Source organism: Cryptomeria japonica, chromosome 11 (genome assembly GCF_030272615.1).
Source record: "Cryptomeria japonica chromosome 11, Sugi_1.0, whole genome shotgun sequence".
In the NCBI taxonomy this organism is placed as follows: Eukaryota; Viridiplantae; Streptophyta; class Pinopsida; order Cupressales; family Cupressaceae; genus Cryptomeria; species Cryptomeria japonica.
Genome location: NC_081415.1, coordinates 320,325,380 through 320,599,811, shown reverse-complemented (window position 1 = coordinate 320,599,811; position 274,432 = coordinate 320,325,380). Strand labels below are relative to the sequence as shown.

Below are 274,432 nucleotides of genomic sequence, written 5' to 3'. Positions count from 1 at the left end.
CATAGATTTTGTGTATATTACATATCTCTTGTAATTGTAATTAATGATAATTCAATTCCAAAATAGATGTATGTCATAACACAAAAAAGAACAAAAGCAATTACAAGCAACTGAATATGAAAATTCAACCATTGCACTTATTGGAATGTGCTTTTAGTAAGCTTCCTCAACAGGGTGAGAGCAATATGAGATGCCTCTTGTTTAAATAAAATTTACATGCAAATTATGTAAAATTGCATAAAGAAAGTTTCCTCTATTTTTAAAACAAAAAATCATTTGTTTATATGTTTTTTTTTCTTTGTCTTAATATGTTGCATTTTTGTAATCTAAATGCTTTATCCTCATCTTGCTTGAATTTATTAGTTTTTCATATTCGAGAAAGAAATATTATGTTTTGTAAAGTAGAGGTGCAAGATTATTATTTATAAATTTAAGAAATATATGTTTATCACGAATAACATTAGTTTACAAATTAAGATGTTATCCATGAATTATTAAAAAAATGTTTAATTTACTACTACAACCAAAGAAAAGTTTCTTAATTGATACTAAAAAAATCTTCAAGATAATCTTGTTAAAAAATTTAGAACTTACAAAATATGTATACTTTATCTTTTAAAAATTCTTTTATTGATACTTAAAAAAATTTCAAGATAATCTTGCTAAAAATTTTGAAAATTAAAAAAATCTATATTCTATCTTTTTAAAATTAAAATATTTGTAAAAATTATTTTACAATTTAAAAATAAAAAATTTAATTTAAAATAAATAGATAACTAAAATTAATGATTTTCTAATATTGATAACTAGTGTAAAGTAATTATTTTAATATGATCAAATATTTATAATTTAATAATTAAAAATTTAATTTAAAATAAATAGATGACTAATTTTTTTACTTAAGAAATATCATAAATTTATTTGCAAGACCTATAAAACTAAAAATTGTTCTCAAATTATATGATTTTTTAAAAATAATTAGAAGATAATAATCTTAAATTTAAGAAAATCTCAAGAATATAAAGGGCAAAATAATGTTGGAAATCTTGTAAACGTTTTGAAATTTTTGCTATTTTTTTACATATTGTTTAAACTATAAAATTTAATTGTGTAATCTTATGTTCAATTCATTTTACAATCAGTTTTAAGACACAAACCAATGTACCAAGAAAAATACAACTTGCATTTGTAAAGCTCAAAATATAAAACTTGAATTATAATTCAAGTAAGACCATTGAGGGTGAAAGTTGATATTGGAAATGCATTTCTAAATTTTGTACATCTAAGCTGAAAATTATGTTAACAAGGAAAACTCAAAAACTTAATATTTTTTATTGAAGTATGCTATTCCATATAAAATTGAAAGTGGTATCCATCTCAAATAGTCACAAAATGAAACTGAAAAGACATGAGTACTATTACTTGGATGACTGTTGCCCAAAAACTCAAGAGGTTAAGCACTACTGACAATGTGTGTTTAGATGTTTTGTCTCTATAAACTACACACTAAAATATATGGCAGTTAGAAAATTGTATATCACAAATTTATATGCAAATCATAGATTCAATTTTGAGAATAATTGTAAAGAAAATGCAACAAAAGTAAGAGTATAGTTTTTATTTACCTTTGCATTCACCCAAATTTTCAAGACACCATATAACCACACACTACATCCATGTCTAAATATTGGATTTGTATTTTGAAAAAATAAAATTGCCTTGGATCTTCGGCTTTCAAACCAAAACAACTTTTCATTAAAAATTTAAATTTTTTAATAATAATAAAGAAAATTAATTTTTTTTTTCGCTTTGAAAACAAAAAAAGTTTACATTTAAAACTTATAAAATTTGATAATAATAATAAAGGGAAAAAAATGCTTTGAAAACAAAAAAACTTTACATTTAGAAATTATATAATCTAATAATAATAAAAGGAATTAGATTTTTTTTAATTTAAAACTTATAATTTATTTATTTATTTTTTTGAAAAAAGAGGGTAAAAATTTATTGAATCAGAAATAGTAGTACAAGAGAAAAGGCCAACCGGCCCAACAAAAAATCCCAACTAGAAAAACAACCAATTAAGACCCAAAAAGGGCCAAACTAACTCACCATATCCTCCATAACAACTTTCTCAAAGGATTGAGCACAATCTGGAAGCAATTAGCCCACCTCTTGAACATTCCACTTGTCCAACCCCTCTGATGCCCATTTAGCCAAACAATCTGCCACCTTGTTCCTTTCACAAGGAACATAACAAAAGGAAACTGACTCCAAAAAATCCCTCAAATAAAGGATCTGTCTACCCACCATAGCCAAATGCCAATCAACATGTTCCATCCTCTTCTTATTCAACATATCTATAAAAATATGAGAATCGGATTCACAAATAATCTTATTCCAACCCAGAGAACCTCCTCTTGCAAGCGCATAAAGAAAAGCACACGCCTCCATAAAATTATTAGTTTGTTGTGCCTTATACATTAAAAAGAGGAAAATCACATTGCCAAAACTATTTCTACCCACACCTCCAATCCCTACATGTCCAAGATTTCCTTGAGAAGAACCATCAATATTGATCTTAAGAACCCCTTTGCGGTGGAGGGGAGCACTTACCATCGTGTTGAGCCTTCTTTTAGCATGTTGACGCATCACTAGTTGACTCCTCCTAAAAAAGGATCTTTAATATGCTCACTGAAGATATTTAGATTCTGAACAATATGCATATCACTAGGATCAACAACAGAAAGATTAATATTTGCCGTCAAAGTTTCCTGAATCATACTAATAATTCCCAGCCACACTTGCTAAACCAACATCTACATAGCCTAAAAAATCATGTGATTCCTTTCCAACCATGGCCGCCAAATAATAAAAGGGGTCTTTGCAACATGAATAAAAGGGGTCTTTGCAGGGGGTCTTTTAAGACTATTCCAGAACTCAACTAGAGAATTAGCATGAACACAAGTGTGTCTCCAAGCACCCCACCAAAGATGCAAAATTTTCCTAGTGAAAGGGCATGGAAAAAAGACATGAGAAATAAGTTCATCATCATTGTAACACAAAACACAAATAGAAGGGCCCTCAAATCCTCTTTTTCATAGATTATCGAAGTAAGACATCTATTTTGCACAATAAGCCACAGGAAAAAGTTACACTTGAGCCAAGCCAATTTGCTCCATGCCTGTTTCCACCAAGGAACACTCATATTTCCATAGGTCAATCTATCCAACTTAGAGTATCCTAAAGACACCAAAAATCCTCCCTTCGGATTAGGGCCCAAGCAAGAATATCAGTACCTCTCAGAGAGCTACACAATCTCCCCCCCCCCCCCCCCCCCGACAAAAAAAAAATCCGAGCAAGGTCATCCCTAGCTTCCACATCCTCCTAGAGGCCATTCATGTGGCTCTTTCCACCTAAAAACTTCCCCTTTCCCAGATTCAATATAATTTTAAAATCCTCCACTCTACTCTAACTATCTTTTAGAAAACAGTTGCATAGAGATTGCAAATGAGGAAACTGGGAAAGAATGGGAGAGAATTTATCCTAGGAATCATGCCAAAATAATGCTTCAACACCCTTGCTACCAATCCAAAAGAGTCCTTAGTTAATTATTTGTGCTCCCCTCTTAAGAGTACTCCAAATCATAGAGCCATTGCTTGTCAAATTGTAATGAGGAACATCCTTGCCAACAACTCCCCCAAGATACATGACATTAAGAATTTTGGCCCAGCCTTGTTTTGGTTGGTGCACCATATCCAGAAAAGCTTGGCAACCAGAGCATGACCATTCATGCTTTCTTGACGTAGACCAAGACCGCCATCTTATATTGACCCACAAATAAAATTCCAATTGACCAAGCTCCACTTTGAAGAGAGCAAATTACTTGTCCACATAACTTGCCTGAAGAGTGCATCAAATTCCTTAATAAAACTAGCTGGAGTAGTCAACACCAAGCATCTATAAATAGGGAGATCTTGAGAAATTAGTTGGAATAGTCAATTTCAAGCATCTATAAATTAAAAAATCATGAACCACCGACTTCAAGAGAGTCACTCTCCTAGCAGTTGAGAGCCATTTGAAAGTCCAATGACTAACCTTTCTATAGCACCAACTTTGAATCTCAGGATCTTGGCAATCCTAGCTTGAAAAATAATAAGGGTATTGAAAAAGAAGATAAAAGATTTATCTTTATTAATTTTTTGTCCTGAAGCAACCAAATAAACATCCAAGACCTTTCTAAATTTAGTAGCCTCATTAATTCTGGCAACACCCATCAAAGCAGTATCATCCACAAATTAAATATGGGAAGAAGGAGGAAGACCATAACCCTAATCCCAACCTTGAATCAATCCTTGTCTCACATGAGATGATAAATCTTCCCAAACCTTTTGCCATTAAGATAAACAAATAAGGAGAGAGGGGGTTGCCTTATCAAAGTCCTCTAGAGGCACCAAAGTGCTCAGTGGGCTCACCATTAATCAAAACTGAAAAAGAGGGGGAAGTGATACAACTCATAACCCAATTAATCCATTCGTTGTCAAAGCCAAAGTTAGCAATGACTTTTTGAAGGAAATTCCTTTTTACTTGATCATACGCTTTCGCCATGTCCAATTTTATAAACATAACCTTCTCCTTAGAAATATCCATAGAATGAATGGCTTTAGCTTCTATGATAATCCCATCAATAATTTGTCTCTTAGCAACAAAATTACCTTTTTCCTTGGTGATAAGATTATTGAGCCATGGTTGAAGCCTTTCAACAATCAGCTTTGTGATGATTTTATAGCACACACAATACATAAAGTTATAGGACAAAAGGAACTAAAAGAACAAGCTCCTTCCATTTTTGGGATAAGAGCAAGAAAATTAGTGTTCATAGGCTTTAGCATTTGCTTATTCATGAAGGACTCCTGCACCACCTCCAAGAGATCAAGCTTAATCGCATCCCAAAACTCTTGATAAAACTCTATAGGAAACTCATTTGGACCTGAAGCCTTACCTTTCTTCATCTTGAACACAACATCCTCAATTTTAGATGAGGATATAGGTCTGAGAAGATCTTCATTCATTTCATTAGAGACAATGGAGGGAATACAATCAAGCCCAAGACCTTCTACACTGGCAGGGGGAGAATCTTCAACAAACAAAGAAACAAAGCATCAAACCACCTCCTGAGAGAACTCCCTAAAGGAGGAGAGATGGACTCCTTTTGAGGAAATATGAGAAGTGATCGAGTTTCCACACCTTCTATCCTTCACAAAATTATGAAAGAACTTTGTGTTTCTATCACCTTCCTAGAGCTAGTCAACATGTGACTTTTTCTTCCAAAAGATCTCTTCTTGAAGCTCCCATTCCTTTATCTCTTTCACTGCCATAGAGTTTGTGCTAAACAAAGCCTCTAACAAGCCATGCTATTTAATTTGATGGGTAATAGCATCTACCCAAGCTTGAGTTTCCTCCTTTTCCTAAAATATATTACCAAAACACTTCCTATTCCACCTTTTAAACTTATATTTGACAATTTGCAATTGCTTGAAAAAGGAGTACATTGCAATACCATAAGAAAGTTTCCCCTTCCTCCACCAACCAAACAAAATGTCATGAAGAGATGATTCTATAAGACATATGAGCTAAAATTTAAAGGAAGGTATCTTTGAGACTTTGAAAAGAGTAACATTGAATTTGATTAGCCAATGGTTGGAGCCTCTCCAATACATAATTTCTAAACTAGTCATCCAATTATCACCCATCCAATAGTAGGAGACCAAAAACCTGTCTAATCTCTCAGCAATTGCCTCTACTCTACATCTTCTATTATTCCAAGTGAACATTCCATTGGAGGTTTTAGCATCCACAACCTTCAAGAACTCAATATTGTCCCTCAAAAGACCTGCAAAGGGGTCAAGCCTAATATTACCTCCTCTTTTATCATCCAAACATAAAAATGCATTAAAATTTTCTGCCATGATCTAAGGAAAAAGGGGAGCCAGAGGCCACACATATTTTATATCATACTAAAGAAATTATTTTCCCATAAGATTAATTGGAGCATAAACATTTATGAAAGGAAGAGTTTCACTTGATTCACAACTTATAGCCACCATAGAGATACATGACCTACAAGAAAGCCACCAAAGTGGGAGAATCTTGTGTGGGTCCCAAAGGAAAGCAATACCACCTAGACTACCTAGAGTCCCTATGCACTGACATTGACATCGGATCTAAATCCCAGATGCCTTGTTCATCATACTACCAATAGATAATTTAGTTTCTTAAATAAAGAACACGTCAGGAGAATGAGAACCAGTTAACTCCGTAGTAGCTTTTTATCTGGGGATGCTACTCAATGCCCTTACATTGCATGAAAGGACAATCATCTCTAGGATGGAAATAAATTGGAATGAATGGTCTTCACAGAGCTAGACTCCATGAGTTTCTCACCAATTAACTTCACCTTTTTCTGATCTTTCTTCTTGCCTACCTTAGGAGGGTTTTCAGGAGAACCCTTTTTGAGAGCTTTTTGATGAATTCCTAAGATGGTTGGGGATCCTTTGCTTTTACCACCATCCTTGGGGCCTTTCTCCATATTAATTGCTGGACCAACCACCTCTAAATCACCCTGCACCCCTTTTCATCCACTAATCCCCTACTCACCAAAGGTTAGTAGGCAATTATTTTTATCCATCTTAGCAGCCAACCCTCTCTCCTATAAACTAGTGGGGGTAGTATTATCCTTTTCAAAATCCATGTGTCTTATCCCTAAAAGAACCTAGCCAACATGCACAACTATAATTGCTCCATCAAGTTGGTCCAGATCATCCAAAGAATCAAACCTATTGAACACCTCATTTGACTATCTATCTTTAAGAGTTCTTTCATGTCCTCTTCCCTTATTGTGGGTTTTAACCGGGATGAAGCCCTGCTTATCCTCCATCACAGGAGCCTTCCCTTTATCCTTTTTAGGTACTAAATGTGTTGACTCATTATTACAATTTCCTGTAGGGTTAGACTTGGGGCACATCCACTATGGATGCCCATATTCATGACAAATAAGACAACGAAATGGTAGAGTCTCATAAATAATTTGTTGAATCCATGAGCTTGACCCCAAACGAATTTCCATGTAATCAAGTAAAGGTTTATTTAGATCAATCTCAGCACAAACACGAGCATTTAAGTGATTACCTTTTTATCCATCATTTGTCATGAAGGGCCCACTAGCTTGCCAAGCTATGAAGCAACCAGGTTGAAAATATCATCCCTCCAAAATTCTAATGGGAACCATGAAAGTCTCACCTAGACAGGAACCTTCGACGAGAGCTCTTCAGTAGGTTTGAATCCAATATGGCATGCCTTGATGGAAAGGCCAACTTGATTGTAAAAATAAGGTCCCCCTTCGAACACCTTATTTCTATATGGCCTGCATGAGAAAACTATCAAGAAATAACTATTGGCAACTAACATCACCTTCATTTTCCCCTCCGGACACCATGTGCGACGAGCCCATGATTCCAAGAAGGGCAAAGATACTTGAATTCCCATAAGATTCCAAATCAAGGCATGATTAGATAGATAATTGATATCCTCCTCAACAGTTGTAGGTTGAATCACAAGAACAGGTCGGTTATCACTTCTTGCAAAGTAGCCATTAATCTTTGAAGGTCTAGAACCCCCGATTTGTGAAGAATTTTCTCCCATACTAGCACTATTTGCACCGAAAATGGGGTTTTCATATATATTTGGTGATGAACCACTACCATTCACCACCTTCTTTAAATGTAGACTTGGTCCCAGTAAAGGAACTTCATCCATGGTCATGCAAGGCCCACACCACAAATCCAACACAAAGAGTTATACCTCCAAGCCAAGGCTGCAACCACCTAAAAAAAATCATAGCAAAGGAAATGAAGAAAAAAGCGGGCAACACACTCCATCAATCCTCCACAGGGTGCATCACGCGACAACCTACGATCCCCTTAGCACCCACACACCAAACCCACCTCTGCAACAAGAAAAAGATCACCCCTACGCAACTCACCCATAGATGCCCCCAAAGCTCCCCTAAAATGCACAAAGAAAGGAAACAACATGCAGGCTAGGAAACCCTAGCCTGTGAGAATAGAAGCATGCAACCTCTCCATCCGCAACTCCAAAAATCGTCATTTAGAACATAAAATTTGATAATAATAAAGAAAATGCATTTTTTCTTTGAAAATAATTTTTTTTATCAATTATAAATTTGATAATAATTAAAGGGAATATTTTATTTTTCTTTGAAATTTTTTTTTAAAAAGTGCATTCAAAATTTATATAATCTATAAAATTTATTAATAAAATATGGCTTAGGCCTTGTACCGAGCAAAAAAATAAAAAAATAAAAAATTATATAATCTATTAATAAAAGAAATTAGATATTTTTTTGCATTTAAAACTTATAAAATATAATGATAAAAATAAAGGAAATGCATCTTCTTCTTTGGAAACAAAAAGAACTTTGCATCTAAAAATTATAAAACTAATAATAATAAAGGAAATTAAATATTTTTTTTTGGATTGACAGATTTGTTGATTCCCAAATACACGTCAAATTTAATGACTTTTGTTTTTTTATTTACGAAGTTTTTTACATTCGTATGTGAGTGTAATATGCCTCTCAATGTAATTAATTATGCAAACTTTTCAAAGTTAGCTAATTTGTTGATGATGAGAAATAATAACTGATTATTTATAAGTGTATGGGCTACTTTCCACTTTTTAAATATTAGCTAACTTTTCAAATGAATGAATAAATAAATAATTTAAGACATCCAAGAGACCATCAGTCTATGGCATTTGAGAATATTTTCATAATTTGGACAATTTTCCTAAATTAATAAAATAACATTAAATTACATTGACAACTTTAACTGATTTATCAACTTGGTAAAATAGCCAATGACATGAAAATATTTATCAATCCTTTGAAATATTTTAAAACTATATTAAGTGACTTATAAAATTAATCTTTCATACATTCAAGAATGCTTCATGCTTGATATATTTTTCATAGCTTCAATATCAATGATTTCTTGGTACCATAACGTATCGTTGATGCATAACTTTTTCAGACAAGCTTCAATAAAATTGGTGATGAAAATATTGATCTAATTTTCACCTTTCGTGATCAAATCCTAAGAGCTCAGAGGACTAAAATTTGATAACTTTTTAATCATAAATCCTTTTGCCATGAAAGTTTTCCAAGATGATTAGGATGCAATTGTGAGAAAACCCCCCCCCCCCCCCCCAAGAAAAAAAATAGCACTTCACTAGTTGCCAAAACCCAGATTTAATTATTTTTTAGAGCTTGGTCATGAAAGATAGAAGCTTTAAGAACTCAAAATCCATGAATTGGATTGACACAAAAATTGGCCACATTGTTTATAACCATATCATGATTAGTCCAATTAATCAATTTCGTAAACTAAGTCACAATTCTCAAGATACAATTGTTTTAGTATTTTATGTCAATATATTGTGCTATTCTTAAGACTAGAAAACAAAACTTGACTCATAGTGACCAAAAGACTTCAATGATGACATCATTTTGCAACTAGTTGGCTCTAGTATTTGACCAAGTAGAACACTTATGAGCATAATCTGGAAGTGCTTTGGATACACATTGGCGAAATTGACCCAGAAGTATGATTTTATGTATGTTTTTTTTGAAATTTTTTAGATGAGTTAAAAAATGAGGTAACAAGGTGTCAAATGATTCACCAAATAGATCTTTATCACTATGATTTATATTTCCTTCTGCCCATAGGATTGTCATGCCATTCCCTTCATTCTTGTGATTTCCATGGCTACTCTTCAAGGAAACCTACACCTCAGGCTATCACTCATCATTTTGATTGTGTAATTGTCATAGGATTATAAGCATTGGCTTTTTATTATTAATACCTGAATCAATCTTGTTGTCTATGTACCTTTTTATAAGGCTATCTTCTCTCATTGTATCTTGTCTCAAAAGAACACTTCACACATTTCCTAGTCCAAACCCTTTATGTAGCTATGTACCTTTCTATAAGGATGAGTTTTTTTGTATGCATCCATATTGTAGTAATACAAGGGCTCATTAAACTTTCATGGATCTTAGGGGATTTTCTTCCACCTAGCTGTGCATGGAGGAGCAAAATCTATATCTTGACATTGCTTTGGTATTTTGGGAGATCTTATTAGAAGGGTTTCGAGCATGTTTTCTCTCATATCACTATAGATAGATATGTGCAAATGAAATACATGAATTGCATTAGTTGGTCTTGATAGTTGATCAGTATGAGTACCGCTTCTTTGAGTTTAAGTAGTATGTGAGCATTGTTGATGATGAGGCCATGTTAATTTAAAATTTTATTTGAGGCCTAAACAATCAAATTAGTGGTGGTGTTTGAGTGTTTGAGACCAATGGTTCGGAGGTCGTTGTAGAGAAGGAAAGATTGATTAAGGAGAACTTGGCCTAGGGGTATGGAGTTCAGATAAGAGTTTAGATTGGGAGTGCAACTCCATTAGGATTAAGTGCTCAAGGCTCCAAGTCTCAGCCTATAGGATCTTCTAAAGACCCCTCTGTAACTCCTAGGTTAGGTCAATAATAGTAGTAGCAGATAGAGGTCGTCATATACCCCTTCTAGTAGATAGGTCTCAAGTGGTTTCCATTTGGTATAACATGATGGACAACATCTTAGAGACATACCCTATAGGTAGGAAACATAGAGTGGTCAACATAGTTCAAGTAGAGGCAACTACTATCAGTATTGTGCACCTACACTTAGCTCTAGACAAGGTAGAAGAGCATGTTTTACTTGTGTTCAACATGGTCACACAGTAGTATATTTCCCTCAAAGGTTAGCTATAGGGGCTAGTTAGAGATAGATAGCTTCAAAGCCTATAGTAGGAGATGCTAGGAGATCTCATTGAGTATTTTTTGTGGTTGATAACCATAAAGTTGAGAATCAAGGTACCATTGTTGAGTCATCAGGTGTGTTGAGTTGGATTCATACTTCCATTCTATTTGATTATTGTTCTTCAAATTGTTTTATTTCCCCATTCCTTTTGGAGCCTTGTGGCTTGTGGCAATAACACAGAGCGACAGTTGGTAGATGGAATTGGCTACTAGTGACAAGGTGTCTATGAATTCCCTAATTCTTGGTTGTGTGTTGGATTTGGGCACCTCACCACCATCATTGACCTATGTATTATACCTTTGGGGTCCTATGTTTTCATGAGTTTGATGAATGGATTGTTTTTCACCTACCTCGATTAGTTTGTCCTTGTCTTCATAGATGATATTTTTGTCTATTTGAGGACAATGGAGGAATATGAGGTCCTCTTGCGTTAGATTTTTGCAATGTCTTCATGACTGCCAACCTTTTTACAACTTCGTGAAGTGTGAGTTTTTCTAGACCAAGGTGAGATATTTAGGTCACATTACCTCTAGTGTGGGCATCTAAATAAATCCCTCAAATATTCGAGCTATTTTGAAATAGCCAACACCAATTAATATTTCTAAGGTTCATAGTTTCATGGGTTTGGTGAGGCATTACCATCACTTTGTGTGAGAATTCTTAAGTTTGTCTCATCTTATCACTTCTCTTTAGAGGAAGGAGAAGAAATTTGTTTGGTCAAAGAAGTATGATGCAGTGTTTAAATCTCTTAAGGAGCATTTGACTAGTGCACCTATATTGGTAGTACCAAATCTAGCAGTAGATTTTGTTTTTGCACAAATGCACCATTACAGGGTTCGGGGGCGATTCTCATGCAGGGGTGAGTGATTGCATATGAGTCTTGTAAGATCAAGGATCTTGAGTTGAACTACCCCATTCATGACTTGGAGTTAGCAACTGTATGCGGGGAAAGCGGGTCGATAGAACTCAATATGTGAAAAACAGAGCTCTATGGAGCGTTGCTCACACACCCACAGGACTTCTTGGTGCAAGCTATGGAGTAATGAAGTATCACTCAGCTTCCCAAGGTGGGTCCCATGGTTCTCTATCTTACATGGTCCCTCAAACCAACGTTTTTGCTCTCAGATCACTGAGCAAAATGGTTTAGGGATGGCAAATGCAAGAATGAGGGATGTTTTTGTTGGTTTTAATATGAGATGCATCCTAAACTATGCATGATTCTAGAAATGCAATAAACTAACTATAAGATGACAAGGTTAGTAAACAAACTATCCTAGCATACTATATTAGTTCAATTATTTAAACTAATGATAATAGAAATTATTCTAAACATGCATATTTAGACTAATTCCTAGTTAAAAGAGAGGCTAAAATGATGAGCATATATGAAATGAAAGCTTGAATGTATTTGAGCATAAGTATGATACTACAAACTTGGATTGATCTCCTTTAAAATGGAGGAATGAGAGCTCTATTTATAGCAAAAACAGGGCAATGGATGGTCAGGATTGAGAGAGTTGATCAAGGGTTGAGTTTGAAAGTTGGGGATCCATGTTTGCAATTTGCACCAATGAAATGGTGACAAGTGTCAACATAGGGTTGGGTTGAGAGAAGGGGTTGAAGGCATTAAATGCCTAAGAAGACCTTATGGTTATCTAGAGATAAGGGTTAAGCTTAAGTTAGGCTTACCCATTGGATTAAGAGTTAATCCAAGGATAAACCCTTGTGCAAATGATTAAGAGATAATCATGGTCAAAGCATTAAAGGCTTGATGAGACCCTTGGGTTGGATGAAGGTTAAGTTAGGCAAAAAGTCTCTAACCATGTAAGAGGGTTGAATTAACCATTAATGGTTTGGGAGACTTTGGGGATATTAAGTGGTTGAAGATTTGAAGCCTTTAATAGTTATCAAAGACTTTAAGGTTTTGAGAAGTGACCTCCCCTTGCTTAGGGATGTGATAAAGTTTAGAAGATGGGTTAGGCTAATTAGAAACGATTAGAAGAGTCTAGAAGAAATTAGTAAGGGGTTTAGGAAGCAAGTGGGAAATGTAGGAGAATGCAAGTGGATGGAGGGATAATAGGATCTAATTGAATTTAATGAATTTCATTCAATTTGGTTGCAATCAAATAAATTAGATTTATTTAATTTAGGATAACTATTTAATTAAATTTGAATTTAATTAAAAGTGGATAGGGGGGATTTAATTGAATAAAATGATTTATTCATTAAATGGGTATAGTGAATTTAATTTAAATAAATTGAGTAATTTACTTAATTAAATAGAGGAATGTGGATAATTTAATTAAATTGGATTTAATTAAATAGAGAAATGAACATAAAATATTCATTTAGGAATATGGTCATTTTTATACGTCTACATTTTGCCCCTCTTTGAAGTGACATGTGTGCACATGTTGATTCAAAGAAAATGATGTGTTATCGTGATTTATGATCAAATGGAATTTTTGTGTTGCTCTCATGGTTTGCAAGTTGTGCCCTAGATTTGATTTGATGCGTGATGCCCCCTCGGGAGATGAATCAATATTTTGAAATTTTTTTATTGGAATTGATGAATTGTGTGTGGTGTGTATGATTTTGTCCATATGAAATGTGGAAATTGATTCATCTCCCAATAATGTACATTGTGTAGGGTATAGGGGAGACCGCGACCACATTACATGTCCGGTTGGCTAACCCTAATTTCATTTTCCTCCTATAAAAGGGGAAAAGTGTTTTAATTTGATTCATTTGTGCATTGTTGACTTTGGAGAAAGAGAATTTGATCTAAAGACAAAATGCCTATTCCGTATTCCAGGCATCATTTTGAGCACGTTCGGAGGTACCGGAGACCTGCCGCATATGGACCACAAGTAAGTCAACACTTTTGACCCTTTTTTTATTTTTGATTTGGTCGTTTTTGGTGATTTTTTGGTGATTTTTGAAATTCGGTTTTAGCATTTTAGCGCGTCAAATTCGCAAAGTAGCGCATACGAAAATTTAGGTAGCGCATGAAGATGAATTTTAGGGTTGCGCCCGAAATAAAATAGCGTAGCACATAGAAAGTCTAGGTTAGCACAGGGAGTGAAAATAGCGCATGCCGAACGTAGGGTAGCGCGTCAGGTCAGCAGGGTAGCATGTAGGGTAGACCTAGCGCATGGGGGTCGCAGGGGTTCGCATGGCTAAGGGGTTTTAGTGCATAGGGTCGAACAGGTAGCGTCGGCGAGGTATAGGTTAGCGCACAGATAGGTTTTAGCGCATAGGACAGGTTGGGTGGCGCATGGGGGCAAAAGATTAGCGTGTAGAGTCAGTCTAGCGCATAGGGTAAATAGATTAGCGTGTAAGTAAAACAGCCTAGCGCATGGGGGGATTTTAGCGCAGTGAGAATCTGTTTTAGCACATGCGAAAAAAAATTTGCGAGATGAGTTGATTTGTGAAATTGTTGTGTTTTGTTGTCTTGGGTTTTATTGATTCGTCCAATATGAGTGTCGATATAACTTGTTTTGATTTGCGATATGTCAAGTTATGCATAGATATCAATGTGTTGTGTTGATCAAAGGATGATTTGTGTTTGCACTCTGTTTTAAGTTCAATGTGTGAAGCCTGATTTGTGTTACAAGCTGATATGGGTTGGAAACTTGAGTTGTTTTACAAGCTGATATGGGTGGGAAACTTGAATTGTTTTACAAGTTTATGTGATTTTGGAGACTTGAGTTGTGTTACAAGTTTTGATATGGTTTTTGATAACTTGAGTTGTTTTACAAGTTGATATGAAATGATAGGATTTTGAACTTGATGTAGATGAGCAAATTGTTTCATGTTGTTGATGTGTGTTAGATTGTGATATCTTTGTTTTGATGTGGAAACTGATATTGGATTTGTTTTGCTTGTTGACAGGAGCGATTGGGCATGGTTCAGTCACGGGAGCGATTTTTGAGGTCGTGGACATTGATACCGCGGTTGACTCAGGCCAACCTGGATATCATTGAGAGATGTGGGTTGACGTCCCTGTTGGATATGCCTCGGTTCACTGTGAACCGGGGGCTACTTACAACACTTGCAGAGAGGTGGCATAGTGACACAAACACCTTTCATTTTGCCACAGGTGAGATGATAGTCACACCAGAGGACTGTTACAGGATCCTGCGCATACCAGTAGTAGGTGCACTACTACCATATGAGCAGTCAGAGGAGGGTGGTACAGAGGCACTTCACTACATTTTTCATGATGAGACAGTCTATGGATTCGAGATCCCATGGCAGGAGTTTTTAGACCTGGATTATGCACCACTTCCATCAGTACTGGCAGGGTTTATCGGTGGATTCCTTTGTCCTGATCGCAGGTCAAAGGGATTCTCTATGGGATGGGGGTTGGTTTTAGAGGAGATGGTCACACAGGGCCGTAGGTTCGCATGGGGATCGGCTATGCTAGCCCATCTATACAGGGATTTGCATGAGGTGGTATACCTCGGTTACGGCAGTTTATCAGCTGGCGTGACGTTGTTACAGGTATGGTGCTGGGAGCACATTCCGGCTGCTAGACCATTAGCAGACAGAGATAGGCCCGTGGGATGTGCATATGCTTATGGATACAGGGGTCTAGTTGTCTAGCGGAAGCTGGGCAAACTAGAGCATTGGAGGAGAGTGCTGGATGATATCGATACGGTCACATGGCGACCATATACAAGGTGTGAGGTGTGGGCGGAGGATGGGCTAGAGATGCCCTATGTTTTTATGATGAGATACCTGATTGGGAGAACCCCATTTGTTATTGAGAGGTTTGTGGTGACCAGAGTTTTGAGACAGTTTGGTCGACAGTAGGGTATACCTCAGGGGGCTTGCTTATATGCACGGCGGAGGCAGGACGTATCAGATTGGGGCCCGACCATTGATAGCGCAGTGGCGGTGGAGGAGTTTGTTAGTTTGGCGGGTCAGATATGGGATTATGCCCCGGAGATTTTGGATGTGGGCATGACTGATGAATTCGCGAGATTGTTTGCTGCACGGGCGGTAGCCAGGATATCTGATCCCGAGGAGATGCGGCTGGCATTCGATGATGATGATGAGGAGGGAGAGGGAGATGATGAGGATGAGGATGATGGAGATGATGGAGGAGGTCGACGAGGGAGAGGAGTTAGAGGTAGGTGGGGAGATAGAGGGAGGAGAGGAGATAGAGGTGTGGAGAGAGCAGTTAGACAGGCGGTGATAGACAGGGGGAGAGGCGGATTAGCTATTGGAGCCGGTGGAGAGGGGAGGGTGGGGGAGGTGCTAGCTATAGTGGGGGGTACTGATGAGGTGAGGCGACCAGCGCAGAGGAGGAGGACGGATGTGCTCCCACCGCCAGCACCGAGGACAGGCAAAGTGAGAGGGGATGCCCCTGCACAGGTATCGCTACGGGTTTGGGTCCCTACCCATGTTGAGGATGCTCAGATTAGGACCTTGCAGGTGACTGTATAGCAGCTACAGGCACAGGTTTTGACATATCAGTGGCAGATTGCGCAGTTGACCACTGAGTGGGACACACAAAGAGAGTGGAGGGGTCGAGCGGAGGAGCTTGCAGCCAGTGTGCAGAGAGCAGCGGCGGGTGGTCTGATGAGAGACACCCTGAGAGAGCTATCATTGAGAGCTCAGGAGGCGGAGTACTACCGATGGCATTATGAGGCTGCGGTACCTAGGGACCATCGAGTACAGAGCTTCACACAGTCGAGATCCAGTCGATCTCGAGATACTGGGTCACGGTCCGAGAGCCGAGGTGTGATAGGGCCATCGAGACAGGACCCCCCTGGAGATCCAGGGGTGGGGACATCTGGAGCCAGACCATCTCCGTTAGGGGATAGCCATACTTGAGAGACGTGGTCTCTGTTGTATATTTTTTTTATCATTGTATTCTTTGTACTGGACACAGTGATGATATATTTTGTACAGTTTGATCATTTTTGGGATATATATATATATATATATATATATATATATATACGTCATCATTATCTTTGATCATGTGGTGTGTTATATGGATGGATGTGCTTATGTGTTCTTTTCATTATGTGATGATGATGCAATGCTTAAATATATGATATAATGTATGATGCAGGATGTATGCTATTAATCTGTTTGTGAGATGTATCTTGAAAATGAGATGTATGTTTTTATATGCTGTGAAATGTATCTTTGAGATGTATGATATGATATGTAACTAAGTGAAAAATGATATGCAACTATTAATTGTAAAATGATATGCAACTAATTGTAAAATGATATGCAACTATATTTTTGGAGCATCCTCATTCTGCATTTGCCATCCGATACAACCATATGTTATTTGCTTTCGAGATAAGTGTCATCATTGAGCATTGATTTGATTTTGGGATATGTTGAAAATTTATACAAGCATAATGGTATAATTGAACCATGATAACCTGAGAAAAATTTACATGATTTTTGATTTTGCAAGATAGCACAAGCGTCAAGGTATAATTGAACCAGGACGACCTGAGTGCGTATTGCGTATAAACAGACAAGATTAAATCATTTGTATGTGTGAAGTGGAATCATGCCTTCAGTGATATTCGATGTTTCATGTCTCGAGGCAAGTATTCATACAGTACAAGTGATCGCCTCCCAAATAGAAGACTAAGAAAATATTGGAAGTTCCCCATGATCTGTAGCTTTGAAGCATTTAGTGAGAAAAGGAAGAGAATCCAATAATTTAAAAAGTTCAAAATGCAAAAATAGTCAAGATTTGTATGCAATAATGCAACATTCAGTACTTCAGAAAATCATCCATCCTTGGTATTTCTGTGATGATTATTTTGTTTTGCTTTGCGATGAAGCGTAGTTTTGGTTGTTGGATGCCATGCTTATGTGTTTTGCAAATAGTTTTGATGTCTTGAATGCTCGCAAATTTTGACGATTTTAATGCCCCTAGCTGAGTGTGCCTCTTGATGTGAATATGTATAGTGATTTCCAAGCCATGGTGGAATGTGGTAAGAGTATATATATGGATAACCCAGGATAGTGACTACGCTAAGTATGTCCTGAATGGATATGTGCTAAGTGTCGAGCGATGGCCGATAGTGTTTGTACGGATAAAATGGTATGGAGATAGATAGAGGAGTCGTTCTTTCACAAGAGCGCATGTTTACCAGGTTTTCACCATTTGTTTTTATTGTACTTTGTGTTTTTGCTTTTTCTAGATTTTTTTAATTTTTTTGCTTGTTTTGGCTTTTTCCATACACTAGGCTACTTAAGTGTAGTACTTCTTCAGATGGATGTTGTTAGTTGGTTCGTCGAGCACATCTCCTTCTGAAGTTGTTAGCTGATAGGCCCCTGATCCATAAACTGATATGATGACATAGGGACCCAACCAGTTAGGTTCAAATTTCCCTTTTTTTTCTCGATCTTGCTGATTTCTTGGATTTTCTTTGAGGACTAGGTCACCAACTTTGAAGTTGTGAGGGATGACCTTGTGATTGTAGCTCCTGCACATGCATTGTTGATATGCTTTGAGATGAGTGTAAGCATGCCGACGTCTTTCATCTAATAGTTCAAGTTCTTGCAGTCGGTTAACTCGATACTCTTCATCTGGGATTAAACCTTTCAAAGAGACTCTGAGAGATGGGATTTCTACTTCCAGTGGTAAAATGGCTTCTGATCCATATACCAATGAGTATGGTGTTGCTCCTGTAGGTGTGCGGATGCTGGTTCTGTATGCCCAAAGTGCTGGATTAAGTTGTACATGCCAATCCTTGTTGGCATCATTCACTGTTTTCTTTAAGATCTTTAGTATTGTCTTGTTAGATGCTTCTGCTTGACCATTTCCCTGTGGGTAGTATGGTGTAGAGAACCGATGTTGGATTTTGAATTTTTCACATAGTTCTTGTACATCTTGGTTTTTGAAAGGTCGTCCATTATCTGTGATGATTGAACTTGGAATACCATATCTGCAAATTAGATAATTGAGGATAAAAGAGGCAATTTGTTTCCCAGTCACTGTGGTCATGGGAAGTGCTTCGATCTATTTGGTAAAGTATTATGTTGCTGTTATAATAAACTTGTGTCCATTTGAAGATGAAGGATGAATTTTGCCAACTAAGTCTAGTCCCCACTGACAAAAGGGCCAGGATGTTGTAAATGGCTGCAGTTCCTGTGCTAGTGCATGTATCAGATTGCCATAGATCTGGCATTTAGGACATTTCTTGGCGAAGTGGTATGAATCTTTCTCCATTGTAGGCCAGTAGTATCCCATTCTTAGAAGTTTTTTAGCAAGAGTAGTACCACTTGAATGTGTTCCACAAATACCCTCGTGAAGCTCGTGTAAAGCAGAATCAGAATCATTACGATCAAGACAACAAAGAAGAGTACCATCTAGACCTCGACGATACAAAGTATCAACGGTAAGGGTATAACGGGCAGCTTGCCAGATAAAATTACATTTCTGGTTACGGGATTGGTCAATGGGTAAGATATTGTTCTTGAGGTAGTCGTATATTGGTCCATATAACGGAGAATTTGAACTAGTTAAGGCATAGATAACATGGGATTCATAGTGGTCATAGGCTGGGGAGAACAGTTGCTCTACCAGGAACTTGTAACGACTCCGTTGCTCTGGAATTTGTAGTAATGAAATGATTGTAGCCATTGCATCGGCTGCTTTGTTGTTCAACCTTAGTATTTGCTCGAAGGTGATGTGCACAAAATACTATTTGAAGTCATCTACCATTCGTTTGTAAGGTAGTAGCTTGTCATCTTTTGTCTAATAGTCGTTGTTGATTTGATGGACGACGAGTTGTGAGTCTCCATAAACCTTTAACTCTGTGATTTTCCATTCTACGGCCATTTTGATGCCTATAACCAATACCTCATATTCAACCACATTATTTGTGCATGGAAACATAAGCCTATATGATCTTGGTATAGTGTGTCCTTCAGGAGTGATGAATAGAATACCAGCACCTGAACCATGTTGTGTATAGGATCCGTCAAAGTATAGGGTCCATTGTTTGGTAGAAAGAGCAAGAACGTCCCTGTCTGGAAATTCAATCTCCATGGTTTGTTTTCCTGGTAGCGGTGCTTCAGCCAGCTGATCTGCAATTGCTTGTCCTTTGATGGCTCATCTTTCTGTGTATTGAATGTTGAATTCACTGAGAATCATGACCCATTTAGCTAATCGACCTGTAAGAGCTACCTTGCTGAGTAGATATTTGAGAGGATCAATTTTTGCGACTAGCTTAATGGTGTGTGCTAGCATATAATGTCAGAACTTTTGAGATGCGAAGACCACTGTTAGGCAAGCCTTCTCAATGAATGTATAGTTGAGTTCATAGCCATTCAATGTCTACTGATGTAATATATGGCTCATTCCTTTCCTTGTTGATCTTCTTGTGCCAATAGTGCCCCCAGCGATATATCTGTTGTTGAGATATATAGGATAAGTGGCTTTCCTACGACTGGTGGTACTAGAACTGGTGGATTCATTAGGTACTATTTGATTTGATAGAAAGATTCTGCACACTTGGTCTCCCATCTGAATGGTGCATTTTTGTGTAGTAAATGGTTAAATGGTAGACTTTTATCTGCTAGCTGAGCGATGAACCGCCTGATTGATTGAAGTCATCCTTGTAGAGACCTGAGTTGACTGATATTCTTTGGTGGTGGCATTTCCATAATGGCTTGTACCTTTGCTGGATCTACTTCGATACCTTTAGCTTAGACTATGTAGCCTAGTAACTTGCCTGATGTAACCTCGAAGACAAACTTCTTAGGGTTGAGCCTGACTTGGAATTTCTCCAATCGATCAAAGATCTTTGTTAGGATGCTGAGATGTTCTGCTCGGGTGAAGGATTTAGCTAGTAAATCATCCACATAGTCTTCCATGAAGGTATGCATCATGTCATGGAATATCGTTGTCATTGCTCTTTGATAAGTGGCCCCTGCATTCTTTAAGCCAAAAGGAATAACATTCCAACAGTACGTTCCCCAAGGACAGGTGAACACGGTTTTATTTTGATCCTCTAGGGCTATTTTGATTTGATTATAGCCTGAGAAACTGTCCATTAGTGAGAGCATTGCATGGCCTGTTGTGAGATCTACAATTATGTCGATACTGGGCAGAGGAAAGTCTTTTTGGACAAACTTTGTTGACGTCTCTGAAGTCAATGCATATTCGGATACTACCATCTGGTTTTGATACTGGAACGATGTTGGAAATCCATTCTGCATAGTCAATGGGTCGGATGAATCCGACGTCTAATAATTTCTTTAGTTCAGTTTTAACCATGAGTGCCACCTATGGATTCATCTTTCGTAGCTTTTTCTTGACTGGTTTAACTCCTGAAGAGATGGACAAGTGATGCATGATCAAGTGTGGATCCACTCCGGGCATATCAGCATATGACCAAGCAAAGTTAATTTGCTATTCTCTAAAGAAAATGATGAATGTTGATCTTTCTTCCTCTGTCAGATATTCTGCAAGGTGTATGTTTTTGATTGCTTCTGTGGTACCAATGTTCATTGATTGAGTGGGCTCAATCAATATGGGTGATCACTCATGAAAGTGCTCAGGAAGAGTGTCAAGTCTCCCATCGTTAGGTGCCTTAAAAAGGTTTTTGCCCTCAGATGCGTCCTTTATTTTTACTTTTTTGTGATCTAGAGCTGCCATTGTTTGGTTTTCAGCATTAGATCTTTTACTTGGTTCATTTTTAAGACTAAGAGACTTGGCACTCCCTGGTTTGCAGACATCATTACTTTGTTCATTGGTAGAGCTTGTTTCTGGATTTACGGTACATAGGTAATGGATAATAGATTCATCATTTGTGAAAATTGGTATATCATGGATTTCAGGTTCATCCCAGTTGATGAGGTCAGGAAAGACAAGCGGTAAGGAATCATTAGGTGGATCAAGTTCTGCTACTGTAAGTGTTAGGACAAAGTTTTCATCATGATTGTTCTTGGTTTTAAATAAGTCCAGGATTTCCTCGAGGTCTTCGATGGTATTATCTTCCATATAGACTTGTTCATAATGTTTCTGTTCGCTTTCCTTGGCGTCATAGATATTTTGTGGTCCAAATTCAAGAGGTCTATCTTCTGCGTTAGGTTCTTCTTGAGAAAGGGATATGGAATCAGTATCATTAGGGATATCTATAGTAGCATTGGAGCAAGTACCCCATTCATATTCATTGGAATCAGTCTCTGAGGTATCATCCCAGTATCATCCCAGATTCTATCAGTGTTGTAAATAGGTATGTTGTATGGTGAAAACAAATCTTTGATGATGGATACCATTTTAATAGTTTTTGTTGATTCTGTGTCAGATCCTGCTTCTACTTTCTGTATTTGTTCATAGACTGTGCTTCCTCAGGGAGAAATAAAGGTATCCAGAGATGATTTTATTGGTTCTTGAAATAGTGGATTCTAAACATGAGCTACTGCTACAGACATGGCCCTTTTGTGGCTTAGAAGCTTTTCCTGATGTAACTTCTGATCTTGACGTTCCCGTGCCTTGCGGATTGTTTCTGCTGATTCAAAGAGTGCTTCCTGCTAGGATTCTTCTTTGTACTTCTTCTATACTTTCCATTGAGGTTTTGTAGTTAGGCGAGGTGGCTTTTTTAATAGGAAAGTGAGCTCACAACCCAATCCTGTTTTATCTCTATTGGGTCATGAAGGAAGATCAAGGGGTTCAGTGACTCCTTCTTTGCGTTTCCCAATAGGTCCTTTACCATCATATCCCATTTGCTGCATGATTAAGTATCCTTTTCCATATAGGTGTGTTGGTAGAACAATGTCCAAAGCAGCTGCTCTGTTATCTTCTTCCTCATCTTTGTATAACCAGCTAAGAATATCCTTGTCTTCTGATTCATGTGTTAGAGTGCCCAATTGGATGAAGGTACCATCAAATTTGGTGATGGGCTGAGTTACCAGATACGTTGATGTAGTAGGCAATCCATGAGATCTGGGTGATGTTGGCAGTTTGGCCAAACATAAGGGCTCCAAAGAGTATTCTCCCATGTCTTGGTCTTTGATTTGCATTTTCTTCTTGAAATCTCTAGATAAGGAGTTGGGCTTTGCTGTTTGTCGATCTGATGTTGAAGATCATTGCTTTTCTCTATTATGAGGAACTAAACTATCTTGGGCTATCCCCATTACCTTGCAATGTTGAAATGGATTGTGATCAGCAGATATGGAGATTTCTTGTCCGTCATAAGGAAATTTGACGCATTGGTTATATGTAGAAGGCACTGCTTGCATTTCATGTATCCAGGGTCGCCCTAACAAAATATTGTAGGTGAGATCTATGTCTAAGACCTGACACATAGTATCCTTTCGCACTGGTCCCACTTGAATAGGTAACATCGCGGTTCCTTTAGAGGACCTTTCCTCATCATCATATGCCTTTATGGTAATCTTCTTACAAGGATCATTAGACTCTTCTGAAAATCCTAATGCACGGATAATCTTTAAAGTACATATATTAAGTCCGGCTCCTCCATCTATTAAGACTCGTTTTACTCGGTGTTTGCAAACAATGACTTCGATATGGAGAGGAGTGTTATGCGGATGGCTCAAGGAAGTATTGTCATGCTTTGAGAAGGTGAGGTTATGAGGTCCAGTCATATGGGCGACCATGGCTTGAAATCTGTCTGTATCCAGATTTTGAGGTACATTGGTTTCCAATAATGCTTATTCCAATAGGTCTTTGTGCTTTGGTGATAGTTTCAGCAATTCTAGTATAGATATCTGAGCTGGAGTTTTGCATAGTTGGCTAACCAAGTCATATTGGATTTTTGGTGTAGTAGTTGCAGGTGACGTATGTCCTTTTAAGACATATTTCTGAGTTTGGGTTGTTACATTGATAGATTCATGATCACGCTGATCTCGGATGGTGATGACATTTACTTGATGATCTTCAGCTGATATGTGATTTATGGTGTTGTTGTAGATATGGTTGATACGAGCTTCGCGTGTATCGTTTGAGGTTGAAGCTCCATCTTTGTTATAATTTGGAAGAGGATTTTTAAAGGCTCCATGATCACCATTTGTTTTGAGACCATCTACTATTAAGTCACCTCAATCAATCATATCTTGCACCACATGTTTCAATCTCATGCAATCATTCGTCCGATGACCCTTGTTACGATGGTAATCACAATAGTGTGAATCATTCCACCAAGGTGGTTTGATTTGGGGTTCATAGTTGCTGATTGGAGGCAAAGAAAGAATCTTGTTTGCCAAAAGTTCTCTGAATGCTGATTCTAGTGATTGCCCCAATGGTGTGAAGATACGCTTTTGGAAATTGTTCGTGTTGTCTCGGGAATTGTTGTTAGGTCCTGGATTCATGTTTTTGCTTTGAGTATCATTGGTGTTGTTTGTGTTGAGATGTCCTTGATCAGTGTTTGGTGCATATGTGTTAGCATTTGGATTAGTACTTTTAGGATTTTTTGTAGCCTGAGAATTCCCGGATAATGCGAGCACTGGTTGCTTAGATTTTGGATCATGCGTTTCATTGTTGCCTTCGTTTTTGTTTCGAGTCTAGAATCGAGACTTGTCCAAGTTGTTGTTGTTTTGGTTATTGTAGTTTGATGAGTTTGTTCCTTCCTTGTAGAATTTGAGTGTTCCCCTTTTGACACATGCTTCCTCTACTTGAATGCCATTTTCAATCAATTTAGCGAAAGACGATATGCATTGAAGCTTTAGCCTGTAACTCATTTCACCATTCAAATTGTCAATGAAGATTTCCATTTTCTCCTTTTCAGGAATATCTCGAGGATATCTGGAGACCATACATCGCCAACATTGAAGGAATATCATGAATGTTTCATTGTTCTTTTGTTTGGTGTTGCAAACATCTAGCATGGTTATGGCATGTTGGATGTTATAGGAGTATTGAGTTATGAATTTGTTAACCAATTCATCAAATGATCTGACAGGTGGTGTAATTTTGGATAACCATTTCATTGTTTGCCCTCCCAAGCTTCTTGGGAATAACCTCATCAGATAGGTGTCATCATGAGCAAATTCAAGACTCATTGTGAAAAATTCTTGAACATGATCTCGAGGATCACTTTTCCCATCATATTTATCAAATTTGGGAACGTTTGAGTTTGGAGGAAAAGGCACCATGTTCAATCTTCTGTCAAATGGATAAGGACAGATTTCGTTTAAAGAGTACCGCATTGTTGTCCCTTGTTGCATGTCATGTATTTGTCATTGTAACATTTGCATTTGTTGAGTAAGAGCAGCCAAAGGTATATTGTCTTGTCGAGGGAAGAGTTCTTCCCTTGTATTGGTTCTCAGCTGAAAAGGTGTGTTAAATGGTATATTTTGCTCTGGAGTTTCTAGCTCGGGTATACGCATTTCTGGTATGCGTTGTTCTAGAATGTGTTGCTCAGGTATGTGTTGTTCAAAGTTACGAGTTTCTTCTTCTCTTTGTTGTTCTTGATATGCATATTGTCGAGATCCGTTTCTAAAGATGTTTGTGTCTAAATTTTCGGGAAGTTTAACGCCTTTACTTGTGAACATGAGCAGATATTTTTCTTTGTCATTTTCCATAAGCCTTTCTACAAGCTTTTGGAATGAAGGGTTTTCCTGACATTCCTGCAGAAGCACTTCAAAAATTTCAGTCTCTTCCAAGTGTGGAACTTCAAAAGGATTTGACAACCTTCGATTCATACTAGACTCTTCATGTGTCTTGCTTTGTTGGTTTCTTTGAGAGCGAGTGATAGGCATTTTAGTAAAAACTTTCAGTGATGAAGGGGACAAAATCCTTGTTGATATGTTGCTCAGAGGTGGGTGGTTTTGGTCGAGATGTGTTATAAGTGATACACTCGTCGGGTAAGAATGCTGGATTGATCTTTCCTCCGCGGTTTATGATTTGATTAAAAGCAGACTTTTGACAGTAGGCTCTTGTTTTTAAGGGTTCTTTGTCAAATTCGTTGGATTTGTTTTGGATATAACGTTTGACGTGATGAAGGAATACCTGATGAGATTTGAAGAGTTGACGATTGATGTATAAAAACCTATTTCTTTTGATGAACTTGGAAATTGTTTCTTCAACGTGATGTTACGATAAAGGTTCTTTCTTCTCAGAATATGGGGATTAATCATGCATGAGTGATCAATGGTTTCCTTTGATTTGTTTGGATTTAGTTGATCTTGTTTGAAAAATTTCAAATCTTACTCTATCAAAGTGAAGGCTTAGATGCCCCTTCACGACAAAGCATGTCAAATGATATGGATAAAAGCCTCCCAATATGGAGACTTAATTTGACAACTTGAAAATTTTAAACAAGTGTTTTTGAGATGAAATCCGTAAGATGGTAAAGGATTTTGTTGATACTGATGATGAGGTCTCTGGATTATGATAAGATAGATATGTTTTATCGTGCGATCAGTTTAGGATTTTTACAACGTTTGTTTTGACACAAGCTTAACTCAAGAAACAGTTTTTAACGGTTTGTTTTTGCCACTCTGCTTTGATGAGAAATGATGTTGATGGAAAAAGGCTTCTGAAAATGTTTTCAAAAATTTTAAAATTCCTCACTGTTTTGCCCCCTGCCTTTTTGATTTTGGTCACGCGCTAAAACAGAGACAGGATGCGCTACCCAATTTACTTCACGCGCTAAAATAAGGACCACACGCGCTAGGCTGCCCCCAGACACACACTAAAGTTTTGACTATTCAAAAATTGTTTTCTATATGTTTAAAAAGTTATGTGCTAGCCTGGGCCTGTAACGCGCTAACTTTTGAACCTGATGTGCTAATTTTGGGTTTCCACGCGCTAGACTGTTTTTCTGATGCGCTAAATGTTTTCACACTATTTTGATTTTGGGATAAAAATGCTACTGTTTAGAACTGATGCGCTAACTTGATGGTTGGATGCGCTAACAAAAGTACCTCACGCGCTAAGAAGTTGCTCTTATGTGCTAAACTGCCCTGATTTTTTTTTTTTCTTTGGTTGGTTTTTTGTAAATTTTGGATTTTTGTTGTGAATTTTTCAGGTTTGATGGATGATTTTCTGAAGTAGTAAATGCAAGCACGACACAAAAAATACAACCATTTTGCCTAATCTAACAAAAAGTGTATGTTCTGCGAGGATGTGTTCAAATCCCCAATGTTTTAACAGGTTTGGATACGAATAATACACTTCAGAAAGACTCTTTATTCAAAGGTCATAAATAACATCATAGCTCACTAGTATCGATACTCCGTCAGCTCCAACAGTCATGTCACCCCCTAGAGGGCACCCGTTTTTTTGCCTTTTGCCAGAAATTAACTCAAAGTGAATCGCTTCACAATTGAGTAGTTATCTTGGGAGATATATGGTGAGTAATCTCGGGGGCAGATTCTTCCCCACCCTTGCACTATGATGTTATAAATGTGTGGTTACTGACTCGGTTCAAAGCTTCTATTTCTATGGTTCATAATCAGGCTTCCCATTCGGCCGTCAGTGATAAACTCCCTCAGGAGGCTTCCCAACCTTTAGAACAAAGGCTTTACGTATCTCCAGGATACTGGGGGAAGGCTAATCGCTGCGCGCAACCGTTGAAAAGGACTTTCGTCACTTTCCATATTTGATTATAGTGGGTTGGAATTCTTGGCGTCAAAGTCGTTCCCCACTTAGGTCGTTCCCTTCACACCGGCAATAAACGGCTTTAAGAGTTGATTTCAACTCCTCGGGAAGGCAGGCCTGCTAAAGGATGTAAAATGCTTTTGAAGGAAAGAAAGCTTTTTAAGAGAGGTCTGGTTTTTTGGATCACCCAATTAAGGGGAGAGCATATACCTTCCTCTTTCGATTCAAGGCAATCACAAATTCTTTTTAAACCTTCAATTCAGTGATTTTCTAACCTCTACTGGGAGATGTTGCTCCAAGAAAAAGCATGGTGTTAATTTTACTTCCTCAAAGCAATGATTATTTAATCTAAGGAAATAACCGTGTCAACAAAGCAAAAGGTTCGATTTGGTCAACAAATAAACATCGATAAACAAAAGGGGAATCACTTCCCTCTTTAATTGTAACAAAATTTTTGAGGTGAGGTTCTTTCCTTTGCAAAATAAAAGTGGATCCTTTTATGCACCAAAGGATGGTGAGGTTCTTTTTAAGCTCTATTTTTGCGAAAAAGAAAATTTTGTGTTGTTCTTTTTAGAGCCCAAATAAAGTTTTTCTCCTATAAAAGCAAGAGAATTTCCAATAGTGGTTCTTTTTATAGCCCAAAAGAAATAAGTGAGTTCAATTTTAAGAATAAAAGACGTTCAAAAATTTAAACTAACTTAACTAAGTTAGTGAAAATCCTAACTATCTAAATCTTCTAAGATTAAGCTCCTTTCTGTAACAAATTTGTTAGAATCCTGCAAGAAAACCAGAGAAAAAAAAACGTTAGATGATTTGGTGGACTTCCACAAGTCTAATTTTTAACTTTCGGTTATTATTTTTTATTTTAGTTTAGTTTCAGTCTGTGATGCGCTACAGAACAAACTGTACGCGCTATAATATAACAGTGATGCGCTAAAAGAAAGTTTCAATGCGCTACACTGTTTTCAGGATGCGCTACTCTGTGCACCGAAAGCGCTGCTCTGTTTTCTTTTTTTCGCGCCGAGACCTATAGGAAAAGATTAGTGGGAGTCATGTGCTAATATATGGACTTCACGCGCTAGATGATGGACTCCACGTGCTAAACAGTAAGTGGGATGCGCTAGACTATTAACCGGATGCGCGAGGGAATGTTTCCTACGCGCTGATTCTCATTTTCAGCGGACCTGCAAAAGTGGTTATATTTCAAAACCGATTAGATATATGGGGTAGGGCCCCACGATGGGCGCCAGAAATGTATGCGAGAAAAGCGGGTTGATAGAACTCAATATGTGAAAAACGAAGCTCTATAGAGCCTTGCTCACACACCCACATGACTTCTTGGTGCAAGCTATGGAGTAATGAAGTATCACTCAGCTTCCCAAGGTGGGTCCCATGGTTCTATATATTACACAGTCCCTCAAACCAACGTTTTTTCTCTCAAATCACTGAGCAAAATGGTTTAGGGATGGCAAATGCAAGAACGAAGAATGCTTTTGTTGGTTTTAATATGAGATGCATCCTAAACTATGTATGATTATAGAAATGCAATAAACTAACTAGAAGATGACAAGGTTAGTAAACAAACTATCCTAGCATACTATATTAGTTCAATTATTTAAGCTAATGATAATAGAAAGTATTCTAAACATGCATATTTAGACTAATTCCTAGTTAAAAGAGAGGCTAAAATGATGAGCATATATGAAATGAAAGCTTGAATGTATTTGAGCATAAGTATGATACTACAAACTTAGATTGATCTCCTTTAAAATGGAGGAATGAGAGCTCTATTTATAGCAAAAACGGGGCAATGGATGGTCAGGATTGAGAGAGTTGATCAAGGGTTGAGTTTGAAAGTTGGGGATCCATGTTTGCAATTTGCACCAATGAAATGGTGACAAGTGTCAACATAGGGTTGGGTTGAGAGAAGGGGTTGGAGGCATTAAATGCCTAAGAAGACCTTATGGTTATCTAGAGATAAGGGTTAAGCTTAAGTTAGGCTTACCCATTGGATTAAGAGTTAATCCAAGGATAAACCCTTGTGCAAATGATTAAGAGATAATCATGGTCAAAGCATTAAAGGCTTGATGAGACCCTTGGGTTGGATGAAGGTTAAGTTAGGCAAAAAGTCTCTAACCATGTAAGAGGGTTGAATTAACCATTAATGGTTTGGGAGACTTTGGGGATATTAAGTGGTTGAAGATTTGAAGCCTTTAATGGTTATCAAAGACTTTAAGGTTTTGAGAAGTGACCTCCCCTTGCTTAGGGATGTGATAAAGTTTAGAAGATGGGTTAGGCTAATTAGAAACGATTAGAAGAGTCTAGAAGAAATTAGTAAGGGGTTTAGGAAGCAAGTGGGAAATGTAGGAGAATGCAAGTGGATGGAGGGATAATAGGATTTAATTGAATTTAATGAATTTCATTCAATTTGGTTGCAATCAAATAAATTAGATTTATTTAATTTAGGATAACTATTTAATTAAATTTGAATTTAATTAAAAGTGGATAGGGGGGATTTAATTGAATAAAATGATTTATTCATTAAATGGGTATAGTGAATTTAATTTAAATAAATTGAGTAATTTACTTAATTAAATAGAGGAATGTGGATAATTTAATTAAATTGGATTTAATTAAATAGAGAAATGAACATAAAATATTCATTTAGGAATATGGTCATTTTTATACATCTACAACAACAATTGTTCATGCACTTGTTTGTTGAAAGAATTTTCTCTTGGTTCTTTGGTTTGAGCCTTATAGTGACCATAGGAGCTTGTAGTAAATCTTTACTCAATCAAATCTTAATGCTTGACAATGTTGTTGGATGGATTTTTTATGTGAGTATGACTTTGGTTTTCACTACATAAAAGGCAAGGATAATGTTGTTGTGGATGCCTTGAGTAGGAGGAGATATGAGATCTTAGTTTTGACCCTTGGACCCAATTTGTGGGATCATATTCTTCAGCCACTTCCTAGTGATGCTTGGTATTAGGAGGTGAGAGTGGATATTGAGTCTATTAGAACCCTTAAGTGTAGATTTTTAGGTTACCCTTTGGAGTCGGATGGAATTTTGCAACATCTTGGTCATATTTATGTTCTAGTTTCAAGTGATATGTGTTCCTTGATTTTTTTCAAGGTACATTGTTCTCCTTATTCATCAAATCTTGGCATGAATAAGATGCATGTCGACCTTAGACAATTGTATCATGGATAGGGATGGGGTGCAATGTTGTCAATTTTGTGGCTAGATGCCTAGAGTGTCAGAGGGTGAATGATGAACATCAACATCCAATGGGTCTCTTATAAACACATGTCGTTCTCAAGTGGAAATATGATATGATATATCTTGATATCATTGTTGGGCTACCTATGTCCTCTCGTAGTCATGATGCTATCATGGTTATGGTGGACAAGTCATTTAAGGTTTCTCACTTCTCCCCCATGAGATCTTCTTATAATGTTACATATGTGGCACATGTTTTTATGGAGGATATTGTGTGTTTTCATAAAGTACCTTGCAGGATCCTTTCATATCGGGACCTAGTGTTCACATCCATGTTGTTGGCCTCTTTGTAGCATGCTTCGGGTGCCCAACTTAGCTTTAGTTCAACATATCATCCCAAGACCGTCAAACAGATGGAGAGAGTTAATCAAGTTCTTGAGGATATGCTTTGTATGCATTTCATGGACTAGTAATCGAGGTGGGATGACTATTTGTATCTAGTAGAGTTTGCCTATAATAATGGGTACCATAGTTCTCTTGGCATGTCTCCTTTCTAGGATTTGTATGGTCGAGCATGTCATACATCTATAGAGAGAGAGGAATGAATTTCACTAGTCTAAACATGAAAACTAGAAATCAAACCCATTTACATCAACATACATTAGGGAAATAATCAATAGGCCCAACTAAAAACCCTTGGGAGAGATAGACACGTGAATTGATTTCTTTCTTGCTATCTGAATGATTTGATTGGATAAGGTGGAATAATGAAATGCAAGGTCTAAAGTAATAAATTTGGCAATAATCACCATAAACAATAAGCTGCAGAACAAATATGAAAACACTAAGAAAAAATCTACAAATAGGGATTAGAAAGGAACTTGTGTCTACAATTTGAGACCAAAAGCAATAGTCTATTTCAATAGGAACCATTGGCATGAAGGTGTTAGATGCAAATATCATGAAAACATTTCAAATTAGGATGTCACATAGATCATCTCCCTAAAATTTTGTAGAAAAAGTGTTGGACATTGATAATAGTTGCTACTGAATAGGGTTTTCTACTTCTTCAAACTCTTTATATTTTTGTCTCAATATGTATCTTTTGATTATGTAATCCTTCTTTGTCAAATTTGAATCTTGCACTCACAAGAGAGGGAGAATGGTGCTGATTTATATAGGGGTTTGGCTTAGGGTTTTGCCTAAGTCAAACCCCAACTCAGACTTAACCCTACAACAATGATGATTAAAAAGAGAGCTTACGCTTGTAGACCAGAGGTTAATTATTATTGCCACTTTCCCAACGGATCCATCCATCCATTTTTATAATTCATTGATGATTTTATTGTAACATTTAATGTGAACAAGCTACTGAAAATTGGAATCAATGAATTATTTCACATTAAGAAAGACAACAAATAATTTGTTACATGCTTTCTAATACAATTTAGGCAATTGTTGTAGTCCTTTACTAGTTCTCCCCACATGAATCATTAGAAGTTACACACATTGTGATATCCTATGATATATGCTAAATAATAATATGTTAGAAGAGGTCCAAATCCTTTATTACAAAATCCCACTAGATTGATTAGGGCATCATATATAGTAACATATGCTTCAATCAAGATGTTGATCACCCTTAGGTATAGAAACACATAAAATGTAATTATAACCAACAACAACAACCCATATACCTTAATGTTTTTGAAAATGAACATAAACACTATGAATAAATGATTTTTAAATTACACCACCAAAGAAAGGAATAACAATGGTAGGTATAATGGTCACATTTGTTATAATAAAACAACAATAATGGTAGTAAAAATCAAATAATCTCATAACTTAATTGAGTTGCTAACACCATTGGTTACTCATAATAACTATGTTATTACCAATGAAACTACCATCCTCAATATATTTAGCCACTTGATAACATGTTTGGTCTTTATCATAATCTACGCGAATATCATCTAAAAATGTGTTATGGATTCCCTAAGACTAGGTGTCATAAAAATTTAACATGTCAAGACTACAACAAGTCCATTCGATGATTACTCGAGTACTATTATCAACTAAAATTGCACCCTTACTAAATACTAGTTCATCATTCCGATGACACAATGAGAATGATCACAAGGTGTGGGACCCTGGTAGCTAAGATCAAACCTCCACAAAAGCTTAATTGTTTTACTAAAACTACATGCATGTGTTGATCAAACCTAACATAAATTTAACCTACAAGCTAATCTATTCTATTGGGTTGCCAAGGAAAAGGGATAGAAGCAATACAAAAAAGGAAGGGGTGGTGATGCACCAAGATTTTATGTGTTTCCTACTCGCTCATAGTAGCATACAAGACTAATAAAACTACATAAAGTCTCAAAAGTCTCCATTTATCAACTCCTGTAAAAATAAGGAGGTACAAAATTCAACAAACACTAGGAAGGAAGGAAAGCCACAACTAACTCTTGCAAACTATTTATACATAATATACATATATAAAAAAGAAAAATAAATCATTCAAATATGAAGGTAAGCATAATTTACGCAACATATTAGAATTTAGAAGAGGTGAAACAAAGTGATTTTTATTGATTCAAAGGCATGGAGCCTATTTACAATATCAAAAAAATGCAAAAAAGCCAATTTTTTGGCCTAAAAGCTAAATAAAGCACCCCTTACAAAATGAGTGTTGGAGGACCTTTATTACCGAAAGAGGCACTAGAAGTTGTTAGAAAAAATGTTAGGCTAGAGATAAGCCCTAGCTACCACCTCAACCAACAAAAAATAGACGTGTGTATAATATGATTTTGATTGACTGAGACAAAAGGAATATTCTTCTATAAATGGATTGTTAGTAAGTCAAATCAACCCAAGAAATCAGTTGAAAAATATTCTTGGAAAATTGTTTCAGAAAGGGATGTCCACAACATTGAATAAAGCATGACTAGTCATAAAATTTAATTTTACAGCTATGATAATGGTAAATTGTGAGCATCATAGGAAATCAATGGTTGTAGAGTGGTAGGTAGAAGACAAAAAGCCTTGGTGTGAAAATTGTGTCATCTGGAATGGTATTTATTTCTTATAAATAGTTGGCATTGACAAACCAACTAGTTCTAAGAACCTTTTCAAGCTTTGATGGAGTTGTGACAACCTTGTTAGGAGCCAACATATGTTTTAGAACCTCCAAAACTTCTAACAATTGTAACTTTACCTTTTTATTTCTTCCCTCCTCTTTTTGGTTTGTCTTCGAGTTATTTTTTCATCTTTTCCATCCTTATTTCCCTTTGACTCTATTTTTTGTTTCAACACTTTGTGTTGGAAATGTAATTGATTTTGAGAACCTTGTTAAACACTGAAAAGGTTTTGAAAACCTTGGTGACTCTCGACACTAGTTTTAGAACCACTTAAATTGGTTGAAAATTTAATTTTTTCTTACTTTCTACTTTGCCACTTCTTCCTTCATCTCTTCACGCTTATCGGCCTTTGGAATGGTTTTGTCAACCTTGGAGGGCTCTGATGGAGATTTCAAAAACTATGGGATTGGCCGAATTTACTTCTTTGCCCGTTTTCTTCCTCTTTTGGATTTTGAGAAATTTTTTTAGCACTCAAACCAATTTTATGAACTTGGGGAGTTCTTTAACCATACAAAATCATTAAAATAGAATACTCACTTCCTTGATGGAGTTATAAAAATATATTGACCTTTGAGAGGATTTTGACAACCTTGTTTGGGGTTGACACAAGTTTCAAAACCTATCCAAAACTTTGACACCTTTCATACTTAGCTAAATTTTAGATTTTGAACTTAGGCATTTGACTAAAAAGTGAAAGGGGAAGCAACACAACAACCAGAGGCACATTTTTGCATGACTAGCCCATTTAAGATTTCTTAAAGTATTTTTAATTGCTGGAAAATAAATGAGGGCATAAAATGACAACAAAGTGCCAACATCTCTTTTTCAATATGTTCCTTCATAAGTAGTATCAACCTCCACCAAATAACTAAAGGCCCATTACCTTATCAAAACTCCAATTCGAGGATTTATCATAATCAATTTTCTAACTTGGATGGTGTAGTGAAACTCAATCTATCTCATCTAACCCATACTCATCAAGTTCAATGATATTTTCAATCCTCAAATATGCCAACATATTGTCTCAATTCAACCAAAAGGAGAAATTAAAAATGCTCAATTGAGTTGACTTATATACAGATGAGAATGGGTATCCTACAACTTAATTTAATCATGAGATGCATGTTGCATCTTTTGCACATTTGTATCATAATATTGCGGGGCATTTTGATTTGGTCAAGGAACCTAAGAATACGTTTAGGCATTATCCTATTCATTAATCTTTTGATGAACTCACCTACTAATATTGTTGCTATGTTAGAAATAATTAGGCTTAAATATCTAAACAACATTAATCCTATACTTGAAGGTCACATTAATCACATGAAATTGGATGTGAACTCCCTATTTTTGATTTATTAGATTTAAGTTTATTTTTGGATATTAATAAATACCTTTAGAGGCTAAAATTGTAAAAAGAGGAGACTCCACTATTTATCTAAGTGTTTGGGATTAAAATAATTGTGTTAAGAGAGTTATGATTAAAAATAGGGATAATAATTGCTGTCCCCTTTCCTTGTTGCAGATGATGAGGTGTGGATAAACCAATATCACATCTTATCAAGATATGTTGAAATGACGTGCTAACTTAAAAGCCATGAAAATTAGAAGAATTGTCCTCCTAGTATTTTGGCTTAAAAATGATGTACACACTCTTATATATGATTAATAAATACAAAGAGTATAACATTCTATTAGTAAGGTCATGGGCCCATATGATGAAGGTCATCCCTTCCACATGATTTCAAGAAGTCTACATTTTATATTCGGGGAAATACTTTATGAAAAGAGGGGATAATCCAAACCCATTCAATCAAATCAAGGTCAATAAAGCCAAAAATAGTAATAGGAATTCTAGTTGACTATCAAATCCTAGAAATTTGAATACATACTCCTATCCACTCCCCATCTATCAAACCCTCAAAAAACAAGAAGAGGTCGAGGTTGCTTTTCCTCTAAGTTCTTTGATCTAAATGTTTTCTACATTCCAACACAATTTCAAATGAGTGAATGGATGTCTTTAAATACAACCATCAAACACATAAATCAATAAAAAATAACTATATTAACTAACAACTATTTAATATGAGAGAATTAAAATTTATTAAAATTAAATTTTAGAAATTTTAAATTGATAATTTCAACTATAAAATAATCTAAATCAAATCCATACTTACAATATTGAAAATTAACATGTTGAAAATATTGTTGCCATTGATGTTAAGGAGAGGAGATAATCGTTGTCATCATATTGTTGTTTTCAAAAGAACAAAATCTTATGCCTTAACATGCAACTTTGGGGGTTTAAAAGTGTGAAGGGCAAAGGTCACTAATTGTATCTTGCACGATAATTATTAAGACTAAAATTGGGTTGTCTCTTTTGAGTAAAAGTGATTTAATGTTAAGTGAGGCCTCCTTGAAATGGGTTGATTCCCTTAATGTTGTTGTCCCTCTTGGAGAAATTAAAATAAAATTATAATTGTTTTTTATGTGGCCAACCCACCTTGAGAAGGTTGATCCTATTAGGTGAAAGAGACATGACTGGAGTATAAATAGAAGTTGAAATGGAGGTTCAAAAGTAAGAAATTAAATGCAATATCATTTAGATATAAAGCAGATAAAACATATTTGATGAAGGTTGCCATTAAAGATCATCATCCATGGACGAATCTATATTCAAGAAGGCAAAAATTTTGTTCATTTGGAGGTTGATGTCTTTGAAGAGATTGGTGTCTCTTGCTAAGTTGGTGTTTAGTAGCAGGATTAACAATAAATTGGTGTCTCTAGTGGATTGGTACCTACACAAATTTGTAAGAGATTTTTTTTTTTATAACTAGATTTGGATAATAGGTCTAAGCTATCTTTTTTGTGATTTTCTTCACGTAAATCTTGATTGATAGATCTTATGTAATGGTGATGAATTTTTTGAATAAATTAAAGATTGTCTTATATTGATTCATCACTCCCCTCACATGAATATGTGCTCATCTCATATCAATACAAATTAATTAGAACTTAAAATATGATAATATATATCTCTTACAAATTTATTATTACATTCCAACCAAAACAGAGCCACCCATTCCTCCCAAAGACAAGTATGACAATGGCACTGACATGGGCGATGGCCCTGCCATCGGGAATGGTTACTTCTCGCCGCATCTCAATTTGCTCGCCTCCTTCGCTTGCAAGGTGCAGATGGAGGTCCAGCTCAGAATACAGGTGTAAAGGGGTTGGACTTGCGCCCTTTAACCCCTGGGTTAAAACAGGTACCCCTAAATATCTGATTCAGGTCGCTTCGTACATTTCTCCGCCGGCTGATTTTGTTGAAGTCCACGACTCTGTTGATGCCACTGGTGGCAATGATAGTGATGATGACGTAACAGAGCCGGCAGTGCCTATTAGCTGGAATGTGATAGCAAAGCTATTGTTTGTACATAAGATGCGCCTCGCACTTTCTGTGTTTGCCCTCTTTGCTTCTACGGCTTGTACTCTCACCATGCCTATTCTCTCTGGTACACATTTCATTGCTCGCCTGCTCCTTAATTCTCTACACGAACTCAATTACAATATACCTATTTTCAGCACATTTATAAACCCATCTCACTAAAATTGGATATCTTAAAATGCTTTCTACTGAGAGATTTTGCGCTTATCTATTACGTCAAAACATAAACATTTGTGCTAATCTCACAATAGGCTATGGAATGGAAAAAAAAGGCTATGGAATGGGATCAAAGAATGTTTTTTTATTTTTTTCTAAAACGTTTTTGATCATAGTTATGAATTGGTAAGGTCATATATAAGACCTCATTCTTAACATAAATTCTAAGAGTTTGAACTTTAATGATTAGAACCATAATGTCGTGATTTGACTAACCATCACCCTATAACATTACGGACAAAATGTGATCAAGAAATTGATTAACTAACAATACAGTTTTTTCTTTCCCAAAAGCTTCAATTTCAATGTCATAAACTATAGAAACCTCATGTACTTTATATTTCAAATTTTCAAATTTTATCTTGCTATTTAGAAGGTTTAATGACAAGAACCATGAGTCACGATCTAACCATCACCCTACAAGATTAGGGACAGAATATAATTAAAAAAAAATTGATTAAATTAAAAATACAATTTTTTTCCTAGAAGCTTTAATTTCAATGTCATAGACTACAGAAACCTCATGTACTCTATATTTTAAATTTTCAAATCTTATCCTGCTATTTGGAAGACTTACTTTTGCACATTGCCAATAATCAGTTAATGCAAATTGACTCTTTTAACGAAATGGCATTACTGTCCTTGTTATGTTGTACTAATAGAATTCCTTATCGTAAACCAGCCCATTGAAATGAACTAGTATTTGGATCAATACATGTAATTTTGTTTGATAAGAATCATGTACAGCCCCTACGCATATGTTGGCTTCATTTTGAGTTACAACTGGTCATGTTTTCAAAAACTTCGAGCTATGCTTTATTAGTATAAATGCTAAAAGAAAAAGATGTATGTGTATGGAAAACCGTTTCTTAAATTTATTTCATTTGTACAATCTCATCCAATCTCTCTTTTCCATCATGTTGCCTCTTCTTTCACGTTACTTGTTTCTGGTAACTAAGTAGTACACTGCTCTAGGACGTTTAATCAAAGTATTTCAAGATTTTGATATTATATATCTCCATGTCTTTGGAATCCTGGGGTAGTGCGGACAGTTAATTGCTATCATTGGGATGTTGGTACACGATACTTGTATTTTATGTTTCATTGGGCTGTCACTGGTCATATCTGTTATGTTGCTTTATTATTGCGCGTTTTATGTACCAAATGAAAAGAAGAGAAAAACCTAGTGATTAAGCACTAAAGTTAACCACATTGGCATTAGTTGGTTGGTGCTCAGTGCCAACTTCTGGCAATGTCTGAGAAATTGCTTTAGAATACAAAAGGTACTGTGCAAGACATTATACTCCTCCTATTGAATATTTGTGGACTCCACTAAAAGACGATGGGAAGGCTTTTGATTATAGGATTTGGAATTTACTATGGTAAATTCGCAAGCTGGCTTGATTGGTCGCCATAGGCTGAACATGATAGATTCCTTTGGCTACATCTCATTTACTCTTATACGCTGCTCATGTATATCAATGCAATCAATTTGTGTCTGTAAAGGTTGCTTTGGGTCACATCTTATTTGCCCTTATGAATTGTTCATGCGGATCAGGGAAATCACTTTGTGTTTGTATAGGTTGCTTTAGGTCACATCTCATTTACCCTTATGAGTTACTCATGCATATCCCTGGAATCATTTTGTGTCTGTATGTTTTGATTCATAGAACATAATGCACTGTGTGCACGCATCATCACATACTTGAATGAAGAGACGCACACAAACAAACTGCACGTGCTGAAGAATTTTCCTATTGCTTAAATACAAGGAATATAGGACCTTCGGCATTTATATAACATACACAAAAGGCAGGTGATAAATGAAAATTACAAACTTAAGCAACACGTTAGAAAATTGTATGTATGCTCTAACATCCTCATTGGTTTTGTTCTCAATCATTATGGTATGATTCTCAAGAATCAAAGTGATCCTAGCCTTCAATAAAATGACATTCTGACTTGAAGTAGTCGTGCTTTAGTGCCTACAAAAATTTCAGGGGATAGTGATTTGTAATGTCTGTTTTAGACAATTTGCTATTAAGGGACAATTACTTAATTTCTCAAAATTATTATATCTGATTTACTGGTAATAACAAGCAGATTGTTGATCTTGATGTCACTTGATGGTGATATGTTGCCTTTCCTAATGATGACTTTATGCACTTGCAACTTAAATGGTGCTGTCTCTGATTTGTGATTGTTTTGCTTATGCACCCCATATTGTGCCTACAGCATTTGCTCACTGAGAGCGATCCAAACTGGATGATAAATAAAGATACAAAGCTCCACGATGTCCAAAAATGAGTAGGGGTTCCATATTAAATACCTCCTAATCCTAGTCAGTTGCATCTCTTCAAATTGATAAGACACATCTCTTTCTCTCATTTCTTTTCATATCAAGGATGGATTAGTTTATAATATTGATCATGTCTCTTCATGTGTTATTGTGAATTTGTCCTTATTGTCTAATTGCTGTCATTAAATCATACATGTTTAACATGATTGCTGATTAGTATTTGTCTCTAAATCGTGATCTAATTAGTCTATCTTTATAACCAATTCGGTTTTGGCATACCGAACTCCTTGTTCAATTAATCATTTTCGATGGCATGACTAATCATTAGACTTCCTTTGATTATCACTTGATACTTTAACAAGATGCTTTCTAGACTCATTGATGTCATTACTCTCCTTCAATGCATATGCCTGAGTCAACTGATTAGCAACACCTATTACTCCTTATTCAAGCGGCTATCTTCTCCCTTGATCGATGCTTAATAGGATTGCTTAATTGTTTATTGGACAATATAAAGATAATCGTTTTCACCTTCTCTTTAACACTTCATATTTAATCGATAGTTAATATCGATCCTCGATTTCCAGTCTTCAATTGGGATTGATCTTTTTATTCAGTGATGGTCTATTGATACATTGACGCCATGTTATTCTTAATTGATGTCTACCCCTTTGATTAGAAACTGTAATTTCCCCTACTAGGAGGCTGCCAATTCCTGTAACTTAATAACAGTTTTGATCTGATCTGATCTGATCTGATCAATGGTCCTCTCACTGGATGCTTTTGATTCCTTTCCTCTATATCTCTCAATGTGAGGGAGAGGTCACACCTGTTCATTATGGATGCCATTTGGCAAGAGACACACCTTTCACCATTAGCACCCTTTGAAAGAGTGCAACTCTTCATCACTTCTGCCCTTTGAGGGGGACACAACCTTTCACAATCGGATTTGTAGTTTTAAAAAAAATCAGATCTTCACTTCTGATTCCCAAAATTATACCCTCAAATGAGGTTCTCTTCTCCCTTTTATATCTCATGTTTGAGGGAGTCGCAACTTCTCATTTCATGTCTTTTTAACATTCAATAACTTAATTAAAATTTAGTTATATTTAATTATACTTGTATATTTTAATTTTAAATTTTATTATTATTATATACCATTAACTTGTATTTCAAAGTGGGGACATTACAGTCTGCCCCACTCAAGATTGCTTGTCCTCAAGCAATGATAAATTATCCCAATGCAAGGATTCCTAACTAACCCTTTAAGATTCGTAATCTTAAGACAGGTTTTCTCTCATCAATTGTAATCATAAGAACTGTGTTTGGTGGTTTCTTTGAGACAAACAAAGGTGAAATCCTCATTCCTTGAGAAGAGGACCAGAAGCATGACACACATGTATGACCTTCAAATCCATTTTGACTCATTATTGCTATTCTCATATTATAGATTAACTAAAAATATAGAGCAAAACATGGAGCATACACTTGAAAACATGAAGTAAACACATGAAAACACGAAGCAGACACATGGATATATTCGGATACAAGCATACACATGTAGATATAGTTTACTTGGTCCACAAGAAGTAGGAATGTGTAATGCTCCCTAACAGTATGGTGAACTGGCAGAGGAAGGTCGTACGGTGGATAGACCGTATGGTGGCAAGAAGAGGGGGGCCGTACAGTGCGAAGACCGTACGATGGAGTGAGGGGCCGTGCGGTGTAAGGGTTGTACAGTGGGCGAAACAGGCTGTACGGTGGTGCCAAGCAGGCCGTACAGTGGGAAGAAGGCAGGTCGTACGGTGAAGGGGATGTATGGTGGTATGTTGCCTTGACCGTACGGTCGATGTTCGGTCGTACGGTGAGTGAATATTCGCCAAGTTCCGCCTTGAGCCCTCCAAACGCTCAGTTCGTACAAAGAAATGAAATTATTATTCCAGTCACGAGACTTAGATGAAGATTCGAGAAATTATATTGATAATGATCGCACAACAGATTACACAGACCCGGAACAGAAGCAGACTAGGGTGAGAACTCCCACCGAAATTGCGGATGCCAAGTAGGGAGGATCTCTCACCTCCGAAATGACAGACAAGCTGAACTCCAACTGGAATTCGCACAAACAAAAGGAAAATACCAAATTCCCATACCTACAATAACGACTAACTCGGCCATATATATGGGTTCCGAGAAACTTCTCAAAGGGTTACAAACGGGCCGACACAACCAACCAAAACTTGCCTAATCTAATTAAATAAAAGGGCCCGAAAGATTTGTTATTAAATTTGGGGCCTTACAATAAAGTAATTAGATTTATTATTTAATTATATCGGGGACATCACAGTCCTCCCGGGCCAAAAATTGCTTGCCCTCAAGCAATTGTAGACTTGGATGCCCCAGAATTTGCTCGCCTTCCCAGGTGGCATCCTCGATGGGTAGATTCTTCCAGCGTACAAGGAACTCCTTGACTGTGCGTGTTCTCAACCTCTTTTCTTAGACATCGATGATCTCCGCTGGCTCTAGAATTAGTTTCCCTTCTTCGTCGATGGGTGGCAGATCCTTGGACACTGTGACGCGTTGGCCGACGACCTTCTTCAGACATGACACGTGGAAAACATTGTGAATCCGACTCCCCTCAGGAAGCTCCAACTCATAGGCAACTTCACCCACTCTCTGAACCACTCTGTAGGGTCCATAGAAACGCGGCTTCAGCTTCTCCTTACCACTTGTCTTCAAGGAGGATTGTCTGTGCGGTTGAAGTCGGAGGTAAACCAGATCACCAACCTCAAAATTCCGCTCAATCCGGTGTCGGCCAGCATACATCTTTTGCTGGCTCTAAGCCCTCTGCAAGTTGTCTTTGAGAGATGTCAGGATGTCTAAACTCTCCTGAAGCCAATCTTTGGCCATCGGTGCACGACTGTCTCCCAATGCCAGGTCAACAAATGAAGAAGGTTCATAACCGTACACTGCTTTGAAAGGTGGCATGCCTATCGACATGTGATAAGTGGTGTTGTAACAATGTTCACCCAAATGTAACCAGCGAACCCAAGCCTTCTGTTGAGCTGAGACGTAGTTCTTGAGATAACCCTCCAGCCATTTGTTCACAATCTCGGTCTGTCCGTCTGTCTGTGGATGGTAGCTCGTGCTGGGCGACAACTCGGTTCCTGCCAACCGAAATAACTCCATCCAGAAGGTACTCAGAAAACGGTTATCCTTGTCACTGACTATGTTTTGCAGTAAACCATGTAGGCGGAACACCTCACGGAAGAACAACTCGGCTACTTGAACTGCTTTATATCCTGTGGGGATGGCAAAAAAATGTGCATATTTGGTCAATCGGTCAACTATGACAAAAATGCAATCCTTTCCTTGCACTCTGGGGAGTCTAGTAATGAAATCCATCGAGATGCTATCCCATTTCTGGTCGGGAATTGGCAGTGGTTGCAACAATCCGGCCTGTAGGTTATGCTCAGATTTGTTTTGCTGACAAGTGGAGCATTCCCGCACATACTGCAGGACGTCGTTCTTAAGCCCCTTCCAGGAAAACCTTTCACGGATCTATCTGTAGGTTTTCAAGTATCCCAGGTGTCCAGCCAAGGGGGAATTGTGCAATTCCTTCAGAATCTTTTCCTTCATCTCGGATTCGGGTACCAGATAAATTCTATCCTTGTAATAAATGATGTCGTCAACCACCTTGTATTGGTCATCCTGCACTTGACCATCCATCAGTTCGCAGGCAAAAGTGTTCTTGGAGTATTCAACCAACAGGTATTCCTTCCAGTTTGTCGAAATCTGAGATAAAGAACATATGGCAGGCCTTCTTGACAGGGCATCAGCGACCATGTTATTCTTCCCCTTTACATATTCAATGTCGAAATCAAACGCCTGGACTTTGCTCACCCATTTTTGTTGTCGTTCATTCAGATCCCTTTGCTCCAAGAAGTATCGCAAGCTGTTGTGGTCTGTCTGCACAACAAACTTTGCTCTGACAAAGTACTGCCGAAACTTCGTCAGTGCGTGTAGGATGGCGAGCATCTCCTTGTTGTAGATGGAATACAACCACTTGTAATGTCCCCACTTTAGCAGTTGACCAAGTGTATGTGCGTTAGCCTAGCTCTACATGGTCCCGAGGGCTAACGAAGGGTTTAAGGGGATCCTGGAGTGTTTTGGCCTAGTCATTTCCAGTTTGGGCTAAAACGGAGTTGATTTACTTAGTTTCAGGCATAATTACTATTTTTAGTAAGTCAACAAGACACAACGGAGGCTAGCTTTGGTGATTGGATTCGATACTCCTCGACGAGAGCTTTTCGACGAGCTATCACTTGCGCTATTCGGAGCCCGATTGCTAATATATTTTAATGCCTGAAGTGTTATTAAAGTAACATTTAATTTAATTGTAAAATATTAAAGTGTTACTTTAATATTTATTTTATGGGGATGTGTGCAAATCAAAGGGGCACCCAAGGGAGACATAAGTGAATATTTTAATATGTTTTATATTGAACATCTTTTATCCCACATTGCTCAAGTGAGTTGGGTCGACCCTTGGAGAAAGAATAAAAGGAAGCTTTTGTGGCTTCATTCAGGATGTTGAATATGAGAAGAAATTGATGTGTGAGTTGCAGATCCGTTCTTGGCATTAGAGGACGTCTATCCTCTCTTGTGACATTCTAGACGTCATTCCCTTAGGGTTTGGCCTTTGGAATCCATTGCTATCAGCTTCATTAACAGGCAGATTGGGTGCATCTCCAGCTACAAGCAGATTTGGTGTTTTGCTCATACCTTCTTCACTTCTTGACCAATGCTTATGCCATTCTGAAGGGATGATTTTATGAAGATATTGGACTGATTGAAGAGTAATTAATACTATAGCAGCACTATAGCGCAACACTATTCACGTTACTGTAGCACGACACTATTCACGCTACTGCAGCGCGACACTATTCATGTTACTGTAGCACGACACTATTCATGTTACTGTAGCAGCAAGATGGGAAGTCATTGTTGGAACATTATGTCAAAAATGCTGGAGTATTTAGTGAGTTGAAAAATCTGCTATGTATTTGACTTTAATAATTCTGGAAATAATATCATATCAGCAGTAGTTCAATCTTCATGTTGCATATTATCGTAATTTCTTTCTAGTTCATGTTATGTGATTTTAAACCTATGCAAAGACTTAAAAACAAACAAACATTTCATTTCCAAAGCCATAAGAGGTTTAAACATTAAACGGAAAAATAAGGAGTTCGATGCAAACTGTTTGACTAAATTCCTATCAGCAGTTGGTTTAGTTTTTTGGGCATTCTAGGGTGTCCATTACACCACTCAACTCTCGAGAGCTTCCAACTCTCGAACGCAATGGGGTGACGGTCTTGCATCAATACCGCTCCAATGCCTTCCCCCGAGGCATCACACTCTAGGATGAAAGGGCGAGTGAAGTCTGGTAGTGCCAGAACCGGACACGTACTCATAACTTCGTTTAATTTGTCGAAGGTCTGTTGCTCTTGTGCATTCCAACAGAAGGATCCTTTCTTTGTCAGATCTGTCAGTGGTGCCCCTAGCTGTGAAAATCCTTTTACAAACCTTCTCTAATAACTGCACAAACCAAAAAATCCACGCAGCTCCGAGAGAGTCTTGGGTGGAGGCCAATCCAAAATGGCTTGAATCTTCTCCTGGTGAACTTGTACCCCCTGGGCGTCGATGACGTGACCCAAGTACAAGACCTCGGTCATTCCAAATTCACATTTGGACCTTTTGGCATACAGTGATTGTGATTCCATAACCCCCAATACTTCATCCAAATGCCCCACGTGTTCCTCCCAGGTCTTGCTGTAGATGAGTATGTCATCGAAGAATACCAATAGGAACTTACGCAGTTGCTTGTTGAAGATGTGGTTCATGCAGGACTGAAAAGTGGCCGACACATTGGTTAATCCAAACGGCATGACCAAGAACTCATAGTGTCCATAATGGCAGCGAAAGGCTGTTTTTTCCACATCTTGTTCCCTCATACGGATCTGATGGTAGTCGGAGCGGAGATCAATCTTGGAGAAATAGATTGTGCCATGTAGTTCGTCCAGTAGCTCATCGATCTTGGGAATGGGGTACCTATTCTTGATAGTCTTCTTGTTTAGTGCATGATAGTCGACACACATTTTGAGAGTTTCGTCCTTCTTCACCAATACCACCGAAGACGCAAAGGGGCTAGAACTGGGCCGGATCCATCCTTTATCGAGGAGTTCTTGGATCGTTTTCTCTATCTCATCTTTGAACTTCTTCGGGTGGCGATAGGGTGTGGTGATAACGGGTTTTGCTCCTTCCTCCAACTCGATGGTGTGCTCAAACCCTCGGTGTGGGGGTATACCAGGTGGAATATCAGTGAAGACCAAACTATGCTCATCCAGAACCGACTGAAGTCCCTCATCCCGGTAGTAAGTCGGTTGCTCTTTCAGAGGTTTTGTTGAGATCAAGCAATGTGCTGCCCAAACTACTTCATCATGTCTGAAGATGGCTTCCATCCTTTTGGCAGAAATCTCCCTCAGGCCGCCATTAGACATTCCCCTGAGAACCACCTTCCTACCGTCCACTTCGAATGAGAACTCCATCCTTTTGAAGCTCTGCGTGTACTGGTCGAGGGTCTCCATCCATTGAATGCCCAATATGACATCCGTGTCATCCAGATCTACAACAAAGAAATCGTCGGTCACTGTGTAATTTCCCATGGTGATGCTCAGTTGCGGAACCAGGTGAGTGCATGATAGGAGATTGCCTCCTGCCACCTTGACATCGAACCCTTCATGCTTCTTTGTACACAAACCCCTTCGGATGACAACTGATGAGTTTATGAAGTTGAGCGAGGCCCCACTGTCGAGCTTAACAAGAACTCGTTGCCCTTGGAGTGCACCACGTACTCTAAATACACTGCACCTTGGGGTACCTGCCAGTGTGGCAATGACGCTACGCCTCCGCACCAACGTGGAGATTCTCTCTGCCAGACTGGTTTCTTCGGCAGATTCTTCCCTTGGGGTTTTGCTTTCCTCATGCTCCTCTTCTCCATCAGACATCACTTCAATATAGTGAATCTTTCCTTTGCCCAAACATCGGTGTCCTGGTTCCCATGGTTCCCTGCAGGTGAAACAAAGCTTCTTCCTTCTGAGTTCCTGTCTTGTGGCTTCATCGAGCGATGACCCCTTCGGAAAGGGTTTATTATCCTTCTCCCTCGGAACGAAAGGTGGTTTGGTATGTGCAAAATTTATGGAAGAGGAAGATGTTGCCATGTTACGGGCCTTTTTTATTGCCTCCGTTAGCGTGTCGGGGTTGAACCCTTTCACCCAACCTTTCAGTGGTTCCATCAATCCGTCCATGAACAAGACCACCAATCTCCACTCTGAGATGTCGGTTACCAATACGGATAGTCTCTGGAATTCTGTGATGTAACCGTCCATAGATCCTGACTGCTTTAGTTGCGCCAACTCCTTGAAATTGAGTTTTGGATCCTTCTCGTCAAATCGATCTATGAGCTTCTCTGTGAATTCGGCATAGGAGGTTATCTGGTAATGGCCAAGAGTGACCATTCCATGATGCCACCATTCATGCGTGACCCCTTCCAGCTGGAGTGCTGCAAACTTGATAGCTTCATCTTCAGGCATCGGGTTGAGTTGGAAGTAAGTATCTGCTTTTTGAACCCAGGCTCGTGCTGAGGTCGCTCCGGCCCCATCAAAGGATGACAGGTTGATCTTGCCAACCTTCCGCTTGAGGTCATGGTTATAGTGTCCATAATGGCCCCGATTTCTGCCGCCCGAGTATTTCATCCGGAGCTCCACATAATCCTTGAAGGATATGTCCCCCTTGAGATTTGCATCCCTCCAATCTTGGTTCAATTGTGCTTGCATCTCCTGAAAGGTGGGCTCTTGTTCCCCGCGTGGCGCTTCTGATTTCTGAGGAAAAGTCGGCATCAGCGGTCGTGAATGTGAGCGTTGGACGTTTGACCTTCCCGTGACCGAATCATCGCCCTGTCCATTCTGTTCTCCATCTGTTTTTCCCAAGGCCAATTGTCGTAAGGTTTCCTCCATGATTTGTTGTCGTTGTTCTCCTCTGGTTAGGGTGAAGTTGAGCTGAGCTTGGCTTTTGGTTAGCTCCCTCAATAGTGCCATGACTTCTCTTCCAGGATCCTGTGGTTCCCCCATTCGATCGACCGAATGGTACCTCCTTCTGGTGTATACTTGCATCCACTACACGATAGGTTGGCAAGATCACAAGCTCTGATACCACTGTAATGCTCCTTGACCGTACGGTGAACTGGCAGAGACTGTTGAACTGGCAGAGGAAGGTCGTATGGTGGATAGATCGTACGGTGGTAAGAAGAGGGGGGCTGTACAGTGTGAAGACCATACGATGGAGTGAGGGGCCGTATGGTGGGCGAAACTGGTCGTACGGTGGTGTGAGGCAGGCTGTACGGTGGTGCCAAGCAGGTCGTATAGTGGGAAGAAGGTAGGTCGTATGGTGAAGGGGATGTACGGTGGTATGTTGCCTTGACCGTACGGTTGATGTTCGGTCGTACGGTGAGTGAATGTGGTCGTGCAGGCTGGGTGTACGGTAGTGGCTGTACGGTGAGTGAATATCCGCCAAGTTCCGCCTCGAGCCCTCCAAACGCTCAATTCGTACAAAGAAATGAAATTATTATTCCAGACACGAGACTTAGATGAAGATTCGAGAAATTATATTGATAATGATCGCACAACAGATTACACAGACCCGAAACAGAAGCAGACTAGGGTGAGGAGAACTCCCACCGAAACTGCGAATGCCAAGTAGGGAGGATCTCTCACCTCCGAAATGACAGACAAGCTGAACTCCAATTGGAATTCGCACAAACAAAAGGAAAATACCAAATTCGCATACCTACAATAATGACTAACTCGGCCATATATATGGGCTCCGAGAAACTTCCCGAAGGGTTACAAACGGGTCGACACGACCAACCAAAACTTGCCTAAGCTAATTAAATAAAAGGGCCCGAAAGATTTGTTATTAAATTTGGGGCCTTACAATAAAGTAATTAGATTTATTATTTAATTATATCGGGGACATCACAGAATGTCCAACTAGGACCAAATCCATCCCTTGGGCCAGTCACTCTATTATTTCATCCACGAGAGGTAGGAGCGTGAAATATTCCGAGCCAAATTTTTTCGTTTTTTCAATTGCAAGTTACAAACAAAACGCACCCGTTAAGGTTAGCTCTAAACCAAAACGATGCTGAAGCAACTCTAACCAGAATGTACACCAGGATCCCGATGTGGGCAAGGTGTGAGCATTGGTCAGAGGATCTGAAAGAAATGCTGATACAAAGAACTCTAACTAAGAATGCGCCGGCGAACGACGAGCATGTGGTCAGAGGATCCCTACCAACTAATAAACTGAAATAACTCGACGTCAAGAATGTGCTTTCCAAACCGAGATGAAATGGGAGCTACCATATGACGGAGATACTAAGAATTACAATGCAATTACAAAAAATAAGCGAGAATGCTGAAAGTAACTCAACACCCAGAATGTGCTTTCTGACCCGGAGTGGGAAAGGAGCTACCATAGGGCGGAGATGTAAGATATTACAAAGCAATTACGGAATGTAGAGATGAGCATTACAAAATGATAAAGCAAGATTATGAACTGCTGTCAGTACTACTGCCAGCTTACAATATGATAGATAATGCCTTGCTATCAATGTGAATCAAGAGATGAATAGAGCTGCAACAATATATATTGAGTTTCCTTCACTGAGTAATAAAGCTTAAATCAAAACTCTATTATTTAAGCCAACCTGACAATCTGATTTGTGACAGTCCTGTTTTCCGCATGCATGAACAGCAGCCCTGTAACTCACAGATTCACTCACAACTCACTCCAAACTCAACCAAATTCCACAAGACAAAATGCAATATGATCCTATGAAGATGGCGACCAAGATAGGACACTGAAAGCTGATCAAAAGTCTCTATTTAATTTATGCACGAAAACCAAGACAAGCAAAAAGGTACGGCCCAGCAAGAGGGGCGATTTTACTTTAAAAATCCCATGCTTCTCTAAAAAAACTGAAACTTAAGACAAAGGTGCGCCTTTCCCAGACAAAAGGATCTAAACAATACCCAGAACGATCTTTTTGGTATTTTTCGACTTATGAATGAAAAGACAACCTGCTGTAATGAAAATGCAATTTCCAGAATTTCTCTAATATGCATAAATCTGAACTAGAAAGCCATAAGCTGATTACAATGCACAAATCCCAATACAAACTCTCAAAACTACACTATCTCACCACTAGTCGCTATCTTTCAAGTGAGAAGCAATGCCAAGCTAGGAGGCGTACATTCCTCGAAGCAATCCCAAAGCCAATCCGGCAGCATAACATTCCTGTAGACAAAAAAGATACGAAAAGAGAACCAAAGGCTTCCTTTTATAATTTTCCGTTGACCTTCTCGAAACCCTAATCTTCCTTTCAGAGCCAAACCCTAATCCTCCAATAGATGGCGTCCCTTTCTTCAAAGCTTCAATTTTGACTTTTTAATTAAATTCATCACTTAAGTATTGGCGTCCAACTTAAGGCTTTAATTCAACCTTAATAATTATAAAATAATCTCAATGATGGCGCCACCCCTTAAAGACCCCTTTTAAAACAACATTAAGTTAAGAGATTAGGCCAAGGGGGGAAATATAACATTAAAATATAATGTTATTTAAGTGAAATGAAATTATCTCTCCGAAACTGCATTCCCAAGGCCAAAATTGAATAAACCAATTGAGTCGACTGAAGAGGAAAGTCAACTGTGCCGAGACCAATAGGATCACTGCCAGAAATAGAATTTACTAAAAATAGTAAATTCCAGAAGGTGCTCAGAATGCCAAGAGAAACATATCACTGCGAAGCCCACAGAAAACCCAGAAGGAATCCGCAGTTCAAACACCAATTCACGAGCAACTGCAACCTCCACACAAGAAACCCTAATCAAACCGTCCGAGTAGCCTACGGGTCTCCAGAATAGGCCAACGGTCATCTGAGAAGATCATGCTCGAGAAGGGGACATTACAGAGCGTCCAACCAGGACCAAAACTATCTCTCGGAGTAACCAATCCACAAGAGGCAGGAGCGTTCAACCAGGTTCAGAACCATCTCTTGGGCCAATTCACTTTACTCTCAAGAGGCAGGAGCGTCCAACCAGGACCAAAACCATCTCTCGGAGTAACCAATCCACGAGAGGCAGGAGCGTCCAGCCAGGTCCAAAACCATCTCTTAGGCAAATTCACTTTACTCTCAAGAGGCAAGAGTAATCAATCCACTACTCCTCCAATTTTGGTAGTCCATTTTATTAACACTCTTAATTACCATAGAGTAATCACCTTCAACAATTAGATGTGTATATTCTAGGATAGCAACCTAAGAAAGGCCCACCACAACTATTTCCCACTGCGCTATTAATTTGATCTACAACTAAGTAAGAGAAAACCTCCTTTCACAAAAAGGCTTGTCGAGTCCTTAACAACTAAACCATCCTCAACCAACCCAAGATTTCCCCTAGACATCCATCAAAGTTAAGTTTATGAAACCTAGGAGGAGGTTTCTTTGAAGACAATTGTTTTCTAACACACTATTTGTTGATTACCCCATCAATAAGGGATAAAAATTTCTTTGTTATATAACCAATGATAAATTTTTGCTAGAAAATGCCCCTCTTTTGCTTTTTCAACTTCACAAATACATTCTTTCTTTTTTATCTTTTAAAACATCTATCAATGTGAGGGACATCAAGATGTCTTGGAGACGTTTCTAAGCAATTGGGGACACCCCTTAATAGCTTGGAGTTGTAGAGGCATTCCCAAGTACTCACCTTAAAATAGGAAATTTCCTTGTGATGCCAAAAATATTATGAAATTTTTTGTGTACATGAGGGAAAAATGTATAAAGAACGTTGTGCGGATGTTCCCTCCACATTCCCAAAGTGTTTGGGACAACCCCATAGAGTAGGATATGTCCCTCTATACCAATTGTAAATATACTACTTATCCATACTTCAATGCATGTTATTTTGTGATTCTTTTGAGACTTTATTAAACTATTTAACATTTTGGGTTGTGACAATTTCACATTTGTAGCTGGAGTTTGCAATTTACTTGAATAGATTAACATTCTTTCTTAGAACCGTGTCCAACTATTCATGATGGTTTCAACTACAATTTTTTGTTGTTGTTGTTGTTGGTTTTAAATGTTGAATTCTCATGCTTTTAATGCTATTCTCTTTGGACACAATGTCTATAGGGAAGTGGATAAATCTTTAAAATGCACACTGCTATTTTTTCAAAATATTAATGTCATGAGAAAGTTGAGTCATAACATTAGTTGGTTTTACACATTTTTATCTATTTATAATGTGAAATCTAGGAATACTAGTAGTAGTAATAAAGGGAGGAAGTTCCATTACACTAGACATTGACATGTGACATGATGTTATAATTTTTGTTGTGTTTACACAGGGAAATTGTTTGAAATCCTTGTTGGCACAAGTTCAGAACAGTTATGGCGATTGCTTTGTACGATGGGTTCTCTTTATCTGTTAGAACCAATTTTTACCATTATTTTTATAACTAATATGAGTGCAATCTGGGAAAGAGTGATGGCAACCTTACGGTTCCAAATATTCAAAAGGATCTTGATCCAAAAGGTATGCTCTTGTTTGTATTCTGTCACCTTTTTTTGTTTAGATATACTCAAGCTCCTTCCTTGTAGAAGTTGCCATCACTTGCTGGCTAAATTGTTTTATCTTTGACTTTTTAAGGGAGCCTGTCCAAGAAGAATGTGGAGGTGTGCAATAAATCAATTGTGTAAAGCTAATGAAAAGAGACAACAAATCTTCATATGCTCAAATGCCGTGTATGCATTCTCAATTATATTGTGAACAATATCTCAGGATAATGTCCAAGGCCTTTTTGGCTTAAGCTCAAATGAGCCAAAAGTATAACTAAGAAATAGTTATTTAAGTGCTTTCAAAAGGTGCTGTAAGTTGTGATTTGCAGTTGTAACAAGTTGCCTTGTAATGCTGATCTTTTCTCAACCTTAGGTAATATTGCTTAACATACAGACAAGATAATCTTAATAGTAATAACAGGGATAACAATAGCAATAAAAATGAAAGCAATGTCATATTATTATGCATATTATTAGTAAACTTCCACAGTTTAATTCTAAGAGTCCAGATGCATACTTGTGGATGCTATATATCATTCGCAATAACTGAAAGAATTGCCAAAGGCTCTTTGGGTGAGGTGCAGAAGAGTGAATTTAAATTCAAAGAATAAAGCTTGAATCAATTATTTTAGTTCTTCCATGTAGGATGTCCTCTAAAGTTTGATGCCCAACTGTAAAAAGATGTGCTGCCCACCTGAAACATGAGGACAACATAATTCTAATAGTGATAACAAGGATAACAGTAACGATGAAAATGATCTGGGTGATGCTCTTATGCATCATATTAGTAAAGGTCCATGGTTCAATTGAAGAAGTTCAAATTTCATATTATTTTGTGGTCATCTTTGGACACTAATTCATATATTTTCTTTGAGTCATAATTTTGAATGAATTCCTTGAAGATTATCCTTCTTGAGTTGGCCATGTATGCATTACCATTTCAGGTCAATAGCAGTGGGGACCAAAGCTTACAACTACTGAAACCACATTCACATGCCCTCATGTAACAATTATTGCTGTTGGTCATGCAAGTTGCCATGTTTTGTTCCAAACAGTAGTCGAATTCTCATGAAAAACACATTTACTATAAGGGAATATTGATTCTTTGCGGTGAATTGAATCCATACAACATACAACCATGTGTAAAGGGGAGTAATTGATTGCTTATTCTATTAGCTTTGAAAGCATTAGATTTCCCTTGATACTGCTTGAACATTCTGTTATGAACAAAGAAGTCCAAATAGAAGACATTGTGAGGAACATGAGGGTTAAAGATTTTGATGGGTTTAATTCGATGTTTCTGATAGATTCACCATTTCATGCACTTGGATTGGTAAACAACCCAATGTAGCTATAGGCGAGTGTAAGGTATGTAATAAATTCTATTTTATGAGAACTAAAATAGTTATGGGTGTACAATGGCTGAATTCCATTGGCGAGTTTCTACAAAATCATCAATCTAGGGAGCTAAATTTTACATGAAGGAAAATATTTAGTGCTTGGAGGTGTTTGTAATGGATCTCTTAGGGTAGTCATAAATAAGAGGAATTCTTGCAAGGGGCATGTTGCTTGGGTAGCAAGTTTCTTGATGATGGAAGACATGGACACTTTCTCCTTTCTGGTATGCAAAATAGTCATCATTTTGATATTCAAATGCTTTTGAATCAGCTTAGTGTGGTGTTAAATAATATGAGTCCAAAACTGCTACCATATAGAGGATTCCAAAATGTTGTAGAGTTGGAACTAAGAATATGCATGTTGCAATTACTCCTTACCACCACCTAAGAATATATTTAGAGGAGAAAAGTCTTAAGGAGTTGCTTAAAATGGGCCACATCAGCTTTAGCCCTGTTTTTTTATTAGTGGTTCTTGAGAAGGGTGAAGATGGCTCCATGAGGATATGCTTCAATTACTAAGCAATGTACAAGAAGATAATGAGAAACATCATTTTTATCAATGAGTTCATTGACGAGTTTCATGAAGCAACTTACTTCTCAAAGACTGATTTGAGATCAATCTACCATTAGATCTTTGTTTGTAAGGAAGATGTGCATTAAACAACTTTCAAATGCCTTATTAGACACATTGAGTTCTTTGCAATGCCATTTGATTTTTCAAATGCACCAGCTACTTGTCATGTCCCCTTTTTAGCCTTAGGTATTTGTCATGGTTCTTTAGCCTATTTTCTAATTTCTTGTAGGTTAATGGGTTGGGTTAGGGAAGTATTTTAATAAATAATAACTAAGTTAGTCTTAATATTATTTTCGTGAGCATTGTAAAAGACAACTTTATTATTATTTCCTAGGCTTCCTAAGTGGGGCATAATAAAACCTTATGTAACTCTTAACAATATTTTATTATTCTTGTAGCTGCTTCTGGTTTTAATTGTGTGCCTTTTTTACATCAACGTTTCGGATCACACTCTGTGATCCATCATTAGGATGCTCAGAGAATGCAAGGATAAGATAGATGGTATTTGATTGTGTGCCTTTTTTACATCAATGTTTCGGATCACCCTTTGTGATCCATCATTAGGATGCTCAGAGAATGCAAGGATAAGATAGATGGTACCTATCTTTTCCTTGCATTCTCTGAGCATCCTAATGATGGATCACAGAGTGTGATCTGAAACTATCTTATCCTTGCATTCTCTAAGCATCCCGATGATGGATCACAGAGTGTGATCCGAAACGTTGATGTAAAAAAAGGCACACAATCAAAACCAGAAGCAGCGACGAGAATATTAATATGGATTGTGGAAATTCGATCATTTTAATATTTTATTATTCTGGGATAGAGTTACAAAAGTAAATTAAAATAGATTTTTGGGAGGGAAAAGGGAATATTTTAATTTTAGTTTCCATAGGAGTTAATGAAAAGAGAGGTCTCATTTGCACTCTCCACCATTTTATCTATCAAATCCTAGTTTTTTAAATAGAGCCTTTGTGTTCATTTCTTTGCCCTAGTGTAATGTCCCATAACCATTTTTTTGGGTTTTTACAATTATTAGCATGAAATGTAGAACTCATACTTTTTGATCACCTAGATTTTGGTGTGGGTAAGGTGAGAGTAGTGATGCAAAACTCTGCAAGTACTTGTAGAGATCGTGAGTACTTGTGAGCCAAAATTGGTGGCGAGTTACTGCTAATAAACTTGTAGCCGCGTAAAAAGAAAACTTGTCATTTTTTTCATTAAAAATCGGTAAAAATTTGCGATTTGTGCTTCAAAATCTCTCAAAAACACGTTGATATTGATGGAAACCCTTTTTCTTGCAAAAACAAATGAGTTTGAGAGATTTCATGCATTTATAGGTGTGTTCAAGGATGACTGTGGTGAATTAGGGCACGACAATGACTTTGAATTTTTTATATTGATATATTTCACAAGTTTAATTTTTCTTTAAATAAAATAGTATATACATATTTTTAAAATTAAAATATTAATGTAAATATTTTAAAAATTGTAAAAGCACTATTTGCATAAAAATTAAAATACAGTTGATATGTATTATAAACAAATAAAATAATAAAATTATTCTTATTTAAATAAAATAAGGTTGATATCTATGAATTTTTTTTGGAAGATGCATCTAAAATATATATTGATAAAAAAAAAAAATTAAATTAACAGTATCATGTTTTAATTTTATATGCATATGTCAAAAGTTTTAAATTGCATGTTTAGGAGAGTTAAGTATATTAAATTGAGTTCCATGGCATTTGGGGGCCATTTTTTGGGGATGGCGGGAGATGACGATTCATACATATATGTGTGTGTGTGTATTTATAAATTTTCAAAATATAAGAGAGAGAGAGAGAGAGAGAGAGAGAGAGAGAGAGAGAGAGAGAGAGAGAGAGAGAGAGAGAGAGAGAGAGAGAGAGATGTCAATAACTGATAACAACAATATTTTTATATAAATAAATCATGGCAGCAGTAGTATAACAACATAATAAACTTCAATAAACTAGTATAACAATAGTATAAACCAAAGATGTAAATATCTTAATCGGCAATAAATCGTTTGGCCAAATTTTTTAAAAAAATCGGGAAAAAATCGGCAATAAATCGGCAAAATTATCAAACATTTGAAAATATATAATTTTTTTAAATATTCTAAAAAAACCCATGTATACACTAAATTTATAGAACACAATAGCATATTACTGGTTTCCATCATATATAAATCATACTCATAGTTTGAAACTTTGAGTCAAATACATACCATATGGCATATAGCAAAGTGATATACCAAAAAAACAAGTTCAAGTTCTAAATAGTAAATACGATTGAGTCAAATCCATATTGTAGAGCCTAGACCACAAAACAAATCAGTGAAGTCTGAATACATATTAAGTTCATGGTTTCATATCATTGAAAACTGGAAATCATTGTAAGAACCCAACTTGGCTCTCCTTTGCTGACTGTTTCTTTTGAATGCAGTAGATTTGAATTTGTTTTGGTTTTTGAATGTTTATGGATTTTTTTTGTGTTTTTTTTGGTAATAATGAGCAATGATACAATACTGAAATAAATTCCTATGCTTAAAATAATACTGAAACAATAATATTACTACTGGAATTAATTTACGAGACTATCAAGGGAATGTTTGTTCTGTTTTATGGCCAATATGCCTGAAAAACAAATTCATTACAATGTAAGATAAAAACTTGATTTTTGCTGTGATGAAAAATCTGCAAACTGCAAATTTTAATTTTTAAATTTTTTTTACTGTTCACGCGGTACTGTAGCAGTCCGTACGGCGACATTGTTCACGTGGCATTGTAGCAGTCCGTACGGCGGTACTGTAGCAATCCGTACCGTACTTGTTAATCACCAAAATTTCTTCAATAAATCTGCAATAATTTCTCATGAATTTATTCTTCAATTCTGCGCAATTAGATGCAAATAAGACCTCTGAATGAAGTCTTCCTGAAACCAAATATCACTGAATATTTCATCAGCTCAGATGGTGAACATTGAAGCAACTACGTCCTCCAATGGTGGCTGAAAACCCTAGTCTCCAGAGCAAAACCCTTTCAATTTCACAAATGCCAAAATAAAAAATAGCAATCCTCCCCTTCTTTCCAAACTCAACGCTATATATCCTTTTTGCAAATCGTACCCTAATCCTCTTAATTACAATTTTGCTTGTAGTTTCATTTAATTTCACTTTGGGTGTCAAAACGATTTTAATCATTAAATGGGCATTTAATTTTAATATTTCAATAGTCTGGCTCAGATAATTTAATTAAAAACATGGCCCCGTCTAATGATGAGTTGACCCTCAAGTTAAGTGATTATAATATATAGTCAAATTATAACTTTATTATTAAATCACTTAATAATAAATGCTAAGTTATTCAAACTTGTCTAACTCCATGAATATTTTGAATTTAGCTATGCCGTCTGAAACTGGAGCTCACCAGTTGACCACCCATCTGACCGTGATGTCTGCTAAAAATAGCAGGGGTCCATCTCCAACTGCTAAAAATAGCCTGGCCAAGCCAAACTCAAAGCAAAACTCATCATAAACAAACCCTGGCAACCCAGAAGTGTACTCTGCTCTGTCCCTGGAAGATCTCCACGCCAAGGTGACCCTCTATCCAATCCTACTAGCCTACGAGGGTCTTTGATAGGCTAATCACAAGCTAGAGTGATGTCTCTAGCTAGAAGGGGACATCACAATCATAGATTGCGTTTGCGACTAAAGCTCAAAAAACTTTGTTGCCGCTGAGTGGGTGCTGAAGTAGATGGTGTTGCAGCAGCTGCTGCTGCTGCAATATCCTCAACTGGTGATGAATCTGCCTCTTCTGGATCGACAAACTCATCTCCCGCCTCCTCACATTTTGCCACCTCTGCCGCCCATTCAGCTGCCTCCCTCTCCATCTCATCTAACTGAGCGTTAGTGATAAATGCATCCACATCAATATCACCAGTAGCACCATCAGGTTCAGCAATCCAATCTGCTGTGTATGGATCAATCTCATCAATGTCAAGTGCGTCATATGAATTGTTCCCTTGTACCCTCTTTTCATGCAGTCGAAGGTTGTACCGCACATATACAAGGTCATTCAAGTGCTTCTGAGTCAACCTATTGCGCTTTTTTGTGTGAATGGCCTCAAAGACACTCCAGTTGCGCTCACAACCAGAAGCACTACAAGGCTGAGATAATATGCGGATTGCAAGCTTTTGAAGATTAGGCGTTGTGGCACCATAATCTTCCCACCACAGATCTGCAAGCATACAAATTGGCATTTATAACTTGGTAAATATTTTTATAAACTTAAAGATTGAAATAAATGGTAAAGTTAAACCGTAAAATAGATTTAAGAGCACATTTTTTTTTACCTGGCAAAAGGGTGTCTCTCTTACGAATACCAATAGGTGAAGAAAACAATGCCCCATCTCCCTTCTTGTACCTCTGCAACTCATCAACAATGAGGTCTTGAATATTTTCATCAGGAACCAACCTCTGAATACATGTGTCAAGGCCAAGTTGAACCTCCTGATCTATTTTGAAACTGCGGGAGTAAAAGAACTTGGGTTTCAAATAGTAGGCAGCAGCATGGATATGCTGGTGGAGTTGTCGGTTCCACCTTCGATCAATTATGCGCCATATGGGTTCATATTTAGTCCTCTCTGACCCATACAAGTGCTGAATTGCCTCTTTGGCCTTATCCATGGCCTCATATAGATACCCTATGGGGCTTTTATCCCCATCCACCATCCGTAGAACCCTCACCAACGGTTCTGACAACTAGACATGACAAATTTAACAAAAATCAGCAATGTGTAATATTAGAAAATTTAAAAATATATCATCAATTGAAATTTGAACTTTGAACACTTACATTGATGATCTCTTCCATTAGTTTGGCAAATCTATCATCAAAAACGGCCTTCACGACCTTCTCTGCTTCAGGCTTCCTACAATAAGGGCTTTGCAACCATCTTTCACTCACAAACATCCTCTTCAGGTTGGGCAATGCACGTAATATGCTTTGTAAGTTGAGGAAATTCGTGGCAAAACGTGTGACTCCTGAACGCACAAGATCCTTACCATCAGTGTGTTGTCTCATAAGCTCCAAGACCCATGTGTGGTTGTAGATGTACTTTGTGATTTCCCTTCCATCTTCAACCACATTCTTCACCCAACTAAGTTTCCCTATGTCCTCGAGGAGTAAATCAAGGCAATGAGCAGCACAAGGGCTCCAAAATAATGACGGATGCCTAGCCTGTAGAAGTTTACCCGCTGCCACATATGCAGCTGCATTATCGGTCACAACCTGAACAACATTCTGCACTCCCACTTCGGTCACCACCTCATCCAACATGTTGCACAAGGTTTCTGCATTCTTCACTTGATCTGAGGCATCAATCGATTTTAAAAATACCACCTGTCCCCCTGAAGCAACTAGAAAGTTTATGAGTGTCCTATTCCTACTATTCGTCCACCCATCAGATAAAATGGTGCAGCCATTCTTTTCCCAATTCCTCCTTTGTTGTTCCACCAGCTAATGTGTGTTTTGGACCTCATCCTGCAATAATGGCCCACTCAACTCATAACGACTTGGGGACTTGAACCCCTTACCAGAAATGGTCAATCCACTGACCATTTGCTCCCAATATGGGCTCTCAATAATACTAAACGGAATATTGTTGTAAATCCAAAATCTAGCCACTGCCGCTCTTGTCTGCTGATGCACTTCCTTATTCCATGAAGTACCTAACAATCCAGGTTGTGCACCAGGAGTGTTACAAGGAATGAAAAAACTAGATGTATTGCTGCCCACCCCAAAATTTTCTGACTCTGTAGAACTGATATTCCTCGTTGGGCCTGTCATTGCCTCTGCTGTCCTCTTTTTTTCTGTTTTCTTTTGCTCAAATTCTGAAAGTTTTGCTTTTACCTCCCTTTGAACCTCTTCAGGACAATTGTCACATACCGTAATATTTTGTCCACTGATCTGTGCAAGGTGAATTTTGAGTCGGTATATTCCACCAGTCATAGTTTTCCTGCAATGGTTACAAATAACCTCTCCTGCCACTGCACCTGGTGTGCCATGTTTCCACATAGGATCCCTCTTTCTACCACCACCTCTAGTTGTAGAAGCCATTGTCTTTTATAAAAATTCGAAAGAAACCTAGCAAAAGAGACCAAACATGGATCAATATATGCCATTAAGAAAAAAATGCTGGTCTTTCTTTAGCTGATATTGGAATGGCATGAAAAGTCTAGACTCTACACATTACAGACATTCTGAAATATACAGTTATTGAGAAGAAACTAGCAAACGATCTGTTTTAGTTTGTTTTTAACAACAATTACAAATTTACAACATCTTCAAAAGACAATTATTCTTAATTTCCTACATTTTCACGGTTCACCTTTATTCCCGAATCCTTGGTTTAGTTCATAGGCATTGGTTCTTAAATTGTGGCTCTGGGTCTAACTTCTAGCATAAATCACAAGGTTTACTATAAATCATGTAATATAAATCGAAGGTTATGTGAAACAGGAGTTGTGTAATTCTAAATTCTAATTACTAATTACTAATTATAATATACTGTTTACAAGGTCTTGAACTTTTGATTGTGTTTACTGTTTAGTGTTTACTGTTTTATATACTGTTTAGTGTTTACAAGGTTTTGAACTTTTGATTGGTTGTCTTTACTTTTGAATATATCTCCTTCAACGTACAGGGGAAGGAGATTTTATCGTTCACACTTCACAGTTCACACTTCACAAATTACCTAATTTTCATTTTAATTGATTGCAAACTAATACATGATAATTTATTAATTATTAATGATAATAGATATATCATTTTTTTTAAAATTCTGTAAAATATAGCTTAACAGTCTAAGAGCAAAATATTACACAACTGTGTGATATAGACTCAGTTGATAATGATAATAGATATATCATTTTTTTTTAAATTCTGTAAAATATAGCTCAACTGTGTGATATAGACTCAGTTATCAAAAGTAAAAAGTAAAACTTCAGAAGACATGGCGTAATATTTGTTGATGTTCAACTTCACAATGGCAAATCGAGCCAAACCTGGAAGTCGTGACTGTAAGGGATGTCAGCCTCAGGTATCGGCCGTTGGGGAGGAGGGAAGTCGTGACTGTAAGGGAGTCGAGCCGTAGTCGTGTGTGCCGCAGTCGCGTGTTTTCTGAGGCCGAAAGAAAACCCTTTTCTCTTCATTCCGCGCGACCCTTTTTACCTTTTAGGGTTTGCGGCTTTTTTTTAAAATTCTTTTTCGTTATGCCGATTGCCGATTGCCGAGTTTCTAGGTTTTAATCGCGATTTTTTGCGATTAAAAATCGCGATTTTTTGTGAATAAATCGCACGCGATTTAAATGGCGATTCAATCGTTCTGCCAAATGACTCGCGATAAATCGCGATTTGCACGATATTTTGGCGATATTTACATCTTTGGTATAAACTATAATACAACAATTAGATATTATGATAGTGATAAAATTAGTTATCTAAGTTCTTGATTCTGGTCTCCACTGCCAAACCCCCCCTCATTGTAATCAAATTTCTCATACGACAAGAGATCCCAATAACTAGTGGGGGATTGAGAGTGGAGAGCTTGATGGGTTTGAGGGGCGGGAATGATAAGCTGCACAAGGTGTTAGATGTGAGAAAAACCCAACAATAGAGTTGGTGTGGGGGAACATTTTGTTCTCCCGTGGGCTGGAAGTGGGGGTTTGGGGGCGATGCTCCCGAGTTTTTTTTTTTTTTTGACAAAATGTCTTGCAGTTGTCGGGGACGTTTGGCTGTTCTTGTCCGCCCCAAGGACGACCAGGCGTCCCCTCCCATTTTTGGGATGTTTCCAACATTTGGCAAGTTCGGGGGATGACAGGGGGACATCACCAAACGTCTTACGCCATGGGGGATGGGTGTGGGTGGGACGGGCGTGGGCTTTAGGGGTAGGGACACGTCCCTGTGGAACATAGGTATTAAATTCAAAATTGATTAGGGCACTAACTTATTGGCGTGGCAAGTCACATAGTTCTACAATGTATGCAATGTAGAAAATAGATAATGTCTTGGTGGCATAGCCATCCAGACTCACAAATTCAAGTTATATGGAGAAGAACCACATATATGATTACAATTGAAGGATAAAGCAATGGAATGTTCTTCTAATTCAAATACATGAACTATGTCAAACAACTGTCCAACAATCTAAAGATAGACATTTCATTCTGGCAAGTAAATTGTATAAATTATTAAATGCATGGAGTAAGAGCTGGAATGTTTGATAGCATGATGGAGAATGAACCAATGCTGCAATCTGTACCCAAACCATTGTATTATTACTACAGGCAACTTTAAAACTACAAACAACTCCAGAATCAATGCCAAAATTTAATATAAATGGACTGGTAGCTAGCAGCAACCTCAACTGATGTCAAACTCTGTAAAAAAAAGACTGAATACTAGCAGATAACTGATAATCAAAAGATAATAACTGCATCAGCAATATTCATAGTCAAATATCCTGATGTAAGAGGGCCCCTTTAGGCTATATGGACTGTAGATGCTGCAATGAATGATGACACAGACTGAATAATGGAAAAGATGCTCACAGAGGCATTTTTTGGACTGGTAATCAGCTACAACAACCCTTATATTAGTAGGAAATTGAACCCACAGCTTGAATATTTTTAAGCACCAGACCTTAGTTCCAAAGATTTTCCCATATGAATAGCTGCTGCTAACAGCTGCAAAGCTTTTTTAAAAGAATGTAAGCCACAACAACAAACATTATTAAATTGCCTTCAAAGGCATTGACCCCATCATTCACCAAATAACAAGCACCTTAAAAAGTTTATGAGCACCAGATTGATATCAAACAGCCTTTCACAAACATCAAAATATATTAATGATCTCATTAAATGGATTGCCCGAGTGTTTGATTCCTTTAATTCACAAACGTAGACTTTAATTGCTTTAAGAAGTATGGTCCACTTGAGGTTATACAGCAATGAAATAAAAATATGGCTGGCTAGCTTTGGAAACATGGTGGTCAAAACTTCTTAAAAGTGAATCGTGTCAACCTAAATTGGTACTGCTGCCTTTTATAATCTTCAAATATCAATTCATTCCCAGTATGACCACATCACATATTAATCCAACAAACCTTTCAAAAATAGCATAGCACTTTATCAATCAATTAAATGGTATAGGTACACTATAAATGGTACAGCTGAGTAATTTACAACTGGCGCCAAAATAATATTTCTAGGAAATAAGCTAGCAATTATATAATATTTGCCAATAAGATAATCTGAATCACCATAAAATGATATAAAGTTTACAAATTCACGCAATAACTAAAAATATGAACTGGAACATGAGAATCTATTGAATTTTTGCACATAATTAGAGATCTTCAATATGCTTTTGAAAGTATCATTCGCACAAATGCAATCCCTAGATGGAATTGCTTCTATTGGATAGAAGTTTCGTACTAAAATACAATCCGGAAACCAAGAGGGTTTTCATTCTCTGACCAAAAGATGAACATAAATGCTCAATCTTCAAGAAAGGGGTTTTTTGCAACAAATATTGGATTGATTTTCATCAAGTTCACCTTTTTTGTAATTACTTGTTTGCTATTTTTAGCCTCCAAGAAGTCTCTAGAAACTCTTTTATCCTTTTAAATTAATATTTATCAATATTTCTTCCTTAGCCTCTTTTTGTGGTTTTAATTGTGACCTTTCCTCTTCATTATATCCTTTCTTCTTTCTTTTCTGTTTCTTCAAATGTCTCCAAGAATTCTTCAAAGGTGATAAAAGATTTGTAAATGTTAAGCTTTTAATCGTATTCTTCAAAATCAAGAAGTTTGATCTCATTTCTATCACACTGCACCTCTAACCACACCTCTAGAATAGGATCCTTCTTTCGTGAGCTTCTAAATTGATTTAGATATTTAAAACTAGTAATAAACTGATCCAATAATTGGTCTTTAAAATCTTGCCTCTTCTTTTGTGCTTCTTGTCTTGCTTTGTTGTCAGTTGTTTCAAAGTGATCTCTAGCTTTTTGCATATGTTTCCCATATTTGTATCAACACCTTTTGAATAGGATCTATTTCATTTTCCCTTGGCAAAAACTTTGCTTGAAGAAACATAGGTTGCTTGTTCTAATCCACGTTCTCTCTTCTTTGATGTTAACTAAGCTCCCTTTTATTTATGTGTCCATTGTAGATCTGCACTCAAATTTAAGCTTTTTACCTTGTAGGCTAGCAAGTTCTAAGCTTTGATATCACTGTAATGTTTTGCATTGGGATCAACACAGGAAAATGTGTTATTTTTGTTTCTGTGAAACAAGAATGAAACTACAACAACAGACTGAAATGGAAACCAAATGCTGATAACAACTTCATTTAATTATGGATCAGCATCACATTAAAATTTTTGCTTAAAATATACTTTAGGAATGAGACATTTACAGAATATATATTATTGTCATATTTTCCCCTCAACAAGTTTATTCTACATTGGAAGGATGGGGGCCCTTTAACTGAATTTGAGCCAAAAAGTTTCTATTAGGAAGTTTTAATTATATCTTTGGTGAATCAATATATTTTTCTTCTCAATAATAGCCTCTGTCTCCCTCTATGATTCAATCAGGGGTCTTTAACAATTGGAATCTGTTTCGTTTGCCTCACTAGAAGCTGTGCAAAGCTTCAAAGTTTTGTTGACTTATCACCTTTTTATATTGTTTAGAGTCTAGATTTCCATGCAAATTCAGAAGTCTACCTATGGTCTTGTCTTTCATCATATTCAGTCAATAAGAACTAGAATTAACAATGTTGGTAAAAATGTGAGGATTTTTTGGAATCCACTTTGGTGGAGCATTGGATAATTAAGCATAGTGACAGCACATACAATCTCAACGAATACATTTATAGAAAGATGAACATCACAATAAGTTGAATTAGCCACTCTTTGTTGGTTAAATGAACACAATAGCACTAACAGAGTTGATACAATTATATGATTCAAATTGATTATATAATGAGATTTTATTGATTTAGGTATTGAAAATTGATAAGAATGATGTGGTATAGGCGGTGGGATTTGATACTAGAAGATGTGTCCTCTGCAATGATTCCAAGGGGTATGTGAATCCAGATTAAATGAGAGCCTCCATGGAAACTTGGAGGTCCTATAAACAATTCCATGCTTCAGAGTGATTGCCAATTAATTGTAATGTCCCAAATTGAAACTTTTTTTTGATTTTGCAATTTCACAATGGACAATGCATGAACCTTCACACCTTTTGATCGCCAAGATCTCGATGTGGGCAAGGTGAGAGCATATGGTGAAAGGGGTTAAATTGATTATTACAGAAAAATTCTTGTTAGCGGCAAGGCACACAACTCAATGTAGCAACTGATACAAAAATCAGGAAGTAATGTATTACTTTCTGGTGGCAAGCCTTACAGAGTAAATACAAATATTGAATCAGGTAGAGAATAACTGAGATTATTATTAAAAATAATAATTTTGAAAAGTAAATGATGTTTTTTAGTGTCATGGTGGCATAGCCATCCAGACTTACAAAGCAAGAATCAACTTCCAAATTTATAGTATTTTTTATGGTAAACGAAATAGAAATTTACAATTAAAAAAGATTATTTTCCTGATTTGTAGTACAAATTTTTATTTGCAGAAACGTCAGTGAAATAATTATAAAAAATTATCAATATCATATAGATCAGGTATTAGGAGCCAAAATTAATTGTTTGTTTCTTCAAACTTGCACAACTGCCATAAAAATGAATACCAAGCTAAATAAAATAATGGTTTAGCAGCCTTTTAAGGCTGTGATTCCCATATCAGAAGTACAGTTGCACTAAAGACCACAAAACATTGTTAGAAGCTCATACTAGTGATCACTCACTATAAGGCATTCAATAAGATTCATAGCTGCTATAACTTGTAATATCAACTATTCCACTAAGAAGAACAAGCTGTGATTAGGTACTTTAAAAAGTAAGATAGCCTTTAATTTATAATAACTAATAACGCTACTCTTAAAAATAGTTGGCAGCTTCATGAGGATTAAATGTACATTTAGCAGCTTAATGAGGATTAAATGTACATTTAGCAGCTTAATGAGGATTAAAATGTATATTTAGCACCCTTAATCACAAACAATCTACAAGATGAGGTACGGTCAGCCAAGTGATGCCCCATATTAATATTAATAGTGGAAACTCAAATGAATAAATATTTTGCAATCATCTCACGATATCAAAGTTTTGGAATATCCACACAAACACACAAATTTTGGATAATTGGAAATCGTAACACAAACTTAAACACATTGAAAAATTGTAACTGCTCAACTCAATGACAATCCCTAAATGGAATTACTCAAATGAATAGGAGGGCTTTCATCCTTCAATCCATATTTTGCAGTTTTTGTCTTAGGGAAGAGAAAGTGAACAATTTTCACTCACAAGAGAAATGAATTTGATTATTTGAAACTAGTAATTGTTGTCATTTTATGACATCCTTGGTCTATCAGTGAGAACCGATTAGAGATATGTTCCATGAACTAGTGCTGCCCTTGTTGATCAAGGACAAAACCAATGGTCATGAAGTGTTAAGTGTTGTCTTGTCAGGAGGTAGGTTCTTGGAACCCCTAGGTTCCAAGCCTTTTCCTCATGACCCAACCCTGGAATCCCAGAACCCCCAGGTTTTAAGCCTTCTCCTCATACCCCGAAATCTCGGAACCCCCAGGTTTCAAGCGTTTTCCTCATGACTGCAGAATCCTAGAACCCCCAAGTTCCAAGCCTTTTCCTCATGACCCTGGAATCCTGGAACCCCTAGGTTCCAAACCTTTTCCTCATGACCCTAGAATCCCGAAACCTCCAAGTTCCAAGCCTTTTCCTCATGACCTCGAAATCTCGGAACCCCTAGGTTCCAAGCCTTTTCCTTCATGACCCTAGAATCTCGGAACCACCAAGTTCCTGACTCCTCTCCCCTTGCTTCAGGACTCCACGTTCAACTTTTGATGACTTGTGACACTTCCAGATGATGTGATCAATACTCAAGGTTCTTAATGCTCCACCAACCCTTGCAACTTGTCTACTTTCATTCATGGAGCTACTTGTGGGAAACCTTCTCCCCTTTGACATTCAACAAATTCTAACCTCCATACATGCGTTTGGGGTCATTCATGCAATTAAAGTTTGTGCATTCCCATGGTATTTCAATTGATTCTTTGTGTCATTTCAAGGTGGAGAGAGGAACATCTCTTATCTTGGTGCATCACCTCCTTTCATTTTAGCATTTCCCTCGCCCCTTTTCCTCTGCAAGCTGTTAGGATAGGTTTAGAAGTAGAATTTGGAGTGTTGAGTTAGTTCACCACCTGCACTTGGATTGAGAAGAAAGCCGGCCTTCTTCAGAGATTCAACCCCATTGTGCAAGGTCCCACACTTTGGGGTTGTTTCCATGTTTCACAAGGTTGCTGAGTTGATAGCTCAGCAAGGGTGCAAACTTTTGTGACAACAGTTTCTGGCACGCCCGGTGGGACAGTGTAATGTCCCCTACTAGGTTTAGGCTTGTTTTTAACCATAATTAATCCATTTCAATATATTTATGACTTAAACTACATTGATTAGGAGACAAAACCCTCTTAACATGAATCCCATCGATGATAACAATCTTTTTTCCTGATATTGGATTGATAATTCAATCTGATTTATACTCTTAGATTTATTTGTTCTGATCAAAGCACTATATATATATATATATATATATATATTTATTTTTTATATATTCATATACCTTAATCTATTCTCAGATATTATATATATATATATATATATATTACTGCAGAGCAGTCACCCGTATTGCAGTAAGTTATAATTATTATGTCATTATTAATATTCATAATATTATTAAATTCTACATAGCACATCAGCAGTCTTCTATATTATACATACTAAGCATGTCCCTATACATACTGCTAAGGACAAGGATGTTACTGCCTGTAACTTAATAACAGTTCAGTTCTGATCTGATCGATGGCACGGACCATATATAATAATTCCCAATCTATTCGATGTTGCCAATATTATCTCTCTTTCTTTCCTTTTGTATATGCAACTAACAATGCCAATGGCAATCACTCAACGTAGAGCAGATTTCCCTGGAATAATTAGGAAAGATCATTCCCCCCTGAATTAATGATTTGATTTGTTTTATATAACTCTTCACAATTGAATGGTTGTGCTCTTTGAGAGCTAAAGAGCATGCTTCGTTAAGGTATCGTGTCACTTCATTATTCCAATCACATCTCTTGTTTACTATTGTTATCATATAATCCATTATCGGACTCCATTAAAATCGCATGATTAGTTGTTATGTTTAATGGATGATAATTAGTTATCATGAGGTCTTCTTATTATGAATCTCCTTTGTTAACATAAAAATGATCTCTGTTAACAGTAACGCAGATTATCAAAGGTTTACGCCTTAGTCTGGAATGATTGTCTTCGATCATTATATACCACGGGTATCTCTAGTTATTGATCCCATATATGATCTTTGGATTGGGATGGATCCTTTCATATTGCTTTCCAGTTATCGATTAGTCAATTCAATATTCTTGATGTTTATTTGCTATTAATAATACTTCAGCGATCTTGCACTTTGACCTGTTGATGAAGTCAGATAACCATTCTGCATATTTCTCTTAATTGCTCCACTCATAGTATCACTCGGTACAATAAAATATAAATACATAATCATGAGTGTTGTCCAAGGTTCGGTTTTATCATATCAATGAATCTCGAAAGAGTTGGCTTTCAATATTATCATCTATAAAGATAATACAAGGAGCTTTCTCTTAGTTATTTAGCATTTGGATGGGGACATCACAAAGAATTTTCAATATATGGATTTGTTGCAATATTAATTTATCTTTATTTGAATATTTCAAGAATATTAAATTAGTAATAAATATTAATAATAATATTTAATAAATAAATAAATTTCAAATAATTCTTTATTGGTAATTATATTTATTGTTTTATTTAGGATATATATATAATGATCAAGGAGGGGTCATGACAGATAGACTTTCAACGTACATGCTAAGGATTCAGTTTTGTTCTTATTATCTTAGCCTTTGGAGGTAGTCATCATTCAAGCACTTGGCGACTCTGCTCACAGATCCAGTCTCTTGTGCATGACCTGTTGCTGATTTCATGCCCAAAATTCATACAAGGGCATCTTCTAGAGGTAATTTCCAATTTTTAGAATTCTCATTTTCAAGTTCTAGAAGATGGAGAGGTAGACCTTCATTGTCACCTGTTAAGGGTGTTAAGGTTGTAAGCACTCCATCACCCAGATCTCGTTCTACCTCTCCACTTACAAGACCATTACAATCTAGGGCTCCCTTTACCCATATCAATAGATCATTGTTTCAAACGGCTAGAAATCAGGTTTTTGTTACTTTCAATGGGGGAGTCCTCTCGTTTTAGCCTAAATAAATTATATACTAGTGGCTGCATTAAAGCGTATACCCTATTTTACCGGTGAGACAACTACTACTCCCATAGAGCACATTTAAGACATTGCAAACATATGCTCTATCCATAATGCCACCAAGGATGATATTGCTGTTAGGCTCTTGGTCGCTTCCTTAAAGGGAAAAGCTTTGTAGTGGTATAGAGGGTTGCCACCTAACTCCACTCATAATTGGGACGAATTAGGGGAAAAATTGTGTGACCATTTTGAAGACAAAAGTGATCACTTATCCCTGGTTGAACAATTAACTACAATCAAGAGGGCACCTCATAAATTCATGGGAGACTTCAATTTCAGATTCCAAAAGACATGGGATAGAATCCCTACTCTAGTGAAGCCATCTCTTAATCATGCCTTCTTGTATTATCTAAGAGCTCTCAATAGTGATGTAGTTGTCATGATACAATCAATGAGCGGAAATTCTCTACCAGATGCATATGACATAGCCATAAAGGCAGAAAATTGTTTGATACAGGCTGAGATGATAGCTCCAAGGCCGCCAATGCTTGTATTCCCAGAAGCTCCTACTCAACAACCCACCTTGGCTCCTATCCCCATGGCGTCCACAAGGCATCCATCCACATCCACTTCATCCTCAAATGAGGTCCACAAGGTCAAGGCTTTGTTGTAGAACTTTGGCAATTAGTTGGTGACACTATAAGAGGCAACAGGTTTAGCATAGCAGGTCTTATCAAGCACAAAATCAGAATTACTAGTAGAATAGGCCACCTTTTCAAGGACAAAACCAATGGAGTAATGCCAAGCCCTTGAATAGTTTGAATCCTACAATTGCAAATAACTCAAAGGCAATAGTTCCAATGAGGAACAATCTCGCCCAAGAGCAAGATGGTGTCAACTATGCAATCAGCCACACAATCAGGATGGATGCCAAAATGGAGAGTTTGTCGAAGCTCTAGTAGTGCAGAATGAGCCAACCACCTCTGGCCAACAATATGATCCAAATCAGCCAAGTGTTGGCAGTCAGGCTCACATACAAGGAGATTCTACTTTTGTCAATTGGCAAGAGGCAAAATTCTGTGGTATAAACTAGACAAATGGTGAGACTATGCTACAATACACAAGGTCAAAGAAGAGAGCAATGGAAGCTGCGTCACCTTCAACATCAACCCAAACTCCAATGCCCAAAGTAGCTGTCTCGGATACAAGTCAAAATACCATTCAAGGGAGCAGGAGGCAGGAGGAGGCCCAAGTCACCCCAAGAACAAAGATAGACCTTGTAGCTTCAAAGAGGCCTTCAAAATCAGCTGGTGTTCCTTTCAATATAGTTGACCAAATGAATAGGGCCAATCTCAATGTCACTATGTGAGAGGTCCTTTCCATTCCATCTCAAAGGGATTTGCTTAAGGAGGCATTGAAGGACATCAACCAATCAAGTGATGAGGCAACGGTCAGCAAGAAGACAGTCTCCACCAGTGTGGTACAACCCAAGGAGGAAGAAGATTCAAGCAAGATAAGTAAGCCTTCCCCCTTCTATCTCTTTTTAATAATAGGAGATAACTTAGTTCACAATTGCATGATAAATTCAGGATCTAGCAGCTCAGTCATGCCTAAGAAGGTAGTTGACCTTCTTGGTATAGAATATGAACCTATGCCTAAGGGTGTAGTTCAATTGGATGGCACTTCTATTAAGATAGTAGGGGTTGTTAAAAATTTGAAGTTAACCTTGCATGCATGCCCTGGTTGCACTATCTTACAAGACATATCAGTCATTGACCTCCTTGCCTTATTTGCCATCTGTTTGTCTAGAGACTTCACCGCCAAGATAGGTGGATACTTGTCTTTTGATTGGTCCCACATGCTATTTCAAACAAGGTATCGTACCAAGGTTATCATAAAGGTAGAGCCCATTGCACAAAACCACATTGAACCCTACACCCCCAACCCTATAAACATGAATTGCACTTTGCGTGAAAAGGGGGAGGAGTGTATTGTCTGTGAACCTGCTACTCTTTTGGAGGAGGTCCTTGATTGTTTCCTTGATGAGTGGGGCAACACTTTCTAGTTTGATCCATTAGCTGAGAGTGAGGAGACTGGGCTTGGTACCTACTGTATTCATGAGGAGGATACTCCTATTCCTAACCTCATCAAGACACAAGAGGATCTAGAGGGGTTATGGAGCTATTTTTTTTGATGGTTCAAGAAACAGGGATGGTGTAGGTGCCGGTGTGATGCTTGTTTCTCCTGAGCATGAGAAATATTTTTTCTCTTTTAGGCTTCATTTTGGTTGCAACAACAATGTGGCTGAGTATGAAGCCTTGGTCCAGGGTCTCCAACTTGCACAAAAGAGAAAGATCAAACCTTTACAAGTATTTGGAGATAGTGAGTTGGTTGTTAATCATATCAGAGCTAAGAACACAACAAAAAATAACCTACTCAAATCATTCAAACACAGGGTTTGGGATTTGATTGAAGGATTTGAGGCCTTCAACATCTAGAGCGTTCCTAGGAGTCAGAATAATCATGCTGATAGGCTTGCAGCAGTTGGTGTTCAGTTTGACATACCAACACGTGTTGCAAGCACAAAGGAACAACACATCAGGCTTGTTGTGAGGCTTGCCATCCCGGACAATCAAACAAATTGGCAAGTATTCGAATTTGATCAGTAGATTGTCGATTTCTTGCAAAAAAAAAGCATAATTTTTTGCTAAAAATCAGTCTATGCTGCAAAATCAATATGGAGATCAGATTATGCAGCTCAACTTCAACAAGTTGCTTAAAGGTCTAGTTACCTTGGAAGGCATTTTCAACTTGGATGATCAACTGAAGAAGAAGATGAACCTGGCTGCAAAGAAGGGTGATTATAAGCTATTTGTTGTTGCCGAGGGTAGGTCACTAAATTTGGGAAAGGTATGTTCCTCAACGGAACAAGAGACCTTTGTTAAGCTTTGTCAAAGATATGATGACATAGTTGCTTGGACTTATGAAGATTTGAAGGGTTTTGACCCTAGCTTAGCCCAACATACTATAGAACTAAACTTAGATGCAAAACCAGTTAGACAAAAGCAAAGGCTCATAAACCCCAAAATTGAGCCACTAATGAGGAAGGAGTTAACAAAACTCATAGAAGCCAATATCATCTTCCCTATCAAACACTCCTATTGGGTGGCTAATCTTGTCCCTGTAAGGAAGAAGAATGAGGAAATCGGACTATGTGTAGACTTAAGGGACCTCAATAGAGCTGCCCTTAAGGATCATTATCCCCTTCCCTCCATGGAGAAAATTCTACAAAAGGTTAGTGGCTCAAAAATATTTTCATTCTTGGATGGGTTTTTAGGCTAAAATCAGATTTTAGTCCAAAAGTCAAACCAATACAAGACTGCATTTACTCCTAAGTGGGGTACCTATGCTTATTGTAAGATGTCTTTTGGGCTAACCATTGCAAGCTCCACGTTTCAAAGAGCAATGGACATGGCTTTCATGGGTGTACTAGCAAAGTTTGAGCTTATATACCTTGATGATATAACTATTTATTCGAAGCACGCAACTGATCATTTTGTTTGTCTTGAGCAGGAGTTCATGAAATGCAGGGAATATGGTGTGTCCTTGAACCCAAGCAAATGTGTATTTGCTACTAATCCAAGAATATTGCTAGGACACATTGTATCTAAGGATGGATTAACCATTGATCCAAAGCGAGTGGAGGCTATTCTTTCTCTCACACTCCCCCGTCACAAGAAAGGATTATAGAGTTTCCTTGGTAGGATCAACTTTGTGAGGAGTTTTCATTCCCAACCTTGCCACCATGGTAAAACTCCTCACTTCAATGCTAAAGAAAAGTTTGGCTTTTAGTTGGACCAAGGAAGGGAAGACTGGATTTGAAGAAATTGAGCAAGCAATTGCTCAGGTCCCTACTCTTGTCAATCCTAACTATGAAAAGGATTTTATCCTGTATTTTACCACCCTCATTTTCCTGAGGCATTTTGTTCTCACGTCATCAAAATAAGGAGTGTTTTAGTCAGTCTGGGCTTGTGTAAGTCTCGGTTTTTGTGTTGTTGAAGTTTTTCTTGAACTCGAACCTCTCGGTTGAACCTCTTCGTAGTTCAAGGTTCAAGTTCAAGCGGAGTATGTAGTATTGCGGCCTAGTTTTCAAAGAGTCAAGGTCTTTGTAATAATTGTAATTGAACTTGAACTATTGAACCTTTTCAAAGTTCAAAGTTCAAGGTTCAAAGTTTCGAAAGTCGAGTCCTATTTGCGTCTTGTTCTTGTAATATGTGAGCCGTGGCATTTTGGTGTCTTTGTCTTGGTTTGTCTTTTTCTGCTCTTTTGAATTTGAACTCTTGAACCACTTCTCGGGAAGTTCAAAGTTCAAGGTTCAAGGTTCGATGAATCAATGGCTTTGGAAATGAAGAAGCATCGCATCAGCAGCAATCATGTAAAGAATATTCCATATTTAAAAGGTGAACCTCGAGGGAATGAGTCGCGATGAAGAGCCGTACTTGAGAATAATCATTTAAAAGAAAGGCATGGACGGAAAAGACTTTTAATTAATGAACTGTCAGAATTAAGTCTTTTCAGAGTAATTTGGCACGGAGAAGTATGTAGTTACAAATCATAGCAAATCGTGTGACCGATTTTTAAGCCCGTCCTCAAGATTTGTTTTGTTTTTAAAAAATAATTACTTGCCTTCTTCATTTGCCCAATTTAGTAAGTAAAGGATTTGCGCAGGCGATATTTTCTGTTCATGACCCTTTGAATTTAGAGCTCTGCATGAAAGGTGAGTTAAAAATCTTCCTTCCATTCCTGTGATTTCATATTTGAAAGCTTTATTTGGTAGTTCTATTGGTTCAGTTCGTCTCCCCTGTTGTGTTTTTTTCTGTTTGTAAATCCAAAATGAGACCAAAATTGCCTAAGACAGACCAAAAGTGATGGTTAGTTTGTTCCTTGCTTGAGTTAGGGGATACTTTCCTGCCGTCAGCAGATTTAGATGAATTTCATGAAAGAGCACGAAATTCTTCCAGCTCTCCCTTAATGCAGAAGATTCTAGATTGTGGGTTAGTAGAAGCGACGACTTTCCCTCCAGCAGTGTCATGTCCTGAGCCGGTTTTGGAGTGTATGAATAGATATGACCCTGTTGAGAGATGTATAAAAGGTGCAGATGGTGAGGTTTTACTCAAGGTTAGTCAGGAGGTCATTGTTGCTGTGAAGAAAATTCCTGAGAAAGAGCAGTATTAGGATTGGACAGTTTGTAAGTTTCAAGGGCTCTTCTCTGAGAAGAAATCATTCTATAGAAGTGTCATTGCAAGAAACTAGCTGTTAAAATTTCAAAGGGGAGGTTCTCGCCTGCCGAGTCCATATTTCAGGAACACTTGATCAGAGAGATAAAGGATATAGTCATCATGTTACATAGAGTAAGGGGGAACCAAATTGCTTTCTATTGGGAAGATTGGATGTACTTCTTCATTCAGGTCGTCCTTGGTGATAATAGATATATTGATTGGGCAGAATTGATTGTAGACAAGCTTCATGAGGGTTTGAGTTGCTTTGGCAATAAGAACTTCTATATGTCGTCATACCTCCTGTATTGCTTGGCATGTGTTAGGCCGTGGTCTGGTTTACATCATGAGACATGGATTGATGGTATGAAAATATATGAATATCACCCACATTTGCAGTAACATAGGTCTTGTGAAAATTATCGTAAGTTGTATGATATATTTCTAGGCAGGATGGTGTTTGAACTAAGGGGAAATATTCATAAAAGGTTGTCAGATGAAGCCATGCAGTTGATAAGCACTTATAGCAGCTACTTCATACAATTTCCCAGGTTCACTTACCTAAGGGTAAGTAGTTTTGAAGGAGAACCTTATAAACTGCCAAGATATGCCTTCGACAGGTAGGTTCTGATAGAAATATGCAGGCAACTAGCTTACATTGATATGAAGTATAGAGATAAACATTTGTTAGGTGTCTCTTTTCCTATTGAATTGTCATATTCCATCTGTAATAGTGTCTCTGATGCTTTAAAGAAGAATTAGAGTTTAAGAAGTTGAGTTTTCCAGTTGTATGGACCTCGAGTTAATTTTGACGCCAAGGGATTTTCTGCTGCACACCTAACATTGAGAAAAGACTTCACTCATGTGCCAAATATTGAGGACTTCTGGGCTGACTGTTGTAATGAATTTGAAATCAGGAAGAGGGCACATCAAAGGTTCACTTTACAACAGGTCAGGGTTTATGATCTAAAAATGAATGTTGCTAATGTTGAAAATGATGATAGTGAATTGATTGATCCCCAGTTTATAGACAATAGACAGAATTGAATGATTCCAGAGGTGGACTGGGATAAGGATGAAGAGGATCAAATCCAAGCAAGGACATTTCCAGTTATTAGAAGGACTGAAAAATGGTTAAGAGGACAAAGAATGGGGAGAATTTCAAGAAAAAGCCCAACTTCACCCTTTGAGGTTCCAGTAGCTAACTCTCTTGTCACACCTTGTGTTGCAGGTTCCTCGTCACACCTTGTGTTGCAGGTTCCTCGTCACACCTTGTGTTGCAGGTTCCTCAAAAATACAGGTTAAGACTGAATAGGCAGCAAGGCCAATGAGGGTCAAGAAGGAATCGACTCCTACCAGGATCACTTGGTCTAAAACCAAGAACAAGGTAAAGCAATCATCCATGGATTCGGTAGTAGTTGATTTGGATGCCCCTCCTGACATGGACAACACTCTAGCCCATCCAGACTCAGAGGCACAGAACATTGATAATGTAAGTGATAATCAATAGGTGGATGATGTGATAAACACTGCTACCACATTGGTGGTACGGAAAAGAAAGGAAGCCGAATCTGGTTTTGATAAAGCTCTTTTGCACACTGGACCTCTGTGGTTAGAAAACACCCTAAGTAATAAGAAAAAGAACATAGTCCCTGCTTCAATTCCATTGGAGGATATGGTAAGTAAATGTGAGGGAAAGACTCCCAAGGACAAGAATCTTAAAACAATCTCCAAAATTGATTTTGATGACAGTACAGGTAATTGGACCGCAGAAATTACCCGCCCAAATACGGATGAAGTTGTTGCTAGCCTTACTGCAAAGGATTTCACAGTTGAAAAAGTAAATCTTGGTGCCGGAACTCGAGCAACTGATGCCTTTCATCTTGAAACATCGACCAAGAAAATACTTAATGGAACATGGAAGGATAAAAGGGATAAGCATGGGATGAACGAAATTCTAAGGAGAATGACAGAGTATATCGAAGCCATTAACAATCCAAATCCTCAACCTCTGTTGTAGCTTCCAACGTCCTTTGACCCTAAATCATCTACTAACCAAAAGACTCTGGAACAAATATAGAAATGCAGGCTCGTTATAGAAACTCTGATGGAGTGGTTAGGAGGAATTCGGAAATCAGGCGCAAAGTATTTTATCAACTTGAGCAGAGTTTATGATGGGGTGTTAATGGTAATGAAGGAATTGGAAGCTGAAATCATGAATTGGAAAAAAGAAGAAGCTAAATGGGCAGCAAAAGCAACACATATGCGAGAAGTGCAAATCTATGGAGCAATGAAGTTTCTCGCTGAAAAACCTGTAGCTGGCTTAGATGACAGTATTCTATATGTTTGCCAGAGGAACATTGAATGGAGGAATTCCCTAATAAAGCAAGCCTATGAGGAATCAGCAAAACTAGTGAATTAGATCACAGAATTAGTTGCATCAATGCGAAATGAACTTGTGTGCATCGGAATCAAGTGCCTAAAAGATGATGGTAAGACCCTCGAAGCTGTAGAGGTTATAACAAAATCATTTGAAGGCAAAATTAATTATGTCAAAGAGGTAAAGGACTTATTTCCAGATTATTTGTCCACCATCGCAAAGATTGAATCTCTTTTGTTTTTCTGCATCGAACACTTGGACAGTCATTCCGACAAAGTTGCACAAGTTCGTAGGGAAAAAGAGGTCTGGAAGCAGAGGATGATACATGTGGGACTCCCTCATGGTGCCTCAATTTGGGATTTCTCCGTTGCTTATGCTGGATGGAAGAATACAACAACTGTCACAACTGTTGAGCCGAATCACAAAGATTCATAACTTCTTTCTTATCACTAGTTTTTGGTAGATTCAGTTTTTAATTTTAAGTAAATTTCTCAAAAACTTCTAGGCGGAAATCTTGAGTTTCCGTGTTTCCCTGTTTAAACCGTTAGCCAGGTTGTGGGTATAAAAACTATTTTCTGATACTCTAAAAAGGTCCAAGAATTTTTGTTAGTGGATGGAAATAAGCTCTTGATACTTTATCTATTTTTGAAGATATGAGGAAAGATATTCATCTGTGAATGAAATATATGAAATCGATTTTTTCAGTTTGAATCTGTGTGTTAGAATCTGAGGAATATATTTCTGTGTGAATGAATTTTTGTTCAAATTGATCTGATTCCTCATATTGAAAATAGTTTCGAAGTTAGGAGTTAAAAATTCTTCTTTCTTTTCTGTGCATTGAGTTGGATCAGTTAAGATAGTCAGTGAGCTACTTTCTTAAATTGATATACGAGTATTCTGCATTTTCATAACATGTTGATGTATGGAGATGAATGCCTTTAATGCTTTCGGGTTAAAAGTGTACATGAACTCTTAGATTTAATTAATTCATTGAAGATCTTTGAAGGGAGCTGTACCTTAATTCAGAGGAGAATGAATTATTTTCGTTTATCCAACTGTGTGGTTGCAAATTTGTCTTTAAATGGTAATAGAGGTTAAGTGAAGAATTGAGATCTTGACAAAGGACAAATTTGTTAACCAACAGATTTTTGGCGTCTCTGCTGGGGAGTCGAATAATAAGACTGGATGTGTAATCATAAGATAAATAGGGCTGTCTTAATCTCCTTCTTGTTTGAAGTGTCTAGTGTATTATAAACATGTTGGAGTCAAGAAGATATACTAGGTCCCAGAGGCGTGAAGGGGTGATCGATTCTGTTTTTCAGGAACTCCAGGGCTTAAACTTTTCAACTTCTTTTACACCTCGAAGAAGAGCCAAGAGTAGACCTCCTATTATTTCTTCTATATCTCCTGTATCTCCTATCTGTCAAGCCCTAACATTGCATGGTGTTGTTTTCCTTAGTGTAATCAACCCCATACCTTTAAATATTATTCTGCCCATGGCTGTAAATAATCCTTGGGGCCCTGCCGTAGGACCACTCGCTCTTGGTGCAAATCTTAATCCTTTACCCAAAGGAGCTAGGGATCATCTGCCTAAATTTAGTAGTGATGGAAAGGTCTCAATTGATGAGCATTTGAATGCATTTAATGTTGCTTGTGGTGTTCTAGCTGTTCAGCATGAAGATGTGGCTGTGAGATTGTTTGTACAAACATTGATTGAGGTAGCAGCAGATTGGTTTTATCATTTACCAAATGGTGCAATTACTAATTGGCAAGATCTTAAAACTAGATTCGAAGCTAGGTTCAAATTAGCCGAAGATGAACATTCTCTTCTAGCCCAATTAGCCTAGTTAAAGAAAGAAATCCCTGAATCCATGAGAGATTTTGTGGCTAAGTTTGATAAAATTGTCCATAAGATTCCAGCAAACCAAAAGCCTTCTGATGATAATTTGAAATGCTTTTTCATTAATTCTGTGCCCTCTGAGATTGGTTTCCTGATCCGTAGGCAAAGAGTAGAAGTCCTAGCTGATGTGAAAACATTGGTCATAGAATTGGAAGATGATTTGATCACTGCAGGAAAGTGGAAGAGGGAAGTTCAAACTTCCACGACAAATGCATCAACTTCATTTGATCCTGTGATTCAGTGACTAATGAATGATATGATAACTTTGAAGAGGCAATTACCCAAAACGAATACTTCTTATCCGGAGCCTTACCAAGATATTTCAAGGAAAGTCCCTAATCAGTCAACAGGTGCCGGAAGTAGAGTTTTACAATTGCCTCCTACGCAACAAAGACTAGCAATTGAGGCCCCCCCACCTAAAGTCAACATGTGTATCTTTCATCTTACTGATGGTCATGATGGAAATTCTTGCCTGAAGATGGTACGTTATGCTCAACTAGTTGGTTCAAAGGAGGCGCTGCTGGAATCAAGTGAAGAAGAATCCCCCAGGTAGCCTGGCGACTCTGGAATCCACTTCTTGGAGCATGAGTCTGATTCAGAAAGAGGAGGTGATATTTTGGTTAGCTTGGAGGATCCTTCCTGTGCTGTGTTGACTAGAAACCAGCATAATGTCAAACCTCAAAGTGCTTCTTCATCCTCTTTTGTGAACCCCAAAGGTAAGGAAATCATTTCCCGGTTTCATAATAATGATTTGAGAGCTCAAGAACCTCAGTCATTGAAGTTTGTAGACACTGGGAGTTCGTTTGATATTGTTGAATTTTGTAAATCCTCTCAGATTCAAATTACGCGAGCTGAATATCTTTAAATTAAACCCTAAAGAACTTGATAGGCTGGTTAAGTTTGTGAAAGGAAATAATACATACGTACAAGCTGATATGATACAGCAATCAGCTAATGCTACTTTGTCCTCCAAAGAAGATGTGTCAAGTTGTCTTGCTACTCATGAAGCTTCCCCTGAAATAGTTGCCCATCAAGCTAATGGCATGTTGTCTGTCCTTGAATCGAAACCTGAGCCTTTTTATATATCCCTGTTTGGAAATGGACATAAACTGAATAATTGTATTATAGACTCTAGTGCCTCAGATAACATCATGCCATCTGTTGTAGCCAAGGCTCTGGGATTATCCCTGACTAAAACCTTTGGTAGATGTTACTCCATGGACTCCAAACAGATACCCTTGTTAGGATAGATTAAAGATGCTCAAGTAGCCCTTGTCGCTCATCCTGATAAAAGAGTTAGGTTGACTATTTTAATAGCTGATATTCCTGCAAGTTATGGCATGTTGCTTAGTCGTACATTTTGTAGAGACCTAGGAGGCGAAATTAAAATGGACTGGTCTCAGGCCACTATTCCCATAGGGAAACAACAGGTCATTTTACAACTAGAGGCTAAGTCTAAGTTAACTGTTTTTCCTTCTGATGATCCGAAGGCACAAATATTGTACCATGAATGTGAATTTGGGAATTATATGATCTTATTTGATAATGAAGTTGCAAGAAATTTGTCTCAGCCTAAGGCACTTGTGGAGCTATGGATAATGGAGTTTGATGGAAGTTGCTCAGCATCTGGTTCTGGAGCCGGAGTAGTTCTTATTCCTCCCTCTGGCAAACATATTCCTTTCTCCTTCAAGTTGGAGTTTAAGAACACAAATAATACTGCTGAATATGAGGCCATGTTGTTGGGAATAGTTGAGGCAAAGAAATTGGGAGTGAAACTGTTACGGGTAAAAGGAGATGCCGAGTTGATTGTAAAACAAGTAAGAGGGTTATTCATTGTAAAGAATGAAAGATTAAAGCACTACCAGAACAGGGTATGGGATGAAATTGAAGGCTTTGACGCTTTTTCTATTGAAGCCATCCCATGTGAATTCAATTCTAAAGCTGATTCTTTGGTAGTGTTGGCTTCTCTCTTGATTCCTCATCCCGAGTTCACAATAGATACTTACCGGGTGGAGTTAATATATAGGTCAAGTGTCCCTGATAACTCAAAATTTTGGCAAGTCTTTGAAAATGATAAGCACATAAAAAACTTTCTACATTGTGCTTTAATGTTCATGACTACATTCTTTGAAGGATCTTAAACTAAATGTAAGGAATTCTCCCCAGATCCAGGAGAGGAACCGCGAGATGAAATTATCCAGTTGAAAAGAAATAAGATTCCTAGAGGGTTAGTGTCTTTAGAGCACCTTTTTGTCCGTCAGGATGCTTTCATCAAGAGGAAGGAGGAACGATTACCAGCAACTCATGATTCCGGTGATTATGAGAGGATTAATATTGGTGATGAAGAGGATCCTAAGTTTGTCAATTTGGGAAAGTGTTGTACCTCTGAAGAGAAGAGAAGATTCGTTAGTTTGTTAATGGAATACAAAGATGTGTTTGCCTGGTGCTATGACGATCTGAAAATTTTCAGGGATGGGCAGTTTCAGTATCATATTCCTATGAAACCAGGAACAAGTCCATTTAGGCAGAAATTGAGAAATTTTAATCCCAAGGTTGCAGAGGCCGTCTTCAAGGAGGTGTATAAAATGTTAAAGGAAAAAAATATATATCCTATTCATCCTTCCACCTGGATAGCTAATATAGTTCCAGTTCGTAAAAAGAATGGAGAAATAAGGATTTGTGTGGATTTTAGAAATTTGAATCAAGCTAGTTTGAAGGATAATTATCCATTGCCTGCTATGGATCATATTTTGCAAACAGTCTCTGGTTTTGAGATGATGTCGATGTTAGACGGGTTTTCAGGCTAGAATCAGATTAGTGTCTCAGAAAAGGATCAGCACAAAACAACTTTCATCCCTCCTTGGGGTACCTTTGCATATAATAGGATGCCGTTTGGTCTGATAAATGCTGGAGCAACCTTCAAGAGGGCTATGGATTTGTCTTTTGGTCACCTGAAAGATAAAATAATCGTTGTATACCTTGATGATTTAATTGTTTTCTCGAAAAGGAGAAAGCATCACTTGAGAGACTTAAGGAAAGTTTTGCAAAGGTGCAGGGAGCATGGAGTGTCTTTGAATTCGAAGAAGTCAATGTTCGATGTTACTGAAGGTAAACTGCTTGGTCACATCGTTTCCAAAGAAGGCGTCAAGGTAGATCCGGAGAGGGTGAAGGCAATCCAGCAGCTAAGTTTACCATCAAATAGAAATGGAGTTAGATCCTTCTTTGGTCAAGTGAATTTTTTGAGAAGGTTTGTCCCTGATTTTGCAGAGATTACCTGATACATAGTGAATTTGATGAGTGAAAACAGGTGTTCAGATGGAATGACGAAGGGAAAAAAGCATTTGAGGTAGTAAAAGAAGCTATAGCGCATGCTCCTGCGCTCATCAATCCAGATTTTAAGAAGGATTTTATCATCTGCTGCTATGCCTCTGAGCATACTATGTCAGGAATTTTACTGCAAACAAATGAGCAAAATGAGGAAGTTCCAATTGCCTTCATGAGTGTACCGCTCAAGAAGCATGAACTGAAATTTTCATTAATGGAGAAGCAAGCATTTGCGGTGGTAAAAGGTGTTAAACATATCAGGTATTACATTCTTCATTCTCATGTAATAGTGTATGTGCCACACTTGGCTGTTAAAAGTATTTTGACACAACAAGATATTTGAATGAATGGCAGAGCTACATGGGTATCAAAAATACAGGAGTTCAATCTGGATATTAAACCAACTAAATTAGTAAGGGGACAAGGCTTAAGTAAATTGATTGCAGAGAGTAAGAATGAAGTGCATGAAGAGTTACCTCTGGTTTTGTTGGTGGGTCTTCAAGATTCTTGGTTTGCAGATGTTGCGTTTTACCTAACCTATGGAGAATGTCCTGAGCATTCGTCACCTAAGGAGAAACGTAATTTGAGATTGAAAGCTGCTAAGTATGTCATCTTTGGTGATGTTTTGTACAAGAAGGGATTGGACAACACTTTCTTACGTTGTGTGGATAAGGAACATTGGGAAGCTCTTCTGAAAACATTTCATAATGAAGCTTGCAACGAACATTTTTCTTCGACAGTGACTGCTTATAAAATTTTGAGAAATTGTTGCTATTGGCTAGGCATGTACAAAGATGCTTACACCTGGGTGGCAAATTGTGAAAAATGTAAGTTGTTCATAGGAAAGCCACAGCTTGCGGCATTACCCCTTAGACCTGTCGTTATTGATGAACCATTCAAGCAGTGGGGGTTGGATTTCATAGGTCCATTGTCGCCTGCCTCAAGTGCTGGACATACACACATACTTACTGCAACGAATTATTTTACCAAATGGGTAGAAGCTGTTCCTATACGAAAGACTACATCTGAAGTGGTTTGTGATTTCTTAAAAGAAAACATTCTGGTTCGCTTTGGAGTTCCTCAAAAGATAGTGACTGATAATGCTATGAATTTTTCCTCTACAGAAATCTCTATGTTTTGTTATGATCGTGGAATTTCTCTTGCCCACTCATCAGATTACTATCCGCAAGTCAATGGTCAAGCGGAGTCCAACAATAAGAATTTGATAAACATTATGAATAAGCTGGTAAGTGAGAATTCGAAGGATTGGCACAAGAAAATGTATGAGGCTCTCTGGGCAGATAGGACGTCTCCTAAAAGGGCAATAGGGATGTCTCCTAAAAGGGCAATAGGGATGTCTCCTAAAAGGGCAATAGGGATGTTTCCTATTGAATTAGTGTATGGTGTGGGAGTACAGTTATCTTTGCCTCTAGAACTGGCAGCTTCAAAATTACAAAAAGTTGTTGAGGATGCATATTTTCAGGATTCCTTAGAGAAAATAATCATGCATTTGATGAAAATAGAAGAAGAAAGGGATAAACTCGTTGATCGGATCACTGAACATCAGCTACGTGTCAAGAATTTTTTTGACAAAAGAGCCAGACCTCAAAAATTTATGCAGGGAGATCAGGTCTTACTCTGGGATAGAAGAAGAGAACGTAAAGGGGCACATGGTAAATTTGAATCACTGAGGAAAGGTTCGGTTTTGATTCATGAGGTTAAAGGGCCTGATTCTTTCAAGCTTGCCTATGTTGATGGTACCGTTCTTCCCCTGTCTTATAATGGACAGGATCTTAAGCTCTATAAGTTGTAAAGCAGGAGTCCCTTGCATGTTTTTTAGGTTAGTTTTGTTTTCTTTTTGGTTGTGTCGGTTTTGGTGTGTTCATTTGGTTGGGTCTCGGTCTTATTTTCCGTCTTTTGTGCAAAACCAGAGATTCAGAATTCCTCCCTAGTCCTTTACAGTTCTGGTCCCATGTCATAGCTGATGTTACCCTCCTCATTTTCCTGAGGCATTTTGTTCTCACGTCATCAAAATAAGGAGTGTTTTAGTTAGTCTGGGCTTGTGTAATTCTCATTTTTTGTGGTGTTGAAGTTTTTCTTGAACTCGAACCTCTCGGTTGAACCTCTTCGTAGTTCAAGGTTCAAGTTCAAGCGGGGTATGTAGTATTGCGGCCTAGTTTTCAAAGAGTCAAGGTCTTTGTAATAATTGTTATTGAACTTGAACTAATGAACCTTTTCAAAGTTCAAAGTTCAAGGTTCAAAGTTTTGAAAGTCGAGTCCTATTTCCGTCTTGCTCTTGTAATATGTGAGCCGTGGCATTTTGGTGTCTTTGTCTTGGTTTGTCTTTTTCTGCTCTTTTGAACTTGAACTCTTGAACCACTTCTTGGGAAGTTCAAAGTTCAAGGTTCAAGGTTCGATAAATCGATGGCTTTGGAAATGAAGAAGCATAGCATCAGCACCAATCATGTAAAGAATATTCCAGATTTAAAAGGTGAACCTCGAGGGAATGGGTCGCGATGAAGAGCCGTACTTGAGAATAATCATTTAAAAGAAAGGCATGGAGGGAAAAGACTTGTAATTAATGAACTGTCAGAATTAAGTCTTTTCAGAGTAATTTGGCATGGAGAAGTATGTAGTTACAAATCATAGCAAATTGTGTGACTGATTTTTAAGCCTGTCCTCAAGATTTGTTTTGTTTTTAAAAAATAATTACTTGCCTTCTTCATTTGCCCAATTTAGTAAGTAAAGGATTTGCGCAGGCGATATTTTCTGTTCATGACCCTTTGAATTCAGAGCTCTGCATGAAAGGTGAGTTAAAAATCTTCCTTCCATTCCTATGATTTCATATTTGAAAGCTTTATTTGGTAGTTCTATTGGTTCAGTTCGTCTCCCCTGTTGTGTTTTTTCCTGTTTGTAAATCCAAAATGAGACCAAAATTGCCTAAGACAGACCAAAAGTCATGGTTAGTTTGTTCCTTGCTTGAGTTAGGGGATACTTTCCTGCCATCAGTAGATTTAGATGAATTTCATGAAAGGGCACGAAATTCTTCCAGTTCTCCCTTAATGCAGAAGATTCTAGATTGTGGGTTAGTAGAAGCGGCGGCTTTCCCTCCAGCAGTGTCATGTCCTGAGCCGGTTTTGGAGTGTATGAATAGATATGACCCTGTTGAGAGATGTATAAAAGGTGCAGATGGTGAGGTTTTACTCAAGGTTAGTCGGGAGGTCATTGTTGCTGTGATGAAAATTCTTGAGAAAGAGCAGTATTAGGATTGGACAGTTTGTAAGTCTCAAGGGCTCTTCTTTGAGAAGAAATCATTCTATAGAAGTGTCATTGCAAGAAACTGGCTATTAAAATTTCGAAGGGGAGGTTCTCGCTCGCCGAGTCCATATTTCAGGAACAATTGATCAGAGAGATAAAGGATATAGTCATCATGTTACACAGAGTAAGGGGGAACCAAATTGCTTTCTATTGGGAAGATTGGATGTACTTCTTCATTTAGGTCGTCCTTGGTGATAACAGATATATTGATTGGGCAGAATTGATTGTAGACAAGCTTCATGAGGGTTTGAGTTGCTTTGGCAATAAGAACTTCTATATGTCGTCATACCTCGTGTATTGCTTGGCATGTGTTATGCTGTGGTCTGGTTTACATCACGAAACATGGATTGATGGTATGAAAATATATGAATATCACCCACATTTGCATCAACATAGGTCTTGTGAAAATTATCGTAAGTTGCATGATATATTTCTAGGCAGGATGGTGTTTGAACTGAGGGGGAATATTCATAAAAGGTTGTCAGATGAAGCCATGTAGTTGATAAGCACTTATAGCAGCTACTTCATACAATTTCCCAGGTTCACTTACATAAGGGTAAGAAGTTTTGAAGGAGAACCTTATAAACTGCCTAGGTATGCCTTCGGCAGGTAGGTTCTGATAGAAATATGTAGGCAGCTAGCTTACATTGATATGAAGTATAGAGATAAACTTCAGTCAGGTGTCTCTTTTCCTATTGAATTGTCATATTCCATCTGTAATAGTGTCTCTGATGCTTTAAAGAAGAATTAGAGTTTAAGAAGTTGAGTTTTCAGTTGTATGGACCTCGAGTTAATTTTGAAGCCAAGGGATTTGCTGCTGCACACCTAACATTGAGAAAAGACTTCACTCATGTGCCAAATATTGAGGACTTCTGGGCTGACTGTTGTAATGAATTTGAAATCAGGAAGAGGGCACATCAAAGGTTCACTTTACAGCAGGTCAGGGTTTATGATCAAAAAATGAATGTTGCTAATGTTGAAGATGATAGTGAATTGATTGATCCCCAGTTTATAGACAGTAGACAGAAAGGAGTGATTCCAGAGGTGGACTGGGATAAGGATGAAGAGGATCAGATCCAAGCAAGGACATTTCCAATTATTAGAAGGACTGAAAAATGGTTAAGAGGACAAAGAATGGGGAGAATTTCAAGAAAAAGCCCAGCTTCACCCTCTGAGGTTCCAGCAGCTAACTCTCTTGTCACTCCTTGTGTTGCAGGTTCCTCAAAAATACAGGTTAAGACTGAACAGGCAGCAAGGCCAGTGAGGGTCAAGAAGGAATCGACTTCTACCAGGATCACTCGGTCTTAAACCGAGAACAAGGTAAAGCAATCATCGATGGATTCGGTAGTAGTTGACTTGGATGCCCCTCCTAACATGGACAACACTCCAGCCCATCCAGACTCAGAGGCACAATACATTGATAATGTAAGTGATAATCAACAGGTGGATGGTGTGATAAACACTATTAGCACATTGGTGGTACAGAAAGGGAAGGAAGCCGAATCTGGTTCTAATAAAGCTCTTGTGCACACTGGACCTCTGTGGTTAGAAAACACTCTAAGTAATAAGAAAAGGAACATAGTCCCTTCTTCAATTCCATTGGAGGATATGGTAAGTAAATGTCTGGGAAAGACTCCCAAGGTCAAGAAGCTTAAAACAATCTGGAAAATTGATTTTGATGACAGTAGAGGTAATCGGACTGCAAAAATTGCCCGCCCAAATACGGATGAAGTTGTTGCTAGCCCTACTGCAAAGGATTTCATAGTTGAATAACTAAATCTTGGTGCCGGAACTCGACTAGCTGATGCCTATCATCTTGAAACATCGACCAAGAAAATACTTAATAGAACATGGAAGGATGAAAGAGGTAAGCATGAGATGAACAAAATTCTAAGGAGAATGGCAGAGTATATCGAAGCCATTAATAATCGAAATCCTCAACCTCTGTTGCAGCTTCCAACGTCATTTGACCCTAAATCACCTAATAACCAAAAGACTCTGGAACAAAAACAAAAATGCAGGCTCGTTATTGAAACTGTGATGGAGTGATTAGAAGGAATTCAAAAATCAGGCACAAAATATTTTATCACCTTGAACAGAGTTTATGATGGGGCGTTAATGGTAATGAAGGAATTGGAAGCTGAAATCATGAATTGGAAAAAAGAAGATGCTAAATGGGCAGCAAAAGCAGCATAGATGCGAGAAGTGGAAATCTATAGAAATGAAGTTTCTCGCTGAAAAACTTGTAGTTGTCTTAGATGGTAGTATTCTGTATATTTGCCAGAGGAACATTGAATGGAGGAATTCCCTAATAAAGCAAACCTACGAGGAATCAGTAAAACTAGTGAATTGGATCGCAAAATTAGTTGCATCAATGCGAAATGAACTTGTGTGCATCGGAATCAAGTGCCTAAAAGATGATGGTAAGACCCTCGAAGCTGCGGAGGTTATAACAAAATCATTTGAAGGCAAAATTAATTATGTCAAAGAGGCAAAGGACTTAGTTTCGGATGATTCGTCCTCCATCGCAAAGATTGAATCTCTTCTGTTTTTATGCATCGAACACCTGGACAGTCATTCTGACAAAGTCGCACAGGTTCGTAGGGGAAAAGAGGTCTGGAAGCAGAGGATGATACACGTGGGACTCCCTCATTATGCCTCAATTTGGGATTTCTCCGTTGCTTACGTTGGATGGAAGAATACAACAACTGTGACAACTGTTGAGCCCAATCAGAAAGATTCATAACTGCTTTCTTATGATTAGTTATGGCAGATTCAGTTTTTAATTTTACATAAATTTCTCAAAAACTTCGGGGCAGAAATCTTGAGTTTCCGTGTTTCCCTCTTTAAACCGTTAGCCAGGTTGTGGCTATAAAAACTATTCTTTGATACTCTAAAAAGGTCCGAGAATTTTTGTTTAGTGAATGGAAACAAGTTCTTGATACTTCATCTATTTTTGAAGATATGAGGAAAGATATTCATCTATGAATGAAATATATGAAATCGATTTTGACAGTTTGAATCTGTGTGTTAGAATCTGAGGAATATATTTCTGTGTGAATGAATTCTTGTTCAAATTGATATCATTCCTCATACTGAAAATAGTTACAAAGTTGGGAGTAAAAAATTCTTCTTTCTTTTCTGTGCATTGAGTTGGATCAGTTAAGATAGTCAGTGAGCTACTTTCTTAAATTGATATATGAGTATCTTGCATCTTCATAGCATGTTGATGTATGGAGATGAATGCCTTTAATGCTTTTGGATTAAAAGTGTACATGAATTCATAGATGTAATTAATTCATTGAAGATCTTTGAAGGGAGCTTTACCTTAATTCAGAGAAGAATGAATTATTTTCGTTTATCCAACTGTGTGGTTGCAAATTTGTCTTTAAAGGGTAACAGAGGTTAAGTGAAGAATTGAGATCTTGACAAATGACAAATTTGTTAACCAACACTCTATACCTTTGGAGGAGAATCCAGCATCACAGCTGTCCTAACATGGCTGAACAATGATAATTTGGAGCAACCTATTGCCTTCTTTAGTGAGGGATTGAAGGATTATGAGCTCAGGTTTAGCTATGTAGAGAAGGAGGTCCTCAATGTTGTAAGAGCATTGAAATGTTTAGACACATGCTGTTTGACAACAGGATCCAGGTCTTAGTTTCACATGCAAGTGTCAAGGATTTCCTTCTAAACAAGGACATCAGTGAGAAGAAGGTTAGGTGGATAACCAAGGTCATGGAATATGACATCAACATGAGGATCACCAAGCATGCAAGAGGCAAGGGCCTATGTGAACAACTTGTCTCATCTTTTGAGACTCCTTCAGAGGTTGCCCTTGTGTTACAAGAGTATCAACCAACTGGCAATGACACTCAGGTCAATTGGGTCTGTGACATGACAACCTTCTTAATGGAAGGTAGATACCCCCAAGGTCTAAATAGGACCAAAAGAAGACACTTCAGGTTGCAGTCCATCCCTTATGTCTTAATGGATGGCACCCTTCTCCAAAGAGACTCTAATGGAGTCCTATTAAGATGTATTGAGCAAAGTCAAGTCAGCAGATTATTAGAAGAATTTCATGATGGCTCTTCAGGGGCCCACTTCTCTGCAAGGACTACAACTATCAAAATAATGAGGGTTGGTTATTACTAGCCAACCTTATTCAGTGACTCACATAGATGGGTAAAGAATTGTAAGAAATGTGCTTTATTCTCTAGAAAGCAAAGGCTAGCTGCCCTTCCTCTCCACCCTATTCAAGCAGATCAACCATTCACACAATGGGGTTTAGACTTCATCGAGGTGATAAATCCAACGTCTAGTGCTGGTCACAAGTGGATCTTGGCCACAACTGACTACTTCATTAGGTGGATGGAAGCAGTTGCCTTAAAGGACACCAGAGAGGCCTCAGTGTTGAAATTCCTTGATGGAATTGTGACAAGATTCGGTGTCCCCTCCATCATGTCAGATAATGCCAAGGAATTTGTTGGAACCCAAATCAGTTCTTGGACAATTAAGCATGGTAATACTTAATGACATCATCCAATTATTACCTTCAAGGTAATGGCTTAGCTGGATCTTCCAACAAAATCCTCATCAGGATAATCAAAAGGACAATTGAAGACAATCAGAGGTCCTGGCATATTAAGTTGAGGACAGCCTTATGGGCTGATAGGATCACATTGAAGGGGGCAATTGGTAACTCCCCTTTCATGCTGGTATATGGGAAGGAAGAAAGACTCCTGTCTTCCCTAGAGTTACCCTCTCTTGAACTAGCACATCAGCTAGAATTGATAGAGAATGATGCCATGACAGTATGGCTAGCTGAGCTAATGGAGCTGGAAGAGGTTAAAAGTCAGGCTATGCATGCACTTGAGGTTCATCAAGAATAGGTCAAAAGAAGTTTTGACAAAAAGGCTACTAATAGGGTCTTCAAAGAGGGAGATCTAGTCCTCAAGTGGGATGTAGACAATGCCAAAGCCGGACGACACTCCAAATTTGATGCTATCTAGAGTGGTCTGTATGTTGTCACCATTTGCAAGGAGGCCAATGCATTTCATATCTTCAAGCTGGATGGTGAAGTTCTTCCAATCCTAGTGAATGGGATTTATCTCAAGCGTTGCTTCTAAAGAGGGTTTTGATGACAATGTAATTATTAGATCAGAGGTTGTTTTGCTTTCATAAGTGCTTTTGCACTTGCTGCATTCTCCTTAAGAGAATGTATGCTCTCGTTTCCAACTTCCTTCCAAGTGTTGGCACACTTCTGTTTTGGGTCCTTCAAATGACTCAGTGCCCAATGAATCCTTAAGGCTTTTGGATTCCATTCTTAGCAGGCAAGCATCCCATAGAGGTTGCCAAAATGTTGTCATTTTATGACATCCTTGTCCATCAGTGAGAATCGATCAGAGATATGTTCCATGGACCAGCATTTCCCTAGTTGATCAAGGACAAAGCCAATGGTCATGAAGTGTTAAGTGTTGTCTTGTTGGGAGGCAAGTTCCCAGAATTCCCAAATTCCAAGCCTTTTCCTCATGAGCCCGGAATCTCGGAACCCCTAGGTTCCAAGCCTTTTCCTCGTGTCCTCAGAATCCTGAAACCTCCAGGTTCCAAACCTTTTCCTCATGACTCCGAAATCCCGGAAGCCCCAAGTTCCAAGCCTTCTCCTCATGACCTTGGAATCCTGGAACCCCCAGGTTCTAAGCCTTTTCCTCATGACCGCGGAATTCTGGAACCCCCAGGTTCCAAGCCTTTTCCTCATGACCCCGGGATCTTGGAACCCTTAGGTTCCAAGCCTTTTCCTCATGACCTCAAAATCCCAGAAACCCCAGATTCCTAGCCTTTTCCTCATGACCCCACAATACCTGAACCCCCAGGTTCGAAGCCTTTTCCTTCATGACCCTGAAATTCCAGAATCCCAAATTCCAAGCCTTTTCCTTCATGATCCCGGAATCCCAGAAACTTTAGGTTCCCGACTCCTCTCCTCTTGTGGCAAGACTCGACGCTCGACTTCCAACGACTTGCGACACTTCCAGATGATGTGATCAACACTCAAGGTTCTTAATGCTCCACCAACCCTTGCAACTTGTCTACTTTCATTCATGGAGCTACAAGGGCACATTTAATGCTTTTTGTAGGATTGCCATCAAGTGGAGTCTAGGGCCATGCTTATTTATGGTTACTTGATGGCCTTCATGTTAGGCCTACATGCTTTGACTTTGGAATGCCAAGCAATCCACCTTCTAGAAGTACTTTTCTTCTTAGGATTGCCTTGTTAGGGTATGGCCAGGTAGCTTGCGCGCACACCATGTCAGGTCTATGCTCCTCCCTGCCTTCCTTGACTAACATTCCTTTGTGCATGCCAGGGTCAAGGCTTCCTCTCCTTGACCATTGGTCTCTCCTTTGCGACCAATCTGCTATATATAGGTTGTTAAGCCTTATTGTAAAGGGTTCTCTCCCTGCTAGCCTGAGCTATCTTTTTGTCTTTCATTTCTCTTGAAGACTTGTATATTTCTTGCATTTCTGCAACCGTAAGTTTTGCCATTGGCCTTAAAATGAATTCAAATTATCATTCTTGCCTCCCTTCAACTTATGCATGTTGTGTATGTTTCCTTACCTCCATTATAAGTGTATGTTTTGTGGCTTTCTCTCATGTATATGCTGTGTTAACTTGTTTCCGAGTGTGACTTGTGGGAAACCTTCTCCCCTTTGACATTCAACAAATTCTAACCTCCATACATGCGTTTGGGGTCATTCATGCAATTGAAGTTTGTGCATTCCCATGGTATTTCAATTGATTCTTTGTGTCATTTCAAGGTGGAGAGAGGAACATCTCTTATCTTGGTGCATTACCTCCTTTCATTTTAGCATTTCCTTCGCCCCTTTTCCTCTGCAAGCTGTTAGGATAGGTTTAGAAGTAGAATTTGGAGTGTTGAGTTAGTTCACCACCTGCACTTGGATTGAGAAGAAAGCCGGCCTTCTTCAGAGATTCAACCCCATTGTGCAAGGTCCCACACTTTGGGGTTGTTTCCATGTTTCACAAGGTTGCTGAGTTGATAGCTTAGCAAGGGTGCAAACTTTTGTGACAACAGTAACTCTGTCCATTCCTCAACTCCTCTTTATATAGGCTTTTCAAGGAATAATAACAATAATAACTTTTTTCTCTTCTTTTCCCTCCAAATTTGATTTTCGAAAAGTGACTAGAAGGACCTCTATAAATATGCTACTTTTTTGGCCTCATTCCTAACTTCACTTTTGGTCCCTCTTTTACAAGTTTTTAATAATTAAATATAAATTATTTTTTTAATGAAAATAGCTTAAAATTATTTTTCAGTAACTTAAATTATTAACTTTCCTTGCACTTAAAATTACTTTCTCAATAAGTTAAGTCGAATTATTAAATTATTTTCCTTGCACCACCCCATTAACCTTCAGGAATAAAATAATAATAGTTAGTTTAGGCCCTTCTAATTAACTTTGCTTGAAAAAGTGGGCATGACACCAACCTCTTGGTTCACAAGGATTTTATATGCTTATTGCATTCCATTACTTATTGCATTAGTTATTTTGCACATGATGTATCATATTTGGACTGCACTTTATAATAATAGAATCTAAGTGTAAGACAATCCAAAATGCCAAACTTCACCAATTACAAAATCCTGTCACAAAGTGGGGCTAATTCTCTACATTGTAGTTTCTTTGAGAAATTTTTCTGTTAAACCAAAATAAGGTGGATGAAGTGGGCGATTTTCTTATAGTCCAATGGCATCAATATCACTAGAAAAGTTGTTTATCATGCAGAAGTGATCTATCACTATCTCATAAGGCCTCATCGCTACTGCCAAAATAAGCTCCAATTTCCAACAATGCAAAATCTCTCAAAAAAATAATGCTGTCATATTGTTGAAATCATTTTAAAGTCCAAAAGGCACAGGAGATTTAAAATATATTTGTCTAGCTTCTTAAATAATAGCATAAGGAGTGAAGATGAGATCCACTTTCTGGTTATTTTTCATAAAATCAGCTTGACCTTTGATAGATGGTTCTCTGATATATCAGATAAGTATATGTCCATGGTTGCAGCATATGGCTTGGGAAGTGTGTGCCCCAATTAAAATCATTCTAAAGATTGAGTTTAATGTAAATAATTTATATCTTTTGTGTCTGCACTTTTATTTTTGATATATAGATATAATGTATTGATTGGGATCATAATTCGCCCTGGAGATAATCTATAATTCCAAAAAGATTTCATTGTAATGTGAAGAGGTCCCAAGTTGTGCTTTGGACTATTTAAACCAACAACCAACTGATATGATAATGAAACGAAGCTGGTTGCAATTCCCTTGCTTATACTTTTATCTTGAAAATAATGTCACCTTTTCCATTTATCCTTGAATTTTGAAGCTGTACAACAGTAGCATGCTATTTCTTATCAGTTTTTAAAAGGTTAACTGCATTTGGAGAGCACTGATCTATATGTATGAATCTGTAAAAAGTAGAGCATTGCTATTAAAACAGCTACCTTACTGATATGTCTGTGGGAATCTTGTTTTTGCAGGTGGAGTTCTTCGATAGGCATAAGGTAAAGGGTCATCTATTTTCTTCATATTTTTGAAGGATTGCTGGCTTTCGAGCTTGAAATCTCTTAGAAATACCTAATAATTCTTGTTTTTCTTGCTCAAATCATTATGGAATGTCAAATTGTTTAGTGATTCTTGATTTCATTCTTTAATAAAGTTGCTGGAATGGTATATGAGGTTTTGAGGTTATAAAATGTGCTTCTTGAATGCAGCCATCCCCTCTATATTTCATAATATGGCATATGTTTACTGTAAAGTGTAAAATCTACACTACCAAACTACAATTCGTAATTTAGAAGAATATTTGGAATCATAAATTATACCAATGGGCATTATATGGTATTATGGAGGATAATATTTTTATTCCATTGATAGTGTTTATTTCAATGCTAGCTAGTATGGGGAAAACCTGTCATAAAGTTGGTGCCCTCACCCCAACTGTGGCAATATCTTTTGTTGGACTGGTGATTGTTGGTTAAGACATATTTGTTGGTCAACTGTTTGTAGCTTCCATTTGAAGTACACTGGCTAAACTGACAAGGAATAAATAACATAACTGTTGTGCTCTACCAACATCCCCATCTCCGACAGGGACCCCTCACTGCCTCCAGATTGCTCTGAGTATGCAAAATTCAACTGTTCCGCCTTCCACTCACCTTGTCAATGCCGAAGGAAATACTGAATTTGCATAATGAAAGGTCAAAATTTTAAAAGAGGCATAAAACAAATTCACAGGTCACATTCTTAGTTGTTTTGCCCCTTTGTTCGCCAAGGAGAATACCGAAAATCTTTGTGTTAGGATGCAGAAATAATGCAGGGCGAAATCATAGGTTGCTTTGTTTTCACCTCATAGACCCCGATACAAACACCGATATTAGTGTCTAAGTGTTTAAAGCCGAGGGTAGAGCAAAGTTCGTTTTTCTTTAAGGGCTCCATGTTACATCTAGTTTGATTTAGACTTGCTTTCCTCAAAGTAAATATCGAAAGGGGAGGCACTTAAATCGCGTTTTTAAATGTTTAAGAACCCAAAAAAAATCGCTAGAGGGGCTTGTTGTGACGTTTTCACACATCGCCCCATTGCAAATGGGGACCCCCTACTTTTTAGGCCCTCCCGATCTTTTGGCTTGCGTTTTTGGGGTCTTTTCGCAACAGTTTCGTCAGTCTCTATGCTTTGCAGGTGTTTGAGGGTCATTTGGGTTTAATCTGCTTTTCGTTTGAGCAAGTTTGGTGAAGTCTAGGGCATGTTTTGTACTTTTTTAGGGTTTTTGCCTTTTGTCCTAGATTTTAGGGTTTTTTGTTAAGGCTTTGGAAAAACTGAACATACGACTGGAATCAAGACCCCTCAAGGAACCTCTTAGTAAAATTTGAGCCAAAATAGTGCAACTTTCTATTTTTAGAAAGTTCCTATTTTTTAGGGATTTTACTGAGTCCCAGAATGTCGTCATTTTGCCAAAAATCAAACTTACTATTTTTAGTAAGTGCTTTTCTGAACTATTTTGCCCAAACCTTGACATTTTGTAACACTTACTATTTGGGAAAATCTATTTTTGGCAAGATCTTCACAAGAAAACACTAAAAGCTGAATATCTCCGAAGACGTTGAAGACTGAACGTTCCTGAAGACCATTTCTAAATCGGGAAGAGTCAGAAGGCATACAAGCTGGATCAAAATGGTTAAGTTTGGAACTCCTATTCTAGAAGAGGAGAGCATGCAAAATCATCCAAGTCCAGAAATTCACATCATCAAAAAATGGTTAAGTTTGGAACTCCTATTCCAGAAGAGGAGAGCATGCAAAATCATCCAAGTCTAGAAATTCACATCAATCCACCAATGTCATCCTGATCCGAAAATGGCCTGAAATTTGACTGTCTGAAAACTTGAAAGATCTTCCAAAATCCAGAATTTGCATTATGATTCCTATGGACCTGAAACCACTCTCAAACATCCTGACAATATATATGAAATATAACTTAAAGTATAAGTGCCACTTCCATATGTCTTTTTCCTTTCTTATACTTAAATGTTATATTTCATATATATATCCTGACGAAGAGCCTGGAACTTGTGAAAAACATCAAAATCCTCCATGCATGAAGAATTCCGCCCAAGGAAATGATTGGGTGCCAAACTGAGGCAGGCAAGGACAGATGGAAAATTCCATGAATCCATGGCATAAGCAAAATTCTGCCCAAGTATGTAGTTGGGCGCCAAAATGGGTTAGGCAAGGATAGATGGAAAAATCCATGAATCCTTGGCTAAGTGTGATTTGCGCTAGGACATGAGGAAGGGCGCCAAAATGGGATTCCCATGGATAGAAGGAAAATTCCATGAATCCTTGGCCAGATGAAAAATCCGCCCAAATGTTGACTTAGGCGCCAAACTGGACATTCCATGGGAGGCGTGGAAAATGAAAAAATTCCAAGGCACAGTGAATTCGACGCCCAAGTTAATAAGTTGAAATTTTTGCCTAAGGCATGGAATCCAAGGGGTCAAGGAGGAATAGAAAATAAAATTCCCCTCGGGCAAATTTTTGAATTTGCTATTTTTAGACACCCAATCTCGCTGGAATGAGGAAATTGTTATAGATTCGGAATCGTGGTAGAATTCTCCATCCAATGAACTTGGCTCCTAAATTTTAGGAGGATCCCTAAAAAATAGGGATGTTGAAAAGAAGACACGAACAATTCACAAAACAATGAATTCCTTCCCTAGGAGGAATTTCCGCCCCAGCCTTGTGGAGGGCGCTAGAATGAAGAGTGCATGGAGAAACAGGCAAATTGCAAGAGTCTTTGACCAAGGCATTTTAGCGCCCAAGTGAGAGAAGGAGCGCCAGATAGAGGGATGCAGGGGATCCATGGAATTGAAAGAATTCCACACCAAGTGTAAAATGCCGCCTAGGAACATAGGAGTGCGCTAAAATGATCTTCTCATGGACAGTGCACAAAGAGATGAATTCCTTCATCGGGGAAGAATTGCACCCAAGAAGAAGAAATTCCAAGAATTCTTTCCAAAGGAAAATTCCTCCACAACAAGAAATCACATCCAAGGATGAATTGAAGATAAAATTTCAAAGGCAAGGAAGGAATCAGGGATGAACTAAACAAGGAATTTCCCCCAGGAAAAGTTTTTTAAAAATCCATTCCCGGGCATCAAATCACATCCAAATTTCAAAATTTTTTACAGATTTGGATTCGTAGGAGAATTTTCTCTCTCCTGGACCGTGGAACCCTAATTTGGAAATTTTCCTAAAAAATAGGAAATGTGCAGAATTGATGAAAAACCTTCTCTGAGCAAGGAAAGTTGAAGAGACTTCAAGAAAAATCTTCTTGAATCGAATTTTCCCCCTCCAACAATTCCAGATGTGCAGGAGCGGATATACGACGGCGAGGTCCACTTGCATGGCGAGGATCTATTGAACACGTGGCAGTAGAGTGGCGCATTCATTACCGGAATATTTGACCAAATGGTGACCCGGTCATTGCATGTTGAATTTATGGCAGATTCCTTTTGCATGCAGCCGTCGCATGTGGAAATGATGGTCATTTTTGACATAATGGGGTGATTTTTGCATGGATGAATGTTCAACGCATGTTGGGCGAATTTGAAGGTGGTGCATTTAATGCGCAATTGATGCTATTTTGGGTACTTTTGAATTAATTGTATATGGGCATGATGGGTTATTAATTGGAGATTCCCACCTTGTTGCATCTTGAGTGGAGAATCTTTTAGGGAAAACCCTAATTAGGGTTTGCATGTAATCATGGCTTGAGGCCTATATAAAGGGGTGACCCCCCTCATTTGTAAGGAGGGAGCTTTGTATGAAATTGTTGCGATAGGTTTTGAGATAATAACAGTGAAACATTGTTCTCTGATGGTGTCCACTTAAGTTATTTTTTTCAAAACTTGCATGGTTTCACCTTCCTCACTTAGAGTAGAATTAGTATAGTGCTTTGATTTCAATGGAGAATGTAATGGTGTTTGATGAATTTCTGTGGTTCATACTTTTTGCATCTTGTTGATTGTAAGTTGCAGTGTAAAGTTAGCCTGAACCCCTTAAATTTGTGCTAAGTTCGATTGTAGATGGTTGTTTGGATTGCGCTGTTTTGGGTATTCAAATGTACTTTCTCGATTTGAAAATCCTCTAGCATCCCTAGAAGATTGCACCGGTTCTTGCGGAGTTGTAGTTGATCTTGGCGAAGCAGAGCTTGGTTTATTTGGAATTTGTCCACTAGAGCACTATTCATTGTTATCACTGCTCTTAGGAGTAGATTTAGATCCTTCTAAACCCTTTCCCTTTTACTTTCAGTTCATTTTAGACCGTTCGAAGCAGAAGCATCATAGAATTGCCATATCTGATGATGGAGTTCCAGCCACAGCAAAGAAGTGAAAGAATGATGCAAAAGTAAGGCCCCTTGGATTACCAGCAATCACATCAGCCAACTGAGTCACGTCTATAGCATAAAGGAACCTTGGAGTCGATTGTCTGATCTTCCTGCAATCTTAGCACGCAATCACACTTTGATCAAGAGAGAGTGAAGTGACCATTAGGCAACTTTATTCTGTGTTCGACGCTATCATAAAAAACACGTCAACAAGGCCGAAGTCTCAAAACAAAGACCAATGATCGAAGTTCTTAAAGCCGAAAGTTGACATTCAAAGAGGGCAAATTATTGTTTTTTTGTTCTTTCTAGGCTGAGAAAAACGTCGAAAATGGTGAAGACGTTTTCAAAAACATGATCAAGTTCAGCATATGTTTGCGACTTGATAAGGCTAATAAAATCTTGGAGAATGCTTTAAATGTCATAAAGATTTAGCAACAAAATGTTTCGGTGTTTTTGATCAAAATAGAATTTGACCAAGTTTTGAGTTAGTAGCCCCTTTGTTAAGGCCGAAAGAAGGCCCGATTTGCCTAAGTTTCTACAGCACCAAAGTTTGGCTAGGACAAAATAATTTTTTCTACGTCCTTATGAGGCCCGATAAAAACATCGAACAAAGTTTTAGGTGTTTTAAAAATAAAAAAAATAAAAAAGTTTGGCAGAAGTATGAAGTCGCTCTTTCGGGAGAAGTATGAAATCGTCCTTTTTGTAAACATCGCCCTTATCATCCCGCTAAAACACCGAAGTTCGAGGTTTGGAGAGAAAAAGTAAAGTTTTTTCAAAAGTGATTATTGCCTATAAAAACACCAGAGTGGTGTTGCCTTATTTGAAAAAATTAGAAGCAAAATCATATTTTTGGTAAACCTTGATAGAAGCCTCGAAAATAATATCGGCTTCGCATTTTAAATTGAAAGGTCAAGATTTCAAAAGACAAGTCAAAATCGTAAATCGTTTGTTTCTTTCCTTGAAAGAGCCGATAAAAGTCCGAGAATAGTGTTAGTGCTTAAGCATTTGGAGGGAGGCAAATAAAGTTTGGTGTTTTTTTTTTGTGTTTATTCACCCAAAGCAAAGCTATGATTGCCATAGGCCTTGTTCTTGTTTAAGCCGAAATAAATCCCCAAAAAGGCCCAAGATGGCTTTAAAAACATCAAAGCACTCAAGACATTTGCCATACAACCAAGTTCAGCATTAACATCGCTGACGAAATATTGAAAGTAGTTCAAAACATTTTAAAACAAAATAAAGGCTTTCATTGTGGCATTCAGAGAGGAAACGTTTTCAGAAAATGCAAAAATAATGGAGTATTATACTTCGCAGGTTTTTTGAGATTTTAATAACTTGGAACTTGTTGTGACCATTTCACACATCGCCCCATTGCTGATGGGGGCCCCCTCTTTTCCCGCTTTCTATGTGTTTAGGTTAGGGTTTTGGCAGCTTAGCGGGCAATTTTGTGTTTCTTGCCTCGAGTCTCGGAGTTTTTGATCATGCCTAGTGTCGTTTAGGGTTTTTTGAAGTTATAGGATCAAGCACGTGAAAATTTGAGATTTTTAATGATTCTAGTTTTGTCTAAGTGTAGACCTTTTGAGCATTAACGTGTTTTTGAATGCCCACTTCGGTGATTTTAAGTGCTAAGGTGTTTTTTAGACCTTTTGGAGTTGTTTACTCGCTCCTAGGGAGTTATTCAAGTTGATTTCGCACTTTATCCCGATAGATTTCCTTGTGTCAGACTCCAATTTTTGATGAATTTGCCCAAGTCCAGTTGATTTTTATTGAGTTTTGAAGTTTCCTAGTGATTTTGAGTGGAACAATTATCATTTTTCGGATGAAAATCCATATTCTAAGGGTTAAAAGGTCAAAATTCCATACTAGAGGTGCTTTTCCCCTCATATTCCTGACTACCCATGGTTTTCCCCACTCAAAATCCAAACTGGACAAGGATTTCCCTTGGAATCCATACTTGCCTCATTTTTCCACCACTGTGAATCCATACTAGGATCGATTTTCCCCAGGATGCATTAAATTTTGACTAAGTGTTAGGATTTATCCTGACTACCCACGTTTTTCCACCAGGGAGTATGGATAGGATTGCGGATGACATTTGTCTTGATTCCACACCTAGGTTGATTTTCCTCCAGGTCTTTTGTGACAAGTTTTGAGGATTTTTGTGCAAACACTCAGTGTTGACTCAAGTCGATTTTCCACTGAGAGAGATTTCCAATGTTTTGAGTCCGGATTTTCATCCAGACTGGTGTCGTTTTTCCACCAGAGGGGTATTTTTGTGTGAATGACGTAATTTTAAGTGGAATTTTCATTCCAGACCTAGATCGATTTTCCCCTAGACTCTATTTTGTGCACATTTGATGATTTTTAATGGGATTTTTTATCCCTACTGGGATCGATTTTCTCCTAGAGGGGATATTTGGACGATTTTAAATGATTTTAATGGGATTTTTTAATCCTTAAATCGATTTTCCCCAGTTGGCCCATTTTGGATTTAAATTGAAATATTTTAATAAAGTGAGCCCCATTTAATTGTTTTTTAATAAAAGGGGATGATTATTTAAAAAAAATAAAAAACAATTAATGATTTGCAATAAGTATTTAATGTTTTCAACCTTCTAGAAGCAAATCGGTTTCTACCAAGCAAGTATAAGAACAAGTGTTTTATTCCACATTGCTTGTGTGGTGAGATTTGATGACAAAAGCGAGTTCATATAGGGAGAGATCCAGCATTATTTTATTATTGAGTTTGCCAAGTGTGTTCATGCAAGGGCGATTTTCTCCATAGTTGGCGATTTTGGAGGAAGTGTTCAAGTGAAGTGATTGATTGAAGACTATTTTTGCTGCCATTTTTTCCTCCATTTTTTTCAGCTTTGGCGACATGTTTGCTGGCTGCCATTGATGCCTTAGTGCCAGGATTTTTTGTGAAGATCGCCATTTTTGGTGAAGATAGCGATTTTGTGTGCAAGGGCGATTTTGTGTTTGGGGGTTTCTACCTCCAAACTTGGGCGATTTTCATTGATGCCACCATCCTTGCTTGCTGTTCTCAGACTTGATTTGGCAGATTGGAGTGTGCTTTGAGGACATTTTCAGACTTATGGCGTCATTTTCAGACTTGTGTGCTTGACGCCATAGCTCGAAAAATTCGATTTTGGTTTTGCAAGGGTTTGGTGCCATATTTTGGTGGATTCCCTTCATGCTTGGTGGCTGCCATTGTTCCCTACTTGCTGTGATCATTGTAGATCTGAGTCTTGTTGCCATTGCTCCCTACTTGCTGTGATCATTGCAAATCTGAGTCTTGTTGCCATTGTTACAGCTGATGTGACCTCCATTGTTGGCTGATCATCAATTTTTAGACTTATACTTTATTGCCCAGCCAACCACAACTTCAATGATTTACACTTGGAGGCATTTTGGGGATCATTTTCAGTCAATCCTTAAACCATTTGAGAGCTGTCATAGGTCTACAACTTCATTTTGGCTGCTTGTCCTCAAAAAACTTATCTTTTACGAGCCATACCTATGTTCCCGAGTTTGATTGCTTTCGTCATCAAGATTGTTTTTTATCAGATTTGTGCATATTTTGAATGATTGCAACATGTTTTGAGAAGTTGATTTGTATAGTTGCAGGTTGTTTTCAGCCATTGTTGACTTCGGAAGGTGTCCTCAGACGTAATTTTGTGTAAAAACACAACTTTTCACATCCTTCCTTAGTCATTGTTGATCCGGTATACTCCTTTGCACTTTAATTCGCACAAAATTTCTAAGTATTAGGAGGTGTTGATTTCATGAGGGTTTCATACCCTAACCTTGTCATATTTTGTATTTAAATTGTTGAAATATATCAAGAGAGTGGATTATTTTCTTGATTTCCATACCCTAATTAGTCTAAATCATTAAGAAGTCAAAATTTTTATTAAGAATATTATTATTTTTCCTAAGTTCTAACTTCAAGCTTCGTACAAGTGCAATGTCGAAGTCCGGACTTAAGGAAAGGAGAGAACAACAGAGGATACTTGAGACTAGATTCTATCCGTAATCCAGGATGTCATCCAGATGGAAGGAGATAACGGACACGAACATGCATTTCCTGAACCTGAACCTGATGCGACAACGGATGTTTGGAGTTGGAAGCCAGATTCCTTCCCCAGTGTATGTGAACATTATGAAGAGTGGTATTTTTCAAGCCGCTAGATTTCCACATACCATACAGTGCAGTGAGCTTATCCTGGAGTGTGCACGATGTTATGATCCTCGCTCTCGAATGATCAAGACTCCTAAGGGCGTCGTCATTGCCTACCTTGCTGAGGATACGATTGCTGAAGTGTTTGGAATTCCACGTGGAGAAGACATGAAGGATATAACTAAAATTGGATATGAAGATCGATATAAGAAGATGGATGCGTGTAAGACCATGGTGAATAAGGAGTGGATGATCGAGCCTAGGCCTTGTCATTCCAAGGCTCCCAAGACACTCATGTGCACAGACTTCAAAGAGGAATATAGTGATTTAGTATTCCTTCTTAATCGAGTGATGGGGATGCCGCAGGGTGTAATATACGGTGGATTGATGTTCTATTTTGTCTAGGATTGTCTTAGAGGGACGTTGATAAATTGGTGTAGAATCATAAGTGACAATCTGGACTTTCAGCTGAGGAATGTAGAGTGGTCCAAGTCATTTGCCATGACTTCCTACTTGGTATACTTGCTTGCACGGTTTGTTACATACAAAGGATTGATATGCAGAGGTGAAGTCAGGAATGGGCAAGGACAATTCAGGAGTTATGAGTGCTATCCCCAGCTAAACATGTATAGAATTGAAGATTATAAGAGAGTGAATGATGTATTCACAATGTACATCATGCGGATGCTGCAAGGCGAAATTCACAGGAGGTTGTCCAAGGAGGCAACAAAGCTGATAGAAAAATATGGATTGTGGTATATTCAGTTTCCCACTTTCACATACCTTAGGATTCATGGGTTTCAATCCGAACCCTATAGACTTCCTAGGTATCCTTCCGACATAATGATCTTGTTGGAAGTGGTGAGACAACTTCTAGAGTTTGATTCCATTCAGAAACAGAAGCATAGGAAAGGTATGACATTCCCTATTTCAGTTGGGAAGACGTTGGAGGTTTGCCAGTCTGCCTCAGCCGCCAGCACTGCGAGTGAGGAGCTTGCATTCCATCGATTTGCAATCTTCAACACAAGAGAAAGATTTGATCCAGATAAGAAAGTTGGAAGGATCAGGGGAGAAAAGTTCATCCACAAGGCAGACATAGAAGATTATTGGCCAACTTGATGGACGAGCAGGCAGTGAAGAAACGAATGTGGTCTAGGATGTCAGTGGATTTCATGAGGAAGTGTGGACTTTTCCTCATTCCTGATCAGGTGTTAGATGACAAAGATCATATGCATCCACAGTATGAAAATGAAATGAAGAAGGCAATCTTATTGCCTAATTGGTCAGAGTTAGAAGAGATAGATTTGAAGATATTGATGAGAGAGGTCTTGAGTTTCTCCCGTGCATGGGTAGATATTCAGATGAATAAGTTAGTTGATATGGGTGTTTCCTTCACTTATGAAAAAATGAAGCCGGAAGAATCCGCTTCCGAGGATGATTAGAGGACTATCAGTGATGTCAAGATTCATGTGGATGAGGAGAGTCAAGCTCCCAAGAGAAGGAAAAACATGCCAGGAGAAGTCAAGGCCAGAAGGAAGAAGATTGAGAAGGTCAAGAAGAAGAAACAAAAGACTATCATTACTTCGCCTATCATTCCTTCACCCCCTCTCAATGTCTCATCAATCAAGGAAGTTGAAATGACAGAACAGAACAAGGAGACCCAACAATGTTCCAACACTATACTACCAGAGAATGTTCAGGATTTACATGCCACAACGACATCTTCTCTACCAAATGAGAATGATGATTAGCCGGGATCCCCTACTGTCCTTTTGGAAGTTAGTTTGGGAAATGAGGTATATGATTTGACCAGGAGCAATCCTAATGATGATGACGATGTTATCTCGGCATTGAGAGGGCTTGATCGAGATATGTGTCTCGATGATGGTATGGAGATGTCCACTATTCCTGATTGGCTAATGAAGAGTATGGAAAAGAGTAAGAAGATGGTAGAGGTACAACCTATTGATAACATTGATGACTACTTAGCTAGGAGCAATAAGGAGAAAGAACCCAAGAGAGCTGAGATCTTGTCACACATAGCTAGAGATGAGACAGGAATGCAGATTGCGCAGGTGGCTGTTCCTATTGGAGGTGTGACGGCGAACATTGCTACTCCTATGGATTTCCAGATTACTTTAGTTGCCCTTGGCCGTACTACAAGAGAGCAGGAATTTCAGGAGGTTGGTGATAACCTTAGGGCGATCGACGCGAGATTGGACAAAGAGATTGAAGAGTAAGAAAAGTACATAGAAGAGAATATCAAACTTAGAGAGTACATTGCAGGGATAAGGCATGAGAATCCCACCCTTATTTCCCCTATTGCAGTTGATCATGGACTATATTCACACTATGAGGCAGCAAGAGATACACTCTCGGAGGTGGAGAAATGGATTGAAAGTGCAAGAAAACAGGCGGATGGTTTCCTTACTCAGTTTGTCCAAGCATATGATAGGACAACAGGGCTCATGTTAAGAATCCAGTATTTGGAGGGAGTTTGGGAAGAATTCCGGCCTATCTAGGAGAGGACTATTCCACGCCTTAGAGCTTTGAAGAAGATTCCCAAGTCCACATTAATAAGGGAGAATATTGTGCACAGTGGAGACATACGATTCCCATGGCTGGTATTGTTCATTGGCCATGAAGAAATTGTCTTATGAGAACGCCCAGCTGAGTTGTACAGAGATGGAAGGATCAATTCAGGATATTCAGCTGAAGATCCTTGCCTCAATTGAGGAGTTATTGGGTGTTGATGTTAGTGATGCTAGTGGTTTGCACTTAGCCGAATTAAGAGACAAGATGAAACTTATGTATTTTTGTCAATTGGACTCTTTGAAGAAGAGTCAGATGGATGATTTGGTCTCTTTGTTGATTCATGTTCATAGTTCGCAGAAGCTCATGGCAGATTGGGAGAACACTTTGGACGCTTGCTCAAACACATTGGACGTGATTGATTTACAACAAGATACCTTACCTAGCATTTCCATGGAGGAGTTAGATTCTGTATTGGCTAGATTCTTGGAGTATGCTAGGAGAGAGGGAGATGCAGGGAGGAATCTTCTAGGAGATTCCCTATTTGATGACAAGGTATCTTTTTATTGGGCCATGTTGGTGGCACCATTTTTGATGTAAACCCTAATTAGGGCAATTCTAGGGTTTTGTTGGCATGATCTTGGCCCTTGATTTAGTTTTAATCTTGGCCATCCATTTTGTATGAGACTCTATATATACTTCATTGTCTCTCATTTGTAAGAGAGTTTTTTGCAGAATTGTTGTATATGTTGTAGCTATTTGAATCTAAATCAGTGTTCAATTTGTTGTTGATTTTGCTCTTCAAATGTTGTTTTGCATTCATGGTTCTCAATTCCTCCAAAGTTAGATTAGAATTTTAGACTAGAATTTGTTTTCATGTTCGTTAGATTGAATGAAAAATTTGTTGAGTATATTTGTGTGGAATCCTTAATCCACACCACTAGCCTCTTACCGTTGGTAAGTGCGCCTTGTGTGGTCAATTAGAAATTTGAGTAAGCTTAACTTCAATTATTATGCGTCCCTTGACAAGCATCAACTTGTATGGTGTCAACGTTTGATGGTAATAGTTTGAAAATCCATAAGTATACCTTAGATGATTGCACTAAGCTTGTGTCAATACCTGTTTGTGAGACCTTGCCTAGTTTGATTCCACTAAATTTGTTCTTCATTTCCTACATTCCTAGTTTTAGAATAAATTTCCTGAACCCTTTTCCTTTTGCCCATTTTTTTAGTAAGAATTAAGTCCAGAACTACATTGCTAAATCCTAAGTTTTCAACACACCTATTCCACATATTTCATGATCAAAGAAGACAATCCGAACATTTGTGTAAGTCCCCAAGTGAACATAGCAATTCACATCGACCATTGAGTTACCCACTTGTCAAGACCTGACATGTAGAAACCTGTTGACGTGTATTTTATACACAATCATACACAGAATAAAATACCAATAGGTATCTTATCCTCTCTTGAGAAAATAGTCTCTAACTGCTGAAGATCTGCAAAAGGATCAGTTAGATGGACTCCAAGGTTCTTTTAGTGGGGTCTCCACGTGTGGACAAGCTTTTTAATGGTATGATGTGATTTGCTGTTTCCTCCAAGGCGTCTTACGGATTCCAAAGGCTCGAAGATTCTACTAAACTAAAAAGAGCTTTCAAAAAAAAGCAAAAGGACAGGGTTTAAGGAAGTCTAATCTAGCCTAACCCTATGAACGACTTAGCATGAATGAGATTTGGCAAGACTCAACCAACTTCAATTTTGCCATAAGATAACAACTCAATTGAAATTAGTGCGATCTTCTAAGGTAATAATGATGTTCAATGCATCAAAGACCAAGGACACTACTACGAAGGTACATATCCTAGATATGAAAATGCTTGAAGGTTAGGGACTCAAAATGTTCTCCAGTCGACCACGCAAGGCGTTCCTACAATCAGCAAGAAGCTAGTGGTTTGGATTGCGAATCCTACCAAATATCAAATCTCACACTTAGTCTTTCAAATTAACAAACTACTTTGATTGAGCGTGATTCAAGTACATCCAACAACCATGAAGATAACTTAAGAAATTTGCAACAAAACACCATAACTTCAATATTTTATTGATTTCCAAGTCATCATATACAACAATTGCTTGAATTTCTCTCTTCAAGACTCAATCTTGCTACAAAATAAGAATTGCTTCTAACTCTAATCTCTCTATTTCACTCTTATCTGACTATTCGACTATTAACTATTACCAAATGAAATGAAAAATGGGGGTATAAATAGCATCCCCAGTTACAATGAAAGGTCCAGATTGAAAGTAAATCAACGGACAAGATCATGACACCTAAACCCTAATTAGGGTTTGTTACAAATGACCTCCTTTTTACTGAACAATATTAAATACATAGCCAAATATTAAATTTGGCACAAAAATCTAGGAGGTATCAACCAATGAGAAATAAGATGTCATGTCATCTGTAACAACCTTTCATCTAGAATCTTATTCCCTTTCCAATTCTCTTTCTTAGCATATGCAATGAATTTTGTCACGATTCCTTCGATTTCTGTGATTGGAATCTTGGGAAGATTCTTGATACTCTCTTCTAAGTGGATGACCTGATCGAATGCATCTAGAAGAGCTGCGTCCCAAGTAGGTTCAAGTTCCTTTGTTCTATCAATCAGGAGCATGGTGGCATACATCTGATCATACTGTTCATCTGTAACATCTGCGTCCTTGCGAAAGATAATCTTGATTCTATCCTCAAATTCTTGTATATCTACATCTGTCTCGACCTCGATCCTTCTGCCAAGAATGGTACGAAGTACCTCAAATACTCTGTCCTGGATCGGATTGATCACCTCCTCAACTTGACCACATCTAACACTGATGTCCTCGAAGAGAACACTCTTTATATGGAGTAAGGTTGACCACTGGAACAAACTGTGAGAATCACCTTCTAAGATCCTCTCCTGCGCTAAAATTCTTCTGGATGTGTGTCTTATTACTTTCAAGACAGGGATGACAACGTCCTTGGTATGGGCAAATGCAGCTACTATTGCCATCAATCTGTGGATTATCTCAAGGACTTGGATAGCCTGATGGGTGATCTTCGACATCCTTGAAACAAATTCTATGGCCACTGTATGAGATCTATCCATCCAACTACATGTACGCTGGACCAGGTTCCTGAATCGTTTTGCTTCATTGATCGATTGAAGGGGCAATGCCTGCACTGGTGATCTAACTGGATCCCGACGTCCCAAAGGTTCATTGATGTGACTGAAATATGTCCTCCATGCACCTCTCTCTCTCTCAAGCTTTCTATTCTTTTCCACTTCTTCTCTAAACTTGTCCTTCAATGCCTCAAATGTGTCGATGGCATCATCTAAAGTCTGCTCTGCTGTGGATGGTCCTAACTCAAAAGTCTGTATATCATAATCTTCTGCTAGGATCTCACCCTCATATTTATCTGCTGCCGGTGTAGCTATCTGCAGTTTTCTAGACCCAGTCTCATCTCGAATCATCTTGGACATCTTTGTAGCCTTCTTCTTCTCTGTTATCACATGTGAACGCCCAACAAGGCTCTCTAAATCAATTGCACTGTCCTCGTCCTCAATTACGATCACCTTAGTCAATCTTTCCTTCAACCAATCTGGGATATTCGATCTTGTCTCTTGAACTTGAATTTCTTTGTGTACTATTTCTTCTTGTCTGGGAGGAGATGTTACTTCATTATCCTCTTCTAACTCATAATCTTGGAGAGATCCATCTGACGAAACATGCTGTGCTTGTCCTTCCTCCTGTCTGTCATTCTGTACCATCGACTCCATGGACTCTTCTACTCGAATTGTACTATTCTCTGGTCTAGAAGAAGTACCTGGTGTTTGATCTTTGTTGGCACCTTGCTTTTTCTTGGAAGACTCTTTCTTTTCTGATCTTTCCTTTCTCTTTGAACCTCTCGAATGGAGATTGCCCTCACTGGCACATCGAAGGTTACCTTCACCTGAATTCCTAGGATTAGGATTGCCTTCACTAACACTTGCTCCACCTTCGGCTGGTTTTTCTTCCAAAGTAAAAGACATAGCTATGCCTTGTTCTCTCAACTTCTGATGCTGAACGTCTACCCATCTGCGAGTACAAGACAAGACTGGTGCCATCAAATCATCTAAATCCACGACCTCGGGCTCATTCCACTTCAAACTTATTGTTTTGCTTTCTCTATCATATGAAGACTGGATGTGCCTGCCATTGTCCTGAGCTTGGTCGGCCACTCTGTAAATCCTGCATTTCCTGATGAAATCCAAAGGCAATCTAGAATGTATCTTTCGTTTCACTTCGAGATCATCTAGGAGATTCATCATAAAATCTTCAATTTGGTGCTCATGTTTAAATCTTCTACCGACCGTCTCCTCTAAATGTCCATGTGGATCAAAACTATTCCTCCAGGCAAAAGATGAAAAAGAATACAAGGCTAACTCCTTCTCTGCGTCATCCATGGCTAAGACATTAGGACATACCTCAACTGAATTACCCAGAATAATAGGTACCTGAACTCCATTCTGGTGTCTGTGTCTGAATGCCTTCACATATGCTGCCAATTGCCTTGTTACTTCAAGTAACACAATTCTGTCTGTCGGATACCTCGGCAACATGTATGGGGGTAAAGGACATCCATGCACTCTAATGTAAGTGAACTTGGGAAACTGAATGAACCAAGCACCATACCTCTTGATGAACTCCTGGGCATCCTGAGATAATCTGTTGTTGATCCCTCCTTGCAACGTCCTTGTGATGTTCATCATGAAAGTATCATTGACTAACTTGTAGTTCTTCCTTGGCGGATGATGCAAGTAGGTATAGGATTCACAAGCTCTGACCTCGCCGGGTCCTCTTCCAATCACTCCTCTGTGAGGTAGTCCTGCGTACTCAACGCTCCTGATTAAGGCATAGATGACGTATGAACTCATGTGGAAGGACTTAGTAGCCCTGAGTCTTCTCAACTGTACGTCTAAGCAATGGCTAATTATCCTAGCCCAATGTATCGTACCCTTTCCTTGAACAATCACCTGGATGAAGTAAAACATCCATTTCTCAAAATAGAAGGCATGAGGTGCTCCTGTAACTCTGTTGAGCATAGTAATCAAATCTCTATATTCCTCCTGGAAATCAATCCGATGCGGTGTGTTTGGTACCTTGCTTAGACGGGGACGACTCTTGAGTAGCCAGTTCTTGTTGATTATGCTTAGGCAAGCATCTGGATCATCATCGTACACTGACCTGGCTCCTTCAATGCTCTTATATATCATGTCCCTGTGCTCTGGAAGATGGAAAGCCTCACTTATGGCTTCCTCTGAAAGGTACGCCAAAGTGTTTCCCTCATTGGACACAATTGTCCTGGACTGTGGATTGTAGTGACGGGCACACTCGATCATCAACTCGTGGCACTGAATAGCTGGAGGAAAACCGGCCGCCTTAATGATGCCACTCTCTATTATTCTCCGGGCGACAGGTGAAGGCTTGCCAATGTAAGGGACCTCTCGAAACTTCTTCGTGCTAAAGTTCCCCAGGTTTGTATCTCCAATGTTGCTCCACTTAGACACGATCTTGGTCTCCACTTCTTCGGTCTTCTGATCTTCTTTCATGAGAGCTGAGCGGCTGGTGGATGCTCCCGCCCTTGGGGTCACCATACCTCGATAGAGAGCTAACTCTAGAATGCAAAAACAAAATTCGCCTAGGCAAAATTGAGGTATAAAATAATCTTCAATATGATCTCCTCAAAATTGACTTTGCCACCTTTGGATTTCAATGTGATCTTCAAGTATCGCGCTAGACGTGGTCTTAAATGATCTTCAAATTTGCCCTTGACAAATCGCTCAAACAAATCCTCCAAGTCTTTAGCAAATTCGCCTTAATGTATCCTCAAGTTCGCATTTGGTGTGGTCTTCAAATTCGCACCACCCTTTGATAACTAAGCGCCACCCTTGGTTTGAATTCGCACCACCTTTGAACACACTTCGCACTATATTCGCCTCTCCTTAATTCGCATGAAGAAAGGTAAAAATGATTATGTGAAAATGAAAATTTCCACTCCCCTTATATAGCGCTTCACACCTTTTACCCATTTTGGCCGACTTGAATAAATAAAACCATTTTTTAAATGATTTTCAATAAAAAAACAAGGCCGACTTGCTTAATTGAGCGCTCCAAATCGATTTTTATTAATTAATTAATTAATTATTAATGCCTTGCGTTTTTTAAATGTGAATTTCGATTTTTAAATAAAGGCAAAAAATAATTAATAAAAGATAACGCCATATTAAATGCTAAATAAAAATGGATTTTCAATTTTTTAATCGATTTAGCATTTAAGGAAATTTAAATTTGTTTATTTGGCGCCAAAATTGGAAGACAAAGGGACGTACCTCATCGCTCTGGTCCCTTGGAGAGGGACAGGAGCGATCCATGACTTTGGTCTCGATTTTTTTGCATTTCTTACGTCCAACTCCTTCATCTCCACGTTGAAAATCGATCATCTCGATGGTCTTTCGAATTTGATTGCCTTGTGTGCGCATATGGGTGTCTTTTAAATGCATATCGCCTTGGTCCTTGTCCAAAGGACAGGAGCGATCTTCTTGTTTCCACGTCCATCTTGCATCTTTTAACTTCGATCTTTCATTGTTGGCGAATAACACACTTTACTTGTTCCTTTTGCGCTTGATTCATTTGTCTTCATTATGTGTTTGGTCATTTTAAGGGGTCATCGCCCTTGTCCCTTGGAGAGGGACAGGGGCGATCCATGTCCTTTTCCTTGACCTTGGCAACTTTACACTTTGATCTCCTTTGCAATGTCCTCTAGACGCCGTCCTTCGCTCTTCCTAACCTTGCTTTGCTTTGATCTTGAAGGAACGTAAGTGTTTTGATAAGATCGCCCTGGTCCTTGTCTAAAGGACAGGAGCGATGTGGGGCTTTTACATTGTTTGGCGATGTTTGGACGTTGAAAACCCTTGCGAATTATCTTCATACGATGCCTTGGACCCTCTAAAACATTGCGAAGTCTTGTCCTTACGTAAATTTTGCATGAAATGGCCAATGCATTCAACATCGCCCTGGTCCCTTCCTGAGGGACAGGAGCGAACTAGGCTATAGGGTGCGAATTTCATCATTGCGACGACCTTTGAATGTTTGTGCTTGCTAAAAAAGTCTTGAAGTGTCCCTCGCCACCTTGACTTAACTTGGATCGTCTTTGAACTTGCGTAGGAAGCAACATCATCCTTGTATCGCCCTTGTCCCTTGGAGAGGGACAGGAGCGATCCTCCTTTTGTAGCCTTTATCTCACCTTGCCAGGTTCCGAGTTTATATTCAACGAACTCGTCCTTCTTCACTCTATTCGTTCATGCCTTGACATTGTTTGTAACTTTGCAAGAAAATCAATTATATCAAAAATCGCTCTGGTCCCTTCCTGAGGGACAGGAGCGAACTAGGCATTTAGAACCTTTGTGGACGTCCCAAAAATCTTCAATTTATATTCAACGCATTTATCTCATGTTTTTCCTTGTTTTTGAACGTAAACTTGCCTTGACCTTTGTCTGGATTTTGCATAATGAAGGAAATCGCTCTGGTCCCTGGGAGAGGGACGGGAGCTATAAGGTATTTCGCCCTGGTCCCTTGGAGAGGGACAGGAGCGATTTGGTCAATATAGGTCATTCTCCTTCGTTTTTGCATCTCAAATTATATTCATTTGGCAAAGCATCTTCCTTTGGACGTCCTCAAATCATTAAGTCTTCGAAATCTTGCAAGGACAAGGCGAAATTTGAATTTGTAGCTCCGGTCCTTCACTGAGGGACAGGAGCGATTTTCCTCCTGGAGGCATTTCTGTGCTCATGAAAATCTTCAATTTATATTCAATGGAAAGATATCGCTGTTCTCCATCACTTCCATCTTGAAATTTGTCTGGACTCTGCAGGGATGATGAGATATTTGAAAATGAGCTCCCGTCCTTCACTGAGGGACAGGAGCGATTTTGCTCCTACAGGCCAAAATAACATGACTTTTCACATTTTAACACTTCACGAGGTGAAAACAAATCAATTCCAATGCCCAGGATCAAAATCAAAAAAGTCAAAATTTGGTCAAAATATTCAATCGGACAAAAATTCACATTTCACTTTCAATACTTAGACAAATTTAAAGCTCTGCATCAACATTCCAATTGAAAATTAGACCATTTTGGCGAACTCATTGCATTCAAAATTTGCATCCTAGAAAAGGAAGCTCAAAAGCTCTCAAAAACGACTGGATTTTGGCCTGAAAAGACAAAAATAAAAACCCTAAGGCTTGACCCGAAATCCAGACAACCAACTAACTAACAAAACCCTAAAAACGAAAGCGAAAACGAGCGAAAAAACAAGCAAAAAGAGGGGGGTCCCCATTTGCGATGGGGCGATGTGTGAAATGGTCACAACAAAACCTTGGAATCATTTTAGTTGATCTTACCCTTAACATCTAAGGTGATTTTGTTCAAGAGATGGTAAATTACCTTGGTATTTTATTCTGAAATGTTATGTACATAAAACACACATCAACATTCTTTTGGCACTAGAAGGAGGGCTTGAACCTCCGATGAATGCCTAAACAACTAGACTTCAGATTCTATCAATATTCTTTTGGCGCTAGCTATCAATATTCTTTTGGCGCTAGGAGGGCCTCTTTTAGCAATCATCTTTGAAGATTATGTTCCAGAATGGTGTTACCTGAGGAAGAACTTATCCAAGGTGAACAAAGAGATATCATTTCACAATTCAACACTCTTGCTTGGAGAAACCAAAGTAGTCACGTTGAATTCAAACGAGTGAGAGCAGTGATAAACAAAGAAGAACAGTCGGGAAACTTGCCTTCGATTATCATTGTTTCTGGAGCAGTTGATCGTGAGAGCCAACATACAATCAGCCGAGAAGAAATTGAACCAGTTGAAGATTTCCAAGTTAGTATGAGACACAATGGTGCTGCCTGATCCTATAGAACGAACAAGCTTGACTTGGACGAACTCAAGTTTGAGCAACCGAACTTGGAAGACGAAAGAAAGATTATATCTAGTTTGAACAACCTTGCCTGGGAAGTGAAAACAAGTGCACCACAATACATTGGAGTTTCTTTTGTGCTAGACGAAGAAGAAGAGATAGCTGAACGAATCGACGCACAAATTGAGGAACAAATTGAAAGGGATCTACTTGCTCAAGGATTACAACAAGTCCGGATTGACCCTAGATAGATCACGCTGGAGTGCATCAATTCTTTTTCACCCGAGAGGCTTCAGAGAATTTTAAGGTCAGCTCCTGGAGAACAAAGACATTGTGAGTTGAGGACTCCTCGTAGATCCAGATTTGGAAGGTGAGAGGCTTCACCGAATTCAAATATAGAAGATAGAGATAGATTATTCAATGAAAGGGACGTGCTGAGAGCAGATAATATTTTTCAAGTTCCTCCATTTCAGGATCAAGATCCAAATCAAGAGGGAGCTCAACAATTTCAACAAGAATACCAAGAGATGGCCCAAAATCAGGGTCCACCTCCAAATGGTGCTACCTAGTTGGTTACCAACCCGTCACCGCTTGCTTTCATTGACATTCATGAGATGCCGAAGAATCCGGAGAATTTCTGTTCAAAATACAATGCTAGTGACTCGAGCCGGACGATGGAAGATCATATCAAGATGTTTGAAGACCATTTGAGAAACAAACCAATTGAGTATGGAGATGTGGCTTGCATACTTATTTCCTATTCCTTGGGAGAGGAGGCGTATCATTGGTTCATCCATTTACCTGCAGGATCCATCACCTCATGGGAGGAATTGAAGGATGCACTCATTGGAAAGTTTGGTATCCAGATTTCCCCATCAGAGTTGCATAGACAGTTTGTTGAATGTAAAAGACAAGAGAATGAACCTATTACTTTGTTTAACAACTGATTTTAGAAGGCTTATACAACGCTGCAGACTCCTTATCTTATTCCAGATGCTCGAGAGATATTCTATCATGCTCTAGATCCACTTACAACTATGTTTGTGCGAACTAATCCCTCTCTAGCAAATTTGAATGAAGCATATGCAAAGGTGATAGAAGTTAGTAAAATATTGCGTCAGAATCTTAGTGGACCTTTGCTCAATTTGGGGTCGCCCGCGGCCGCTAATCAAATTCAGAATTTAAGCCAAGCTTTGGTGCATCATATGCCTATAATGAATCAGGTTCCACAATCGATGTATCCAATTTTTTCAGCCATCAAATCAATTGGTACTCCATCTTGGAGCACCCATTTCTCAAGCTCCGCAGACCCATCCAGTGTACTTGCAAAATGCCGTGACATCTACGAGGACACAGGAGGAGAGGGAAGAAATGAAAGAGTTAATAGACCAAGTAAAGAAACTATTTACATAGGTTACTCATTTAAGAAATCAGAACAATCAGCTCTACAGTATGCATAGAAATTATCAAGGTGGTAATCAAAATAACAATCAGGGTTACCAAAGTAACAATTAGAATAACCAAGGATATCATGGCAATAATCAGAACTATCAGAAGAGAATGTGGAATATGTGATGTCCCCATCTAAACAATCAAAATATGATATTGCCATTCTAAAATAGAATTTAATAATAAATAATAATACAATTAAAAATATAAAAAAATAATAATAAAAATATAAATATATATATATATATAAACAAATAAATGAATAGAATGAACTAAATAAGATATTAATAATAATAATATATAAGATTCAATATATAATTTATATTTATTAAATATTAATATTAATTACATATTCATCAATTAATAATATAAATTATACAATATTACATTATTACAAAACACAAATAAAAAGTTCTCACCAGTTCCTTGAGTTTGATTGCTGTTGCCAGCATATCAAATGATAAACTTGGGACAGACCAGATTTGACACATGTCGAGGTGGTCTCCCTTGCAAAAGTATAAGAATCCTTCCAAGTGAAAATACGAACCATACAATTATGGTGATGATGACCTTTTGGTGGTGATTCATTAAAATGATTAATCTCTTATATTTATATGAGAAAACAAAGGTGACAGCTGGATCAATAAAGATAGCAGTGATATTAATATTCGATACAAGCATAGAAGATAGCATTTGATAAAAAGAAGACCGGAATTAGTCAACGACCATAATAAGTATCAACGAATGACATATCCTAAACAAGATACGATTGTAGATGAGAATCGATAATAAATTACCTTGAAGACTAGACGGAGAGTTTATGATCCTTCAAAGCTACGTAAGACTGCAAGAGATACCCGTGGTAAATAATTATCGAAGGCAATCATTCAAGACTAAGGCATAAACCTTTGATAATCTGCCTTACCCTTAACAGAGATCATTTTTATGTTAACAAAGGAAATTAATACCAAGGAGACCTCATGATAACTAATTACCATCCGTTAAACATAACAACCAATCATGCGATTTTAATGGAGTCTGATAATGGATTATATAATAACAATAGTAAACAAGAGGTGTGATTGGAATAATGAAGTGACACGATCCCGTAACGAAGCATTCTCTTTAGCTCTCAAAGAGCACAACCATTCAATTGTGAAGAGTTATATAAGACAAATCAAATCATTCATTCGGAGAAAAAGGGGAGGAACGTTAAGGAAAAACTGCGGTTAGAGGAACCACTACTGCTGCGAACATAATAGGTAAGTAATAAATTAATATTTTATATATATGTTACTGGTTACTTACTATATGTAATATGGAATATAAGTAATTAACATTCTAATATATACAGTAAGGAATGAATGTTTTAATATATATGTAATGAATGAAATTAATACATATTTAATATGTATGTTAACGAATGTAATTAATACGTATAAATATGTTAAGGAATATTTTAATGTTAATGAATGATTTTCATATGTTAATTAATATGTATAAATATGCTAATGAACATGTTAAGAGATATGTGTAAACATATGTGATAAATATGCGTAAATAGATGTTATTGAATACATATTAATAAATAGATAGGAATATATTGAACATTGATATGCATATGTATGGCTTGGTTGATTAAGTTCAACCAAGAAGAGACGGATCTGGCCAATCCCCTCTGAGGACTTGGATGATGAAGGCATCACCCAAGGCAAGGAATAGACAAGGGTCTTCCTTGGATGGCTTGGGTGTAAGAGGTTACACCCAAGACAGGATTCGAACTCATCTTCAATTTCCTGGAGGGCTTGGAACCAAGGGGTTCCAAGAGGGTGAGCTTCACGGCCGCCTAAGGACATCTTGGAACCAAGGGGTTCCAAGAGGGCGAGCCTCATGGCCACCTAAGGACATACTTTCGTATGACATTCGTATCCTTTTTATTAGATGAAAATTATGATTATGTTAATTTAGTATTAAAGATAGATTGCAAATTAAAAGATGGTTTATACCAATATATATATGTTGTATTCTAACGATTTGTTTTGCAGGACAGTGATCTCTAACTAGTAGGGACATTACAAAATACTGCGCCCAACAATGGAAATGTGCCGTCACCGCTTGACAATCCGCTAGCTTCGGAGAGTCGACCGGCTGACAAAGTCTTCCTTGCAGAGGCTGCTTTATCAAATTGGTGCAGATTACACAACACTAGTCCGCATTCAGAGTTGCATTGTCCCGAATTCAAGGTTGCTGCTGATATTTTCGAGCAGGAAGTGCGTAATAATGAAGCATCAGAGAGCACTCCAACAACGGGATATGAAATTGTCCCCACTATGAGATATGACTAAGCATTAATCATTGAGGATTTCAAATTTCCTCCAGTTTATGAAGAAAGTTTAATATGTGAACAAGGTGGGAGATTCCCTTCGGAATCGGCCAATGGACCTATGGTCCCGTCTGGTTCTCAGTTCCCACCTGCTTCAGCCAATGGGCCTATTGAAGATTCAGACTACTATTTCCCACCATTGAATAACAGTGTTTTGGTTGAAGGAATTAACGAAGTGTTTCACCAGTCGTCAGGAGACACTGGACCCAGAGTTTATCAGAGGAATCAAAGGAATCAAGAGCCTTTAACTACTTCCATTCCTCCGAACAATTATGCTACGCCACCAAATCCGAATGCTAGCAATACACCAAGCTATCCACAAGATTCACCTGAGTATAGACAGAAGAATACTCCTTCTCCAAGAGAAGAGTTGAAGCGGCTGAGTCTGTGTGTGTTAGAAGAATTCAAGAAAGTCAAGGTGAGCCTACCATTGTTTGAACTAATGAGGGTACCTGAGATCAAAGATACATTAATGAATTGACTAAATGAGAATACTGTGGGGAGAGCTACAGTTCAAGTCAGTTCCAACATTTAGAGAGGTACAAATGTTCCTCAAGCAAGCATAAATGTGGTTCAGGATGAACCAAATATTCAGCAAACGTCAGAAGAGGCATGTGTAGTTCAAGATTCATCTAATATGCCCAACAAAGAAGAGTTAATGAAGACGACAAATGTGCCAAAGAAAGAAGATATGTTAGAAGGCAAATCTTTTCTCACAAGAGATAATGTAAAGGGAGTTAAGTATTTACTAGTGGTGACTGAAAATTCCACTAAGGGTGAAGTCCTTCCTAAGAGTGAGATTGCTTCTGTCGAAGATGCGATAAAAAATGATGAAGTTTCCAAAGAAGGTGTAAAAAAAGAAGAGAACTTGCAAGTCCATAGGGATAAGCCAGCAGTAAACTGTCAAGATGAGCCAACCCCGTTCTTGCTTTCAGTAAGAATCTTTGGCAAGCTTCTGCATAATTGCCTGGTAGATTCCGGAGCTTCAAATAATGTAATGCCGAAAGCTATATGCGAGAAATTGGGTCTCATTCCCATACAGACTAGTAAAAGAGTTACACAGTTAGATAAGATAGAGGTACCTGTGATTGGAGAGTTAAACAATATTCATATGCAGTTGGCTGCAGATCCAAGAGTCCAACACTTCATAGATATATCAGTTGTAGACATTCCAGATGGATATGGCATGCTTCTCAGTCGAGATTGGTCAAGGAGGTTGAATGGTTACTTTTCGACTGATTTCTCTCACATGTGGCTGCCATGGAGAGGTGTACCCAACTAGATCAAAATAGATAGTACCCCAAGATTGAGATTGATGATAACAGAATATGGGGAAAACAATGAAATTCTTTTCCTAGAAACTAATCTGGGAAATTACAAACCGAAAGCTGCAAAGGTTTTGATGCTTCAAAACCCAGTTGAAGAAATAGAAGAAAATCATGAGATTGTGAATTCCATAGAAGTTGTAATAGAGAGTGATCATGATACAGATGAAGAAGTTGATATGTTTGAAAGTTTCAGAAGATTTGTATTCAAGAATATTCAACAGGGAGTTGAGTTAGGCAACCGTGCCCGCATTCAAGATTTATTGTTGCCTAATTGGTGCCGAATTCACAATGCTGCTCATTCTGAATTCTCTTGCGCGATGTGCAAGATAGCTTTGAATCAGATACACGAGAATTCCTGAAACTTTGACACGAAAACAAATTAAAGAGGCCTCTCCTAGGCTAGATGATGAAATTGCAGATAAAATTGAAGATAAAACTAAAGAAGAGGAAATTCATGACAAAGATCAAATTTGGACATTGAGATTTGATCGTTCAAAGTCAGAGAGGATCAGGAGCCGGATTTGAATTGATCGGTCCCTTAGGGGAAACTTATTTGGCCTCTCATAGATTACAGTTTCCATGTACAAACATTGTTGCTGAGTATGAATCCTTAGTTCATGGGTTGCTGTTAGCCATTCAGATGAAAGTGAAAATTTTACACGTGTTTGGAGATTTAGAGATTGTAGTGAGACAAGTGCGGAAGCAGTATGTTTGCCACGACAAAAGATTGACAAAATACCGCAATAGAGTATGGGATCTCATCGAAAGCTTTGACACTTTCAATATCAAGTCAGTATACAGATCACAGAACTAAGTGGCAAATGCACTTGCACAGGCTGCTAGTTCCTTGGCACCCATCGCCATGGAAGGATTGAAGAAGTTTATAGTGGAGCTTGCATTAGTTCCATCCGTACTGGATAATGTCACCAATTTCCAAGTTTTTGAAGATGATAAGCATATATTGGATTTTTTGACAAATACTGATATTTTCTTGAGTCAGGTTAATGAAGAAGAGGAAGCCGAAGAAGCAGAATATGATTCAGATGGTATCCAAAATTTGAAGACAAACTTCATTCCTAAGGGAATGATAGAGCTAGAAAGAATATTTGACCAAGATAAAATGAAAGTAGAAAGACCGCATGATTCAAGTGGAAGTGCTTGTGAAACGGTGAATCTGAGAAATGACGAAGAAGTTAAGAATGCATTCATAGGGAAAGCATGCCTCTCTCATTGTAAAGAGTTAGAAAAAGTTAGAAGGTTAGTCAGTTAGTAGGTTAGGAGCAGCTACAACTAGGAGTAGAAGTAGAATAGAGTAGAAGCTGTTGGACAAAAATTGTTGTAATGGCAGTTAGAACAAATGAATGAAGCATTGAAGCATGTTGTTTTGTCATTTGCCCTAATTTGTTTGCATGGTTTCTCTTCATCTGGTTAGTTAACGTTCAATGATTTTAATGGTGAGGTGTGAGGGTATTTGATGTGATTTCAGGTTCATACCATTGGAGGCTTGCTAACTCTAGGTCTTCGTGCATGGTTAGTCTGAACCCAATATTGTTCTTAGTTCAACTATGGGTGTTTGTCTCAGACTATGCCAGAATTGGGTGTCTGAATGAATATCCATAGTTTGAAAGCCTTTATTCCCTTGGAGCTTGCACTATTCCCGTGGAGTTGTGAATATATCTTTGCTAACAAGGAACTAGTTTATTAGAAATCTGTCTACCCACAACACCAACTATTACTATCATTGCCCTTAGGATTCCTAAACCCTATCCCTTTTGTTATTTATTTCCCCAATTTGAGAATCAAAGCATCGCTAGATGCAGGCCATCTTGCAGCATTCGTAAGTCCTCTCGTGTTCACCAGCATAAACACATCAACCGCTAAGTTATCCTGAGCAGTCGATACTTGACAGTTGGAACTTGTTGGTGTATTTTTTATGCACGCACAACTCAAAATAAAATATCCAGAGATATCCTATTCTCTCTTGATCAAAATCTTCTATGTGTTGAACATATGGACTGTGTGATCACAAAGACGACTCCAAGGTTTCAGATTCATGCAGACAGTTTCAGTTGGTTCGTTGTGATATGTTAGTAATCTCAAGGGGGACATACATAATTGTTCGAGGAGTGAATCAATCAAAGGATTTTGCTAATTGCCGACACTTGTAACTTTCTTCTCTTTTGAAATAATTTTGTAATAAGTTCTTTCTAATCCTACTTCTACTAAGACTTGGCAAAAAATGAAAAAGGGGAAGGGTTTAGGAAGATAATTCTAATCATAAGTTAATCCTTTGAACTCTGGAGACGGAAATTGCAAAAATGGAATTAAAAACCAATTCTTGCTTCGCCAAATTCAACAACTACACAAGAACGGTGCTATCTTCTAAGGAATATAAAAGATTTTCATATTACCCATATTCACCAACATTTTGAACGATGAATAGAGTGATAGAAGTTAAGTTTCATTTGCTGGTTCAGGCTAACTTTGCACAATAACTGAAAATCATCCAATTATCAAAAGTATGAACACATTAAGAAATTCAATCAAATCCTTCATTCAATCTACCAACTTGAAAATGAAATCTATTCTATTGAGAGCCAAGAAACCATGCTAACTTGCAAAAGTAGACAAGCATTCACCAACAATTGAACAATGAATATGTCTTAGCACTTAAGAAGCATCACTACAACAATTTCTCAAAAATCTCTCCCTTTACAAATGAGACGAGGGTTTATATAAACACCCCATTACAAAGCAACAACCCAGATTTGTTGTCCTCATTTTTGAATTTTAAAAATGTGACAACCCCTACAAATATTTTCTTAAAATGTGTCATTTTTGTCTCCAAGGCACGTTTTACGAGGTGCAAAACTCACATTTGTTAGTGTCAAATCATTGGGAGGGTGTCTTTGCCATCATTGTCCAAGTTTTGGTAAGTTTTGGCCTTCATTTTCATAGCTTTTTGTGCAATTTCGGGTTTTAGAGAAGTCACTGCAAGTTGAAAATTTTACTCTAAGGCATGCTTCCCGAGGTAAAATTTTGCTTTGCCCCAGGACTAGATTAATCCTCAGTCCATCCTTGATCCACGTTTCAAATTTCATCACGTTTCGAGTTCATTTGCTATGTTTTATTTCTTCAATTACAGGTTTTTTCTTCCTGACCGCAGGTGGGAAATTTTCCTTTGATTGCAAGTTTTAATTTTCTCTTGTTTTAGTGTTGTAGGGAAATTTTTAAAACAATTGCAAGTGCACTTTATTTAAAACTTGTAACTTGTAACTTACTTTTTATTTCCCCCTTGCTTTTTATGTCTTTTAAGTCATTGTAGGAACTTTTTGGACAAATTATAAGTGAATTTAAAATTATAAGTTTAAAAAGAACTTGTAATTTTTTTTAAAAGTTCCTACTTAAGTGATTTTTAGATGTAATAGGGATTTTATTTCCCTATTACATGTTTTATGTCCTTTAAGTTGTTTTAATTTTAAAACTTGTAAAAGGGATTTTATTTCCCTATTACAAGTCTTTTTGTCAAAGCCATTTAAAACTTGTAAAGGGGATTTTATTTCCCTATTACAAGTTATTTTGACATGTCTTTTTGTTCTTTCCTCTCACAAACCCAAATTTGCCTAAGTGATGAAAAGTGAAAGATTTAAAACTTGTAGAAGGGTTTCTCAAACTCGATTACATGTCTTTTGCAAAGCATTTTCACTTGTAGTTTCTTGCCAAGAACCCGACCTGCCTTTTCCTCCAAGGAGTTCAATTTTGGAAGAGTTTGAATCCGATTTTTGTGGGAGAATCCATGAAATGAGGGAGGCGTGTCATCTTTGAAGCGTTTTGCTGCATCTTGGGCCACATTTTTTGCCAAATGGAAAGCATTTTTCTGTTCATTTGCCACGTTTTGCCTCCTTTCAATTCATTTTTGTAGAATGTATGGAGGCGTTTTCGCTCTCCTAACCTAAGCAATTCATCTCTTTGCTTCCATGCGTGGGTTTGTTAGGCGTATTGACCCGTTCTTTCTCCTCCTTGGATGCCGTTTTTGGTGCAAGAAGTTTGAATCCGAGTTTGTTTTGGATGCAAGAAGGGTTTCAACGTATTGATTTCTTCTTCTATTTAAGGAGCTGATTGTTTCTTTGAAAGTTGATTCATCTCTTTCAAGGGCATTCTTCAAGCAAGGTTCATTGAATGCAAGTTGTAAATGTGCAAGATTTTCCCCTCTTTAATTTTTCCTAATTACTTGTATTCGGGTTTTCAAAACCCTATTACAAGTAACTGTGGTAATGTTGACCTTCCCCCTTTGGTAAAAAGAGTTAATCTTCTTTTTACAAAATTTACAAATGTTGAAGAATTGCCATAAGATTCATTCATTTGATTTCGGGTTTTACAAATCTGATTACAAGTTGAAGTTTTTCCTTTTTTCCAAGTTGTCAAGCTGAAAATATTCCTTCCCATACATGTACATGGTCATCCAAATTCGCCATCTTCTTCTTCATGTCAAAATCTCTTCCATTCATTTCACCTTCATTCATTTTTCCCATTTAAAGTCTACTTGTAGTTGGAATTTTAAAACCCGATTGCAGTTGTGTCTTCACTTGCAGTCAGCCTTCCAGAACCTGAAATTAGTCCAAAATGCACTCAAAAACACTTGAAAATGAGTCTTAAAGGTCCAATTACAAGTGCAAACTTGTGGATACCCATTACACATATGAAGTTGCATGTTTGTTCTCCATAATTTCAAGTTAATGCTCTTGTTTTTCCCACACATGTAATCCATTTTCCAGAACCCGAAATTCACTTGTGAGCCCATTTTTGCATCAATTTATCCCTTCCCTTGTCAGTCTTGTTTGCACGCACGACCTACCAAATCAATGGATTAAGGCATGGGCCTCATTTTGCAAGTAGATTCCAAGATTGGAGAAAGAACAACAGGACGGAGCCACACAAGGAGATGGATAAGTGACATGAATGGTTAAGAGCATAGAATGCTTTCAAGACAAAGATATGCTTCTTACTTCAACCTTGCAAAGAACTTCTCTCCCGAAAAGTTAGTACTACCCCAAGCATGTGAAAGGTTGGAGTTCGCTGGTTAAAGACACAAAGACTATCAAGGGTGCAAGTTCTTGTTCCAGTTCAAGATGTCATTTACCTCGATCACAGAGTATCTTGTAGCAGCATGAAGATTTTCAAAACAGAGGATGATGTAGTTAGAGTCCTGTCTTCGAACACAGAGAATAATTTCAATTATGTATTTGTAATTTTATTTTGACAAGTTACATGTAAAAAAAAAAAACAACTTTTTAATCGCAAGTTAACTCATCACTTGCATTTCTGTAATTACATGTAAAGCAACTACAAGTTGAGTTCAATTAGGACTGTAGTTGGAATAAGTCATGGTGGTTGAGAGAATTTCTCAAGTTAGTTAGGATACTGCCACCTTTTTCTCAAGGCTCCTCTCCTATAAATACTTGAGGGGGTCTATTGTAATTTTTATCTTTTGGCAATGCAACAAAATTCTGCCAGTTTGTATGTGCACTCTAAGACTTTGAGCTTAGATGTAAATCAAATTTCTTACAACAAAAGAGGGAAGTTGTGTTGCGACGTTGTGCCAATTCAAGTTGTTATGTGACAACATTTTCTAGAGTTGATTGTGATTTTTGTTCTACTGTTCAAGAGGGATTTAAATTCAATCTTGCAGACTTTGAGCTGCTAATTGTATTTAGAGTTATATGTTTGGTTTTCAGATGTGGTCTTGCAGACTTTGAGTTGCTTATCATATTTGAAGCTAGTGTGGAAAGCTTAGGTGGGAAGATAGCTTGTAGACTTTGTGCTGCTTCCATTTTTAAGACTTGTGCATGTAAGGTGTAGTGCATCATGTAGTTAGACTTTGAGCTTTCTTTCTGTTTTCCCGTCCCAGGGAAGTGACAGAGGTCTTTGTGCCTTCATGGAAACTTTCCTTTCCTTTATGTTCCAAAAATTCTACAAAAAGTCTCATTTCTGTATTTGCTGTTATTTATTTCCAATTGCTATTGTTTTTCTGTGAAGAGAAAAGAGTATAGTTTTTCTTGAAAGAAGAAGAAAGACTGCTATCTAACCCATATTAGATTAGTTTAGTTTGTAGATAGGGGGAGCCTTCCCTAAATTAGTAGAGTATCATACTCACACATTGTGGCTGAAACCACAATTTTGCACATCTCCTAGGTGTACAAAATTTTCAACCAACAAGATTGATCCAAGATCAACGACCAAGATTAACAAATAAACCCTAATTACAAAAAAAAACTTCTTTTGGGCAATAAGAAAATTACAATATTTTGGATAACCAATGAGAAAATAGGAACCATTTAATATCTTCCACTTGTTGAGTCTGGTTCATTGCACCTGGACATGTCTGACTTTGAACCCTTGGATTGGTTGATTGATGAGTGGGATGCCACCTCAGCTTGCCTTGCAGATTTGATTCCCCATCATGAAGAAGTGTTGATACGTTAATCTTGTATTTGATACCTTACTCTTGGATTTCTGAAGGAAATTCAAGATGATTAGAACATTTTCTTCATTGAACTTATTGCTCTTTGGTGTGGAGTCTTTTGTGTTCATCATCATTCTAAAGTTTTCTTTATGTTTGAACTAATCCTCATCTTCACTTTGATCTTGTGCTTCTTGAACAATTCTATATATTGACAAGTTCCTTCTTTTGATTTTGGATTTCCAAAAAAAATCCAAGGTCGATGTAGAGCCTTTCATCCTTGGATGGCTTGATCTTCTTAAATGTCTTGATGAAGTGCAAGTCCTCTTTCTTTCTTACTTTCATCCTTGGATTCCACCTTGAAGTGTGAATGTTGTCCTTCCATGCATTGAGGAATCATCTTTCCAACCAGTTTCTTTGTTATTGAACTTCATCTGCACCTTTTTGGAAATCCCTTTTTGAGCTGACATCTACCTCTTTAAAATCATGAAAACTTTCTAAGTTAAAAACAATAAGGGAGTTGGATGTTTGTTCCCATCCTGGAGTGTAAAGTTTGAAGGAATTTTCAAAGGATAATTGAAGCATTTGCCATTAAAAAGCATAAAAAAAGCAAGATGATTTTGAATAAAACTTCTAGAGTGAAATTTCTCTTGGAAGTCCATAAAATCAGAAACTTTGACTGAAAGTCTGAAAGAAATTTGGAATTTTGAATGAAAATCTGTCTTCAACCCTTAGTAAACATGGGAATCTTAACAAAATCCCTTAAATTGCTCAAGGAATCACTTTCAGCTTTGTCTTCAAGAGTGGAAATTGGTTTTGAAATTCTCCTGGAAATTCGTACTTTCGGACTTTTTCAACACAACCAAATTTTAGAGTTTTGAACCTTTTGTACACTTAGGCATTCCATATGCTTGAGCGGACTTGATGTTGGGTCAAAGAATTTTTCTTATTCCCAAGGTGGAATTAACATTTCGACAAGGAATTTTGACTATCCTCGGGCAAACTTGGCACTTGATTTTGTTGTCCTCATTTTCGAATTTTGAAAAATGTTACAATCCCTACAAATTTTAGCTCAAAATGTGTCTTTTTTGTCTCTAGGGCATGTTTTACGAGGTGCAAAACTCGTATTTGATAGGGTCAAATCATCAAGAGAGGTGTCTTTGCCATTGTTGTCTAAGTTTTGATGAGTTTTGGCCTTCTTTTTCCTATCTTTTTCTCCAATTTCGGGTTTCAGAGCAGTCACTGCAAGTAGAAGATTTTTTCTTGAAATTTGAGATTTTAAGGCTCTAGGGCACACTTGCCAAGGTGGAAAGTCTACATTTCTTGATGGCAAATCAATCACGAGCTTATCTTCCATCTCTGTGAAAGTTTTGGTTAGTTTTTGCCTTCATTTTGATCACTTTCTGTGCAATTTCGGGTTTCAGAGAAGTCATTGCAAGTTGGGGGTTTTTCTAAGTGCATTACAAGTGAAATCTATTCACTTGTAATTGGGTCTTTAAGACCCGATTACAATTATAAAGGGGTTTTTGTTGAGTTTTTTCACTTGCAATAATATGATTATAATAAGCTTAAATCGGATCTTAAGCATCATAATGCAAGTTTTTGAAATGCAAGTGTTGATTGCTTGTAATCAGGTCTCCAAGACCCAACTACAAGAAATGGGATTCACTATCATGCCATGGTTAATGTTTTAGCATCAAGTATAAACCCCGATGTGAATCTTCTCATTCATTCGATGTCAAGTTCATGTTCTTCCCCCTACACATTCAAGCATGTGCTCTCACTTTGAATCCATCATTGGCCTTGTGTTTGTGTCGTGTTTTTCTCATTCATCAGTTCATATATTTGCAGTCGGGTCATCCCTCTTCAAGTGCAAGTCTTTAAATACAAAAAGACTTGTAGTCGGGTCTTGTAGACCCGACTACAAGTAGTTCTCATGCATTTTGATTTCTAACAAAGTTCTTGTTACAAAACTCTTGTTGTATTCAATGTTTTGTGCAATATCAAGATGACTTGCATTCGGGTTTCATAACCCCGACTACAAGTAATTTATTATCCATTTGGATCGGTAATTATATTTGCAAGTACAAGTTAAAATATGCAAACATATTGGTAGTCGGGTCTCCAAGACTCGACTACAAGTATGCTTCGGCATCTTACTTTCCCTCATATGTGCTTGCAATCAGATCACAAGAAGAGGATTGCAAGTTGTATTTGTAAAGCCTTTGTACCTTCACTTGCAGTCGGGTTTTTGAGACCCGACTAGAAGTAAAGGTTGCCACATTCAAAGTTGCATCTCTCATATTCATGTCATATGTGTATCGTGCAAAGATGAACTAAGCATTTCATATGTTTGAAAACTCATATCTACTTGTAGTCGGGTCTTGGAGACCTGACTCCAAGTGAAGCACATTGTTTTACCCCCCCCGCTTGCACACTTGCAATCGGGTCTCCAGGACTTGACTGCAAGTATAAAAATTGTCAATACACCTTAACTTGGTGAGCTCGTTCCATTTGCAAATCATATCTCTCCATACTCGAGTGTTTTCCAAGAAGTTATATTGCATAAAGGTTCACTTGCAATCGGGTCTTCAAAACCCGATTACAAGTGGAAATGTAAAAGCTTTCCTGCACATTGCACTTGCAGTTAGCCTCCTAGAATCCGAAATTGGTCCAAAATGCACTAAAAACTACTTGAAAATGAGTCTTAAAGGTCGAATTACAAGTGCGAACTTGTAGTTACCCATTTCACATATGAAGTTGCATGTTCATCCTCCATAATTGCAAGTCAATGCTGTTGTTTTTCCACACATGTAATGCAGTCTTCAAAACCCGAAATTGAGCTTTGGCCCCACTTTTGCAATCCCTTTGTCTCACCCATGTCAGTCCTATTTGCACACACGACTTACCAAATCAACAAATTAAGGCATGGGCCTTATTTTGCAAGCAGATTTCAAGATTGGAGGATGATGCAAAGAAAGAACAACAACATGACGGAGCCATAGAAGAAGATGGATAAGTGATATGAATGATTGATAGCATAGAATGCTTTCAAGATAGAGATAGGCTTCTTACTTCAGCCTTGCAAAGAACTTCCCTCCTGAAAAGCCAGTATTACCCCAAGCAAGAAGATAAGATTGAGGTTCGTTGGTGAAGGACACAAAGATCATTTAGGATGCAAATTGTCGTTCCGGTTTGAGATGTCTTCACCAATCCTGAATACTTCACGTTCTAGCATCCTGAAGCAGCATGAAGACCTTCTGGACAGAGGATGATATAGTTAGAGTCGTGTCTTCGGACACATAGAATAGTTTTAATTATACATTTGTAATTTTGTTTTGACAAGTTACATGTAAAAACAAGTTTTGTACTTGCAAGTGTTGCTTTCACTTGCATTTTTGTTGATCTAATTACATGTAAAACAACTACAAGTTGAGTTAGATTAGGACTGTAGTCGGAATAAGTCATGGTGGGTAAGAGAATTTCTCAAGTTAGTTGGGATCCTTGAGGGGGTCTATTGTAATCAATATCTTTTGGTAATGCAATAAGACTCTGCTAGTTTGTATGTACACTCTAAGACTTTGAGCTTAGTTGTAAATCAGATTGCAATCAATTAAAAGAGGCAAAGTGCTTTCAAACTTTGTGTTGATTCAAGGTGCTATGTGATGACATTTTCTAGAGATTGATTGTGAGTTTTGAGGTGTTATACAAGAGGGATTCAAGCTCAATCTTGCAGCCTTTGAGCTGCTTATTGCGTTTGGAGTTTTAGATTGGTTTTAAGATTTGATACTGCAAACTTTGAGTTGCTTGTCACGTTTGAAACTATCGTAGGATGCTCAAGCTAAGGGGGTAACTTGCAGACTTTGTGCTGCTTTTATTTTCTATGTTTGTGCATAAGAGGTGCACCATGTAGTTTGACTTTGAGATACTACATACTATGCTTGGTTACCATAAAATCATCTAAAAAGGTTGATAGGAGAGTAGATAGTTGAAGACTTTCTTTCTGTTTTCCTGTCTTGGAGAAGCAATGAAGGACTTTGTGCCTTTATGGAAACTTTGCTTCTTTATTTAGTTTACTTTATTAATCATTTGTGCTTTCAGCTGTGATTCTTTTCTGAAAGAAGAGAAAAGAATGTGTCTTTTTTGAAAAAAGGGAACAAGACAGAGTTTCACCCAGATTTAGAATAGATTTAGAGTTGGAGTTTATTTTGAATTGTTGAAGTATAAAGCAAAAGGGGAGCCATCCCTAAATTAGGAGAGTTTTATACTCACATATTGTGGCTGAAACCACAATTTTGCTCATCTTCCCAGATGTACAAAATTTTCAACCAACAGATTTCAACCTTTCTTTTAACCCACCAATACTTAGCCGAATTTACCTTCATCTTTCTTGAATGAATTTGCTTCTTGTTTGAGGAATTTCCTTGACACTTAGCCAAACTTCCAATTTTTCCTCCAAGGTATCAACACTTAGGCGAATTTTTTCTTGGTTTTAACTTTCTTGCTTTTATTCACCTTATCACTTGTTTTTCAATACTTAGGCGAATTTCATGTTGATTTCAACCTTTTTGCTTTAGTTTTTAACTTGTTTTAATCCACCTATACCTAGCCAAATTCTCCCTCTCCTCACCTTGGGCAGGCTTTGCATGTGTTTGAGGAAAGTTTACCATACTTGAGGGCAAACATGACAGTAGGAAAGGGAAGTTTTCCACAAGGCATGGGCAGACTTCATCATTGGTTAGGAATTCCTCAATCGTGCCTTGGAGCGGACTTCATCATTGGTTTGGGAAGTTTTCCAAGTAGCTAGGGCGGGCTTGGTATGTGCTTGAAGATTTTCTCTAGCATGCTAGGGTGATATTTCATTCACCTTTGGCGGAATTGATGCGTGATTAAGGAACTTGCTCATGTTGCTAGGTAGACTTGGCAGAGGAGTAAGAAATTTCCATGTGAACTCCATTTTGACTCAACACTTTCTTGCTATCCACCAACACTTAGCCATATTTTCTTTCATCCTCCATGGGCGGACTTGGCATGTGGTTGAGGAACTTTTCCATGTCCCAAGGCGGACTTCATCATTGACAAGGAATTTTTCAAATTGCCAAGGCGGATTTCATGTTGCTTGAGGATTCTTCCTCTCCATGCCATGGGCAAACTTGGTGATGCCTTGGAAATTTCTTCATTGCTGAGTGAAATTTGACATTTAAACAAGAAAATTTCACCATTCTTGAGCAAACTTCATGCTTAGTCAGGAATTTTCTTGACTCGTAAGGCCAACTCATCACTTGAGCAAGGAGATTTCTTCTTTTCCCATAGCAAACTTCATCATGAAACAAGAAATTCCTCCATGGATAGGCATTCTTCATGATTTGAACAAGGAATTTCTTGATCCAAGTTCCAGACTTGTCAAATTCTGGTGATCTTCAATTAGCTTTTTGGAAATTATCTTTTGGATTCGAAAGTGATTCCAACCTGGTTTGTTCTAGATTAATTCTCTTGACTTGACTTTTCTAACCTGATGACCACCTGTGATCTTGAAAAAGAAAAAAACAACTCTTTTCTGGAAAAGAGCAACTTTCTATCTCTAGAAAATAATTAGACTGAAAGAAAGTTCTTGGATTGGCCCCAAAATTCCAAAAACAAAACTTTCTAAATTTAGAAAAAAGCAAAAAAGCAAATTTCCTAAAAATAGGAAGTTGTCAGAATTGACCTCGAGAAATTGTATTTTTACTCCTTCGACCTGTCCGAGCACATTTGTAGCATCAAAACTCTCTTTTGACCATTCCTTCTCCTTATTGATTTTGATGACTCAAAATTTTGAAAAACTTACTCATTTGCAGAGGCTAGAGAAATTAGAGACAAAACCCTAAGACGCCAAAACACAACCCTAAAAAGCATAAACAAGGGGGTCCCCATTTTCAATGGGATGCTGTGTGATTATGTCACAATGGAACCTTGAGGTTATCTCCTTTAATCATTCAAAACAGCATTAGGGATTCCCTTATCTAAGAGAGAATAGGATACACTCGACATTCTATTTAGTGTTGACTGAAAGCAAAGCGTACTTTTCCCACGTGAACAATAACTTTTATTAATGATGACGTATAATGACTATCTACATTTATTTCCCTTCAAGATTAGTTGGATTCCCATCCTACACAATTCATGAATAGTGAAGAAACAACGGATACAAAAATCTAGGGATCAAAGAAGATGTCCTTGGAGGTACACCTACTCTAGCCGAACCTAATGAAGTGGTCCTGTCCTTCTAGATCTTAGGGTCTTTGCAACTTAAAGTGCATGCAATTCCTTTGACCGCTGCTTATGATGGTGTAATCTCACATTCTCTATATCTTTTGGTCATATGCACAATCCCTTGGAGTTTCCTTTGAAGTGATCATGCTTCAAATCTATCTGCTTAAGCTTAGCCACCTTGGTCTTCAGCTAAGTCAACCCCTACTGATATGGTTTTGAGTGAGATGAGTCTGCTGAGAAAGTTACTTTGGAATCAGGTATGCTGCTTGTCTAACTAAAGCATGACTTTGGCCTCCACATCTGACAGATGATGCTGCTCACACAAATTGGTCTGCAACAATACATATTGATAGTGGAAATGATACTTAATAGAATGAATGGCCTCAAAGGTACTGAAAATTGAACACAAAACAATAGGATGAGGCCTGGTTGGTAACCTACTGTTGAGACATCTCAAGGGTGTTTTGCTGGGGCCAGCAATAACAATAAATATTGATAGTGGAAATGATGCTTAATAGAATGTATAACCTCAAAGGTACTGAAAATTGAATACAAAACAATAGGATGAAGCTTGGTTGGTAACCTATTGTTGAGACATCTGAAGGGTGTCTTTTTGGGGCCAGCAATAGTTCAAAAAATAATGCAGAATCTTTAAGTACTACTCTTCCTCGACACACTTTTTGGATGTAAGCTGCTTTATCGAGATTCAAGGAAGCATGAGTTAGTTGAATAAACAAGGTTCCATAATTCATAAGATGTGATACAATGTACAATGTGGATCTATTGATGTGTGTTTTAGGCACAATTGAACATAGAATAAAATACCAAAGTATTTTACCCTCTCCTGAACAAAATAACCTCAAATGCTAAATATCTGATCAACTAAGACGATTCCAAGGTTTCTACGGTCAGTTCTTGACATGTGGGTAACTCAATGGCCGATGTGAATTGCTATTTTCACTTGGGGACTTACGCAATTGTTCGGATTTGTTGAGCTTATGAGGATAGGTTGCCAATGACTTAGGATTTGCAATATAGCTCTTGATCTAATCTAACAAGGATTTTCAAATAAAATGGAAAAGGAATAAGGGTTTAGGAATTCTAATCTAAAACCTAGAATGCAAGTGGCAATGGATGGTTCAATGAAATTCTACTAGGGAAGGTCTCATCATCAATGAACAATTTGACACAAGCTTAGTGCAATCATCTAAGGTAAATTTATAGATGTTCAAATTATCACCATCAACACCAATACCATCAAGGCAATGCATACTAATGGATGTGCAATAATTGAAGTTCAATTCCAAATTCCACTTGACCACACAAGGCGATCCTACAATCAACAAAAAAGCTAGTGGTAAGGATTAAACAAATTCCACACAAATGCATTCAATAACTCTTTTATTCAATCTACAATACTTGAAAGCAAATTCTAATCTAAATTCTATTCTAAATTTTGGAGGCAATGAGAACCACAAATGCATGCAAAATCTAAACAAAACCACCACACTTCAATGATTTATATTCAAATCCGTAGCATATAGACGACAATTCTAAAAAATCTCTTCCTTACAAATTAGAGGCAATGGGGTATATACAGTCTCAAATGAAATGAATGGCCAAGATTCATTTAGAATCAAGGGCCAAGATTATGCCAACACTGCCCTAAATTTGCCCTAATTAGGGTTTACATCAAAAAAGGAATCACCAAAATGTGACCCAATGGGATGACACTTAGTCATCAAGGAGAGAATCTTTAAGAAGATTTCGGCTTACATCCCTCTCTCTAACAACATATTCCAAGAATCTGGCCAAGATTGAGTTAAGCTTCTCCATGGTAATGCTGGGTAAAGCCTCTTGTTGTGCATCTATCACATCCAACACATCTGAGAAAGAATCAAGTGCATTCTCCCAATTTGGCATAAGTTTATGCAAATTGTTGATGTGAACCACAAGAAAAACTAAATCATCTATCTAACTCTTCTTCAAAGATTCTAACTGATTGAAGTATATGAACTTCATCTTTTCTTTCAATTCTTCTAAGCGTAAAGTGTTGGAAGCATGGACATCCATCCCCAACAACTCATCAATGGATGTAAGGATCTTAGATTGAATCTCTTGGATCGATCCTTTCATCTCTATACAATCTTGTCTTGCGTGATCATAGGTGGACTTCCTCATAGCCAAGGAACAATACCATCCCCGAAAATCATATACATCACTTGCATGCACAACTCTCTCCTAGATCAATGTGGGCATCGAAATTTTCTTCAACACCCTGAGACGAGGAATTGTTTGTTGTTGCACTGGTTGGAAATCATCCCAAACTCCTTCCAAATATTGTATCCTGAATATGAGCATTGATGATTGGTCAAATGCTTGGACAAATTGAGCTAGGAAATCATCTGCTTGTTTTGCAACATCTTCAATCCACTTTCCAACCTCAAAATGTATATTCCTCGCTGTGTCATAATCAAAGGGAAATCCACAATCAGTTGCAATAGGTGAGGCAAAAGTAGGATCCTCATGCCTATGGGAACTCATCCCCTCAGTGTATTCCTTGAGTCACCTGTTCTCATTTTTAAGCATATTCTTCTTCTCAATAGTCCTATTCAATCATGCCTTGATTGCTTGGATTGTATCGTCAAGTTCGTGGAACTCTTGCTTCTTCGTAGTAGGTCCAAGGTCAATTGTAGTGATCTGATAATCCATGGGAGTAGCTGCTTCTCTGGTTACATCTCCTATTGAGACTGTCACTTGTGCAATGCACACACCTGTTTCATCTCTAGCAACCTTAGAAAATATCTTATCTTTCTTTCATTCCTTTCTTGCATCAACTCTAGCTAAGAAATCATCAATGCCTTCTATGGGTTGTGCCTCTATCATCTTCTTCTTTTCAATGCTTCGCAACAACCAATCGGGAATGGTGGACATGTCCATCCCATCCTCAAGGCTCGTATCATGATCAAGTCCTCTCAAAGATGAAATGACATTATCATCCGTTTCTTTGTCCTCGACCAAGTCGACGACATTGTTGCCCAAGCTAACCTCCAATTGGACAGTGGGAGATCCAGGCTGCTCTTCATCTTCATTCGGTGGTGTTGATTGGGCTGTAGCATGCAATTCTTGATTATAATTTGGTAAGATTTCCATATGGGAAATCTGTTCTGACCTTCTATCCTTCTCTAGCATATTATTCTCTTTCACTGATGAGGAACTTGGGGTGGGTAAAGGGGTGTTGGACTTATGTTTTTTCTGCCTTGACTGCTGGCTAACAGTCTCCTTGCCTTTTGCTTGTAATTCTCCAGGCATACCCTTCCTTCTTTTGAGAGCATACTCTCCCCGTCTTCATGTATCCTTACATCACTGGTTGTTCTTTCATCGTCATCAAGGGAAGGCTACTGACGTCTCATCTTTTCATAGGTAAAGGTGACGTTCATTTCTCTTAACTTATTGACATACTCGTCCACCCATTCCTTGGAGTAATCATTCACTTCTCTCATAAGCACATTCAAACCCACCACTTCTGGCTGCATCCAACTAGGCAATAGGATAGGCCTGTCCTTTTCATTCATATATTGCAGATTAGTGTGATCAGTGTCATCAAGCACCTGATCTGCAATGGAGAAGAGTTCGCACTTCCTCATGAAATCAATTGACATTCGAGACCACATCCTCTTCCTTATTGTGTGCTCATCCATGAGATTAGCCTAGTAATCCTCAATGTCAATCTTATGTATAAACCTTTCTCCCTTGATCTTCACAATATTTCTGAATGGATCAAATCGATCCTTGCTCTTATAAGTCCCAAGGTGATGGAACTCAAGTTCCTCAATGACTGAACTCGCTGCAGCTATGGTGTGGCATACCTCCAAAGTCTTCCCAAGTGCAATTGGGAGAGTTATCTCTGTTCTGTGCTTCTCCTTTTGGATGAAATCAAACTTCAAAAACTGTCTCACTACCTCAAGTATGATCATCTTGTTTGTAGGATACCTAAGAAGTTTGTATGGTTTGGATCTAAATCCTTGAATTCGTAGGCATGTGAAGGTAGGAAACTGGATATACCATGATCCATATTTCTCAATAAGCCTTGTTGCCTCCTTGGACAACCGTTTGTGGATCCCACCCTACAACAACTTTGTGATGTACATGGTGAAAGAATCATTCACCCTTCTATAGTGCTCAATCTTGTGCAGATGAAGTTGTGGATAACACTCACAAACTCTGTATTGTCTAGGTCCATTCTTGACTTCGCCCTTGCATATTAGTCCTTTGTATACAACAAATCTAGCAATTAAGTACACAAGGTAGGAAGTCATGCCAAATGTCCTTGTCTTTTCCACATTCCTCAAATGGAAGTCAAGGTTGTCAGTTATAATCTCGGCCTAATTAATCATTGATCCTCTTGATATGTCCTGAATAAATAGAACATCCACTCCTCAAATAAAGCTCCTTGAGGTGTTCCCATCACTCTATTGAGTAGAAATATCATATCGCTGTACTCATCTTTGAAGTCCGATGATAGAAGCCTCTTGCGTAGCTTAGAGTGGTGACGCCTAGTCTCAATGATCCACTCTTTGTTGATAACTGTCATACATGCATTCGCCTTCTTAAAAAAATTAGCTTCATATTCATCCTTAGTTTTCTTTCGCATGCCCACACGCTTGGGGATTCCAAACACTTCCACGATTGCATCTTCGGCAAGGTATGCAAGCACTGTCCCCTTGGGCGACTTGATCATTCTGGTTATTGGATCATAGTGCATTGCTCACTCAATAATTAGCTCATTACATTGTACGGATGGTGAAAAGGCAATTGCTTGATATATCTCTCTCTTCGTGATATTGGCTGATAGGGTTGAGGGAAGATGATTCTTCAATCCAAACATCCTTTGCCGCATTTGCTCCATGTCCAAGAATTCTATGTTCGTGTCCGTGATCTTCTTCCATCGGGAAGCCCTCTTGTACTATCTTCAATTGTTCCTTCCTCGCAGCGATTCCCGTCTTAGACATGGTACCTGTATGAAGCACGAAGTCAACATCATGGAGAAAATAACTTGAATAACTTGTTTTCAGAATTTATTAAGTTCTGAATTTTTATGATTTTATCAAATTTAAGGTTCTAAAATCAGAAATTTCACTAATTTGCAAAATAGATTCTGAGAACAAAACAAACTTTGATCAAATTGGGGTCTAAAACCCTCATAAAACCTCAAATTTGAGACTTATGTAAGGTCTGATCATTAAAAATAAGTCTGAAGACATGCGGGTATACTCAAAAAATAATGGATTTAAGGCTCAAAAAGTATACAAGTCTGAATACACTCAGAAAAAAGGTGTATCAAGGTCTGATTTTCTGATTTTTAAGTCTGAATATACCCCTCTAAGGTCTGAAAATGGCCTCCAAAAGCCTGAAGATACTTTGAAAATGATGGAAATCAGTGGCTGGAAGTGGTCACAGCCATGTCATACACTCACACTTGAATTATTTCACTTGTCTAAGTTCAAAAATTGCCACACCTGGGCACAACTATGTGGCTGGAAACGTAATTTCAGTCTAAAGACAACTCTGAAAATGATGCTTCAGATCTGCACCAGCAATGGTGTCCACACTCAACGCCCTCAAAATTCTCCAAAAATGATGTCCAAACAAAATCGCCCTTCACCAATGATGGCTGGAAATGAAATCTCAGATCTGGAAATTCAATGTCTCAATCCTGGATCAGCAATGGTACCCAGCAGTGGTGTTGAAATTTCCAAATAATGGTGGCCAGTCAATACCTAGGCAAAATCGCAGTCAATCCTAACAATGGCGCCAAGTAGAATATCCACAAATTGCCCCCAAATGTGAGGCAATCAGTCACACAAAATCGTGGCTCCCAGCTATGGTGGCGCCAAGCATAAAATCACCAAAGTCACCAATGGCGCCCCCCAATCTGCAACAAATCTGGAAATTCTCCCTCAATAATGGTGTCAAAATGACACTTAGACAGAAAAACGCCTAGCTGGAATCCTCAATCTCCCTCCAATCAGCGTCTTCAATCAGTCACATCAAGGCAATATAATAATAATATAATGCTGGCTGAGCCTTTTTATTCATGTTTTCACCTTGATATTTCACCACACAAGCAATGTGGGATAAAAAAAAACTTGCTGTATAATGGCCTGGTGGAAACTCGATTTGCCTTGGGATCACACATTTATCATTAAATAATTGTAATCAAAGCAAAAAAATTAAATGTGAGCCCACTTGTCATTAAAATCCTTTCACTTGCATTAAATTTAGGCCTCTTGGGGAAAATTGATCCATATTGGGACAAAATTTTGCATTAAATTTTATCATAACTCTTCACAAATGGCCATTGGGGAAAATCGACCCCTATCAAGACACATAAAAATCCATCATTTCACTTACTTTGTCGTAAAAATTTGTTTTGGGGAAAAGCGACCCCTATCTGGACATATGGATTTCATTCATTCATTCATTTTGCTCACAAATCTGGCCTTTGGGGAAAAACGATCCCCATCAGGACAATTAAAATTCATCCATTTGTTGATCTCGTCGACACATTTGATCCGTGGGGAAAAACGACCCCTATCTGGACACATCAATTTTGTCCATACACAACTCTGCATCATTCATCTTCCATCCTTCGTGAAATTCGCACCTCATCGGGACACATCGCAACACTTAGCCAATTTTTGGGCCCTCTAGTGGTAAACGTGGTCCATCAAGACACATTGTGGGGAAAATCATGTCCCATTGGGACAATGCTCAAAACTTAAGGGAAAAATGCCTTCCATTAGGACAAATTGATTTTATGACTTTAATATCATGTGGAGAAATGTTTTCCATTGGGACAAAGGTGTTTTCCGCACTGAAAATGCCCAGACTTATCAAATTTCATCGTTTTGCATTAGGACTGGGACAATTTTAACTAGGGGAAAATAAGGGTCCAACGAGGCAATGTGCAAATTGACCAAATTTCACCTCTTAGGAGCAAGAAAATGACTGCTAAAGGGTCTCTAGACGTTCTAGCACAAAAATAACCCTAATTTGCAACACTTAGACACATTTATTCACATTTAAAACCTGTTGCAAACCCAAGACTTAGAAAAAAACTTAGGATCACACTGACAATTTTGACATTTTGAAACATTTGATCCTATTCAAAATTTAAAAGTTAAAACCCTAATTGCACCTTAGGCATGATCACTTCAAAACTGAGAGTCGGGCATTGAAAGCTCAAAAATTGACGCCTGACTGCCAAAAACCTAAACTAATACGACGTGGAAAGCAGGAAAGAGTGGGGGTCCCCGTTTGCAATGGGGCGATGTGTGAAAAGGTCACAACAGGATCCAAATTATCCCAGCAAGGAAATTGAATGGATGTTAATCCTTGCTAGGGTTGAAGAGACTAAGAGTCATTGGGTCAAGCTTGTGATATTGTAGAAGAGATGAACTTATTTTCCTCCTAAACGTTTTGTGCTTGTGGTAAATTCTTTGTTGGATCATGCTTTTCTTCTCAGAAAACTCTTACACTTTTCAATTGGATGGACAACCAATGAATGGAGGGCGTTGCTAAGAGGAACATTCAAGGCAGTGTTGGCTAGTGCACTCAACTGGTCCAGCCAATACTTAACGTTGCACGCATCATCATTATCTAGAGAAGGTGAGATATGTGTGGTGGGATGCCTTGAGGAAAAAGACAATCCTAAAGGGCTGAGTACCTTACTGCCCTCCAACTCTTCTTGATCTCTAGACTCATCTTCAGTGTTCAACAATCCTAAAGGCCAATGATCTAAAAGGATTTTGTTACTTACATTAGGTGAGATTTGTCTGGTAGGTTTGATGCACTTTTCATTAGTGTATATTCCAAATTTCCATCTATCTTTACTGCTATGTCTTGATGTCCTTTCTCCTGTTGCTTCAGGTGTAGAACCCTTGTGCAAAGTCCAGTTCTACTATTTTACTGTTTAGTTCTAGTTCTGCTGGGTTTCTGCTGTTTTGTGATTGAATCTCTTGCTTTCTCTTCAGGAAAAGGCAATTGGGAAGCAATAACAGTCATTTTCTAAATCTGATTAAAAGCTTGAATTTTTATCAGTGCCAATGTTTACTGAAGAGAAGCCATAGTAGATGTGTTTGGAAACTAAGAATCACTGCTTGCATCAATCAGTTTTAATGACTTTTGTAAATATATTAATATTTATATACACTTCTCACTGTCAACTGATATCGATGCCCCTCATAATTGCAGCACTTGCAAGGATAAATCATATTACATTTTGTTTATTCCATATTTTTGAATAATGATTAAATAAAACTTTAGTTGAATGTCACTGACTATACAGAATACCTAGATTATGTTTTATATTGATATATTTCTGCCTTTCCACAGGTGGGTGAGTTGACAGGATTGCTCACATCTGACTTAGGCTCTCTCAAGGACATTGTGAATGAAAATATTTCTAGAGACCGTGGATTCAGAGCATTTTCAGAGGCAAGCTACTTTAAACCTAAAAGGTTGAGCTAGATCTTGCTTTCAATGTACCTAGTATGGGCCATGGTCTGAGGTCTTAATGCTTGGTGTTATGCCATTTATAAAGCTTTGAAAACCTTTATGATACAATCTTATGTTAGTTATTGGGGGAGTTATTTTTAATGTTTTTGCAAATGGTGATTTTTTATTTCTTGCTACTTCTCCAAGAGTTTTTATTGCATTACACTATTATGTGGTTTTCTTCAAATTATCTTCTCTGCCAAAGTGATCAGATTTCTTGTGGAGTTTTTTCTTTATATTTTGGAAATAATTTAGTGGAGGTTTAAAATTCATGTCAATTGCGGTACTCTTAGCTTGCTAATTATGTCACTTAACTTTTCTGAGTATGTTTGTTACAATGGCTGTTGTTCTGGCAGTTGGTAGGAACACTGGTTATACTTTTCTGTTTATCAGCTCAGCTTGCTCCACTCTTAGGCATGCTCATCCTTTCTGTATCTATTCTTGTAGGTAAGATACCTTTCACACTTACGATTTGATTAGTACCCATATGCTATAGGTTTGTCTTCTTGACACGTCATCATCCTTACATTTTTTATTTATACAATTGCAATATAAAATATTTTGTGGTAACTTTGGGTATAATTGTAGAATTGAAATTTTATAAAATCTAAAGAATAAAGCATGAAAGTGCTAACATAATAAAAGACTGAGATCAATGAAATGGAATGGCTGTTTGGCGAGGTGACTAATTGCTATATGGGAGAACATATATCTACATGAAGATATGTTCACACAACACTGGAAATCCAGGTTCTGTCAGTAGTATCACATGCTATGTATGTCAGATAAAATCAAAGTTCAACAACTTTCTGTGAATCTTAAATCAATTTGAGTTTTAACATCTAGTAAGCTGCTGCATGATCTACAGACTTTATATAAATATTCAAATCCTCAAATGATAATATCTTATCTAGCCAGAAAAATAGATGTTAAAGAGTCTAATGTCCGTTTAAATCAATTTGTTATAATTTTGGTATCTAGTCTAGGTTCACTTTGTTACATAAATTACTTGTGTCAGACATACCAATTGTGGTATTTATATACCTAACATATGATGACCAAAGTTTTAAAACTCGGACTCGCCACGAACTCGGCAAACCAAAAAATTGGACTCGGACTCGGACTCATGAAAGACTCGGCAAGAAAAAAAACTGTAGTTTTACAAAAACACAAAGAAATTAATGCATTTAGAGAACATAAGAGCCATAATTGAAACATTACACCTGTCATATGATCTCCAAACACTCAATATTTGAAATTTCATCATTTATACTCATAGTTTCAAACTTTAAAATGTATGATAGCAGCATAAGTTTGTAAATGTTTACAAAATTACATATAATGATAGGTTTAGATCTTTGGGGAGAGAGGAGAGATTGAGATAGAGAGTGGTAGAGAGAGGGGATAGAGGAAGAGTGATAGGTCGAAAATTCGGGGCAGATAAAGTGAGTGAGATAGATAGAGTGAGAGAATGCTAATAGGAGCCTTTTGATTACTGAAATTTGACTAAGTCTGAAAATTTAAAAGATCTTCTAAAACCTAGAATTTGCATTATAACTCCTAGAGATCTGAAACCACTCTCAAACATCCTGCCAATATATACATGAAATATAATTTAAAGTATAAGTCACATTTCAAAATGTTATATTTCATGTATATATTCTGATGAAGAGAATGAGACTAACTTGAAACCCTACAAACCTGTTTTCACCAAGAAACAATGCCAAATGAATGAAAAAAGTAAAAAAAAAACACTTTAATAGCTTGTTGGGCGTGTGTTCTGGGTCGCGCGAGTCCAGGTGAAAGACTTGCGAGTCCTTGGGAAGGACTCGCCAGGACTCGGCTCGCGAGTCCTTGGCGAGTCAACTCGGCCCGCCAATGGACTTGCGAGGCTGTGGTGAGTCCACGAGTTCTAAAACTATGATGATGACTATAGATATGACATTAAAAGTAACACTGCCTTATTCTCATATTTCTTTTCATTCTTATTTTCACTGCTCAGACTCCCGAATCCCATCCATGGACTCAATGAGTTTGTAGGAGTGGTGTTTAAGTGAAAAATCAATTAAAAAACACTAGAAAGAATCATTACTCTCAATCCTGAAAAGACACTAACAACTTGAAACACTGACTTGTCCGTTTTGAGCTTATTTTCACTTGTCAATTTGCTTTTAAAGTATTTTCACTAGACTTGGTTTTCCCATTTTTTCTTCAAAGGTGCTGAAAAATCTTGTGCAAGGAGTCGATAGCGTTGGATTAGTGGTAGATTTGTGCAAAGGAGGAGCTGATATTGGGGCTTTGGATTTTAGTTGTGCATTTGCAACTTCCAATGTCAAGCATCAAGTCAAGGTAAGTTGAAAATTGTTCGTTTTGTGTTATTCTTTTTCTCATTCATTTTATTTAAGTTTTACAATTTTGTTTTTGAATTTCTAGTTTAATACAATTTTAAAATTTAAAATATGAAAAAATCGAAGTAAAAACTAAATCTCTGGGGTTTTTATATTTTAATTTTTTTCCCTTGCATTTTTGTTTTATCTTTATTTTTCTTTGTCTTTTTTCTTGCATCTTTCTTAGCTTTGTTGGTTACATATTTAATATAACCCTTAAGTTTTAATAATTTTAATGTCATAACTAGACATGAAATACCCCTCTTGGAAGCATAGTAACCCAGATGCAAAGAAAGGGCAATTTTGTTTGCAAATATATTGGTGTGGAATTTTTAGGAGGTTGCAAGGGATGTGGAAGCACAATTGGTGTCCTTTCAATTAGAAAAGAAAGGAAAGGAAAAAATGGCAAACCAACAATAGCTGCATCTTCCACCAAATCAATGCCTAGAAGTGGAAGAGGATTGGTCTCTACCACCATTGTGTGTATAGTTTTAAATTTGGAGAGTTAAGCTATGCCACATGGTACTCTAGTTCTCAACCATTGTTGGAAAGCTAAGTTGTTGGTTTGGGTACAGATTTGGGGTTCAGGTATAGCAAAATTTATTTCCCCTTGGGTATGGGTATGACTGTATATATAATAAATAAACTTTAAAGACACAATAAACCAATCAAATAGAAGCTACTTTGGCCATATACACAAGTATACATTAATCACATGAGCATAAAAATGGATTTTAATTTTTAGCCGAAGGAAACAAAATTGTCAGATATATAAATTTAAAGTTATAAATATTGTCAAATGTATACAATCTTATAGATTATGAAAGCCATGGCAACAAAACAAATACAAAAATTAAAAATATAAGTATATGGAATGGACAAGTTTGCATCACTTGTCTCAACATCATGGCAAGTCACGTGCTGGTGTCTAAGATAGGCCCTAGATGATGATGCAGTCATGAAATCTGCTATGATTGATACATTTTTGCATTATGAGAATGGCATTTTTCTACTAACTACGAATTAATTCGTACTTAGTTGTATAATGATTGTAGCATGCCAACTTTGTCTATGGTAGTGCTTGTTTACTAAATAGGTTGTCCAATGCATGAAACAAGATAATCCTTGATTGTGGCTTTGTGTGTGAAGATGCAGAGATTTGCAACAAGGGATATGCACTTTGTGGATTTTGTGATCATGATTATCACTGGTTTATTACTTGGTTAGATTTATAGTTTGATGGGGGTTTGGCGACAATAGACCTTCATGGCGCACACCATTTTCATGTTTTTTTGGTAAATCCTTGTTGGGTAAGTCATAAGCCAAACAAGCATTGAAAGGTTGAAAGTTTTTTTCAGAAGTAACTGATATATCAGATTAACACTTTCTGTTTTTTTTTTTTTTAATAACTTTCTCTTTCCCTCATTGCAGTCGAGTCTAGCCCATGGGACTCGTTGGGTCTGGCAAGTGTGGGTAGACTCGTTATAAAGTCCATGGAGATATTATCCCATTTTTGGTCTGGAATTGGTAGAAGTTGAAGTAGGTCTGTTGGGTGTGTTTGCTCAGCTTTGTTCTTCTGACATGTCATACATTCTTGAACATGTTTCAATATATCATTCTTAAGTCCTTTCCAAGAGTATCTCTCTCTAACCTGTTTATATCTCTTGAAGTAACCTTGGTGTCCTACTAGGGGATTATCATGAAATTCCCTAATGATCTTTGTCTTCATTTTTGAACCAAGTGTAAGATATGCTCTATTTTTTATAAAGGATGAGTTCCTCTACCACCTTATATTCTTCATTTGGTAAGTTTCCATCCTGAATATTATTTGCATGTGGGTCTTTGGCATATTCAATGACTATAGAGTTCTTCCAGTCTACAGAAATATCTGTTAGGGTGCACAAATATGGCTTGCTAGATAATGCATCCGCTACAATATTATTTTTCCCTTTACATATTCTATATCAATTTTCTAAGCTAGGAGTTTGCTAACCCACTTCTGTTGTTGACCATTTAGATCCTTTTGTTTTAAGAAAAAAACTGTACGTTGTTGTGGTCTGTTTTAACCATGAATTTACCACAAATTAAATATTGCTTGAATTTGGCCAAGGCATGCATTATGGCCAGCATTTCTTTATCATAAATAGAGTAGAGTCTTTCGATTGTAGTGAGTTTGCGGCTTTCATAGGCAATCAGGTGGTTATTCTACATGAGAACTGCTCCAATACCCTCTCCAAATGCATCACATTGTAATTCAAATGGCAAGGTGAAATCAGGGATGGCTAGGACAGGACATGTACTCATTATCTCTTTAGGATTCTCGAAGGCCTGTTGGGTTGCTTCGTTCCAAACAAAGACTTCCTTTTTGGTTAGGTCTATGAGAGGGGCTGCAATTTTTGAGAATCGTTTCACAAACCTTCTGTAATAAGTACATAGGCCCACAAATCTCGTTAAATGGGTTAGGGTTCTTGGTTTAGGCCATTCTTTGATAGCCTTGATTTTCTCTTTATCCACTCTCACTCCTTGTGCACTGATCTTGTGGCCTAGATAGAGAATTTCCTTTGATCCAAATTCACATTTTGAAGCTTTGGCATATAATGATTCTCGTTCAAGGATTTCTAATACCTCATCAATGTGCTTAAGGTGGTCCTCCCATGTTTTGTTGTAGATTAGGATGTCATCAAAGAATATTAATAAGAATTTCCTGACTTGCTTTCTGAGGTATGGTTCATACAAGATTGAAATGTAGCTGGAGCATTTGTTAATCCAAAAGGTACGACCAAAAACTCAAAATGTCCATAGTGGCATCTAAATGCTGTGGTTGGAATATCTTCTTGTCTCATTCTTATGTGGTGATAACCTGATCGCAAGTCAATCTTGGAAAGGTATTTGGCTCCATGGGGTTCATCAATGAGCTCGTCCACCCTAGGAATAAGATATCGGTTCTTAATTTTTTTCTTGTTCAAAGCTTGGTTGTCTATACACATCCTCATTGTACCATCTTTTTTTTTAACAAGTACCACCGATGATGCGAATGGGCTTGAACTTGGTTTAACGTGACCCATCTCTAGGAGTTCATTAATAGTTTTCTCTATCTCTTCTTTAAATTTTGTGGATGCCTACAAGGAGTAGTAACTATAGGTTGTGGTCCTTTTTCTAATTCTATAATGTGTTCAAATCCCCTTTTGGGGGGTAACCTTGAAGGGATATCATCAAAGACTTTGTTGGTTGAAAATTTTGTACACCTCAACCGCTGTACAAAATTGTGGATTTCAGCCATAGGGTGTGAGTAAATACTCTCCTAATTCTAAGGGATGGCGAGAAGGCTCCCCCTATCTAAACTAATTTAATATGGATGGGACAACAATTTTCCTTCTTCTTTCAAGAAAAACTATATTCTTTCCTCTTCACATAAAAGAGTAGCAATTAAAAGCAAATATCAGTAATAACTTGTACGATGAAAATGAAAAAGAGGAAATGAAGTTTCCTGAAAACCCAAAGATTTCCGTCACTTCCTCCGGGACGGGAAAACAATTTCAAGCTCAAAGTCTTGAATATTTGCGATCCTATCAACCTTTTGTAATAATAAATTTCAGAACCAAATGCAATATACAGCAGCACAAAGTCTGCAAATAGAATGCACTCTAAAACTAATCTATATGAGAATTTATCACAAACGCAAAGTCGTGAGATACTTCTCAACTCTAGTTGTAATTCTTAAATTAATTCCACTCTCAATAGCTGCAACACAAATTCTGCAATTAGATGAAGTGAACGTCTCTTTAGTAGCCTTCCACAATCTTCAAAGTAAGCACAAAGTTATACCCCAAAATGACATAAGAACACAAAGGGACAAAGCAAGATTTCAACACAAAGTCTGAAATTTGTCACTTATTTTGTATTATTCAAAGATGGCAAATTTACAACTATAAAGCTCAAAGTCTTTATGAGTAGAAAATCCTGGAGAGTTTTCTTGCTTTCCAAAAAGATAAAAAGATACAATAGACCCCCTCAAGCATTTAAAGGAGAGAGGTCTGGAGAAAAAGGTGGGAGGATCCCAACTAACTTGAGAAATTCTCTCAACCACCATGACTTATTTTGACTACTAACTAAGACTTATTCAAGATTACAAGTCCTATTCTAAATCGACTTGTAATCAGCTTAATTGTAATTACAAAAGTGCAAGTGATCAACTTGGAATTAAGTGTTTCTTCAAGTAAACTTGTCAAAAGAAAAACTACAATTCTGAAATATAAACTAAGTGTTGAAAACACTTATACGGTAGCATGTTTGACAATGGTATCATGGGTGTTCTCAGCAACAATCATTGTTTGACAATGGTATGACTGCAACTAAGAATTGCCTGGATTTCCAGCAGAAAAAAATGGTATTTCACTAAGGCTTGGATTGATGTAGTTGAAAATTGTTCATCCTGCCATTCCTGCTGAATTTTCCTTCTCAAATCTAAAAGAACATCTTCTTTTGGCAACAACTCCACATTCTGATTTACAATTTTACAAGAAACCCTCTCATAGTGAGAAATAATGTCTTGCAACACTTCCATGCGCAATCCCAAAGTATCATCAATTTCTTCAATAAGTGATTTTAGGACAAGCGATTTATTTTCTAAGAGCTCTCCAAATTCTAGATACATGTTTCTAGTAGGAAGGATGCCATTCACCTGTAGAACATTCAGCTTTTCCTGTGGCATCCTGTGCTAAATTCTCAAGCTACTTTCAACCTTTTCCAGATTATGTTTGAACCTTTTCCAGGGTCTTCTTTGACAGCATGCATTGTTCTTGGTAACCTTGGTACTGATCCGATTCATGTCATGGTCATTGATATCCTTTCTGTTCTTATCACAGCGATAATGAAGAATGTATGTTATAATGTTAAGAAGTGGTCTCCTTATATGATCAGTGTGATATTGATTGCATGATCGATGAGGTCTCTTCATGAATAGATGCTACCTACTATTGATGCTCATAAATCTGCATTCCTTGATCATGAGAAAGACATCTCCAATCTCTTGGCTTCATTACATCTTATCTTCTATGCTTTGCTTGGAGGTTAGATAGGGAAATCGTGAAGTCTTATGGAATAAGATGATTTTCCTCCATATTGTCTTCATTCTACAATCATTATTGATATCATATACAATGACCTACTTGAACTTCTTGTTATTTCCTAGCTACCATCTAACTGAGGATGTACCAAGGCTGCTACCTTTGATTACATAAGTGTTTTATGGTTTTTTATTAGAAGGTCAAAAATGGGGACATCACATTGGTTCATAACTATACAATTCTTTGAAGGGACTCATCTTGATTGACATGTGGTGAGTGGTGTTGTATCAATATTCACGAAGGTGTAACCATTTTATCCATGCGTTTTGTTAGCTGGTGACATAATTCCTCAAGTATCTTTCTATCCACTAGGTAACAATTTCAGTTTGTCCATCCGTTTGAGGGTCATAACTTGTGCTGGGTGTAAGTTGAGTTCCTGGTAATCGGAAGAATTCTTGCCTAAATAGGCTAAGGAATCATCTATCCCGATCACTGACAATGTTCCTTGGAAGACCATGTAATTTGAAGATTTCTTTATAGAATATTTTTGCCATTTGTGGAGCTTTGTACTTAGTAAATATTTCAATGAAATGCACGTACTTGGTGAGTTGATCCACTACTACATAGATGCAATCCTTCCCTTGAACCTTAGGTAACCCTATTATGGAGTCCATTGAGATGCTTTCCCATTTTTGATTTGGGATGGGTAAAGGTTGTAGAAGACCTGCTAGGTGGTTTTGCTCAGTTTTGTTTCTTTGACAAGTCATGCATTCTTGTACATGCTTTAGGACATCTTCTTTGAGGCCATTCCAAGAGTATTTATCGCATAACTGTTTGTAAGCTTTATAGTACTCTTGGTGGCATGCTAAGGGATTGTTGTGGTATTCCTTAAGGACCTTATCTTTCATGTTCAAGTTGAGCACAAGGAATATCCTATTTTTATATAGGATAAGCTCTTCTACTACTTTGTACTCTTCATTGGGTAAATTTCCCTCTAGGATACCATTGGTATGTGGGTCTTTGACATGTTCTGCAATGATACCATTCTTCCAATCGACGGTAATGCTTGTTAGGGCGTTGAAATGGGGTTGTCGTTATAAAGTATTTACTACAACATTATTTGCCCCTTTTACGTACTCAATATCAAAATCGTAAGCTTGTATTTTGCTTACCCACTTTTGTTGTCTATCATTTAGGTCCTTTTGATTCATGAAGAACCTCAAGCTATTGTGATCAATCTTAACATTGAACTTCCCACAACCCAAATATTGTCTGAACTTGGCTAGGGTGTGCATGATAGCTAACATCTCCTTATCAAAGATTTAGGAATGTTTTTCGGTTTTGGTGAGCTTGCGACTTTCAAATGCAATGGGATGCTTATTTTGCATGAGGACTGCTCCGATTCCTTCACCAGAAGCATCACACTATAGTTCGAAGGGTAATAAAAAATCAGGGATGGCTAAAATAGGGCATGAGCTCATTACTTCTTTAATTTTTTATTTGCTTGTTTTGGTCACCTCATTCCACATAAAGGCCTCCTTTTTGGTCAAGTTTGTGAGTGGGGTGGCTAGTTTTGACAATCCTTTTATAAAACGTTGATAGTAACTATATAATCTCACAAAGCCTCTTAGCTGTGTTAGAGTTTTGGGTTTTGGCTTTTCCTTAATGGCCATTATTTTTTTTCATCTACACTCACCCCTTTTGCATTGATTTTGTGACCAAGGTAGAGGATCTCTTCTAACCCAAATTCACATTTGGAGCTTTTGGCATATAGAGATTCTTGTTCCAAGATGTTTAGGACTTCCTCAATATGTTGAATGTGCTCTTCTCTTGTCTTTCTATAGATAAGGATGTCATCGAAAAATATGAGTAGGAACTTCCTTAGTTGTTTCCGGAATACATGATTCATGCACGACTGGAATGTTGCTGGGGCATTTATTAGGCCAAAAGGTAGGACCAAGAATTCAAAGTGCCCATGGTGCCACCTGAAGATGGTCTTAGGAACATCTTTTCTCATTCTTATTTGATGATACCCCAATCATAGATCAAGTTTGGAGAAGTATCTAGCTCCGTGGAGTTCGTCAATTGACTCATCTGTTCTTGGTATAGGGCATAGTTTGCAGATTTGGACTTGGAGAGCACTTGGCAAGCCAAAATTTTTTGACTCGGCAAAACCTAGCAAATACTTGAAAAAAACTCGACAAAAACTCGACAACTTAGAAAGTGCTAAAAACTAAAATTTCTTAAAGAAACATATTTTTTTTGCAAAATTCAATTACAAAATGTATTAAATTATAAATTGGTATCTTGAAAGAGAAAATGGATGGTTTTATGGAAAAACGTGTGAAAAACACATTTTAACAAGCGTTTTACTCGTGTCAACATTTTTACCCTTGTTTTTCCTATGTCTATAAAAATGCGAGTTAAACTTGTAAAAACTTGCCCAACAAAAAAAATAGAGTACTTGGCAACTCGGAGAGTACTCATAGAGTTTGCAAACTATGGTAAAGGGTAATGGTTTTTAATTATTTTCTTGTTTAAAGTCCTATAGTCTATACACATTTTGATGGTACGATCGTTTTTATTGACTAGCACTACAGATGATGCGAAGGGACTAGAACTAGGTTGGTTGGATATGACCCATTTCTAGTAGTTCCTTAATAGTTTTTACAATCTCTTCTTTGCATTTGTGGGGGTGTCGGTAAGGGGTGGTGAGTACAAGTTTAGTCCCCTCTTCCAATTCTATTGTATGTCCAAATCCTCTTTTTGGGGGGTAGCCTTGGGGGAATATCATCAAGTACTTTCTTATATTTTCTCAAGATGGGTTGGATGTCAATGTGAATTATTTTCTCATGGGTGGAGGTTTTGTCTAGTTACATACATTGTGCAATCCACTCCCCTTGGCTATGTCTAAGGATCCTTTCCATTCTTTTAGATGAGACCACCCTTAAGGAGCCATTAGGTAATCCTTTCAATGTTATTTCTTGTCCATTATGTTGGAAGTAGATTTCTAAGTTTAGGAGATCCATAGTGAAGTGTGCCAAGGAGTGTGTCCGAGGGGATCCCAATATCACAAGATTATCTAGTGTTACCACATAGAAATCCCCTTTGATGGTGTGCTTTCCCAAGGTGATTTCTAATTGGAGAATCAGTTTAGTGCATTGGGCCATAGATCCATTAGCTAGGGCTATAGTAAAATCCTTGAAGTCCTTGGCTTCTAATTTCCCTTTTGCTGCTATATTCTTATTAATAAAGTTGTGGGATGCCCCACTATCCACTAGGGCGATTACCTTTTGTCCCTTTAGGGTGCTTTTGATTCTAAAGGGGTGGTGTTTGGAGGCTTGTGAGATGGTAGCCAAAGTTCCATGCTCTTCATCATCGTACTTTTCCTTCTTGCTAGGATTTTCTTTTGTTTCTTCATCGGATGTTGCTTCTATTTTATGTATTCGGCTTCCTTTCCCACATATGTGTCCATGTTCCCATGGTTCTTTGCACTTGAAGTTCCAATTCCTCTCTTTTAGTTCATCTCTTTGTTTTGGGGCATTTTCATCTTGGCATACATGTTTGTGTTCAAATTTCTCATTACAATGCAAGCATGTTCTTCTTCGGAGTTCCTTCTTATGCCTTTCATGTTTAGGAGGATACTTGGAAGGTGTGTTTGATACAAAGCCTTTGGGTTTTTCTTTTGATGAGTTAGTCTCAAATTTCATTGTGTTTTGAATTGCCTCTTCAAGGTTTGTTGGGTCTAGGGCACTTACTATGCTCTTGATTGAGTCTTTTGATTCTTCAATGAATAAGTATGTGTCTCCTTTGAGAAATTTCGGGCACCATAACGGCTAGCTTTTGGAATTCCATAGAGTAGTCTTCTCCTTTTCCATGCTGTTTTAATTGACGTAGTTCTTTAAAATACCACTTGGGATGTTTTTGATCAAATATTGTGATGAGTTTTTGGGTGAATTCATCATAAATCGTTACATGTTAGTTGCCTTGGGCAACAAAGCCATGATACCACCTATCATGGGTTGCTGTCATGTCCCCAATTCTAAGACCAAACATGGTAGAGAAACACTTTATTTTTTGTTTATTGAGTCCTAATCTGCAGCATATAGACAAGCCACAAGATTACCAAGTAATGAATGCACGAACATTGAATAATTATAATCAAGAATAATTACCAATAGTGAGTAGATAAGAAATAGCAAGTGTACATAGAGATAAGACATTTTCAATATTAAAATGGACAGATCAATCAACTAAAACAAGAGCACGAAGAAAGGAATAACTTTGAGACCAATACCAATCCAGCGTATTGATGAAGACCATCGAATAAATATAAAGATTCAGCAGTCTTAAGATAAAGAAGAAGATAATCGAATGATTAGTTAAGGGATTGCAACACATATTAACTAACAAGGCCAAGACTTATATGTAAAGCATCTAAATAATCAGAGAGTTATTGATGTTAACAACATACCATCCATAAAGGATATAGAGCAACTATTGGTGGGAAGTTCACTTGTGGTTAAGGGACATCAAAGGAGTTGAGTGATTAAATTCATTAAGTCGATTAGTTTCATGACTATCATCCTTATCAATTATTGACAAGATGGCTAAGATTATGAAAGGGCACTATCAGGGATAATGAAGGAAAGCAGTTTAGAAGAGGGACGCGTCTCTTAGAAGCCACCTCACGTCATCATATAAGAAGATGATCATAATCAATCCGAATAGGGAATATTGGGGGTTCTTATTCCATTTTGGGAGAGTTCAAAGTGAGGACAGGCCGAAGGCCGAAAATCGGGAGCATTCATCAATCGGAATTACTTGGGAGATAGCCCCATTGTTATTGCATGTTAATAGTGTCAAGATTAGTAAAAGAATATTCCACATTGTTGCAAATATATATTTCCAGGTTTGAAATAGAAACCTATTACTATGAGCAATATCATCATATTCATTAGTTGCATGCTAAATCGATAGATCAAAAACAACATTTCCGATCATCATTGCTGGCCAACCAAAGCATACAAGTCAGAGCATATTATCAGCGATTCTGAGGAAGACATCTCTACATGGTTATAGAGTTACAATTGGAGCAGTATATCATCCATCTTCCCAGCGATTGGCACACATAATACTGAGTGTATTTTTATATTGAATATCAAAGAAACCCACCATCTAATTGCCATATTTATATCGAGGAGGCCATCATCACTTGCTAGTCTTACCCTTAAGATCACTTGAGAATTCTTGAATGATAATCTCTCCATTGTTGCATTAGCCATTGATATATATAGAACATGTCCTCTTGCATACATTTAATTGATTGAATAAGAGATAACAATGATCACATCTCATACATTACAACATTTACATAACATAAACATTATAAGTGGTATCATAGAGTAATATCCTTTATGATATTTGAGGTTTTGAAGGGAAGAAGTCTCTTGCAATTGATTCTTAAGTTAATTGTTCCCTTATCCTTTAGAGCCTATATAGGGGGGACATTACGGTGGTATCAGAGCATGATCTTGCCATCCTGCAGTGTAAGAAGATAAATTAAAAGCAGCAAATTCAGATTTATAGACACCATTGAGACATAGCACAGTGGCAACGAGTTCATTGCAAATTTGGCATCGCACTTGGAAGAGCAATGGGGGCCAATTGCAGGTTAGAGGATCATCATCAACATATTTACCAAAGACTACATCAGAGACAACTATGTTTAAAAATGTATAGATCATGAATTAAATTGCTGAAAGAGTAAAAGTTGGAATGAATAAATGACTCATGACATGGCCCATTCTAGAACACTTAGAACCTTAAGGAGTTAAGAATTGTGGTTACAATAATCAAGAAAGAGGGAAGTGAGAATGGAGGTCAAGCTAAGGGCCGCCGAGTAGATACTTGGTGTAGAAAAGGCTCAAGGAAGCCAATGGGGGGGGGCGACATGGCTCAAGGAAGCCAACACCCTGCCTCGATGAGTAAGATGTCAGAAAGAAGGTCAATCCTCCCTAAGTATAAGGGCTCAAGGAAGCCAATGGGGGGGCGACATGGCTCAAGGAAGCCAACACCCTGCCTAGATGGGTGGGATGATACAAATAAGGTCAATCCTCTCTAAGTATAAGAGCTCAAGGAAGCCAATGGGGGGGGGGGGTGACATGGCTCAAGGAAGCCAGCAGCCTACCTAGATAAGTAGGATGACACAAAGAAGGTCAATCCTCTCTAAGTATAAGGGCTCAAGGAAGCTAGACTCTCTCAAATGGACAGAATGGCTCAAGGAAGCTAGTCCCTCTCAAGTTGGGAAATGGCTCAAAGAAAGCTAGTCTCTCTTGTTATGACCTATTTCACACATTGCCCCATCGTAGATGGGGACCTCCTTTTTTTTCGTTTTTTAGGTTTTGTCTTAGCTATGCATTTTTGTAAATCTTCATTTTGAGAGAGTTTAAGAGTTAGAGTTTTGAGGTCATCCCGAGTCAAATTGAGAAATCTTGCTCAGAATTGCATTTGAATGCTGCCAAAGTGCTTAGAAGGTCTGAAGGACGAGGATCACAATTGCTTTGGGTCATTTATGACAACTTGCTATTTTTAGAAATTTTTGCTTTTTTTCTTTTTTCTTCTTTTTTGAAAGTGACATATGGGTTTTGTTCCTCAAGTCATTTTATTACTACCCATTTGTCGGAATTTGAAAATCTTGCCTCTACGTATAAAAAGAAGGGCTTCAAAATTTTTGCTTTTTTCTGAGATTAGGGTTTTGTTCTTTAGGTCATTTAAATCCTGCCCATATCATCAAATTTGAATTTTTTTTGCTTCTAAGTGTAAAAAGCAAGAGTTTGAAATTTTTTCCTTTTTTGTTGGAATTAAGGTTTTGATCCCCATGCCACATTATTACTACCCTTGTTCTCATATTTTGAAAACATGGTCTCTAAGGGAAAAAAGCAAGATGTAAACCCTAATTAGGGTTTTGTTCCAAAAAAGCACTCTTCAAGTCATATGATTAGTATCCATGTTCTCAGAATTGAAAAATCGTGTCTTCAAGTGCAAAAAGCAAGAACTTAGGGTTTTGTTCCAGAATATCAAATATTAACATGGCTGGTCTAGATGGAAGCATGGCTGATCAAATTAGAAGCAAATTGGCATCCAGGCAAATTTTCGCCCAAGGCATGGAAGATGGCACATAAACAAGAATGTCCAAGCTACTCTCAAGTTCACCCAAGGCAAGAAGCAAAGTTGTCCGACACTTTGTAAACTCCTACCTCTAGTTACCTAACTCATGGCGAGGGTTAAGAAAACTCCTACCTTTGGTTATGGTCAAGCAAATGAAGTTGGCATCATGTCTTCCAAGTTCGCCCTATGTTGGCACATACAAATTGGCATAGAAAGATCCAAGTCCACCCTTGGTGGTTTGGGAAAGATGTTGGCAAGCGAACTTCAAAGTCCACCCCAAGCATACATGTCAAGGGAACCCCAAAGTCCGCCTTGTCCTAGACACATTCAAGTCCGCCCATGCAAAGTGGGAAGAAGGTTTGCAAAGTCCGCCAAGGCTAAGAAAAGATGACTAAGGCAATGTAGGGTACACTTAGGTAAAATTGAAGTTGTCATAACAAGTATTGAGTTCACCTAGGGAGTCTTCGAAGTTGGCAATAATGTGTTATGACATGGCACTTGAAAACCTTGACAAAGAGAAGGATGGCAAAGTTGACAAGTTGGCAATAAGTCAATGACATGGCATGGGGTCCGCTTAAAGTTTGAAGTGGAAATATTACATGGCAAGAAAATAAATAAAGATATTTCCCAAGTTCGCCTTCTAGAAGCAAGTAACATGTTTGAGAAACTTCCTAAATTTGCAAGGATTAGAACAAAGTAAAGAGTTTGAATTTTCAAGAGGAAAGTAATAAAACAATAAAATAAATAAAGGTTTCCTTCTAAAACTCTTTAAGACCCCTTCTAGAAGAAAGTAAAAAGTTCGAACTTCTCATGGAAAGAACAAAGCACAAAGCTTCTAGAAACCGCTTGAGAAGCTATAAAAGAAGGTTTTATCTCATCCAAGCAAAGTTCAGATTTCTCCTAAATTCGCCAAGCATGAGCAAAGGAAGCAGCTTCAGAGCCTGATCAGGTTATCAAACTTGCAACAGAGATAGCATAATTTGCCTTGAAGATAAGGGATAAAGCTTATTCAAGTATTTTGGAGAAGCAATTGAGAAGTTCGACACATCCAAAATCCTCCAAGTTTGCCATTGATAGCAGATTGAAGGTTTGATGATAAGACAATAGAGCATCTTCATATCCTATCATATTGTGAATTCACCATTGATCATCTTTAAATCCGCCTTGAGAGAGAGACATTATTCAAATCTGCACATAGTCTCCTTAGTAATCTTTCAAACATCAAACTTCCCCCTGTCCAAGAGACTATCAAGTCCGCCCTTGATGATAGAGCAAGATAAATTTGGAGAAAGATACACGTCCAAGACTCAGTCAAGGTTGAAGAAGAAGAATTAAAGCCAAGCTTTCCAAAGAAAATATAAAGCATACAGCCTTCAATCATGCACGAACTCAGTTAGGAAATATAAAAAACATCACTTGCGCTTTCCAGGAAGTTGAAGGAAGCATTCAATAAGTTTGACATGTCCAAGACTCATCCAAGATCATCATAGACAGCGAATTAGGAGATAGCAGATTGGAAGATTGTTAAGCATAAAGTAACGTGCCATAAACATATTCCAATTTTGCCTACAAAGAAAAACATCTCGTCTTCTAAGTTCGCCTTGAAAAGAAGAGACTATCTAAGTCTGTCACAAAAAAAAATAAAGTACCAATTGAAACCTGTCCAAAGCCTGTAAATTCTGCGAAGAAGAAAGCATCCAAAGCATGGAACATTTTCATTCAAGACTGCCTAAGGTTGGGCAATAAAGCATCACATAAAGTATAAAGTAAATCTTGACAAAAGACATGACAGAAGGCAAGACAAATTGTCTGATCATCAGCAAGCGCAATAACAAGACAATCTCCAAAAACACATGCCCATCATGATCCAAAAGACATATGACTGTCCAAATCCTACTAAACTCTGATGTGCAGTTAATCAAGATGACATGAGCTAGCTAAACTCCTACCTAGGGTTTAAAAGGATGACATATTGAAATTTGTCTATAAAATATGAATATCCACCCAAGATGATTGTCAAAGAATGTTCCAAGCCTAAGGAAAGCAAGAAGCATGCCAAGACATCAAGACTGAAACAAATTTGTTCCAAAATTCAAACCCTAAGGCATGAAGAGATTGTCCAAACCCTTGCAAGATTGATCAAACCCTTGACACGAATTGATTGTTCAGGGCATAAATGGAATATGTGAAGATGCCTAATCAGCCACCTAAATGTGATCCATTAAGCACGAAGACAATCAAGTTGGCATGCTGTTGATGTGTATTTTGTACACGACCAAACACAGAATAAAATACCTAAAGGTACCTTATCCTCTCTTGAACAAAGTTCCCGACTGCTGAAGATCTCGCCGAAGGATCAGTCGAAGTAACTCCAAGGCTCTGCTATGTAGGATCTCTACTCGTGGATAAGCTCTTTGCGGTATGATGTGATTTTGCTGGAATCACAAGGGGACTTACACTCAATGACCTGAATGTCTAATTTGCTTGAATTACAAGTCCTATTCACTAACTGGAAGACAAACAAATGGCAAAAGATGCAGGGTTCAGGAAGTCTACTCTACTATCTAGAATACGAGAAGATGGATGAATGACTAGGTGGAGTCCTACTGGGCTGGGTCTTACCATCAGGTTGAACAATTCAACACCAACTCAGTGCGATCTTCTAAGGGATGCTTCCAATACGTTCAAATCGTACACCATCTAACAATGATCACCATTCAAGATAATGCATGAACAATAGACGTGTAACAACTTAAGATTAAGCTCATTTTATGCCAGTTGACCACGCAGAGCGCACTTACCATCAGGAAGAGGCTAGTGGTATGGACTAGACAGATTCCACACAGGTGCATTCAACAATTTTCTTCACTCAATCTAATCATCTATCATCAAAAATGAAGATTCAACAAGAGACCATGCACATTGCAAAGAAACAACATATTCCACCATATCTTCAATGAAAAGAAGTCTTTACAATTAAGGCAACAATGTCTTGCCTTCTCTTCTTAATCTACTCTAATTGCTATTCTACTATTCTGGCCTCTATTACTAACTATTAACTATTAGCTATTATTGACTAACTATTAGCCTTTACAAATGAGGAGCCAGGGCTTATATAGTGCCCACAATACAATTCAATGGCTTAGATCAATAGCCAAGATTTTACAATGAAACCCTAATTAGGGTTTGTTACAACAAACTTAATTCTGACCAATGAAATAATTGCATTATTTGGACACATGTCTTCTCTGGAATATTCGACCAATGGATAGCCGGGGTAGGTACATCGAAGTTAGTGCCATCTTTGATGAGTCAGGTACATTGAATCTGGACATGCTGAAGTGGACCAACCCGACTGGAGGAGTGATGACTGGGATGCCACCTTGTCTTTCCTTCAAATGTTGGACTGGAAGAGGTCGTCCTTGATGAGGCTGGGCTGGAGAAGGTCGTTCTTGTTGATGCTGGGCTGGAGAAGGTCGTCCTTATCCTGGCCTGGTCTTCTTTCATCTGCCAAAACAAACCAAAAGATGATTAAGGACACATGATAGATTCATTTCAACATAGCATTTTCAACTTAAATCATCAACAAAAAGATATTAACATGAAACTTGCCCAAGATTTTGTCCAGGAACAGACCCTATAAGAATTTCGCCCTGGACCCTTTGGAAGGGTCAGGAGCGAAATTCCAACTTTAGCTCAAAATTCACATTTTTGAAGGTCAAACATCCTTCCAAGGCATTCCAAATAGCTTTTCTCACCCTAGTCCAGGCCTGACTTAGCACAAAATTTGAAGAAAAGGATGGTTTTAGTGTTTTTCGCTCTGGACCCTTTGGAAGGGTCAGGAGCGAATTTCTTGTTTGTAGCTCATTTTTTCATCATTTCAACTTCAATCCACCTCACAAGGCAAGGAAACACTTTTCTTCTCTCATCCAACCCAAGTTTATCTTGATTTTGCAAGGCAAAATAGGTGATTGAAGGATTTTCGCCCTGGACCCTTTGGAAGGGTCAGGAGCGAGTTTCCTCCTCTGGCCTAAAATCATCATTTTTGGAGACAACCATCAACTCAAGGGCAATCACAAGGGCATCTTTTACCTTGGTCTAGGCATAGCTTAGCATAAATTTGAAAGGAATAGGTAGATTTTAGGATTTTCGCTCTGGACCCTTTTGGAAGGGTCAGGAGCAAAAATCTTGTCCAGAGCGAAAATCTTGTTTTAGGGCTATTTCACCATCCTTTCAACTTCAAATCACCTCCAAGACTTAGAACACCTTGCCTCACTCCTCTCCAGGTCATAAAAACCAAAATCTTGACTTGATTTGCAAGGAAAAAGGGTGATCTTAAGAATTTCGCTCTGGACCCTTTGGAAGGGTCAGGAGCGATTTTCTTTGCTTGTAGCTCATTTTTCATCATTCCAACTTCAATCTACCTCACAAGGCTAGGAAATAGTTTTCTTCTTTCACCCAATCCAAGTTTGATTTGGTTTTGCAAGGCAAAATAGGAGATTTTAGGATTTTCGCCCTGGACCCTTTGGAAGGGTTAGGAGCGAATTTCCTCCTTTGGCCTAAAAATCATCACTTTTGAAACAAACATCAAATCAAAGGTAGTATCAAGGGCATTTCTTACCTTAGTCTAGCCTTGTCTTAGCACAAATTTGAAAGGAATAAGTAGGTTTTAGGATTTTTGCTCTCGACCCTTTGGAAGGGTCAGGAGCGAAAATCTTGTTTTAGGGTTATTTTGCCATCCTTTCAACTTCAAATCACCTCCAAGGCATAGAACATCTTGTCTTTCTCCTTTCTAGGGTATAAAAACCAAAATCTTGTCTTGAATTGCAAGGAAAAAGGGGAATTTTAGAAATTTCGCTCTGGACCCTTTGGAAGGGTCAAGAGCGAAATTTTCATTAGGCTTTCAAATTTGCATTCTTGGCAACCAAAATCTACTCTAAGGCAATCCAAATGCCTTCTCACACCTTTGTCCTAGCTTGGCCTAGCTCAAAATTTTGAAAAAAAAGATGTTTTCAAGGATTTTTGCCCTGGACCCTTTGGAAGGGTCAGGAGTGAAAATCACCTCTAGGCTCAATTCCTTCATCTTTCATGGTCTCTAGCAACTTAAAGTCACTCTTAAGGGCAACTTCCTCTTGATTTTGCCTTATCTCACACTTGACCTAGCAAAAATTTGATAGCAAAAAGAAGTTTTGAGAAAATTCGCTCTAGACCCTTTGGAAGGGTCAGGAGCGAAATTTTCATTTTTGACCCAAAATCATCATTTTCTAAACTTGAAACTTCTTTGCAAGGTAGGATTTCGTCCTTCATTATCCTAGGAATAAGAATCCATGTCCAAGAAAGGTCAAAAGATAGGTTTATAAGGAATTTCGCCCTGGACCCTTTGGAAGGGTCAGGAGCAAAATTTCCTTTCTTGGCTAGAATCCTTCATTTTCACAACTTCTAAACATCCCCAAAGGCTAGATCATGTTCATACTTCATCTCACCATGCCTTGGACATCAAGTTTTGGCCAAATAAGGCAAGAAATGTCTCTAAGAGAGATTTTCGCTTTGGACCCTTTGGAAGGGTCAGGAGCGAAAATCCCTTCTTGGGCTAAATCCTTCATTTCTCCTTTCCAAAACGACCTCAAAAGGCAAAAGCAAGTCATTTTCCTTCCATCCATGCCATAACAAATCAAAACTTGATTTCCTTTATTGCAAAAGTAAGAGCTTTTAGGAATTTCGCTCTGGACCCTTTGGAAGGGTCAGGAGCGAAATTTCCCTTTTTGGTCCAAAATCCTTCATTTTCAACGCTTGAAAACCTTTCAAAGGCAATAAGAATGTCCAAGCTTCCTTCTAAGATACGCTGCAAATCAAAAATTAGCCAATCTTAAGGTGAAATGAGCTTTAGGAAGATTTTCGCTCTGGACCCTTTGGAAGGGTCAGGAGCGAAAATCTCATTCCTGGCTAAATTGCTCATTTTTCAAGCTTCAAACCACTTCACAAGGCAAAATTAGATCATCATCCACATTAGGAGCAAGGTTTCCAATCCATTCAAGTCAAGAAACAAGGTTTATGATGAATTTCGCTCTAGACCCTTTGGAAGGGTCAGGAGCGAAAATCATTTTTAGGCTCAGATCCTCACTTTTCAAAACACTTCTCAAGGCAAGAACACATCAAGACTCACACACAAAGCCTAATAAACCAGCGCCCATCCAAAACAAGGAAGGAAAATGAGAGTTATAAGGATTTTTGCTTGGACCCTTTGGAAGGGTCAGGAGCGAAATTCCTCTCCCAGGCTAGAATCCATCATCCCAAGGTCTAAAATCTCCTCTCCAAGGCAAAGTTGCATCAAACCTTCTCAATTATGCCTCAAAAGTCTACAAACTTGGTCAAGCTAAGGAGAAAAATAGAGGAAATAAGAATTTCGCTGTGGACCCTTTGGAAGGGTCAGGAGCGAAATTCACCTTAGGCCATGATCCTGACTTCATTTATTTGCATTTCTTCATTCAAACAAGTGCTTTTGCCTTCATTCAAGCCTGGGAATGCGTTAGTTCTAGGTTTTGGTCAAAGTAGAATGTCTTATGGAGAATTTCGCTCTGGACCCTTTGGAAGGGTCAGGAGCGAAATTCGCTTTGGACCCTTTGGAAGGGTCAGGAGCGAAAATTGACATTTTGGACTCTCCGTCAGGATCATTTTATGGAATATAACATTTAAGTATAAGTCTTATACTTTAAGTTATATTCCATATTTACTTTCAGGATGTTTGAGAGTGGTTTCAGACCTCCAGGAGTTATATGGCAAAATCTAGTTTTTGGAGGATTCTTCAATTTTCCAGACTTAGTCAAATTTCAGGATCAGGACATTCCAGACTTAGCCAAATTTCAGGATCAGGACATTCCAGACAGCGCCAAATTTTAGGGCATTTGAAGATCAGGATGACATTTTAGACTTCATCACTCACCAACTTGACCTAGCTCGGACCTTCAAGAATGATACCCACTCACAAAGCAAGACACAATTAGCAACGAGAGCAAAACGAGGCCCTAAGGAAGACTCTCAAAGAAACCCTAATTCTGGGGCCCTGTGGACTCACCCTGGCTCAAGCAAAGCCTGTAATCCAACGATCCCCTCGACAGCACTCATCCTGCAAAGGCTAACAGGCAAAACCCTAAAAGACCTAGAAAGCGAACCCCAGAAAGCAAAAAAAGTAGGGGTCCCCATTTGCAATGGGGCGATGTGTGAATACGTCACAACACACGCCATAAGGAAAGACAAAATTTATTCACATTAAATCAAGCACACAAGTTGGAAAATAAATTTGTCACATGAAAAATTAAAATTATTTTCCAAAATAAAAAGTTATTTTCATGAAATAATTTTTAACACTTAGAATTTTTTTGAGAAATTCAAGACTTCTAGAAGGTTCTAGAAGATTCTTTAGCTAAGAAGGAATTTTGAAAGAAAATAAAACTTTCCATTTTGGAAAGACTTAAACAAAAAAAACTCAAAAAAACAATAACAAATTATGAAAAATAAAAAAAAACAATAAAACAAAAATAAAACTTCTAATTTTTAACTTTATATATTCTCAACCAGTTAATTCTCACAATTCACTATTCTGGTTGAGAATTCAGAGAGCAATTGAGAAGAAGTTTTCTCTCAATGCTTTGATCTCCAAGAAATTTTTTCAAGAAGTAACAATTTCTAAGTGTTAGATGCCAGGCAATCAAGTACTTTCTCTGATTTTAATAGATTTTCAGAATCAGAGGAAATACCATTTAGGAAGCATCAATGAAGTTTGCTAGCAAAGGGAAGCAGATGGAATCCAAGATCAAATCCAAATGGAAGAATGTCACAGATACTGACCTTGGACATGTTGACCTTGAAGAGTTCAAGAAAAGAATGTATGGTCTTGATGGACACCTACCAACACCTATAGCCTGCCGGATGATGAGAAATGGCATCGTCCAAGCAGCAGGATTTCCTCTTGCCAAGCAATGCCATGAACTTATAGTTGAATGTGCTAGACACTACAGTGCACAAACAAGATAAATAATTGCATCTGATAGAAGGGTTTTAGCCAACCTTTCAGAGCTGTCCATCCAGGAAACATTTGGAATTCCAAAATATAATAAGACCACCTACAAGACAAAGAATGATACTAAGAAGATTTATGATGCTCAGTCTGAGCTCTGTGCAGCCAATGTAAACAAATCATGGTTGGAGAAGAAGAGACCCCGAGGGAAAGTACCTAAGGTCCTACACCCATACTTCAAGGAGGAGTATGGCGATATTATCCTGCTGCTGAATAGGCTAATGGGCAGCCCTAAAGGTGCACCATTCGAAACATGGATGTATTTCTTCATGGACGAGATCACATCAGGAGTTAGGATGTTTAATTAGTCTCGCATAATCAGCAATAACCTCCATGAGTAGCTTATAAATTTGGAGAAGACCAAATCATTCTACATGAGTTCTTACATAGTTTATCTATTAGCTGCAACCTATAGATATTCTGGATTAATTTGCAGAGGCATAGTTGGCAATGGAGAGAATGAATTCAGATCCTATGATTGTTACTCGCAGCTGCAGCTTAAGGAAAAGAGCTACTGAGCATATGATGCATTCCTGATGTACATTACAAGGACATTGCAAGGAGGGACTCACCAGAGGCTATCTCCTGAGGCTAAAAGTTTGATCAACAGATATGGATCTTGGTTTATCTAGTTTCCAAAGTTCACATACATAAGAGTCCAAAGCTTTGAAGGGCGTCCTTATAAACTTCCAATTTACCCAACTAACAGGATAGTCCTGTTTGAAGTTCTCAGGCAGCTATATCCTTCCCATTCTTCATTGGAAACATGGAAGAATCTTGTCCGACAGTGCAGGTAGCCGAAAGTGCCAGGCTGGAGATGCAATGGCATCCTTTCACATTCTACCTATCTCGAGCAAATTATGATCCTCATAACAACATCAGATCAGCTAATGGAGAAAGATATAGACACAAGGTATACAGAGAAAATTTTTGGGCCAATGCAGCAAATGAGTTTGATGTTAGGAAAAGGATGTGTTCTAGGTTGCTATTAACCTTGATCAGGATGATTGGACCTTTCATTGTGCTAGATCAGCTGGAAGATAATGGAGAACATACTCAGCCCGATTTTGATGAGCATGCACCCCTTCCTCCTATCAAGTGGTTAGAGCTAGAGCATGCAGACCTAACCATCCTAATGTGGCTAGTCATGAAATATTCTAGGTGGTGGGTCGAACAACAATGTCACAAATTAAAATGGAGAAATGTAGCCTTGACCTATGGTTTGATGGGAGAAGTAGAAGGATACTGCTCAAATGAAGAAGCGACTCAGAATGTCAGTGCTAAAAGAAAAGGGAAAGCAACTGTGAATGAAGAGCCTCCTTAGAAGAAGCCGAGGGTGGAATCATCTTGTTCTGCCACATCTAAGAATGAAAGATATATATTAACTATTGATGAGTCGTTGGCAAAGATAGACATTCCTTCTTCAATTCATGAGGAGAATGCAGAATCAGTCCACGAGTAAAATGAACAACCACCATCTCCTACTGGCACAGATTCTAGAATCAGAAAACGAAATGGAAGGAGAATTTCAAGAAGGGATGATTTTTGCCCTTCAAGGTATTGGACGTGAAAAAGACAATCAGGAGATGGAAGGCATTGAGCAGCCCACCGTTCTTGATTGGTTGAAAGAAAGATTGAAACTAAAGACACCAACAATAGTGAATCCAGAAGAGGATGACATGACAAATTTCTTGGCCAGACTAGAAAAGGTTACAGTGAAGAAACCAGGCAAAAGAATTTCCACCATCCAAAGGGATGAGATAGGCAATCGTACAGTATAGATAGCTGTGCCTGAGGTAAACAAAGCAAAGGGAGACATTGCTCCTCATGAGTATGAGATCACCGCTTTTGACTTGGGACCAAGCACAAAGGCCCAAGTAAAAGAGGACTTAGACAATTCAGTTGCTTCCATGAAGGCAAAGCTGGATGAAGAGACACTAAAGAAGAATGAACATAAGAGAGAAGTTGAGCGCTTGAAAGAATATATTCGACAGTTGACTACTAAGCCACTTGATCAAGCCAATCCAAAAGTTCTCCCACCTTTGGATTCACAACAGGTAGTCAAATTTTCAAGGAAGCTGCAGTGACATCCAGAGAAACTAGAGATTGGATAGAAAGTATTAGAGAAGAAGCAGTCAAGTTTATAGAAGGAATCTCATTAGCATATGATCAAACTTCTTCTTTGCTTTCTAGGATTGAGAACATGGTAGAAATATGGGCTGACTTCCAAGATATCTAGAATAGAATCATTCCATGCCTTAGAGAATTGAAAGGAACTTCATCTCAAGAGTTGGTTGATCAGAAGATAATTGAAGCAAGGGCTGCCTATGACTTCAGCACTTGGTACTGGACGCTGGTTGCACAGAATGAGGTCTTGGAAAAGGTGAAAGTTGATGCTGATAGAATAGAAGGACAAATAAGGGCAAATCAGGTGAAAATCTTCCTTGTAGTGGCATAAATGTTTGGGAAGGAGATTAGCAGGGAGAGCGATATGCAGTTGGAGAATTTGAAGGTCAAAGTTCAGGACATCTTCTTCGCCATCACAGGACCGGTCTTGAAGAATAATTTGGCTAAGGCGTCAAACCTCATGTCCATCAGAGATGCCTTTCAGAAGCAGGAATTAGATTTGGAGATTACCTTTGCTTTGTGTGCAGATGACTTGGAAGGATTAGAGTTCAGGATCAACATGTTGCCACATATCACCATGGAGGAAGTGGACCAAATTGTGTCCAAATTCATTGAATATCAGACGATGGGGACATGTCCGGTCTTGAAGAATAATTTGGCTAAGGCGTCAAACCTCATGTTCATCAGAGATGCCTTTCAGAAGCAAGAATTAGACTGGGAGATTACCTTTGCTTTGTGTGCAGATGACTTGGAAGGATTAGAGTTTAGGATCAACATGTTGCCACATGTCACCATGGAGGAAGTGGACCAAATTGTGTCCAAATTCATTGAATATCAGAAGATGGGGATGCAATCCTAAAAAAACAGCATCTCACGCCACTTGTCTCTTTTGAAGTTGATCTTGGATTTTATTTTGGAAACTTTATCTAGGGTTAGGTTGTCTAGATCTCAGCTGTTGATCTTAGATTGATCTCGACCGTTTATTTTGCTTTCAAAAAGTCTATATAAAATCATTCTCTCATTTCATTTAAGTGTGGAGAGATTTATGAAATTGTTGCGTAGATCTATTTGAGTAATAAAAATTCATTATCATTATTGTCTTGAAATCATTTTATTGCTAAATGGTTGCATGGTTGCATATTCCCTTCAACACTTAGATTAGATTTGCTTAAGTAATTTGTTTTCAAGTTAGATGAATGATATATCTGATAGTATTGATTGGTGAAATCTTGCTCATACTTTTGTTGGATGAATGATTTTCATTCAATGTGCAAAGTTAGTTTGAGCTTATAATATGGATATTTAACTTCTACTTAGAATGATATTGTTCAATTGTTGGTATTCTTCCTAGTGTGAAAATCATAAGCATAACCTTAGAAGATTGCACCCGCTTTGCGTAGTTGTCCGAGTGTGGCGAAACAAAGCGTCATTATCGGTTTCACCCAGTCTTTACCGTCTCTTGAATTCATAGGAATAGCTTAGAAATAGTATAGAATCTCTAAACCGTCATCCTTTTTATCTTTTTGAAGTCCTAAACCAAAAAATCTAAAAACATAGAGCATAAATTGTTAAACTTGCCTAAGTTCAACTTGAATGATAACGGTTGATAAGCGTGAGTCCCCCTTGAGATTTTCAGCATACACTACCCAAGAAGCTATCCCACTAAAGTTGCTTGTTCGCACATATAGACCTTGGAGTTGCCTTGTGGTCTTACTCACAATCTTGGCACAAGTAGTGATTTTGTTCAGGAAAGGATAGAGTATCCTTGTGGTATTTTATTCTAAGTGTTCGGTAGATGATAAAACGTCCACCAACACCTCCCAAGTTGGACAGAGATGGCTCAAGGAAGCCAGTCTCCCTCAAGTGGACATAATGGCTCAAGGAAGCCAGTCCCTCTCAAGTTGGAGATGGCTCAAGGAAGCCAGTCCCTCTCTCAAGTTGGACAAAAATAGCTCAAGGAAGCCAGTCCATCTCAAGTTTGGGCAAAGGGCTCAAGGAAGCCATTCCTCCAAGTTGCAATGTATATAAAATCTGAGTAGTAATTTTTCTAACATTTGTTATTTCTTTAATTTATACGATTATATGTTTGGTACTACTAATCTAAGTGTAGGTTCATCCAAGACCAAGAGACAAGGTGGAGGGAGTCTTAGGTTGCTTGAGGACAAGCAAATTTTGGAGGGGAGGACTGCCATTGTTGGCGGTAATATTGCACGGGAATAAAATAGTAGTTAATTAGGTAGTACTTTACCTTGCTAGTAAGGTAATCGAGGGATGGTAGTTACGGGTGCGACGGTTGCCCCTCGCATCCCCTTGGTACCTTTATATACCATGGAAGGTAACTTGTAAGCAGACATGATTATGAATGGAAATAGTATCTCTTGTATTTGCTTTATCTTATCTGGTATCTATGGCATTATTGTCTTTCGTTAAGCATTCTATCTGTATGTTCTAAAACTGTTCACCCAGAGGGTAAACATCTGGTATAGTTGCCGAAATTTATCCGGAGCACGGGAATATACTACATGGCACGTGGATAATGGGACAACCATTGGCCGAAGGGACGAGCAGTAACCCTGACGAAGAGCCTGAAGAACTATTCGAGGGAGAAATAGCACTTATGAAAGATTTCTCCTGCATCCTCCAGGTGGCAATTGAAACACACATACGAAGGGAAGCCACTACTGAGGATGTTCCAGAGGATGCTGTGTGGAGTGTGCTTGGTGTAAGCCCGACGGTAAATCGTTTGATGAGCAACTTGTCCAACCTTCTGGCACAGGCATTTTTGGCTCTCCAAAACCGCAGGGAAGACACCTATCGAGAGAACCGACACCAACAAATCCTACGGGAGTTTCACAAGTGCCAAGAGGAGCACAATGAAACCGAGCGAGGGGTAAATAATCCCTGAATTGTGTACGGGCGAAGGAGAATAAACAAGAACACCCCCACTGTAGTGACATACATTGTATTCCAGGGATGAATTTATAAAAGTGTTCTTTTCAATATGATGTCTTGTTCTATTGCATAAGGAGAATCTAGAATTAATGCCCAATCTGCTAAATAAGGACAAAAGTAAGAAGGAATACATAGGGGACTCTGAAGCCGCTTAACGAGCATTAATTCTTGAGCAACAAGTAGAACGAAAAAGAAGATTCAAGAGGATTGCTGAGGAAGGAAGCGGCGGAAATGGCAGCAATGGCTCTGGCGAGGGCCAAGTTTCCACACTAATAGAAACCACCAAAAAACGGTTGGGGGACCTTTCCCTAACATTGGAGGAGATTGGTGATGGGAGTACGGTAGAGCCGTACACGCCATACAGAGGTGTCGAGACCAGGAGGGAAGACGAGACAGAGATCAACAACAGAGAGGGCGAGGATACTGGTGCGACCGAAGATGTCGGGAGGACACAAGGTCACGGTAGTAGAAGCAATTTGTTCGAGGTAGGTTCATCACACCCTGGTAGTCAGAGCAACTTGGTTGGACCCAACAGACCAAATCTCGGTGGAGTACCTTCGAGAGGACTAGTGTTTGGAGGAGTTGTTCCTGGAGGGTCAAATTCGAGTTCCGGAGGGCAGACTCGGGCTGCCGCCAATAAACGTAATGGCGAATCGGCAAAAATTGCCGAAGTTCACCGGAGATGAGAAAGAAGACCCCGTACGGCATTGCCGTACATGTGAAACAATCTGGTCGGCCAATGGCGTGGCTGATAGGGCGGAATGGGTGGTGCAATTCCCTGCCACCCTAAGAGGAGTAGCCATCGATTGGTACTCGGATGCTGACAAAACCCAACTGACAACTTGGGATGAATTGCACAAAGCCTTCGAAAAGGAGTTTCGACTCCTCAGAGATGATAATGAAATCGTAGTAGAAATACTGAGCACCAAGCAAGGGAAAAGTGAGACCATTCGAGCATATAGCCGACGCCTCAAGGAATTGTTGGGAGAATGGATAACCAGCCCGATGATTGGTTGAAGAAAAGGTGGTTTGTGGAGGGCTTAATATCGTCACTCAGAAGGAAAATGAAAATTGTACTCCCCACATCCTACGACGATGCCTCTAACCGGGCAATGGACCTGGAGAGTGAAGGGAAGACATCCAGGAAAAAGAAAGACAGATCCTCTGAAGAGGAGGACTCCTCTGACGGAAGTAGCAGCGACGAGGGGTCGAGTAAAAAGGTGCAAGCCCTTCAAAAGGATATGCATCGCATGATGAAGGAATTGAAGAGCATGAAGGGAAGCACCAGCAAAAATGAGGAAGTATGGTGCGCAAAATGTAAGGAGGAAGGTCACACAAAAGGCTCTTGTCCAAAAAAGGCCTTCTGCGATATTTGCCAAGTGTCGGGACATTCTACCAAAGAATGCCCCTACAACATGAAGACACACGGGAACCAAGTGCTCTTCACTCAGGAGAAGCCGTCAGCAACAACAGGCACATTGCAGCCTCAAGCCAACACCACGACATCATCTGGCGGTTATAGAGGTAACCGAAGGGGAGAAAGAGGCAACAATAATAATAGCAATAATTGGAGTCGAATGCAATATGATGCCAAGGGACGACCGATGATTCAGTGTCGGGCATGCATCTAGTGGGGACACTTTGCGTGGGATTGCCAGAAAGAGGAGGCACCCCAACACTTGTGCAGATGGTGTGGTCCTAGAGACCACGATGAGACAAATTGCCCCAAGCCAGGGGTTAACCTCCTCAACATTGAGAAGACTGGTGATAAAGAAGTACTGGCAATCACCCGTGCTCAGACCAAAAAGGCCACTTATCCCGACCCCTGTACGGAGAAGGAGAGATTACGGGAGGCAAAAGCCAACATTGAGTGTGAGATGACGGCAAAACGACGAAACAAAGAGGTGGTGAGTACATCATCCCGTACTGAAGCCAAAAATAACATAATTGGGCAAGTACTGCAGATGGAGGTGCTGATAAGAGTGAAGGACCTTCTAGACACAATGCCACAGCTGAGAACCACCATTTTTAGTTCCGTACAAACCACTGCATAGGCACCTTCGGGTGCGACACGGGCAAATGGAAGACTATGAAGTGTTTCACCTTGCTTGTCACATGCTGTAGATTGAGGACAAGCTAGGTGAGAAGGAGGAGTTCCTGCCAGAGTACACCAAGTATAAGGAGGGAGACGCCAAAGTAGATGATGTCTCGGTGTACGAATTTTCAAAGGACAGACCAATGCGGTACGAAGACCCCACTGTGAAGGAGACGAACTTAGGAGACACTGCCAACCCTCGAAATATCTGGGTAGGCGATGATTGGAGCCCGGTGCTGAAGGTCGCAACATTCAAAATCTTCATGGAGTACAAGGACGTATTCGCCTGGTCCTACAAGGATCTGAAGGGGATCCTACCAGAATTGTGCGTCCACCGGATACCATTGGTGTCAAGAGCCCAACCGGTACGAAAGAGGCTATACTGAATGAATAAGAACTATGCTGCCAAAGTGAACGAAGAGATCGAACGGATGGTAGAGGCCGACATCATATTTCGGGTGGAGACAAGTGAGTGGGTCTTGCCGATTGTGATCTCACTCAAGGAGGAGGCCAACCAGATCCGCATCTGCGTGGATTTTCGGTGCCTCAACGCAGTCACCATCAAGGACCCGTTTCCTATACCTTTCACAGACATCATCTTGGAGGAGGTGGCTGGCCATGAAATGTACTCATTTCTCAATGGCTTTTCGAGATACAACCAGATTTCGATAGCTGAGGAGGACAAGTTGAAGACCACCTTTGTGGTGGAGGACGAAGTCTATGCATACAACCCGATGCCGTTCGGGTTGTGCAATGCTCCCACGACCTTCCAGAGGATAGTTCTTCACATCTTCGATAAGATGTTTGTGGGTAATTTTAAAGCCTTTTTGGATGACTAGTTGATTTTCAGTAGCGAAGACGCTCACTTGGTGGCGCTAAGAGAGTGCATGGAGAGATGCCGAAGGGCCAGGCTCGCCTTAAATCCACGAAAATGCAGATTTATGGTTCCACAAGGAAAGTTGCTGGGACATGTCGTTTGTAAAGCTGGACTGAAAACTGACTCGGATAAGGTATGGGTAATTGTAGAAATGGATTTGCCCATTGATGTGACGGGAGTCAAGTCCTTCTTGGGACGCATTGGATACTATTGGAAGTTCATCAAGAACTTTGCCCAGCTTTCTTTCCCACTAGACAAACTGACAAGGAAGGGCGAACCGTACATATGGGAATCGACACAAGGGGAAGCATTCGAGGAACTCAAGAGGAGACTGGTGGCAGCACCCATTCTGGCCTATCCAAACTGGGACCGAGAATTCCATGTACACGTGGATGCCTCAAACTATGCCATTGGGGCTACACTAGCGCAAGAAGGGGGACATGGGTTGGATCATCCCATCTATTTTGCCAGTCGGTTGATGTCGAAAGCCGGGAAGAACTACAGTACCACCAAGAGGGAAGCCCTCAGAATGGTCTATGCCGTATAAAAATTTCGACAGTACTTGCTGGCGACACCCTTCACTTTCTATGTGGACCACCAGGCTTTGATGTACCTGGTAAACAAACTCATCATCCAAGACAAGATAAGCAGGTGGCTATTGCTCCTTCAGGAGTTCACGTTCACAATAATTGTACGACCAAGCAAGAGCCATGTCATTGCTGACCAGTTGTCTCGGATTAGGTCCGGAGAGCCGCCAGAGGGGTTGAATGACGACTTTCCAGATGCTCACCTATTCAAGATCGCAGTACTGCCATCGGGGAATATCTTTCCACCTCCGTATTCCCCCAAGGTATGCCATTGAGAGAACGAAGAAAACTCGTGTTGAGAAGCCGCACGTTTCAGTCGATTAATGGATTGTTGTATAAAATGGGACCCGACCAGGGGTTACGTCGGTGTGTGATGGAGGAAGAGGTGCTAAGCGTTCTGAGGGAGGCACATGAAGGGCCAGCGGGAGGCCATATGGGACCAAACACTACGGCAAGAAAGGTGTTGCTAGCAGGCCTGTGGTGGCCCACATTGTATAATGATGCCAGAGAATGGGTAGTAGGTTGTGATACGTGTCAGAGAGTGGGGAAGCCGTTGAAGAGGGATTTCATGCCCCTCAACCCTTCGCATGCTCAGAAACTATTTGAGCGTTGGGGGTTGGATTTTATTGGGCCACTCAAGGCCAGCCGTGCCAGGAGGTGTCGCTACATTGTGGTAGCCACAAAATATTTAACCAAGTGGGTTGAAGCGCGGGCCCTATTTGACAACTCAGCCGTAAGTACAGCAAGATTCATTTATGAGCAAATCATTACACGGTATGGTATCCCTATGCAGTTGACCAGCGATAGGGGTGGACACTTTGTGAACCACGTTATCAAACTCCTCACTACCGAATTAAAATTTTTTCATTTATTGTCCAGCCCCTATTACCCGCGAGCCAATGGGCAGGCCGAGGCTACCAACAAGATTCTCGTGGGGGTAATTTACAAGTCTTGCGGTGTCGAGGGAGAAGACTGGGAAGAAAAAATACCTTCATTCTTATGGGCCTATCGCACAACCTACAAGGTGACCACTGGCCAGACTCCTTTCCAACTCATGTACGGGCAGGAAGCTGTTGTGCCAGCGGAATTCATGGTACCAAGCCTTTGCATTGCAATCGAGAACAGACTGGGGGACATGGAGAGCCTGAGGGAGAGATTGTATGTCTTGAACAATCTGGATGAGAAAAGAATGATGGCCCAGTGGGCTACGGAGGAAGCCCAACAAAGGAGGAAGCTGTGGCACGACAAGCATTTAAAGCGAATGAGGTTTGCTCTAGGACAACTGGTACTGAAATATAATGGGCGTAATGAGATTAAACCAGGCAAATTCAAGGTACGATGGTTAGGACCATATAAAGTCCGCGAGGTGGCAGAGAATGGGGCAGTGAAGTTGTGGACACTGGATGGACGGGAGGTTGAAGGCAACACCAATGGGTCGAAATTAAAATTGTATCATGAGCAGAGGCGATCGACTGACCTCGAATCCTCCCGAAGAAATAATAAATAAAAAAACAAAAAAACAAAAAAAACCCGTCGGTAGGTAGCTGTATGACCGTACGAAGAAGAAGAAAAAAGTACTACAGGCAACCGTACGGCTACATGGGGCCGTACGAAAAAAACAAACAAAAACAAAAACAAAAAAGTGCATTGTACGACAGAACTTCACCGTGCGGTGGCACTGCGTGCTCACCGTGCGGTGGAGCACTTCGTGCGTGTCTCCCGCCACCCTTAATTGCTTTATATATCCCGCACAACCATACGGCCAACATGGCATAAAACCCAGGAAATGAAGGAAATCACCATCGTACGATACACCGTACACTAGGCAACTTAGTAAAAACAGTTTCGTACGGTATAGGTACGGCAGGCGATTGAGGCAAGGCGACCGTACGACAGAAGTGGTACGTGCAAGGAGATTAAAGAGCAATAATCAGATTAAAGTAATTAATCTCGGTTCAATGGACACAAACAGGAATAAGGGGGATTGGAGAAAACGGTTGCAACCGTTAGAAGAAAAGTTACAGGGAGGGAGAAGAACCCCTGAATCAAGTAAGGACATAGGCAAGAGAGTTTTGCCATCAGGTGTGCGTGTTGCAGGTAGCCTGGGGATGAGCAGCACTCAGAAAGGCAAGAAACATCGTCCGAAGATCCAGTCGGCAAAGGAGAAGAGGTAACAGTGGACAACATCATGTTTGAGGGTCTTAATGGACTAGATTGCAGGAATTGGTGGACGAAGACATCTCATGACGACCCAATAAAGAAAAATCTCCGCCAGGCACAGGTACATTGGGCTATACAAATGCCAGTTTTTTGTATAAAAGATTTTGAGGTAGTTTTGCGTGCCATGATAGACACCGCCACCAGTCCGTATTTGAATACCAGTACCAGCAGATAACTGTTTCCTTCACGGCAAGCGAGTTCACAAGGGTTTTTGGGATACCTGGAGTGAAGGGAAAAAAAATTGATACCTCGCAAAAAATCACTCGAGACGTTCGTGCCACCTTACTACAGTTGATGTTGCGGGATAACCTCACACAAGCAGAAAATGATAGCCTCAAAAGTGCTGGTAAGGGAAGGGGGGTCAAGAAATCATTTTTGGCGAAGGGAGTATTGAGATGCTTGTTGTCCGTGGTGAAGAGTTGCCTTATAGGTGCAAGTCGTGTGTCTGATATAGCTATTGCACAAATTGTCTTAATGAATGGGCTGCGCAATGGAGTGGTGTACGATTGGGCATCATTGCTGGCGGATAGGATGGAGGAATTCATGACCCTCCAATACAAGAAATTCTACATGCCACATCACGCCATCGGGCTATTTCTTGATGCAGTCCGCATGCAGATTACCCCAGGCTCACAACCATTGGAGCCACAGGGTCGTGTTGCACCTGACCAACTGCCTATATTTTATTGGTCGCATTTGGATGTCTTGACACACGGTGCTGAAGCACGTTTTGGCAAGAAACGAAAGAAGCCTGCCATGTCAGAAACAGAGTTGGAGACGGAGGAGTCTGACGCAGATGAGGAGGATGCTGATAGTGGCAAGGAGGAATCCGCCGACACCTCCCAGGTGAGTGGAGAGAGTTTCCGGTTGGCAGGTAGAGGGGGTGACCAGTTGCCGGATGAGGAGGTAATGGAATCGGCGGGCATCGAAGGATCCTCACCAGTAAGCACTGCTCCAGCATTGAATCCGGCTAGGGTCCAGTTTACACTAGCATGCCTACCGGTGACTTGCCAGTTGGCGGTGCCACGTTCATTGGGGATAGTCAGTACAGTCACCACTGTGCCAGTACCTGGTTTTGAGCAATCTCGGGTGACGATCGCTATGACACCACCGAGGGCCGAGACCACACCAGGGACCGATTCTATTACTATTGCAGTCCCTGTGGTGGACTCCTTAGAGTAGCCGGGTATCTTGGAGGGTGTGGGGGCCTCCATTAAGTAGGATGTGCCGAGTCATATATAGGAGGAAATGGTGGAAACAGGCGCATTCCAGGATGACCTCAGTGCCTGGTTGAGCCGCTATCAGCTCACACCCGTGGCACCTGTAGGCAAGGCTGCTCTATCTCCACGTAGGGAGATGCATTCTCTGGATGTTATTGATCTCGAGGGAGGGAGTTCTCCAAGTAGTAGGGAGCTTCAGAGGGCTGATTCGCTCTCCCTGGATGTAGTGATGAGTCCTTGCAGAGATGAGGGGGTGACGGTTGGAGTACAATAGGGTTTGGGAGAGTTTGAGCAGTTCATTGCTGATATGACTCTAGGAACTCAGCGAATTGTGACCTCTGCGAGACTCCAAGAGGATGCCATGGTGGTTGAACGGATGGAGAGATTGTTGACTTTTGTCAGCACTGGATGCAGCGAAGAGTTTGTGAGGTGTTTTGAGTCTGGCGGGTGGCCTGAGATGGAGTACCTGGGGATGCTGGAGGTTTGGCACCTCACTAAGGGAGTTGGAGAGACCCGAATGCGGTCCTTATTGAGACAAGTGGAGCAGGCCTTTTGAGAAGGCTACTTTGAGCTCCGGAGGACACATCATATGGCATCCACCGCTGAGGCCTTGCGCGTATTAGCAATGACGGCTCGGGAGGAGCTGGCCGCTAGGTTTCAGGAGGTTGAGGCTACATTGGCACAGACTCGGGCAGCAACAGACATTCTGGTAGTAGATAAGTTTGCCTTGGTTACGCAGTTGGAGGAGGAGAGAGCATCCAGAGCTTTGTTAGAGACTTGATTGGCTAGTGCATTGGAGAGCATCGACAGGAAGGAGGAGGTGTTGGAGGCAGCCTATATGGTTAAGACTGCATTGGAGAGGTAGTTGGTGGCAGAATGATCTGAAGAGGAGGACTGAGAAGGTGTACGAGCTGCGTGGGCGATTGGCTTCCACCACGACACCACCACTAACACCTTCTTCATCAGGGACGCCGTTTGCACCCCCGTAGTTTTTGATTTTGGGTTTTGTTGTAGCAATGTATTCCCCATTTTGTTTGTAAGTCGTCCGAAGACGACCTTCTTTTTGGGGGGGGATGATGTTGGTGGTAATATTGTACGGGAATAAAATAGTAGTTAATTAGGTAGTTCTTTACTTTGTTAGTAAGGTAATTGAGGGATGGTAGTTATGGGTGCGATGGTTGGCCCTCAATCCCCTCGGTACCTTTATATACCATGGAAGGTAACTTGTAAGCAGACATGATTATGAATGGAAATAGTATCTCTTATATTTACTTGACCTTATCTGGTATCTATGGCATTATTGTCTTTCGTTAAGCATTCTATCTGTATGTTCTAAAACTGTTCACCCAGAGGGTAAACAGTCATGTCCCCAATTCTAAGACCAAACATGGTAGAGAAACACTTTATTTTTATTTATTGAGTCCTAATCTGCAGCATATAGACAAGCCACAGGATTACCAAGTAATGAAATGCACAAACAATGAATAATTATAATAAAAAATAATGACCAATAGTGAGTAGGTAAGGAATAGAAAGTGTACATAAAGATAAGACATTTTCAATATTAAAATGGACATATCAATCAACTAAAACAAGAGTATGAAGAAAGGAATAACTTTGAGACCAATACCGATCCAGCGTATTGATGAAGACCATCGAATAATAATAAAGATTTAGTAGTCTTAAGATAAAGAAGAAGATAACTAATCAAATGATTAGTTGAGGGATTGAAACACATATTCACTAACAAGGCCAAGACTTATGTTTTAAGCGTCTAAATAATCAGTTAGTTATCGATGTTAACAACATACCATCCATAAAGGATATAGAGCAGCTATTGGTGGGAAGTTGACTTGTGGTTAAGGGACATCAAAGGAGTTGAGTGATTAAATACATTAAGTCGATTAGTTTCATGACCATCGTCCTTATCAATTATTGACAAGAAGGCTAAGATTATGAAAAGGCACGATTAGGGATAATGAAGGAAAGCAATTTAGAAGAGGGATGCGTCTCATAGAAGCCACCTCACCTCTACATATAAGAAGATGATCATAATCAAAATCTGAATAGGGAAAAAGGTAATTTATTGGGTTTTCTTATTCCAATTTGGGAGAGTTCAAAGTGAGATAGGCCGAAGGCCAAAAATCGGGACCATTCATCAATCGGAATTATATGGGAGATAGCCCCATTGTTAATGCATGTTATGTTGTCCTCATTTTTGTTTTCAAAAATAATGGACCATTACATAAAATTTTTGTCAAAAAATGAAAATTTTACTCTATGGCATGCTTCTCAAGGCATAATTTTGCCTTATCTTTGGACTGGACTAATCCTCAATCCATCCTAGAACCACGTTTCGAATTTCATCACATTCTGGGTTTGTTTGCTATGTCTTTTCGTCAATTTCGGGTTTTTTCTCCCTGTCTGGAGGTGGGAAATTTTTCTTAAGTTGCAAGTTTTATGTTTTCCTTTGTTTTAGTCTTTGTAGGGAAATTTCTAGTTAATTACAAGTTCACTCTATGTAAAAAGAACTTGTAACTTACTTTTGATTTCCCCCTTGTTGCTTTTTGGTTTTTTAAAGTCATGTAGGAACTTTTTGGATAAGTTACAAGTTAATTTTAAATTATAAATTTAAAAGTCCCTTGTAATTCTTTTATAAAGTTCCTCTTTAAGTGATTTTACTTGTAATAGGGATTTTATTACCCCATTACAAGTTTTTAAAGTTGCTCTTTAGTTGTAATAGGGATTTTATTTCCCTATTACATGATTTATTTTTTTCAATTCACTTGTAAAGGGAATTTATTTTCCCCATTACAAGTTCTTTTTGAAGTTAAGTTATTAAAACTTGTTGACGGGATTTTATTTTCCTCTTACAAGTTGTTATAACTTGTATTTCTCTCTCAAAAACCCGATTTTGCCTAGATGGAGATAAAGTGCCATTTTAAACTTGCAATTGAGTTTTAGAAACCCGATTTGCTCCTAGAATGAAAATAAAGGCATTTTTAACTTTTATTTCTCTCTCAAAAACCCGATTTTGCCTTGTGCCAAGAAAAGTGACATTTTAAACTTGTAAAATGAAAAAAGAAACCCGATTTTCATTCTTACATGCAAAATGAAACTTGTTGCATTCTTCCAAGAACCCGACCAGCATTGTTGAAGAGTTTGGTTGACATTTTCCACCGATTTTTGTGGAAAAAGCTTAGGAGGAGGAAGTCGTTTTGGTTTCCTTGCTGTTTTCATGCATCTTTCAACTCCTTTCATGCCATTTGGAAGATGTTGTTGCTGGTTTTATGGTGCTTTGGCAGAAAACACGTTATTCCTCCATGCCATGTTTTGGTTGATTCAAGTGCCACGAATCTTAACTCTCCCAAGTTGTTTTGAGTTGTCTTGCCTAGGTGTGGAGGTTGAATGCTTGTCTTGACCAATTCTTCATCCTTTGGATGGGCATCTTGATCCATATGGCGTTTTTTCAAAAACAAGGCTAGGGTTTGGAGTATGGTTTGATTTCTATTTAAAAGTTTTGCTTCTTCATTACAAGGATTGTTGCATTTCCTTGGAAAAGCATTTGGATTGAAGCAAGGTATGATTTCTTTTCTTTTTGTTTTTATTTTGTTGTCTTGTTGGTTTTATTTCCTTGCTTGATCTTTGTATATATGTTGATTTTGCCTCAAAATCGGTTGTGAGAGAGATTTTCCCCTTTGCAAAGCAATTTGTGAATTGCATTTATCTTCCCCATTTTACCTCTTTACTTGCATTCGGGATTTTAAATCCTGATTGCAAGTGGGATGAAAAATAATTGATCTTCCCTTATGGTTGGAATATTTTAACCATTTTTTGTTGAAATTCCAAGTTTCAAAGATGAAAAATACCCATTCTTTCAAAATCGGGTTTTTAGAATTGGATTACATGTTGAGAGTTCTTCCCATTTTCTTGAAAGTGATTTTCCCAAAATCTTTCCATTTTCATGCATACTCTTTGCCTTTATCCGTACATATCATTCTCGTCATTTCCCACATGTCAAAATCTCATTTTTCACCCATTTCTCCATTTTCCCTTTTTACAATTATACTTGCATTTGGGTTTCAAAAGTCCGATTGCATGTTTGTCCTTCCCCACTTGTATACTTGTAAAATGTTTCCCAAGATCCTACATTGGTCAAAGTCAAGTTTCAAGCATCCCTTTTTATTTCCCATCTTCCTCTCACAAAATCATGAAGTGCAAGGGTTAGAGTTTTTCCCATTTGAAGAAGAGAAGATTTTAGTTGCAGCTGATCTTAATGTTGCTTTGACACTTTTGAGTCTTCATTGCAGCATACCGGATTGCTCTTCAATGACAAATTTGTCATCATCCTCCGTTCCCAAGATGTAATACAAATATGACAAATACCAGAATGAGGTTTCTCCTACACAGGTTTCCTCTCCTATGCATCATATCAAGGATACGGAAATCGGGCACGTTGACATGTCAGAATTCGTCAAAAGGGTAGAGGATCCGCAGGATAGTAATATGTAGCGTTTGTTGGACAGCCACATTCAGCACGCTTCCTCTTTTCCGGGGGCTGCCCTAGAACCTTAATTTGTCCTTGCTTGTGCTCATCATTTTGACAGGGAGGCAAGAACCATCAGAAATGATGATGGGGAGGCAATAATTCGCCTTGATGTGGATACCATTGAGAAAGTCTTCAGAATACTGTCAGCACCTGTGTATATGGAGATTTCCAAGGATAGTGTAGCTGAGTACTATGTCAAGAGGGAAAATGACTGCAAACGCCATATTAATAGGTGGATTCATGAACCATGGGCCACTTTCACAAGGTGGGCTAAGTTATACCGTTGTGACTTCAAGTGGGAAATTGGAGACATCATTACTCTCCTCAGCAAAATGTTGGGTCTTGAGTTTTCTAATGTTTTTGAGCCTTGGATGTATCAGTTTATCATGTTTATAAGGCAGTCCCATCATATTTCATGGGGAGAGGTCATTAGTGATGCTTTGTGTGAACAACTTGCAGCAGTCCCTACCACTATGACATTTTATATGAACTCATACTTAGTGTATTTGGCAGCATCACTTAGACATTTCCCTGGTCTTTCTACCAAGGGTGATCGCTTGCTTATACCAGTGTGGGAATACTATGATCAGCTGCTCTTGAGACCCAGCAGATTACATTTCAGGAGGGTTCAAGATGCTTTCTTTGGTTATTTCATGTGCCAGTTTGACAAGACTCTGAAGAATAGAAGGGTGTCAGATGAATCATGGGAAAGAGTGAATGAGTATGGTTGCTTGTTCCTTCAATTCCTGACTTTTACTTATATGAGAGTTGGATGCTACAGTGGGCAGCCATACATGCTTCCTAGATACTTAACTGATATGATTATTCTTATGGAGCTAGGAAGACAGATCATGGCTGTGCATGCTCATCAATCTGTCAAACATAAGGTTGGGATGGGGATTTCTACAACTAACCCATTGAAGATTGGTCGGTATTCTCTTGTCACATCCGTCAAAGCCATGGAGGCTGAGATGCAGGAAATTAAACTCAAAAGGTTTAAGTCAAGGGCAGATTTTGATTATCGAGGGATGAAGGAAAGGATAAGAAATCCTTCATACATGTGCATCGCATTGAGGATATTTGGGTTGATCTCCGTACAGAAAAGGAGGTTCTCAAGATGGATTACTGTAGGCTCACCCTTGAGAAGATTGTTGATTTGAACCTGGTGAACATTCCACAGGGGATGGTTGAGGGGAATGTGCTTGATCCAGATATATCTCACAGAAGGTTGAAGAAGCTCCACTTCCTCTAATTCAATGGTCACACAAAGAATGCACTTCCATTCTTGAGAGATTTCAGTCCATTTTAGCTAACACCAACACTTGGCTCAAAGGTAATGGTGTTTGGCTCATCAAGATTAAGGTTGGAAAGGAAGATGATTCTATAGGGCCTCTTGGATGCAAGTCTGAGATTCAGATTGATAACAAGGAAGGTACATCATCTTCTGGCACAAGGATCAAGTTGCGGGTTAGTCGGGCAATGGTGCTTCCTCCTGAGGAGGCGACAGTTCGTGGGAAAGAAAAGTCTCAGCTTCACATTCATGTGATCGATCCTTATGATCTAGAAGGAGAACAATCAGATGATGCTTCTAGGTCACTAGCTTCAGAGTCATCTCATGAGATTCCCTCCTTAGTTCCCATGGAACTATCTCTATCTCCTCTTGACACAGTAGCGGTTGAGTCCCCTCAGGATGCCATTCCTATTTCAGTAGTTAAGCCTCCTATTGATCATCAACAAGAGAGTCTGCTAGAAATCTTCGAGGATACTCCTGCATGCATTCATCTATCAGAGATTGATACCTCTACTTCTAGCTTTGAGGAGTTTATTAAACAAACTTCATGTCCTCTGGTTACCGAGCAAGCCATGGTTGCCATCCAGACAGATACTTCCCCCAGGATGACCACGGTTGCTCAAACAAAAACTGCTTCTCCTTGATTGCAGCTGCTACTGAAGGAGAGTTGATGGCTTTACCTCCATGGCTTAGTTCATTCACACCCAAGAGGAAGAAGCATGAGATTTCTCCCGATGCCTTTGATTACCAACAGCTCAAGCAATCTAGGCCCAAGGTTGCTAAAAGAGCCAAAACAATCTCAAGGGTAATAGTTGATGGTAATAAGATGAAGGTTGCTGAAATTGTTGAGCCTCTTGCAGATAAGCCATGTGAAGAGATGTCAGCTGCTGATTACAAAGTCACAAGGGTAGAATTGGGTAAGCAAATACATGAGGTAGTAAAGCATGATTGCAAATATTCTGTAGCTTCGCTAGTACATCGGTATGATGAGCTTCTAGCCAAGAAAGACAAGCTAGAAGAGGAGAATAGGCAACTTGTTGCAGCTGTTCGTAAGATCACAAAACCTGCTAGTGAAGTGAGTAATCTTTCAAGTTTTACTGAGGCACGAGAATCAATCCATGGAGTTGAGAGAGCTGCTCAAAACGTACAAGCATTGGAATCTTGGGTTGATCAACTTCATAATCTATGTGCACAAATCTTGAAGGAGGTTTTCCAAATGATGGTCAAGTTGAAGACCATTGAAGAACAATTGAACCAAGTTTCTGATACTTTCAAACGGAACTTGGAAAGGGTAGAAGACAGCTTGACTACTTGGCTTAAAATTCCTCAGAAAAGTTAAGTGTTCTTCTAGAATATCAGGTAATTCCTTCAAGGGTTGTGTACTTAGAATATCAGGAGCTCTTGGAGAACAAAGCCCTTGTTCTCAAGTCACTTATTGAAGACATTGATGATGCTATGAGGCAAACACACAAATACATATCCCACAACACCAGATGTACGAGGAAAACCCAATATGGGAAAAACCTCGGTGAGAAATGCTGTTGGAGTCTACTGCTCCAATCCAGCGTCACAATGAAACGATAGATTACAATGATTTAGGGCACCAACCCAAGGAACACCAACTCGGTGTAATATAATGAAATACAATTTTGATACAGTGATAGCATCTAGTTGCAAATGAGTTCTGCAACACCTGATCAATGGATTTCTGCCGGTTAACAATCTCCTCTTCTTCACTGGTTCTCACATTGCCGGCTATTAGATTACTCACTCTGATCACTCACCGGTTACTCCCAGCCTTTCTTCTCTCTTTTTCTCAGCCTCACACTTCACCGTGTCACACTTGGATGCCTTCCTAACCAATCACTCCTTACCGGTTCGCTTGACTGTTAGAACTGCAAGAGTTTGCCGGTTACTCTGTGTCTACTGGTTAGACCCACTCACCGGTTCAGCCTACTAACACACACTGTAACTCTCTGAGAGATAACTCTAAGGCAGATTATCTTTCTTGCTTAGGCTCTCCATTTTTTTTACACCTCGTATCAAGCATCAACTGATTTCAGTCTCGAGTTGACATATTTATGTTTTACGGTTCCCGCCAAAGCAACATTCAAACGGTGTCGTGTTAGGTTTAACCTTCACTAACTCGATCCGTATTAGATTTGATCCAATTTGCTTTTCCAGAATGGTGATCTGCATCACACCAAACAACACCACCATCACCTCGCTTTTTGATATGCGTTTTCTATTTTAGGATGTCTATGACATGCTTTTTTGTGTTTCTCTGTCAAACGCCATTAATGGCTCGACTGTTTCCTTCGGCAAGTGGGTACAAAGATCAGATCTTCTTGCAAGGCCAGTTCAATCATCTTGCCACCTTGTCTTCCTCGAGTTGCAACATTCTTCCAACCTTCCATGTTTTTCGGGTTCTTCATTAATGCCGACTTGCTTGCTGACTGTTAGGTCGATGAATACTTCACCGACCTTTGCGTGATCACCACCTGGTTTCCACTTGTCATCCTTGTTGACATCCACCTATGCTCGGTTTGCTATGTCGATTTGACATCCTTCACTGACCAAGATTGACTACTGGTTCAACTCACCTTACCAGTATAACCTAACTTCACCGATGGTCCTTCATACCTACTGACCTCTTGTCTATCGGTGGATCAACTTGGCCTTCTATCAAACATGTTGGTCCTTCTACTAAGGCCATTTACCAGCAACATTAAACTTCTTTGTGTATACTGGTTCACATCCTTCAGCTCTTTTGCTTGCTTTCTTTGCCTTGCTAGTGGTTCTTCTCTATCGGTCAATGATGCATTTCATATGTACCGGTAATATACTTGTCTGTCTACTTAGACACATATGGATTGACATCATCATGTCTTACTTCACCCATACCGGTCAGCACTACTTACCCACCTAGTTTTTAAATAGTTTTGTTGATGCATATCCAAATTTTGGAGTGATTGATCATGTTTGGGATCAATGAATGAATAATGGATTGGGGTTAGGTCCACAAGTGTGGTTTAGAGTGATTTGAAGTGTATTTGTCATCAAGGTTTGTTTGTTTTCTCAGTTTTGGCCAATGTGCCCTTCTAAGCCTAAATGGCATTATTTTTCAAAATAGGGTAAAACTTATTGTAAGGCCTTATTAGGCATTTGGTCATGTTTGTTTGATGTTAGGGAACCATCGTAGGGGGTTTGGAATGTAGAGAAATGCCTAAGTTGTAAAAATGCAAAATGGAGCAAAAGTTGTCATTGTTGCTTGACAACTTTTTGCAACTTTTTGAGCAACTTTGCAAAATTGAGCAAATTGGTGGTTAGGAAACTGATGAGGAGTTGGTTATGACCAAGGAGGCATATCAAATCCTTTTTCAATGATTGTACACGGGTTGGAAGATCCAGGAGCAAGTTTGAATAAAATTTGAAGACAATTTCCAGATTTTTGCCTTATATTTTGTCATTTGGGTAGTAGGAGTCCATACCAAATGGATTGATCTTGTTACTATTCTTTCATGGTGGTTTAGTGGATGATATTGTGTTGCACAGGAAGTGTTTGTATCTTTTTTTAGTGTAGGTTTGGTGTGTGTTTACAATTTGTCTTTTACTGCACTGCTCTCGGCCTGAGTAAGGGTTTAAGACCCTAGACATGCTTCCAATTTGAAATCCCATCGTGTTCGCTCAATGGCCCTTGGGATTCAAGTCATGGAACCTTTGTATAGTGTACATATTCTTTGGAATGGCCTGGAGGTTGTTTGGAAGCCACTTGCTATCATATCCTAGGCGAACTCTGCCATAGCCGGACTAGGAATATGACTGTCAATTTTGTCTTTACTTGCAAGGATGAACAAGTGTGAATGTGCCAAGTGTTTGGCATGGAAGAATGATGCATAGCAAAGTCTCAGTGAAGAGATGGAGGTGTGACAGGGTGTAGAAACTAACAAACTCTATTGGGGAAGACTGTCAACTCTAAAACCCTCAAAAGTGCCATTTTTGGGATCCGTACTGGTACGGACAGACCAAACAGCCTACCCTAGTGAATCCACAAGTTTGTCCAAAAGGGTACTCGGATCACCAAAGCTTTTGGGGGGTCCATTGAAGGTTTTCTGAGTAATTGCACAAAAACCAGTAAGGTAGGGCTAATAGGGGCTCTAGGGCTACTAGGCCTAGAAAATAGGAAGAAGAGGAAGCGATGGGAAAATGGAAAGAAACCAATTGAAGAACCACTTGAATGGAGTTGAAACACTTACTATACACCCCCTGAGACCCCTGCAAGTGTATGTTGGAGGTTTGGATAGCTGGATGGTTGGATTTACTCTAGTGAATCCCAGCCATGCTTGTGAGCAACTGCAGAAAACAAGTTGATAGGGAGCACTCCAAGGGAGTTGAATTGTTTGATTTGTTAATGGACAAGTGAAGAGTGATGGAAGCCCACTAAAACATCCTTTACCTACCTATTGAGCAAGGTGTAGCTCTTTTGTGAGAGTCTCCCCATCACCATGCCAAACTAGTCGACATCAATGACAACCTAATGCCAATAATGTCAACAATCTCCCCCTTTGGCATTGATGTCAACTCACTGCAAGACTTCACACTGGTAGATTTCTCCCCCTTTGACACAATGACAAAGGGTCAGGGTACTTCATTCTTATCTCCCGCTTATTCAAATCTTCGCTTAGTGATTATAGCCGGTACTGAGACATACAACTTTGAACTTTCCCTAGGGTCAGCATGTGGTTCAAGAGATATAGATGCTGCTATGAACTCCCCCTGAACCATATAACTCCTTACAAACTTAAGTGCATGAGGCAGGTGACACAACTCCCAACTTGTGTCTTAAGTACTCAAAAGTGCTTACCGACAATGGTTTGGTGAAGATGTCTGCCACTTGCTCTCCTATAGGGACATATTCCATCTTTATTTCCTGTCCTTCAACCTTCTCTCTGAGAAAATGATACTTGATGGCTATATGCTTTGTCCTTGAATGCATCACCGGGTTCTTTGATATGTTGATGGCACTTGAATTATCACACCGGATGTGAATAGGATCAGAGATGTCCACGTGTATGTCCTTGAGGGTTTGCTTCATCCAAAGCACCCGAGAGCTGCATGTAGCAGCAACAATGTATTCTGCTTCAGCAGTTGTTAGGGAGATTGAATCCTGCTTCTTGCTATGCCATGAGACCAACCGGTCACCTAGGAAGAATGCACCACCACTTGTGCTCTTCCGGTCATCAATGCAACCTGCCCAATCAGCATCAGTATATTCTTCCAAGATGAATTCCCCTTGTTTAGGGTAGCACAATCCATAACTGAGAGTCCCTTGTAGGTACCTAAAAATTCTGCTTACGGGATTCATATGTGACTGCTTAGGTGCTGCTTGAAATCTAGCCACCATGCACACTGCTTGCACTATATCCGATCTAGAAGCAGTAAGATACAATAAGATACCTATCATGTATCTATACAATGTCTGATCCACCACGGGTGATTCATCATTCTTGCTTAATTTTTTTCCGGTCACCATGGGGGTACTCATCGGTTTGCAGTCCTCCATCTGAAACTTCTTTAGCATGTCCTTTACATACTTGGTTTGTGAGATAAAGATTCCCTTACTGTGATATCTGCAAACCAAGAAAGTATGTCAATTCTCCAAGAATTGACATCTCAAATTCTAACTGCATCTGATCAATAAATTCTTTGCAAAGAGTGTCCTTGTTGCCTCCAAAAATAATGTCATCTACATACACAACCACAATGATCATGTGATTTCCTCCTGCCTTGATGTATAAATTGCCGTGAGCACTCCTTGAATACCATGCTCTAGGAGCTTGCTTTAAACCATACAGGGCTTTCTTCAACCGGCACACAAAGGTTTCATCATCATGTAACAAAAAACCTTCCGGTTGCTCCATGTACACTTCTTCCAAATTTCCATTGAGGAAGGCAGATTTTACATCCATTTGATATACCTTATAACCCTTGTAGGCTGAAAAAGCCAGAAACATCCTAATTGCTTCTAGTCTAGCCACCGATGCAAATGTTTCTTCAAAATCAATGTCCTCTACTTGAGAGTAACCTTTGCACACAAGTCTAGCTTTATGCCTAACAATTTTACCTTCTTCATTCATCTTATTCCGGTAGACCCATTTGGTGCCAATGATTTTCTTGTCTTCCGGTCTAGGGACTAAATTCATGTCTTGTTCTTCTCAATTTGCTACAACTCTTCTTCCATGGCATCCATCCATTTCTGACTTTTGCTAGCCTCATTGAATGTTTTAGGTTCTACTTCAGTCATAAGGCAGAAATTGACTTGTTCATCATTTCGGGCAAGTCTTCTCCTAGTCTGCACACCGTCACTCTTATTACTTAAAATCTGCTCTTCCGGGTGGTTTATCTACACATACCGATTAGGGACCTTTTTGGATGCTTCTTTCGGTTCATTGTCTGACTAAGTTTCTTCACCTTCATCACCAAAATCATCATACCTGTTCACTTGTGCTTGTCTTCCTTTATGCATATCCTCATCAACTCTTACATGCCCACTCTCAATGACTCTTCTTAGTCTTTTGTTGTAGCATTTATAGGCCCTATTGTTTTTTGAGTAACCAAGGAAGATCCCTTCATCACTCCTGGAATCAAAACTACTTAAACCATCCATATCCCTCTTGATAAAACACTTGCTTCCAAATACCTTGAAGTACTTGACTGATGGTTTCCGGTCATACCACAACTCACAAGGTGTCATTTTGCTGTTTGTTCTTAGTTGAACCCGGTTCAAGGTATATGCAGCAGTATGAACTGCTTCCTTCCAATACATGTTCCACAAACTTGCCTCATTTAACATGGTTCTGGCCATCTTCTTGACTGTCCTATTCTTCCTTTCTACCACACCATTTTGTTGTGGTGTCCTGGGGGCTGAGTATTGCCTTCTGACTCCATGTCGTTCACAGTAATCTTCAAACTCATTTGATGTAAACTCTCCACGCCGATCTGATCTTAGACTTCAGCTTGCACCCACTTTCCTTCTCTACCATTTTCCAAAAGATCTTAAATCTGTCAAATGCTTGTGATTTATCTTGTAGGAAAGTGTCCCAAGTCATTCTTGAATAGTCGTCAATGAAGAGCATAAAATATCTTTCACCAGCAAGAGCTCTTGTCCTAGTCGGACAACATAGATCTGTATGCACAAGTTCAAGTGGTCTTGAAGTGTTGTGTTCTTTTGTCTTGAAGCTCATCTTAGTTTGCTTTCCTTTCACACATTCATCACAAAATGTGCTTACCGGTTTGAAGATGGGTGGACTATTTCTTACACAACCCTTTTTGCTTACCGCTAATTGATTATCAAAATTTATGTGGCCTAATCTTCTATGCCACAACCAACTTTCATCCACTTGTCCCAACATGCATTGGGATTCAAAACATTTTTTCAGATTGTATACATTACCATTTGTCCTCTTACCTTCAGCTACAATCTGATTGGTACTTTCCTTCTTTATCTGGCAGCCGGTAGAGTCAAAGGTGAATTTATAACCTTTGTCACACATCTGACTTACACTTAGCAGAATGTGCTTCAGGCCTTCCACATAATACACATCATGTGCTTTCAGTTTGCCATCAATGTTTAGAGTACCTTTTCCCTTTATCTTGATCGATGAGTAGTCTCCAACCCTTACTGAGCCACCATTCCAGTCTTCAAGTTTGATAAATTTCTTTTTATCACCGGTCATGTGGTTGGAACAACCATTGTCTACAACCCATAAATTTCTTCTTTCAGCATGTAGGGCAGTCTGCACTATCAGACTTGATTCTGCTTTGTCCCCTTTCTCAACCCATACTGGTTGAGTTTCCTTCTTATCAGCTGCAATTCTGTACTCCGATTTGGCTACAGGTTCCTGATCAGGATCTGTCCTCTTCTGCATGATTTTCCTGTTCTTACAAAACTTTGCTATATGTCCAAACTCTTGATAGTTATAGCATTTCACATTTACATTGAAAGATGAATCTTTGAAACTCTTGTAGGACACCGGTTTACTCTTCCTACATTCAAAACTCCTATGACCAAATCCATTGCACTGATAATAGACAACATTCATACCCCAGAGTGCATTAAATGGATTTCTACTTTCATAACTCATAGTGGGCTTATTGGTTAATCTACAATCAGCTAACCTATGTCCAAATTTGTTACACCGGTAACAGTAACCATGAAAGTTTGGAACATACTGGTTAGGTTGCCTTAGTCCTGCAAACGTCTGACTCACCGGAGGTCTTCTTTTCATGCTGCTGACTCTAGTAAATCCTTCATGATCAACTCTTGCATTTTTCCTAGGATTTGTATTTCGATACATTGAATGTGGCCTCCAGTTCATTGATTGTGTATACCGGTTTGTGTGACGGTTTCTAACAACTTCTGCATAAGTCTTCTTGTTGGTATCCTTGCTTACTGTGAATGTCTTCTTCTCTTCACCTTCACTTGAAGTAGTGAATTGTACCTCCTTATCAGATGTGTCTTTGCTGTTTGAACTTTGTCCTTCTTCAAATCCTAAGCCACCGGTATCTTTAGATTGCTTCTGTTTGCTCAACATCTTGTCCAAGGCTTCTGTGCTACCTTCATATTTGCTTCTCACTTTCAGTTCATCCTTACTCTTTTCAAGCTCCTTTCTGAGCTTCACTATTTTTGCTTTCAGATCTTGATGCTCCTTTTCCTTCTTCATCAGATCAAAGGATGTAACTTCACATATCCTCTTGGCTTCTTCCAACTAGAGTTTCAAGTAAGATATAACTTGATTGGACTCATCCAAGGATTGCTTCAAGAGACCTTGTTCTTCTGCTGCAGAAAGCTTGACCTTCTTGAGTTCTCTTCTTGTCTTACTTAACTCCTCGAGCACTTATGAGCTCACCTTCTAGATCCACTTTGGCTTCAATGTCTTCTTCTTCCTCATATTCTCTAACCGGTTCATCTAGTGCCATAAAGAGATTAACTTCTCTTTAATTCTCATGGTAGTCATCATCTGATGCACTTTCTTCGTCTGTGGCATCATCCTCAATAGTATATAGGCTGTTCTTGCTTCCGGTAGCCTCTTCTTTCTTGCCAGTAGATAATCCTTTCTTTGTCTTTATCGACAGATCTGCCTAAACTTCTTTGCTCATCTCCACCGGTTTCATTATAAGGACATTTTGCAGCAAAATGTCCAACTTTACCACAGTTAAAGCATTTGAGTGGTAACTTTCCTTTATACTTGCTGGATCCTCTCTTGAGCTTTCTGACAAAGTTTGCTACCTCTGCATCCAAGTCTTCACTGGATCCTTTATGAGCAACCTCTTCCTTGCCCTTTTTGGTGGGAGTTGAACGCTGCCTCTTTCCTTGAAGATGCTTCACCGGTTGTTCTCATTTCATAGGCTGTTAGAGAGCCAAATAGCTCATCCATTGTGAAGGTCTTCAGATCCTTGGCTTCCTCTATGGCAGAAACCTTAGTATCATATTTAGATGTGAGAGATCTAAGTACCTTCTTGACAATAATCTCATCAACAATTTCTTCTCCAAGTCCTCTGATGGTGTTCACAGTTTCATCTACTCTGTAAAGGTAGTCTGCAATCTTTTCTTCATCTTTCATCTTGATGCCTTCAAGCTGACCTCTTAGTGATTGCAGCTTGGCCTCTTTGACTTTGGCATCTCCTTCAAATAATCTTTGCAATTTATCCCAAGTCTCCTTGGCGGATGCACATTGCATGACCATGACAAACTCATTATTAGACAGCCCGCTTAAGATAGCATGTTTAGCCTTTGCATTATTCTCATACTCCTTAGCATCCAGATCAGTGGGAGGAACACTAGGGACAATATACCCATTCTTGACAGACATCCACACATCAAAACCAAGAGAAGAAATATAGGTCTCCATTCTTCTGCTCCAGAAGGCATAGTTAGATCCATCAAACATGGGAGGGGGGGGGGGGGGGTTGAGGAGGCAGACTCATTTCTCGCCATTGTGTTCTTTGACCAAAATCTACCCAAACTAGAGAAAGCTTTAATCAACCGAGAACCTAGGCTCTGATACCAATTGCTGAACACAATGTACCATTGAGAGGGGGGGGGGGTGAATCAGTGGTTCTTGAAATCTTTTCTCTTTAACCAAGCTTGGAATACCGGTTATCAACCTAAACACTAAACGATCAAATCGGTAAGATAAAAGTGGATATTAAAAGAGGCAAACACACAAATGCATAACCCACAACACCAGATGTACGAGGAAAATCCAATATGGGAAAAACCTTGGTGGGAAATGCTGTTGGAGTCTACTACTCCAATCCAGCCTCACAATGAAACAACAAATTACAATGATTTAGGGCACCAACCCAAGGAGCACCAATCCCTGCACCAAGCACCAACTCGGTGTAATATAATGAAATACAATTTTGATATAGTGATAGCATCTAGTTGCAAATGAGTTTTGCAACACCTGATCAATGGATTTCTGCCGGTTAACAATCTCCTCTTCTTCATTGGTTCTCACACTACCGGTTATCAAATTACTCACTCTGATCACTCACTGGTTACTCCCAACCTTTCTTCTCTCTCTCTCTCAGCCTCACACTTCACTATGTCACAGTTGGATGCCTTCCTAACCAATCACTCCTTACCGGTTCGCTTGACTGTTAGAACTACAACAGTTTGCCGATTACTCTGTCTCTACCGGTTAGACCCACTCACTGGTTCAGCCTGCTAACACACTGTAACTCTCTGAGAGATAACTCTGAGGCAGATTATCTTTCTTGCTCAGGCTCTCCTTTCTTTTACACCTCGCATCAAGCATCAACTGATTTCAGTCTCGAGCTGACATATTTATGTTTTAGGGTTCTCGCCAAAGCAACATTCAAACGGTGCCGTGTTAGGTTTAACCTTCACCAACTCGATCCGTATTAGATTTGATCCGATTTGCTTTTCCAGAATGGTGATATGCATCACACCGAACAACACCGCCATCACCTCGCTTTTCGATATGTGTTTTCTATTTTAGGATGTCTATGACATGCTTTTCTGTGTTTCTCTGTCAAACGCCATTAATGGCTCGACTGTTTCCTTCGGCAAGCGGGTACAAAGATCAGATCTTCTTGCAAGGCCAGTTCAATCATCTTGCCACCTTGTCTTCCTCGAGCCGCAATGTTCTGCCAACTTTCCATTTTTTTTCGAGTTTTTCATTAATGTCGTCCTGCTTGCTGATTGTTACATCGATGAATACTTCACCGACCTCTGCATGATTGCCACCTGGTTTCCACCTGTCATCCTTGTCGACATCCACCTATGCTCAGTTTGCTATGTCGGTTTGATATCCTTCACCGACCAAGATTGACTACCGGTTCAACTCACCTTACTGGTATAACCTAACTTCACCGATGGTCCTTCATACCTACTGACCTCTTCTCTGTCGGTGGATCAACTTGGCCTTCCATCAAACATGCTGGTCCTTCTACTAAGGCCATTTACCGGCAGCATTAAACTTCTCTGTGTATACCGGTTCACATCCTTCAATTCTTCTTTTGCTTGCTTGCTTTGCCTTGGCGGTAGTTCTGCTTTACCGGTTATTGATGCATTTCATATGTACCGGTAACATACCTGTTTGTCTGCTTACACATATATGGATTGACATCATCATGTCTTACTTCACCCATACCAGTCACCACGACTTACCCACCGATGACTATGCCAAACCAGTTGACATTAATGACAACCTAATGCCAATAATGCCAACACTTCCAAGCATAGGGTTTTGTAGTGGTGAATGCTCCGCCAACACTAAGTGCCAAATCAAGGCTTAGAAAGATGGGGGCAGCTTATTTGGGAGAGTTGTTTGTTGGCAATGTCTCTAGCAAGGTGCTTCTGCCAAATATTTTTCAATATGTTCTCAAGATGAATAGTATTATTTGTTCATTTGCTCACTATCTTGGCAAGCATGCTTTGGTTGGGGGTGGAGGAAGCTTCGGTGATCAGGCATAGTTGTAAAACTATTTGGCATGAAATTAGGTCAACCAATTTAAGTTTATTTTGGAGGAAAAGTTGTAAAATAAAATTTCAACAAGATAAATCCCCTCTATGTTTAGGGGATTTAAGATTGTTCAAGCAAGATTTACCTTTGTTTTTTAAGCCAAGTTTGCTAGTTCATGTAGGGATTTTTATTCTTTGCTTCATAGAGCACAGTTTCAAATGTTCTTGTTCCTAGCTTTGGGGTACAACCCAACTTGGAACCTTCTTGTTGATTTAATGTAACTCTTTTTTTTAAGATCCAACATAAACACATTTGTTCCAAACAATATTAAATTAATTACTGTCCATCCTTGACTAAGTTCTGGTACAGAAATACTGTACTAAATTTGGATTATATAATTCACTAACAAGTTGGGATTCCACCATAACAAGGATGCTTTTTTCTGTGTGCAAATGGTGTGTTTTTCAAGTCAAATGTATGATATGGATAACATCCTTTTTTATGTTCAGCTTCCTTCATTAACATTGCAGCAATCCTTGTTCTATAATTTGATCTTTTTTGTTGTATTAGATAACATGTGATTTGTTTGTTGTAAATGTTCTAACTTCTATATGTAACTTTGTTTGTATTGATTTCCTTGAGCAGCTCTATACAAACGGACCACAATACCTATCTTCAAGGCACATGGGCAGACCCAAGCCCGCATTGCTGATTGTGCAGCCGAAACTTTTTCTGCAATCCGCACAGTAAGTCATTATACCCAGGAGTGTCAACTGTTTTGTTCCTGGTCTTAGTTGCTAGCTCTAATTATCCAATTATTTCCATTTACATGTGCACTTCAGAGCCTAAGAAAATGAGTTCCTTATTTATCTGTGTGTTCAGAGATACAACTCTAGAGGGTGTTGGAATAAGTTCACACGCTATTACATTTAGAAAAAAGAATTAATTTTCCTGCCATTCAATACAGTTGAATTTGTTCAGGTTAGATCCTTTGGGGGAGAAATGAAACAAATGTCGATGTTTGCAGAGCAGGTAGTATGCTGAACATGTAGAAATATTGTTGAAGTTAAGATTTTATTTGTAATTTGGTGCAATCATATTATGTGTATAATGAACTGCATGGAGCTAAGCAATATGTTTATGGAATGACCCTGTGAACTATGTGCCTTTGTGAAGCATGGCAGGTTTTTGCTTATCAGAGGAGTGGATTGAAATTGGGATGGCTGAAGTCTACTAACGAGTCACTTACTAGAGTCATGGTTTACATATCCTTAATGGCTCTGTACAGTATTGGTGGAAAGAAAGTGAAAATGGTATGAAAATTCTGTTTTTGTGCAGTGTGAAATGTACTTCAAAGAGATGATTAGAATGTCTGAAGCATAAAAAATATTTGTTCTACTGTTGCAATCAAATTCTTGGCATCCAAGGATGTACTGAGGCAGCTAGAGAATCTTTTTGCAACTGAAAAATGCTTATGCATTTCTAGACATTATATACCAAATGGTCTTTTCAGATACTAAAGATAGCATATACTGTTAAAGCAGTGTTGTTGTTTTCAAATACTTGCAATTGAAATTCTTCTGGAACAACAGATCTTGTACTCCATCAAAGAAATAAGAAAGCAAGTTGTCTTTTTCTTTTTATGTTTGGTCAAAAGGTAATGATTGTTGATTACAAGTGGAATTGTCAATTCCATTTCTTAATCTAGAAATCTACTATCAGTCTTTCTTTTTGAGTAAACAATAGCTGTTAGGACCTTTTTCATTAAAAGCTAAATTCATGACATTCTTTTGCTATAGGCAAAGGATCAAAGAAATCAAGGAATTTCATCTTTTATTTTTGTGTGCTTTGTGTGTCCTCTTGTCTCATGATTGTTACCTATGTGCATGAGTGAAAGCTCATAAATAAATCTCTAGTCATGGAAAATAATCATCATGGTGATTAGTTAAGTATTGAATGCTCCATAAATTGAAAAATCCCTCAAAATAAAAATATCTTAGCAGTAGTTTTCAATTAGTTTTGTATAACTAACAAACAAAGATTTAGAAACTTGGCTTTGGTTGATTAAAGGGAGACTAATGAGAACCACAAATACCAAAAGTGAAGTGAGCCTGGAAGACTTATCTTTTGGTTTTTCTTTAACTCATTTATTTATGCAAGTTTTGGTCATCTGATTAGGGAAACTTAACCCTGAGTTGTGACCTTCACATTGAGTGACTTCTGTTGTATGGTGTACCATTAGGCCAATGCCTTAAAATGCATGTAGATCAGAATCTCAGATATCTGAAACAGTGTAATGTTTTCTGGTACTGTAGCAAAAGTCTTTTTTGAAGTGTTAGATTCCTCTAAGTTGAACTCACTAACAGATAATGCCATTCAAATTTCATATATGTATAACTCTTTTGGAGACTACTTTGGTAAATGAATTCAGAGGGTCAGAAGGTAGATGTTGATGATGACTGGTGTAATTTTTTTATATGTTTATGTGTTCTGATATAGCTTTTACAATATTCTGTGTTTCTAAACTGTTAAATCATTAAACTTTTAGTGCTGTTATAAAATTTGACTGCAGGGTGAACTCTCTGTTGGAACTATGGCATCTTTTATTGGCTATACTTTCACACTGACATTTGCAGTGAGTAAATTTTCCCTTCATTTAACTGAACGATTTATCTATTCATCTATTGACTGTTAGATTGAATTTTATTCCACAAAGTGAAATTTGCTATTTTTTGAAACACTAAGCCTTAATTCAGGTGCAAGGGTTTGTCAACACATTGGGGGATCTCCGTGGCACACTTGCTGCAGTTGAACGGATCAATTCTGTCATAGGAAGAACTGAGATTGATGATTCTTTGGCTTATGGATTAATAAGAGAGGCTCAAAGTAAACCTGTAACTACCAGGGAATATGAGGCTATGGATCATGATCAAACTGCTGACGATGCGTACGGTGTCAATTTCAAGATTAGACATTTCATGTCAGGCCTTAAATCAAAAAGAAGTATTCATGAACTTGCTTGGTCTGAAGATGTTTGTCTTGAAGGTTAGCCAATTTATGTCATCATCTTTAGACCAAAAGTCTGTATCTTCAATGAAAACTTTTTTTGCTGTAGTGTGTAGATTGTGAACAATGGCCATCCTGGTCAAGCCATACTTTTGCAAAATTAGTAAAGAGATGAACTGAGAAATATACCCAGCCAAACTCCAATCATAATTAACTTCATTTGATTTCAAATACAGAATTTGTCATTTACTAAGCTTTAAATAAGCATATATCCAATTGATTTTATTTCGCAAACCATTCAAAGGAAGTCTATCTGAATTATAGAATTATTCCAAGAGATAGCTTCTGCTTCCTTTTAATCAATTCTTTCAGTGCAGTTATTGTTCCACACAAGTTCACAAATGTACAATTAAAATAGGGTACCGTGTTGCAAGTTGTGGGTTTCTCCTTTAATATGTTCTTGAAAACATCAGTTTATTGTTGTGACTTCTTTTGCATTTTGCTGCAGATTTGTTGAGTCATTATTGTTGGGTGAAGTGAATGTTCCCCAGATGTCATAAAGTTTGTTGATGTGTTCTTTTACATAGTATTTTCGCATTTATTAATCATATTTATAAGGCCTATAAAATATTGAAGAAATTGTATGCTAATCAGCTTGCAAAATGGCAGATGTGTCTTTTTCATACCCACTGAGACCAGATGTCCAAGTCTTGAATGGCTTGAGTCTGAAGTTGAATCGTGGTTCAGTAACAGCCCTGGTTGGCTCAAGTGGTGCTGGAAAAAGTACAATTGTACAGCTTTTGGCACGCTTCTATGAGGTTCAGTCTCTATTTTGTGTTGCTTGATCATTAATTTGTTTACTATGTCATTGAAGATATCTTCTAAACAAAAATGCATTTTTTGGCAGCCAACTCAAGGTCGGATAATGATAGGTAGTGAAGATGTTCGCATATTTGATAAGAGTGAATGGGCACGAGCTATTTCTATTGTCAACCAGGTAATCTAAGCTTTGTCCCTGAAACTGACAGACCCACTGCACAAAAAATATGCCTTGCAGATATCTTTTTCTTACCAGATCAAATGCCATCTTTTGAATGTGATCCTGTAAGATGGATTATCTTAAGTAAAATATTATACATTTAGAAACTGTTTGGTCAATGCAATATTGGTTAGCTGATGAATTTTGATGCCTGCAACAAGGGTTTAGTGTCCTTTTATCTTTGGACAATAATAATTTGGGAAGAAAAATATCTATGGCAAAATTCACATTATATTATGGTATACTAAGACATTTAACAGCATTGTCTATTCCAGAATTAGCCATGTGTACAGTGTGCACACCTGTTATTCTTATTAATGTGCATTCCTTGCTAGTATTGGGCTCTACATCAATTGATTATGAACAGCCAAATTGAATTTCATTCTTTGAACTCTGTAAGTTGTCACTACTATTAACTTGTCAGCATTTCTGTATAGAAGTATTTTTGTCATAGGTGCCATTTCTTTGGAAATTTCCATATACACAAGTGCTGGTGGTATTGTGAAAACTTTCTCAATAGTTTCTGCATCAAGACGTATTATCGCCTCCCCATCATCATTTCTGATAGTTCTTGTCTCTTTATCAAAATGATGAGCACAAGCAAGAACAAGCTCAGGTTCTAGGGCAGCCACCAGAAAAGAAGAAGCATGGTGAATGTGGCTGTCCAACAGGCGCTGCATATTATTATCCTTTGGATCCTCCACCCTTTTAACAAACTCTGACATGTCAACATGCCCTATTTCCATATCCTTGATATGCTCCATGGAAGAGGAAACTTGAGAAGGGGAGATCTCATTCTGGTACTTGTCATATTTCTATTTCATCTTCTTTGGAGTAGAAGATAACGATAGATCAGACATTGAACAAGAACTTGGCACGCTGCGATGAAGATCTAGAAGTATCAAAGCAACATCAAGATCAGCCAAATGAAACATATTTCTTCTTTTCAATGGGAAAAACTCTATCCCTCTTTGAGAGGAAAATGGTGAATAAATAGGAACACTTGGAAATTGGCTTTTGGTCAATTTTGGATCCTGGGAGATATGTTACAAGTATGTAAGTGGTGTAGGACATATTCGCAATCGGGTTTGTAAAACCTGAAAGCAAGCATACTTATAATAAGAAAAATGGAAGAATGTGTTAAAAATGGAATTTTGACATGGAAAAGATAATGGGAATGGAATGTGTGTACAAGGGTGATGAATGCGGATGAAAAAGGAAAGAGTTTTGGAAGATCATCTTCAAGAGAATGGGAAAAACCTTTACTTGTAATCAGGTTTTTAAAATCCGAAAATGGAAGGACAAGCTTTTTAACAACTTTGAAACTTGAACTTTTGGCAAAAGATAATCTTAAGTCTTTTCAACCAAAGGGGGAAAACTCACTTTTTCATCTTACTTGCAATCAAGTTTTAAAGACCCGAAATGCAATTAAAGAGGGAAAAAAGAAAGGGGAAAGACAATGCAATTCTCAAATTACATTCAAGACCTGGATAGAAAGGGGAAAATCTCTCTCAAACCTGAACTAAAACAAAAACAAAACAAAACACCTAGAAAGATCAAACAAGGAAAGATAACAAAAAAAGAAAGGAAATGAAAGCAAAACAGAAAATAAACCTTACCTTGATTAATCAAGATGCCTTGCAAAGAGATGAAACAACCCTTGAATGGAAGAACCGACTCCTTAAATAGACAACAAACTAAGCTCCAAAACCCCAGCCACGTTTTTGCAAACTCGGATTTGAAGCATAAATAGCAAAAACGGCTACCAAAATGAAGGAAGAATAGGTCAAATGCCTTGCAAAACCCACATATGATAGATAGAAACCAAAACGACTAGGCAAAGGGAAGATTCGTGGCAAGAACGGTGGAAAAACCTTTTGCTGGTAAAAAACGTTTTCCAAAAACAGCAACATGTTTCAAAACGCAGCTAGGAATGCATAAAAATTGATCTCTACTTGCCACGTTTCCCTAGCTTCAAGGATTCTCCACCAAAATCGGATTAGAAGTCTTTGCAAAATCGAACTCTTGGAAGGAGAATGCTGGTCGGGTTCTTGGTGGGAAGCAACAAGTTTAAAATGCCTTCAAAGACATGTAATTGGGTTTTAGAAACCCTTTTACAAGGTTAAATTTACTTCACTTTCGTTTCTTAGGCAAATCGGGTTTGAAAGAGCAAAAGACAAGTCACAAATACTTGTAATAGGGAAATAAAATCCCCCCTACAAGTTTAAATGACTTAAAACTAAAAAAGACTTGTAATAGGGAAATAAAATCCTCCTTACAAGTTTAAATGATATAAAACTAAAAAAGACTTGTAATAGGGAAATAAAATCCTTAGTACAAGTGTAAAACAACTTAAAAGACCAAAAACATGTAATAGGGAAATAAAATCCCTATTACAACTAAAAAGTAACTTTAAAACTTGTAATAGGGAAATAAAATCCCTATTACATGCTAAAATCACTTAAGTAGGAACTTTTTAAAGAAATTACAATTTCTTATAACTTACAATTTTAAATTCACTTGTAATACGTCCAAAAAGTTCCTACAATGACTTAAAAGACATAAAACAACAAGGGGGATATAAAAAGTAACGATTTTTAAAATTACATAAAGTGCATTTGTAATTAACTTAAAATTTCCCTACAACACTAAAAGAAGAGAAAAATAAAACTTGCAATCCAAGGAAAATTTCCCAAAGCTTGAAATTGAAGGAAAAACATAGCAAACGAACTCAAAATACGATGAAATTTGAAACATGGATCGAGGATGGACTAAGGATTAAGCCAGTCCAAGGGTGAAGCAAAATTTTACCTCGGGAAGCTTGCCTTAGAGTAAAATTTTCATTTTTAAACAAAAATTTTAAAGGGGTTGTCTATTTTTGTGAATACAAAAATACGGACAACAACTGGCTCTGACTGGGGAATTCATTTCACTTATTGTGAAAGAATAGAAACCAGATCTCTAAATATCTTCCTCATCCATTGGGCCACAGAGTCGATCAAAGCAAAAACCCAAAACAAAACAAAAAGACTCAAAACAAAGAAAAAGACTCGGACATTATTTACAATGATTCAAATCGAACCTTCATTCGAAGTAATGCTTCAGGTGTTGGCCACTATAGGGCAGCGCAAATGGTGTACCATCACGATAAGCCAAGATAAAGCTATCTTCTCCAGCAACACAGTGAATGGCGAAAGGTCCACGCCATAGAGAATCAAATTTTCCATGTACGCCTTTAGGTTCTCTGTGCTTATCCCAAAGCAACACACAATCACCAACTTGAAACCCCCTTTGCTTAGCTTTTTTGTCAAAAAGGATTTTGACTTTTTTTGATGCTGAGCAATTCAGTCTACCACTTGTGTCCTTTGCTCTTCCAGCTGTGAAAGATACATGATTCTTTTGTCTAAAGCACTTTCAAAGGTCTCATCCTCAATTGCTTTAGCCAATTTAAGAGCAGGAAGTTCCAAAGTGATGGGTATTTCTGCATTTATCCCATAAAGAAGCTGAAATGGTGACATACCAATAGCTCTTTTAGGTGTAATCCTGTCGGCCCATAAAGCATCATAAAGAGCCTTATGCCAAGACCTTTGATTTTCCTCAACAAGCTTGCATATGATAGTAATCAAGTTCATATTACTTGATTCTGCTTGACCATTACCTTGAGGATACTAATCAAATGAATGAGCTAATAAGATACCATATTCAAAACAAAATTGTGTTATCTCAAAAGTAGAGAATGTGGCTGCATTGTCAGTCACAATCTTGTGTCGAACACCAAACCTGGAGATTATATTCTCCTTGAGAATCTACATACCACCTCAGAGGTAGCATGCTTCATTGGTACTCCCTCCACCCACTTGGTGAAATAATTTGTTGCCGTGAGAACATATGAATGACTTGCATTTGAAGAAGGATTGATAACACCAATGAAATCAATACCCCATTGCCGGAAAGGTTCTTCAATGACCATGGGCTTTAATGGCGATGCTGCAAGCTTTTGTTTTCCCACAAACTACTGACAATGAACACACTTTCGCAGCCATCTGAAGGCATCACGGAACAATGTTGGCCAATAATATTTAGCTCGCAAAATCTTATGAGTAGTCACTGGTGCGGAGAAATGCCCACCACGGGCCTGATTATGGAAAGATTCTAACAATCTAACTTGTTGCGCCCTATCAACATAACGAAGGAAGGTTCCATCAACAAGTCGCTTGTACAAACCGTTGTCTCAAAGAACAAAGTTTGCAGACTTGAGCTTGACATTCCTCTTTTCTTTAAATGATAAATGCATTGGACATTCACCATAAGTCAGAAAGTAGGCGAAATATGAATACCACTCTTGAGTTGTACTGACAAACAACACTCTAGGGAGATCTTCTAAATCATCATATTCCTGATTTTCAAAACCATTTTCAGCTATAAGCTGACAAAGACCCTTTCCACGAACAAGTTTGGTAGGTTTAATCTCTAAATCATACTCCTGGTTTTTTGCAATCTAGTTAACCCTCTTTGTACCAAACTCTTGCTGAGTCAAGATTGATTTAACTGTTGTATCTGGAACCAGAACTATAGTACGAGAATTCAGAATATAGAATCTAAAATTTTTAACTGCTTTCACCACAACATAAGCATTCTTTTCAACTAAGGAGTATTTAAGTTCACGAGTCTTTAACGGACAACTCATGAAAGCAATGGGAGATTCAACTCTCTCTGTGTTTTTCTGCATTAGAATGGCAGACAGAGTATGCTCAGAAGCATAACTGTACATGATAAAATCCTTGGTGTAATCTGGACAAACCAGCACAGGTGCATGAGCAATGGCTTCCTTAATCTCATTGAATGCAACCTTTCCTTCCAAATTCCAACGGAAAATGGTTTTTCCTTTCATCATATCAACGATATAACGAGTCTTCTCTGCAAAATCAAGTATGAACCGGCGTAGAAAATTTACTTTGCCAAAGAAAGAATGGACAACTGTCTTACTAGCAGGCAAAGAAAGAGACTGCATTGACTTCACTCTTTCTGGGTCGATCTTAATACCTTCTTTTGAGACAATATGACCAAGAAGCTTTCCCTCAGTCACTACAAAGACTGATTTCTTAGGATTAAGAGAAATGTCGTGCTTGCGGCATCTTTCTAATACATCTTGCAAGTGAAAAAGATGATTCTCATGATCTTTTGAAATAATGGTGAGATCATCAAGATATACCCAAAGAAACGGGACTCGGACCCGGCAAGGCCGACTTGGACTTGGACTCGAGACTCAGCGTAAGACTCGGCTCCAGACTCGGGAAAGTGAAAAACTCAAGAAATTTAGAGATTTTTAAAGATTTAAAACTTGTTTCAGGCACCCTTTATTGAATACACCTTAAAGACATAATAACATCATCAAACTCGGCTCATTTGATTACATACACAAGTATATATCAATCACATAAGCATAAACGCAAATTGTAGCTGAAGGAAATAACAAACATAGATATATAAATATTGTCAAATGTATACAATATTACAAAACTCATGGAATAAAAAGTCCATGTCATCATATGATCATCATCAAATGTTTCATACAAATACCAAAGGTAAATACAACTACAAGCCTATGGCTCAGAGGAACCTGCACCCTCCGGCCCCGACCCCCTGCGAAGGTGTCTAAGGTAGGTCCTGGATGATTCGACAGCCATAGCCACTCCCTGTGACACCATGCCATGCTCACCAACATCAGGAACATCCGTGTCACTATCTGCCTCTGAATCTCTTGTTTGTGCTCGTGCTCTCCGCTCCTCCTCTGCCATGGCTACAGTCTCAGCCTCTATATCTACCTGGTCGATCCAATCAGTGTTAGACTCAGAGGTTAAATTTTCCCTACTTCTATCGACGCAGTTTCCCCCCATATTTTTCGACAGGGGTTTGGGGGCAGCGCCCCCAAGGTGGGGTCAAGGGGCAGCGCCCCGTGAGGCCAAAAAAACTTATTATTTAATAAAGCCGTCGGGTGTTATTTTTCTATTGGCTGGCATGTTGTAACCCTAATTTTTCTCATTCTCAGGCGGAGGTTGTAGTGAACAAAGACGATACCATTCATTTTAAAAAAACTTTTTTGTTGTTCACATTTTTGTTTTCAAAAATGAAGGACCATTACATAAAATTTTTGTGAAAAAATGAAAATTTTTACTCTATGGCATGCTTCTCGAGGCATAATTTTGACTAATCCTTGGATTGGCTTAATCCTTAGTCCATCCTCGAACTACGTTTCGAATTTCGTCGAATTCTAGGTTCGTTTGCTATGTCTTTCCTTCAATTTCGGGTTTTAAAATCCCGACTGCAGGTGGAGAATTTTCTTCAAACTGCAAGTTTTAATGATATTCATTGTTTTGGTCTTTGTAGGGGAATTTTTGGCTTATTACATGTGCACTTTTATTTAAAGGATGTTACTTGTAATTTGTTTTAAATTTCTCCTTTGTTGTTTTTATCATTTTTATTGTTTTTTGGTCTTTTTTAGTTAAAATAGGGATTTTTTGGCTAAATTACAAGTAAACTTGCAGTTTGGTCTAAAAACCCCTACTTTAATGGTTTTTACATGTAATAGGGATTTTAAATCTCCATTACATACGTGCAAGCAAGTATAACTTGTTGTAGGGATTTTATTTCCCTTTTACAAGTATTTAAAACTTGCATTTCTCTCCAAAAAACCCGATTTTGCCTTGCAAGTGCATTTTTGACAATTTTAAACTTGCACTTTGGTCTAAAAAACCTGATTTTGCTCATAAAGTGCATTTTTGACATTTTAAATTTGCTATTTGGCCAAAAAATCCCGATTTTGCCCAATATGTTGAAAAAGTGAAATTTTAAACTTGTTATATCTTCTAAAAAACCCGATTTTCATTGTTTCAATGCATTTTGAACTTGTTATTGGTTCCAAAAAACCCGAATTGCAATAAAAAACGTTTTTTTGAGAATTTTTGGCAAATTTTTGTGGAGATTTTTTGGGAGATAGAAGGCGTTTTGGATTCCTCCCAATTTTTATGCATTTTCAAACACCTTTCACGCCACATGGAGGTTAAGATTGCTGGTTTTTAGCTTTATAACAGCAGCCACGTTTTTTCAAAAAACCACTTTTTTTGCCATTTGGAATGCCACGAATCAGCAATGTTATGAATCGTTTTGGCTTGGTATGCTAAGGCGTTGAGGTTAGAAAGAGTCTTGGCCATTTTCCATGCCATTTCTTATGCATTTGCTGCCACGTTTTTCAGTTTTGGGCATTTTAAAAAAAAACGTGGCTAGGGTTTTGGAATGTGGTTAATTTCTTTTTTAAGAGTTCTCCTTCCTTCTTTCAAAGATTGATCATCTTTTTGAAGGCATTTTCAGTTTGGAGCAAGGTAAGATTTCTTTTCTTCTTGTTTCATTTTTCATGTTTTTTTTGTTTTCTTATTTTCTTCTTGTTTCATTTTTCTTGTTTTCAAATATGTTGGTTCTTCCCCAAAAATCAGATTTTGTGAGAGAGATTTTCCCCTTTGTAAAGCAATTTTAGAATTGCATTGTTCTTCCCCATTTTCCCTCTTTACTTGTATTCGGGATTTTAAATCCCGATTACAAGTTGGATGAAAATCATTGTTCTTCCCTTATGGATAAAAGATTTAACCATCTTTTGTTTAAATATGAAGTTGCAAAGATGAGAAATACCCATCCTTTCAAAATCGGGTTTTTGGAACCAGATTACATGTTGAAAATTTATTCCCATTTTCTTGAAGATGATCTTCCCAAAATCTTTTCATATTCATTTCCATCATCCGTACATACCATTTCATCCATTCATTTCACACCTTCATTCATTTTCCCCATTTAAAGTCTACCTGTGGTCAGCCATCCAGAACCCGAAATTGGTCCAAAATGCACTCAAAAAACACTTGTAAATGAGTTTTAAAGGTCCAATTACAAGTGCAAACTTGTAGTTACCCATTACACATATGAAGTTGGATGTTTGTTCCCCGCAATTGCAAGTTAATGCTCTTGTTTTCCCCACACATGTAATGCAACTTCCAAAACCCGAAATTCACTTGTGAGACCATTTTTGCATCAATTCACTTGTGAGACCATTTTTGCATCAATTTCTCTCTTCCCTTGTCAGTCCGGTTTGCACACACGATCTACCAAATCAATGGATTAAGGCATGGGCCTTATTTTGCAAGCAAATTTCAAGAACAAAGGATGATACAAAGAAGAGATACAACAACAATTCATGGTTGCGAGCATAGAATGCTTTCAAGACAAAGATGGTCATGACATGAAAAGAGGAAGGCAACCCTTTCCCTCCTGAAAAGATAGTACTACCCCAAGCAAGAAGACAAGGATGCAAGTTCCCGTTCCGGTTCAAGATGTCTTTATCAATCCAGAATACTTCAAGTTCTAGCATCCGGAAGCGACATGAAGATCATCACAGACAAAGGATGATGCAGTTAGAGTCGTGTCTTTAGACACATGGAATAGTTTTAGTTATGCATTTGTAATTTTGTTTTGACAAGTTACATGTAAAAATATAACTTTGTAAATGCAAGTTACACATTACTTGCACTTTTGTAATTACATGTAAGGCAACTACAAGTCGTGTCCGATTAGGACTGTAGTTGGAATAAGTCTTAGTTAGTTATTGAAGTCTTAGGTAGTTATTGAATAAGTTTTGGTGGTTGAGAGAATTTTTCAAGTTAGTTGGGATTCTCCCACCTTTTTCTCATGACTCCTCTCCTATAAATACTTGAGGGGGTCTATTGTAATCTTTATCTTTTGGAAAGCAAGCAAAAACTCTGCCAAATTTACAGCAAGGAGTCTTTAAGCTTATGTATGCGAATTGAAAGTTTTGAAGAATAATAAAGAAGGGTTACTCAAGTTTTGAGTCTTTGAGCTACATGTTTGAGTTTGAATCTTTTTATTTCTTCCATGCAAAGTGTTTCTAAAGGAGCTTAGTCTAATCTGATTTGAAGTCTTTGAGCTGCAAGTAGAGAAGATTAATTAAAATAGGAAAATCTCTAGAAGGAGCAGCAAGTCTTTGAGCTTGCGTCTATTCTTGAGGAAAAATTATTGTTTGATAAGAAATAGCAGCAAGTCTTTGAGCTTGCATTAATTCTTGTCTTTGTGTTGAAAGAATAGATTATTCCAGTCTTTGAGCTGTTGTCTTTTATTCGTTGTAAAATTTAGTATAGCAAAGGGTAGATAGGACTTCCAATAGTCAAGTCTTTGAGCTTGATATTGCTGTCCCGTCTCGAAGGAAGCCACGAGAGTCTTTGAGCTTTCAAGAAACTTCATTTCCTTTCTCTCGTTTTCATTTGAAGTTGTTACCATTATTATACATTTTCTTGCTATCACTTTTCTAAGGAGAGAAAAGGATATAGGCTTCCTTGAAGAAAGAAGGAAGACTGCTGTCCCATCCTATTTTTATTTCAGTTTTAGATAGATGGGGGGAGCCTTCCCTTAATTAGGAGAGTTTCATACTCACACACTGTGGTTGAAGCCACAATTTTGTTTGCTTTCACGATTGTACAAAATTTTCAACCAACATTTTTAAAATGTTTTTTTTGTCATTTTACTAACCCAACCAGTAGCCGAGTTTGGGGCTCAGGACTCGCCGAGTTTGGCGAGTTTGAGCCAAACTCGCCAACTCGGCGAGTCTGGCGATTTTGCTCGCCAGACTCGGACGAGTTCGAGTCTGAGTCCCAGAGACTCGGCGAGCATGACTCGGACTCGGACTCGCCGAGTTTAGGTGATTCATGGCGATTTTCGTTTATACCACAATATACCTTTCCAAAATACCACGAAAGGCTAATTCCATGGCTCTTGCATTGATTAAACCAAAAGGCATCCTACGATACGCAACAGTACCCCAAGGATTAGTAAATGCAGTTTTATGTTGATCAGATTCTCTTACCTCAATTTGATTATACCCAGAAAATCCATCTAACATAGACATCATCTGGGCACCTGTCACTATTTGCAACATCTGATCCATTATTGGCAGAGGATAATTATCTTTAAGCGACAACTGATTGAGGTTTCAAAAATCTACACATACGTATTTCTCCATTCTTTTTACGCACCAGAACTATTTTTGCTACCCACGTTGAATGGTGGATGGGAAAGATAATTCGAGCATTCGACATTTTCTAAATCTCAGAATGAACAGTATCTGAAATTTTTGGATTATATTGATGTTGCTTTTGACGAAAAGGCTTTGCGCCAAGCTTCAAAGCAATATCATGTTGCATCTCCTTCGGATGAAAAGATTTAAGGTCATCATAGGAATAAGCCAATACATCCATGTACTAACGCAAAAGCTGAATGAACTGCTCTTTCTCTTCTAGACTGCAATTATTTCCAATATTGACAAATTTAGGATCTTCTTTTGAACCAATATTGTACTTTTCAAATCCCATAGAAGATTCTGAATTCTCTTGTTGTTGCTTCTTGATAAAGCGATCATGCTTATCAAAGAGTTTTTCAAGAGAAATTAGTCCCTTTGGAATTCTGTTCCCTTTTAATTGAAGAATTTCATCATCTGCTTCAGACGATGTATCCGACATTGAATCTAAAGAGGAAGAAGAAGATGAGTTGCTTCCTTCAAAATACAGATTATTAAAATTGTCTTCAGTCTGAAGAAAATTTATAATCTGCTTATCATCATTGAAAATTTGCCAATGATCCCAATTATCAGACACACTGGGTCTGCGAATTAACTCAATAGTATATCTATCTTGACCAAAATCAAGATGTGGAATTAGCAAAGTAGCTGAGACTGCAAGAGAATCAGCTCTATCATTGAATTCATGGGGTACAACAGAAATACCGAAAGCTTCAAAACTTTCAATATTATCCCATACTAGGTTCTGGTAATGCTTGAGCCGGTCATTCCTTGTTTGATAAATATTTCGGACCTGACAGACCACCAATTCCACATCACCTTGAGCATGTAGATTCTTAATTCTTCTCTTGTGAGCAGCATCCATACCTAACAAAAGTGACTCATATTAAGTCGTATTGTTGGTATTAGCAAACTGCAACTTGAAGGAATAAGGGAAGATCTCTCCCTTGGGAGAAATAAGGACAACACCAGCTTCGGATCCATTTGCAGCACAACTACCATCAAACTCAAGAGTCCATACGTCATTTGAACTGTTGGTGTCATCAGAGTGGCTAGTACTACCCTCATCAAGAACAGGTGCATTATGGAAAGAAAACTTATCATCTTTATCAATAGAAGAAGTCCAACTTTCTTCTTTAGTAGGAGAAGACTGAAATTCCCCTTCTTGAACAAGTAGTTGGGTATTTTCATCAGCAACAAAAGACGAAGCATCTTCCACTATAATGTATGAATCGAAAGATCCCACTTTTGACGCTTGATCTTCTTCAACATCAGCAAACCTTTCACTGGCTGAAAGTAGTGAGGCATCGGAACCACAGGAAGGCCAATCTTCAACAAACTCAGAGACTTCATCTATATGGAGATAATAATTCCCAAAACTAGCAGATTCAAAAAGAATTTGGGCATGGGGATCATTTGACTTAACAACGGTATATTTAGTCTCCTTTTCAGGAACTAATTTCTGCACAACACCTTTAATAGGTATCCTGGCTTCAGTCATATCCATATTGAGCTCTTTGCCTACATCCTTACAGAAATTACGACCAAGCAACATTCCATAAGAGGCAAGAACATCAGCTACTAAAACAATCATCTTTATTTTCTTTTCTAGAAAACCTGCAAATGCAAACTGAGCATCTTTGATTTGCCCAATAAGAGGCACTTGTTTGTTCTCCATGGAGTAACAATGACCACAATTTTTGGTCAAGGTCAGTCCTAAGGATTGAGCTACCTTAGTAGGCATGACATTATTAGAGGCACCAGAATCCAAGACACAATTGCTCAATTGAAAACCATTAATCAGTAAGGAAATATAAAAAGGTTCTATCTTTCCTGGAACAACAACTGGGATGGTCACTAGATGATTGGGCAAATTCTTGGGTTCTTGAGGAATAGTATTTTCAAGTATAGGATGAGTATCCTTACTCTTAATAAAGCTAGCTAACCTATCAAATTGATTATGATTAGCTTGTAAATATTCAACTTCAGACATTTGAATCTTCATCTTTCTAGCATGGTCTATAATATCAAAAGATTGAAATGAACTAACTAGAGAGGGATGGACATTGTCTGACTGAGATTTAAGGCTAGGCACATTGATCTTAGGCTCATTGGAAGAAATAACAGGATGTTTATGATCATGTGATTCTTTGTTGCATCCATAGGAAGAGTAGGCAGCGTTGTTCCTCTTTTAGCAATAGTAACAGGCGAATGAACATTCCCTACCACTTTTGCTGCTTCTTCTTGTTGAGCCAACCTTGTCTGGGATCGCGTCATAACAACATATGCACGACTATGACTTCTTTCAGCAACTGCTGAGTCATCATAATGCATGTACCTTATAGTAGAGTCGCCAACCACTTTTTCTTCAGGATGGAGAAAAGTAGCTTCTTCGGGTTGATAATCAAATGATGAATTATTTGGATCAGCTTCATAATATCCAACTGCTGCATTTTGTGGTGGTGTTCAAGAGAAAGCCTCTCAGGTGGAGGAGGCAATTCAGACTTATTTTTAGTAGCATAACTGGATGTAGAATTAGGATATTTCCGCCTTGGAATATCCTTATATGGTGCAGCAAACGAGTTTTGGGAAATTTGTTTCTTCAAAGCAATGATTTCATTCGCCAACTTTTGCACCATAGGGTCTGTAGTGCCTGAGGTAGACACTTCAAAAGATGAATTCCCTTTAGACCAATTAGAGTCTTTTCTGATTTTACCAGCCAAGATTAAATCATCTTCAATCTCAGTGGCCATTGTCTGTGCAACAGCTAGGTACGTTGGAGAAGCTCTTCTCAGGAAGAAACTAACCTCAGAAAGTTGAGTGTTTATGAAGAAACACTTAAGGTTCTCAGGAGTAGGCTAAGAATCCGTAGGAATTCTATTTGCAAGTTTATTAAACTTAGCAATGAATTCACGCATGCCTTCTTGTGTATCCTTTTTCATTTGTGTCAGTTGAGCCAGCAAGGCATGCTCATCTTTTGTGGGCTTGAAACGTTCCTCAAACTTATCTTTCAATGAAGCCCATGATACGATCGAACCAACAGTAAGGTTATAAAACCAATTAGCAGCAATACCTTGAAGTGTTTCCACGAATAACCAGATAGCAGCATCTTGATGTTCTACTCCAAGAACACCACAAGCCATGTAAAAAGACTTGATATGTTCATTGGGATGCTGCTTGCCATCTCCATAGAACTTAGGAAAATTTTTGCGAGATCCTTGCGGAAGAGAATGGAGCGGTGGCGTTAAAGCCAAAGGACCAACAAGAGGAGGAGGAACATTACTAGCCATGCTAGAAGAGGAAGGTATTAACGGTTTGAGAAAGAAGGAGAATTTTCACTTGGGACAAGCTTCTTTTTCTTGGATGGTGGATAGCTTGTAGTTCGTGAAAGGGAGGATGTACTAGTGAGCAAATTAAACCTGGCTTTTTCAGCGGGAGATATTTCTTGAGAACTTTCACCCTTTTTACAAGGAACGTAGAAACGAATTCCTTCCAGCGTAGAGAAATAAGAAAATCCCAAATAAAGATATTCTGAAAAACGAGTAGGACACTAGACTTTAAACGAAAGCGTGAGGCTTTTGAATGCGTTCCTGTCCCCAGCAGAGTCGCCAAAAAATTGTTGGTTGAAAATTTTGTACACTTGGGGAAATATTCAAAGTTGTGGCTTCAACCACAGTGTGTGAGTATAAACTCTCCTAATTAAGGGAAGGCTCCCCCTATCTATCTAATACTAAATCTAAAATAGGATGGAACAACAATCTTTCTTCTTTTTTCAAGAAAGCCAATATCCTTTTCTCTCCACAGAAAAGTGATAGCAAGTTAACATAAAATAGCAGTAACAACTTTTGAATGAAATGAGAGAAAGGAAATGAAGTTTCCTGAAAGCTCAAAGACTTTCGTCACTTCTTTCGGGACGGGATAGCAATATCAAGTTCTAAGTCTTGAATATGTGAAGTCCTATCTACCCTTTTCTATACTAATAATAACAAGAACAAAATATAACAGCACAAAGTCTGAAATAACCTATTCCTTTCTACACAAAACAACAAGAATTAGTGTGAGCTCAAAGTCTCATAGCAATTTCCTAACACAAAATCTACTTCTAATCTCTCAAGAACAAGTGTAAGCACAAAGTCTTACAACTTCTCTCAATAGAATTTCTATTCTTACTAAAATTAATCTCCAATACTTGCAGCACAAAGTCTGCAAATCAAATTTGATTAAGCTCTTCAAGAAACACTTGCAAGAAAGACAATATTTGAACACAAACTCATGAATGTAGCACAAAGTCTCAACACTTGAGCAATCTTCTTCTATTCCTTTCAATTCTTCAATTTACACATAAAAGCTCAAAGACTTCTTTGCTGCAAATTTGGCAGAGTTTTTGCTTGCATTCAAAAAGATCTTTATTACAATAGACCTCCTCAAACATTTATAGGAGAGTAGTCTTGAGAAAAAGGTGGGAGGATCCCAACTAACTTGAGAAATTCTCTCAACCACCATGACTTATTCAAGGCTACAAGTCCTATTCTAAATTGACTTGTAATTAGCCTACTTGTAATTACAAAAGTGCAAGTGATGACTTGCATTTTACAAAAATGCTTTTACAAGTAAACATGTCAGAGAAAATTACAATTCTGAAAATACAACTAAGTGTTGAAAAACACTTAAAGTTGCAGCATATTTAGACATGGATCCTTCAAACTTCTAGATAACCGTTCGTAGCTCATTAGGATTCGGCTCGTGGGTGTTCGTGGCAAGAATCATGGTCTTCACAATGGTATCATGGCACTGAAGAAGCATAGAGTTGTCCTTCTCCAAAGTGGACTGGATTTCTTGCAAGAAGATTTGATGTTTCATCAAAACTTGAATTGAGGCAGCTGAAAATTGCTCACTCCTCCACTCATTATGAATCTTCATCTGTAGATCTGCGAGAACTTCTTCTTCTGGTAACAACTCCCCATTTTGATCCATGATATTGCAAGAGGCCTTCTCACAGCAAGAAACAACACCTTGAAATACTTCAACTCACAATTTTATTGCATCATCAATATCCTCAATGAGGGATTTGAGAACGAGGGCTTTGCTCTCTAGGAGCTCTTCAAATTCTAGATACATGACCCTGGAAGGAATAATGTCATGCTCCTGAAGAACACTCAACTATTGTTGAGGCATCTTGCGCCAAACCATCAAGTTGCCTTCAACCCTTTCCAAGTTTTGTTTGAGAGTCTCGGAGGTATGACTCAATTTTTCTTCAATGGTCTCCAACTTAACCATCATTTGGAATATGTCTTTCAGCACTTGCGCACACAGATCATGAAGCTGATCCACCCAAGAATCCAACGCTTTTACCTTTTGAACAACTCTTTCAACTCCTTGGACTGGTTCCTCTGCACTTGTGAAAGTTGAAGGATTGCTACCTTCACTTGAAGACTTGGTAATCTTTTGGATTGCTGCCATAAGTTGCATATTTTCTTCTTCTAGCTTATCCTTCTTTGCTAGAATTTCATCACACCGTTGTACCAATGAGGCTATTGACTGGTGATCATCATGTTTGACCACCTCATGCTTTTGTTTGATCCACTCCACCCTTGTGATCTTGTAATCAGCAGGTTGCATCTCTTCCTGTGGCTTGTCTACAATTGGCTCAACAATTTCAGCCCCCTTCATCCTATTACTATCAACTGTTACCCTCGAGATTGTCTTAGCCCTTTTGACAACCTTGGATTTTGATTGCTTGAGATGTTGGAAATCAAAGATGTCAGGAGAGATTTCTTGCTTCTTTCTTTTAGGTGTAAAAAAACTAAGCCATGGAGGTGAAGTCATCAACTCTCCTTGAGCAACGACTGAAAGTGAGGGAGAAGCAGTTTTTGTTTGAACAACACTTGTCATCCTGGGGGAGGTTACTGTTTGGATGGCAACTATAGATTGCTCATTAATCAAAGGGCGTGATGATTGCATCATGAACTCTTCAAAACCGGAAGTGGGAGTATCAATCTCAGACAAAGGGGCATATGTAGCATTATCCTCACAGATATTCATCAAATTCTCTTGAGGATGATCAAAAGACGGCTCAGCTGCTGATATTGGAATGACCCTCTGAGGAGATTCACCCGCTGAGACAGGAACAATATGAACAGTGGAAAAAGCATCCACATTCGCATCAAGAGATGACATAGGTAATTCCAATGGAATCTGAGGGGGACCCTCATGAGGTGATTCCAAAATGGGTGACTCGGGAGCATTATTTGATTGTAGTTCCTCCTCTGGATCTTCAGCATCTATCACAGGAACATGGAACTGGGATTTTTCCTTTCCTCGAATTGTTACTTCTTGGGGAGGAAGTACCATTGCCCAACTAACCCGCAACTTGATTCTTGTGCCCGAAGATGATGCACCTTCCTTGTTATCTATCTAGATTTCAGACTTACGTTCGAGAGGTCCTGTAGAATCATCTTCTTTTCCAACCTTGATCTTAATGAGTCTAACACCGTTATTTTTGAGCCAAGTGTTAGTGTTAGCTAAGATAGGCTGAAATCTGTCAAGAATGGAAGTACCCTCCTTATGTGACCAATGAATTGATGGAAGTGGCGCTTCATCAACTCTCTTTTCAACTTACTCTGAATCGAGTACATTTCCATCATCAATCATTCCTTGCGGAATGTCCATGAGGTTCAGATCAACAATCTGCTCAAGAGTGAGCCTGCAATAATCCATCTTACGGACTTCTTTCTCTGTACGAAGATCCACCCAAATATCCTTTATGCGATGCACATGTATGAAAAACTTTTTGATTCTCTCCTTCATACCCCGGTAGTCGAAATCTGCTCTTGACTTGAACCTTTTGAGTTTTATCTCCTGCATTTTGGTCTCCATGGCTTTGGATTTGGTGGATGTAAAGAGGGAGTACCGACCAATCTTCAATGGGTTAGTTGTAGAAATCCCCATCCCAACCTTATGCCAGACAGATTGATGTGCATGAACAGCCATGATCTGTCTTCCCAACTCCATAAGAATAATCTTATCAGTTGGGAATCTAGGAAGCATGTACGGCTGCTCGCTGTAACATCCAACTCTCATGTAAGTGAAAGTCGGGAATTGAAGGAATAAGTAGCCATATTCATTCACTCTTTCGCATGCCTCGTCTGACACTTCTATTCTTTAGTGTCTTGTCAAACTGACACATAAAATAACCAAAGAATGCATCCTGAACCCTTTTGTAATGTAATTTGATGGGCCTCAAAGGCAGCTGATCATAGTAATCCCATACGGGTATAAGCGAGAGATCACCGTTGGTAGAAAGACCAGGGAAGTGTCTAAGTGATGCTGCTAGATACACTAGGTATGAGTTCATGTAGAACATCATGGTGGTAGGGACTGCTGCAAGTTGTTCACACAAAGCATCACTGATGATTTCACCCCATGAGATGTGATGGGACTGCCTTATAAACATGATAAACTGATACATCCAGGGTTCAAAAACATTAGAATGCTCTAGACCCAACATCCTGCTGAGGAGAGTAATGATGTCTCCAATTTCTCATTTGAAGTCGCAACGGTATAACTTAGCCCACCTTGTGAAAGCGGCTCGTGGCTCATGGATCCACCTGTTAATGTGGCGTTTGCAATCCTTTTCCCTTGAAACAAAATATCCAGCTGCACTATCTTTGGAAATTTCCATATACACAGGTGCTGGTGGTATTCTGAAAACTTTCTCAATAGTGTTTGCATCAAGATGTATTATCGCCTCCCCATCATCATTTTTGATAGTTCTTGTCTCTTTATCAAAGTGATGAGCACAAGCAAGAACAAACTCAGGTTCTAGGGAAGCCACTGGAAAAGAAGAAGCATGGTGAATGTGGCTGTCCAATAGGCGCTGCATATTACTATCCTTTGGATCCTCCACCCTTTTAACAAACTTTGACATGCCAACATGCCCTATTTCCGTATCCTTGATATGCTCCATGGAAGAGGGAATTTTAGAAGGGGAGATCTCATTCTGGTACTTGTCATATTTGTATTTCATCTACTTTGGAGTAGAAGATGACGGTAGATCAGACATTGAACAAGAACTTGGCACGCTGTGATGAAGATCTAGAAGTATCAAAGCAACATCAAGATCAACCGATTGAAACATATTTCTTCTTTTCAATGGAAAAAACTCTATCCTTCTTTGAGAGGAAAATGGTGAATAAATAGGAACACTTGGAAATTGGATTTTGGTCAATTTCAGATCCTGGGAGATATGTTACAAGTATGTAAGTGGGGTAGGACATTCGCAATTGGGTTTGTAAAACCCAAATGCAAGCATACTTGTAATAAGAAAATTGGAAGAATGTGTGAAAAATGGAATTTCAACATGGAAAAGATAATGGGAATGAAATGTGTGTACAAGGGTGATGAATGTGGATGAAAAAGGAAAGATTTTGGAAGATCATCTTCAAGAGAATGGGAAAAACCTTTACTTGGAATCAGGTTTTTAAAATCCGAAAATGGAAGGACAAGCTTTTTAACAACTTTGAAACTTGAACTTTTGGCAAAAGATTAAGTCTTTTCAACCAAAGGGGAAAAACCCACTTTTTCATCTTACTTGCAATCAAGTTTTAAAAACCTGAAATGCAAGTAAAGAGGGAAAAAATAAAGGGGAAAGACAATGCAATTCTCAAATTACATTCAAGACTTGGATAGAAAGGGGAAAATCTCTCTCAAACCCGAACAAAAACAAAAACAAAACAAAACACCTAGAAAGATCAAACAAGGAAAGATAACAAAAAAAGAAAGGAAATGAAAGCAAAACAGAAAATAAACCTTACCTTGATTAATCAAGATGCCTTGCAAAGAGATGAAATAATCCTTGAATGGAAGAACCGACTCCTTAAATAGACAACAAACTAAGCTCCAAAACCCCAGCCACGTTTTTGCAAACTTGGATTTGAAGCATAAACAGCAAAAACGGCTACCAAAATGGAGGAAGAATAGGTCAAACGCCTTGCAAAGCCCACATATGATAGATAGAAACCAAAACGACTAGGCAAAGGGAAGATTCGTGGCAAGAATGGTGGAAAAACGTGGCTCTCAAAGCCACGGCTTTTGTTGGTAAAAAACACCTTCCAAAAACATCAACGTGTTTCAAAACGCAGCAAGGAATGCATAAAAATCGATCTCTACTTGCCACGTTTCCCTAGCTTCAAGGATTTTCTACCTAAATCGGACTAGAAGTCTTTGCAAAATCGAACTCTAGGAAGGAGAATGTTGGTCGGGTTCTTGGTGGGAAGCAACAAGTTTAAAATGCCTTCAAAGACATGTAATCGGGTTTTAGAAACCCTTTTACAAGTTTAAATTTACTTCACTTTCATTTCTTAGGCAAATCGGGTTTGAAAGAGCAAAATACAAGTCACAAATAGTTATAATAGGGAAATAAAATCCCTACTACAAGTGAAAAACAACTTAAAAGACCAAAAACATGTAGTAGGGAAATAAAATCCCTATTACAACTAAAAAGTAACTTTAAAACTTGTAATAGGGAAATAAAATCCCTATTGCATGCTAAAATCACTTAAGTAGGAACTTTTTAAAGAAATTACAAGTTCTTATAACTGACAATTTTAAATTCACTTGCAATATGTCGAAAAAGTTCCTACAATGACTTAAAAGACATAAAACAACAAGGGGGAAATAAATAGTAAGTTACAAGTTTTAAAATTACATAAAGTGCACTTGTAATTGACTTAAAATTTCCCTACAACACTAAAACAAGAGAAAAATAAAACTTGCAATCCAAGGAAAATTTCCCACCTGTAGTCAGGAAGGAAAAACCCGAAATTGAGGGAAAAACATAGCAAACGAACTCAGAATGCGATGAAATTTGAAATGTGGATCAAGGATGGACTGAGGATTAAGCCAATCCAAGGGCGAAGAATTTTTTTTAGCTGGGGAAGCATGCCTTAGAGTAAAATTTTCATTTTTAAACAAAATTTTTAAAGGGGTTGTCTATTTTTGTCAATACAAAAATACGGACAATAGAATTCATCCCATTAAACCCATCTTTAACACCCAATTTTTGAGTGCCATCTAGAGATGATTCCAAGGTATCATCATTCTCATGATGAAGTGAAGAAATGTGTCTATTGTCATCAGTATACTTGTCATATTTTTCAAGCTTCACAAGTGCATTTCTATTGGAATTTTCACCCCTAACACTTGCACTTTGAGAACCAACACTTGTTGACTCATCTTCACAAGTTCTCCCATGTGTAAGAGCAGCAATCTCATAAGAATGAGGAGGAATATCACTGTCCCAATCCAGATGTTTTATTCTTACATTGTAGTCATTAAAAGCCATGAAGTCTTGATTTGTCTCATATTCTTTTATAGGAATAGCTGCTACAAAGGACTGATTTTCTGAATTATGAAAAGAGTGATTATGCCTACTCAGAAGTAGACAAAGGTCAGCAATCTCTCTATCTTGATCTTTTACCAATTGGACAGCCCTGTCTCTATCTCTAACCATTTGTAGATAGTCTTCTTTTATCAACTCCAAAGCCTCTTTGAAATGATCCAAATGTGTATGAGGAATGCCATGTCCCATTCGTTTTTGTCTTTCCTCTCTTTGAGCTTTTTAAAAGAGGTCCTCTAGATGTTTGTGAGTGCTGTCCATTCTTGACAATGCATGAGTTAGTCCATCTTCCTTCACCAACATTTGAGCTTGCAAATCTTCCCATACCAATGGCCTTTGTTCCAACTGTCCTTGGCTGCCATAGTCTGATTTTTTATCATGTGAAGGTGAAGAAACAATATGATCATCCAATGAATCCATACCATTGCTACCCATATCATTAACATGCTCTATGCTAGCCTCCAATGTAGAAGTCTCAAGTGTAATTTCTTGCAAAGATGATGTAGACAACTCATTCCCCATGGCTGCCCTCATATCCTCGAGTTAAATCAACATGTCTAACAAAGTCATCATATAAATTTCTGCCTATCATGGGTGAAGTATCTCTATTCTTTGAGTTTTTTTTTTGCTTGCCACAATCCATCCGATACTCCATATAGCAGTCAAAGTCTAGAAGACCTTTGGTCTTATCTGGAAGTGCTCTATACTCATAAGCAATCATTACTTCATCAACAAATTTAGAAGCCATATTTCTTACACAAGATGGTAGGACACCGCTCTGATACCATTGTAATATCCCTTGTCCAATTTGATTTAATTTTTTGCCGTTTATACCACAAGGAATATTTTCAAACAATTCACATACAATCTTCTAGCTTGCTGGTCTGAGTTATCAGTCTGATGTAACTGCGTGTTATTGATACCAAGGCACAAGAAATGCTTGCAAACAATTTCTATAATATCTAAATTATAGATTCAATGCATAAATGACTTCTTTTGATCTTTCCAATGCATATATATGAATTTCAAATGAAAAATATGCACCTACAGCCAAGAGACATTTTCACAAACACTTGGCATGCAAACTACCATCATCATAGACATATCATCAAATAATGGCCTACAACTTATTTCTCCTTAATTAAATGCAATCTCCGAGTACAATAGAACATGTAGATACCATGACTCTAGGCTTACATTCATGAATCAACGACAATGATGAACCTGATATAAGATGACATCTACAGCAGTGTTGACGTGTATTTTGTACACAATCATACACAGAATAAAATACCCAAGGGTACCTTATCCTCTCTTGAATAAAATCTCTAACTGCTGAAGATATTGCAAGAAGGATCAGTTAGGGTGACTTCAATGTTCTTTTAAGTAGGGTCTCTACGTGTGGATAAGCACCAGTGGCCGTTGTGATTGCTGTTTCATCAAGGGGTCTTACGCCAAATCCGAATTGCAGGAACAGGGTTTCCTAATACTAACAAGCTCTCAAAAAAGATCAAAAGAGTAGGGCCTGCAAGAGATCTAATCTAATCTAACTCTAAGAATGACTTAATGTGGACAAGACTTGGCAAGATTCTACCAACTTCAATATTGCCATAAAGTAACAACTCAATTGAAATTGATGCAATCTTCTAAGGTAACAAATGATTTTTCAATTCATCAAGGATCATAAACACTGCCACAAAGGCACATGTCCAAGATACAACAATGATTGAAAGTTTAAGTGATTCAAGTCGATCCAGTTGACCACGCAAGGCGTTCCTACAATCATCAAGAAGCTAGTGGTTTGGAAAGTGAACCTCACCGACGATCAAGTCCAACACTTTGTCCTTCAAATTAAAACACTATTTTGATTGAGAATGATTCAAGAAAACGAACAACCATGAAGATAACCACAAGAATTGCAATAAAACACCATAACTTCAATATTTTATTGATCTCAAAGTCATCATGAACAACAATTGTTTGAAATTCCTTCTTCAAAGCTCAATCTTGCTACACAATACTTGCTTCTATCAAATTGCTAATCTCTAATCACTAATGCTGATATCTAATCTCTAGTTTCTTGTTCTAAAATGAAAAGAAATGAGGGTATATATAGCATCCTCAATTACAATGAACGGTCCAGATCAAAATAAGATCAATGGCCAAGATTATGACACCTAAACCCTAATTAGGGTTTATTACAAATAGCCCCCTTTTTACTGAACAATATTAAATGCATAGCCAAATATTAAATTTGGCACGAAAATCTAGGAGACATAGACCAATGACAATTAAGGTGCCACATCATCTATAACAACCTCTCATCTAGAATCTTATTTCCTTTCTAATGCTCTTTTTTAGCATATGCAATGAATCTAGACACGATTCCTTCGATCTCAGCAATTGGAATCTCGGGAAGATTCTTCATTCGTTCTTCTAAGTGGATGACCTGATCGAAAGCCTTGAGAAGGGCAGCGTCCCATTCAGGTTCAAGCTCCTTGGTCTTCTCAATCAGGAGCATGGTAGCAAACATCTGGTCCCGTTGCTCATCTGTAATAATATTCTCATCTTTGCAAAAGATGACCTTGACTCTATCTTCTAATTCTTGCAAATCCACATCTGTCTCAACTTCGATCCTCCTGCCAAGAATAGTACGTAGTACCTCAAACACTCTGTCCTGGATCGGGTGGATAACCTCCTCAACATGATTGCATCTAGTACTGATGTCCTCGAAGAGAACTTCCTTCATCTGGAGTAAAGTCGACCACTGAAGTAAACTATGAGGTCCTCCATCCATTATCTTTTCTTGCACTAGGACCTTCCTTGATGTTTGCCTGATTACTTGCAAGACAGGAATGATAACATCTTTAGTATGAGCAAAGGCAGCTACAGTTATCATTAGGTTATGGATGACCTCAAGAACCTGAATAGCTCGGTGAATGGTCTGCATCATCCTTGTTGCAAATTCAATAGCAACTGTATGGGATTTGTCAATCCATGAGCTCATAAGCTGAACCAAACTCCTGACTCTCTCTGCCTCGCCAACTGATTCGAAGGGAAGTGCCTGCGCGGGAGATACTGCTGGATCCTGACGCCTCAAAGGCTGATTGAGATGGCTAAAGTAGCCTCTCCAAGAACTGACCTCTCGCTCAAGCTTCCTATTCTTTTCCATTTCTTCTCTAAGCTTGTCCTTAAGTGCCTCAAATGAATCAGTGGCATCATCCAACGTCTGCTCGGCCGTGAGTGGACCAAGCTCAAATGTCTCTACATCATATTCCTCTGCGAGGATCTCTCCTTCATACTTTTCCACTGCTGGTGTAGCTATCTGTAATTTCCTGGATCCTGTCTCATCTCTGATCATCTTGGACATCTTAGTGGCTTTCCTCTTTTCTGTCACTTCCTGAGAATTTCCAACAAGGCTCTCTAAATCAATCACATTATCTTCGTCCTCGATCACAATCACCCTTGTTAGTCTCTCTTTTAACCAGTCTGGAATGGCAGATCTTGTTTCTCTAACCTGTATCTCATTAGGCAATGTTTCTTCTTTTCTGAGAGGAGATGTTACTTCATTATCTTCCTTATCTTCATGTAACTCATTATCTTGGAGAGATCCACCTGGTGACCTTCGAGGTGCCTGTCCTTCTTTATCATTCTGTACCATTGATTCCATGGATTCCTCTATCTCAAATGTCCTCTTCTCCTGTCGAGAAGATGTGCCGGATGAACGATCTCGGTTGGCCTCTTGTTTCTTCTTGGAGGATTCCCTTTTCTCAGGTCTTTCTTTCCTCTTCGAGCCTCTTGGAGGGGGATTGCCCTCACTTACACTTCGAAGGCTACCTTCGCTTGCATTTCTGGGATTAGGATTACCCTCACTTACACTTGCTCCTCCTTCAACTGGTCTCTCTTCCAAAGTGAAAGTCATAGATATGCCTTGCTCTCTCAACTTCTGATGCTGCACATCAACCCATCTGCGAGTACAAGACAAGACTGGAGCCATCAAAGCCTCTAGATCCACAACCTCGGGTTCATTCCAATCTAGCCTCACTGATTTGCTTTCTCGATCATAAGATGATTGGAGATGTCTGCCACTGTCCTGAGCTTGGTCGGCCACTCTGTAAATTTTGCATTTTCTGATGAAGTCCAAAGGTAATCTAGAATGCATCTTTCTTTTCACTTCAAGGTCATCCAAGAGATTCATCACAAAGTCTTCTATCTGGAACTCATGCTTATATTTTCTTCCGACTGTCTCCTCTATATACCCATATGGATCAAAGTTCTTTCTCAAGGCAAAGAATGAAAATGAATATAAAGCTAACTCTTTCTCTGCATCATCCATGGCTAGAGCCTTAGGACATACCTCAACTGAATTCCCTAATATGATAGGCACAGGAACTCCATTTCCATGTCTGTGTCTGAATGCTTTCACATAAGCGGCCAATTGTCTTGTTACCTCAAGTAACACAATTCTGTCTGTCGGATATCTCGGCAACATATAGGGAGGTGAAGGACATCCATGAACTCTAATATATGTAAACTTCTGAAATTGGATGAACCAAGCACCGTACCTCTTTACAAGCTCTTGTGCATCCTGAGAGAGCCGATTGTGAATCCCGCCTTGCAATACCCTGGTGATGTTCATCGTGAATGTACCATTGACTAAATTGTAGTTACTTCCTGGCGGATGATGCAAGTGAACATAGGAATCACAAACTCTGACTTCCCCGGGCCCTCTTCCAATCACTCCCTTGTGAGGTAGTCCTGCATACTCAAAGCTCCTGATCAAGGCATATATGATGTATGAACTCATGTGGAAAGACTTGGTAGCCTTCAATCTCCTTAACTGTACGTCCAAGCAATGGCTAATCATTCTAGCCCAATGGATTGTTCCTTTTCCCTGAACTATCACTTGGATGAAGTAGAACATCCATTTCTCAAAATAGAAGGCTTGAGGAGCCCCTGTAACTCGGTTGAGTAATGTTATCAAATCTCTGTACTCCTCTTGGAAGTCGATCCTATGTGGTGTGTTCGGGATCTTGCTCAGGCGAGGACGACTCTTGAGTAACCAGTTCTTATTGATGATGCTTAGGCAATTGTCTGGATCATCTTCATACATGGACCTGGCTCCCTCTAAGCTTTTATAAATCATATCTTTATGTTCTGGCAAGTGAAGAGCTTCACTGATAGCTTCCTCTGAAAGATAAGCAAAAGTGTATCCTTCCTTGGACACTATCGATCTGGACTGTGGATCATAATGGCGAGCACATTCGATCATCAACTCATGGCACTAGATTGCTGGAGGGAAGCCGGCTGCCTTAATGATACCACTTTCAATTATTTTCCTTGCGATAGGTGACGGCTTGCCAATGTAAGGGACCTCTCGAAACTTCTTCGTACTGAAGTTCCCCAAGTTGGTATCTCCAATGTTGCTCCACTTCGACACGATCTTGGTCTCCAATTCTTCGTTCTTCTGATCTTCCTTCATGAGAGCTGGACGACTGGTGGATGCTCCCGCCTTCGGGGTCGCCATCGTAACACCTACACAACATTTCATAATAAGAAATAGATTTTGCAATGTATAAACATAGATTAGATTAGAGATTGAATTTAGGAAACTTCATGATAAGTCTTTGAGTTATCATGTCCTAAATTTGATTGAGCTACAGGAAATTCAAAATTTCAAAATTCAAAATTTAAGATCAATATTCAAAATTCGAGACAAGGGAAGACTTCGCCATACCTCACTTGAGAGCTAACTCTAAAAAAGCAAAATAAGGAAATCGCCTAGGCAAAAATCGAAATTTGAAGTATCAATGCGATCCTCCTCTAGCAAAGGCGCCTCCTTAGTTAATTTCACCACCTTGAGGACAAATTTGCTTCACTTGCAATAAAATTCGCACTCCTCCTTGGATGGAATTTCGCACTTCTCCTTGCCTTCCAAATCGCATATGAAAGGATGATAAAATGATGATTTAAAATGAGATATCACACCTCCCTTTATAGGCGCTTACCTCTTCAATCCCCATAGGCCGACTTTTGCAAATAAATAAATTTTAAATAAAAAGAGGAGGCCGACTTTTACAAAATATATATAAAAAAAAAATAAAACCCAAGCGCCCCAATTTATTTATTTAAAATAATAATTAATTAATTTAATGCCTTCATATTTAAAAGTTTCGATTTTTTTAAAGGCAAAATTAATTAATAAAATGTCTTGTGCGCACTTATTAAATGCTAATTTTAATTGGATATTTCAAATTTCATCGATTTTTAGCATTTAATATAATTCAAACTTCATTGGCGCCAAAACATGAGAGAGGTAAGGGTACAAACCATATCGCTCTGGTCCCTGACTGAGGGACAGGAGCGAACTTCATTTCCTAGCTCAAATTTGCGATTTTTAAATATTCACTCCTTGTTTGTTACCTTTCAAATGACGATTTCAACCGTGTGTAACTTTGATTTGACCTTGCCTTGACGTGGTTTTTGAAAGAAATGGCCAACTTAGTGAATATCGCCTTGGTCCTTGCCTGAAGGACAGGAGCGATCTTTGGTGTCTTGGGCTCATTCTTGTTCCTATCAACTCGCAATTGCCTTCACAGTGTAAAATGAGGTCCCTTGATCCTTCTTGAACGTATGAAATGGGATTGATATTCAAAATTTAAGCACACCTAGAGATTTCGCTCTGGTCCCTGGGAGAGGGATAGGAGCGAACTTAGGCATTTCATCATATTTGGTGATCTTTGCAACTTCGTTTCTCTTGAAGCACCTTCAAAACATCATTGCCTCCTCGTACCTTGGTCTGGAGTGGTTTTAAACTTGTAAGGAAGGCAACATAACTAATATTTTGCCCTGGTCCCTGGCTGAGGGACAGGAGCGAATTTGCATTTGTAAGCTCAATCACACTTTGCCAATGTTTAAAAATATCTTCAACGGACTCGTCATGCTCCCTTTCATTCATCTTTAGGATGGAATTCATTTCAACTTGGTGAGAAATCCTCCTTAGTAAGAAATCGCTCTGGTCCCTGGCTGGGGGACAGGAGCGCCTAGGACAACATAGGCCTCACTTGGCGTTTTACAATCTTCAAATTATCTTCAACGGGTTCGTCACGCCTCCTTTGCTTGCCTCAAAGTTAAAACTTACTTGATCTTTGCCCAAATCTTGCCTTATAAGGAAATTCGCTCTGGTCCCTGAGAGAGGGACGGGAGCTACCACTAAAATTCGCCCTGGTCCCTGGGAGAGGGACAGGAGCGATTTTGCTTCTATGGTCCATTTTCCTCATGATGACATTTTCAAGTTATATTCAACTGATAAGATGTATCTCTTCTGTTCTCCCCAAATCGCGAAATCGTTCAAATCTTGCAAGGACAAGGCAATGTTGGATTTTAAGCTTCGGTCCTTCAGTGAGGGACAGGAGCGATTTTTGCTCCTGGCACATTTCCATGTTTGCAAATTTCCTCAAATTATATTCACTGGAAAGAACATGCTTCCCCTTATCTCTTCCAATCCAAAATTCATCTTGATCCTGCAAGGACAGTAAAATTTTGAGAAACAAGCTCCGGTCCTTCAGTGAGGGACAGGAGCGATTTTTGTCCCTGAGGGCAAATGTTCAACTTTTGTTGCAAATGACTAAGTCCTGGCGTTCCATCACGTTTATTCCATCTTTCATCGCGCCCTTGACGTTTTAGCTTGATCAAAATGAAGTCAGAATGGTCTAGACAAGACATTTCGCCCTGGTCCCTAACTGAGGGACAGGAGCGATTTGTCCTAAAACTCCAAAAATTCGCCATGTTCAAATCTCAAAATCTTCAAAGGTTTCAATTCGCGTTCAAACGCATCTCCTGGCGACCCTGCACAAGACAAATGAAACAAATTAATAACCAGGATGCATAAAATATCACTTTCGCCTTGGTCCCTGGCTGAGGGACAGGAGCGATTTTGCTTCCTTAGGCCAAAATATCATGATTTTAGAGTTTTAAACACTTGACAAGGCAACAATAAGACCTTTCCAATGTCCGGAATCAGTGATCAAAATTTTCAAAATTTGGTCAAAATCATTCAATCAGACAAAATTCCATAATTCCATCATCAACACTTAGGCAAAATTCGGGCTTATATTCAAAATTCCGACTGAACCTAGACCAACCCACTCGACCTCTGACGAATTTACCCCACTTCAAAATTGCATCCTACGAGAGGAAGCTCAACAATCTCTCAAAATTGGACTGGACTCTGGCTTAAAATCATCAAAACGGAAACCCTAAGGCTTGACCCTAATCCAGACGACTCAAAACCCTAAAAGCAGAGAGAGAAACAGGCAAAACCGAGCAAAAAAAAGGGGGTCCCCATTTTAATGGGGCGATGTGTGAAATGGTCACAACAAGCAGCAACACTGAAACTAAATTGACATGGAAATCGAATACAAACAATGATGGGAACCTGGTTACAAAATCACCCGATGATGAAGTTGAAGAAGCAAGCAATAGCCACTAAAAAGAGACCTCTTTGGTGCCAAAATCGTGCCCTTCTAAGTACCACTCCTGTTCTGATTTTCTTCAGACAATAATAAATAAATTACAGCTTCCATGCCACCTTTTAAGCATCAAATTTCATCGTTGATTTCTCCCAAAGTGAGTGCTCTAGCTGAAGGGTGAAATCGATGCTCAATGTTGATGCAATGTGCAAAATCGTGGCTCTTATAAACTGATTTGAATAACTGGAAATGTCTGATAAATAAATCAGATTGCTCAAGATGAATATCCATCTCTCTAGCACAAATCATTGGAGCATAAACCCTCCCAATTATAATCTCAATTCGAATCACTAAGTCTGCAAGTAAATTTGGTCCTTGGCCACAAATTTAGCCCAAGTTGAACTCCTGGGGTAGAGCCCACAACCAGTGATAATTCGGAAGATATTTGACAACCTCAAAATCGCATTACCAATTGAGAGTTTTCGTTTCCAATGGCTGAAGATAAACTGCAGAAACCCTTGGCTCCACAAGCTATGAAACAAAGAAGGTGTCAAAACATTCGATGCCAAAACAATGAGCCACATCCTCTATTTATTCTTTTCCTCACATGGATCAGTCTCCTCCTAGAAGACTCTCTTTTAATAAAATAATATTTAATTGCACCTTAAAATAGTATTTAATTGCACGTTAGATAATATTAAAATATCAGTATAATATAAAGTACAATTGACACCATACGTGACACCATACGTGAGAATACATTATCTCACCAGAAATCATATCAAAATAAAATATGAAGCCACAAGCAATTGCCAAGCGTCCCTCTTATCAACTCCTTGGCCTACGAGGGTCAAGTAATAGGCCAAACCCCTTTGCAAACTGATCTTCATGAAAATGGGGATAGTACAATCTCCACACTTAACTTATTCAAACCCGCGAGCACAACTGCCCAGCAAGTGTTTGAACCTTGGTGGCCGCTTCACCGACTAAGTGTTTTAACTGCGACACTACATGTCCGAAGATGTTAGACATACTCTACTTACACAACATAAACTGGGTTAGTTTTCTTGGAAACTAAGTTTTACTCCAGCATTGCACAACTCTTGACTGATCCATTCTACAATTAAGTTTCAAAATGAGATTAGTAACACAGTTAACTGGCTGGCATAATGTGATGTGGATCAACCGTACTCACAAACTATGGGTGGAATTATCAGTACTGTATAAAGCAAATTTCATCACTTCTACTAAGTGACAATAAAGTATGGTATGGGGAAATGTGTTTAAAGCTTTATGCATGACAACTCTCTGTCCCTCATCCCTGTACGTATGCTAATTTCCTATTCAAATATTGTTCCCAGCGTCTTTCGTGAAATTTATAGACATCACCTTTTTTACATTCCTGCATTTTCCTATTCTTCTCAAAAGGGGGACAGAATGGAACATAGGTTTAACATGTTACTTGAGTATTAGATTCTTGATTGGAAGGGTTGTGCTTTATACTCTAGCAGCATACAAAATATTTATAATTTTTTTTTTAATTAATATCATATTTCTCATAGTTTTATGCTTCCAACAATTTATCTTTCAATTTTTAAATGACATATTAATGGGTTCAACATCCAGGAGCCAGTGTTATTTGCACTTACTGTTGCAGAAAACATTGCATATGGCTTGCCCAATGAGCATATTGCACAAGAAGATATTGTTTCAGCTGCAAAAGCTGCAAACGCCCATGATTTTGTAATTGCTCTTCCACAGGTTAGTATCCAACTCTTGTCATATGATATAGCAGTCAATTCCAACATGAGATATCACCAAGCTTGTGTAGAATCAGTATCATTTTTTAACAACATATTCCATAACTTAGTTAATCTGGTTGCAAAATTACTTCTCTGGATGATCAAGGGTTATGACACACTAGTTGGTGAACGTGGAAGCCTGTTAAGTGGAGGTCAAAGGCAGGTAATGGAAATTATAACTACTTTTAGGGTAAATTCACTGTCTACAAAACACTCACTTTTCCCTGTCTCTATGCTTCAGAGAGTTGCCATAGCAAGGGCTCTTTTAAAGAATTCTCCAATATTGATACTTGATGAGGTAAGAAATGATTACTGGAATTTAGAATAAATGGCAGCTTAATAAGTTGTATGTACTTATATAGCACTTTGAATACATTATATTTGATTTTGAAGATGTTGCTTCTGTTTATATCCTCGCTTTCAAGTTGCCTTTGTGACTTTATTTTACAACATCATGTTGGCCATAGGCTACTAGCTCTTTGGACACTGTCAGTGAGCGCCTTGTGCAAGAAGCACTTGACCATCTGATGAAGGTAGCATTACATACTCTTAGTCTGATCTTGTGGTTACTACTGAGTACCTAACATTAAGATTAAGATTAATTTTCTAAAAGCTTATGCACTGACACTGCCATTTGTAATTGGCGGGCAGGGACGAACTACTTTGGTGATTGCACATAGGCTGAGCACTGTGCAAAATGCTAATCAAATCGCTGTAGTTTCAGAAGGAAAAGTGGTTGAATTGGGTAGCCATCTTGAGTTGTTAGCTCAAGGGGGGCTCTATGCTTCACTAGTGGATACTCAAAGACTTGGATTTGAATAACTAAATTATAGTCCAAAATGTCTTCGTTGTACATTATCTGAAGATAACTTCTCCAGAATATCATAAGCAAGTTGCATATGCAGAAGTATGATTAAACTCTTTCTGGAATATGTTGATTGGACAGCTGCAACATAAGAGAAGAAAAGGTATAATTTTTCATGTCAAGGAAACATTCTGCAGTCTCGATTACAAATCACAAGGCTTCCTCAAGTACTTGCAGAATTTAGTGAATATAACAATTTTGTCTTCCTACTTGAGGTTTGTAGTTAGCATAGGTTAGGGACTGAAATGAATATCTGCTTCAATCATCTCTTCCCTACTAAATGTTTGAATAGACAGTATTTAATGAGTTGGGATCTCCAATCGATAAATTCATAAAAATAATGTTTGGAAACTAATAATAAAATAATGGTGCTTAGATGGAAACTTGATGAAGATATTCTATGATAGATGTTGCCAATCAATCTACTAATTCATTAGGCTATAAAGCCCATTTAGTGTTGAACATAATTTAGTACTACCTATGTTTTGACAAGAGCTATGATTGAATGTATATTTGGAATGAAAATCAATATCCCTTCTTCATCGAAGGTAGTAGCTCAATTGATGGAATAACATGAAGAAGAGATGTTATTTATCTTGGGAGGGCTTCCCATATTGCTGCAATTTCAAGTAGACTGTATTACCGACCTCAAAAGTACACACAATATTTTGTTGATCTGCATATAATTTCAGTTAATTTTAAGCATGTAGGAGGTTGTAATCGAGAGATTTCAAAATATCTTAACTTTGTTGAATCTAATATTTAGCCTTTGGTATCTTACTGTTAAAAATAACAAGGTCAATGAAAGTTGGAGCCTCATAACCATACAAAGCCATATATGGTGTCATCTAAATAGATATAAGATAAGTATTATTGTAATAATGCCCTTCAAGTGAATCCATCTAATCCATGCCTCCTAATGATGAGAAACTGTATCTAAATAGATATAAGATAAGTATTATTGTAATAATGCCCTTCAAGTGAATCCATCTAATCCATGCCTCCTAATGATGAGAAACACAGTTTCTCAAGTATCCTTTTGCACATTTGTTGACAATTTCAATTTGCTTATTTTTTTGAGGGTGGTAATTTTTAGAATAGAAAGTTCATTTTCTATTAAATTAAATAATTTTTGTACGAACAAACCTAGGAATTTGCTATCATAACCACATACAATATTTTTAGGCAACCCATGATGCTTAAACATTTCTATGAAAAACAATTCAACAACTTGTAGTGCCTTATAATTTGAAGAAAAAAATGTGTGCATTTTGTGAGTCTATCAATAATAATATAAATACAATCCTTACCTTGAACTTTTGAAGGTCCAACACTAAAATCCATTGAAATACTTACCATTTTTTATTTGAAATAGATAGGGTTTGCAACAAACCAATTGGAAACGGTTGCTTATTTTTGTTTTGTTCACATGTTGTACATTCTATGATATACTTAAGAACATCAGACTTAAGCCCTTTTCATGTAAACCTCTCTATTTAAAAAAACCCTTGATACCCTTTTTGTCATCTTAGATTCGAGTACAAAAAAGAGTAACCTTGTAAAGGATAAGTTCATTAATTACTACATACCTATCATCTTGCAATTGTCCTTCAAGCATATCAATGGCAAATGTTTTTCTAGAATATTTTGTCAAAATCTAGACCTTCCAATTTGCTAAAATCTCCACCATAGAGCATACAATGGGTTTTCTAAATGATGCATTAGCCACTATGCTTTTTTTTTTCTTTAACATATTCAACATCAAAATCATAAGCTTAAGTTTACTTCTGACATTGATATCCTTCTAACTCGAGAAGTACTTCAAATTGTTATGATTAGTCTTAACTATAAATTTGTTGGCCATTTGGTGGAATTGATTATGTGTTGCATTGATGCCAACACTAGCTGTTTTGATGCTTTACTTCATCAACAACTCTAGAATGTTAAATATCTATCATAATATATGAAATCAAAATGCTAGGTTATCATTATTGCATACCCAAAATAGAATATTTAAAATAATTAAGTATATATTGAGTAATTGATTTTGATAATTTGGTTCAACTCAAACTTTGGTTAAAAAATTTCCCTCAAATTGCTACATAACTAGCCACAATCAACAATAGTTCATTGTTTGGTGTAGAGTGACGAGATTGGTCTAGAAATAACTAAAGTGATACCTTGGGAGATGATTTTCCATTTCGAAAATTAGTATAGATAGATAAAAACTTGCACTACACTCAATAAATGGGCAATTAGATATTAAACTTTAGCTTTATCTACTTTCCAATGACCAAAAGTTTAGTAATTCAATCATTAGAGATTTAATAATTTTTTCCTTATAGAAAGTGCAACCTACAATAATGCATGGTGCCTCCACACAAACTTACAAATGTAATGATCATAAATTAAATCATGAGCATTACATAGAGTAGTAGAAACTAGGAAAATAATATTAGAATAGTTGCAATATATCAAATCCTAATCATCATTCTTTTCAAATTGTATAGTAACATAGTATTACCTTGAACTGTCCTAGCACTTGAATTACAATCAACAAAATGCACAATAGTTATCTCGAATTGTACAACTAAGGATTTGAGGACCTTATGCAATTGAAGAGAACTCAGTTATACTTAAGAGGGTGGAGGGAATTAGTATAATGTTCAATAATCTTTAAATTGTTCTAAACTTAATTAACCACAACGATAATGCACATACAAGGTCTAGCAATAAGGAACACAAGAGGAACACACAATTTATGTGGAAGCCCTTGTGGGAGAAAACCGAAACAAAATATTTCTTATATAAAAATCGTACATATATTTGTAGGCACCAACCACAGGAGACAGTAATCCCCTCTTGATGATTTGTAGGCACCAACCCACAAGAGACCAATCCCTACCATTGATTACCAACTTAGCAAGACACACCAATCTCTTCTTTTGGGAAGCACCAACTTCCAAATGAGTAAGTTCTACCTTCAGGATGTTGCTTCTTAAACAAATGATGGACATCTAATTTGCCTTCACAAAATCTTCTTTCTCTTAAATTCTGCTCACAAATTTGCTACAATTTTTGTTCATGAATTTCCTTTAGACCTGCTTATAATTATGATTCAAATCTGCTCCAATATGGTTCATAAATTTGTTAAAAAAATGCTTCATAATTTTCCCTTAATCTGCTAAAACATGCTTCATAATTTTGTCTTAAATCTACTTCATATCTGCTCATAATTCTTCTTACACATCTACTATTAACCCTTCACAAAATCTAGCTTCAATCACTTCCAAAATTTACTATAGATTTGCCTTGAAGGTCTACTTCAATATGTTTAAATGTTTCCTATAATATGCTCCAAAGATTTTTTCTAAGGCTTCAAGAATCTTCTCATAAACTCTCTTTGGATTTGCTCATAAAGCCTCTTTTGCATCTACTGGAGTAAAGTCTAATATATATATATCTGCTCTTAACTTTTCTATGAATAGGAAATATATTTCTTAGTTAGTTGATGAATAAACCTCAAACCTTCTTTTTATACCTTGCAAAATGTCTCTTCAACCAAGAGATGCAACCTTCCAACTAGGTCGACCCGATCAACATATAAATCATTTAAATTATTTAATCTTGCTTACCCATTATGGGCACTCATCTTGAGGAAGCTATCCTAAATAAAATAATATTTATTTGTCTTAAAAAATTCCATCAAGGGTTCCAAGATAAGAGGGATCGGCCCCACTAATGAATCATTTTCTCAATATTTAAATCTTCATGAATTAGGTTTGGCACAACTAAACTCAATAAATAAATTTGCAATTTATGTATCCTCTCCTTACATGACAAATTCTTGATCATAGTGTCATAAATTTGACACAAGCTAACCTCCACCAATTTTGCCACAACTTGCTCTTTGACATCAATGACAATAACCTCCATATGCCTTTGACATTAGTGACGATTAATCTTCTTACCTTTCACATCAACAACAAGTTCACCCAAATGAGTATGAATATTTCAAACATTTATTAGAACCTATAATAGATATTACCTGCACAAGGAATAGCTTCCAAAATATACTCAACCTTTCTGCATTTATATTATTATCAAATCATCCCGAAATAAAAACTAGAAATAATAATTGATATACACAATTGAAAACTAAAAAAGCCCCATTAAAACCTCACACTTAAAATTCTAAATTGTAAATCTAGAAATCTTTCTCAATTGAAGCAAAACAAAAAATCCTCTCTGGAAGAGCACTGAAAACTAGAAGAGTTTTCATCCTTGAAGTGTTAAATATTCAATTATTTAGTTTTATTTTTGCATTTTAACCATCCCATTAGCCCATAGAGAATATAAGACAATCAAGCTAAGGTTTGATTGTGAACTTATGTTGAAGAAGGGGATACGACGAAGAATGAAATACAATCTCTATTAACATTAACGGTGTGTATCAAATCTAGCCATGTCTTTATTAACAACTTAACTAAGCGCCAAATCTTATTTGTTTTGAGCATGTGAGTTGCTGGAAAGTGGTGTGTATCCAGTTGTGACATTTTTTATTGTTTAGAAGGCACTAAATTGTCTATTTGAAACTTGCACATGCATTGGGGAGTATTAAGAAGAATCAACATTATTATGCGGGTTCCTTCGAATATAGTCTAACTATTTGAAGGTAGATTGTGTGAGAACATATGGCAAAGAAAGGAAATAAGGAAAAAAGAAACATCAAGAAGGATATTGATGACAAAGCATTAAATATTAGTATTGAAGTGATAACACCTTTGGAAATAGATGATGAATTATTTGAAAGAGAAACCTATTATATATGGAGTGGTGATTGTATTATACCATAGAACCAAATACAAGTGATAAATGAAACAAATTTGGAAATAAAAGATGAATTCTTTCTAATTGGGACTAATATGATGAAAATGATGATAAGAAGAGTTTTAAGGAAGAACTCCATTGCGTCATAAATGAGATTGAAAAACTTAGAAAGAAGAATCAGGGATTAGAGCTACATCTTTATGAGAATCTCAAGTCTAATAATTTGTTAGTAAGAAACCTTGACGAAATTTGAAAAACCAATTATATTGCTCAAAGCTCAAATTGAAGAAGGGAGAAGAATTGAAGAACAAATGAGAACCAAATTGAAAATCAAGGAAGAAAATTGTGAAAGGTTAGAAGTTGAAATTGCTTCTCTAAAGAAGAATTTGGAAGAAACCACCACAACGTTGGAAAAAAGGCACAAAATTTGATAAAGCTCCAAAATTCTAAGTGATATCATTGATAGTCAAAATTCATCCTCAAACAAGGCAAGATTAGGTTAAGTCAAAAGAAGGAAAGCTAAGGAGCTATGCTGATAAAGGAGAATGTATCAAAGTGAAGAAATACACATAACAAAAAGATACGAAGGACACCTTCAAAAATATCTTCTCACAAAGGAAGGTACATATGACTAGAACCTATCATCCTTTTATCAACCATTGTTTCAAATGTAACAATTTTGGTCAAAAAGCAAAAGAATGTAGCATATAAGTAAGACATATTAGAGAATGGAAAAGAAAAAAAAATCATTTTGGATGGAAAAGTAGAAATTGCAATTCATATTCTCCTCAGGAGAATATGAATATTGACTGCTACAAGTGCAATAATTATGGTCACAACATGATTTTGCAGAAGTGGTCTTGTGAAACCATCTTGACAACACACAATGAAGGATTGCATGACTGAACAAAAGGGATGATCTATAAAAGTTTGGAGGAAGAAGATAAAAAAAGAGAGAAGGAGAAACCAATGCAAGTGCAAACTGCACTTCATATATCTCCTAGTTCATAAGAAGAAGCACGAGTTCAGGGGAGTTATGGATGGCATTATCTTGCATCGCTTAGAAGAAAAATGGAAACAGTAAAGATGTAACTAAGAGTAAATTTGATGAAAAGATGAAGACAATCCAAAAAATTACATTTGCATATTTGACAAACATGTGCTACCAAGAGATTAAATTTGATAAAAGAAAGCTGGATGCTTATGTTCAACTTCACATTAAAGGAGTTCCTATTGATATAGTGATGTCATAGACATGGATGGAAGTATGATGAGCATTCCTTCATCATAAATCTCAGAGGAGAGTTACAACAAAAGTAGAATGATGGCATTGCTGTCAAGGGGAAACATGTTACCCAAACAAATCAGAATACAAAGGATCAATAAATAAAGAGAAAGGAGTATTAAAATATGGGAGACCATTAGAAAATATTTGACAAGGGGAGAACTATACTTTTGTTGCATTGGATGTGAGTATATGATTAAGTATTTCTTGTTAGCGCATGCAAAACAGTCAGTCATGCAACATAGTCATCTCTGTGATCTGCGGATTGCATGCTTGCATGTAAGTTAACTACAGAGAACTGCACTTGTAATCTTCGCCCCTTTCACCGCCAAGTTTGATATGGTGGTTATGCCTTTGTTTCCACCATAAACTATGTGATAATGCGGTGGTTAATATTGTATAAAAGAATGCATTTGCATAATGTAATTTAGGATCAATGGGTTAATATAATTTCCTTTCTTAGCTGCTCTGGTTTTCATCTATTGTGCTATTATCTGCAGTTTTGCTTTTACTTTTTTCTAGCTAGATCTTGTGCAGATCTGCACTTTGTTTGCAGGTTTGAAAAATTCTACATGGTATCAGAGCGCAGGTCATTGGTTCGAGTCCCTCGAGCCCTAGAACCTTCATCCGCATAAGTTTGGCTTATCGACGTGGTACGTAGTAGGTATGAATCCTACATGGTACGTTGTTGTATCCGGCTCTATCGTGTGGGAGGGTGTTGGCGTAGTGACTATATCCACGATGAGATCCCTCTCAACCAACAGTACGTACTTTTGGTGTGATGGCAAAATCTACATGGTATCAGAGCAAAGTTGCTAGGAAAAAAAAAGCTAAACACTTTTATTTGCAGGCATTGAAGATAGAGCTGTTTTAGATTGGAATAACCATTGTATTGAAGGTTCTGTTTTTTGTATTTTTTGGAGATATTTTTAAGGAGTGAATGATGTATATGTATAAGGATTGCAGATACATGTATTGTGGGAGCAATCAACATGGGCATGAATGGTGTCCCTATTTCTCATATAATGTCTTTCTACTCTTTTTTGGGAATGCATCAGAATCGCAAGCTGCTCCTTCTCCATCTACAAAAACAGTTGATATACCTTCACCTTCACCTGCGAATTTGATAGAGATATTGGCTTCTTCGAATGCTACTTCAGATTCTTTTCAGCAGGTTCATTCTTGTCCTCTTGATGAGTGAGATATCATCCTATCAGAGATTTATCATTTGTTTGTTGAATCTCTCTCTAATCATGATGACAATTTTGAAGACACATGTCTTCTCTCTGATATGGGCTCGCATCAAGTTGCATCTTCTTTTGGTTTGGATTCTCTTGTTTTCTCTCAACCACTCCATGCTACTATCTTGACACATTCTGATTCATATCTAAACAAATCTCACACTTCAGTGGTCACTGTTCTGGAATCTTGTATGGTAGAGTCGCAGTTCAGCATCGGATTGGAGAAACATGAGTATTTTTCAGAACCATTCATCTTGATTCCTTCCTAAATTTCACTTGAGTGGGAATTCAGCAGTTTGATAGCTCGAGGCTTCTATCTTCCAAAAGGAAGATGCATCATTTGTTGCAAGGGAACCTACTACAACATTCGCTATGCTACATTCTGTCTTGACATTCTTTCTCTTCTTTGTGGAGGCACAAAAGACATTTTCTACGAGATCTTCTTTGAAGAACACTAAAGCATATTAAATGTCATCTATTTTGAGGGGGGGGTTTTGTTCCCACTGGGTTTTTCCCTCTTCCCTCTTTCCTTTCATTAGGTTTATCTCTCCTTAGTTAGACTTAAGGGGGGGTGTTAGCGCATGCAAAATAGTCAGTCATGCAACACAGTCATCTCTGTGATCTGCGGATTGCATGCTTGCATGTAAGTTAACTACAGAGAACTGCACTTGTAATCTTCGCCCCTTTCACCGCCAAGTTTGATATGGTGGTTATGCCTTTGTTTCCACCATAAATTATGTGATAATGTGGTGGTTAATATTGTATAAAAGAATGCATTTGCATAATGTAATTTAGGATCAATGTGTTAATATAATTTCCTTTCTTAGCTGCTCTGGTTTTCATCTATTGTGCTATTATCTGCAGTTTTGCTTTTACTTTTTTCTAGCTAGATCTTGTGCAGATCTGCACTTTGTTTGCAGGTTTGGAAAATTCTACATTTCCCATAATCCATTAATGGATAGGTGTTTCATGAGCATCTCTTTGCCATTGATGTCAAAGGTGGAAAGATATAGAAAAGAGGAGAGGTAGAGAGAAGAGAAATAAGATGTTGCCATCAATGACAAATAAGAAGATTGTTGAAAATATTGTCATTGATGTCAAAGGTTAAAATGAATCATTGTCATTAATATCAAGATATGTAAGCTGTCAAAAGATAAATGCACTATAAAGCCAATGCATTTGGAGCATCTACAAATAATCTTGAACGATGGTAAAACTGGTTACATGTGACAGACAAACGCATATATGAAAGGGTGATATTTGTTTATGCATTTGGAGTGATATTTAAGGTATCTTGGATCAGATTTACAAGGCATTTTGAAGCAGATTCATAAGAATGTTTTTGAGCAGGGAAATTAGGAATTAATGGATTCCCAAGGCAGCGATTCTATTAGAGCAACATTTTTGTTAAGACAAGAGATGTGAACAGTTCACAAGTTCCCAAGGCAATGATTAAACAAAAGAAAAGCAACAATATTTTCAACACACACTTCACATACTTCTTACGTCAAAATATATCGTCATATTCTTATGAAGAGATGTGATCCTTCTTAAAGGAGATGACCACTAGAATAGTCCGGACTTCTTACAATTCTGTTATAAATGTTTCACAAATCTGCATCAACTCACTCCTTTTCATAAATGCTTTGCAAATTTATGTAAAACTCTTTTTGCAAATGTCTTTCTTCTAGATCTGCAATATTATTCTTTTGTCTAGATCTGTAATATTCTTCATAATTTTGCTCTCATTCTTCTTCAAAGATCTGTTTTTCAAATCTGAATGGTATTCTTTTCTTGTTATTTACTCTTCTTCTTCTACACATTTTACTATATCTTTTTATATCTACATATCCTTATGCATCTTCATGAAAAGATACATCTCTTTAAATAGAGGTGACCTTTAGAAAATACATCACCTTTTGCTAACAATTCTTTATGTTGATTTCCTTTAATAATATTTATATTTGTCTCTAAATCAATCTGATTTTATATTTTCTTAAATTTGAATAATCTTCATTGTAAAAACATTTATATTATTTTCCATTTATCTTCTATTTGTACCATTACATTCTCTTATGAAGAGAGGCATCCTATTCATGTAGAAAGGCATCTTCAAGGGAATTATCCTTTGTTAACTAATCTCAATAAGCTTACCAACAATCTTCAATTCACTTATGATGAAATTGAGTAGAATCATTTTGGTTCTATTATCTCCAACCACACATGTCTTATAATGTGTCATAACATGCACATAAATTGGTCAAAAAGGGAAATAGATAGGAGGATGTATGAGGCCTCCTATTCTTTTTCTTTAAACATTGACAAGCTCATGATGGTATATACTAGAGATCTTAAAGATAGGAGCACAATTGAGAGGATAAGATATTTCTAATTAGGCAATTAGGCAAAATTATGCGACTCTAGATAAAAACTAGTTACTCATCCTTGTATATGTATGCATTGAGTTTTTCACAACAATCATTTTCCTAGTACATTCTCCCACTTGACAAATACCTTACAAGACTAGAAAAGTGAGTTACAATAGATTGAGAGGCTCACGGACTTGACACCACTTAAATTTTCTATGCCCACTAGCTTCATAAGTATATTTGTAACATTCTTCAAAGTAACAACCATTTTTAGCACCACTCTTGTATCCTCTACCTTATACTAAACAAAATGGTACTATATACCAACATGCTTCATCCTCATTGTTGGTTCTTTATCTTGAAACAACCTCAATCCTAAGGTAATTCACCTCAATGTCTAGGGATATTGTAGACAATAGGGAGGTAGCCTATGCTTATATTTATGGAGTGAAAAAGGCAATTGGATAGGAGGGTGTATGAGGCCTCCTCTTCTTCTTCTTTAAACATTGACAAGATCTTGAGCCTATATCCTAGAGATATTAAAGATAGGAGCACAATTGAGAGGATAAGATATTTCTAATTAGGTAATTAGGCTATATTATGTGACTCTAGATATAAACTGGTTACTCAGCCTTGTACATGTAGGCATTGAGTTTTTCACAATAATTATTTGCTTACTAAACCTAAAAAAAAATCCTTTGTAGATATAGCATTAAAATTCTCTAAGGATTTAATAGATTTATCACAATGAATTTGTGGATGATGATAGAACAACTAATATGATATAATACAATATTTAAGTGTACATTTTTAGTTTCTTTTTAAATGAATAGGTTAGCTAGCCTTCAACTATCAAACCAATGCCTATTTCTACAACATTGAGTCAATTATGAATAAATCCTTAATGACAAGGAAAATAGGAACATTCAAAGGAGTCTAATGTGCTTGGATATATCTTACAAAAATTATATTCTCAAATGCCCTTTTATCCCAATGATGCTCCTCTACTTAATTATCCACAACTAATTCAAAAGATCACATATCAACCTTGAAAGATTTCCTACCCTAGCATACATTTCATATTGTAAGATAATTTTGCAATACCTCTTCGATGAAAAGTAATGAATAACTAGTATAAAAAGAAACAAATGTGAACTCAAAGATTATTTTGAATCCCCTAAAAATCTTAAACAATGAAGATGATATACGTAAGACATAAAATATGTATTACATTGATTTACTAAATGAAATTTACAAAGATATTAAAGACCTTATAAAAATTCAAATTATATTGCATTTATATAAATGATCTACAACATGAATTAGAAGAGTCTACATAGCTTAGAACTTGCCTAAAGCTGTCATATACCCTTTCCAAAAAATAGTAAGTTCAAGACCAATATTAACCCATCATATTTTCCTATGGGTTAATCAGAGTACCTACAAAAAATATTCATATTTAATATTTAATTTTGTTTGGGCGTAATTCATATTTTATTAAAAAATAAATATTAAATTAATTAATTACCATAATAGGTGGAGTGTGAGAATATGAGAAGCATATTCTGGTATTATTTTAATAATTTATTATTGGCCCCATATGATAATTATGACATATTGCATTGGTGACTATGCTAGAGCTATACAATTGTCATAACCTATTTCAAAAAATAGTTTGTAGAATCTTCCATAACAAGGCATGACAATTTGGGCATATTGCATATTAAATATGGAAGTTAGTCATTTTGGATTCATTGCATCTTTAATATTTCTCTCATAGAACTTAGTGCTTGTGTTTACTTCAACAGAAGAAAACCCATGAGTTTTAGGTGGCCAAAAGATGAAAAATATTTGTTCATAGAGAGCAATTTCATCCAAGGATTACATGGAGTTGAAGGTTTTGAGAATTTTTGGTAATCTTTTGTAGGTTTCTTGCAGCTTTGCACTAATAGTTGGAGTGCATAGGTGTTGTAACCATTTTATGGTGTTGTTTCTAGATTTTTTTGGAATGAAGTTAGCTTTTGTAAGGGTGTTTTGTTGTTGCATAAGTGTGTTTTAGATCTATCCTAGATGTAGTGGAATTCATCTTTCATTTTATAACATTTCAATGTTTGCAGTGGTTGTGAGTTGTAGTTTGGGCAATGATTTTGTTTGAATAATCTTCATATTTTTTGCAAATGTTTTTGTTGGAGTTTTTGGTTCTATAGCATCATATTTTCAATAATCAAATTTATGAATTGGAGAATTCTTTGGAATTTTATGTGAAATTTTGATCAATTTGGGTGCATTGTCTAGTGTAATAATTGTTTAATCTTAACAAGTGTTTCGATTTATTTTGGAAAACATCTCACATAAGGGATTTGAAATATTAATTTTACTTTTTCTATGTTTGCATATTTTTAAATAATCTAGGATTTTTTTTTAACTTGGGGGCATTACAAACTATGGTTGAGGCCAAGCTTTTAATGAAAAAAGAGAGCCCATTTAGAGAGAAACTACTAGAAAATGTTGTCATGATAGAGAAGATGTGACCACATTATGTTTTTTAAAGAACACCCATGCCATTGATGTCATGAATCTAGAACCCATGCACTAGATTCATCATATTGGGACTTAAAAATACACTTGTAGGTGTGAAAAATAGATCTACTTCTGATTCGTCATCATGTTGGCCATTAATGACATCAAAATTCATGCAAATATAGGAGTGCCAACAAAATCTATGTGACTTGGAAATAGAATGAAGGTTCAAGTTCTAGTATTTCAACCACTACAATAAATTAAGGCATGATAGAAATCCACTTTTATCCTTTCAATCTATGCTAACTCATATAAAGAAACATTTCTAGAAGACACCAAATATAATCTAGTAGATGTAGGGTTAAACTAGCTCATTAAATTTATTACAAGTCATCTAGGAGAGTAGGTGGGAATTATTATGGAAAATGGTAGGAATGCTAGATTTCAAAGGTTTTGTAGAACTCATTGTTGAACACACCACATGACTGAGAGGGGGAGTGAATCAGCCTAGACCTCAAAGTACTTAGTTTTTTATCTTCAAACTTTAAACCACAAGCATATAATCACAACAAAAATAAATCATGAAAGCATAAGGCACAATCAACACATGATCACTAGATTTACGTGGAAAACCCAATCAGAGAAAAACCATGGTGAGAATCAAATTCACAATATAAATATGATCTATTACAATGTTGCCTCTAGAACCCACTACTCCTGAGAGGATATGTAGAACTAGGTGCATAACCTTAGGGCAAGATACAATTGATTGGCAAAGTTAAAACATATTGCTTCAGGGTAAGATACACAAAGATGCCAAGAGACTCATTATCTTCTAATAGAGAAAGGAATAGCTAAATTGAAATGAACAATATCTCTTTATCATGAAACTATCCTTGAACCACTGAGTCAAGTGACCAATATCATGCCAAACACATCTAACATCAAGCACTATCCTTGAACACTATCACACTGAAGATATCATCATCAAAGCTCTTCACAACTGTCTTTCACACAACTCCAATACCAAATTTGCTTCCAAATCATTCACATCCACTATACATCAATTCACACAAATTACAAACCTTCACTTATACATCCACACTCCTTTATATACAAGATAATCATCAAAACGCTTAACTAGGTTAGTCATAGATAGAATAAACAATATTACATAAATTTGGGCACCCCGACCAATAATAGCCATTGTGGTTCACTCTAGGAGACAAAGAGAATCCAAAAATATCCTATTACATCTCTTTCAAATGATTTCAATGAACCACACACGCTAATACATCTTCCAAGGTCAACATAAAATGAAACATGTAGATAAGCATGTTAGCTAGTTGACTAACAAATAAATCTCCAATGCAAATTACACAATGTGGATCTACACACACCATGGTGAGACCCAAAACATTAATCATACTCCTCCAAAGAAAACCCAGACCAAAAGAATATGATCCAAGTAAGATACAATATCACAGTCAACCAAAAACTAGACTAGCTAAGAACACAAAACTCAAAACATCATAAGAACACAAAACTCAAAACATCATAAGTCCACTTGCCAATCAAATAATCACCTAAAAAATTAACTGGAACACTACACAAACCATGTGAACAAATCTTCCAAACCGCAACACATGAATCCACATATTTGGAAGCCACCAGACATCCCGTGGAACTATTTTGATAGACAACCTTATTGTAAGAAACAACACCAACCAACTCTACCAACTGAATTGTAGAGGACCTGTAAATCTAATAGTGTAGTATATATAAAACATAGACATCATATTTAGGACCATAGCACATAATCCTCACATATTAGAGGAATGCAAGGTATTATTCCACTAGGACATTAAATATTGTTTCTTGCATATTGAAAATTTCACTATGCCATCCTTACTTCAACATCAACAAATACACAAGCATATGATAGGTTGACATCAATGACAACACTTGACAAGTTGACACCAATGACAACAAAGAACAACAACTCAAGTTTCCAACAATATCCCTCTGTCATTTATGGAAACACCACCAAAAACAAAGAGTACATACAACTAATCTCTCTCCCAATCTGTATCTCTCTTCCCCTTTGACATCAAGGACAAAGGGCATTCTACTAAACTCTTTTTCCCTTGTTAATAAAATCCAATGACTACAATACTTATTGCTTCCCCTAAGAGAATTGATCACATCAATTTAGGAAAAAAAATACCTTTAGAACTCCCCTTGGAAGGATTCACTGCCTGAATGCATCTAGTTTAAAAAAAGGGGCAATTGTTAGAATTTGTGAAATGCGAATCCCACAAGCCCAGTTATCTTCTGCAAGAATACCTGTCACACATAAAGAGATAATTGAACAAAAAAGAGAATTGAAGAAAATTAACAATAATTGTATGTATTGCTTTGAAATTGCTTGATTACAATGAAGGATATGACATCCTTATAAAGAAATCTAACTCTAAAGATAGAAACCCTAAATGGTGGAGTCTACAAGATAGACTGAGAATTGAAACACAATGCATGAATAAATCATGTATGCACAAAAAGCATAATAAACTAATTAATGCATGAAACTCAAATCTAAATATAATTTTCTTTTCCTAGTTTGCATTATGCATAGAGATAAATATTAATTAATTATTCACAATTAATTAATTAACTAACTAATAAATGGCAATAATTAATTACTAACTAAGACATCGATTATTGAGTGAATTAATATAATTAAGTGAATAATTAATATATGAATTATTTTTTCCAACACCCCCCTGAATGCACAGCTGGGAGAGAGGCAAAGATATAGGAAAAGCGTGCAAAGATGAATGCATGATGAGTCCCAACCTAAAGCCTGATTATGTACCCATGAACAAACATGCAAGTTTCTCAGAAACGAAGCAAAGGAGAAAACCCAGTGGGAACAAAACTCCTCTCCAAAAGAGAAACAAAAAAAAAGTACAAAAACAATGTCTCAAGAGACCCTCTCAAGAACATATGTACTACTAACCCCCCATGAGAGATAATTGAAGCTCCAAAGCCCCCCCAAAATGATAGAACCCCTATGCCGATGATCAAACCAATGTGGATTCAATGTGGAGGAAACAAAGTCAACGGATAAAGTAGAGGAAAAACCTATATGTAAGGCAAAACTGGAAGGCTTGGATGTTGATCAAAGGAGAATGCATGATGATCCTGTAAAAAAAGCTCCAATGATGGTGGGATAACAGATGTGTTGAATCTATTGTCTGAGAGGGAATGAACATCCTTTGATATGTCCTCAACAACTGCACTAGTGGGCTCAATGCATGGAGCTACAATGTCCGACGGTGCTGAAGAGGAATCCTGTTGAATAGATGCAAACTCAACAGGAGGTGGAGGTGTAGAAGTCACAACACTGGTCTCAGGAAAAACACATAAGTTCAAGTGACCTGTCTTCACCTCAACATGCTCTCTTGAAAAAAGAGAGGAATTCTAAGACAATGGAGAAGATGAACCAAAATGAGAAAAGGAGTATAATCGGGAAGAATGATCAACTGCCCTTGTAGCAACAATGTCTCTAGTCATGTTGTCTCTGATGTGCACTGAATCTCGTGTGAACTCAACTATCTTCCCTGTCCCACTATGAGCATTCTGATAAATAGAGAGAAGGATAGAAGACAAATATGGTACACAAATTACATCATTGAAAGTATCATCATCGAAGTCGATAGAAACCTTCCCACAAACTGTCATAACAATGTTGTTGCCCATCAAGATGTGTGGTATAGGAGAAGCCTGAAAAGATGAGAAAATATCCTAAGAAGATTCCATATGGTGCGAAGCACCTGAATCCAATAGCCATCGAGAAGAGGGTGAACAAGTGGTTGCACATAATGCATGACCCTTTTCATTGGACTGTCCATCTGTTTGGAATGAAGGAGAAGAAGAAGACCTGTAAGAAGAAGAAGAAAGAATATTGCTCTTTGCAAGAAGAGAAGTCAAATCTGAAATCTATTTCTCATATCCATCAAACTTCTTTTGATGAAAATATGTCTCATTATGCCCTTCCTTTTTACAATAAGCACAAATAGGTCTTTCTCTCTTCGATGATTCTCCCTTAGGAGAAGGTTAATCAGAGGTGTTCTATGAAGTGGAATCCTTTCCTTGCCTTGTGGTCTTTGGATTTTGTTTCTTACCTTTTCTAGATGAAGCCTTCGTGTTCGTCTGAGTTGGTGTAGTAAGAAGAGATGAAGCTTTTGAAGGCTTCAATGTACCCATATGAATCAACTTGGACTGTTCTTGCATGATTTTAATAGAAAACTCATCAAGATAAGGCATGGTGTAGTTGGAGCCCATAGCATCCTTTGTAGCATAGAAGACAGAAACACAAACAAAATAATTTGGACCAAGCTTTGCAAGAATAGAAAAGATTAACTGATAATCTTTCTTCTCAATACCTGACTGCTTTAGCTGAAGCCTCAATGACTTAAGATTTGTGAAGAGAACCTAGATTGTGTCAAAATCAAAAGGATTAAGACACATCAACTCATTCTCCAGCTGATAACTCCTGAGTGTGTCCTACTTACCAAATAGAAGCTCAAGTTGTGCCCAAACTTCCTTCAGTGTATTGCAAGACTCAACATGAAACAAGAGATCAAGAGAGATACTCATGAAAAGAGTGCCAAAGGCCTCATTACATCTGTTGAACTATTTCTTCTTTTATGCAACACATGTAGGTTCAAGTTTTGTACCCTTGGTGACTCGATATAACCCCAACTTCTTAAGAGTGATCTCAATGTGAGATTTCCACTCGATAAAAATAGAATTGGTAAGAAGAGGCATATTGCTTTTCTCCATGATGCTGGAAAAATTATAGAACCAAGACAAGAAAAAACACAGTAATAGAGCACAAAAATCAGAACTTAATACCTCTGAGAACAAGTATTGCAAAGCTCGGATCATAGGAAGGCAGAATAGGACCAAAACAATGCACTATTGACTTTGGAAGGAAAAACATAAATATGGTAAAAAAAAAATACAAATAAAAACCTGATATCTAGATAGAGCTCTGAATCAACTTTCCAACGATATTTTGTTTATGAAAAACGGAGTTCGGATGCACAAGATAGGCCCCCAGGAGTGCAAATTGCAACTTATGACTTCAACTATCAAAAAAGATTGCTAAATGAAAAAAATCAGAAAAAAATACCTCCATAAATGAATCCATCTCGAAAAGAGCTTGGTGTAGGAGTACCTCTTCAACAAGAAAATCATGGCTCTGAGGATGAAGACTAGGATCATAGTGTTTGTCTTAGTGTCTTGTGTTTATGCAAGTTTAATAAAGACCCCACCATGTAAACCCATGTCACTAATTAGGCAATTTGATAAGCCAATTAGGACAATGTAGTCAATAGGGGTAGTAGAATGTTTGGTTTTATGTTTGATAGGTTTTTAGGATGTTTTAAGAGTTTTTGGGTGATCCAAGTGTGTGGATCCCAACCTTAGAGAGTTTGACAACTTTTTATGCAAAATTGCAACTTTTGAAAGTACAACTTTTGAGTGCAAAGGTGCAACTTTTCAAAATGCGGTTGATATAAGCCTCTCAACGGATCCAACCTCTTCCAAATTTGGTTGGTAACCATTGGAAAGGGGTATATACCTTGTGGACATGATTCCCAAGGTTGGGTGTGATTTTGGATTGAAGTTTGAAAGCAATAAAATACTGAAAATTTGAGTTTTCCTAGAAATTCTGAGTTTACAGAGGATGTACGTCCTTGACCGGCTACAACTTGACAAAATCATTCATGGATTAGCTGGAGGGATGAATCACCTTTTATTTAGAGGCAGTTTGAGGACTTGATCATTTGTGAGTAGTGAGAAACCCTTGTTTTACTGACTGTAACCCAAAAAACCAGGGTTTGGCTAGGGTTTCGCCAAATAATGGCCATATCTTGCATCTCCTTCCTCTAGAGGTTATTTCCTTTGGTGGAATGCAAGATTGGCTAGTTTACATTAGGATTTCCATGGGTTTTTGCAGGGGAGACTTGGTTGTGAGGAGAAAGAAGCAAAACTAGGTAGGCATCTCTTTGTGACTACCTTAAGCAAATTTAGGACAGTCCTCATAAAATCTGATAGCGGTAGATTCCATGCGTGTAACCCTAGAATTAGAGGTTATTCACCATTCCCCACATGCTCACAAAGTTGGTTTTGCAGTTGGGATACCGGTAATGGGGGTTGCTTTGTAAATTAGGCCTAATCGCCCTAATTGGGTCTCTAGGCTTCTACGGGGTTCAAACCCTTAGGTTGCAGATCTTGCCAACCCATTTTGGGGATGAGTGTAACTCCCAAAAGGGCATCTGGAATGGTGAGTGGTTTGTTAGAGTGTGTGGAAGATTTTGGAGTTAAGGTCAATTCTCTCTCTAAATGGGCCTACTAGCCTAGGGGGGTAGGTTTCCAAAGGAGGTATAAGGATTTGAAGACAAAACCCTAAACCAATGCTTGGAACGGTCCTTAGTAGTCATGAATGGACCAATTCCAAAGTTCCTAAGAGAAGGAGTTACCGGTGAGGCATGTTTGAGAAGTTGAAGCCGTTTACTCATCTTGAGTAGTTGTTAGGCTTGAGTAGTGGAGAGTAGTTCAAAACCTTAAGATGTGGAGTCCTTCCTTGTAGGGTCATTTTTGTCATTTGAAGGGTCAGAACCTAACCTTTTGGACTTGTCCTTAGGTGATAAGGAGGCCTCTACATCAAAGCTTTTCGACGATATATGGTTTGTCAAAAAATGAATCCGTATGCTCAAGTTATGAGCAAAAAACCAACCACTGTTTTTTTATACTTTGAAGGGCTAAAAACAGGGAAAATCAACTAAATTTAGAAATGCTCCAAATTTAGTGGGTCCTTGCAGATGACGTCAGGATGATGTCATCGCTAATGCAATGTACTTTTGCTACTAAGGGTTGACTTTCTTTTTTTTAAAATTAAAATAAACTTTTTGAAAAACATGCACCCAATTTTAAAATAAACTTTTTTTTTTTTTCAAATTAAAAAACCCAACAATCAATTTTTTATTTTACTAGCCAGTTGAATTTTTTTTTTTTGGAAATTTTTTTGATGTAGGTGCAGGTATGGCTGCATGGATTTTTGTGCCTCAAAAAGCGTGCCAATGAATTTTTTTGCCCTTGATGCTCTCGTCACAAAAATAGGCAAATTATATATCAAAATTCGTGGAATCAGCCCTCTGAATCCAACCGTGAGGTCCTGTTTGGATCAAAAAGCTCCAAATTTTTAGGTACCCTTTGGAATAGAGGAAAACCCTCGAACTTTGAACCCTTGCAAAATGGACTCTATATATCAGATTTTAGCGAAACGAAAGATAATCCTAGTTTCTCGAGCCTTCTGGAACTGATGGCGAGCTCCAAAATAACCCAAGATGAACAATTTGTTGTGTAAATGCAAATAATCTCCAAAAAGGTGAACAAGAATCTTTAGATCTGGAGCCCTCAAACCACGTTAGAATTTGTGAAATGTGAATCCCACAAGCCCAATTATCTGCTGCAAGAATACCCATCACACATAAAGAGAAAATTGAACAACAAAGATAATTGAAGACAATTAACAATAATTGAATGTATTGCTTTGAAATTGCTTGATTACAATGAAGGATATGATATCCTTATAAAGAAATCTAACTCTAAAGATAGAAACCCTAAATAGTGGAGTCTACAAGATAGATTGAGAGTTGAAAGACAATGCTTGAATCAGTCATGTATGCACAAAAAACATAATAAACTAATTAATGCATGAAACTCTCAAAAATCTAAATATAGTTTGCTTTTCCTAGTTTGCATTATGCATGGAGATAAATATTAATTAATTAATTAACTAACTAATAAATACCAATAATTAATTACTAACTAAGGCATCGATTATTTAGTGAATTAATATAATTAAGTGAATAATTAATATATGAATTATTTATTCCAACAACAATGACCCCTAAAATATGTTAGAGATACTCAAAGGTGTCCTTTGCCAATGCTTTAGTAAAGATATTTGCATTTTGATCCTTAGTAGGTATATATTCTAATATGGCTTCCTCCTCTACAACCTTCTCTCTTAAGAAATGATACTAGATTGCAATATGTTTAGTCCCTGAATGCATTACCAGATTGTTTTAAATATTAATAACACTTATTATATCACACAAAATAGGAATTGCTTCATCATATACTACCTTGAAATCTTTTTTATTTTGTTTCATCCACATCACCTGAGTGAAAAAAATGTTAATGCAATGTATTCTGGCTCTGTGGCAGATAATGATATTGAATCTTATTTCTTACTTAACCAAGAGACCAATCTGTCCCCCACGAAAAAATGCACTACCACTCGTATTCCTTCTATTATCTACATCATTCGGCCCAATCAATGTCTATATATGCTTTCAGTGTGAAATTATCATCCTTCTTGTACCATAATCCATAGTCCATAGTCCCTTTCTGATACCTAAATATATTTTTGACTATTTGTTCATGTGATTGCTTAGGACTAACCTGATATTTAGCCACCAAATAAATAGCCCGCATAGTATCTGATCTTGAGGCCATTAGATACAATAATCCTCTAATCATCAATTTGTACTTTTTCTGATCAACATCCAAAGATTCATAATCCTTTCTTAGCTTACAACCAATAGACAAGGGAGTTGCAATTGGTTTTGAATTCTCCATCTCAAACTTCTTTAACTGCTCTTTGATATACTTGGTTTGAGAAATAAAGATACCTTTTTTTGTCTAAGTGACTTATAGGCCAAGGAAAAATGATAGCCCGCCTATCATAGACATCTCAAATTCCTTTTACATTTCTTGTACAAACTTCTGACAGATCCAAATATGATGTCATCAACAAACACAACAATAATCAATAATTTGTTATCTTCAATCTTGAAATAAATATTGATGTTTGTAGTACCCTTTTTGAAGTTCTGTTGTAATAGATATCTATCTAGCCTTGCAGACCAAGCTCTCAGAGTTTGCTTGATTCCATACAATACCTTCTTCAACCTACTAACCATATTTGGTTCTTCTATCAAATTAAACCCATTTGGTTGTTCAATATATACTTATTCCTCAAGCTCTCCATTCATATTTGTCAACTTGACATCCATTTGATATACCTTGAATTTTTTGTGTTGTACAAATGCAAGAAACATTTTTATAGCTTCCATCCTTGCTACCGAAGAAAATGTCTCCTCCAAAATCTATACCTTCAACTTGAGAGTAACCTTTGAAAACTAATCTTGCCTTATTCCTAGTGACTTTTCCCTCTTCATTCAGCTTGTTTCAAAACACCCACTTGGTTCCCATCACATTTTGTTCCACTATTGTAGGTACCAGTTCCCATGTCTGATTCTTTTCTATCTGGTTCAACTCTTCTTCCATTTCCTTTATCCAACTCTCGTCTTTATTAGATTCCATATAGGTCCTTGTATCAAATTAGGATAGGAAACAATAATTTGCTTGTTTATTGAGTTTTGCAACTCTTCTTCTTGTTTGAACACCCTTGCACTTGTCTACAATGATTTGATCTTTTGGGTGATTCTTTTGCACATACTTTTCTGGTGTCTTAGGAGCTTGTTTAGGTTCTTCTTCTTCATTAGTTTCTTCCACTTCTAGATCCACTTTATTTTTTTTAGCAACCAACATAATTTTTTATTTTTGAATTTAGTTTAGATGCTACCTTAGGGTGATTCCATTCTTCAAAAAATTTTACATTTACCCTTTCCACAATCTTATATAGCTTCTTATTGTAACATCAATAAACCTTGCTATTTGTAGAGTATCCCAAAAAGATTCTTTCACCCGCTCTTGCATAAAACTTTCCTAGATCACCTTCATCTACTTTTATGTAACACTTGCTTCCAAATATTCTAAAGTACTTGATTGTAGGAGGTTTTCCATTCCAAAGTTCAAAAGGTGTCTTTATGTGATTTGTAACTCTAATTCATACCCTATTAAATAGATAAATTGTAGTATGCATGACTCCTTTATAGTATATATTAGGAAGGTTAGTATCCTTTAACATAGTCCAACCATTTCAACAATAGTTCTATTTTTCCTTGCAGCTACACTATTCTACTAAGGATTCCTTTGAGCATAAAAACATCTCCTAATATCATGTTTTTCACAAAAAAATGATGACTTCATTTGATTTAAACTCTCCTCCTCTATTAGACATTAAGAATTTGAATCTACCATCTATTTGATTCTCAACCATTGACTTGAATACTTTAAACCTATCTAATGCTTCATACTTTTCTCTTAAGAAATTAACCCAAGCCATTGTATCTAGTAAGCATCAATAAGTAACATAAGATACCTTTCTCCTCTTAGTCATCTTATCCTTCTAGGTCCACACAAATTTGTATCAATTAACTCCAAAGGTGAGGTGGTATATTCCTTGTTTGTAAATTTCTCTTTGTTTGCTTTCCCAATTGACATTCCTTGCACATAATATCAGTAGGTTTGATGATCCTACGTAAATCTCTTAAAATATGATTAGAGTCAAACTTCACCATATTATTCCTTACATAGTAGACATTGCCATTAGTCCTTGTACCTTTTGCAACCAATATTTTTGAGATTCATTTTTTTATTTTATATTTAGACCCTTGAAATATGACCTTATAGCCTTTGCTACTCATATGACTTGCACTTAATAGATTATCTATGTGACCTGGAACATAATACACATCATCAATTTTGTGCTTAACATTAATAGAGATGCTTCCTCTCTTATAAACTTAACTGCACCATCATATTTCTGAAGGTTGATAAACTTGTCTCTATCACCGGTCATATTGTTTGAACATCCAGAGTTGGTGATCCATACCTTTGGTTCAACTTTAGCATGTAGAGAAGTATTTATAGATTCCTTATCTTTTGAACTCTAAAATTATCCATCATTATTTTTTTATATATCCAGGAACAAATATTATTCATTTGAGTCATTGTCATATTCTTCTTCAAATGACTAGACATTTGTTGAGAAAAAAATCCTCTTCTGCTTGTCTCTATTGTCACTTCTGATATCCCTATTATTTTCTCTATAGTTATCTTTTCCATTGTTATCATCATTAGGTCTTCCACCATAATATTCTTTATACATATGTCTAGAAGCATATTGACCTATTCTTCCATAATTGAAAAATCTAGGGGTAATTAGGGGTAACTTACCTTTGTACTTTCCAATTCCTCTCCACAATCTTCTTATAAAGTTTTCTTCAATCTCATCCAAGTCTTCATTCTCTTCTGGTTCTTGATCTTCAAGATTCTTTGTGTCTTTGAATACAACTTCCTTCCTTTCCTTTTTGATGTCATTAAATTCAACAATCTCAAAGGTAGAGAGAAAATTGAGGATCTAATTCACAATGTATATATTCATGTCATGACTTTCCTCAATGGCATACTTCTTTGGTTTATAGCTTTTGGGTAATGTTTTCATCATCTTCTTTATGACTTCACTTTCTTCTACCAATCCACCAACAGTTCTAAGAGCATTTACAATCTCATTTACTTGATGAATATAGCCTTTAATGTTTTCATCATTAGACATTCTCACATTCTCAAACTTGTGCTTTAGATTTGTAATCTTGGCTTTCTTTATCTTCTTATCACCTTCAAATACACTCTTCAAATTATCCCAAATCTCTTTACATGACTTGGCCCTTGTGAATTTATTGAACATGGAATCATTCAAGCAAGTGAAATTGCAACTGTAGCCTTTGCATTACCCTCATATTCTTTAATTTCATTCGAAGTTGTAGGAGTATTCTATGGAGTAGAATAACCCTTCTTAATGCTTTCCCAAATATTAGTTGGCATAGTAGCCAAATGATATTCCATCATTTCTCTCTAATAAGAATAATTTGTGCAATCAAAATTTGGAGCCTTGAATGTATAGTCCCGTGCCATCCAAGACCTTCCTCAAGAGGAACATTGCTCTAATACTAATTGTTGAACACACTTCAAGATTGAGAGAGGAGTGAATCAGTTCGAACCTATAAAGTACTTAATTTTTTATCTTCAAACTCTAAACAAAAAGCATATAATCACAATAGAAATAAATTATGAAATCATAGAGCACAACCAACACATGAACACCATTTTTATGTGAAAAACCCAACCAGGGAAAAACCATGGTGATAATTAGACTCGCAATATAAATACAATCTATTACAATGTTGCCTTTGAAACCCACTTCTCCTAAGAGGACTTGTATAACTAAGGTGAATGACCTTAGCACAAGATACAATTGACTTGAAAAGCTAAAAAATACTATTTCAGGGTAAGATATAGAAAGCTAGCAAGAGAATCATTGTCTTTTGATAGAGAAAGGAATAATTGAATTGAAATGAACAAGACCTATTGATTGTGAAATTATCCTTGAACCATTGAATCAGGTGACCAATATCATGCTAAACACATCTAGCATCAAACATTATCTCTGAACACTATCACATTGAAGATATCATCATCAAATCTCTTCACAACTATCTTTCACACGACTCCAATACCAAATCTTTCTCCAAATATTTCACATCCATTGCACATTGTTGAACCCAAGGTAGGATTGAGAAGGGGGTGAATCACCCCAAACAAACAATCACTATAACATATAAACAATTAATTAAAAAACACATTCCAACACATGAAAACTAATATTTATACATGGAAAACCCAAACAGGGAAAAACTACAGTGGGAGTCAATCCATAAGATAAACCCCTATTTATGAAATTATTACAAAGATACAACTAACTACTCCAGAATTGATATCCAAGGCTAATTTATCATGGAGAAAGATACAAAAGAGACTTGCAAACATGAAGCTAACTACACTTAGGGAAAGAAACAAAAACATTTGAAAAGAAGGATCTCCTAATCATAAAGTTATCCTTGAACACTGCATCAAGCAACCAACATCAACACACACAACTTTGATCTCAACTACCAATACTCTGTCTCAACTCTCTTTCATAGTCACCACACAACTTGCATATCATTCAAACACAACTTTTCTTCATTTCTCACACTTCCTCTGATTCTTTCACTTCACCACATCATATACACACTCTCTCTCAATCCCATTTCTAACTCAAACATTGAAATGCCTTATATACAAGATAGATCATCAAAGCTTAAAAACAAGTCGACTTGAATCAAAATATAATTTTTGAGCCAAAAACACACACGCTGATCCACTCCAAGAGAAAGAGAGGACCAAAACACATCTTCCAAAGATTAATTCACCAATCCGCAATCACCAGAACCAAACCAAAAACATATCCACATACTACAGAACCATATAAGTAATTACCAATAAAAACATATTCTCCAAAGCAAATAACTCAAATCTAGATCTCCACACGCTATGGTGAGATGAAAAAAAATCAATCACGCTTCCACAAATCATATCCATACCTAAGGATAGGTCAAAAATAGAATCTCACAACCAACAACAAACAATACCACAACACTTGAAGAACACAAATGTTTCCGGACCTCAGATGCAACATAACCATGATACAAAAACTATATCCAATTAAGATAGAAATTATATTCAATACCAACAACAGATTCTAGACCCAAGCACCTTCAAAATGACTAACATAGCAACTATGCCAACAACACAACAAGATAACTCTGTACCACATACATTCCAAACCAAACCAGAATAACGAGTTTGGCATCATATTTTCAACAATCTCCCCCTTTGTCATTGATGACAACATTTTATATCACTTGATAAAACCTACACTTCAACCAAAACTCAAAGAAGAAGAATACTGTTAAATATTTCTCAAAATCTGCTAGAAATAACACAATCTCTCCCAAAACATATTACTTAGAATATACAACTCAAACACATATTACTCAATCTCTCTCTAACTCTGTCAATCTATCCCCCTTTTCCACCAAGGAAAAATGTCACAACAACACTGCATACCACAGTACACCACTGCTCCCTCTGAGAGCAAGCACAACATCGATCCAGGAAAAGAAATAGACATGAAAGATCCCCCTGGAAAGATGCATCCCCATAATGCACCTATCTAGAAGAAGGAGGGGCAATGGCCCCAAGCTTATCCTGAATAAACTGAAATGAATCCTTCGCCAATTCCTTAGTGAAAATATCTGCAACCTACTTTTTTGAAGAAATGTAATCCAACTGAACTTCCTTCTCAGCCATTTCCCCCCTTAAATAATGATATTTGATTGAAATATGCTTTGTTCTTGAGTTCATAACAGGATTATTCAAAATTTGATGCAAATGAAGGACCTTATTAATTCATCAACCAAAAAATGACAAAGGGTTTCTTCAACATCAACATAGGTGTTCCTAAGTACTCTTCACTAGGTACTTACATGGGTCTACCCTAGATCCTTTTAACATATATGTATGTGACTTCTTGAATGACATTGGGTAGGTCTATCATGTGGAATAAAAAATTACAAAGGTGACTTAGGGCAACACTTCATTTGTCACTGCACTCCTTGCCTTTGATATTGTCATGTTATGCCCTTAGAAGACAATCAACTAATGTTATTACCACAACACATGATGATTTGAAATATTTGGGGATAATTATACAAGGTCTCTTAACACATTCCACCTTGGAAAAATGGACCAAACCATGAATTGTTACACCAAACTTCCTTCTCTGCTATCCTATAGTCTGATACATCCTGATATAAGGCCAACAATCAATTCATAGCATGTGAAACCTTCAAATTTGGAACTTGAAAACTTTTAATATGATGCATTACATATACATGGGCCTCTCCACCCATTTTTGGGATTTTTCACTAGTGGAGGGCCAAGTTTTTTACATTTATTCCACTCACTAGTTACCCTAGGTAGGGTTTCTACTAGTTTACAAGAAATTGCTATAACTTTCACAATACTTGATGAAAATATATGGAACTAACTATAATAGAAATTGGATTCACAATATTAACCAATCCTAACATGTGCAAGTCAATGCATGAACATAGAAACTGTACAAGATGAGAATTTGACTCCAATAAGAAATAAACATAGAGATAAAATGTCTTCATTCACAAATTCCTCTTGTACAATTTATCCAACCCATACATTTGATTTTGGATCACATATTTATTCATATACAAAATTTTCCAATTTTTCAACTAACCAACTAACCAGGTTGTTAACAATTACAACAAATGTGACAACTTGACAATTTTGCTTGACAAATTTTAATGCAACATTGACAATTTTTGAGCAACTTTGAAAAATTTCAACAACTTGGTCTCAGACCTTCCAAAATGGATCAAAATGATCCTAAATGGTCTTAAATAACCTTATTGTATGCAAATACACCTAAACAACCTAAAAAACCAAAAGTGACAATATGTATGCTATGATGCTCCTGATGCCACTGCATCAAAATGTTTATTGCACTTTTATTGTCACACAAAATAAGAATTGCTTCATCATATGTTTCCTTGATATCTGTAAGAGTTTATCTCATCCACATCACTTGAGCACAACAAGATGTCACTACAATATAGTCTTCTTCAACAATAGATAAGGAAATTGAGTCTTGTTTCTTACTAAACCAGGAAACCAATGTGTCTCCTAAAATGAATGTACCACCACTAGTACTCTTCTGGTCATCAATACTTTTGGCCTGATTTGCATCAATATAGGCTTTCAACATGAAATCTCTACCTTTATTGTACCAAAGTCGAGAGTTTACGGTTCCTTTCAAGTATCTGAATTTTTTTTTTCACTACTTGCTCATGTGTCACCTTTGGATTCTTCTAAATCTAGTTACCAAACAAACATCTTGCATGATATCTGGTGTAGATGCATTCAAATACAATGATCCTCCAATCATCAACATGTGCTTTCTTTTGTTAAATTTCCAGAGATTCATCACCTTTTCTCAACTTGCACCCATTGGTTAAAGGAGTAGTAACCGGTTTGAAATCATCAAAACCAAACTTATTCAATATTTCCTTCACATAACCTCTCCGAGAAATAAAGATTTCAGCTTCTAATTGACTAACTAGCAACCCAAGAAAAAAAGACAACTCACTAGCCGTTGACTTCTCAAATTCATTCTACTTCTCCTTAGCAAATTCTTTACATAGATCATCATTTACTCCAAATATAATATCATCAACATAAACTATAACAATAAAAAACTTATCCTCATCAACATTGAAATAAAGATTACTGTCCATTGTACCTTTCATGAAATTCTATTGAAGTAAATACCTATCCAATCTTTCATAGTAGGATCTAGGTGCATGTTTAAGTCCATACAAAAGTTTCTTCAATCTGCACACCATATCCGGATCCTCTATCAATCTGTATCCATCCAATTTCTCAATATAAACTTCTTATTCTATATCTCTATTCAAAAATGATGATTTGACATCCATCTAATAAACCTTAAAGTTCTTGTAAAAAGAAAATGCAAAAAACATGCATATAGCTTCTATCCTTGCTACAAGAGAAAAAGTTTCTTCAAAGTCTATACCTTGTACTTGAGAATATTCTTTACATACCAGTCTTGCTTTATTATTTGTCACTTGTCCTTGACTTGTCCTTGCTCATTCAACTTATTTCTGAATACTCACTTAGTTCCAATTACATTTTTGTCCACCAGTCTAGGCACCATCTCCCAAATCGTGTTCTTTTGAATCTGATTTAGTTATTCTTTCATTGCCTTTACCCAATTTCAGCTTTTCTTGCTTCCTCATAAGTATTTGGCTTAGTCATGAATAGAAAATAGTAATTATCTTGATCTTGAGCTTCTACAATCTTCCTTTTTTTTAACACCTTGTTCTTTATCTCAAATTATCTGATTCTCGTTGAATATTCACACATCTAGTATTGCCAAACAGAACTTCTTACCCTTTTATACACATTTGACTAACTCTTAATAAACTATCTCTCAATACTTCAACATAATAAACATCATTATTCTTATGCTTACCATCAATTGAAATACTTCCAATACATTTAATAGCTACATCATCTTTCCCAACAAACTTCATAGATCCTCCATCATATTTATTTAGATTAATAAACCTGTCTTTGTCACTGGTCATATGATTTGAACATTGGAGTCTATAATCTATGTATTCGGTTCTATCTTAGCATGAAATGTAGTCTTAATAGTATTATCATCTACCAATTTCTCCAAATCACTTTCCTTATCCTCAATTGCTAAAAATAAAGATTCTTCATTTGAGTCAAAATCAACTTCATCTTTAGATGTATGTTAGAGAACAATCCCTTCTTCTTCTTCTCATTATCGTCTGATCTCTTATAATATTCTCTGTACTTGCAATTAGAAACATAATGTCCAATTCTGCCATAAGAAAATTATTTTAGAGGTAACTTACCTTTATATTTCCCAGTGCCTCATTGCAATATTCTTACAAAATTTTCTTTAGCTTCATCTAGGTCTCCACTATATTCTAGATCATCAAACTATTGGTATTATGGGTGTGTTGCATTAGTTTTGTCATTTATGTCAACACTTATCTTTCTGGAGAGCTTTGGTTATGTTACCGACACATTGTGTTCACTGGTAAGTTCAGTGACTTATGCATAGTCACCAGTATTTGGTTCACCGACATGTTATATTGTTCACCGACATCGAGGATGACTTGTTATCATTTGGAGATCACTTGGTTATGTCAAAGACATGGTTTGGATACTTGGTTTTGATATTCTAGTTATTGATCTAATCAGGTTGACATATTTGCTGTTACTGGCAAATTGGTCTAGGTTATGCACTGACACATGTTATCTATTCTAGATCAGCATGTCAGGTTATAGAGATGATTTATTGATTGGATATTGTTGTAAATGTATTGATCCGACATGATGCATCACGTCTTGACTTGTTGTAATTGATTTTATTGTAATATTCTTTGTGAGACAACCTATACACTTGGTCTTAGGTCTTGATATATATGTAAGGACTCATTTGTGAGATGAGATACAAGGGTAAGGTTATGACATTGTAATATGGTATGTGTGAATACTGAAGATCATATTAGCAGACCATAGAGAAGGTTCAAGGAAGGTTTGAAGGTGATTATCTGAGCTTAACTGGTATTGAATCAAACATTGGAGATGCTATTTTTTGCAGTACATCATCATTGGATTTAACCATCCAATTATAGTCAGTGTGACTCCTATTTTGTGTTTGAGCAATGAGCTCTAGGTGGTTGGCCTTTCTACATGTGCAGAACCCCATTTGTACACACATACTATCTGCAATAGTATCATCTAATTGTGGGTAAGGTTTCCCACCATGGTTTTTCCCCTTACAGGGTTTCCATGTACAAATCTCTATGTTATGTGTTGTGGATGTTGTTTTTCTTTCTGTTTTATGCATTAAGCTTTACCAGTATTAATATTAACTACTAATCTGTCAACCAACAATAAGTTTGGTTTACTGGTATTAAGTATCAATATTGATTAAGTTATATTTGGGTTAAAATTCAACTAATTCACCCCCCCTCCTCTCAGTTTCCTCTGGGTCCTAACAATTGGTATTAGAGCAGAGTCCTCTTTTGCAGAAGTTTAACAGCTTGAGGAGATTCTATGGCAACTAACTTTTTCAGGAAGGACAATCCGAAACTTGATGGAACTAACTATGGAATATGGAAGATCAGAATGGAGACACATATGAATTGCATTGGAAAAGATATATGAGATGTTACAAAGAATGGCTATGTTGCTCCTACACCGAATCAACCTAATCCACCAACATTGGGTAAGGATCAAGAGAATAATTGCAAAGCAAGAGAAGCACTTTTGAGTGCCCTATCAGACCAGAAAATCATGGGATTATCAAACCGATCTACTGCTAAAGCTATTTGGGATAAATTAGAAACATTGAATGAAGGAGATACCACTATCAAAATTGCAAAACTGGAATGCTTCCGGGTCAGGTATGAAAATCTGAAAATGGAAGAAGATGAAAGAATTTATGCTTTTATGGAAAGGGTAAATGAAATTGTTTTGGGAATACAATGTTGTGGAGTTTCCTTAAGTGAAGATAAGATTGTTTCTAAATTTTTAAGAGCTTTTCCACCGGCATATAAAATGAAAGTAATTGCTATTAATGAGTTGAGAACAATGCCTAATACATCAGTATCTATAGATACCTTGGTTGGAAAACTTTCAGCATTTGAGCTTGAAGAATTTGGTCCTGTTGCTACAATTAAGAGAGATTTGGATTTCAAAGCATCATCATCTGCAACATCTTCATCATCAGTTGACAAATCAGATTGGAAAGCACTTTATGCAAAAGAAATTGAAGATATGAGAAAGGAAAATGAAGAAATGGAAGAACTTGAAGCACTATTTTCAAGGAAAATGCCAAAAGGTCCTATTGGAAGTAAGTATGAAGGTAAAGCACCATTTAAATTTTTTAACGGCAATAAAGTTGGTCATATGGCATCTAGATGTCCTGATAGACATGCAAGATTAAGAGAAGAAGCTAAAAGAACATATAAGCCTAACCCTGAATATTAGAGATACAAATTTAAGAAGAATAGAGACAAATCATGTTACTATGCTGATGAAGGAGTTACTGATGATTCTGATGAAGAACCAATAGACAATGGATGGGCTTTTGTTGCAATAATAGAAGATCAACCGACACCCACTATTCCACCGGTAGAGAAGGCCCTGGCAGCTAAAATTGAAGAAAAGGATGAATGGATTATAGATTCTAGATGTTCACATCATATGACTTGTGATAAAAGCAAATTCCTATCTTTTTAGGAATACAATGGAGGTCTAGTAAGATTTGGGGACGACAAAGCTTGTTTGATCAAAGGAAAAGGCACTATATGTTTTGATGGTAAACACAATACTGACAATGTTTATTATGTTGAAGGTTTGAAGCATAATTTTTTGAGTGTTGGAAAATTAGTTGAAAAGGGATTTTAGTTACAGTTCAAAAATGGTAAATACAAAATCTTGAATAGAAATGGTTTGGAGATTGCAACCGATAATCAGACAAAAGGTAATATCTTTCACTTGAATAACAATGAAAAGACATGCTTGATTTCACATATTGATGAAAGTTGGTTATGGCATAAGAGACTTTTTCATGTGAATTTTGATTGCATTATAAAGATCAGTTTAACTAAGGCAGTAAGGGATTTACCTAAGATTGTTAAACCTCTTAATCTGGTATGTAAAGAATGTCAAATGGGAAAGCAAGTTAGAACAACTTTTAAGAGTATTTCTAAGAAATCCAATAATGTTCTTGATTTAATCCATACTGACTTGTGTGGTACGACAAGAACTAGAAGTCTACAGGGAGATAGATATTTCATGCTAATCATTGCTGATTATTCTAGAATGTGTTGGTTTACTTTTCTCAGGGAGAAATTAGAAGCTTTTGGGAAATTCAAATTATTCAAGGCAATGGTAGAGAATGAAACCAGTAAGAAAATCAAATGTTTAAGATCAGATCAAGGAGGTGAATTTACATCTAAAGAATTTAATACATTCTGTGAAGTGAATGGAATCAAAAGACAACTATCAACACCTCAGACACCTCAACAAAATGGAGTTGTGGAAAGGAAGAACAGAACTATTCTGGATGCAACCAAAAGCATGATATTGGAAGCAAATATACCTCATGTGTATTGGAGAGAAGTAGTGAATACAGTTGTTTACACTTTTAACAGAGTTCACATCAAAGGTGAAACTGGTAAGACTCCTTATGAACTTTGGTTTCGTAATACTCCTACTCTTAAATACTTTAGAATATTTGGAAGAAAATGCTACATTAGGAGAGATGAGTATATTGACAAATTTGATCCTAGAAGTGATGAAGGAATATTTCTTGGTTATTCATATAAGAGCAAAGAATATAGATGTTTTAATAAAAGATTGCAGAAAATCATTGAGAGTGCAAATGTGAAGATAGATGAACACTTTAGAGGAAATTCAAGGTCTATGGATTCTGAACCAGCAATTGAGATGATCATAAATGAACCTATATAGAATGCACTGGTACAAAATGTTGATCCAGTTACACCGACATCATCAGAGAATTCCACAGTGACTGAAGAACATCAATAAGTAAACAAACCCAGGTATGTAAGACTAAATCACTCTGAAAGTCAGATAATTGGGAATAAGTATCAAGGTGTTATGACAAGAGGAAGACTAGAAAATGAAGAGGTGTGTTTAATTTCTCAAATTGAACCAACATCTATTATTGAGGCATGTGAAGATAAACATTGGATTAAAGCTATGGAAGATGAACTAGAACAAATTGAAAAGAATAACACATGATCATTGGTTCCCCGGCCTAAAGACAAAAATGTAATTGGAACTAAATGGGTATTCAGAAATAAACTTAATGAAGATGGTAAAGTAATCGGAAACAAAGCAAGATTAGTGTGTAAAGGATATTCAAAGAAAGAAGGAATAGATTACAATGAAACCTTTGCACCGGTAGCTAGAATTGAGGCAGTTAGATTATTTCTTGCATTTGCAGCATACAAGAACTATAAAGTATATCAAATGGATGTAAAATGTGCATTTCTGAATGGTGATCTTGAAGAAGAAGTTTACATTGAACAACCTGATGGATTTTCATTGACAAATGACAAATATATGGTTTGTAGATTAAGGAAATATTTGTATGGATTGAAGCAAGCCCCTAGAGCTTGGTATGCAAGATTGGACAAATATCTATTGAAACTTGGCTACACTAAAGGTAATTCTAACAACAACTTATATTTCAAAGTAACTAATGATGACATCTTGGTTATTGAAGTTTTTGTTGATGATATCATTTTTGGAGGAGAAGATGGATTGTTTAAAGACTTTGCTAATAAGATGCAAAAAGAATTTGAAATGTCTATGATTGGGGAGATAAAATTATTTTTAGGATTGCAAATTTCACAGACTGATAAAGGTATATTCATATGTCAAACAAAGTACTTGAAGGAATTACAGAAGAAATTTGGTATGGAAAATTGTAAACCGGTAAGTACTCCTGTGACTACAACTAATAAACTATCATTAAAGGATGATTCAACTCCTGTTAATCCGACAAGATATAAATCTATGATTGGATGTTTACTGTATTTGACACAAACAAGACCTGATATAATGAATGCATTATGTATTGTTTCAATATTTCAAAGTAATCCTAAAGAAAATCATGAATCAACAGTGAAAAGGATTTTCTGGTATCTACAAGGCACAACAAATCTTGCTTTATGGTATCCTAAAGATAAAATTTTTAATTTATATGCATACACCGATGCTAACTGGGTAGGAGATATAGACGAAAAAAAGAGAACCACCGGGGGGGCATTCTTTCTTGGTAGCATATTGATTTCATGGTTGAGCAAGACGCAGAGTTGTACATCATTATCAATAGCAGAATTAGAATATGTTGCAACAACAACTAATTATACTCAGGTATTATGGATTAAGAAAATGTTGAAGGACATAAAGGTAAAATGTGAAGAACCTATAATTATTTACTATGATAACATGGCAGCAATTGATATATCAAAGAATCTGGTATTTCACTCCAAGACTAAACATGTTTCTATCAAATTTAATTTTCTGAAAGATAATGTTGAAGCAAAAGAAGTGAGATTGGTTTATGTGAATAATAAAGAGCAGATTGCATATATTTTTACAAAGCCTCTGCATAAGGAAGCTTTTGAATATCTTAGAGAGTAGCCAGGGGTAATACCCTCACTGGTAGAAACTTAGACAGTTGAATATTGGCATCAAACCGACAGAAATAAGTGAGATATCTTTTTTTGGCTTTGATGAAGGAGAGCTACTTCTCAGGGGGAGTAGTTGGATATTAAGTTGGTTATATATTGGTATTTGTATTTCTTTGGCATTTGATGTCAAAGGGGGAGAGATATCTATGGAAAAACATACTCCTTAGGGGAGAGGTTATTCTTTTAGAGATATTATTCATTAGGGGAGAGACATTTACTCTCTACATTTGTATTTTGATTTCTGGTATTGATCAATTCTGGAGATTGTTGGTTTTTGGTTTTTGGCACTTTGTTTTGGCCCTTATATATTTTTCATCTTGTGTTGCCATCAATGCCAAAGGGGGAGATTGTTGGTATTATGGATGTGTTGCATTAGTTTTGTCATTGATGTCAACACTTATCTTTCTGGAGAGCTTTGGTTATGTTACCGACACATTGTGTTCACCGCTAAGTTCAGTGACTTATGCACTATTACCGATATTTGGTTCATCGGTAGGTTATATTGTTCACTGACACTGAGGATGACTTGTTATCATCTGGAGATCACTTGGTTATGTCGAAGACATGGTTTGGATACTTGGTTTTGATATTCTGGTTATTGATCTAATCTAGTTGACATATTTGCTGTTACTGGCAAATTGGTCTAGGTTATGCACTAACACATGTTATCTATTCCAGATCAGAACAACACATTATAAAGATGATTTATTGATTGGATATTATTGTAAATGTATTGAGCTGACATGATGCATCACATCTTGACTTGTTGTAATTGATTTTATTGTAATATTCTTTGTGAGCCGACCTATACACTTGGTCTTAGGTCTTGATATATATGTAAGGACTCATTTGTGAGATGAGATATAAGGGTAAGGTTATGACATTGTAATATGGTATGTGTGAATACTGAAGATCATATGAGCAAACCATAGAGAAGGTTCAAGAAAGGTTTGAAGGTGATTATCTGAGCTTAAACGGTACTGAATCCAACATTGGAGATGCTATTTTGTGCAGTACATCATCATTGGATTTAACCATCCAATTGTAGTCAGTGTGACTGCTATTTTATTTTTGAGCAGTGATCTCTAGGCGGTTGGCCTTTCTGCATCTGCAGAACCCCATTTGTACACACATACTATCTGCAGTAGTATCATCTGATTGTGGGTAAGGTTTCCCACCATGGTTTTTTCCCTTATAGGGTTTCCATGTACAAATCTCTGTGTTATGTGTTGTGGATGTTGTTTCTCTTTCTGTTTTATGCATTAAGCTTTACCGGTATTAATATTAACTGCTATTCTGTCAATTGACAATAAGTTTGGTTTACCAGTATTAAGTATCAATATTGATTAAGTTATATTTGGGTTAAAATTAATAGACAACTGATTCACCCCCCCTCCCCTCTCAGTTGCCTCCTGGTCCTAACACAAACCTTGAAACATTAATTGTTGTTTCTCTCTTTTCGCTTTTTTCTTTCCTCTTCCTCCATTTTTGAAATCTCATAGGATGGTAAGGTACCAATAAGCTGATCAATAGTATATTTTCTCAAATCATTACTCTCCTATATATGACATCTTTGTGTCTTGTAGAATTTAGGCAAAGTCAACAACATCTTATGCACATCATCACATTCCTCCAAATTTCCTCTGACAACTCTAATGCAATTAGCAAGATTGGTCACTCTTTGAATATAGTTATCAACTCCTTCATCTTCAAGAATTCTCAGGTACTCATACTTCTACTTCAAATTGATTATCCTATCCTGCTTTGTCTTTGCATCACCTTCATATGCTAAACACAACTTGTTCCACACAACTTTAGCTTCCTTCAATCCGTTTACTCTTGCAAACACTGAATCACTTATGCAACTCAAAATTATATCTCTAGCCTTTGCATTAGCTTCCTTCAAATTTATCTCATATGGAGTCTTAGCACCATCCTAGGGATTTGTATATCTAGTCTAAATGATCTCCCAAATTCTATTCTACAAAGTCTCCAAATGCGACTCCATTCTTTCCTTCCAATATGGAAAATTCGTACCATCAAATATAAGAACTTTGTAATGAATGTCCTATGCCATACTGGATCTACCTCAAGCGGTTAAGTTTACTCAAGAGAAACCTCACTCTGATACCAATTGTTGAACCCAAGGAAAAAATGAGAGGGGGGGGGGTGAATTAGTCCAAACAAACAATTACAACAACATATAAACAATTAATGAACAACACATTTCCAACATATGAACACCAAGATTTATACGTGGAAAACCCAAATAGGGAAAAACCACATTGAGATTCAACCCACAAGATAATCCAATATATATGAAATGCTTACTTGAAGATAGAGCTAACTGCTCTGGACTTGCCATCCATGGCTAACTTCTCATGGAGAAAGATACAAAGATACTTGCAAACTTGAAGCTAACTGCACTTAGGGCAAGATACATAAAATATTTGAAAAGAAGGATCACCTAATCATAAAGTTGTCCTTTAACTCTACATCATGTGACCAACATCAACACCCAACTCTGATCTCAAATGCCAATACTTTGTCTCAACTCTCTGTCATAGTCACAACACAACTTGCATATCATTTGAACACAACTCTTCTTTTCTGCTCACACTTCCTCTTATTTTTTCACTTCATCACATTATATACACACTCTCTCTCATTCTAATTTCTAAATCAAACATTCAAATGCCTTATATACAAGATAGATCATCAAATCTTAAAAACAAGTCGGCCTGAATCAAAATACACTTTCCAAATTAAAAACACACACACTAATCTACTCTAGGAGAAAGACAGGACTAAAACACATCTTCCAAAGATTAATTCATTGATCCATAATCATTGGAACCTAACCAACAACATATCCACATACTACACAACCATATAAGCAATTACCAATCAAAACATACTCTCCAAAGTAAATAACTCAAATTTGAATCTCCACATGCTACAATGGGACCCATAAAACATCAAACACATTTCAACAAATCATATCTAGACCTAAGGATAGGTCAAACATAGAATCTCACAACCAATAACAAACAATACCACAACACTCAAATAACACAAAGAAGTTTTTCGACCTCAGAACCAACATAACCACAATATCAAAACTATATCCAATGAAGATAGCAATAATATTCACCACCAACAATAGATTTTAGACCCAAGCACTTTTGAAACAACCAACACAACAACTGCACCAACAACATGTTGGAAGTGTTTAAAAAATTGGTTTTATTTGTGCCCTTATTGTGTGTTGGAACTTAGGGTTTAGGGTTTTTGAAAAGGGTTTTATACCTGTCAAGGTTTTCCTTTGTTCTCTCGGGAAATGTTATGTTTCACAGTTGACTTATGATCATCGGTGAAATGGTTTTAAGTCATCATCAGAAGGGTCCTTTGTCGTTTGTTCACCGGTCCCGCGCACTAGGAATCACCGCTTGAGGCCATCTCTTTAATTTTTATTATATTCTTAAGTGTTGCAAAGTACCTATGGTTTGGCCTTTTAAATTTCCCAAGGATGCCCCCTCGCATGATCATATTACCCTTGATAGGTTTCCACATACTTAAAAGAATCCACTTAAGTGCCCACCTTAGTGTCGCTATTGTGCGAGATAAGTGTGTCAAAGGAAACACAAAGAAATGTTATCATGTAGGCTTTTTAGCAAGAGGTATCGACCTTGCGAGATAAGGAAGTAGCAAGGCTTGCAGAGAAAAAATTATCCCGTGACACATTTGAAGTGATAATCAAGCACCACGGGATAATAAGGAAACAAAAGTAGCAAAGGGATCCTTATCTTGTAGTAATTTCATGCAAACGAAAAGCTCATGTGGGATACAGAGCATTCATGGGGGTGGCAGTAGTTTTCAACATGTATTGTGACCATGCGGGATAAGAGATGATAAAGAGCGCAAAAGAGGGTCTTATCTCATGGTGATTTTGTGGCACTGAGATGCAGTTGTGAGATAAGAAAGAACTTAGAATTTCAAAGAGAATGTTATCCCGCGAGGTTCCTAGGCCGACAAAAGGATGGTGCGAGATATGAGGTAGCGAAAGAAATAACAAGTGTGAAAGTTTGCTAAGGTGGTTCCCAAGGGATAAGGGGTAATAGAGGATTCTAAAGAGGCCTTATCCCATAGGGAATTTCATCTACTCAAAGATGGATGCTGGATAAGGGTTGCAAGTCAAGATCAAGAGGACCTCTTATCCCGCGCATCCCTGTAGGGATAAGAGATGGGTAGCGGGATAAGAGAACGTAAGCTTAAAGGCTTATTCCACATGGAGAAAACACACAAAGTAAAGTGCCTTCAAGTGGGAGACAATAAGGAGTTATGAGCAACATGGGATAAGGAAAGTCTCAGAGGACATACTCAGAATCTTGTCCCATGAGGAAAAACAATGATGATAATTGTGTAGTGGGATAAGGAGAGACATGTGCCGATAAAGATAAGATAGCAGGGCTTTATCCCATGAGGGTGAAAGAATGCTTCCGGGTGTTGTGGTATAAAAAGAAAAGGTAAATACATAGAAACCTTATTTCGTGAGGATAGTCAAGGTAACAAAAGATGGTACGGGATAAGGAAATAAAGAGAAATCCATGGAAGGCTTATCTCATAGAGATGGTGAAAGTCATAAAATGATAAAATTAATTCAAACAACATAAATTTTGAAATGTCTGAGGTGGCCAAGAGAGTCTAATAAATTCCATGTCATCATTCGAGGGTTGTCAAGGGAAATCTCAACCATTTATTTCCTAATCGATGGATGAAATTCAAATTTGGCGCCAATGACTAGCTCTGTCCAGCACAGATGAATTAATTGGGTCGCCATAAAAGAGAAATTCATCAATTTTTTTCCCAAACCTTTCATCCAAAGGAGAATTAAGAGACCTAAGCAAGAAGAAGAGAGAATTTCAGCAAATCACCATGCCCTCCAGTAAATTCAGCGGAGCAAAGGAAACCAGTAAGTTAATTGTTCCACCATCCTTGTGCATTTGCTAAGCTATTGTATTTGTGAATACATAGAGCTCTCTGTGTGTGCCCTAGAGTTTGTAGGGTTTGAGTCTGTGTGAAAATTTACAAGCTCTACTTTGTTTTTAAACTTAAAATGGCTTCCCTTGTTAAGGAATCTACTACTCCCACCACTGAGAATATCCCCGCGACTGGCACTAGTTCTGCAATGCCAAACATTACCCATGTCATTTCCCTTGATGTAATTTTGCCCGTGCTGGTAATTGAAAGCATTCCCGCTATTGAACCAAAGCCTCAATCTATCCCACAAATATTTGAGGAGGTAGAAGAAAAGCTCCCATCCCAAGGAAAAGCTCATAAGGAGGAAGAGAAAGACAATTCAGAAGACTGTCACTGTTGTCTCTGACAATGACTCTTCAGATGAGCTTGCCCCTCCTCCTAAAGCTAGGAAACCAATTCAAAAGAGGAGAAAGAGTGCCCAAAAAGCCTCTATTGAAACACCTGCAACTGAGACTCCTCTTCCTATAGAAAATTGTTGGCAATTGGAGGAATTAATTATGTGCTGCATTGATGTTTTGTCATTGATGGCAACACCAACTGTTTTGGTTGTTTATCGGTTTCCGATAGGTTTCGGTAGAGCAGTTGGATTATGATATTGATCTGGTATGCTTCAATTTGTGTAATTGGTTTGGATTTGTCATTCATGCTATTTAGATGTGTATCATGATCAGTTGGTTTAGGATTTGATGACTTAGGAGCTATCATTTGTTCTAGTAAGCCTTTTGGTCATTGATAAGGGTTTTATCGACAGAGCTTTGTTGAAGATATTTTGATGCACTTGATAAGTGGTGTTGGTGCAGCTTCTAGATGGATTTCAGGATGTTGTTGTTTATCTTGTTAATAGTCATGTTGATCGATGGTGTTGCATTTAGGACCGGACCCAATGCTATCTTATTCTTCTAGGTTATTGACCAGTTTATGTAACGTGTTGGTGGATGATCCCGATGCGTTTTTGGTTGGATCTATTGATTGGATTATGTTGTTTCAGTCTTAGGACAACTTGGTTGATCATTGGATTGTGGGTTTATGTTATGAATTTATTATATTATCTTTTAGGTGGCCGACCTAACAATTTAGGTCACGAGTTGGTATAAATATGATGTAAGATCTCTTTGTAGATCGTGGGTTTTTGGGATATAGGATTATCTATGTGTGAATAAGGTTGTAATCATATGTAGAGGTTTTGGTCGATCATAGGTGATCTAATTGGGTTGGTGAAAGAGGTTTAAGACCTATAGTACTGAGTTTAATCAAAACTATATTTAGGCATAGGAGATGTTATTCTTGTAGTTCACTCTTCTTTCCGGATTGTAGTTTGAATTTATTTTGTAGTCAGTGAGGCTCCTTTTGTGATGAGAAATCTGCTCTAGGCTATTGGTCTTCCTGCATGTGTAGGCCCCTCCTTTTGTTATCACATACTTACTGCATAATTATTATCTGACTATGGGTAGGCTTCCCACCGTGGTTTTTCCCTTTACTGGGTTTTCCACGTACAAATATTGGTGTTATCTTTTGTCGATGGTTGGTAAATGTTTTGTGGTTTATATTTGTGCTTAACTGTTATATCTGCTATTTCAGTATTTGGTTTATGTATTCTGGTAATAAGGTTTTAATGCTTAAATTTCTATAATATGTTGACAACTGATTCCCCCCCTCTTAGTTGTCCACCTGTTATCTAAGTTGTCTAACAATTGGTATTAAAGCTTGGTCCTCTCCACAGAAGCTTAACTACTTGAGGAAGATCCTATGGCATATAATATTTGAAGTTCATCAAGTTCATTTGCAGCTATTTTTTGGAGAGAAATTCCTAGGCTTGATGGAACAAATTACAGAGTATGGAAGATTCAGATGGAGACTCACCTGAGATGTCTTGGTAAGGAGATTTGGGAGATCACTAAGAAAGGATATATACCTCATAATCTAACATCTAGCAATCCTCCTCCAACAAGCTTGGATAAGGATATTGAAAATGATTGTAGAGCTAGAGAAGCCCTTTTGTGTGCACTTTCTGATCAACAAGTTATGGGACTAACTGACAAATCAACTGCAAAGGCTATATGGGATAAATTAGAGACTCTGAATGAAGGTGACCCTACTATTAAAATTTCTAAACTTGATGGTTACCAGGTGAGATATGATAACCTAAAGATGGAAGGATTTTTGCTTTTATGGAGAGAGTTAATGAAATTCTTCTGGGAATTTAGTGCTATGGTGGATCTCTGAGCGAAGATGAAATAGTTTCTAAAATATTGACAGCTTTCCCACCAGCTTATAAGATGAAGGCTACTGCAATTAATGAGTTGAGAACAATGATAAAAACCTCTATTAATGGGGATACCTTGGTTGGGAAGTTATCTTCTTTTGAGCTTAAGGAATTTGGTCCTTCTGGAGTTGCAAAATCTGAACCCGCTTTTCATGCATCTACATCATCTACCAATAACAGTGATTGGGAAGCCTTATATGATAAAGAATTTGAGGAAATGAAGAAAGAAGATGAAGTGTTTGAGCAACTTGAAGCCCTATTTTCTAGAAGAGTAGCTAAAGGTCCGACAAGAAGTAAGTATGAAGGAAAATCACCTTTTAAATGTTTTGCATGTAATAAGATAGGTCATTTTGCATCTAGATGTCCTGAAAGGAATTCAAGATTTGAGGAAAGAGATAGAAGATCTTTTAGGCCTTACCATGATTATCAAAACAATCATAAGTATAAGAGGAACAAAGAAAAAACATGCTACTATGCAGATGAGGAAGGTGTGACTGATTCTGATGATGAACCGACACAAGATTCAACTAGTGGATTTGACAATGGAAAGGAATGGGTATTCTTGGCTATCAAGGAAGATGATCTGGTACTTGAAGAAAAGGCCCTTGTTGATAAAGTTGAAGACAAGGATGAATGGGTGATAGATAATGGATGGTCACATCATATGACTAGAAATAAAAGGAAGTTTCTATCTTTGTAAGAATTTGATGGTGGTCTGGTTAGATTTGGAGATGACAAATCATGCATGATCAAGGGAAGACGAACTACTTAATTGGATGGTAAGAATGATATTGATAATATTTATTATGTTGAAGGTTTAAGGAATAATATTTTAAGTGTAGGACAGTTGGTGGATAAGGGATTTCAATTATAGTTCAAGGATGTAAAATGCAAGATTATCAACATATATGGATTGGAGATTGCAACAGGTACTCAGACTAAAGGTATCATCTTTCATTTGATCTCCGATGAGAAGATATGTTTGATTGCACAAATTGATGAGAGTTGGCTATTGCATAAGATGTTGTGTCATGTCAATTTTGATTCATTGTAAAGATCACTTCTACTAAGATAGTTAGAGATATACCTAAGGTTGTGAATCCCTATAATTTAGTATGTAAGGAATAACAAATGGGAAAGCAAGTCAGAACTTTTTTTAAGAGTATGCAAGATAAATCTAATGATGTTCTTGATCTTATTCATATTGATTTGTGTGGTCCTACTAGAATCAAAAGTTTTTAGGGTGATAGATATTTTATGCTAATCATTGATGACTATTCTAGAATGATGTGGGTTACTTTTCTAAGGGAGAAATCTGAAGCATTTGAAAAGTTTAAAATATTTAAAGCTAAAGTTGAGATAGAGATAGGATTGAAGGTTAAATTCTTAAGGTCAGATCAGGGTGGAGAATTCATATCCGATGAATTTAATAGTTATTGTGAAAATAATGGGATAAGGAGACAATTATCTACACCCCAAACACCTCAACACAATGGAGTTGTGGAAAGGAAGAACAAAACTATCTTGGATGTGGCTAGAACTATGATGATAGAAGCTAATATTCCTCATATATACTGGAGAGAAGCTGTGATCATGATGGTATACACATTCAACAAAGTTCATATCAAAGAAGACACCGGTAAGACACCTTATGAGTTATGGTTTGGTCATACACCTACAGTTAAGTATTTTAGAATCTTTGGTAGTAAATTCTCTATCAGAAGAGATGATTCCATTGGAAAGTTTGATCCTAGATGTGATGAAGGGATATTTATTGGTTATTCTAATGAAAGTAAAGCATATAGATGTTATAAAAAAAGATTGTAGAGAACTGTGGATGAGCTGAATATAAGTCAAATCAGAAATTATGAGAGAGAACCAGTAGTGATAAAGATCATAACTGAACTGATAGAACCTACACCAGAACATAATGTTGAACCAGTTACTCTGATAGTATCAAAAAATTCAACAGTAACTGAAGATCAGAGTAGAGGAACAAAAAATTAGAAGACTCCTAAGTATGTTAGGTTAAATCATTCAAAAGATCAGATAATTGGAGACAAGAAGAAGGTTGGTAGCTGATGAGGTATGTTTAATTTCTGAAATTGAACTGACATCAATAATTGAAGCATGTAAAGATGAATGTTGGATAAAAGCTATGGAAGAGGAATTAGATCAGATAGAAAAGAATAATACATGGACTTTAGTTCCCTGACCTAAAAATAAGAATGTTATTGAGACTAAATGGGTTTTTAGGAATAAATTGAATGAAGATGGACAAGTTGTAAGGAATAAGGCTAGATTGGTTTGTAAAGGATATTCTCAGAAGGAAG

General features: G+C 37.7%; 1 protein-coding gene across 2 annotated transcripts; it reads left to right on the top strand.

Moving 5' to 3' along the window:
- Positions 1-36,927: 36,927 nt before the first annotated feature.
- LOC131065047 (ABC transporter B family member 28) lies at positions 36,928-230,114 on the top strand. Of its 2 annotated transcripts, none has more exons than XM_057999418.2 (17): positions 36,928-37,388; positions 52,371-52,558; positions 94,866-94,889; positions 141,254-141,355; positions 141,772-141,862; positions 194,669-194,769; positions 195,005-195,055; positions 195,208-195,336; positions 196,596-196,658; positions 196,780-197,068; positions 197,699-197,847; positions 197,937-198,026; positions 228,691-228,825; positions 228,973-229,029; positions 229,108-229,164; positions 229,334-229,399; positions 229,518-230,114. In XM_057999418.2, exons 1-17 carry the CDS (start codon positions 36,974-36,976, stop codon positions 229,686-229,688), a joined length of 2,178 nt encoding a protein of 725 aa, XP_057855401.1. In that variant the 5' UTR covers positions 36,928-36,973; the 3' UTR covers positions 229,689-230,114. The 2 variants fall into 2 exon arrangements, with proteins under 2 accessions (XP_057855401.1, XP_057855402.1); XM_057999419.2 differs by lacking the exon at positions 36,928-37,388 and adding an exon at positions 52,673-52,767 and having other exon boundaries at positions 52,420-52,558.
- Positions 230,115-274,432: the final 44,318 nt, after the last annotated feature.

Coding starts and splice junctions, on each gene's coding strand:
- LOC131065047 (XM_057999418.2), top strand. CDS start 36,974: ATGACAATGGCACTGACATGGGCGATGGCCCTGCCATCGGGAATGGTT. Junction 52,559..94,865: donor AAAGGATCTTGATCCAAAAG/GTATGCTCTTGT, acceptor TTGTTTTTGCAG/GTGGAGTTCTTCGATAGGCA. Junction 198,027..228,690: donor CTATTTCTATTGTCAACCAG/GTAATCTAAGCT, acceptor TTCAACATCCAG/GAGCCAGTGTTATTTGCACT.